This window comes from Cryptomeria japonica, chromosome 11, assembly GCF_030272615.1.
Source record: "Cryptomeria japonica chromosome 11, Sugi_1.0, whole genome shotgun sequence".
Classification (NCBI taxonomy): Eukaryota; Viridiplantae; Streptophyta; class Pinopsida; order Cupressales; family Cupressaceae; genus Cryptomeria; species Cryptomeria japonica.
Genome location: NC_081415.1, coordinates 25,646,364 through 25,934,721, shown reverse-complemented (window position 1 = coordinate 25,934,721; position 288,358 = coordinate 25,646,364). Strand labels below are relative to the sequence as shown.

The following is a 288,358-nucleotide window of genomic DNA, read 5'->3' as shown; positions in this document are numbered from 1 at the left end:
ATTGAAGCTATTAGACTATTTCTTGCCTATGCAGCCTATAAGAACTACAAGGTCTATCAAATGGATGTTAAGTGTGCATTTCTGAATGGAGAACTTGAAGAAGAAGTCTTTATTGAGCAACCTAATGGATTTTCACTGTCAGATGATAAAAACATGGTTTGCAGATTAAGGGAAGCCCTCTATGGATTAAAACACGCTCCTAGAGCTTGGTATGCAAGGTTGGATAAGTATCTTTTGAAGCTTAATTTTACAAAAGGTAATGTTGACAGTAACATATATTATAAGATCACTAATGATTATATTTTGATTATTGAAGTATTTGTTGATGATATCATTTTTGGAGGTGAAGACAAATTGTACATGGAATTCTCTGAAAATATGAAGAATGAATTTGAAATGTTTATGACTGGTGAAATAAGATTTTTTCTAGGTTTGCAGATTAATCAGACTGATAAAGGCATCTTTATCTGTCAAACTAAATATCTAAGGGAATTATTGAAGAAATTTGGTATAGAAAACTCAAAACCGGTTAGTACTCCTATGGTTACAAGTGAAAAGTTGACAGTTAAAGATGTATCCCCACTGGTAAATCCTACAAGATATAAATCCATGATTGGTGGTTTGCTATATCTAAATCAAACTAGACCGGATATAATGAATGCAGTTAGCATTGTATCAAGATATCAAAGTAATCCAAGAGAAAATCATGAAAGTGCAGTAAAAAGGATATTCCAGTATTTGCAAGTTACAACTGAATATGGTTTATGGTACCCTAAAGATAATGACTTCACTTTATGTGCATATACAGATGCAAATTGGGCAGGTGATGTTGATGACTGGAAGATAACTTCTGGTGGAGTATTCTTTCTTGGGAAGAAGTTCATTTCATGGATCAGCAAGAAGCAGTCATGCATTTTGTTATCCACTACTGAAGTTGAATATGTTGTAGTAGCAACCAATTGCACTCAAGTTATATGGATGAAGTAGATGTTGAAGGATATAAAAGTAAGTTGTGATGATCTAGTTGTTATTCATTGTGATAATTCTACAATTATTGGCATATCAAAGAATCTAGTATTTCACTTCAAAACTAAGCACATATCAATCAAGTATAACTTTTTGAAGGAAAATGTAGAAGCAAAAGAAGTCGGATTGGTTTATGTGAACACTAAAGAACAAATAGCAGATATCTTCACTAAACCTTTGTCCTGGGAATCATTTGAGCATTTGAGAGATAGATTGGGGGTTTATACCCCTTCGGTAGAGACTTAATTGATGCAGATGTGCATCACTCTGGTATGTATTATCAAAGCTATCTTCTGCTCTGGATTGATAAAATTATGCTACTACTCAAGGGGAGTAGTCAGCCTTGTGATTTGGAGATTTCATATTTTGTTTGATGTCTATGTCATATATTTGACATTGATGTCAAAGGGGGAGAGATTTATGTGAAAAACAGGGAGAGATTGATTGTACTCCTCAGGGGGAGCTTTGGTGGTATTGTTTGGTAGTATTTGGTTTCCTAATTTAGAATTGGTTCAAAGCTTTATTGCTATATTCTTTAGAAGTGATTGTTGGCATTCTCTAGCACTTGGATGTTTTTCACATCTAGTGTTGTCATCAATGCCAAAGGGGCAGATTGTTGGCAATATAAAAGAATTGATTATGTGTTGCATTAATGTTTTTTCATTGATGTCAACACTAGCTGTTATGACTGTTTACCGACTTCCAGTAGAAGGATTGGATTGGGAAGGTTATCAATTGATTGTTATTGGTATGATCTGGATGATGGAATAAGTTTGTATGGATGGTTCATATGCTTCTAAAGTATGTTTAAGTCAGTTGGTATTGACCTGATGATTGGATGCTATCTCATATTCTAGTAAGCTTGGTTTCTTGATCTGGTAAGGGTTTCACCAGTAGAGCTTTATTGAAGATTTTTTATAGTACACATAAGTGGTGTTGGTGCGGCTTCTAGAAAGGATTCAGGATGTTGATGGTGATCGTGTTCATTCCTCAACTAGCTGGAATCATTTCTTTAGTGTGTGTGCATCTATTTAGGTTCGGTGCTATCTAGGTTATGGACTAGTTTCATGAAACGTGTTATTGGATCTTTTTGATGCGCTTCAGGGATGTTTTATTGGTTGGATGATATTTGTTTGGCCCCAAGCCGACATTTATGATTTTAATTTGGGATTATGTAATGAATTTATTGGATTAGCATTTGGGTGGTCGACCTAATTGTTTAGGTCTCAGTTTTGTACAAATATATGTAAGCTCATTGTAGAAAAAAAGTGCAAGGAGTGAATAATGTAATAATCATATGAGCAGAGGAATTGGTCGATCATAGGTGATCGAGTTGGGTTTATGCAAGAGGTTTTAGACCTCTGGTATTGAGCTTATCCAGAACTGTAATCTAGCATGTTTGATGCTATCTCAAGCAGTTCATCTTTTTGGATTGTTGTCCGATTATTTTGAGGTGGTTAACCTCTTTTGTAGTCAGTGAGACTCCATTGTGATGAGCAGTGTGCTCTAGGCAGTGTGCCTTCGTACATGTGCAGACCCCTATTGTAATCATATACTTTCTACAGAAGTATCATCTGACTATGGATAGGGTTTTCCACCGTGGTTTTTCCCTTTACCAGCCTTTCCACGTATAAATCATGGTGTTATGTGGTATGGTTGCATGGTATTGATTCATTGGTTTACTATTATTCTTTAATGCTTAATCTAGTACAACGGTATATGTTTTCTGCTATTCCGGTAAAAAGTTATTAGTTCTTTAATTTCTCATAATCTGTTGACAACTGATTCACCCCCCACCCCCTCTCAGTTGTCCACCATTTATCCTAACAGTATCCTTCCTGAAACCAAATGTTTTGATCATCTTTGTCTTATACAGGATATGTCCTTCCTGAAACTAGACTTTATCTTTATCAGATCAATCTTATCAATCAAATCAATCCCATCAATCCTATCAATCTTACCATTCAATCAATCTATAAATTATTTTAACCATTTCTTCAATCCAATCAAACTCATTCATGTCATCAAGTTAACCATTCTTCATCTTTCATCTAACATTCTTCTTCTTTTTAGAGATCATTCATGCCTTCAATGCACAAACAATCTCTTGAGGGGGCATTATACCCTAACGTCACTGGGGCATGCTAGGATAGAAATTTTTTGTTTTCTTTGAAACAATGTCATCTTGACATTGTGTCAAAGAGGGGCAAATGTAGACACTGAAAAATGTATTTTTCATCATGAACTAATTATTCATCTTCTCTATTAAGTAATTCTTTAATTATTTAATTAAGATAATTATTTCAATCATCTCATTCAACATTATTAATTATTCAATTTCTATTCCTTAATTAATTAATCAATTAACCCTTTTCTAAATATTAATTAAATATTATGTATCTAATTAATTAGATTAATTCCCTTAATTGAATAATCTGTATTATTTAATTAATCACATTTCTAATATTTAAATAATTTCATTTAAATTATTTAAATTAATTAACTTATTCCTACAATTCCCCAAATTCAAATTTCAATTAATTTCATCTAATTCTAAATAATCAAATTCACATTTCACCAAATCTGAATTTTGGTTAATTTCATGTGCATTTCAGCATTCGAAAATCAAAATTCAAATTCAAATTCAAATCAAAATGAAAATGAATTTCAAATTAATCTCCTACATCACATGTTGAAATCATAACGGATTGATCAAATCAATTGACTAATCAGTTAACTCTTCAATCACCCCTTTTCACTCCAAATTAGCTTTTTCTGACTAATCAATCAATTCAGTCATCTCTTCAATCAATCCACTTATCTCTCCAATCAATTCAGTCTTCTAATCCATCAATTCAGTCAACTAGCTAATCTATTCAATCCACTGGTTAATCAATTGAGTTCACTCTTCAGTCAATCTCGTTAACAAATCAATCAAATGAGTTAACAAGTCAATCGTGACTAGTTCACTGATCAATCAATCTCAGTTGACTATCAATCAGGACTTGAGTTCAAATCCTCACCCCTTCTATGTTGAAAATCTATAAATACAGCATCATTTTCACAAATCGGTCCAGAATCATAGTCTTTGAAATAGCTGTCTAATCTATGCAGGAAATTAGTGCAATACCAGAGAGTCAATTCTACAACAACTAAGGAGAAGAGAAATGGAAGCTTTATCAAATTGATTGAGAGAGTCTTAATTAGATTCATTTGTTCATTATTCAATTGGTTTTGCATTTTTTTATTGTTATTTAGGATTAATTCTAATTAGATTAGAGTTTGTGATTCTCTCTTATAATCTAATTAATTTATGATGATTTTAACCCTGAGTAGAGGCTACATGCTTTCCATTCTTGTTACTGTAAATTTCTTTGCATTCTCTACTAAACTTTGAACTGGTGTAAATGTCGAACTGATGTACTATGTGTTGCATGCTTTTCATTCTTGTTAGTGTAAATTTTCTTGCATTCTCTATTAAACTTTGAACTAGTGGATCCAAGGCACCACATAGAACATACAATAATGAAGAATGGTTGAAGGTTACCATCACCAAGGCTAAGCGGCTATATTTTCCCTCAGAGAGCACTATTTTGCTTGAGAAAATTAAAGAGATGTGTATTAATCCGAGGCCACAGACTCAAATCTAGCAGACTGTTGTAAATACAGACTAAAGTCTAATTTACCCCTATATAGTATGGCAGGCAATAAATCCCCCTTATGTGTATACATTTGTACACAATTTCCCCCTTATAATATCCAAGAAGTATCTTGGTTTTCCAGTTTTGAGTTGGCGAGTCTTATTATTCCCCTTGTCATATATTTTACTTAATTTAAAAGTGTAGCTTTCAGTAAATGTCGAACTGATGTAATATGGGCTACATGCTTTTAATTCTTGTTACTGTAAATTTCCCTACATTCTTTACTAAACTTTGAACTATTACTAAACTTTGAACTAGTGTAAATGTTGAACTGGCGTACTATGGGTTGCATGCTTGTCATTCTTGTTATTGTAAATTTTCCTCCTTTCTCTACTAAAGTTTGAACTAGTGGATCCAAGGCTTCACATAGAAATTGTTGTTTTTGAAATGCTTATCCAGATATTTATTGTGTAAGCCTTTGCACCTTCCTATTCACATGTTCTAATTTCACCTCATCTAATGAAAGCTTTTATTCAATGCAGAGGAGGTCCCTATCTTGGTATGATTGCCTTTCTCTTATACCACTATATATGCATACGCACTATTTGCCCTTCTCGATATCCAGCGTTGTACAGACATTTTATCGTGTTGTGTACATTTGATTGAAACACGGTTTTGTCAAAATGTTTATAGTTTATCCTATAAATACTTTGGGCAGATGGACGACTCTTGTACTCAAGACACCGACAACAACCTTACACAACTAGAAGATAAAAGAGAACTGAATAGAAAAAGAAGTTGGACATACTATGCAAACCATAAAGAAGAAATAGCTATACATAGGCACCTTAAACAAATAGAAAAAAGTGAACATAGGCCTACCCAAGGAAAATATCTAAGTGTGACAAATGCTCGAGCCCCCAGAAAACTATATTTTAGGATCAATGCCTGACTAAAACAAACAACTCAAGTGAATGACAATACAGACTTCACATCAACAATGAAACATTTCCGACGAAGAATAGATGTGCTTTCTCATGTCCACATATGCATTATATGCAAGGAGTCTTATCCAAGTATGCCTGCAAACCCAATATGCCAGGATGTCACCTGTAGGAGATGCATTAATGAAAAGGGTGTGCATTGGTTCTCACCAGATAATAACGTGGACCCAGGGGAGCAACTTGTCGTGTTGAATATATTGACCCAGGTAGAAAAAATTCTCATCGCTAGAGTGAAATATATATTACAGTTCATGTACACTATTGGAGACCAATATAAGTACAATGGACATACAATTAGCTTCCCGCAAGATATTAAAAACATTGCAAGTGTGCTCCCACGCAACATGAGCGACATATATGTCTTGATAGTTCCCTGGATCCAAGCTTAAGGAAGCCATTATGATTTTTATGTAAGCAGGGGTCACGTTAAGGACGCACTACAATACAAAATCAAATACAACCCATAGTATAAGAATTTTATAATGGACTTAAACGGTTTACACCAAATCCCTGAGGACAAAACAGACATATCAAACATCCTTCACGCTATTGAAGTAAGTGATGATGCAAGGACTATAGACAATGAAGATAACTTTGAGGAAGATGAAACTAACGATGCTACAACCAATACATCATCATTTGTTGCCTAGCTACCAAACAAGCAACGTGAACTAGAGACAATTAAGAGAATGCTGGAGCTAGAAGAAAGCACAAATAATATCATTGAATGGCCAGAAATAGTCTTGTCACCAATCAATAAATATAATATGGAGGGCTTACTTGACATGGCATTTCCCACACTCTTTCCAAATGGAGCTGGACTCCACATGCAACCAAGGACAAGGGAGGTGCAGATACATGAATATGTACTACATCTAATGAGATTTCATGACCAAAGATTTGGCTGACACCCAAGCTTCTGATACTACATCTACAACCTTACGATGCACCACCGAAGCCAATCACTTGCAACAGTTTCTATTAAGAAAAATGCAGAGGAACACTTACTAGACACTGTTGAGAATCTGCACGCACACTTAAAGATCTCCCAAACTTGCAACTAGCCGAGGAGTTATTGCACTTTGGCTCCTCCTTGAGAGGCACTAGACCATATTGGAACAAGTGTCGCATTGAGCTAACAAACATGATTACCCAAATAAGGTCTCCCATGCTTTTCTTCATGCTAAGTGCAACCGACACGAAGTGGCCAGACCTCCAATGGCTCCTCTCAGATAACATGGATATTGCAATGCATTCAAACAAACATCATCTTAAAAATGTAATAAATAATCTACAGATTCATCATCTTACGTGAAGAAGTCATTGAAAAAATCCTTGGTGTAAAAGATTTTTGGTATAGATACGAATGGCAACACCGAGGCACCGCACATATCCATGGTTTTCTATGGCTCGAAAATACTCCAGACATGGACAGATTGGATTGGGAGAACAATGATGCTATCAACAACACAAGAGTTTTTTTTAACAAGTACGTAAGTGCCTGGAACCCTCATGATGTATCACATAGAAACAAAAAATATGACGCTCCCCACGCGATGATCCATGCCTCCTGAACACAAAAGAAATATTAGCCACAAATCCAACCCATGATTATGAAGAACTGGTTAATCGCATGCAGAGACACAAAATTTAGAGAGGGGGCATGCTTGCCAAAAAGGGGGAGAAAATTAGAATGCCGATATAAAGCACCATGGGAAGAACATCCCACCTCTATCCTAACATGCAATGAGATGGGAACAAAGAAATATGAGCCTGCAAGAAATGATGACAGGCTTAACATACATAACCCAACAATGCTTTCACTATGGAGAGCTAACATTGATTGTCAATTTCTTATCTCACGCAACCTTGACCTTGTACTGAAATACATCACCAAATATGCATCAAAAGCAGAGAGAGCATATGAAAGATGTACCGATATGCTAACACGAATATCCACAACTCAAAAAAAAGATGCCCCCACTCTAGCAGCCTACCAAAAATTCATGGCAAAAGTTATAGTAGAACATGATATCGGTGCACAAGAAACTTTTCACATGCTAAAAAAATTACCCTTGGTTGTTTGTAGTAGGCCATTTACGACTTTGAATGTTGGTCAAAAAGCATTGCACCAATTGATGAGGACAAAGAATGAAAGCATACTAAAAACAAGTTACTTACATTCCTACATTAACTGCCCTCCAGAATTGGAAACAATCACATTACTAAAATCTACAAGTTCTTACACCTATTTTGTAGGCTATAAATCATGCAAATGGAAAGAGAGACCAATACAAGTCATTGTCAATGTTTACCCAAAATTTTACACGATACCCAAACAAGATTCTAAGCATTTGAAATATTTTGTTGGAGTGAATTACTTTTATACAAACACTTCCGAAACATAGAAACCAATATAGGGGTCACTAAGGAAGCAATAATCACAAATTGGAAGCAAATGCATGCAACCAAATATGAGGTATGGCACGTTGTCAGAGCTGCCGAAGTAAATGTTAATCCACAAGAAGAACAAACCAGTGACGACGATGTAGGTACGCCTACCACAATGGAGATGAATGAGTGGGAGTTTCTCTCAAGGATGAAACATAAAATCAACAATGGTATGGATGAACTCGAACTACTCGGCCAACGTAAATTTGACACCAACCATGCTTGGGAAAGCCCTAAAATCCCGCATGAATTGCACAGCATTGCAACACAGTTTATACACATAAATAAAACAAGCACCTAAAACGAACATCTGGCACCCATAAAGTATACACCCACATGTACGCTATCATTGTAATAAAAGAAGGCCCTCTCAATAGTTTCAACCCACAATAGTAGTATGTTGAACAACCCATGACATATGATCATTCAAGGTACCGTAGGTACAGAGAAAACATACCTTATCAATTGTATAAGAAATTTGCTACAGGAAAATACACCGCACCAAAAACCCCCAATACTCGTACTTGCTCCCACTAGAATTGTTGCATTTAACATTCATGCATCAACTATTCATTCAACACTATGAATCCCCGTCAAAGAAATGCAGGCACTATAGGGACCAACACTGACAATGTTCCAAGAAGAACTCAAACACATAAGATACATACTTATCGATGAGATGAGCTTTATAGGTCCTAAATTTCTATTGAAAATAGATAGTCAACTTTGTGAAGCTTTTCCCCATCGTAAGAATTTATGCTTCAGAGGAGTATCTATAATACTAGTTGGAGACCTTGCCCAATTGCCACCTGTTATGGACAAACCAATATACACATCACACTCAAACGCCCTAACACTTTGGAACCAATTCACAACAGTTGTCAACCTAACAACAATATTCTACCAACAAGGAGAATCCCTAACCCCATCACAATTTCGTCAAACATTACTAAACATACAAAATGCACACCCAACACAGGAGGATTGGCAAATATTGATGACGCAAACAAAAGAACAATTAATACGAACTAAAAATTACCAGTTAGACAATGATATCCACCTTTTCCATACCAACGACATGGTAGACCTTCAAAATAAAATAATGCTAAAACAATTAAACCGCCTAATTGCTATCAGTACAGCCATAATGATAAGAAGACAAACAACTCTGGAGGCTGACGACGAACAACTTGAAAAATAAGTCATGTTATCACTGGGCCAACGAATCATGCTGACAACGAACATATGGACACAAAAGGGCCTTGTCAACGGATCTCTTGGTGAAGTCATGGAAATATTTTACGGCCCTCACTCTAGGCCACCTGACGTGCCAATGTACATCATGGCCAGGTTCAATAACTATAGTGGACCCGCATGGCACACTAGTGACCCAAAAGTTGTACCCTTAACACCAATATCACTGGGCAACCTTAGACAACTACCACTAAAAATGGCATGGGCTATTACCATACATAAATCCTAGGGCTTAACATTGCAAAGGACCACCATCAATATTGGCACCATGGAAAGATAAGGGTTAACATTTACTGTAATATCCACAATGAAATCCCTAGATGTTCTCTGCATCGATCTGGCATTCTCTTATGAAAGGTACGCAAAAATGCAGAACAACCCATACATAGTCATAAGGAAAAAGGAAAAAGCTTGCCTGCAAAAAGTCGCTTTGTGAAAGAGGAAGCATGCTTATTTAATCTTACTTAGGTAATTTAATATATATATATGCCACCAATATAATGGTCATCTTAAATATAGTTGTGGAGTTCTACTTATACAATTTTACTCATGTTGATCCATCACAATTTACTATGGCTGTCCTATTTGCCAGATTGTGCACCTTGAAGATTTCTCCACCCAAGCGATGGTGAACTTGCAATAACCTATACTACTGATGGAAGAAGTCTGGTATATTAATTTCAATAATATGATATTATTATAGATGAAATAATTTTAGACTACCATTTTATTTTAATATAGGTGTTTCTCATGCCATATTTTCCTTAAATAAGGTAATATTTCTTTCAAAAGGTTTTAGGTGATTTATTCTCCAAAATAATGCTTAGGAGAGTTACAAAGTAGTAGTTATGTAATTTTATCATTTGGGAATTAGAATGCAAGGAAATGATATAAGGTTAAACAAAATTGTATTTTCTATATGATAATGATAGTTTAGAGATCTATTTTTTCTAGTATTGAAATTATTTGTAGAAAATATACTTGAGCACTAGTACCCAGGTTGTTTTGCATAAAACAAATAAGGTTCAATAGTTACAATACTTGCATGAATGGGCATTTTGTCTTACTGAAAATTAGTGATAGTGTCCTTTAAGTCCCCATAAATTGCTTCCATTACTCTTCGACTTTGTTGTTGCCCATCAAAAACATAAACAGGAACCCATGTTTCACTTCTCAGCAGTTGTATACTTCACCATTCCATGTACTTCTTGTAGCAAATCATAGAAATAAAACCAAAAAATATGGATATTATAAGATTGTGGTCAACATTTCTACAACATATATGGCTACTCAAGAGTGAAACAAGTGGTGCTTATTTTTTTTACATTGTTTGGTGTCCAATACATACCACCCTTTGTCCTATATGGCTTTCTACCTTCCTACCTACATACATATATATACCAATATAAATTTTGTCCTTTAACTGTTAACATATCCTCCCCAAACTACACTATCAATGCATTTCCTCTGTAGATTACAACTAACAAAATTCCTCTTTGAAACCATGAAATTTCTTTGGAAATGGCCCTTTGCGGCATCTTTGTTTTTCCTCACAGCAACCTGAACACCTATCTGAGGTACGCTTTGATACATCCAAAAAATAATGATAGGTATAATATTTGAATTCTACTAAAAGAGTTATAGTGTTCAGCTAATGAAAAGATTTTGATAGAGTATACAGAAATATCTTGCGTTGAGCTTGCTAATTTTGGTTCATTGTTACCCTCCTTTGGTTGTTACTTTGTTGATCATGTTTTACAGTATGTCTTTGAATTGATTTCAGGCCTCCTCTCAAGATTCGTCTAATTTTGCTTCTTTTATATTGTGAATATCAGAGTGCAGTATTTATCTATCCAAAAGGAGGTCCCTTTTCGTGGCAGCAGATCTAGCACAGCGAGACTTACAAGATGCCTTTTCTACTTAACCTTTATGTGACTAGATAGGTTTCTAATCATTGGAGCATTATGTTGAACAATTTGTGTGCATTGGTTATTTTGGAAGTCTATTTTTGCACCCAAGGCATAAGACAAGCAAAACTAGAACTGTAATTATTAATTCATTCACAATCAAGTTTGTACTTTCTTCCATTTCTACTTTGTATGGATCACCAACATCTTCAAGATAAATAAGAGACACCCATGTGCACTAAAAAAAGCATAACTTTGATATACCCTTCTTGCTCATAGAATAAAATTGTTATTATCTATTGCATCTTCACTAGATGCTCATCTTCCTAAAATATTTTCTAGAGGACATAGACTTCACCTACCAGCTATTTGTGGTAATCACTTTACAATTTGTAAGATTGATATACAATTATTATTAGGATTTTGGTAATAGATTATATAAGCTCCTATCGACAATTCACATTTCACCTCCCAGGTGCAAGCACTAGTGTTATATTTGTAGCACGTGCATCCCTAATGGTAGCAATGTGTGTAATATTCTCACATGTTGTCTTCAAAAATTGAATTTTATTTAAAACAAACAAAGTAAATACTATGGAGAACAAAGCACAATTGCTTGCTTCCATATTGCCTTTGATTGTAAAGAACAACCAATAGAGATAGGAAGCACCCAAAACAAGCAAGGTAAAGGTAACAAGTGTAATACCCTAAAAATGGTCATCTAAACCATGAGCCCCTAATCTCAACAACATCACCAAGGTCCTAACCAAAGGCAATTAAATAAATCTTGAGCACACAATTAATTTCTAAAATCATCATTGTCACATGGCAAAATTAATAAATCAACCAATATTAATTAAATATTTATTTAATTAATTAAATCATTCCAAGTAAATCATTTTAAACAATTATCTTCTTTATTTTAATCAAATATCTTAGCATATTTAATTAAATAAATCAATTTTCCATTAAATCATCAAAAAGAGGAATTAATTTGAAAACTAAATAAAAATTACCATAAATCTTCAAAAAAGGAAACAAATCAAGAAAGAGGAATTGGAAATTATGAGCACAAATCTTCAAAAAAAGGAATCAATTGACCAAGAAAGAATTAAAAATTGAGAAAAGAAATCAATTGGAGATCATCTTGAAAAAACAAATTAAAAATTGATAAATAATCTCAAAGAAAGCAATTAAAACAATTAAATATTAAAATTGAATGAAATAGAGAATAAATCAGTTTTTTCTTGATTTTATCTTAATTTTAGTTCAATTTCCTTTAAAACTAAGAAAAGCATCCAATCACATCAATTCACCTGGATTGTGCTTCCTCTTGGAAAATCTTGACCGCTCATCATCATTTGATCTCAGCCTTTGGTTTCTTTCTGAATTTTCTATAAATTTAGGCTCTCATCTCTCATTCAAAAAAAGAATCCTAGAGAATATATTGTTATCATGCTATTTTTGCTCTAGGTTCATTGATATTTGTGCATTCAAATATTCATAAATTAGTTATTGCATACATATTTAGATCATTTATCTCATTTATTGCTTAAATCATGTCAAATTAAATCTTGCTTTCATCTAGCTTAATCCATGCTCATATAGATTAAAATCATTCGTTTAGGTGTTGTCTAGTCACTGGATAGCTTAGCAATCTGAGAGCAATCTAAACTCGCATCTACTAGAAGGCAATGGGTCGCTTTGTTATGGTTTTATTATTCATGTTTATATCTATCTAACCATACATGTAATGACTTAATTGAAGTGTTGTGTATTCCAGATACAGATACAGGTCCACTTTTCACACACACATCTTTGGTGCCCATCGTGGGGCAGAAGACTACATTTTTCGGCCTCCAAAGACTGACTTTTTATTTTTGTTATTTTTGAGGTTTTTTTGACTTTTCGGATTTTTGGTCGTACAGCCTCTGCGTCATCTTGTATGAGGATTTTCACAAGCTGAAACAACAAACTGCAGGTGTCGTATGAGCAGAAATCCTCTGTCGTGTAAGAAGAAATCCTCTGTCATACGAGCAGAAATCCTCTATCATGCGAGAAGAAATCCTCTATCGTACGAGTAACTGATTTGTCATTTTTTTTTGTTTTTACTCGTTTGGTTCAGTGAGAATTGCTGTATGGTCAGGTGAGAATACTCGTACAAGTTACTGTTTTGTCGTATGAAAAACAGAGAGTTTTTGTTTAGGATTTTTCTTGAAATAAGGCTTGTGGAAGGTCAATATATATGGAATATAACATTTAAGTATAAGTGATATTTCCTCTTCTCTTCTCTCTTTCTTATACTTTAAGTTATATTCCATATATATTGTCAGGATGTTTGAGAGGGGTTTCAAACCTCCAGGAGTTATAATGCAAAATCTAGTTTTTGGAGGATCCTCCAAATTTCACACTTAGTCAAATTTCAGGGCATTTCAGCATTAGGAGTGAAAAATTTGTAACCAAGATTTGAAATTAGGCTTGTGTAAGCCCACCAAGAGATTTGATATTTCACTAACTTTTTCTTCTTGCAGGTTGGAGGAGTTAGATTAGGATTTGTTGAAAAACAAATTATTTTTCAGGGTTTTCCTTGAATTAAGTTTTGATGATACTGATAACCCTGAATCATCTTCTGTCTACCTGATATTTTCATAGCCTAACCAGTTTCTTGCAGGATGCTTGCCAAAGAATTTATCAATCAAACACATTCCTATCAAAGAATGAAAACAACATGACTACTGATACGTTGTTTTTGTAGGTTGCCTAAAGAGAATCAACCAAACATCATGTATTCTTTAAATTTATTTTTTTTTAGGCACCTAACTTGCTATCTGGTTAACGAACAAATCTGTCTTTCGTGTTTCAGAAAAATCTAAGAGGTAGGAAAGTATGCTCTTGTCTTTTATAAACAATCAGAAATCTAGACCCTCGAAGCTTTTTTCTAAGTTTTGAGATTTGTGTACCTTTAGGAGGCCTGTCAAAGTGGGAAAAAGTAATCACCCTGTAAGAATGACCGAAGTGAGTATAGCTGGACTTGAGCATTCCAACTCACTATAATAAATAGGCCTCTGGTGATTAAAGTCTTAGAGGATGGGATTATTTGAGTTTTCTCTTTGAGATCTCTCATATCGAGCATTTTGTAGGGCATCACAGTCTCAATCACGTTTACGTGACTACAGCTTGTTTCGGTACCTTGTCGGGCTATAGGCCTCAATCATGCTTGCGTGACTTCAAGGGGTAATTTCAAACGGAATTCCTGACTAAGAACTATAAGATAGAAGCTACCTAATTCACCTCTGAAAGGTTGATAATCTTTGTGCAAGAGAGATAGTAACTCTCCCAAGGCACTTGTCATATCGTGCCCCCATTAGCATTTGGAGTCGGCTAATACGGTGTTGAGAATCCATTGCGTGAGACTCAGTGGCCATATTCTGATTAGCTATTGGGTGTGTACCTAAGTCAGCAAGCAAAGGTTTTCTTCTCTAAGCCAACTTCCATAGGGTTAGCATGTTGTGATTGAATTATTATAGATCTTGCATATTTTTTGCGTTTTCATCCCTCAAACTGAAACTAAGATACTAAAAACTGGAGAAAACAAATCAACAACTTAGTGATAAAACTCTATCCATGTCAAAAACTAGTCTATCCCAGTCAAAAATCAGTCCACCTCAGAATTGGTCATACTCAGTTGTCATAATCAACAATCGAAAAACTCAGAATTCTTGTCTCTGTCCTATTAACAGTCATACGAGCCTGATTATTTGTCGTCCTGCACCATATCATGTGTCGTACGAGTATTCTAAATTGTCATTCGAGCTAAATCCTCTGTTGTATGAGACGCAGCAGTCTGTCGTTTAAGCTAAATCCTATGTCATACGAAACATAATTGTGTTGAATCTTTTTTCATTCGGGACCTACCCATTTGTCGTACGGTTCTAGGCAGCAACTCATACGAAATAGAACTGTTGTCATCCTTAAACTGTTATACTATCGTAAGGTCTCAGAAATTTTGTCGTACAGGTCTCTGATTTTGCCAGTCCAAAACAATCAAACCTATCCAAAATAGTCTACAGCGAGCCTAAAACTGGTTATCATCCTCCTGAGCATAAACAACCTTGATAGTGTACCCCTGTCGTTGCGTTGCATGATTTTGTCGATCATCTTTAAGCTAGTTAAAACAACATCTTATCAAACCTAAGTTAACTTAGATAACATCTTACACAGGATAGATCATTCCTGAAACCAGACTAGATCTTAGTTACTTCACTCAATCACTACATTAAACGAACTACTAGCTACAATTTGATCTTGACTTCTGCAACACATCTAGCTCTTGGTCCTGTCGATTGTAAATGCCTGTTCAAACCAGAAGCTCTTCTAAATCTTTTGACAAAAGTAAGAATCTCATGGATACCTTAACTCAAATTCCCATGGCTACGTTGGCTCAAATGCTTCAAGATATCAAGAAAGAAATATATGACATGGAAATCCAACAAAATAAATCAATGACTCCATTTGAAAAACAAATGCATGATATCAAGAGTGAGAAACTTCAAGGAATGCTAAAACAATTATATGATTTGACAATCAAATACCAACAAATAACTCACAATCAAAGACCAAATCTCAAACAAGCTCACAAGGCACCTTCACCAAGACATAAAGACATTTCATCCAAATATTCCCTAGATAGACAGTTTACACCTTTGGGGCAATCTATTGAGTCAGCTTTGGAAGAGCTTCTTAAGAACAATCTTATCATATGGTAACAATGCTTTCTTTATTTTCTGAATGAGAGTTGGAGCGTCATCATTTCTAAGCTAAGTGGTCTCTTTTCATCATTTCTTCAATCGAGTACTTGTGTTTTGAGGTGTTAGCTGCATACATAAAAATATTATTTAGATTCATACATTCATTATTACTCGTCTGCATTCATCTTATTGCATAGAAAAATAAAAAATTTGCATTACTCATACTCATTCATTTATGTGCATATGAAAAGAAACAAAAATAGACATCAATAATCATTTGCATTACATTCATCCATGCTGAAAAAGAAATGCATACATATAGAATAAAGCATATAGAACAACATCTCATAACCAATCAACACAAGTACGATGAAATCAAATCAAGAGCTCATAAATTGGCTATTCTGAGTCCATTTTCAAGATTGAAATCAAAATTCGAGATCATTTTGCTAGTCAATTTCACAGTTGGGACCACTTAGCGCTCTTTTCATCAAAAGCTCATTCTCTCTTCTAATTGCGCTCAATTTCTTGTCAATCAACGTCGAATCTCAATTTTATTCCTCTAAATCAATCCGTGCTCAAATCATCATCATCACTAAAAATTGCCTATCATCATGTACCCTTGCTATCTTTCGATTTCTCTCCCGAGGGGGCATACTTGTGACCTTATGACCTCACATCTTCAAATGTCGAGAAAATTTTCAAATCTTCATCAAAAGTCGAGCAAAAATCTTTTTCAACTAAAGAAGATCAAACAAGACCTCATCGCTAGGGGCATCTCAACTTCATCGCTTTATATCAAGTTGGGATTTCTCAACCATCTGAATCAAATCAATCACTAGGGGCATATTAGTTTCATCGCTTCATATCAAGCTGATATTTGTCTTTTATCTGAATCAATCTCTTAACATTAATTAGTTTCATTGATTTTCATCAAGCTGATTATTCATTTAAACTCATTCAAGGGTTTAAAGAGTTTCTTTGATCACACTCAATCTAAGCAGGTGTTCGGTATTCGTCACTTTGGATCAAGCTGGACAGTTTATCTTTACTCATCGTATCTTGATCAATCAAGTTCAAGATCAATTTTTATCATCACTCACTGTGTCTAGATCAATCAAGTTCTAGATCAGTAAGATCCGCTTCTTGATCAATCAAGTTCAAGTTCGGTATCTTTATTTTCTATCGTTCCTCAGTTCGATCAATTTCGGGATCAGGATCGCTTTAATCAGACTTCATTCAGCTTTGTCACTTCGAATCAAGCTAAACACCTCGCTTTTCATCCAGTTCGTGATCAATCAAGTTCAGAACTGGCATCTCCTAGACATCAACTTTTCTTTGAACCAACACGCTGCTCGCACATTAATTCAAAGAGGGGCAAATGTAATACCCTAAATATGGTCATCTAAACCATGAGCCCCTAATCTCGACAACATCACCAAGGTCCTAACCAAAGGCAATTAAATAAATCTTGAGCACATAATTAATTTCTAAAATCATCAATGTCACATGGCAAAATTAATAAATCAACCAATATTAATTAAACATTTACTTAATTAATTAAATCGTTCCAAGTAAATCATTTTAAACAATTATCTTATTTATTTTAATTAAATATCCTAGCATATTTAATTAAATAAATCAATTTGCCATTAAATCATCAACAAGAGGAATTAATTTGAAAAATAAATAAAATTGCCATAAATCTTCAAAAAAGGAAACAAATCAAGAAAGAGGAATTGGAAATTATGAGCACAAATCTTCAAAAAAAGAATTAATTGACCAAGAAAGAATTAAAATTTGAGAAAAGAAATCAATTGGAGATAATCTTGAAAAAATAAATTAAAAATTGATAAATAATCTCAGAAAAAGAAATTAAAATAATTAAATATTAAAATTGAATGAAATAGAGAATAAATCAGTTTTTTCTTGATTTTATCTTGATTTTATCTTGATTTTATCTTAATTTTAGTTCAATTTCCTTTAAACTGAGAAAAGCATCCAATCACATCAATTCACCTAGATTGTGCTTCCTCTTGGAAAATCTTGACCACTCATAATCATTTGATCTTAGCCTTTGGTTTCTTTCTGAATTTTCTATAAATTCAGGCTCTCATCTCTCATTCAAAAAAAGAATCCTGGAGAATATATTGTTATCATGCTGGTTTTGCTCTAGGTTCATTGATATTTGTGCATTTAGATATTCATATATTAGTTATTGCATACATATTTAGATCATTTATCTCATTTATTGCTTAAATCATGTCAGATTAAATCTTGCATTCATCTAGCTTAATCCATGCTCATATAGATTAAAATCCTTCATTTAGGTGTTGTCTAGTCACTAGATAGCTTAGCAATCTGAGAGCAATCTAAACTAGCATCTACTAGAAGGCAATGGGTTGATTTGTTATGGTTTTATTATTCATGTTTATATCTGTCTAACCATCCATGTAATGACTTAATTGAAGTGTTGTGTATTCTAGATACAGATACAAGTCCACTTTTCACACACACAACAAGTAGATTACAACACTATTTGGTAAGATTTATTGTGTGAGAATTTATTAAATTTTATTTATGTAAATTTGAATTAATAAAAATTAAATTTATTATAATTGAATTAGATTTAAAGTATTTGTCTTATTTTTAATAAAAATTAAAATAATACATTTCTTAATATATTGTTATAAAGATAAATTATAAAAGTATAAAATTATAGATCCTGGTATATGATATATTTTTACTTATTCATGTTTGGATTATATTATTGTGTTAAAAGACATTTCATAATGATGAGAAGTGTAAAATATTATTGTTTTACAAAGACTTAGTAACTAATATAATAAATTTTACAATTTATTTATATGAGAAAACATATTATTACAATGGTAAAATTAGTATGTTTGTCTTTTTCTATTTAGTTTTGTGGGAGTGTTTTGATACAAACATACTAACAATTTGCATAATTTTATCTAATATCAAGTCCCAACATTTTCCACCTATTCCATTATGCATATTTTTATGCAACTAACTTTTCTCATATTTACCATTTTCACGTGCATTTATGCATTGATCACATCTACTTATTTGTCACTTATAGAAACACCTCAATTCATATGCACTATGATTTAGCTCATTTTATATCTTAACACAAGTTTGATGTTGCAAGGTCATCCTCTTAGTTGTGGATGCATCCTACCCAGATAGAAAAAATTAAGTACAACTTTGTACAATATGTTGATATGTCTTTATATAAAAAGGCATTCAATGCATTTATTCTATCTCCTAATGAAATAATTAATTGCTATATACACACACTTCAATTGGTACTTCAAAATTACTGTAGCATGGCATAATCATTCTATGAACATTTTCTTCATTGAATATTGTTATTTTTTATATGGTCAATTTTGTTACCTATTGAGGATTGATTTAAACAATAGTTCTTTGTGACCTTAATTAAGACAATTCTAAAAGGAAATTTGAAATGCTATTAAGTTTATAAACATTAGGAAACACAAAAGAAATCATGTGTGATCAAGTGAAGTAAACAATAAAATTCAATAGATTACATAGTGTAAAGCGGAAAATAATCAAACCCTAGTTGCTCTCCCCTCTTCCAACTCCAAGGAGAGAGAAGGGAGGTTACTAGGGTTGACGGTTTTCACTTAGGGGAGACTTTACATTCAAAAGAGGGGTTGAAACCCACAAGATCCAATCCCACACAATGCAAGATTGGATTCTAAATGAGTTTCAAGGGTTAAGACAGCAAGGCTACCCTCTTTTGTAAAGAATGTGCATAGAATGATCAAGCTAGGAATGCATAGAAAGTGAGAAAGATTCGCTTATAAACTAAGATAGGGATATAGGATGAAGCTGCGGACCTGGAATTAGCAGTAAAATGTTGATACGGCGCTGTCCTGCAAATTTGAGCAAAAGTTGACGGGACGATGGCACCCGACGTGCACACGGTCCTCCGAAAAATCCGCCAAACGAAGGAGGATCTGTTCGTCTCTGCACAAGGATTCCAGATCTTCAATTACAACTGCGTACCTGCAACCTACACACAGAAAAGTGAATACGATTGGGGGGTTAGGGATTAGGGGTTTTCCCTTAGGTCAAACCCCGGTTTTGGAATTAACCAAGAAATGAGAAATGCTGTAAATGTAAATAATCGTAATGTAAAACAAGTACTAATACCTTGTTGTAAGGATGTTTGTATCCTTATGTGCGAAGGTATAGATGTTGTTGTATGTTGTATGTTGTATGTTGTAGTATGTGATCTCCTCTTCAATGGTTGAATCCTTGTCTTGAATGCAACACTTAGCCTTGAATGGAGACTTAGAATGATCAATTGCTTGAAGGGATGTTTGAATGCTTGAATGCTTGAATGTTTGAATATTGTTTCCACACTTGTACACATATGTCCTTCTTTTTTTCATCTACCCAAATGGGAGAGGAAAATGTAGTTTATATACTTGTCAATTAGGGCTGATAGACTGATTTTCCCGACCTTAGGCCGACCAGGAAATGTTATTTTCCAATTTGCAAACAAAAAGACCCGAAGTCCCACAGGAGACCGGGCCCAAAATAGGGCCAGGGACCAGGGCGCTGGGCACCATGGTCCTAGGGGACCAGGGCGCTGGGTGCCCTGGTCCTGAAGGACCAGGGTGTTAGGCGCTCTAGTCCCACCTCCCGGGACAGCAGGGTGCAAGGAGGGATCAGGCAGGGTGCTAGAAAAATGCAGTTTTTGGTGTCGTGGACAAGTTTCAGGGTCTCCATTCAGGTTCCGTGTTGCATCGCCATCGTGAAGACCAAAATGCAGTCGAAATTGCAAGTGTCGTAATTTTAGGATGCTACATTTAGCCCCCACTTTAGCGGGAGTATAGGCGTATGCTCATACTTCCGGTAAAGTACAAGGAAACAACATTGAAAGACTTTCACCACGTCAAGGAGGCAAGACACACCAAGCCCCCAGTGGACTAAGGATCTTACGACTTCAATTGACAAAGTAAAAGGGAATATCACGAGGGAGAACCATGACTGTCAGTAGTAAGGTTCCCTCACTATGAGTCATGCAAGAGAAATACCAAAAATTTTCAAGGCAAAGCTAAGTTCGCCAAGAAATTTTTGAGTATCCTAAAGGGATAGACGGGGTGTATGCCCCCTTACGTTAATGCGATCGCACACGCCTCAACGAGGGTGATTGCTTTAACGTAGTGATACACATAAGAAATGAGAAGGGAAAGGAGCACGTTATCACAAAGATTTAGCCCCCAAGTGTGAGATAAACCCAAGGATAATAGACACAAAACACAAAGCACGAGGTGACTTCGCTTTCCTCGGGGTCAGTATGCTGTATGATAATTCATGTATATCATATGTATGTATGCATAATTGTTCTTCATTCCCCAATCAAGGAAGGTCACCTAGAAGAAGGGAACACATGTGTCTTTTGAGTCAACATGAGAGGGACCAAAAGAGATCTCAATGCTTTGCATCATCCTCAAGTAGACAACACTAAGGACAACAAATAGAAGAATGAGAATAACATATAGAAGAAGTAACAAAAGAGAGGAGGAGAGAATCTGCTATGCTAATGTAACTAGTCTAGCACGTCATCTACCCCCCGATCTTGCTGATCAATGTTTCGGGAGGGCAGGGAACACGCTAGAGGAGGAACATCCAACACAGCAGATGGAGCTATCACAAGATCCAAACAAGGGCTATGTTCATGTTCCAAGCCACATTGTTCTTGTCTAGGAGCTAGGATAAGTGCTTTAGAAAATTCGTTAGATAAATGGTTATCAATATCAACAAGTTCATATTCACTATCAGAAGCAAGAGGAGTAACATTTTCATCATGAATAACATTTTCGTCTATAGCATCATCAAGATTTATGAAAATAGGATCTTTAACTCGCACAGGATCAAGATCATCATGCATCTTATGTTTAGGAGATTTTGGAGAAAATGGAATAATGCTTGTTGAAGGTGTTTTTGGAGATTGCAAAGTTTGAGAAGCAGCTGCTTGAGCCCTAAGACGACGCTTTCGTCGGCGTTCACGTGCAGAACGATTTCGTCTAGTCTTAGTAGGAAGTGAAGAAGATTGAGGAGGAGGAATGTTCTCATCCTTATCACTTGGGTGTTTAGGTTGTGGTCTCTTAGGCTAGATAATAGGAGAAGAGGAAGGTCTCTTCTCTCTATAAAAGGACAGAGGAGGAACTGCTCCATATAAAGGAGGAATTTTTGGTTTAGGAAGAAGACCAAGTCCATCATGACGAGAAGGTATAGGTCTACTTTTAGAAGGTTTATTAGGTATAGACATAGTCACATCCATAGGGATGGGTTGGGAATCTTCTTGAGGAAAGACATTAGTTTTATCTTTCAAAGGAAGAACTTCCTTCTCAAGAACGATAGGAATATCAAGTTTAGGTGTTCTAGGTTCGCTTAGAGATAGGATCATATCTGTTTTCCACTTTTGATAAGATTTGAAAAGATGATCACTTCGCGGTGGAAGAGATTGGAATTGTTTAGGCCAAAAATAATCAATAGGAACACTAGAAGTTCTTTCAGCTGGTTTAAAGAGACTATGATTGACAGTAACAACTTCACCATTATGGGGAAATTTCAAACACTTGTGAATAGGAGAAGCAATAGCTTTCATGGAAGATAGCCAAGGATAGCCAAGCTTCACACGAAATTGTTCGGATGAAGGAATAATAGCAAAGTTCACATCAAGGGATTTGTTATGGACCTCAATAGGTAATGTAATAGAACCAACTGCAGGAGAAGAAAATGCATCAAATAATTTCACAACCACATCTGTTTTGTCATAGATCACTTGATTCAATTGTAAAGTAAAAAGAAATTCTTCAGTAATAATATTAACCATGCACGAAGGATCAATAAGCACTCCACGGCAAGGTGTATTCTTGACTTTTGCAACTATGTATAAAGGACCATCAGGTGCCCTGATAGTTTCACTAGAATCAAATGTGATGGAAGGTTCTTTAAGGTTTTCTTGCTGCTCTACAAAGTTAATCACATTCGGAGTCATAGATACAAGACCATCAGATGAGAAAGAGGAATCATTAGTCTCAATCGCATTAGAGGTATGAGAAGGTAAGTAAAAATCTGAAGATTTTGGTTAGGAGGAGCTACAGATGTGTTGCCTTTATCATTCATTCCAGAAACAGAGATAGTATTATTATCAATCAAATCTTGAATTTTACCCTTTAAAGCAAAACATTTTTCAGTATCATGCCCAGGTTGACGATGAAATTGACATAAAGATTTGTTATCAAAATAAGGTGAATTAATCTTTGCAGGATCTATTTGCCTTATAGGAGGAAGAGTAAGCACATTTTGTTCCAATAACTTATTCATAATACTATGCAATGATTCATTCAAAGGAGTATACTTTCTTTCTTTCTTGAAAAACTTAGAAATAGGAGGCACGCCTGATGCTGCATTCACATTGTTGTTGATGATGTTTTCATTGAATTTGATGGAATCTCTGTTCGGTTTAAACTTTCCAAATGGTTGTTGACTGCTATCACCCTTATCACTCGGAGCCATAGGATGTGATTGTTCCATTTGACTCATAGTCAATTGATAATTGTGAAGAGTTGCACACAACTGTTGGAAAGAAGTAAACTCAGAAAACAGAAGTTTATCTCGAATATCTTTTTGTAAATTAGAAATAAAGATTCTTTGAATATCATTGTCAGGCACTGGAAAAGAAATTTGAGCATACAAATGCTTATATCTACCAATGAAATCAGTCACTTTTTCTTTAACACCTTGTTTACAATGCATTAAATCAATCAAAGTAACTTTAGGACTTATATTGTTTTGAAATTGTTGAATGAAAGCATTTGCAAGTTGTTTGAAAGAAGTAATAGAATAAGAAGGCAACGAGCAATACCATTGTAGGGCTTTGTCTCTTAATGTTCTAGTAAACAGTTTTGCAAGCAACCTTTGGTCATAAGCAAAATCAGTACATATTGTTTGAAAAGTCTTAACATGTGTTAAAGGATCTCCTTTACCATTATAAAGCTCCAAATGTGGGATTTCAACATGTTTAGGGGGGATAGCTCGAACAATGTCAAGAGAAAGTGGGCTCGCAACATCAAATGTAGGCACACTAAACTTAGATCGATTCATAGAGGCAATTTGTTGCTGTAAAGAAGAGACAGTTTGTGCAAGATTGTTAATGGTCGCTTTAGTCGAAGAATTCATATTAGATGTGTTAGATTGAGATGGAGGTGTTATGTTATTGAAAGAAGGTAAAGAGTAAGGTGGCGGGACACTATGATAGTTAGTCATAGGAGAGGATTGGAAAGGAGGAACACTACAAGGAGGAATGGAATGGTTGAATGAATTGCCCCCTTGTGTCATGTTCATTTGTGGAGATGTAATAGGGACACTCATTGAAGGAATGAATGAAGAAGTCGGATTGAATGAAGGAAGAGGGTTAATTGAAGAGGAAGGATTGCCCCCATGACTGGTGATCATAGGAGGAATGTCTTGTATAGAAGTAGCCATTATGTTTGATGTAAAGGTAGGTATGCTAGCAATAGAAGTTGTCAAAGGAATAGAATGATTGACTTGAGTGGGAGGTTTGTATAACCTAAAGTTTCGGCACAACTCTTCATAGGCATCACATTCGAATCCACAATGTGTGCAATACCACACAAAATATCAATTCCATTCTTATCACTTTGAAGCATATGTTTTAGACCCTCAATTAAAGGAAGAGCTTGACTATCGGGGTATTCTTGAGACATCCATTGTCGAAAATCGTCAAATTGGTTATCCAATTTCGCAAGTTGTTCTACAGAAACCTCATGGAGAGCTTCTTCATCATTAGGAGGATTAGAGGAATTACCCATGTCCTCGTTAAAAAGGCTATTCAAATTAGGTTCCATCTCCTCAGTAATTAAACCTCGGAAAGACTTAATTCTACGGCTTCGTCTAACGAGAATAGTGTAAGTAGGGCTTATTGTTGTAAAACTCATGCACTAGAGAGGGAGAGAAGATTTTGATTTTTAGAGGTAGCAAATTTCAGTAAAATCAGCCAATCTCCTAGATTTAAGCTGTTAAATGCAATCACGACAATCTCCCGAAATTTCGGAAAAAATGTCAGGGACCGTGGCGCTCAGAGTGCACACGGTCCTCGCAACTTTTTTCAAAATTTGCAGGGATGAAAGTTATGATGATTTTAAAGCTAACCTGAAAAAATTGAGTGATTTTATGATCTGTAGATAGGCCAAATTAAAGTTGCAATCTTAAAATTGAACCCTACGCAGATTGTCGAAAAATGCAAAATTTGAATTTTGAAAAAGAGAGGGAAACTGAAATTTTGAATTTTACGATTTTAGAGGGAATACCAAAAGCAATGCAAGTTTTGAATTTTAAAAGTTGACTCAATTTCACGCACAATTCAATTTTGAAAGCGGAAATCAAAGTTGTTGTAATTAAGCACTTGATTTCAAAAGTCACAAATTGCAAGAATTTGAATAAAGCACTGAAATTTCGAATGAATGCTAACACACTTTTCAGATTTAGGACAGTAAGAACATAATTTTGACACAAAATTTCAATTTCAACAATTTTTGAATGATTAGAAGCCTTAAACCAAACAATCACAAGACCAACTTTGACTGTAATTTTGAAAGTGTTAGAATTGATAAAATCAGCCAAAATTCTAGATTTTAGCAGAAAAATACAGTAAGATCTAGCTCCCGAAATTTCGGAAAAAATGTCGGGGACGATGGTGCTCGGAGTGCACACGGTCCTCGCAACTTTTTTCCAAATTTTCAGGGATGAAAGATATTATGATTTTATTGTGGAATCCAAAGTTACAGCTGATTTGGAGATGTTTTGATCGGTGAAATTGTCGGACAAAGGTTGAATCAAGAGGGTTTCAAAAATTAGGGTTTTGACACTTAACCACTTAACTTTCAAAATTAAAGCACAGATATGATTTGATAATTTGCAATAGAAGGGTAGATCTAAAACAAGCATTAACAATTAAACATTTCGCAAGCTCAACTACTAAAAGGAAAATTTAGGGTTTTTATGCAATTAACCTCTAAAATTTTGCAAAAGATAAAACATGGAAATGTAATTTAAGGAAGCCAATTTTTAGATCTAACCATGAATAATCAGAAAGGATGTTCACGTCAGGTTCACCAAAGTGTAAAGCGGAAAATAATCGAACCCTAGTTGCTCTCCCCTCTTCCAACTCAAAGGAGAGAGAAGGGAGGTTACTAGGGTTGACGGTTTTCACTTAGGGGAGACTTTACATTCAAAAGAGGGGTTGAAACCCACAAGATCCAATCCCACACAATGCAAGATTGGATTCTAAATGAGTTTCAAGGGTTAAGATAGCAAGGCTACCCTCTTTTGTAAAGAATGTGCATAGAATGATCAAGCTAGGAATGCATAGAAAGTGAGAAAGATTCGCTTATAAACTGAGATAGGGATATAGGATGAAGCTGCGGACCTGGAATCAGCAGTAAAATGTTGATACGGCGCTGTCCTGCAAATTTGAGCAAAAGTTGACGGGACAATGGCGCCCGGCATGCACACGGTCCTCCGAAAAATCCGCGAAACGAAGGGGGATCTGGTCGTCTCTGCACAAGGATTCCAGATCTTCAATTACAGTCGTGTACCTGCAACCTACACACAAAAAAGCGAAGACGATTGGGGGGTTAGGGATTAGGGGTTTGCCCTTAGGTCAAACCCCGATTTTGGAATTAACCAAGAAATGAGAAATGCTGTAAATGTAAATAATCGTAATGTAAAACAAGTACTAATACCTTGTTGTAAGGATGTTTGTATCCTTATGTGCGAAGGTATAGATGTTGTTGTATGTTGTATGTTGTATGTTGTATGTTGTATGTTGTAGTATGTGATCTCCTCTTCAATGGTTGAATCCTTGTCTTGAATGCAACACTTAGCCTTGAATGGAGACTTAGAATGATCAATTGCTTGAAGGGATGTTTGAATGCTTGAATGCTTGAATGTTTGAATATCGTTTCCACGCTTGTACACATATGTCCTTCTTTTTTTCATCTACCCAAATGGGAGAGGAAAATGTAGTTTATATACTTGTCAATTAGGGCTGATAGACTGATTTTCCCGACCTTAGGCCGACCAAGAAATGTTATTTTCCAATTTGCAAACAAAAAGACCCGAAGTCCCATAGGAGACCGGGCCCAAAATAGGGCCAGGGACCAGGGCGCTGGGCGCTGGGCGCCCTGGTCCCACCTCCCGGGACAGCAAGGTGCAAGGAGGGATCAAGCAGGGTGCTGGAAAAATGCAGTTTTTGGTGTCGTGGACAAGTTTCGGGGTCTCCATTCAGGTTCCGTGTTGCGTCGCCATCGTGAAGACCAAAATGCGGTCGAAATTGCAAGTGTCACAATTTTAGGACGCTACACATAGGACAAATTCATAGGTGCAAAAATAGTATGTGGATGCGAATTAATAAATAATTCCTAGATTATATTTGAATCAAGGAACACTAAGAGAGGGGGGGTGGGGGGTGAATCAATGTTTTGTAAACATTAACTTTATTAAATTGCTCTTTCAACCATTTAATACATTGAACCAAAAGAAAGATGCAAGAACACAAACCAATCAACCATAGCACCATAGCACAAAGATTTTATACATAGAAAACCTGGTCAAGGAAAAAACCACAGTGGGAATGAGAGCCACAAGATGAGTATACTCAAATGTAAGTTTTACAATGGAATGTGCATGCATTCAGACACATTGCCTAGAGCTCACTACTCGAAACAAAGTAGGGCTACAACTTGGGGAAGGATCACTGCCTTACAAATGGATTACATAAGATTATAGAAGTACGTGAACTAAATAATAGCATCTACAAACGCCTGATTATAGTTCCGATTAAGCAGATTACACAAAATTTTCATACACTGCCTTATGCTGCTTTGTTCCACTATTTTTCTATGATTCTGAGCATAAATCTCTAACCTATGCATGTGCAACTACGCACAATCGATCACCAACACCTTTCACATTCACTACACACTCTAAAATGATCAAATAGATTGCTCATATATATCCACAACAAGATATCAGATCAACCACATGTCAGCTTCAAGAGCACTTAGCATAGTATGAAATGTTTACATACTATCGGCTGAATCTGAAATCAAAATAACAATGTGGACCGAAACAATTGTCCACACATTGCCACATCCATCAGACTAAACACCTAGACCACAAAAATAATCACCAAAAACAATCCACATAATCCGCATAAGGATTATCCACACAAGTCAGCTGCCATATATTGATAAACTAAAAACTGATACATCGGAGCTTCTAACTCGAACACAAATCATCACCTGAGGATAAAACTCTGAAATAAGGCTATCCAAACATCCATCAACCTACAACCAGATCCGCAACACAATATGATAACCAGAAAGGATGTATCAAGCAAAATGCACAACACTTCCAAATGCTTTGTTCTAGCTTGTCAAACTTGACTCAATCCTTAATATGACTTCTGGTAGGATCATATACAGCAGTGCGGATGGGTGCACTAACTTGGGTTGCCATTAATGACAACACTGGATGACCTATGCAGTGTCTCTTGCCAAAAATCTCCCCCTTTGGCATTGATGGCAATATTTAGTGAGATATGGTTGTGTGAGACCAAATATGAACACACACTACAAAACAAACTTCCAAATTCCAAAACTCCTCCTAAGATGAATATAGCATTTTCCACTGCCCTACACTCCCCCTTTGACATCAATGGCAAAGTTAGGGATCTGCATGCCAAAATTCATACAAATCTCCTATGAACAGGCTACATATATACAAAAAGACTCTCCTAACTTACATATATTTAAATACATTTGCAAAAATGTTCTTTAATAAGACCATATCACTATCCCAACCTTTCTTGAGACTTTGAAAAATTGAAATCTACCCATTGAAAATAAATGCTTGTGTTTCTACTGTCTGAAGGTCTGAGGGTTCATTGGTTACCATGGCATCTTGGGCTTCCTTCAAATCATTGAATAAAGTTTCCAATTTGGGACCAATTAGGCTATGAATTTTATCAACTCTACCAACAATCATATCCCTTTCATGCATCAGATTCTTGATATTGTCAAACAAGGAAATGACTTGACCATCTCGATTGGCCACCAAAACAGTCAAGGGATCAAAGGACTGGGATATACCTACCAATAGCTTCTCATTCTCTTTTATTTTCTTCTCAATATCCTCAGTAAACTTGGAAAATAATATAGGTCCATGACTGATGCAGGAGCATCCCCGGTTCATAGCAATCTCGCATCAACTAAAAACATTTTCCTTTTTGTTTTGATTTCTATTTGTAGTTTCAGTTTTCCTTTCTGTGTGGCCCAGTTTTAAATCATCAAATCCTATGGAGTTGGATTCTACTTGAAGACTTGATCATCTTTCTTACTTCCAGACTGCATCTCATTTCGATCACTTTTTCACAAGATATCAATACCGGTTTCCATGACAATTTGATGTTACCGGTTCACAATTTATCGGTTACTTGGACCTATTCTGGTGATCTACCAAAACCCCTTCTGAAGCTTGTGGAGCCTTGGGCGCTGATTCTGATGTTCCTTATCATGTGGCCAACCTTTTCCCATGATCTACGTTTCATCCTTTGGATTTTTCGGAGGAATCTCTTGGCAGAGGCCGACCTTGTTATTTTACATGTTTGGTCTTGTTCTTTGGGTTTTGATCCCTTTTGGGCCAACTGGATCCTTTGGATCGATATATATTTGTAATTATGTATTAGAATGTAACGAATCAAAGAATCAAGTAGCTAGACTATGCGTAGAAGACAGATCTTAAGATCCAAGATCCCAGTTGTGACCTATTCTACCAGGACTGTGAGCTCGTATGTTGTAACCTGGTTGTTGTCGGTTGGATGTAATCAAATTTAATGCAAGAAAAAAATCTGTTCTACATTGCCTCCATCATATCGTTGTGTTTCTATTGCGTTTACTCTTGCTAACCGGTCCGGATTGATCTCTTTGAGGTCCCTCCTCACCGGTGACTGCTTCAATGACTTGTAGATATTTCCTCCTTCTAATTAAAGCATTTTGAATACTCTTCATGCAGATGTCTAATGAGATTCTATCATTTGCAATCATATTCTTCAATGAACTGAACTTCTTGGCATCAAAATCATTTCAGACCTTAACCTCAACTAACTTCTCAAGTGATTCAAAGTGAGTGCTTACCAAATTTATTAGGCTTCTCAGTTGATCAAAGGGAGTATTTGATGTGTCCTTGACATATGAAGGCATGATCTTCTCCAAGACATCAAATGCAAGGGTAAGTCGCTCATTGTCCTCAATATGAGACTTCAGCATCTCTTCCCTTGCTTTGGCCTAAGCAAATGATGCTAGCTGCAATTTATGGATGGGAGAAAGAGTGGCTAGACCGATACGCCCTTGGATCAACTCAAGATCATCTAGTTCTTGCTTGTCCTCCAAAAATACCTTCATTGCCTTTGCAATGTCTCTTGCTTCCATGACTAGTTCATTCTTAACTTGTGCCACCTTCACTGCTTCTTCACTAGATGGGACTTCATTCTTCACAGATGTCTTAGCAAGATTCAGAGGATTCCAAGTATCCTCCACTGCATCTACTTTGACAGATTCCTCACCATTTTTGTTCAACTCTCCTTCATCTAGAACAAAAGGAACATTCATTTCAACTTGTTCATCTTTAGATCGCATTCCATGAGCTTTCGGAATAGATGACTCACCACCAACAAGAGCCTCTTATGAGACAACATCAAAATGGTTCCTTAGAAGGACTGATTTCATAATCTTCTTTGTTTCTCTAATTACTTTCTCAGTCTCCCCAATCATTAACTTATTTACTCTGGTCTTGCTTCTAAACTCATTCTTGGTTTCTTTGAAAATTCTATTCACCTCTTCTACCGAAATCACAGGATAAATATTTACCAAGGTACACTCTTTAAGTTTGTTATTTTCTTCCTTAGCACTCAATCTTCTCATTTTTAATACATCATATAGGCTTTTAGGAATCTCAAACATAATCTCAACGAGAGTCCTATTGAATATATTCAAGTACTTAATAGTGGCTTCTTCTAGAGTTCTCTGACCGACTTCATCAAATTTGTCATGAGATTACCTTGAACAATGAGAGCTTTTTCAACATCATCAACAAACATACCAGATGGATCTAGCTTCATCTTCTTGCTAGCTTTCTCCTCACCTGAGGGCTTGTCCTTAGATAGTTTTGAAGCTTTAATGTTCTTTGTATTTATTTCCTTTACTGCTTCATCAGACTTAGTTTCTTCATCATCATCCACAACAACATATACTCTTGTGCCTTTATCCTTCTTCCTCTTCCCTTCTCTGTCGGATGGCTTGACTTGGGGTTTTGTTGAGCTGGCTGGCTTTTGAGAACCAAAGGAAGGTGCAGAGCTCCTAGTAGGTCTAGATCTGGCAGAGGAAGCTACCGAACTAATTTACTCAACCTTTACTATCCTTCCTTGTTCAGCTTTCTCTCTCCTCTTCTTAGCTTCCTTAATGTTTGTATCGCCATATATGAATTATGCCAGAATTAGTAGTTTTTCCTTTATCTAGTACATAAATTTTCTAATGGTATATTTGTAGCATATGCATCCTAATGGGCAGCAACATTTGTAATATTCTAGCATGCTATCTTCAAAAAATGAATTTTCTTTAAAATGAGCAAACCAAATATTGTGGAGAACAAAGCATAATTGTCTGCTTCCATATTGTCTTTTATTGTAAAGGACAACCAATAGAAATAGGAAGTACCCAAAACAAACAATGTTAAAGATAACTTAGATTACAATATTATTTGGTAAGATTAGTATTCATGTGTGATATCATGTGAAAATTTATAAAATTTCATTTATATAAATTTGAATTAATAAAAATAAAATTTATTATAATTTGATTAGATTTAAAGTATTTGTTTTATTTTTAATAAAAAATTAAATAATACATTTCTTAATATATCGTTTCGGTTTCTCCTAGGGTTCAAGGGGAAGCTTCAACATTTAGAAAGTATAAAAAAAGAGATATTTTGAATGTGTTCTGGCATGAGAGGAAATTGATTTGAGTATTATATTTAGGGCATTGAAGAAGAATTCAACTTTTCATTGGTTGTAGAAGATAGACATGAAAGGAGAGGACAATTAATGTTACACCCACATGTCGTACCAATCTTTCCAAGTTAATTGTATTCTAATATTAAAGCAATTGCCATAATGAAAACCTAGTTTGACCTTAAGCCTAAACATTATTTATACAACACTTCATTACCCAAAAAAAAATCAACAGCTATTTTTTTTAATTACAATGAACAAATGAAGAAAGAAAAAATGTAAAGGCGTTGAATAACCTCCACATAATCATAATCCAAATATGCATCATTAATATCATTTCATTTAACATTTGACCATATGAAAGAAACGAACTCGAGATATGTAATTTAAGTCGAATTAAACAAATCACTTAATCTGCAACTTGATAACATCATAACATAAATCAAAACAATCTGAAACTCAACAGTCTAACATCATAACATAAATCAAAATAATCTGAAACTCAACAGTCTTTTTCCCTCCACTTCATTATGGCTGTTCAGCTTCTTCTTGGAATACATATGATTATTGGAGTTGTATATATGTATGTCATATGCTGCAGTATATATTGTTGTGAGCAAGAGCATTAATCAATAAGAGAACTCTCCTGCTTTAAACTGAACCCAGCCATCTTGGTAAGCCACTATAACTTCTATTTTCTTGTTATGCTGTTTCTTTCTTATTCTGTTTTATTCGTTTTCTGCACTGTGTTTTTCACACTCCATTCTTTCACATACCCAAACTTTTCCATGGAAAAGATCATTTATTCGAATAGCCTTATCCAGAATTTCGACAGTGACAAAATCTTCCGTCACATACTGAGTCGCCAATTCATGAGAGGCCCAAAATCTTGAACTAAATCAAATGAGTTTTAGAGAAAAAGGGACACCATCTAAGATGAGTAAAGACTATGGGGAGCCTTTGTAATCAGAAAATATTACCCACTCACTGTACGAATAGACTGTTCTATTTTCTATGAGTACCAAGCAAAGACCCCGTGCATATGCATGGCTAAAAAGATCTGATAGATCTGATTTAATGTCGTTTTATATCCTTAAGCACAGAATACTATTTTGGATTAGAGTTTCTATAGAAAACCAATCTTCTTTCAATAGATGAATGAAATCTACATAGATAGTTTGGCCCTCTGATCAGAAATAAGTCAGAGTATTAAATATTTTAATCTTTAATTAATTTTTGTCTTCATATAAATGTAATAACCTTTCAATACTGGATTGTCTTTTCAATTTCTGATAAGGACATAAATGCGGTGGCTATTCAGCTTCTTTGAAAACTTATAAATAAGCCCAATTCGAATCCAATTGCAAGGAGTTGGAGAGTTATAGAGTTACAAAATTATAGGCATACACTCCTTCACAAGATTGCCTAAATTGTACAGGCTCGGGTATAGAGTTTGCTCAAATTGGATAGATTCCAGGCATACAACTCTCTTTTACAGAGTTTGCCCAAATGGGATAGATTCAAGGGCACACAACTCTCTTTCACAGAGTTTGCCAAAAATTGTATGATTCTTATATATTTTCAATGAAATGAAATTTTATATGATTTGTTATGTGTTTACAATACCACAAATTCTGCTTTGGGTATTGTCCTCTGAATTGACAAAATAATTCAGATCACCCTCTTTTGAGAAAAAAACAAAATTTAATATCTTTGGTTAATTTCTTTTCTAATGTTTTATGGAATTTGCATGTTAGTTCTAGTTAAATTACTCGATAGTTTAGACCATCTTCTTTTCCATATTAAATGAAAATATCATTTTACAAACATTTGTCTTTGAAATATTAACATGAAACTTATTCTGCAACAGATCAGTTAAGAAAATGGCAGAGCAAGGAGCAGCAGGTCAGATTGTGAATAATGAGGCAGGAGAGAGTTCTAATGTAAGAGATGCTCTCACGCGCCGAGAAATAATACAAGTGGTAGAAGGCCTACCTACCGTAAAAATTACTGAGAATCATCTCAATGAAAATATTGAATGTCAGATTTGTTTAGCTGGTTTTGACGAAAGGGAAGAGTATTGCCATTTGCATTGCAATGAAGGCCACATATTCCACAGGTGTTGCATTAAATATGTGTTCATTAGGATTCTCGACATGAACGATCGAGCTTGTGAATTGAGAAGTGAAATTATTAGACAAAAAACTGCGTATGAAGCTGACCGCGATAATCAAGCTGATAACTTCGCATATCAACTTAACATATTTCACAGAGCTCTCGATTCATTACAGGAGGAGTTTATCAGTTACGAAAACGCAGTTGACGGCTGTATATACGACTATCCCAGACCTGAATGCAATAGATACTGTGATACATTAGAAAGGGTCAATCTTATTTTCGATGAACTAGAAGGTTTGCTAGAGGAGTTTGATTGAAGGATTGCTTTGTAAATGTCATTTTGTGCCCCTCCTGCACTGTGTCCTCTTATAACTAGTAGATTTCAGTGTTGCTATGACTAGTAGATTTCTCTTGTGGTTTCAGTCATGATGAATTGTGTTGATGTGTCGTGCTATTGTATTGTGATTCATGTATGGATAGTAACCCGGTTCGGGGATTTGTTATGTGATTGTTATCACTGAGTAACTGGTATTTAATCTTATATGATGATTAACGATGCTTAACATGTTAGCTTAGAAGAGATCATGGTTGTGAAGTAAATGGTAGTTAATAATGTTAATGTTATGTAATGGGTATCTCATGTTATTTAATGATAATTGTTGATAAGTTGGGTTAATTAATGATTATTTGTCATAATTATATAGATAATGATTGTGTGTGAGAAGGGGTGTTGTTGTAACATTCAATACAAAAGAATGATTATGTCGTTAAGTTTTTTTTTTATTGATATTATTTTATGATGATTAGTGTGTTTCAACTATTTATCTATATATGATCTGATATATTTGACACATGATATTTAAATGATGATAGATATTAGACATAGACTCCACCTAATTTCATAAATCTAAATATGTATGAAAATAAATATAATCCTGACGATGATTAAATTGGAGATGATCATATCATTCAGCCTAACTATCATTACTACTCTTGCGCGACAATTGCCATGTCCTTCTGCCTACCCATCCGGTTATCGTGTGGTAAAGTCTGGCTACGCTTTGCATACTGTATTATACAAGTGACAAGTGTTTGTGCATCTTAGCTAAATTGCAGACCGCCTAATAAGGAGTGGAATAATTTTCACCATGGAAAAGCAAAGCATGAAACCTCCTTTGGCCGTAAACTATCTTTCTCCTAACTCAAACAAGCCAAACATGGAAGATGCGAAAGCTACTAAAGCAAACAACATTTTCACAGAGGCTACAATCTACAAAAAGGTATAACTAATCAAAATATAGATGGACGGTATCTTAACTTATGTTGGGGTTTCTGCTGTTTTTGGGCTGGTTATAATAATGGCGATAATATACTCTGTTTCTCACAGAAATCCTTTAGTTAGTCTTGCTTTCTCAGTAGTGGGAAAACTTTCTGTTAAGGAGGTGAGTTGATCCAACATAGTAAGTGCAAAAAAAGATTCAAAATATAACAGATAGGATTGGATTAATCTGTGCTTCAATGTATGTTTTTCTCTTCTTTTTCATCTGATACTTTCTTTGTATACTTGTGATATTGCCAGCTGCCCGTTTATATTGTGTCTCAGATTGCGGGTGCCACAGCAGCTGCAGCTCTACTCCATGAAATAATTACAAACACATCCATTAATGTTACTGTCACTGTTCCTGTGGGACATCCTTTTGTATCACTGGTGGTGGAATTCATTATTACCTTCATAAGAGCCCTTGTTATATCTGGAACAGCTACAGATCCTAAAGCATTAAGTCAGAAAATTTATCACAACTCACCGATCCCGTTAACATTTAGAACATAAAAACAGTTTTAAATGTTCTATCAGTATCACATGTTCATGTTGTTTGTGAATTCAATTGTGTAAATTTTATTTTATATCAATGATATGGATCATAGATTTGTTTTGTATTGATGTTAGAGATTATATTCAATGATCTGTTATCAAATAGTAGAAAGGAAAAGGCTTAAATCGTGTTAAATATTTAGAGTCGATTGACATTTTCTAGACTTAATATGTTGCTTAATGTGTGTTGACACACTAAGAATACACTTCTAGACTTAAAATGTGTTACAAATATTTATTTGGAAATGATAATGAAATGCTTTCAAATTTTATTATATTTTAAATATCTACTAAATTGATAATATTTTACATCCTGGACGCTCTCGGGATGTTCCATGAATCCAGCAAGATCTCTGAGGCCTGCATTATCAATTATAATGGACATTGGATGTATATTCTTGGACCTATTTCTTATAGCCTAATGGATAGAGGTTTCTTAATTCTTCTCCAACGGAGAATGGATGGTTGGTAACCATGGCAATTTGGTACGGTAGTTTCTATTTATAGGTATGATAGTTTGTTATGTTTCTTTAAAAATAAGGTTATCTGACTAAGTCATATGTAGACAGACCGCCTCTGGATCCATTAATCCATTTCCATTCTCAATGTATTCCAGAGTTCCAGTTACATTTCCAATGTATTCTAGAATTGAAATATTCTTTTAATGATATTTTGGTAAGGAAATCTTATTCAGAACATTTAATTAAACTTATAGAATATGTAATAGCAATACAACTAAATGCTTATTTCATTTGATAAAATATATAAATATAACATTTTATAAAAATATTAATTTTTCATTCTAGATTTTAGTTATGATTAATACATAATATGTGTTTTTTTTCTTTTTGTCTTATTATTTTCTTCTAAGTAATATTATCATAATAGAAGTTTAGGTTTTACACATTTTTATTAAATTATGTGGATTGTAGTATAGTTATTAGAAGGTGGGACAATATTTTTATCTTATCATAGAAGATTAAATAAGTGCCCCAAAAAATTATTAGGAAAATATTTTATGTAAAAATCTGCAATTCCTAATTTTATGGACAAAAAATGATATAATAACAAGTTAAATTGTAAAAATAAATCTGAGTCCACTCGGCACATCTTCCTTGACTACCCTTTTGCTAGGGAGATCTGGTTAATGTTTGGAATATCCATTACTGAGCATGTCTTCACTTATGATATAGTTAATGGTTTCGTCCATAATCTTAAAAAGGATGCTAACTTAATTTGGCAAATTTTGTCTTCTTTTATCCTTTGGTTTATTTGGAAACTCAGAAATGAGGAGAAGTTCCAAGGTAATGCTAGGGAACTTACTGGTTTTTTTAAAAAACTCACACATTATAAAATTGTTGTACAGGTTTTCTTCCTGATGAATGTTGAACGAAACAAACTCCTACGGTTCCTCAAAGAAGGCCGAGATGCCATGTTTATATACGAGATGCAAGATGGTTATGAATGGGCAAGGATCGTAGAAAGTCAAACTGCCTTCGAGAGTGCAGTTAAGAAACTGATTAAAGAACTCCAAGATACCAGAGCTCCCCCCTTCAACAAGGTTGACATGTGCATACAAATCATGGAAAGGAAGAAGGTGGTCTGGATGGAAGGACCACAGGGGTGGACCACATGGCTAGAAGACCAGGATGAAATCCTCCTCTAGTTCCTTATAGCAACAAGCACAACTTTATTTTGGAGCTTTCTTTTAGTGCATTGTATATGACACTCGTCTAGTTATTTTTTGTTTCACTGTTGAGGCCCTGCCTCCCCTGAACTCTTCTGCATAAACATCTTTTTTGGTCTCTCGATTTATAATATAAAAAATAAAAATAAAGAGAACACAATATAAATATATCCATAATCAAACTTCATTAAAAATTACAAAATACTTATCCTCCCATACTAAAATAATTAGCTAAAAAGAGTAAAAAATGCTAAAAGCATAATAACTATTTTGTGGGGTTTATTAATATTTAGCCTTCAAATGACACGATTGAAAGATTAATCTCTAGCATTGTATTTCTTAATCTCTTCCCACTAATTTGTGGATCATTTGTGGGGATTTTAATATGGTAGAGATCACATTTAATAAATGTAGTGACCATCACATGTAGTTGAAAAATAGAAAGAGAGAGGCATGCTATCATATGTGCAACAAATTAGGTATTTTAGATCCTAATGTTGGTCATTATCATTATAATTGTTTGTGGTATAAGTGGTTGAATCCACACTAAGTTGCAAAAAGGTTCCCAAACTATTTAATAAGGCTAAACTTTATTAGGTTATGTCATTTTTTTCTTCCACCAATTGAGGTCGTCACCTTAGAGCTCCATTGTGCTACATTTAGTTGGAAACACTTATTTTCATCAATGATATAATTATATGTGGTTGAGCTTTGCTAATATAAGTAAATTTTTGATAGTACCATAGTTTATGGAGGTCAAATCAAACCCCATCTTCATTCATTCAAAATTGGGGATGACTTCTCCTAAAAAAATGTGTAGTCCCTTCATGCTTGCTAGCTTACTCAAAAATCAAATATATCAAAGAAGGATCGTCACTAGTGTTTGCATATTGGCATACTAATGTTGATAATGATGTATCGAAGTGATGATGAGATGGACTGTTGGTGATGATATATTGATGGACTGTTGGTGATGATATAGTTGTGATACATTCTTTCTAGGTGGTAGACTGGTGTCTTGGACTAGTAAGAAATAGACTTGTATATCTTAGTCTACAGCAGAAGCAGAATATGTAGCTGCATCCATGAATTGTACACAGGCTATTTGGATGAGACGTGTCCTTAAAGGATTCAAGGAGGATATGACTAAACCAGTGACTATATATTGTGATAACACAAGTGCTATGAATATATCTAAGAACCCGGTATTGCATGCTAGGACTAAACACATTGAATTGAAGTATCACTTTCTGAGAGAAAGAGTACAGGAGAATAAAGTGAGAATGGAGCATGTGTCAAGTAAAGAGCGATTGGTAGATATATTCACCAAACCATTTCTTAAGGCTACATTTGAATATCTCCAAGGCAAACTAGGGGTTATAGCCCTACCCAAGATCAACTAGGATGTTGGTGATGCATCAATCTAGTGTACTTATTGAATATCTTTCACTATGGATTGATGTGAAGTGAGCTACTCCTCAGGGGGAGTAGCTAAGATGAATAAATCAGGAGTAGTAAAGATGAAGTAGCAAAAATAAAGACAAAAGATTTGTCACTTTCCACCTTTGGCATTGTTGTCAAAGGGGGAAAAGAAATGTAATAGTTAGGGAGAAGAAATGAAGGAAACGAACATATGAAGAAGAAAAGCAAAGGAGGAGAAGACAAGTGCAACAGTCATGACTAGAACAATTTTGCATGATCAGTGTTTTTGGTGTTGCTATCTTGGTGTTGCCATCAATGCCAAAGGGGGAGAATGTTGGCATATTGGCATAACTAATGTTGATGATGATGTACCGGTAAGTGATGATGAGATGGACTGTTGGTGATGATATATTGATGGACTATTGGTGATGATATAGTTGTGATATGATGCTTATGATCAGTTATTTGTATTGTCATTGATGGAAACCTTGTTTATTTATGTTTGGTATGGTATCTAAGTTATCTAAGTCTATCAGTATTGCTTAACCGGTAATGGATTGAATTGGACAGTAGAACTGCTAAGTAGCAGTGAACCGATAAGCAGGAACAGAGAAGGAGATGGTTGCGGTAGTGATCCATGTTGAGTTTGGTGTTGTGGTTTGGAATTTATGCTTATAAAATTATAATGAGTGTATGACACGAACCACATCATGTTTGGAGAACCGAAAGTCATATTCGTAATTGATTGTTGTGCTTTTTAGTGTAGGGTTTGAGAACCGGTAACAAGATCTTTGACTGGTGATGTTTTATGGTTTGGCAGTGATTATTTTTATGTTCTTAACTTAGAGGTGACATGGCATAAATCGTGTGAATAGATAAAATGTTGCTTGATCATGATCAAGGAGCGAGATTTATTGGGAAACAATGAAGTACTTAGTAGAATGTGATAAGGGTTTGATAGCTTATCAGATCGATGTGTGGTGATGTGTTATGATCATTCCACGGCTGTAATTGTCTTGAAATATGTTGTAATGATCTGTATGTTGAAATGTAATGACTTGTAATGATTTGATATGATCTATGATGTAAAACTCATTGTAAGTTAGGGTTTTGTAACCGGCCTAATTGTAAAGGTTATTTAGGTCAAGTTTGAGAAGGTTTATTGTGTCGGTGATTAGAGAAGAAGAGTGTGTCGAACCAAATTGAGATGTCTGCATGAGTGAAGAAGATTGTGAGTTGAAAAGATCTGAAATAGCAAGAAGAGAGTGTTGAGACCAGATCATTTATCTGTTGTTTCCTAACAGTTGCAAAAGCATTAAAATCTCTTAACCAGGTAGGTCCTAATAGGCCTTATCTTGTAAATCCCTTCACTAGGTGGCTCATTAATTTGGGTTTAAATCCTCCAGTGAGGTTACTCCTAATAGGGCTAAGTTGTAAATCCATTGACCAGGTGATTCCTAGCAGGGTCTGCTCTTAACCGGCATTGTTATAAAGCTCCTAACCAAGCTAGGCTCCTAACAGGGTGTATTTTGATTTAGAGTGCATTATTTTGTGGGTACCAATTCCCACAATGGTTTTTCCCATTTGGGTTTCCGCGTGAAAAATCCTTGTGTTCATGTTGTGGATGGTTTGTTGAGTTATTCATTTTATGTCTTTACTATATGATGAACACATAAGTTACTACCGGTAATAGTTTGATAAATCCGATGTGATGATTGTCTGATCAGCTACTGGTACTGGTTATGAACTATTTTGTGAAGTATTTTGCAAATTGGTGAAATAATTGAAGTTTATTGTTATTACTGATTCACCCCCCCTCTCAAAAATAATTGAATCCTCACAAATAACAACTAGTTTATATTCAAATCTTGAGAACTCTCTCTACTACAAAACTACCTCATCCATCATAGCCACCATTCTATTCACTATCCCTCATACTATGTCCATTAATGCACTCTTGTAGGATCCCTTACCCATTACATGTAAGGAGATGTTAGGAACCTATTTTTTTATTCTCAACATTATGTCTAAATTATTTTGGTTCTTTTCCCATACATAACATATTTTACATCACTTTGTTTCTTATGACCAAAAAATATTTCAAAGAAATTCAGAGGATATCATAAAATGCACTTGATTTCATGCAACGAACCTCCACATGGTCCCATCCAAAGATATAGTTTATAAAATCTAACATGCACCCACCCTATTAGAAGAAGGTTATTGTCATCCTTAGGTTGGTCCTATTTCATATGAATGCGACTTGGCACAATTAGTAGATAATTTCACTACCATGTCCTTAACTACATAATGCATGATTATATATGTAAATCAAACAGTAAGGTGGGAATACCAAGAGGAATGTACTAGAGGCACCATTTAATTTCACGTGTATAATTTCAATCCTTATGTTGTATGAAGTGTAATAAATCTACTTATGTTGTCTGTATGTGTTTAGGTGTGGCTAAAAATTTATGCCATTAATCCCACATACTACATGGCTTAGTCTTATCCACTCATAAAAATGAATTATTATGAGTAAAATTTAATCTAAATCAATCATTTGGTTGATATAAAATCAATCACTCCATTTCCTTCACAATAGAACTAGTTTGTTTTAAAATTATTTATCAAATCTATTTTAGTCCATGGTTATAAAAAAATATTACTGATTTTCTAGTCTTAATTTTCTATTTTGGATGATGATAATGATTAAAAAAAAGCATCTTTGTAGATATTTCAATTGTGTCTATAGAGTATATGATTTAACTAGATTTTATGTGACTAGGAAAGTGGAGGCTTCTTCTTGATTATTGTTTCCTAGGAGGAGCTACATAGAAGTCACTTTGATTGCATTTCCATTTTATCCCTTGTCATACACCCTACTCTTGATGGGCCAAGGTTCACTCACGAATTCCCATTGAAATTTAAGTTGTAGTGTCTAAGTAGTTAGGTAGCCATGTTATGTTTTCTATTGTATCATATTAGTATAAGATTAGGTTTCTCACCTTATTACAATTTCAAGTGTAAGTTTACAATGTGTAATAATATTTCCACCTTAACTTGAAAGATCAAATGCATGAAAAAAGTTACTATTAAAATATTTTAAGGGGAAAACTTGCAACTTCTGATTTTATTGACAAAAAATTGGTTTAATAAGAAGTTAAATTAAAGAAATAAATATTATACATTGTTTTGATAAAGAATCAAAAAATTACAAATACTCATTCTCCTACTCCAAAATAATAGCTAAAGAGTGCAATCCACTCTTAATCAATTTATTTATTATTATTAAAAATATTATCTAGATTATGGCTGTCTAGCCACTTATGAAGTTCATGAATTTGGTAAGACAATTTTAGTCAGAATATTTAGATTTCATCTAAACTCTAAGAGTTCAATGAGGATTAATTAATCATCCCAATGAATTATATCTGGAAATTATGGATGCTTCGATAAAATAATTTTTTAAGAATTCATTTGTGAAACAACATTAGACTTTGTAGAAGTAATTGGAAATAAGTATGGAATCTTAGAACATATGTTTGTAACTTTATGTGGTTAAAGGACTTGGTATTTTGGATTTCTATATTGGGCATCCCAAACTCTATTCACATAAAAAGATACAAAATTTAGATTGATTATTTACCTTACCAAATAAGATATAATATCATTAATCTATAGTCCTTAAATCACCATAGAACTTCATGAGTAAATAAAAAACTCTTACCTATTCTATTATGTGTAATTTGATTGATGGATAGGAGATTAGTTCATGAAGAGGGTATTGTAATGTCAAAAATAGAATACCTTAGAATTTTGACATTACAAAATATACCTATTTTAGTGTCCATTATTCTGGTATGTTTCTAGGATTCACTTCATCCCATGCTAAGTCTCTTCCTTAGTCTAGATTATAAGGGATATGTCTCTTGATGTTCTTTTGTAGTGACTTTCTTTAATATTTTTATGATTGTTTTCTCTATAAATAACTATTTATAATGCTTTTTATTTGAAATTTTAAAGACTAAAACACACTTACATAGACATGTATGTAATTATGATTTCATTTTAAAATGGTATAGTTATACAAACTTTATTAAATGGCCAAAATATTAAATTGTTCACTTCTCCAATTCTTGTACCTACGATTCAAATTTAATAAGATTACCTTACTAAGAATAGTAATTAGATGAGGATGACTTTAGAAAAGGTTGAGCATTCTCTTGAATAATCCCTAATTCTCATATTCTAGTTATATTCTGATGCAGAGGCACAAGGAAGGTACACACCACTTATCACAACTTTAAGAGTTCAGTGGGGTCTTCTAGTCTTCAACCCCTTCAACCCTTGTTACACCCAGGCTCCTAATTGACAAGAAAATGCACTTCTTGGTGTAAGGAAGTTAAGTAGCGAAACAACTTCCTGTACTAACCTTGAAAGGAGGTGGTGTAGGAGCACCGAACCCAAACATACACCAGGAGGTTAAAGATCATGCCATGAATAATTTCACTCATATTTGAGTTTATATGGTCATTTTAATGTATTTTGAGTCATTTTGTGAAGCATTGTAAGACATTTGCTCAAGATGTGTATTTGAGTCCTAATATGGTCTAGGAGGTCACATTGTGCAAAAATTCCCATGGAAGGGTAAATAGGATGTAAAATTTTGTTTTGAGTCCATCTAAATGTATTTCAAGTGCACAAGCAAAGATTAGGGGTCATATTTATCAAAATGTCAAAATTGTCAATTGTGTCAAAAATGTTGTCAAGCACAAATTGCATTATAAAGTTGTAAACCAAGGATGTAATTGGTCTTGGGTAGTTTTAACTACCATATGGATGTGTGGAGGTTATAAAAACCATCATTTGGTTGAATCCAATGGGTGTGTGTAAGATTGGAGGAAGGAAATGAATGACATTTGAAGTTTTTACACACTCCACATTGTTTTCTATGTATAGAAGTCTGATCATTCACATTTTTCTTTATGAAAAATCATTTGTACCAATTGTAAATGTATTGGATATGATAATGGCATGAGTTAACTTTGTTTTTCCTTTGGTTTCATTTAATTTCAATCATTTTGAAGCAAGTTATGCAAGATTTGGTGAAAATTGTTAAAAAACCCTCCAAATTGGGGTTTGTGGAGAGTTTCACTAAAATCTTTTGATTGCACCATTGGAAATTGTTGTAAATTTTTTGTTTTATAGAGGGTTGAATTATATTTAAAATTAATTCATTTTCAATGTGATTGGTTAAGTATTTTATGAGATACTTGATGCCCTAGGCGGACTGGGAATGAAGAATTCTTGTTTTTTTGTAACAATCAAAACGCTCTCGGTGAAGAGACCATAACTCTTAAATCAACCGTTGGATTGTTCTAAAATTTACATATAGTTTTAGACACCTAGTTTTCTACAACCTCACCAAAGAGATCTTCAAACTATGGTCGGGTTTGAAAGTTATTAATAATAGAGTACGGGTCTATCAGACTGTCATTAACTGGGACAGCATGATGCATTGTTTGGGTCTTGAATAATGTTTAAAGGGCTATAAATGATATGAAAGGTTTGATATTTGATTGGTTGGTTGATAATAATCTTTTTAGATGCCTCAAACATATCAAGGTTACAGATTAATGATTATTTTGGGTCATTGAGCACCCTAGGATTGGGACTCCATGGTTGATTTGGGGTTCTTGGTTGGTTTTTCATGATGCTCTGCATCAGGAGGGTAATGCAAAAACTTTTACAAATATTTACAATATTTACAGAAAATAGAAATAGATATAATAAGATTCAAACCATAACACGGTGATTTACGTGGGAAAAAACCCCACACTCGAAAAGTCGTCAAATATATTATTCCACAGTCAAAAATAGATTACAATATACTTGCAGAGAAAGCTCTTTACAAGAGTACCACTAATCAAAGATTCAAAGGTAACTAAATAGTCGTAAGACTCTTACACACAACCTCTATCTCACGCACCTCATATATAGGAGATACAATACAAGAAACCGTCAAACGGTATTACAAAACCATGGGCTAAAACCACCCAATAAGGTGTAGTCAACCTTAGATTTTTCTTTCTTTGAAACGACAAGATAAACCACACCATCTCAAAGAGGGACAAATGTAGTCACATAAATCTGTCCATTTTTAATTAAAAGAATATTTGCTATTTATTTGATTAATAAGCCCACTAGCCAACAGTTAATTAAATTAACATTTAATTAATTCATCCTCAACCATTCTCCTATTAATTAAATAAATTATTCAAATTATTTTAATTCATTCATTAAACCAAATTCACAATCAATTAAATGAATAAATCTTATTTATTTAATTTAATCCCATTTCCTCTTTTAAATAAATAAATAAAACATTTATTTAAATCATTAAATCCCCCCCACTTGCATTCTCCTACAAATGCAAGTTGCAACCACGAGTTGAAATAAATTAATTTTATTTTAATTTAAATCCTAGTTTCCCTCGCCCATCAAATCCACTTGCAATCCTAAATCCCCTTCTAGACCCTTCTAACCACTTTCTAACCATTTCTAATTAGCCTAATCCATCCCCTAAATATTGTCACATTCCTAAGCAATTTGGAGTCACTTCTCAAAGACTCCAAAGTCTTTGAAAAGCATTTAATTCTTTATGTGCCCAACAAGCTAACCTCTAAAGTCTTCCAAACTACTTATGGCTCTTACATGACCATTAATGGTTAACTCAACTCACCCATATGGTTAGAGACTTTACCTCTTATGATTTAACCTACGTGTCTTCTCAAGAATTTATTGCTTTGACCATAGTTATCCTCACTAACTCTTGCACAAGAGTTTATCCATTGGATAAAAGCATTATTCCTTGAATAATGAATTTATTCATTCAACTCAACATTAACCCTACCTCCCAAGTTAACCCTCAAGTCATGTCAAGCATTTAATGCTTATTCCCTCTCCTCTCAACCCATCTCTTATTGACATTTGTCATCTTGGGATTGGATTGAAAGGCCTCACATGGATCTTAAGCCCTTCAATCCTGGCCCTTGTTGAGATTATTCAATCTCAACCATCCATTGCTCCATTTTACCTATAAATAGAGCTCATTTCTTCATAATCCACATCCTGAAAACTTGTATGCATTTAACTTATAGTCAATTTTAGAGAGCATTTTAGCAAAATCACTTATATTGTCATTTTGGACTAAAATTAATCTTAGTTCATTTCATAAATCTCATATTTAGCTTGTTTTACACTTGCATAGCATAGTTTAAATCATTTCAATCTTAAATCTCCATAAGACATCCATAGTGCAAAAATTTACTGAGAGCTACATTCATTTGGAAACTTGGAGAGGAGAGGAATAAGGGACGAGGAGCTACAAGCATGGTGGAAGGCATTTGGAGATGCCTTGTTGCATTTGTTTTCATTGTTAAATGCTCTATTTTTCTTATAGTGTTTCTCTTGATATGCATGTTTAGAATAATCTTTGGTTGTTAACACTAACTCTTATTTCTTGTGTTTCTTGTGTGTGTTGCCTTACCATAGTTTTTTCTAAATCATTTTCACAGAGAATCAACTAGTATTCCTACTTTCACATCCAACATCATGGCCACTTCAACTCAAAATTCCATTCCTACAACCATAGGTCATGGGGGAAATCCCTCTTCTTTATTTAATCCTCCATCTTTACCTATGTTTTCCATGAATATTCATGCTATTCCTCAACCAATTAGTGTGACACAAGGGGACAATTCCTTCAACAACTTTATTCCTCCTTTAAGTGTCCCTTTTCCTACCCAATCAACACTCATGCCTACTTATCATAATGTCCCACCACCTTATTCTCAATCCATGCCTTCTTTCAATGACATCACACCACCTGCTCAATCACCTATGTCTAACATCAATTTTTCTACTAAAATGACAATTAACAATCTTGCTCAAACTGTGTCTTCCTTACAACAACAAATTGCTTCCATGAGTCGATCCAAGTTTAGTGTGCCCACCTTTGATGTTGCAAGCCCACTTTCTCTTGATATTGTTAAGGCCATGCCACCTAAACATGTTGAGATCCCTCAATTGGAACTCTATAATGGAAAAGGTGATCCTCTTATGCATGTCAAAACATTTCAAGCCTTGTGTATTGATTTTTCTTATGATCAAAGATTGCTTGCAAAATTGTTTACAAGAACACTAAGAGATAAGGCCTTACAATGGTATTGCTCTCTGCTTTCTTATTCTATCACTTTCTTTCAACAACTTGAAAATGCTTTCATCCAACAATTTCAAAACAACATTGGTCCTAAAATCACTTTGACTGATTTAATGCACTCTAAACAAGATGCTAAAGAAAAAGTGACTGATTTCATTGGTAGATATAAGCATTTGTGTGCTCAAATTTCTTTTCATGTTCTTGATAATGATATTCAAAGAATTTTCATTTCTAATTTGCAAAAAGATATCAGGGAAAATCTTCTTTTGTCTAAGTTTACTTCCTTTCTGCAGTTGTGCGCAACACTCCACAATTATCAACTGGTTGTGAGTCAAATGGAGCAATCCACTCCTATGGCTCCGAGTGATAAGGGGGAGAGTGTTCAACAACCATTTGCAAAGTTAAAAGCAACAAAAATTTTCATCAAGTTCAATGATCCAATCAACAACAACCATGTGAATGCTACAACAGGTGTGCCTTCTATTTCAAAATTCTTCCAAAGAGAAAGACAATTTACTCCTTTGAATGAATCTTTACATAGTATGATGTCTTAGTTGTTGCACATAAATGCTATCAAACTTCCTCCTATAAAACAAATTGATCCTTCCAAACTTGCATCTCCTTATTTTGATAACAATTCCTTTTGCCAATTTAATCATCAACCTAGTCATGATACTGAGAAATGTTTTGCATTGAAAAATAATATTCAAGACCTGATTGATAATAATACTATATCTATGGCAAGTGTGAATGATAAAGGGAATAAATCAGTAGCTCCTCCTAATCAAAATATTAAGATTTTCACTGATCCCTTGCCATCTCATACCTCTAATGTTATTGAGATTGTGCCTAATTCTCTCTCTTCTAAAGAATTCACCTCTATGGCTCCAAACTTGGTTAATATGGTAGAAACACAAGATTCTCCTAAGGATCCTTGTATCACATTTGACCCTAGCGAGACCATTAGAGAACCCGATGGTCCTTTATATATAGTTGCGAAGGTTAAGGATATCCCTTGTCGTGGTGCCCTGATTGATCCCTCTTGCATGGTTAATGTCATAACTGAAGAGTATCTTTTCACTTTACGGTTGCATAAACCAATCTATGATGCTTATAATGTGGTTGTGAAGTTATTTCATGGCTTTTCTTGTCCTACCATTGGCTCTATCACTCTTTCTATTGAAGTTCATGCTAAATCCTTGGATGTTGACTTTGTTATCATACCTTCTTCTAAGAAATTGTGTGTGAAGTTGGGATATCCTTGGCTATCTTCCATGAAGGCTATTGCTTCTCCAATCCATAAATCTCTCAAATTTCCTCACAATGGAGAAATCATAACCGTGAACCATAGCTTATTTCGTCCATCCGAAAGAAGCCCCGGTATTCCTATTGATTTCTTTTGACCTAAACAATTTCAATCTCTTCCATCAAGGAGTAATGCTCTTTTTCAATCTTATAAAAAATGGAATAACGATATGATCTTATCCTTAAGTGAACCTAGATCGCCAACACTTGACATTCCTATTATTCTTCAAGATGAGGTTCTAATCTCCCTCCTAAGGAAAATTGTCCACCTACTCCTATGGATGTGACTTTACCTTCTCTTAAGGAGAAGAACAATATTCTTCCTAAGGTTAGATCTATACCTCCTCCTCATGATGGACCTAGTCTCCTTCCTACATCTAATATCCTTCCTTTCTATGGCGCAATTCTACCTTCTTCCTCTTATCGAGAGAAGAAACATGCTTCTCCTATTGTTCAACCAAAAAGACCTCAACCTAAACCTTCAACTATCAAGGAGATAAATATTCCTACTTTTTCAAGTGTTCCTCCTCCTTCTCAGCCTTCCACTAAGACTCGACGGAATCATTGAGCGAGAGAACACCGACGAAGACGCTGTGTTCGAGCTCGTAAAGCTATCCCTCAAAATACTTAGACTCCAACAATTGACATGATTCCCTTTTCTCCTAAGCAAGATGTTCAACCAACATCTCCAAATCATAAGTTGCATAAAACATGTGATGGTTTTACTCCTATTCGTGTTCTTGCTCCTCTTTCTCTATTTTTTTTTGAAGAAATGGGTGAAAATGTTATTCATAATGGCAATACAACTCTTAATGCTTCTGATAGTGAGTATGATCATGTTGATGTGGACAAGCATTTATCATATGAGTTTTCACAAACCTTAATCCTAGCTCCTCGAATCGAACAAAGAGACTTACAACATGAGCATAGTCCTTGTTTAGATCTTGTGATAGCTCCATCTGTTGTGCTCGATATCACTCCTCTGGCATGTTGCTCGCCATCCCGAAAGAGTGATCAACAAGATCACGGGGCGGATTTCGTGCTAGATTAGAAATATTAGCAATGTAGATCCTCTCTCTTTCTCCTTTCTTTCTCTTTTTGACCATTCTTCTATGTGTATCTATGTTCTTCTATTGTTCCCTTAATGTCTACTTGGGGACAATGCAAAGCATTGAGATCTTTTCTTGGTCTCTTTCTTGTTGACTCAAAAGACATCCTCTCTTCCATTTCTTCTAAGGTAGTGTCCTTCTTTGGGGAATGACGATTATTATATGCATATACATACATGATATACATGAGTTATCATACAACATACTGACCCTAGGGAAAGTGACACTACCTTGTATTTTGTGTTCATTATCCTTGGGTTTATACCTCGATTGGGGGCTAAATCCTTGTGATAATGTGCTCCCTCTTTCTCTCTCTTGGGTGTATCCTACCTTAAAGAAATCGCTCTCGATAATATGTGTGCGATCGCTTTAATGTGGGGGCATACACTCTTCTCATACTTTCCTTCTTGTGATACTTAGAATTACTTAGTGAACTTTGTTTTTCTTTGTAATCTTTTGTATCCTTGCTTTCATGACTCATAGTGAAGGGAACTTTTCTACTTGCAATCATGGTTCTCCCCTTCTCGATCTTCCCTTTTACTTTGTCAATCGAAGTCATAAGATCCTAAGTCCACTGGGGGCTTGGTGCATCTTTCCTCCTTGACGTGGTAAAAGTCTTTCAATCTTGTTTCCTTGTACTTTACCGACGATATTAGCGTATGTTTATACTCCTGCTAAAGTGGGGGCTAAATGTAGTGTCATAAAATTCTGACCCTAGCAATTTTCGACCACATTAGGGTCCTCATGCATGCGAATTCAAATTCTCTAGCTTGATTGGAGACCAGAGATTGCTCAGCTTGTGGAAACAACTTATTCCTTGGCCTCTACATCAGCCCATCCGTACTCTGCCCTGGAGAAAGGGGTAGGATAGGGGCGTGACGCCCCTATCCTTGCCCTATTTTGGGGCAGGACCCTTCCTAGGGTTGCATTGTTGGTTGTGCATCGGGCAAGAAACTCCCCTGATGTCGGCTCGTGACGAAATTCAGATCCACTAACATGTATTTAAGGGGCACTTGTCCTCTCATTTGCATAAGTTCAATAAGTTGAAGATGGATAAGTGGGAAATTCACAAGCATTCAAGAGCATTCAAGCATTCTTTTCTAGCATTGATCATTCTCATGTCTCCCTTCAAGGCTAGGTGTTGCATTCAAGTCAAGGATTCAACCATTGAAGAGGAGATTGATTTCAACATTCAATTCTACACAAGCACTTCTATCAACATTGCTACTACAACCTCCCTTGAGGTGATTTACAATTTAGTCTTTCATTTACATCCACTTCCAAGTACTTTCTTTCATTACTTGGTTAATTCCAAAACTGGGGTTTGACCTAAAGGCAAACCCCCAATCCCAACCCATTTTCCTCTCTTTTCTGTGTGTAGGTTACAGTTGCGCAACTGTACTTTTGGATTCAGGATTCATTTGTAGAGGAGGAAAAACCCTTTTCATTTCGCGGATTTATTGGAGCACCGTGTACATTCCCGCCACGGTCTAGACAACTTTTCCTCAAATTCGAAGGGCGACTTCGTCTCGACATTTTACTGCGAGATCTAGGTGCACAACTTCGTCCCATATTACAATCTCAAGTTATAATCAATTCTTTGTCACTTTTGCACTACATAATTCAATCAAATTCCTTTATATTTTCCAACAAGGAAGAGGGTGTCAACTTAGCATTCCCAATTCATTCAGAATTCAATATTCTACCATCTTTGTGTAGAGAGATTGAATTTAGTGAATTATCCTCTCCTCTTCCTAATGTAATGATGAAAAGTGCTTGAATGGTAATCAATAGCAAAACTCTCATCTCTTTTTGAGGGAAAGGGTAGTTTCCTTCTCGATCTATCATTCGCCATTTTCCCACCATTACAGTTAGTAAGTCTAGATTTGTGAGAGGTTTGCCCTAGCTTGTTAAACCGGATAATGTGTTATGCAAAGACTGTCAGATGGGTAAGATGACTTATGTATCTTTCAAGAGTAAGTCTTTCTCTTCATAAAACATTCTTGATTTGGTTCATACTGATCTTTGTGGTCCTATGAGGACTAAGAGTTATTTTGGTGATGGATGTTTCATGATTTTCATTGATAATTTTTCCAAGATGATGTGGGTAACGTGCTGAATATGTATGCTTAATAAATGAAGCCTGATAATGTTGTTATGCAGAATTTAGTAGTATTATTAATGTAGACTGCAATATGTATGACATTCATACTTAATTTCATATATATTCATATAGATAGAGGAAATTATAAAGACTACCAGCAAGGATAGGAAAGAGGAAGAGCTCAATGATAGGTACGTATATAAAGGGTTTCTGATTTAATATTGGAATATAATAGCCAACATTCTATATATTAAAATCCTATATAAATATAAGCTTTTGTGTATGATCTTCTGAGAGAAAATTCAGAGGCATTTAGTAAATTCAAAGCATTCAAAGCTTTAGTTGAGAAAGAAACCAAGAAGAATTTGAAATGTTTAAGATCTAACCGGGGAGGAGAATTTACTTCTGATGAATTTGTGAACTTTTGTGATGAACAGGGAATCAAGAGGCAGATGTCAGCTCCTAGAACTCCACAACAGAATGGGATAGCAGAGAGAACAAATAGAACAATTGTTGAAGCTGCTAGAACCATGTTGATTCAAGGTGAAGTACCGAATATGTTTTGGAGAGAAGCAGATAGCACTATTGTTTACACTTTGAACCGGGTACTTGTCAAGAGAGGTAACAACAAAACACCTTATGAATTATGGTATGGAAAGACTCCTATTGTAAGTTACTTTAAAAATTTTGGGAGTAGATGTTTCATTAAGCATGGTGATTACACTGGGAAGTTTGATGCAAAGTGTGATGAAGGTATTTTTCTTGGTTACTCTACAAAGAGTGAGGCTTTCAAATGTTGAAACAAAAGAACAAAAAAGATCATTGAGAGTGCTAATGTGAAGGTAGATGAACTCTCTAAGAAATCTGATGAGACCAGCAAATCTGAACCTAAAAAAGATGAAGATAAACTTGTGTTAATTGAACCAGAGGTACAAAAGAATGATGAGCAGAACAATGCAAAAATAGGTGCTCAACCGGTAAATGAAGATAGCGATGAAGAGGATGAAGAATGTGAAGCAGAAGGCACAACACTGGAACCGGTGATACCAAGGTATGTCATACTAAATAATTTAGAAGAACAAATTATTGGAGATAAGAATGTTGGTGTACAAACAAGAAGGAAAATCAGAGAAAATTCTTGTTTGATTTCAACTATTGAACCTAAAATAGTAAGAGAGGCATTGAAAGATGATGATTGGATCAATGCTATGAATGAGGATTTGGATCAGACATATAAGAACAAGACATGGTCACTTGATCCTGAACTAGAAGACAAGAATGTGATTGGAACTAACTGGGTCTTTAGAAACAAGTTGAATGAAGAAGGCAAGGTTGTGAGGAATAAAGCAAGGTTGGTATGAAAAGGCTATGCACAACAAGAAGGAGAAGATTATGGAGAAACCTTTGCATCGATGGCGAGATTGGAAGGAGTCAAAATGTTACTTTCTTATGATACATTTAAAAGATTTAAGGTCTACTAGATGGATATTAAATCAACTTTTCTTAATGGCATCGTTGAGGAAGAAGTGTACATAGAGCAACTAGATGGATTTTCTTTATCTGAAGATAAAGATATGGTTTACAAATTACATAAGGCACTGTATGGATTGAAGCAGGCATCGAGAGCATGGTTTGAAAGATTGCATGCACACCTGATTAAGATAGGATTCTAGCATACCAGTGAGGACAGTAACATATATCTTAAGACTGATGAAGACAAAGTATTGATAGCTGAAGTATTTGTAGATGATGTAATATTTGGAGGTGATGATGATTTTTGTATGGTGTTTGTTGAGGAGATGAAGAAAGAATTTGAGATGTCTCTTATTGGTGAGATTAAGTTTTTCATTAGGTTGTAGGTCCAACAATTGGATGGTGGAATATTTATCTGTCAGAGTAAGTAGGTAAATGAAGTGTTGAAAACATTTGGTATGGAAGACTACAAACTGGTCAGTACTCCGATGGTGACAGGTTGTAAACTGTCTAAGCAAGATGATTCACTTTATGTTGATGAAAAGGAATACATGTCCATAATCGATAAGTTGCATTATGTTGTTCACAGTAGGCCTGATATTGGACATGTTGTTGGTTTAGTTGCTAGATTTCAGAAGGATCACAAAGAGACTCACTTGGTAGCAGTGAAAAGGATATTCCAATACTTGAAAAGCACAATAGATTATGGTATCCTTATAAAAATGTTTTTTCTTTAGAAGTGTTTACTGATGCAGATTGGGCAGGCAATGTTGATGGTCGGAAAAGCACTATCGGTGGAGATTTTCTTCTTGGAGGTAGATTGGTTGCTTGGACAAGTAAGAAGAAAACATGTGTATCATAGTCAACAACAAAGGCATAGTATGTTGTTGCATCAATGAATTGCATGTAGCCAATCTGGATGAGACATGTATTAGAAGGTTTTAAACTTGATATGTTTGAGCCAATAACTATTTATTATGACAATACAAGTGTAATTAATATTTCAAAACATTATGTGTTACATGCAAGGACAAATCACATAGAATTGAAGTATCACTTTCTAAGGGAGAGAGTCCAGGACAAGCAAGTCATAATGGAGTATGTGTCCAACAAAGAACAGTTGGCAGACATTTTCACAAAACCTTTGTTGAAGACTACCTTTGAGTACCTTAGAGGTAAATTAGGGGTCAAACCCCTACATAAGAAGAACTAAGATGCAGGAGATGCATCAATCCAGTGAGCTTATTGAGGATTGATGAAATGGTGGCTACTCTACAGGGGTAGTAGCAAAGATGAGTTTGTAGACATGTTGAAGACAATAGCAATAGAGTTGATGACTGGTGATGCACATGCACCTTTGGCATTGTTGTCAAAGGGGGAGAAGAAATATATTAGCCTAAGGAGAAGAAGATGTGTAAATGAAAGGGGGAGAAGAAATGAAGATTCAGTTCTAGGTAAAGATGATATGAGTGAATCGACAGAAGAGTGAAGTACAACAAAAAAGATTTAGAACTAAGCGACATGATTTTAGTTGCAAATGTATCAATGCCAAAGGGGGAGAATGTTGGCATGTTTGCCATAACTGATGCAGATCAAGATTGGTGATTGAACCGATAAAGGACTATTTGTGATGACATTGTGATGAAAAGATTGAGATTGCATGATCGAATGACTTTGATCAGTTATTTATGTTTTCATTGATGGAAATTGATGTTTACTATGTTGTATTTTGTCATCTAAGTCTTTTTGGTCTACTAGAAATGCCTTACCGGTATTATAGACAATGAACTGGGAATTAGGACCTTAATCGGTAAATGAGGAATGTTTTGATTTGATTTGGTGATTGGTGATGATTAAAGTGTTGTGGTTTGGAATGTGAGCTTGTATCATTGTAATATGTATCTGACCAAAACCGCATCATGTTTGGTTATCGGAGATCATGTTTATGATTTTTGTTGCATTTTTGCTAGGGTTAAAGAAGGGTTTAAGGACCGATACAGAATTCTCTTAACCGGTAATGATTTTTGGTTTGGCGGTGATCTACATCAAGTTCATATGTTGGTGGTGATGTGGCTCAACCTGCGTAAAGTGTTTGAATTATGTTTTGGTGCGATTTAGATGGAATGTCTTGAGAATGTGCAAAGTGCTTAGCGAAATGAGCTAAGGGTTTGACTTTGTATCAGATCGACTTGTTGTAATGAGTTATGATCACTCAACGGTTGATATTGATTTGTAATTTGTTAAACTTATGAAGATCCGGTTAATACTGAGAGGGGGGGTGAATTAGTATTAACAATAACTTAAACTTTGAATCCAAATTCAACTAAAATCAGATCTGAAACTTCTTAACAAATATCCTTACTTCAACAATCATATCTAACAACCTTTCAATCAGATTTGCAAAAAACATTTATCATGATTGTCAACATCTTTATCTCTTAACCAGTCACACCAATTTGATCATCCAACCAATCAATCTTATCAATCAGATCAAATCCTTCATCATTTCATAACAATACCGGTAATATCTAATAAACTATAAATAACAAATCATAACCGGTATCTCATAAATAATGCATGTAAACATAAACACCATAAAAAGACATTCCGCACATAAACAACAAGATTTTTCATGTGGAAACCCAAATGGGAAAAACCATGGTGAGAATTGGTACCCACAATAATGTGTACTCTTTTGAAGTATGCCTTGTTAGGAGCTTAGCCCGGTTAAGAGCAAACCCTATTAGGAGTCACCCAATTAAGGGATATGCTTGTCACTCCCTCTAGGAGATTAATGATTTGTTAGGATCAATCTGGTTAGAGGATTTAAACACTCTTTTGTGAGATTCCATGTTAGGGGACTTTAAATGACAAAGGCCTATTAGGACCTACCTGGTTAAGGGATTTAAGTTGTTGTAACTATTAGGGAACAACAGTGAAAAATGATTTGTCACTTTGCACTTTCAGCTTGCTAAATTAGATCCAGTTTTGCTTCACACTCTGCAACACTCAGGAAAATCTCTATCTTCTTTGGGATGACTTAACTCATTCTCCAAATGCCACCGACACATAAAACATCAGTTGTGTCACCCTAAATAGCCACAACAACTAAATCGACCATAAAACCTAATTGCATGACAAATTTACAATAAAGATCATAGAAGATCAATATACAGATCATTACAACAAATTACAATGTAATATTAGCCATTGATTATTCATAACCCATCACAAAAATTCAATCTGTATAAAAGTCAAACCCTTAGAACATTTCACTAAACACTTTGCATATTCCCAAGAAATTGTATCATCTTCCGCACCAAAACATATTTCAAATCATTTACACAGGTTGTGTCGTGTTATCTTCTTCATGTAGATTCGCCACCAATCACCATCATGTCAAAAATCATTACCGGTTTAGTGAATTCATCACCGGTCCTAAAACCCTACTAAAACCTTAGCTCAACTCCATCAGAATTTCAAACACATGCCTTTTGGTAATCAACAAAGGATGCAGTTCTGGTAATGTACACAAATCTATCATAAAACCTTATGTCACAAACCACAAGTTTCCAACCATCATCAATTTACCGATTCCATCAAAATCTTTGCTTTTATTGGTTGAAGTCCTAAGTCTCAGTCCTGTTAGTAAACCCTGTCAGACTTACACATTCTAAGACCAAATTACTTATCCAACAAGTCAGACATCAAAGATCATTTGTAACCATCATCAAACATTAATTGACATAGGTTGTCAGCAATGACAACACTAATAATTGATCATATCATCATCATTCCTCTACCGGTACAAACATCAACTCGTTTGCATCAGTTATGCCAAGCATGCTAACAATCTCCCCCTTTGGCATTAATGGCAACACCAATCAAATATACAATCATATATGCCAATCATCTTCATTTGTCGGTCTTCTCTTTCTTTTCTTCTCCTCAAGCTTGATCATCAGATATCTTTATCTTCTCCCATAACTGTTTATTTGATTTCTTTTTCTTCTTCCCCTTTGACAACAATGCCAAACAAAAATACATCACTCAACTTCAATCTTATTAGAGCTGTAAATCATATCATACTATATCAGAGTTGCTCCCCATATAGAGTAGCTCACATCTTCATCAATCCATAGTGAAGAATAAACATGAAATCCACAAGATTGATGCAACTTCAACATCTTAGTTCTTTTGGTGTATGGGTCTAACCCCTAATTTACTTATGAGAAAATCAAAAGTAGTATTTGATAAGGGTTTAGTAAAGATATCAGCTAACTGACCTTTACTTTTCACATACTCCATCTTTACACGCTTCTCCTAAACTCTTTCTCTTAAGAAATAATACTTCAACTCTGTATGCTTGGTTCTTGCATGAAGTATGATATTCTTGGAAATATTTATTGCACTTGTATTGTCACAATAGATAGTCAATGCTTCAGAAATATCTATCTTGAATCCTTCTAGCACATGTCTCATCCATATGGCCTGTGTGCAATTTATGGATGCAACAACATACTCAGCTTCAGTTGTAGATTGAGAAACACAAGTTTGTTTATTGCTTGTCCATGCTACAAGTATTCCTCCGAGTAGAAAAGATCCATCAATTGTGCTTTTCCTATCATCCACATTGCCTTCCCAATTTGCATTAGTAAAAACATCTAAAGTGAATTTTCCTTTGTAGGGATACCATAATCCATAATGTAATGTTCCTTTAAGATATCAAAAAATCCTCTTATCAACCATCAAATGACTTTCTTTGGGCTCTATTTGGAATCTTGAAACTAACCTAGCAACACAAGCAATGCCTGGTCTGCTATGTACAACACAATGTAGTTTACCAATCATAGACCTGTATTCATTTTCACTAACATTAGGTGAATCATCCTGCTTAGTCAACTTGCAACCTATTACCATCAGTGTTCCTATCGGTTTGCAGTCTTCCATGCCAAAAGACTTTAGCACCTCTTTAATATACTTGTTTTGACAGATAAAGATACCACCATCCAGTTTTTGGATCTGTAATCTAATAAAGAACTTTATTTCACCAATTAGAGACATCTCGAATTCCTTTTTCATCTCATCAGCAAAAGCCATACTCATATTATCATTTCCACCAAAAATTATGTCATCTACAAATACTTCAGTTATTAGCATCTTGTCTCCATCAGTTTTTAGATAAATATTACCGTCCTCACTGGTACGGTGGAATCCAATCTTGATCAAATGTGCATGTAACCTCTCATACCATGATCTTGGTGTCTGCTTTAGACCATAAAAAGCTTTATGCAATTTACATACCATGTCCTTATCATCGGTCAAGGAAAAACCATCTGGTTGTTCAATGTAAACTTCCTCTTCAAGAATTCCATTCAAAAAGGCTGACTTGACATCCATTTGGTAGACTTTGAATCACTTATATGCAGCAAATACCAACAACATCCTTACTCCTTCCAATCTTGCAACTGGTGCAAAAGTTTCACCATAGTCTTCACCTTCTTCTTGTGCATATCCTTTGTAGACTAACCTTGCCTTATTTCTTACCACTTTTCTATCTTCATTTAACTTATTCCCGAAGACCCATTTAGTTCCTATCACATTCTTGTCTTCCCGTCTAGGAACAAGTGACCATGTCTGATTTTTCTCTATTTGATCTAATTCCTCATTCATTGCTTTCACCCAATCATAGTCCTTGAGTGCTTCCTTAGCTGTTTTGGGTTCCATTGTAGAGATCAAACAAGAATTTTCTATAATCTTCCTCCTAGTCTGCACACCTGCACTCTTATCACCAATTATCTAGTCCTAAGAGTAATTTAATCTCACATATCTAGGTATAGACTATGTAGGTTTTGCATCTTCCTCATTAGATTCACTAGTCAAATCACTACTTCCTTCATCATAGTTCTCGCTTACCGGTTAAGCACCTAATATTGCATTTGTCGATTGATCATTATTATGTGCTTCCAGTTCAAAGATCACCAGTCTTTCTTCATTATCATCTTTTTTAGGTTCAAACCTACTTGATCCTTCATATTTACTTGACAAATCATCCACCTTTACATTAACACTTTCAACAATTTTCTTAGTTCTCTTATTATAGCATTTATATGCTTTGCTCTTATAGGAATAACCAAGAAATATTCCTTCATCAGATTTTGCATCAAACTTTCCAGTGTAGTTATCCTTTTTAATTAAACATTGACTTCCAAATTTTTTGAAATAACTAACACTTGGAGTTTTACCATACCATAGCTCACAAGGTGTCTTATTGTTGTCCTTCTTTATAAGTATTTAGTTTAATGTGTAGACTATAGTATTGACCACTTCTCTCCAAAACATCTTAGGCAAATTACCTTGTAATAGCATTGTTCTAGCAGCATCAACAATTGTTTTGTTCATCTTTTATGCTACACCATTTTGTTGTGGTGTCCTTGGAGAAAACATCTGTCTCTTGATACCCTGTTCATCACAATACTTGACAAATTCATCAGATATGATTTCTCCTCCTCGATCAGATCTTAAACATTTCAAATTTTTACCAGTCTCAATCTCAACTAGAGCTTTAAATGCTTTAAACTTACTAAAGGCTTCAGATTTCTCCTTTAGCAATGTAACCCACATCATCTTAGAATAATCATCGATAAAAAGCATGAAATATCTATCACCAAAATAGCTTTTTGTTCTCATAGGACCACAGAGATCAGTATGAACCAAATCCAAAATATTTTCAGATGAACACTTCTTTCTCTTAAATGAAATAGAGGCCATTTTACCAATTTGACATTCTTTACATATCACATTATTCGACTTAACAATATATGGTAATCCTCTCACAATACTAGACTTGCTTACCTTCACCAAGTTATCAAAATGCATATGTCAACATCTCTTGTGCCATAACTAGCTATCTTCCATTTTTTCAACTAGACAACTAGAGACATTAGAATTTAAATGAAATAAGTTACCTCTTGTTTATTTTCCTGTAGCAATCAGTTCACCATTTCCTCCAAGAATTCTACAGATTTCACCATTAAACTCAAATAAATATCCTTTATCATTGAGTTGTCCAACACTTAACAGATTATGTTTTAGACCATCAACCCAAAATACATCATCAATATTATTCTTTCCATTCAAAGAAATAGAACCTTTACCTTTCACCGTACAAAGAGAGTCATTTCCAAATCTAACAACACCTCCATCAAATTCATTAAGAGTTAAGAACTTACTCTTGTCTTCGGTCATGTGATGTGAACAACCACTGTCTATAATCCATTCATTACTATTTTCTACATGAGAAACCAGTGCCTTCTCATCAAATAATTATTCCTTTACAACTACGAACATAATCTCTTCATTGTCATCTTCATCTTCAAATTCTTCATCGACCACCCCTTCATCTACTACAACATAACAATGTTTTCTGCCTTTCCCTTTGAATTTCTTGAACTTATCTTTCTTATCGGTGTTAGGGTAGTTAGCAGCAATATGACCAATCTTACTACAAGAGAAACACTTTAAAGGTAGCTTTCTTTTATACTTACCAGTGCCTCTTGGAAATCTCTTTGCTAGCAGTGCTTCAAGTTCCATTACTTGATCTTCACTATCTTCACTTTCCCGGTTACCTCCATGACTAGATCTACACTCATGACTTAGACATACATTCTTTTCTTTTCTTGCAGATGAACCAGTAACATAAGCTTTAAAAGAAGATTTAGTAGATTTCACCACACTATTGTCAAAACTATTTATCTCAAAGGCTGTAAGCTTACCAATCAAAGAGTCAACAGTTACCTTATCTTTTGAAATGGATCTTAGTTATTGGATTTCCGATACTCTAATAACATACTGAGGTTGGAGAGTTTTGAGCATTTTACGTACCACTACATCATCATCAATTTTACCACCAACACCTTTTATACCACCAACAACTTCTTTAATTCTCTAACCATACTGTGCAGTATTTTCTCCTTCTTACATTTTCGTGTCATCAAACTTTCCTCTTAAGCTTTCCTCCTTTTCTTTTTGTAAATGCTCATCTTCTGCATGAATTGTTTCCAATTTTTCCCAAACCTCATGTGCGATTTCCAATCTTTGAACATCAATATATTCAAAATCAGATAAAGTACTTACAATAGCTTCAAGGGCTTGCATGTTCTCCTGCTGATCTTTAAGTTCATCCGATGTCAAGGGAGTAGTAGTAGGAGCCACATATGTTGTTTCAACATGTTTCTAGTATTGAGCACCAAAACCTTTGAGATATATCTTCATTCTATCTTTCCAGATCTTATAGTTATCTTTGTTGAATTTCGGACCCTCTTTCTTCATCATCTTATCTTCCTCGAAATCTTTTCCTCAAGCGGTTAAGCTTTTCTACACACAGAGGACCAAAGCTCTGATACCAATTGTTAATCTTATGAAGATCCGGTTAATACTGAGAGGGGGGGTGAATTAGTATTAACAATAACTTAAACTTTGAATCCAAATTCAACTAAAATTAGATCTGAAACTTCTTAACAAATATCCTTACTTCAACAATCAGATCTAACAACCTTTCAATCAGATTTGCAAAAAACATTTATCATGATTGCAACATCTCTATCTCTTAATCAGTCATACCAGTTTGATCATCCAACCAATCAATCTTATCAATCAGATCAAATCCTTAATCATTTCATAACAATACCAGTAATCTCTGATAAACTATAAATAACAAATCATAACCGATATCTCAGAAATAATGCATGTAAACATAAACACCATAAAAAGACATTCCACACCTAAACACCAATATTTTTGACGTGGAAACCCAAATGGGAAAAACCACAATGGGAATTGGTACCCACAATAATTTGTACTCTTTTGAAGTACGCCTTGTTAGGAGCTTAGCCCGGTTAAGAGCTTACAATACACCCAGTTAAGAGTAGACCCTATTAGGAGTCATCCAGTTAAGGGATTTGCCTATCACTCTCTCTAGGAGATTAATGATCTATTAGGATCAACCTGGTTAGAGGATTTAAACACTCTTTTGTGAGCTGCCCTATTAGGGGACTTTAAATGACAAAGGCCTTTTAGGACCTACTCGGTTAAGGGATTTAAGTTGCTGTAATTATTAGGGAACAATAGTGAAAAATGATCTGTCACTTTGCACTTTCAGCTTGCTAAATTAGATCCAGTTTTGCTTCACACTCTACAACACTCATACAGATCTCTATCTTCTCTAGGATGACTTAACTCAATCTCCAAATGCCACCAACACATAAAACATTAGTTGTGTTGCCCTAAATAGCCATAACAACTAAGTTGGCCATAAAACCTAATTATATCATGGATTTACAATAAAGATCATAGAAGATCAATATACAAATCATTTCAACAAATTACAATGCAATATAAACCGTTGATTATTCATAACCCATCACAAAAATCGGATATGTACAGAAGTCAAACCCTTAGAACATTTTGCTAAGCACTTTGCACATTCCCAAGAAATTCTATCATCTTCCGTGCCAAAACACATTTCAAATCATTTATGCGGGTTGTGTCATGTTATCTTCTTCATGTAGATTTGCCACCAATCACCGTCATATCAAAAATCATTACCAGTATAGTGAATTCATCCCCGGTCCGAAAACCCTACTAAAACCTTAGCTCAACTCCATTAGAATTTCAAAACATGCCTTCTGGTAATCAACATAGGATGCGATTTCGGTAACGTAAACAAATCCATCATAAAAGCTTATGTCACAAACCACAAGTTTCCAACCGTCACTGATTTATCGATTCCATCAAAATCTTTGCTTTTACTGGTTGAAGTCCTAATTTTCAGTTTTGTAGATAAACCCTGTGAGACTTACAAATTCCAAATCCAGTAGACCAAATTACTTATCCAACAAGTCAGACATCAAAGATCATCTGTAACCATCATCAAACATTAATTGACATAGGTTGCCAACAATGACAACACTAATAACTGATCATGTCATCATCATTCCTCTACCAGTACAAACATCAACTCATTTGCATCAGTTATGCCAAACATGCCAACATGTGATTTTAATGATCCATATGATGATCTGTAATGACTTGTAAAGATCTGTGATGATCTATGATGTAAGTCTTAGGGTTTTGTAACCGACTAAGTTGTATAGGTTATTTAGGCCAATACAGTTGATGTTTGTCGTGTCGGTGGTTTTGAGAAGTGTGTGAAGTCGAACCAAGGTGTAAGAGATTTGTCAGAGTGTTGCAGATTTGAAGCTTAATTGGATCTGATCAAGCAAGTAGTTAAGTGCTGTACCCAGATCATTCACTACTGTTCTCTAACAATTGTAGCAGTCAAAATCCCTTAACCGGGTAGGTCCTAACAAACCTTACATTGTAAATCCCTTAACCGGGTAGCTTTGCATCTGAGTGTTAAATCCTCTTGCGAGGTTGATTTTAATAGGTCATAGCTCCTGACAGGGCTCATTATCCAAATCCCTTAACCGGGTGACTCCTAACAGGGTCTGCTCCTAACAGGGTAACAGTGTAAGCTTCTAACCGGACTTGGCTCCTAACAAGATGCATTCTGAAAGAGTGCAAAATATTTGTAGGTACCAATTCCTACTGTGGTTTTTCCCTATTTGGGTTTCCATGTGAAAACCATAGTGTTCATATGGTGAATATTCTTATGTGTTGTTATGTTTGTTTTCAGTTAATGCATGGTAAACGAACACTTAATGTGTAGACATGATAAATCAATTTAGTAAATGATTAACAATGGTTACTGGTACTGATAAAATGTTTATTATTGCTTTATAATTGAATTGATGAAATTTTAAAAGGTTAAATTTTAAGTTTGAAATTGTTGTTAATATTGATTCACCCCTCTGAGTATTAACCAAATCCTTTAATATTAACAAAATATATTATCCAAAACATATCTTACTACGAACCTAACCAAATGTAAGATTAACAAAATATATTATCCAAAACATATCTTACTATGAACCTAACCAAATGAAAGTGCTAGTATTCTTGACATACCCATTAGAATTATACGCAAAACCCCTTTTAAGGAATTTTATTTTCGAGTTGAACATAGCCTAGAACCTTAGTAAGTGGTCTTGAAAAATAAAATTGTATCGTTAAAAAAATTAAGCATCCACTCGATTCAACATCGAGAGAATTTTATTTAGTCGATTGTGTTTCTCATGTAGTCCCTTTTTGATCTCCGATTGTTTCGTCTGTTGCATCTCTTCAACCAGTTCCATGGCTCTCCTTGGAAAGTGTTTTCTACATAATCCAATTAAAAAAACCTTCTCATCTTCAAACATCTTCAGAAGGTTGCACTGCTTCAATCCCGTTCTCTGCAACTCTACCATACAGATTGTTCCGTGCAGGCAGGACGATGAGCTTGACCAAAACAGCACAGGTAAACAACAATGCCCACATGTTTTTTTAATTCTCAAATACAAATCATATTATTAACATCGATATGGTATTTAATGGCAACATTGGCATAGACAAAGCTGCCATTTTTTGTTAGCAACAACTTTTATTCATAACAGCCATATCTTTGTTATTCTTCACAACGGAAGCAATAACAAAGCTATTAATATAGTCACGTTTGTGTTTTTAATTTACAAGGGAAGCAAACATACAAATCACAAACACCCAGTGTTTTTTCAACTCACATCAGAGGCAAAAGCATAGATTTCATTGACCCCCACACGTTTTTTTACCTTACAGAAGAAGCAGAAACGAGATTTTGTTTTGACATTTCAATAATATCAATTTTGGACAAAATGTTTCAGATATTGCCCAGAAATCGGAACTGGATAATGGGGCTTACCTGGGAAAGGAAAAATGGAGTTCAGCTACATACAGAGGAGGAAGAGTTCAAAGAATGCAGGATGCCCAGATTAATTCAGGTAGGCATTCTTACTGTACACTTATTAAGTTTTTCGAATCATTCATTGAAGATTGGAGAAAAATATATCAAAACATGAGAAATACAATCAGGACTTGTTAAAATTTGGGCTCCTCGGAAGGCATGTTTGTGCCTATATTATTAGGGTATATTTTGTCTGAAATCGACACAAGTCTGTTGGATAAACCGTTCAACACTGTTTGTCAACATCCATCTGTTGATTACCTGTGGCTGAATGATGCCTTTGGTTACGTACAATCCCTGGCAATCCAGTGTAGACCCCTGGTTGAGGCTTCCTCCGCAGTTGAGCATTGAAGTTGGGACTCTTAGTAAGTGCAAACCATAATTTGAACTTTAAGCCTCACCAGCTCAATCAAAATATCATTCCTGGTGTGATTCATTTTATGTACAGTAGTATACAATCAAATTTTTAATAGGTAAATTAAAAAAGGGTTGTCACTGGGTTCCCATCCCTAAACAGAAAGAAGTAAAATAGTGAACATCAAATGAAACCACTGCCATACAAAGGTAACAAATGATAATGACTAAAATTATACCATAAATGAGCTGTTGTACCTCGCCCCATATACATTATTGTCATAAGCTATATGGATTCCAAGACAATGAAAGCAAAGAAGAATACCAACTGAAATGTCTTCCTCACAAGATCCCAGAATTCGATTGATAGAATCACACCACTTGACTTTTGCTCGGACTGGCTGCAGATCTGATATTCTGTCCCAGAAGTAGCTTTAAACGGACAAACCTAGAATTACCCGATCCATGACCTTTTTCTTCACCTTTGCTCATACATCAAATTCCTGTACATCAAACAAATATTTAGATGGTCTCATTCAGTTCTCTTACATCATCAGTATAATCCATATGGCAATCATTCATTTTGGTGGCATACAATTCTATTTTATTGAACGTTTTCTTCTCAAAATCATCTTATCCACAGTTTTTATCAATCATTGTAGTATAGGCAGTCTTGGAATTGATTGGATGTTGAGGTCAAAATCTCTTCTGACTCATGGCTAAGTCCATGTTCAATGTGGATCTGGTCTATCCATGTTCGATGAGGAGTCTCATTGTCTGCGTATTGTTGGATATACAAAATTGTTTGGATGAGAAAGTCATATAGATTATATGAGATGCAATTGGCAAGAGTAGAGGTAGATTCTCCTTTCCATGCTGTTTCCAGAAAATCTCCCTGCCTTTGTCAAAATTAGAATTTTGGAAAAGGGTGTAGAATCTTATCAAAATATAATCTAAAGTATTTTTTTGGTTATATGAATAACCTAACCAACAGGGATGGAAAATGTGAAAACGTTAAGAAGGTACTTAAATTGTTTGACCAAATGTTCCATCCACTCTAAGTTGCCTTCTTGTCCATGTCACTACAACTTTCTTTCTCAAACTACTTGACACTACTTCCTTCTTGCATCTCTCCTATAGCATCAGACATACATGCCATTTATTGGGATACATCCTCTACTGACTTGTTGCTTAGGATAACATAAATAGAGAGAAAGATTGATGAAGCAAGCTAAGGGACTGGGGATTATAAGTGATATGGTTTATTTTCAGAAGAAGCCCTTCCGAACTGCCTAAAGTCAGGATCAAATGACAAATTAGGTCACTCTCAGTTCCCAAACTGCCCAATGTCAGGATCAAATAGCAAGCTAGGTCATTCACAGGTCCCAAACGGCCCAAAAGCAGGATCAACAAAGCAAAACTGGATCACTCAATTCTGCCAAAGAGTAACTGAAGGCAGTATGCTTACTTGGCCCTTTTGAAGAGAGCAGTAGGGACACTCCACATTATTCAAACTAAACTTTCTCCAAAGTAAAGTCAATACTTATCAGAACCAAGTGTAACTCTCTTGTTTTGCTACCAGAGACTTAGAGACTAATTTCCTACGGCAACTGCTTCTTGAAGGTGTCTTCTCATAGCAGGCTTGTCCGTCTTGCTGTACAAGATAGAAACTCCACTCATATCTCTTATTTGAGATTCTGCTGTAAATCAGTTGAATGCAGACAGAAGAAACAAAAGCCCTAATCCTATTACTCAAGTCTTAAAAATCATAATTTTAATTAACTTATCAAACAGTTTTCTGAAAAGGATTCAAAACTGACCAATTCTCACAGGAATATGCTGCATAACAGAAAAATCTAAGTAAATCTCCATTGTAATTCAGGAAGATCTGAGACTTTGTTTATCTTCTGATGTCCCAAACCATTTGCTGTCGTCACCACTAGCTTCAGCATCATCCCAAGCATATGTGGTCAAAATATAAAGTCCAAAAAATAATTGTATTTGATGTCATATAGCTCTGACAGTCTTGGCACTGTTTAGTGGTATCTGTAGAAACTGATGAAACAGATAATATGTTTTGGGGAAATGCAAGCAGAACCGCCAAGCCATCTTTATGTTTTGGCAAAATAGTCTGCTTTCAGTTGATAAACCTCTAAGATCATTGTTCAGAACTTGCACAACACAACCTTACAATTGCAATTCTAGGAAGTTATTATATTGTACTTGTATGCTCTACAGTTCTGCAATTTGATTTGGTTCTAGGTACACTTTATCACATAAACATCAAACAAAAATAAAATGCAAGTAACTGTGTTTAATCGGCACTCTGCCCTTAGGCCATCCTAGGTCAACCTGGCATGCCTTTGATCTGGTCAAACTGGGTGTTTTTTGAAAAAAACTTGGGCTATTGAACAACCTACATTTTATGGGTTATTCAATAACTCATGTTTTTTTCACATCTTTTCAAATAACTGTTGTTTTTAAGGGTTCAATTTGCCGTTTTTTACCCTGTTTGAAATCCCTGTAATTGAATTCCATTTGCACTTCCAGTTTGCCATGTCAATGTTGTTTAATGTAATGCTACTATGCACTGCTAATGCATGATAGCATCGGTAAGATAAATGATTGAATGAGAGATAAATGAAGTCTCTCATTCAATCATCTATCCTATCGATAAACTATGATGAAAAACTTCAAGCTATTGTTCCTTCATTTGATGATCACTCTTCATTTGTATATGTTCAATCATACTTGTAAAGTTTGATCAATGCTCATAGCACAGAATACCGATCGGTATCGGTTTACATTATAAACGTATGCAATCCGATTAATATCGGTTGATATATATTAAACTATGATCACCGATTAATATCAGTTAATATATTAAACGGTGAACACTGCTGATTTTCGGGCTTAACTAATACATACCGATTAATATCAGTTATCTTGCATATGATAGTCACGCCGATTAAGTATCGGGTGATTTGTTAAGTACGCATCGTTTGATAAATGCTATGATAGTCAAAGGGTGTGATCAAGTAATGTCTTGATCCATCATGTCTAAAAGACATGACCGGTCAAGGCATTGCTTGATCCTCCCTGCTTTCATATATATATCAAATGACATTTGTGAGAAAGACATCGAAATCAATAAATGCTCCTCTCACCTGCAATATAGAAGAAGATAATCAGATTTATCATATTAAATAGATAATACATATTTAAAAGAAAAGATAAACTAGAATATAACTTGCATCTTGAATTGAGAATTGAATAACATTTACATGGTATCAGAGCTATAGTTAAATCGAACCTGAGGCTGTTCAATTTTGTGGAAAATTCAAAACAAGCATATATTCAACGTCACATTTCTTCTAATGGCTAGCGCTATCAGATTTGAAGATAGACTCGGAGGAGGTGATGACTTCCCAGCATGGAAGTTTAGGATTCAGAAGATTCTAAAAGAAAATAAAGTCGATCATTTGTAAAAACTGAAACTGCAGAACCTGACAAAACAACTTGGAGAGAGGGAAATGAAAAGGCCATCAAAATCATAGTTGATGGGGTGAGAAATAATATTATGCCATCATAAGGAAACATGAAACGGCCTACAACATGTTCAAAGCACTTGAAGATGCATTTGAGATATCCAATGCTAGTAGAACCTTGGCGTTAAAAAGAGAAATAAATCACATAGCCATGATCAAAGGAGAATCAGTCAATGCCTACTTCATGCGAATATCAGCCCTAAGGGATGAACTAGCAACTTTTGGATATGAGATCCAAAGCAAAGAATTAACACTCATTGCTCTAGATGGGTTGCCTAGTATATGGGAAACATTCGTCCAAGGCATCAGTGCAAGGGATGAATTTCCAAAATTCGATAGTCTAAAGGCAGACTGTCTCCAAGAAGAATCTAGGTTAAATAAGAAAGGAATCAAGCAAAAGAATATAGATGAAGATCTTCAAGTTCTAAATACAAACTCAAACAAGAAAAACAAGCAAAAACAACTTAGGAAGAGGAAAGGTCGTCATGGCAAGAACACCTTCAAGAAGGACCTTTCACAGATTCAATGTTACAGATGTGACAAATTTGGGCACTATGTTGCCAAATGTCCAGAAAGAGCCAAACAACAAGTCACATTTGCAAAAACAGGAAAATCTAAAAGGGAAGATGACTCCGAGAAGTATGTACTCTATTCAACACTTACAAACCAAGCATCAAACAAAGTTAACTCCTGGGTGATCGACAGTGGCTCATCCAGACACATTACAGGATTCAGAGAAGTGTTAGACTCCATGATAGAGGAGAATGATGAGGAAGTGACTATCGGAGGTGACTCCACACATCTAGTCAGAGGAGTTGGAACCTGCACCATCAAACTAAAGTCAAGCGTATCATTACAATTTAAAGGAGTACTATATGTCCTAGGCATCAAGAGAAACCTAGTCTCCATATCAGTACTAGAGGATAATGGATACAAAGTGACCTTCAAGGACAATAGAGTGTTGGCTTGGCCAGCTTGGCCAAAGAATTCATCCATCAAGAAAGCTAAAACCATTGGTCAAAGACAAGGCTACTTGTATGAGCTGTGCACAGAGCCCAACTTAGCCCTAATCCATGAAACTACAGATGCTAATGAAGTCTGGCATAGAAGACTAGGTCACCTGAATTTTAGAGCTTTATCATCAATGGGAAACCTTGTCACAGGCCTACCTAAGTCAAAGCAATATCATTCAGGGGCATGCAAAGGATGTGCCCTAGGTAAAAATACTAAGGGTGCTTTTCAAAATAGTACTAGGAAAACAAGTAAAATTTTAGAGTTAGTTCATTTTGATGTATGTGGACCTATGTCCATACCTTCTTTAGGGGGATTTTTGTATTATGTAATATTTGTTGATGACTACTTTAGGAAAACTTGGATCTACTTTCTGAAATGTAAAGAATCAGAAGAGATCCTCAATAGGTTTAAAGAATTCAAATCACTAACAAAAAACTACTCAGGAAATAAAATTAAAACCCTAAGAACTGATAATTGGGGGGAATACACATCATAATTATTTAAAGATTTTTGTAAAAATTCAAGGATTAAGAGGAAGTTAACAATACCTTATAATCCTCAACAAAATGGGGTAGCTGAGAGGAAAAATAGGACAATCGTAGAAGCTGCCAAAGCTATGATTCTTGATCAAAATCTAAATGTCAATCTTTGGGCAGAAGCAACTAGCACTGTTGTATATATTCAAAACAAATGTCCTCACTCCCATCTTGAAGATAAAACCCCTTAGGAAGTTTTTACTAAATCAAAACCAGATATCAGCCACCTTAGGATATTTGGATGCCTTGTCTATATTCATGTACCTAAGGAGAAAAGGTTAAAATTAGAGCCTTTTGGAAAAAGGGGAATACTTGTAGGATATAGTGAAACCTCCAAGGCCTACAGGATCTATATACTTGGTCAAAAGAATATTGAATTAAGTAGGGATGTGATCTTTGAAGAAGACTTAGCCTTCAAAAGAGCCCAAAGCTCACTAGAGCCTGAAGTCTATATCCCTACCCCTAGCATAGATGAAGACCTTGCTCCTGAGCTTCAGAGGGAGAGTCTTGAAGAAAATGAAAATAAAACTCAAAACCCACCTAGAGAAAATTTCAAGAAAAGACCACTATGGGCCACCAAAATTGTAGAAGAAGCTCAGAAGTATGGTGCCCCTTCAGGGACTTTCAGAGAAAGCAAAAAGCCTAACAAACTTACCAACTACGTCGCTCTCCTGAATAATCTCTCAAGAGCAGAACCTACTAATGTATCAGATGCACTTAAACATCAAGTATGGAAGAATGCCATGTCTGAAGAATACTAATCCATTATGAAAAATGATGTTTGGGAAATTGTTCCTAGGCCGATTGGGAAATTTGTTGTCACCTCCAAAATGGCTCTTCAAAATCAAACACGTTGCAGATGGCAGCATTGAGAAACATAAGGCTAGATTTGTAGCCAGAGGGTTTTCTCAAAAAGAAGGAATTGATTATGAGGAAACATTTGCACCTGTAGCCCGATACACTTCAGTAAGAGCAGTCTTAGCCATTGCAGCATCAAAGGGATGGAAAGTTCATCAAATGGATGTTAAGAAAACATTCCTTAATGGTGAGATCTCAGAAGAAGTATACCTAGAGCAACTTGAAGGGTTCGAGATTCATGATGTGGAGTCATATGTGTGTAGACTCAAGAAAGCTCTCTATGGGCTTAAACAAGCTCCCAGGGCCTGGTATGAAATAATTGATACCTATCTCTCAAAATTAGGCTTCTCCAAGAATGATGCAGATCCTAATCTCTACTATAAGCAAAACAAAGGTGATATGCTAATATTAATTTTATATGTTGATCATTTGTTAATCATAGGAAAAGATCACCTCATAGATTAGTGTAAGAAAGACCTTGCTAAAGAATTTGATATGAAGGACTTGGGACTCCTTCATTACTTCCTAGGGTTGGAAGTATGGCAGAATACTGATGGCATTATACTAAACCAGGGTAAATATACCTTGGACATTTTGAAGAGATTTGGAATGCTAAATTGCAGACCCATGACCTCTCCAATGGAAACAAACCTTCATAAATTTAAGGAAGCAGCAGCAGAATCACAACCATCAGATCCTACTCTATATAGGCAAATGATTGGGTCTCTGATGTATCTTGTAAATACAAGACCAGATATATGTTATGCAGTTAATGCCTTGAGTCAGTTTATGTGTGAGCCTAAGGAGATCCACCTGATTGCAGTAAAACACATTATGAGATACTTACAAGGTACTCTAAACCTCGGTCTCAAATATGAGAAAGTTGATCTAGACCTACACGGATTTACAGACTCAGATTGGGCTGGAAGTGTGATTGACAGGAAAAGCACTTCAGGGTGTTGCTTCAGTTTAGGCTCAACCATGATATCCTGGATCAGCAGAAAGTAGTCTTCTATGGCTTAGAGTTCCACCGAAGCCGAATTCATTGTAGCTTTCGTGGCTGCCCAAGAGGTAGTATGGCTTAGGAAGTTGCTTGTGGGATTGTTTGGAGAGCCTATGAAACCTACTATCATACATTGTGACAATTAGAGCTGCATAAAACTTTCAGTAAATCCAGTGTTCCATGACAAATCCAAGCATATTGAGATTCTATACCACTATGTGCGAGATATGGTAGACAAGAATGTGATCCAATTAGAATATGTTTGTACAGGAGATAAGACTGCAGATATTCTAACCAAACCTCTTGCTAGAGTGAAGGTTGATCACTTCAGAAAAGGGTTAGGTATGATAGAAAGGTAATTTTCTTTGTAATCTGTATTTACATATCAATAAGATGTTTAATGTGTAAACTTCTTTGTCATGATAGGACATTTTGGATTTTATCCCCTGGGTTCATATCTAAGAGGTGACGATCTCTCAAGATGATGAACACTTGTATGTAGACATTATAAGGGGATGATCTTATGATGTTCAAACCAGTTATCATGTTGGATCTCTGGTATTTCATGGATGTGCCATGACTATGTTGTGGTAAAACATTTGTATAAGATGTTAGTGCACATACCACAACTTGGATAAGATGAGAATTTAATCATCCTCATATGTTTATCCTTAAGTATTGCATGTTTAGGCAATACTGATATCACATGCTTAGGTGATATCCTGTCATCACAAGATTGATGTGATGAACATTTGTATCATGTGTTTAGGTGATATTTCATGTCATGTGATTAGGTGATATGATTTTCTGAAGAGTCAGATTGTGTAAAGAATACTAACCATCATTTGAATTGTGATGCTTGATATGTTGTTTTTCATTTATCTTACCTAGCTAAGAGGGAGTGTTAATGCATGATAGCATCGGTAAGATAAATGATTGAATGAGAGATAAATCTCTCATTCAATCATCTATCCTATCGATAAGCTATGATGAAAAACTTCAAGCTATTGTTCCTTCATTTGATGATCACTCTTCATTTGTATATGTTCAATCATACTTGTAAAGTTCGATCAATGCTCATAGCACAGAATACCGATTGGTATCAGTTTACATTATAAACGTATGCAATTTGATTAATATCGGTTATTATATTAACTGTGGTTACTGATTAATATCAGTTGATATATATTAAACTATGATCACCGATTAATATCGGTTGATATATTAAATGGTGAACACTGCTGATTATCGGGCTTAACTAATACATACTGATTAATATCAGTTATCTTGCATATGATAGTCACGCCGATTAAGTATCTGGTGATTTGTTAAGTACACACCGTTTGATAAATGCTACGATAGTCAAAGGGTGCGATCAAGTAATGTCTTGATCGATCATGTCTAAAAGACATGACCGGTAAAGGCATTGCTTGATCCTCCCTGCTTTCATATATATATCAAATGACATTTGTGAGAAAGACATCGAAATCAATAAATGCTCCTCTCACCTGCAATATAGAAGAAGATAATCAGATTTATCATATTAAATAGATAATACATAGTTAAAAGAAAAGATAAACTAGAATATAACTTGCATCTTGAATTGAGAATTGAATAACATTTACATGCACTCTATCATTCATAAGTTTTTTATGTTCATAGTAAATTGATCTTGTTTATTATGTTGTTTCCTGGTCACTCTGAGCCCTGGATCACATTTCCTCGTGTCTTCGGTAGCGTTAGCAAGTTCCTTAATTTTCTTATCTGCCACATCATTGAATGCTCAGAAGGGTTTAAACTTTAAAGGGTTGTGTTGTTAGGGGTTTGGAGGTATTCTTATAAGGTGGACATGTTTGTGGGAGTTAAAGAAGAAATGTGGGAGGCCAGCAAAATAAACCCTGAGAAAAAAAGTGGGAACTATGGTGGGCATCACTGTAGTTGCTTATCTGAGGCAAAATTATAGGGGGTTTTAGTGGGGAAGATTCCAAGAAACAAACTTAGGGGCCATAAGGAAGATAAATTCTATTGCAACACTTGTCTTGGGACAAATGATAGGGGGGAAAGCTCTTGAAGATTGTAGTGGGGAGAAAAGGAGATAGAATGTAAGCCAGGGTCATGTGGTTTTGGTAGAGGACTTCAAATTTAGTGTGTGGCAAACTGTCGAAGGCTAAAATTGACTTTTAAGTTCCATCAAAGTTGGTTTGTGGTTGGACAACTAGGCTGATGCAAGTTCCTCTGTGGATGCCATCCATTCAGATTCAAGCTTCACCAAAACTAGAGGAGATATTAATTTTCTTCAAAAATATTGGTTACTGAATTGACTATTGTTAGGAGTGGCTTTTTCTACAAGGAGAAATTTTCTGTAGTGAGTGAGATGACGATTTATTTGAAAAAACTGAGCACTCTAGTGGAGAGCTTATACTGCCACATTTTAGTCCTTGAGAAAAATAGAAGCTAAAGGCATGGAATACTAAAGTGGGACCTCCCATTTGATCCAAAAAATAAAGTCTTAGCTGATGGAATCAATAGTTGATCATCCACCATACGTGCACCTATTCCATACTACTCCACACTCTTATCTCTTACTTTTCCCTCTCTACATAGCATCTGAACACCTTTTCATAATGCCTTTCCATCATCTCCTTTCATAAGAACACTTAATTATCTTATTCCCATGAAGTTCCCTTTTCTTCGTTTCAATAATATTTGTAATGTCCCCACTTTGAAATATAATTTAATAATAAATAATAATAATAAAATTAAAATATTAAAAATTAAATTAAAGTATAAAAGAATATAATTAAAATTTAATTAAGTTCATGAATGGTCAAAAGACATGGAAGGAAAAGTTGCGACTCCCTCAAACATGAGATATAAAAGGGAGAAGAGAACCTCATTTGAGAGGGGGATTCTTTTGGAAATCAGAAGTGCAGATCTGATTTTAGTAAGATGTGCAGATCCGATTGTGAAAGGTTGTGTCCCTTTCAAAGGGCAGAAATAATGAAGAGTTGCACTCTTTCAAAGGGTGCTAATGGTGAAAGAGTGCATCTCTTGCCAAAAGGCATACATGATGAAGAAGTGTGACCTCTCCCTCACATTGAGAGATATAAAGGACATCCAATGACATAACTATGGATCAGATCAGATCAGAACTGTTATGAAGTTACAGGCAGTAGCATCCTTGTTCTTGGTGGCATGTATGAGGGTTTGCTTAATATGTATGCTTAATATATGAAGCTTGATAATGTTCTTATGCAGAATTTAATAGTAATATTAATATAGACTGCAATATGTATGACTATCATACTTAATTTCATATATATATTCATAATACATGAGAAGTTTGTATGCTTATAGTCTAATTCTTGTTACTACTGTCAGTATCCAAGAAGAAGGGACTGAATTGTTTCCAAGAGGGGCAGTCTAAATCCAGCCAATAAGATGATTCCCAAGATAGGGTAGGGATCAGCATCCCATAAACCTTGAGGGCATAGTCCCAAGATAAGGTAAGGGCTTGGATCTGTAAACTTTGAGGGAGCCTATTGAGTTTGGTATCTAAGCGCTTGGCAACGTAGTCACTTCCTTAAAAATTGAGTTGTAACAAGGGTTGAACATTGCATTAAGGATTATGGATTAGGGATGATAGAAATAATTATCTAGTATGGTAAATTGATATGACAGCTCCAGATAGGGAACATCACAGATTTGCTTTATGTTAAGAAAGAACTAAAATAGAGTTGTCTCCTAATCAAATTTAGTTTAAGTCATAAGTATATTGAAATAAATTAATTACTGTTATAACAGGCCTAAACTTAGTAGGGGACATCACAATATTTTACACTTCTATTGCTTATTTTGGTATATCAGAGGTGTTTTAATGCTATTTAAGTGGTATATATGGATATATGGGTTTAGAAATGACCCACATGACATCTGTGGTGCTTTGCAACCCTCTGTATCCTGCTAACAACTCTCATTGTTGATTGATCTGAGAGAAGGTGTTTGTAGAGTTATTTTGTTTGCAGGAGTAGAGTGGAGGTAGAGGAGTATGAAGGTTTCATCGTAACATTCCGAAAAACCACTGAAATGGCATTAGTCCACATAATGACACTAGATAGTGACGGGATGTTGAAGGCATTACCCTTCTTTGAGTTTTTCACCCATTTTAGGTTTTCTTCAGATGAATCTTTGGATCACACTGTTTGTTTCTTGTGCATATGTGCTCTGTTAATGGTTGTTTTCCTTTGTGTCATTCAAATTTCATTGTGCTGCAAGTGATCTAATCTTTTCAAAGTTTCAAGAGCAGTTGCTGAGAGTTTTGAGGCAGAGTTAATTTAGGAATCCATAGCTAATGATTCCTTAGGGTTAAGAATCCAATGATTTATGAATCAAGTGGTATAGAAGCCTAAAGTTTTTGGTTGATTGATTGGGGCTTGGACATGGTAGACCATGCACAAGGTCAAGAGGCAGTGAAAATTTAGTTCCTTACAAACCTGTGATCAGAACAAGGCAGTGGAATAGGCTGTAAGAGTACTGGCTAGAGAAGGAGACCAGGAGGATAGTGAAATCCAGTTTAGAAGACAAGAAGATGTGGCTAGGATCTCCAATTCAGCGTGGAAGATAGATTGAATTGAAAGCTTCATGCAAGCCTTGGTTGAGAAAATGAGAATGAGTTTGCACAAGGAGGAAGATTTGGTGAAAACTGAATCAGATGGAGAGTCATCCTTATGGACTGTGTTTAAGGCTGAAGCTAAGATCGACATACAGCCATAGTCCTCATCAACAGATTCTGTTTGCTAGGCTCAAGTTATCAAGCCATGCTCTCACATGGTATGCGAGCTATGCATTAGCCCTTGATAGTAAAAAAATTGCTCTTGTTTTGATAAGTCTTAAACTTCTAATCTCGCTGAAGTCTTAAACTTCTAAGAAAATAGTTTTATCTCATTTGTTACAAAGAAGATGAAATTATTCTATGGCATTAGTTCCAATAATTTCAAGGACAAAGTGTGTGGGAGTATACTAGTGAGTTTCGAAAGATGGCATTTCAACTGGGCAAAGCTTTCAGAAAAAAAGATGTGATGATGAAACATCTAGGTGGGCTGTTTGAACACATAAATACACCAGTGCCCATTGCAAATCCTCAAGATATTGATGAGGCACGTGCTTAGGTCCACTACTTGGAGCTGGAAGAAAAAGGTGTCTTTTTTCAAGACTTAAATAGAGAAAATGAACAGCATAGGGAGAAAGTTAAGAAGAATTCTAATACAACAGTCCAAGAGGACAAAGATAAGAAGACCAAAACTTAGTGTGCCCATTATGGAAAAGTTGGGCATGTGGAAGAAAAATGCTGGAGGCTACACCAGATTTGAAGCTGTCTTGGAGAAACAAGAAGGATGCCACCACAATACCTATGAACAAAGGGAAAGATTTGAGGTGGTTCTAATTCAGATGAGATGATCTCATGCTGTGCATAAAGAGATGTGTGGTAGGTAAGAGCTACAAAGTCAAAGAGGAAGAAGAGACGACAAAGCTCTTTCATATCAAAATCCACATCAAGTACAAAAAGGTAGACTTACTTAGTGATACATGTTTGCAGGCTCACTTAATATCTTAGAATTTGATAAATGAATTGGGATTGCAAGTAGTGAATCACCTGCAGCCTTATGTGCTGGGTTGGCTGGAAGATGGTGTAGAAATCAAGGTGATGAAGCAATATAAAGTTAAGTTTTTGATAGGTGTTGTAATGCCCCACCTTTAGCCTGACATGAGGCGATCTGTTGTTAGCCCATCTTGCCATGGCCCCGAGGGCTAACCAGGACTTTACAGGGATTAGTGAAGGATTTGGCCTAGGTGATTTCAGTTTCAAGCCAATCGGAGGTGTTTTGACAGGGTTTCCAGATACTTACTATTTATAGTAAGTTAGTTGTGGCTCGGTGTTCGGTAATATTTGAAGCATTTTTGGATGTCAGTATTTTGGTGCATTTAATTCTTCATCAGGTTTGCCAATTTAATGAGCCATTAATTAATTGGGCAATTAAATTAAAAGTTCCTTAAGTTAAATTTAAATATTTAAATTTAGTGATTAATATATGCTGGGACTAATGTTTAAAGGGAAAAATTAAAAGTTTCCTTTCATTTTGGAGACATAAGGGATATTAATATTTTATTACAACATTCTTTTATCCCACATTTATGGTGCAATGATATGTGTGCCCAAATGGAGTTATAAATAAGAGCTTTAAATGCTGGTTGGGTATCTTGGAAATTATGTTACCTTGGAATTGGTGATTTCTGGAGAAATTCAGGAGTCTTTTCTGGCATTTGGGTACGTAACCCTTCAAGTGTGACATTTCTTATGCCTGTGAAAGACCAGGTCTGAGAAATTCTTAAAAACAAATTGGCATTGGACGAGTCAATGGGCAAAAATATTTCAGGCTGTTTGTGAAGCTCTGCTAGGAAGAAATCACAGCACTTAGGCAGGTATTCTTTCTAGTTTCCAGCACTATAGAACAATGTTGCAGCTCGATTTCTGTTTAAGAAGGATGGTTTTGATTATTTGCTGAGAATGGCATAGCTACTACTAGTCGATATGACAGCCACAGGGTAGAATCGCAGACTTGATTTGGAGTTGTGTGCCCAATACTCACAGCGCTGAAAGTTAATAACTCAGTCATGCACGTAGTGAATGGTGTGGTTTACATTCAGCACCGACAGTAGTATCTGTGCCGCCCAGGAAACACCAGTGAACTGTCTTAGCGCAGCTCCCAGCAAACAGGCTTGCTTTGATTGGTCTTAGTGGTGTGATATTCAGTTTGGTACATGAAAGGAACAGTTAGGCGATATTTGAGCAGCAGGGTCATGAGGGAAAGAAGGCACCAGCTTGGGTTATATGTGCCATCCAAAACCACAACTGGAGTGGACAGGTGCAAGAGTAGTGGCTGCATTTCGGTGACAGTGAGTCAGGCCTGCAACTGAGACACAGCCAGCATCATCAATAATAAACCAGGTTCTGCATGAGTTGTATTTTTTGTTGTATGGTTAACAGTAGTTTTTGGACTATGTAGTAGGATTGGACTGTGATGAAGGATTCATGTCTGAGCTGAAGTGTTAGTTTTCAATCAATAATAATTTTAAGATAAGCTTGGGTTGCAATTGTATTAGAATTAACTGTGAATGTACTTGTTGCTTAAACACTGGAATGAAATGAATGCCTGTAAACCGTAAACCCCAAACACATCAGGTATCAACCAAACTGCAGATTACTACATTAAGGAAAAAATCAGAACATAGATTGTATGCACGGTAACTGCTTAACTTAAACCCTCAAAGACTGTTTGGAAAGAGATTGTGGCAAATAAGGGTAGCCTATTACAGGTGCTGATTAAAAGGATGAAGTGTTGGTTGATGCAGTACCATTGGATTTCTGCGGAGTGATATTTAGCAGTCCATACTTATACTTTCAAAATGCTACATATTGGAGGAGGCCTAATCAGTACAGGTTGATTTTAGATGGAAAACCATACATGTGTGCAGCTGAGAATAAAACACAAATCACAATAATAAGTGCAGCAGAAACCAAGTAGTTGATCAATGCTAATGGCAAGTTTGTTTTGCTGACGTTTACAGACAAATAAGAGCAAAAGGGGGCCAAGTTGAAAGGACTATACGGGAGATATGCTCATCAAGAGTGTCATGCATGCCACCATAAGAAAATAAAGATAATGCAAATATAACATAATAAATATAGCAGATCGCCATATAAGGGAAGCAAAGGAATAATAAACAAGGATCAGCACTTTTCTTGGAGAAAAATTAATTATCGTCTTTAACAACAGCGATCAGGAAGGGGCAGCAGGTGTAAAATGAAAAGGCAGCAGTTGCATAAAAGGTATCCTTTCAAGACTAAGGAATGTGACCTTTCCCACCTTGGAGGGTATAAGAGGAGAAGAAGCCTCATTTGAAGAAGGCATCAAGTGACTGAGAAGTACAGAAAAGGAGAGTAATATATAAGGCAAATATAATAGCGTCTTCAGCAATTATCTTATTTTAAGATAAGGGAAATAATAAGTATTATGGTATTTGTTTATTTATTTCAACATAAATCTGATAGGAAGATCTTAAGTCCTCTTATTTGATTAAATTGCCAATCCATCAAGAAATATAGGATTAGTAATTATTAATTTTATTTCCATCAGCAATCATGTTTGGAATCAATGTAAAATGTTGATAGGAAGATGAAGCAGTGCTGATCTTTGCTTATCAAGTATGCCAACCCCAAGATGGATGGACTAGAGGTCCTGCCATACTTGTGGGCCAAGGGACCGAATGACATGGAGGCTCATTCCGTGCCCTTGGGCTTGGTTGAGGAGGACAATCTCCCGGCATCCTATCAATCTTTTCCATTGGATTCCTAATATGGCTGACTTTGGGAATAAAATATGAAACAGATATGAATGATTTTAGGATGCTTTGATTTTAATAAAGATTATTTGTATTCGATCATAGATTCTTGATATTAATGCTTTATTATTAATTAATATTGTTTATAATACCTAAATTAGGATTTTCTCTAAATTGGTGTTACAATTATGTAATTCTATTATAGAATTCTATTTGTAAATAAACTGTATTTGTTGGAATTGTTATTTTTGGGCAAAAATCAGGTATATCCTAAAAGGGGACATTACAAAGAGCAGCAAGGTGTACATGATCTGGTGAGTAGGTTTCATGAATTATTTGTAGAACCTAAGGGGCTGCCCCCAAAGAGAGCTATATGTGAGATTCAATTGTTAGTTGAGTGTCCTTTACCAAACTTGGGGCTTTATAGGCAGCATTGCTAAAGCTTAAACTGAAAGGGCGGTTCACAAAGTTTTTGGAGCAGGGGGTAATTAGACCAATTACCTCTACAAGCAAATCTCTCATTGTCATTTTGACAAAATAAGATGTGACGTGGTGATTTTGTATAAATTATTGAGGACTGAATAAGGTAGCTGTGAAAGAAATGGTATCCGCTGTCTGAATCGATGATCTATTGGATCAATTGCAGCATGACAAGTACTTCATGATTATGGACCCTAAACTTAGATATTTCCAAGTGAGGGTCAAGGAAGGTGTGTGGAAGACACTGCTTAAAATATTTCAATAAGTCTTTGCATGGCTAGTTTTACTGTTTGGGTTGTGCAATGCACCAATGACCTTCATGCTTCTCATGAATGAGATATTGAGGCCATTTCTTGACTCTTGTGTTATCATTTATTTAGCTCTTGTCTCATCTTCATAAATTGTTTGAGATTTTGAAGGTTAACAAGTTATTGTTGAATGGCAAAAAGTGCTAGTATGCCCAAACTTCATTGGTGTACCTTGATCATGTGTTGGGTGAGTGAAAATCCATCCAAAGTTGAGGCAATTGTCAATTGGCCAAAGCGCACTACCATGAGTGATACGCAAAGCTTTACAGGTGTAGCTCAATAGCTTTGTAAGTTTGTAAAAGACTTCTAATATATTGCTACCCCATTGCATGAAGTCATGGACAAAGGAATAAATTTTCATTGAGGCAATGGACAATCATATTTTATGTTGGTGACATGGTTTGGGTATACTTGGGTAATGTGAGGCATCAAGGGCCTTCATGAACTGTTGTTTCCATGTATTTTATGTATAAACAAAGGTTGGATTGTATGAAGATGAGGCCAGTGAAATGATTTTGTGTCAATTTGTCACACTTATTCATATGAATGGCCTCAAAAAAACTCCAAATGCATTCACATCCTGAAGTGCTACAAGCTTGGGACAAAACTTAGAGGGCTAGCTTTTGAAGATATGGGTTTTTTGTTGCTTCAATCTTGCCAAGCAATTGCAAAGAAGACTTACAAAAGTTCGTAAGCAATAATTGTACATATCAAAGATTTTAAATTTTGAAGTGAAATAAAGCGAAGATTGAGATTTTTTTGTTACTTGAAGCTTTGGTGGTTCTCACTTAGATAGCTAATGTCAAACAAAAGAATTTCCCTTTCATTTGCTTGTACATCTAAAACTTCTCTAGAATCAAGTCATTGGCCTCAACCTCAATTGGCATCCTTTCAATGCATGTTGAGAGGCCCTCCATAACCTCCCCATCAACATGTTGAAGTCATTTGAAAAGAGAACTTTGGGGTTGAGATAATACCTTGTTGCATGAAAGAGTTGGCAGTTGATTGTCCCACCTTGGATATGTTCCAAATAATTTTAAATTTCACTTTTTCCCTTGTTATCATTTGGAATCTGGTGGCTTCTGTGACCATAATGATGGCATCATAAGCTTATTTCGTTAGGTTTTGCTCCTTGTTTACCAAGCACAAAACCTTGACCAAAGGCTTTGAAACTTGCAAACAAATTTAATTTGCCATTAAGAATATTACTTAAAAAAAATTAAAAAATACCTCATAAGAAGACTTTAGAAAAAGTGTAATTACATGATACAATTTAAATCTAAATCAAAGTTCGAAGTTGCCTCGAATGTCTTTATTGTTATCTTCACAAAGATAATATAAAATACGTCCTAGTGACCCTCTCTTCATCAGCCTTATCTAAACAAGAAGAATCCATCTATTTTTGGCTCACAAACTTTTGGCTTCAAAGATTTTAGCAAACTACAAATGCTTTACAAGGCTACATGGTTAGTTGCAAACTATGTCGCCCTCACTTGCCCAAGCTCTTTCCTCTTTGTGTGATCTCTCATTAAACTAATTTCCCAAGGGTGATTGTAGATATATTTGTGAGTTCTTGATGTCTTCCACCATAGGTTTTGGATGATAAAATAAAGTTTGCTTACGTCCTTCTAAACAAAATCAAGGCAATGGGTAGTACAAAATGTCCAAAAAAGTGTTATGTGCTTCTTCTCAAGCAATCTTCTTTTTTCCACATACGCTATTGCATTATTTGTTACAACCTCTAACACAATCTCCTCCAACACTAGACTCAATTTTTTCTAGAGGAAGTTCTTTGATCCATCCTTGGCTATCCTAGTGAGCATCATTTCTCACAATGACTGATGATGGCTTAAACAACTCCATTTTAGACATAGATAGGGATATTCAATGAGTTCTTCTTCCAATCTTCACTAGCACATGCTTTTGGGGTTCTTGTTTGCCCTTCATTGCTATTTGTATCTAGAGGAAATGCTTTTATTACACCTAGGCTATCCTAGCATAACTTTTTGGGCCTTGATACTCCTCAACAAGCTTTATCTCTCGTAGTGATTGATGATGCCTTAGATGATTCATCTTTTTCAGATGTAGATAGGGACATTTGATGAGATTTTATTCCAATCTTCACCAACACATGCTTTTCAGGTTCTTGTTCACTTGTCATTGCTATTTGTAGTGCTACTTGTTAGTAGCACATTGCTTTATTTATCTTATGTGTTCTTATTTTGTTTGATTTAGGGTTCTCTCTTCCTAGAAATTTTTATTGTCAACTGTTATAAACTGTAGACCTTTGACCTACTTTTGGTCATTAATATAATCTCTTTCTTTCTTTTCTATATTTTTTACTTTGTTCAAGGTATCTATGGATGTCAAGAACATCATCTCACTTTTCAAAAATGCTAGAAAGTTGATGAGTGTGTGATTCCTTCCATCTACCCACCTATCTGATTATATGATGCTCCCTTACTTGCACTATTGCATTCTTGGCTTTTCACAATTGTCTTTGCATTTCCCATTACTTTTTGGAGCGATTCCCCACTTATGTCGTATGGAGTAGGCAACCTGTTTCCTTGCATTTGCCAAGGTTGTTATCAAATTCTCCCAATATAGTCTTCTTGCCATGTTGAAAGGAAGGTTGTTGAAGAACCAAATATTTGCACAATTCACATGTGCTTTCTTCTCCTTGTTACGAGCTGTACCTTAATGTGAAGGTTCTTGGCATGCTCCATGGAACAAAAAAACCATGCAAGTGGACTCTATTGGAGCTTGATGAAATGGACGTGCTATGAATTTTGGACCATGACTAAAGTCCACAATCTTTGTCATGTCTACATTTGTTTCCTATGCCATGTTGGGATTCGTCATTGCTGTAGTGGCCGTGTTTATCCTCATCCTCTCCAATTTCATTTTGTCTGTTGGTATAAGGGCCACTTTTATCTTCCATTCTATATTCACTGCAGCATTGGGACACGATTTCATGTAACATCCAGCACTCGATGCAAGATGGTACTTGAGGCAATTGATGCCTCCACTCATCTCCAACCCACAATAGTTGCAAATAGCAGTTCTCAATCAGCTCTGGTAGGCTATGCTTCCAAGTGGCGTCCTTTCCTCTAGTGTATCAGATTTTACTACTTGATGCTATTGGATTCAAAGTGGAAACCCTAGCATTGATAAAATCAGAAAATAATATTGAATTGTTTTGTTTTAATACAAAAAACAACATTAAATGCAAAACATTGACAATAACATTAATTGAAATCCATATGAAATGTGAATAAATTAGTGTTAGGTAAGAAAGACAATGCATTTTAATAGTATAAAATGATAAAACCTACACTAATTAGAAATGAAAAGCATTTTTTTAAGAAATTTAAAAAAACTTTTTAAAGTTTAAACTATGTATTTATTGATTTGAATGTATTAAGAACATGCTGAAACATGTACATGAATAATTTATCAACGTAAAAGAGTTCTGCAAAGGCTTGGGAAAAAACATGAAAAGAGAATGCCAAAAAATTTGAAAATTACAGAAATCTGCTTCCTCAATCACCTCAAAATCTCTTCAACGACTTGAAGAGATTGTAAATGCTTTGTGAGGAAAATGGAAAGTCAGATGGGGTGTATAAAGATGACAATGCTGCGTTTTTTGTGCATTTTTGGTGTCCTGTGTCCATGCTGCATCAAATGAGACCAAGCTGCGATCTTGCTGACTAATCGTGAGTACCTGGAACAAGTCTGAATGCAAGGCTTGTGTTTATCTAGCATTGAATCCAAGGGCAGGTAGTTCACTTGCAATTTTGTCTTGTGGGTTCTCCTGAGTTGGGCGAGAAACCTGTGTGTTTTTGAACTATGGTTAGCTATATTAAGTGGTTATTAGAGTTCTACCTCTTAAATGAACCATGCTCATAGAGTTTGTTCATTCTGGATCCAGCTAAAGATGAATATGGTGAGCCCAAAATAAATGCTAATGATAGCACACATGACAAGATCTTAATTGTTGAGGGCAAAAACATTTTTGGTGTGCAGAAACAGGAATGAAGCTTGCGCAGATTGATTTCCTGACCATCACACATGCAAACAACGTATGCTAATGTATTTCCTTACAGGGTATTTTGAGCTTTCCACATTAAATTTAATCTTAACTTAATAGACTATGGTGTCAATATTCTTAATTTTTTATATTAACTTCTTAAACCTGTTATGAAATAACACTAAGGTGGTTTCCTTACATTCTGAATTGCGGATGGAATTTGTATTTGCCCAGTTCAGAGGTTTATTGTTATATCCTTGTATTTTAAGTAGATTAGTATGATGGGCCCCTTACAACAATTATCAGCTTTTGCAATGAATTGAGAAGGTTTGAATATGAAATCCTGGAAACCCAAGGATGCACACATCGTTCAAAATCTTATCATTATATAGACATATAAATTTAAGGTGTCTGAGTCTATGGATTTCTCATACACTCTTGATGCTTATACGTAGAATAAGTGATTTGGCCACTTACAAGCTCTATTGGTGATGCAGATTTTATTTTGAATACTTCAACATCTTTTAGTTCACTAAGAAGAGTTGGCGATTCTTCAATTTTGAGCTCCAGTTATGCTATGCATGTTCCACATTTAACCAGGTAGCCTCAATTAGCAGTAAGTTTATTTTTTTCCTTCTATTGAAGCAGCTACAGTTTTGTAGGTAATGTTCGTTCATGTGTTCAAATATGTCAAATAGATTTTACCAGTTGGTTAGATACTAGCTAGGCTTTATCTTGTGAGATATGGAGTGCATGTTTCCTGTGCTTATTTTATTTAATTATCTTAATGTATGGATCATATTTATTTTTCTATATCAAGAGTGTATTGCCTTTATGATCATGTCTACAGAAAATTCTATGCTCCATTGTATAATGTTGCTTGTAGACAGCTCAAGATGATATTGAATGTATATTGGAAGGACAGAGGGTGAAAAGATAAGCTCTAATTGAGAACATAAGTAGAGTATTATGGGAGTAAATTCTCGTGAATAGTTATGCACATGGTATTTTATATGTATTCCCTAATCAGCAATAAAGATAATGCTGGTTTTATGCCATTCTTGTAGCTGAAAGCATGTACTCATTTTGTTCAATATATAGCCATTTTTTATTTATATTGTAGGGGTTTGTTTAGTTTCTCAACACTTGTTGGTGAGCATTGTTGTGACTTGGTGTTGGAATTCTTGAAGAGAACTCAGTTTTACTTAAGATGGTGGGGGGGGGAGGGGGATGAATCAGCATAACAACAAACTTTTACTTTTTCGAAACTCAATCATCCACAACAGTAACACATATGCAAGATCCAGCAAGTGGGAACACAAGATGAACACACTTTATATGTAGAAACCCTTTGTGGGAGAAAACCACGGCAAAATATTGTGTGTATTAGAAACTTCTTACAATCCTCACGTAACAACCACTAATCTAAATAAAAGAAAAACAGTGAACTATATCAAAGATACGATATGAGTTTGCAACCAATCTACACTTTCAGCTAAAAGGAAATTAACTAACCATCTAACTGGTTTCATCAAAATATGAAACTAACTATTTCAACTAAAAAGTAGTTAAACTTAAATTGAGCAGTTTAAGAAACATACATCATTGCTAATAACACGATAGAGAATTAAATAAATAATTTTCTTTTGCAAAGGGAAAGATATAAGTTCAAAGATTACAATCATTTAGCTTTCCTTCTGATTTCTTTGTAACAAGCCTTGACATAGTCTAAAAGAGGGAGGGCATCATCAAGGGCTTTTCCATCCAACCATAGCCCTGATAGTCTCCCGTGCCCCTTCCAACTAGAAGTGGCTTGACCCTTCGCAAGGGTAGCAGACTAAGGACTAGACCTAGTTGCCATCTGGCCATCTGAGCCTTGTGTTTAGAACCTACATGAATTTAGTCGGTCACACACTATAGGTACCCCATAACTGTTAGAATATTTAATTATATTTTAGTCACCTATATTTAGTTCCTTGTTTAATGGTCATTTAGCTTTTTAGTTGATTAGCTTTTAAGCTTTATTTAGCATTTAGCTTTTTCTTTTTAGTTATTTAGCTTTTAAACTTTATTTAGCGTTTAGCTTTTTAGTAGTTCACTTTAAACGACTTGTTCTTAATTTAGAACATCGTCCTTGTAATCTCTTTATATACGCTTGTATATTGTTGAATAGATTATCCAATTATTGAATCATTCATTCAATTTATTTTTCATGGTATCAGAGCGGGTCGATGAGATTCTTTAAAGTTTGGCGAATTTTTTAATAAAAATTCATGGCCTTTCTGGAATATTTTCCAGATTTTTTTAATTGTTTTTTTTATTAAAAAACGATTTTGCTTTTTTGAAGGCTTTTTGAGGGTTTCAAGTTCGTGGGCGAATTCCTTTGTGTTGGGCAGCAGTTCATGTTTTTTTTAGGGTTTTGGAGATTTTCGGGCCTGTAACCTGGAGGTTTTTTTTTGAAGATTGAAAATTTTCCTAGGGTTTTGACCCTTCAGTTCAAGTCGAAATTTTTTTCTGGTTGCAGATTCTTGGTGGGTTTTTCGAGACCTCAACTGGGTCGTCGACAGATTTTTCTGGGTGCATCATTTTCCATGCCTCAATTTTTGAGCCATTGGATTTGCATTTTGATTTTAGGTTCTTGATGGGTTTTTCGAGAGCTTTTCTGGGTTGGTTCAGATTTTTCTGGGTGCCTCGTTTTCCGCACCTCGAATTTTGTGCCAGCAAATTTGCTTTGGAATTTAAAAACAGTTCACAATTTTTGCTATTTTTGTGGATGTTGGGATTTTTGCTATTTTTCTTCTGGGCACTGTTTATGCTATTTTAAGTTTGCAATTTTAAAATTTTTTTTTTTTGGTTTCTTCCAAACCTCGAAATTCACGCCTTAAAATTCGTGCCAGAATTCTCCTCTAGGGTTTCAAATTTTTTGTGTAGCTGCTTCTATTTTGATTTTTGAATCAGATTCTTCTGTCTCATGCTTTCACTAGGTTGACCTCGTTCAACCTCCATTTTTGTGATGGCATCTTTGACCAACATCATGTTGGAACACAGTCAAAAGTTCAACAGCTGTCACAACACCTGGTAACAGTGCATGTTCACAATATCTGAATATCGTTACCTTTATTAGATTGATTTAGGTTAGACCTCGTCTTACAGGTCCCAGGGTTTTCACGATTTTTTCCTGAAAAATTGTCTATCGGTTTTCTGATTTTTTCCACAAAAAATCATGGGAGAGTTTTCATGATTTTTTCCTCAAAAATTGTTCGCAGGGTTTATAATTGTCCCTTAAAAATTATCTCATCTGTAATCCATGATATTCGCGTAAGATTTTAATTATCTGGGTTTTACCGTATTTTTCCACAAAAACGATGATTTGTAACCTCAGATTTCTTGGTTTTTCGATTTTCTCCTCAAAATCGTAAATTCTCTTTTTGAGGGTTCCTATTTCAGGGTTTGATGGTTTTTTCCTCAAAATCGTGCTTTGTTGCAGTTAGTTTGGGTCGCACTTGCCAGGGCGAACATCTAGAACCGTGGTATCTTGTAGTCAGTTTTGGAATTGATACTCTTCTGCAAAAGGGTTTGCCGATTTTCCTCAAAATCATGGTTTCAGTTTTCAGTTTGGTTACCCAACGTTAGGTTGGATGGATTCTGGTATTCTTGGTCATTAACACTTTTCAGATCCAGGGAGGGTCTCCACTGCAGCAGAGTGTTCTTTTCATTTGTGATCAAAAGACCTACAGTGTCTTCTGTAGGGTAGTTAGTAGATAGAATGACCATTAAGGGAGGGTGTTAGAATATTTAATTATATTTTAGTCACCTATATTTAGTTCCTTGTTTAATGGTCATTTAGCTTTTTAGTTAATTAGCTTTTAAGCTTTATTTAGCATTTAGCTTTTTCTTTTTAGTTAATTAGCTTTTAAGCTTTATTTAGCGTTTAGCTTTTTAGTAGTTCACTTTAAACGACTTGTTCTTAATTTAGAATGTCGTCCTTGTAATCTCTTTATATACGCTTGTATATTGTTGAATAGATTATCCGATTATTGAATCATTCATTCAATTTATTTTTCAATAACTAGTATGACCATCTGTTTAGTATGTGTATATGGTTCTTGTGAACTGACGGTCGCATGTTTTAAGTAGTGCCACCTTGGTCAAGGTTTCTAATTACAAGTATGTTAAATGTGTAGTCAGTATTCACCACCCTTTGTAATGTCCCCTTTTGGGAGCACACTAAATTTTGCCCAATATACTTGTAGAATTATTACAGGTTGTCTATTTTTAGTCTATTTAAATGCACAGGTCTGTTGTTTGTATCAATCTGATCTGCTGCCTATACTCAGATATATGTGTGTGTGTGTGTGTGTGTGAAAAATCCTTTCTATTCCATCAAGTCTGATTCTCTGGTTATTGATTTAATATATCCTCTTCTTTTCCTTCAATGCCTGCTTTATTACTATTCGCAGATTTGTATTTGTGTTCTGATCTCTTTGATAAATGTTCATATCATTCTTCCAGATTCTCTTATAATTCTGACTTAGGTCTGCTTCTAAATCTGCTTCTAATGCTTCATATATTTTTTTCTATTCCATGGATCCCTACTTCTCAAATGAAAACTTCTCCACTTTATATCCTCCAATGTGAGGGAGAGTCACACCTCTTCATCATGTATGCCCTTTGGCAAGAGACACACCCTTCACCCTTAGCACCCTTTAAAAGAGTGTGACACTTTATTATTTCTGTCCTTTGAAAGGGACACAACCTTTCACAATCAGTTCTGCACTTCTTATTTAAACCATATCTGCACTTTTGATTCCCAAATTATCCCCCTCAAATGAGGTTATCTTCTCCCTTTTATATCTCATGTTTGAGGGAGTCACAACTTTTCATTTCATGTCTTTTGACCATTCATTAACTTAATTAAATTTTAATTATATTTAACTATATTATTTTATATTTTAATTTAAATTATATTTTTATTCTTTTGTATTTTAATATTATTATCATTATTTATTATTAAATTATATTTCAAAGTGGGGGCATTACACCCTTACTGGACTTGAACATATTGGAGTACAACTAACTCTCAAGGAACAAAACATAAGGCTCAACTAACCCACTAGATTTCCATCCAATCTATTATGTCCAGTGACATTAACTACTACTTCAACAACCTTCAAGGCAACATGACATTAAATGAATAGACTACTGCTGTTTTTCCACAGTCTTTAACTGACACAGTCAGATCCAAGGAAAGATTGTTTGCCCTCTCGGGTGAATAACTTAAAACATAAAGCATGTAATGCAGAATGATAACGCCATAGGTATCAGACAAGTATAAGAGATATTATTCCATTCATAATTCGTGTGTTGCAAGTTACATTATGAAGTATATAAAGATACCGAGGGGGTGCGAGCGCCAATCGTTGCACCGCAACTGCCACCCCTCGATTGCCAACTAACCAAAACAATTACACATAATTAACTAGTCGTATTTTCGTATACAATAATGCCGCCAACATCACCCCCCCCAAAAGAAAAGTCGTCTCCAGGTGACTTACAACAAAAATGGAGATCATGCAACCTATACTATATACATATCAGAAAAACTAGGGAGGGGGCTGAGGAAGCGTCCCTGAAGCAGAAGGCTGAGATGTTAGTGTCTGGGCCGCCAAGCGGGTGTGGAGCTCATACACCTGCTGAAAGCGTATAGTCACATCCTACTCTGCCACCAATACTTTCTCCAAAGCTGTCTTCACCATGTGTGCGGCTTCCAGCAACTCCTCTTTTGTATCCGCTGCCTCCGTTGGGTAGACCAACCGAGTTTGCAACAGACTCCTCTCGGTACTGACGACATCCAACTCCTGTTGCACGTGGCTCCTCACACTCTACTCAGCCGCCAGGCGAATCTCTACCTCGGCCTTCTCTGCCCGGGTCTCAGCCGTCTCTACGCGGGCCACCTCTAGCTGTGCCAACAACTGCGCCCTCTCGGCTGCCCATGAGGCCTGCTAATTGCCACCTCCATCTCCAATGCTACTCACGCAGCCTTGCAGACCGCAGACTCCTGCTGTGTACGCCTCAATGTACAATAGGCATCTCGATAGACCTGCTCGATCTCGCGGACAATTGTCATCAGCCGACTCTCCACAACGGGTTGATGCAGCCTCCAAGCCTGGAGCATCTCCTCTGTCTCAGTAGTCGGCCAACCCTGAGACTCAAAGCAGGTAGCAAAGGCTGCCGGGCAGCCCACTCGCATAAACTGTAAGACCTGCTCTAGCTCCACCACCACCTGTTGCAATGCTTGTGTTTGGGTAGCGGCCACCACCCGCCTACCCCTCGTCACCATGTCAGCTAGATAGGTCTCAATATCTTCCCTTGTCTGCGCCGAAGGCTGTGAAGTCTCCGGTGGAACGGGCACAACCGCATCCTGCTGTGAAGGTACCTCCTCCGCCATCGAAGGTGTACCATCCCTTGGCGCCTGCCCAGCAGAGGCGACCTCCCCTACCTCGTTCCCAACTATGAGTCCATGTGCCTCGCTCGATGAGTCGTCCAAGTCGACTACCTCCGCTCTAGTCTCTTGACACGGGGAGAATACAATAGCTCCCTTCGGTTGTGCCAATGTCATCTGAAACCGCTGTGTGAGCTAGCTCTGCATAGCCACGACCGACAGGTCGGCACACATCTCTACGACCGAGGGATGGTTTGCTGTCGTCGACTCCTCCAACAAAGACGCAGACACAGTCACCACTGCATCACTCCCCACAACGTCCAACCACACCTGAGGCTCTGTATCCACCACCTCCCTCAGCCCCTCCTCCTCAGCGACCACTACCCGATGCAGTGACTCCTTCGTCCCTGACTTGGCCATGTCCTCGGTAAGTGCCGCTGTGGTTGGGCTCGATGATGCTACCCATTGCTGTAGGGGGCCAAGTGTAATTGGCGTGCGGCTCTGTCTGAAGGCTGGAATAAAGGTGCCGCCTACTCTAGATGATGGCAACAGCGTGCCCATCGGTAGCAGGGGTGGGGCAAACAGGACCTGCTCCTCCGTTGCCTTGCTACTATCATCCTCCTCTTTCGCTTCTGATTCCTTTGTGTACTGGAATCCCTCTCGCTGTCAGGCTGCCCTGAGGCCGAGGTCGTATCTACCGCCCGTTTTCGCTTCGCGGAAGAGTGCCCAATGTCCAAGTGCGTCCAATACATTATTGGAGGCTCACTTGCTGCCAACGGTCCCTGTGGCCGTACCTCCAACTCTTCCTCGGGCACTGCTTCCTGAGTGGCCTCTAGGAACAACCCTATAGTGTAGTGTGGCATATAAAATGTGCGATGCTGCAACGTCAAAAACTCATACATGCGCTTTGCGAGTAACGCGGCCCAATCATACATGATGCCATTCATCAACCCGTTCATAAGCATAATCTGAGGGAGGGCGATGTCCGACGCCCTACCCGACCCTGTCAATCTGCTCTTGATGACATTCATAATGCATCGCCAGTGGCCCTCTGCAACAAAAGTCTAACGGATTCCTCGACCCGTAGTGGCATTAGCCACGCTGTCCAACTCTGCTGTCGTCAAGTTCTTGGAGATTAATTTAATCCACCGCTCCTTCTCTTCCCGCTTCATCTTTTTAGCCTTCAATTCTATTTTCTTGCCTTGTCTGCCTGGAATGTCGAATACCCTCGTGAAGTCCCCCGCTTTGAAGGATATGGTAACATCCCTCCCGAGGTATTCGAAAGTGCTGGTGCATGTGTGCCTGTCGAAGGTGTCTACCATGAACCGTAGGGCAACCTCATACTCGCGGATAGGAAATACGGGCATCCAAATAGCCCACTCCACTTGTGCCTTTCACACTTATGGCAGCGTGTGGTGCTTTCTGCTTTTGCTTCTATCGAGCGCTGGCATCCATGGTGTTGCCTGCAACACATACGCCTGATGCTAAAACCTTGATATTGCTATCCCCCTGGCTGCTACTAGAGGAAGCCTGCAGCTGTTTTTTCCAACTTCGTTTCCCTGCTGAATCCATTAATCTCTGGTATAACTGAATTCCGGTTAAAAATCGTACGGTCGTTGGACACCTTCGTAACGACCTCCTCCTTTTCCTTGCGTGGGTTGCGTGGTCTGCTTGTGTGCGTGGTGGTCTTTTTCCCTCGCGTGGCTGTGTGGTCTGCTTGTGTGTGCGGTGGTCTTTTTTTTTTTTCCTCGCGTGGCTGTGTGGTCTACGCAGGCGTATGCGGGCTTCGTCTTTCTTTTCGTTTATTTCTTTTGTGTTGCGTGGGGGGGTTTTATTTGTGCAGGTGACCACCGCACGGTGGCATCCACCGCCGGTGGCATCCACCGTCAGGGCCCCACCTTCGGTGTGACCACCGCACGGTGGTTCCACCGTCGGTGTGACCACCGCATGGTGGCCCCACCTTCAGTGGTTCCACCACCGGTGTGGTCACCGTACGATGGCCCCATGTCCCCTTTTTTTTTCGGTATGGTTGTCGTACGGACCGTACTTTAAAAAAAAATAAATCTTATAATAGACTGACAAACATCCAGACTAGAGGGGCCAGGTTCCCACCGTTCGTGATAAATCTTTAATTTCGATCCATTGACAGCGTCTAGCACCTCCTTCCCGTCCAGCGTTCACAACTTAATCGCCCCATTGGTATTGACCTCGCGTACCTTGAAGGGCCCTAGCCATCGCACTTTGAATTTCCCAAGTTTGATTTCGTTCCTTCCATTGAATTTCAACACCAACTGCCCAGGAGTAAACTTCATTCGCCGAAGATGCTTGTCGTGCCAAACCTTCCGTCTTTGCTAGGCTGTCTCTGTCGCCCACTGAGCCATCATCCTTCATTCATCCAATTTGTTCAAAGCGTACAGTCTCTCTCTTAGGCTTTCCATGTCGCCAAGTCGATTATCAATGGCCATTCAGAGGCTCGGCACCATGAATTCAATTGGTGCCATGACTTCTTGTCCATACATTAGCTGGAAGGGAGTCTGCCCAGTAGTTACCTTGTAAGTTGTTCGGTATGCGCAAAGTATTGACGGTAGGCGCTCCTCCTAGTCATCCTTCTCCACTCCGCAAGACTTATAAATCACAGACACGATTATTTTATTGGTCGCCTCGGTCTGCCCATTCGCCCGCGGATAGTAGGGGCTTGATAAGGGAGTGGAAGATTTTGAACTCCATTGTTAGCAATCGGATTATATGATTTACAAAATGTCCTTTGTCACTCGTTAGTTGGATTGGAATCCCAAACCGCGTAATGATGTGTTCATAGATGAATTTTGCTATATTGACTGCCGAGTTGTCCGGCAAGGCCCGTGCCTCAACCCACTTGGTCAAGTATTCTGTTGCCATTACAATGTATCTGCACTGTCGGGCTCTACTTGGTATTAATGGTCCTATGAAATCCAATCCCCATCTCTCAAACAGTTCCTGGGCATTCGATGGGTTGAGGGGCGTAAAATCCCTCTTCAATGGCTGTCCGACCCGTTGGCATGTGTCACAGCTCGTCACCCACTCTCTGGCGTCATTATGTAGTGTCGGCCACCACAGTCCTGCCAACAGAACTTTCCTGGTTGTGGTGTCGGCCCCAAATTTCCTCTTCTAGGACGCATCGCCGTAGGATCTAGTCGGGTCCCATTTTGTACAAGAGGCCATTAATGAGTTGGAATGTCTTGCTCCTCAGTACCAGTTTCCTTCTTTCTCCTGGTGGCATCTCCCTCGAAAACCGTGATGTTGACAAGTATTCCCCCACGCTTGCATACCAGGCGGGGAGGACCACGATGCGAAATAAGTGAGTGTCTGGAAAATCTTCATTCACTCCTTTGGCTGGTTCTCCCGACTAGATTCTCGATAGCTAGTCAGCTATCACATGGCTCTTCCCGGGTCTTACGATAATGTTGAATGTAAATTCTTGAAGCAATAGCAGCCATCGGCTGATTCGTCCTTGGATAATTGGCTTGTTTACTAGGTACATTAACGCCTGGTGGTCCACATAAAATGTGAACGGGGTGGCCAGCAAGTAATGTCAAAATTTCTAGACGGAATACACCATCCCGAGGGCTTCCCTCTCTGTGGTGCTATAATTTTTCTCTGCCTTCGACAGGAGTTTGCTTGCAAAGTAGATCGGGTGATCTGTGATCGCCAACCTGCGCCAGTGTGGTCCCTATGGCAAAATTGGATGCGTCAACGTGTACATGGAACTCTTTGTCCCAGTCAGGATATGTTAGGATTGGCGCACCCACCAACCGTGACTTCAGTTCTTGGAAAGCCTCTTCCTGAGCCGTCCCCCATGTGTACCGTTCACCTTTCCTTGTCAACTTGTCCAGAGGGCAGGATACTTGAGCAAAATTTTTGATAAATCACCTGTAATACCCTATGTGTCCTAGGAAGGATTTGACTCCCGTGGCATCTGTCGGTGCCTCCATTTCCACTATCACCCGAATCTTGTCTGGGTCAGTCTTGAGTCCAGCCTTACACACTATGTGTCCTAACAGCTTCCCTTGAGGCACCATGAATCTGCATTTTTTGGGGTTGAGTGCTAGGCGGGCTCGCCTGCATCTCTCCATGCATTCGCCAAGTGCGGCCAGATGTGCATCTTGGTTACTGTAGATGGACCAGTCGTCAAGGAACGCCCTGAAGTTCCCTACTGACATCTTTTCAAATATGTGAAGGATTATCCGTTGAAATGTCGTTGGCGCGTTGCATAATCCGAATGGCATTCGATTATACGCGTACACGCCATCCTCCACTATGAAGGTGGTTTTTAATTTGTCCTCTTCGGCAATGGATATCTGGTTATACCCAGAAAATCCATCCATAAATGAATAAATTTCATGACCGGCCACTTCCTCCAAGATGCTATCCATAAATGGTATTGGAAACGGGTCTTTTATAGTGACCGCGTTAAGGCATCTGAAATCCATGCAGATTCGGATCTGGTTTGCCTCCTTTTTAAGGGATATCACTATGGGCGACACCCACTCGTTGGTCTGTACTTTAAAAATAATCCCGGCTGCGAGCATACGTTCAATTTCATCATTCACTCTCGCCGCATAGTTTTTATTCATTCTGTACAGCCTCTTCCATACAGGTACGACCCTAGGTACAGTGAAATTTGGTGTACGCACAGTTCTGGCGGCACCCCTTTAAGGTCCTTATACGTCCAAGCGAATACATCCTTGTATTCCATGAATATTTTAAACGCGGCGGCTTTCAGGGCTGGATTCCAGTCCTCCCCAATCAGGATGTTCCTTGGCTCTGCTTCCGTGCCGAGGTTTGTAGGTTTTACGGACTCTTCGTACTAGATTGGTTTCGTCATGTCAAACCTGTGCGCTGGTACTTCGTTGACAGGGGCATCCCCTTCGGTGTATTCCCCATACGCTGGTAGAAATTCGTTCTCGTTCGGCTCCTCGTCAACCTACAACATGTTGCACCCATACAGCAGCTCGTAGTCCTCCATTTGCCAGTGGAAGAGCCGATTAAGGGAATCGGTCTCGTCCTCGGAACATCCTTGGATTCCCAAGACGCCTTCCTCGTTCGGTTCCCTTCCGTACTTTCATCCGTCAACTCCGCCCTCGCCGTCTGATTTCGATTCTGACGCGAGTTCTTCACTCACAAGTTGTGTTTTCAGGTCGATAATAAATTTTCACCCGGCTTTCTCCATTGACAACATGTCACGCTTCCAGTTGTGATTCACTCTGGCTGCCACCAACCACCCTCTGCCCAGAATGGCGTTGTATCCTTTCTTGGCGAGCGGAATCACCACGAAGTCGAGGACAAATGGTTGTGTCCCGATGGTCACTTGTTGCGCCATGAGCGTTCCAAGGGGTTTGATACCATGTTGATCCGCTCCCAGTAAGTTGAAGGTTGACAGCCATAGTGTCGACTTGCCAAGCCGCTTCCAGATTTCTTCCGGAAGCACATTCACTCCGGACCCGCCGTTGACAATAGTGTCAGTCAAAATGGTGCCCAGTATTCCCATGTCTACCATCGCCGGGTGCCGGCCACTGTATAGTGTCAGAACCAATGGGTCTGTAGGTGTTTCGCTGGAAACATTCGTATGCCGAGTCGCCTGACTGTGCGGAGTTACTTGCACCGTATGTAGGAGTGCCGTACGTAATTGTGGCATTGTTTCCAGGAGGTCCTTCATCTTCACAGGTACTTCAATCTGCAGCATTTGCTTCAGGATATTTTCCTCGGCCTTAGAGCGGAAAGTACTTGCCGCTTCTTGGGTGTTCCCTTGTGCCAACATTTCCTTCGCTACTTCAGCCTTCGCCTCCAACGCCCGTTGCTTCTCCGTGCGGAGGTCCGGGTATGTGGCCTTCTTTGCCTGTGACCGTGTGATTGCCAATACCCGTTCCTCCGTCCTGTCAATGTTGAGCAGGTTTACTCCAAACTTTGGGCAAGTTCCATCATCGTGGTCTCCAAGCCCACACCATTTGCATAGTTTTTGTGGAGTTTCTTCTGAGGTGCATTCCTTGGCAAATTGGCCCCATTGATTGCAGGCTCGGCACTGGATCATTGGCCGTCCCTTTGCATCATATTGGATATGGCTCCTATTATTATTATTGGTCTTCCCCCCTCGCCGGTTGTTCCGGTATCTGCCAGATGATGCACTATTGTTGGTGGTTTGCGAAGTTTCGACGACCGGCTGCTCTTGCGTGAGGAGAACTTGTTGGCTCCTGGTTTTCATATTGTAGGGACATTCCTTTGTCAAATGTTCCGCAATCTGACAAATGCGCAGAAAGCCTTCTTGGGGCAGGACCCCTTGGTGTGTCCGTCACTCCTACAGTCGGTACACCACACGTCGTTTTCTTTAGTCTTACTTGTACTCCCCTTCATGGCTTTGAATTCTTTCAGCATTCGTTCCATGTCCTTTTGGAGAGTGTGCACCTTTTTACTCGATTCGCCACTGCTGCTGCTTTCCCCGTCAGAGTCTTCATCATCGTCAGATGAATATTTATTACTTTTCTTCTTCTTTGATGTTTTGTATTCGCTCTCTAGGTCCATCGCCCTATTATAGGCGTTGTCATATGACGTTGGGGGTACAATTTTCATCTTTTTTCGTAGGGAGGATTTCAATCCTTCAAAGAACCATCGTTTCTTCAATCCTTCTGCTGGTTGGCTTTACATTTTACCCAACAATTCTTTCAACCTCCTGCTGTATGCCCGTACTGTCTCCTTGCTACCTTGTTTGGTACTGTATATCTCTGTTACAATTTCATTGTCATCACGGAGCAACCGAAACTCCTCCGTGAATTCCTTCTGTAGATTGGCCCACGTGGCCACTTTTTGCTTGTCCACATCGGAGTACCAATCTATGGCAACTCCACGTAACGTGGCTAGGAACTGCTGTACCCAGTCATCCTGGTTTGTCACTCCGTTGGCGGACCAAATGGTTTCACATGTACGACAGTGCTGTAAGGGGTCTTCCTTGCCGTCCCCTGTGAACTTTGGCAATTTTTGTTTACTTGCCATCCCGGGTCGTCTTCCTGGGGGTGGCTGTGGCCCTGCGCTGCTTTCTCCGGTGGCCCCGGTGGTGTGTCCTGCGTGGGCGACTGGAGGTACGGTGTTTTGCCTTTTGTGTGTGGCACCTACACCCGTACGGTTGCCCTCCCCTTCGCTCTCACCCGCGCCCACTCCTGGTTCCCGTTGGTGATCTTCACTCCGTGGTGTAAGGGATAAGTTTCTAAACTGATCTCGAGTCTCCTCGACTAGATTTCGCCATAACCTTGTTTCTTCCAGAAACTCTTTGTGGCTCCGCGTCCTACGATGCTCTGGCGACGCGTAGAAATTTCCGTCGGCTTTTGCACCCTCCGTGACACCTCTTTGGTTCCCCTCGGGCCACCCTTCGGCAGGTCGTCCTTTGGCAAGTTGCCTCAACCTCCGTCTACGTTCTACTTGCTGCTCCAGAATCAAGGCCCTCTGCGTGGCCTCCCACTCATCCATTTCTGCTTTTTTATTTCTATCTTTATTCAATAGGTTGGGCATTAATTGTCGCACATTTCCATAACTCACAATACATAAATCAAAACACGTCTTTATTAATTCATTTCCTCAAATACAACTCGTGTCAATGACACTTTTATTTGAATATAAAAAGTTCAAGGTTCAATTCCTTCCTGGCCTGGCGCCATCCCGTTCCGCTTCCCGTCGGCTGCTTTCTTCGTAGTGTTGAAGGATTTGTTGGCGTCGCTCTTCCTGGCCAATCTCCTCTAGGCGAGCCTGTTGTGCCAGCGATGCCTGTGCAAGCAACCGAGGGAGGTGGTTCATCAACCGATTTACTGCCGGGCTAACCTCCAGCGCTGTCCACACGGCACTTGGTGGGATTTCCGCCTCCGCCGCCTCTCGTCGGATGTAGGTTTGGATGGCTACTTGGAGCAAAATTGAAAATTCTCTCGTTGCCGTGTCTTCTCCTATGTAAAGTTTTGTTCGCACGTCGTCGGCCTCTGGGTTTATTTCACCAACGGGTAGGCCCATTGTGTTCGTGCGCCATCCGTGTCTTCCGTTCCCGAGTACATCTAGGCAACGACGCCAAATGTTTGCTCTCTTAGGTGAATAACTTAAAACATAAAGCACATAATGCAGAATGATAATGCCATAGGTATCAGACAAGTATAAGAGATATTATTCCATTCATAATTCGTGTGTTGCAAGTTACATTCTGAAGTATATAAAGATACCGAGGGGGTGCGAGCACCAACCGTCGCACCGCAACTGCCACCCCTCGGTTGACAACTAACCAAAACAACTACACATAATTAACTAGTCATATTTTTGTATACAATAATGCCGCCAACAAAGATCATTTAAAACATTATTACGAATCTTAAGTTCTACTGAACATCACACCACATGACACAACAATTTCATAGTACAAGATTACAGCTGTATTTTTTACTGTTTGATTTAATTTTTGTTTTTTGTATAATATGATGAAAAAGACTTGTTCTAACAGATCTTATGTTCTATATATTCTGATGTTTATTTGCTTATGAATTTGATTGCAGTGGATTAAAGAACCAAAACTGGTTAATCCGTAGATAAGTAAATAGATTTCTGTTGTATGGTGTAGTTGTTGCCAAAGCTTAAAAGCTTGAAGAATGTACGTTATCTTGCTGTTTAGATTCTTAAATTATCTACTCGACATACCATAGGCAAGGTAAGCAAGTAGTCTATAATTTCGTATTCTGTTAATGGTGAATCAACAGCTAGATCAGAGACATTATCCTGACTTATTTAACATTATTCTGGTTTGATAAGTATTTTTCACTAAGATTCATGCCTCGAGCTGAATAAACATACATAGGATACTTCTGCTTTTTCCAACGAAAAGTAATGTGAACATGCTTGTAAATTGCGAGGCTAAGAGATGGTGCTCTCCTGCGTATTTGAAATGTGGAGCCCCGATCAGCAAAGACAATCTTTAACACCCTTCCTCTGGTCAGGATTTGATAGCTATGGAACCAATGCAACATGAGGAAATGTGTAACTTTCTTTCTGTATTTTCTTTCAAATAGAAAATAATGAATGCCCGTGGTGGAGTTGTAACCCTTCGCTTAAGTTAATGACTTACTAAAATGAATACAAAGTCCACCCAAGAACCCAACCATGCAAAACACCCACCATCTTGGTCAATGGTTACAAGCAAGGTAGACCTGAGAGGTGGCAGGGAGAGGGGGAGTAACCTCTCCACCTCACCTCTCACCGAATTAATAAGCAAAGCTTCAGTTTTACATAGCTGAAAGCACATTCCCTTTAAATGCCAAAAACATATATGCGTGTATTTATATTTATATCATTTCATAATGATTTGGATGCACGTGTATATATATATATATCTCTATATATATGGTTATCCAACAAATAATCAATAAGAACTCAATTTACATATATATTATTAAAAGATTATTAAGGTGAAGAAAAACAACATACACACAACTCACAAAGACAATAAAAGGTTAAGACTAACCACCTACGGACTGACAAGGCAAGACAACTACCTAGAAGGCCATCTAACAACTTATCTTAAGACTCAAGGCTCAATTGAAAGTTCAGTCTCTTCCAAAGTTTGCAATCATCTCCTTGATGATACTCTCCCTCCCTCCCGAGGGTGTAGCTTATCCTGCATCCACTTGGTTACATGAAAAGAGTTAGACCAATCTTATCTTCTCAGTAATTTCATAATCTCATATATATATATATATAAACATCGCCAAAATAATCATTCATGTCTAAGTTTCTAACTATCAATTTATACTTAAGATTACTCATTAACATATGGAAATAATAAAATATCAATGTTTGACCAAACACACAATCGCATCATTCAAAAATAAAACCATTGTTTGACAGAGGGATTTAACACTTCGTAGGCACCAACCTACACAAGACATCAATCCCCTTTAGATGATTCGTAGGCACCAAACCATTGGAGAAATCAATCCCCACAACTGGGCACCAACTCAGCAAGAGACACCAATCTCCTTGAATACGAGGCACCAACCTTCAATAGAGTAATATGAAAATTATTTGACCTTCTTGAATCAGTTCTAATTTTCCTTTATTATTTAGCTCGAGACTCAGCTGAACACTTTGCTAAAATCTGCCTTAAACATATGCTTAATTGATCTCTTAGATCTGCACCAAAAACTTCACAAAATCACTCAAATAACCCTTGTAAATCTGCTCAAAAAGACTTCGCAAAATCTGCATATAATCTTCAATAACATCTTCTCACAAGTCTGCAATAAAACATGTTTTGGATCTGCTCAATAACCCTTGTAAATCTGCTTTAAAATAGGAATTACTTTTGTTAATCTCTTACACAATAAACCTCTAGTGATCATCTATTTGTACATGCTAAAGCACCTCTTCATCCAATAGATGCAACCCTCCAAATCAGGTTGGCTGAGGCACAAATAAATAATTTTATTTATTTTATTTGCAACCCCAAGGTAGGGCACACCTCTCAAGCAGGTCGGCCCTCTTCATTAAAAAGTTAATTTGCAATTTTTATTTATTTTATTTTCTTTCACCCAAGGTCGGCTTATGCAAACAGGCCTTAAAAATGATTTTACTTTATTCTCACAATGGGGGTAACTATTTCAAGGAGGTGCAACACAAAAAAAATTAAATATAATTTTGAATTTACCACAGCAGCATCAGTAATAATTTTACCAATATGGGTGCCATAAATTGGACACCGGCTTAATTGAGTCATCATCTTCATCTATCCTGCTTGACCTTAATATCCTTTGATATCAATAACAACTAATTCTAACAATCTTGCCCTTTGTCATTGATGGCAATCTTGCAAAGAAATAATCTTCTAGCGATAGGAACATACATCTCCCCCTGATTGAAATGGTTCCCCTTACTCTACACCTCCCCCTTTGACATCAATGACAAAGGTTTTCTAGGGTCAAAAGATAAGACAATGAATAGGTTTTCCTAAGCACATGCTCTTTTTGAAGAACTTAGTGATTAGATGAGAGTGATATTACTCCCGATTTCTCCCTTAGATTCTCAAAAGTCTCTTTTGGAAGAGGCTTTCTGAGGAGTGGCACTTAATGGGAATATGCTTTGTTCTAGAGTGCATGATTGGATTCTTCAAAATGTTGATTGCACTCGTATTATCACAAAATATTGATATAGGATGATCATTTTCTACTTTGATATCTTTCAATTTCTGCTTCATCTGTAAAAACCTGAGTGCAACAAGATGCTGCTGCAATGTACTCCGCCTCTAAAGTGGATAGGGAAATTGATGCTTGTTTCTTACTCAATCAAGATACAAGATTATCTCTTAGAAAGAATGCACAGCTACTTGTACTCTTTTTATCATCAACACTACTAGCACAACCTGAATTTGTATATGCTGTTAAGGTGAAATCTTCACCTCATGGATACCATAAGCCAAAATCCAGTGTGCCTTTCAAATATTTGAATATCCTTTTTATTGCTTACACATGAGTTTCTTTATGTGCAGGCTGAAACCTTGCTACCATACCAATTGCCTGCATAATGTCAAGTCTTGAAGCTGTCACATACAGCAGGCTTCCAATCATCAACCATTTGCCTTGGGTGATTCATTATCCTTAATTTACATCCTATTACTATGGGTGCCGATGAGATTACAATCCTCCATTTTGGACTTCTTCAACATTTCCTTAATATATTTGATTTGTGAAATGAAAATCCCTTTATCTGATTGAGAAATCTATAGCCCAAGGAAGAAAAATAACTCACCAAGCATAGACATTTCAAATTCTTTTTACATCTCTATAGCACAGTCTTGACACAAATTTTCATTACTTCCCCCGAATATAATATCATCCACATAGACTACAACTATCAACTGATCTTCACCAACGATTTTGGCATAAAGGTTGCCATCTGCAATTCCTTTGTTGAATCCTTGCTGCTGTGGGTAGTTATCCAACCTTGCATACCATGCTCTGGGAGCTTGTTTTAGTCCATAGAGCGCTTTCTTAAATTTGCACACATAATCCTTGTTTTCTGACAACAAGAAACGTTCTATTTGTTCCATGTGAACCTCTTCCTTTAGATTTCATTAAGGAAAGCAGACTTAACATCCATTTGGTAGACTTTGAAATTATTGAAGCTTGCAAGAGCTAAAAACACCCTTGTTGCCTCCATACGAGCAACATGGGCAGAGGTTTCTTCAAAATCAATTCCTTAAACTTGAGCATACCCCTTTCAAACTAATCTTGCCTTGTTTCTCACAATTTGTCCATCCTCATTTAGCTTGTTCCTGAATACTCACTTTATGCCAATCACATTCTTATCCTTGGGTCTTGGGACAAGTTCCCAAGTTTAATTCTTCTCAATTTTGATCTAGTTCCTTTACCATAGCTTTTATCCAATGCTTGTCCTCACTTTCTTTTGTAAAGTTCTTTGGTTCTATTTTGGAGAGCAAGCATAGATTCACATGTTCTGATGTGTTAAATCTTCTTCTCTTTTGAATCTCTATATCTTTGCCCCCAATAATCAAGTCTTTTGGATGATTCTTTTGGACAAATCTGGATGGAGTCTTGAATTGTGCTCTTGATGGTGTCTTTGGGTCCCTTTGCTTAGCAGCCTCTTTCTCCGTTTCTTCCTCTATTTCCTTTTCTTTGCATCATGTTGAGGAATATCTTCTTGTACGTATTCACAATGACTTCCCTCATCTACTTTTACATTTGCACTTTCAATGACATTGTGCAACCTTGTATTATAGCATTTGTATGCTTTACTTCTTGTGGAGCAGCCCAAGAATATTCCTTCATCAGCTCTAGAATCAAACTTTTCTAGATCTTCTTCATCTCTCTGTAATGTTCCCTGAATAAAGAAATAAACCATGAAAATAAAGATGACATGATATTAATTATTTTTATTAATATTCTAATCTGGGATTAATATTAATAATTAATATCGTTAACTTATATTGTTAACGCAATTTGAATAAAGGTAGTTCATGAAACTACTTCGTAGAGGAATAAAATGTAATTTGCGTGAGTTGTGAAGCATGCTTGGAGAAGAGAATTACAGTCCTGAGTGATAGAATACAAACGGGATTTAGCCTCCTTTCGTCAGTGAGAAATTGACCTATTGGTGGAGCCGTGATAGCATCAACAGTGGGGTGGCGACGTGAGATTGGAAGGGAAGTCGCGCTGGTGTATTTCCGTGGAGTTCAGTAATGACATAAGTTCCAAAGCGTAATCACATATTACTTATGCTCATGTCGGGGTGTGATTACCGGGCACAGAGACCAGACGACACTAACAATTCGTGTATCGTTGCAAGAAAACCCGATATCGAGCTATCGCGTGTAACCGCAAATAACATGCAGTAGCGATCACGGAGGGGTGCAGAACAGACCAGACGACACTGTCAATTTTGGAATTGTGGCAAGTAGACCCGATAGTGGGCTATCGTGTGGAATCATAGTAGCGGTGACTGAGAGGTGCAGAACGGTGTATATCCTTGCATTCACAGGTGTATTCCCATGTATTCACAAGAGCATTTCCATGTTGGTTACCAATGGGCATAAGAAGGTTATTTCGAAGGACCACCGCGAATTGCCATCATCGCAGACCAACAGGTGCACAATGAACATTAGATATAAGATATTAAATATGTACAATGTCTGTTCAATCAATGTTGAAATGATCAATTAGCAAGGAAGTTAATTTTGGACTGCACGAGATATTTTGTTGAATGAGATTCATAGGCATTTCAATAACAACCGACTTAATTTAATGAATGCATCTCTGTATAAACTGGTCATATACATTTAATTACAATCAGTTCTAGTAAGGAATTTTACAGTGGTATCAGATCTTTTGAATCCTGCCAGCTTGTAGGGTGTTGAAACTTCATGAAAACTTATTGCATAGTTGAGTATGCACCAGGGAAATTATAATTTCTGAAGTACGAGGGCCTATTAAAACAGATTTCAAAACTCTCCTTTAGCACAAAGTAGTTCATCTATTCCGTTTGAAATTGAGGATAGCCACACCAAAACTGACGAGGAATTTATTTTTGAAACCAACATGGGTATGATGCACTTTCTTTTATTGATCTGGTTTTTGATCAGAGTAATGTTCCCAAATCTCATGACGTGCTTTAGGAATGCCAAGATATATTGAAAGCACTTAAGGAAAATTTGCAATGTGCTCAGAATCAACATAAAATGTATGTAGACAAGAAGCGTGTTGAACGTCACTTTGAAATTGGGGAATTGGTGTACCTCAGACTACAACCCTATAGGCAATCATCCCTCAAACGGAGCGGGGCTGAGAAATTGAAGCCTCGATTTTATGGGCCATACTCGGTGATTCGGAAAGTTGGCACGGTGGCATATGAATTGGCTTTACCTGAAGAAAACAGAATACATAATGTATTCCATGTATCTTGTCTCAAAAAAGCTTTGGGTCAACAGGTGACAATATCAGAGAACATACCACCATTGAATGAAGAAGGGAAATTAGAGATGATACCCGAAGTGATTTTGGAAACCCGAGACCGGCATTTGCAAAATAGGACAATCAAGGAATACCTCATTAAATGGCAGAATTTACCTTTGGATGATGCTACTTGGGAAAATGAGCAGGTTCTTCAGTATCCTGGATTGTAGTTGCTTGTGGGCAAGCAACATTGGGCAGGGGAGACTGTAATGTTCCCCGAATAAAGAAATAAACCATGAAAATAAAGATGACATGATATTAATTATTTTTATTAATATTCTAATCTGGGATTAATATTAATAATTAATATCGTTAACTTATATTGTTAACGCAATTTGAATAAAGGTAGTTCATGAAACTACTTCATAGAGGAATAAAATGGCATTTGCGTGAGTTGTGAAGCATGCTTGGAGAAGAGAATTACAGTCCTGAGTGACAGAATACAAATGGGATTCAGCCTCCTTTCGTCAGTGAGAAACTGACCTATTGGTGGAACCGTGATAGCGTCAAGAGTGGGGTGGTGACGTGAGATTGGAAGGGAAGTCGCGCTGGTGTATTTCCGTGGAGTTCAGTAATGACATAAGTTCCAAAGCGTAATCACATATTACTTATGCTTGTGTCGGGGTGTGATTACCGTGCACAGAGACCAAACAACACTAACAATTCGTGTATCGTTGCAAGAAAACCCGATATCGGGCTATCACGTGTAACCACAGATAACATGCAGTAGTGATTACGGAAGGGTGCAGAACAGACCAGAGGACACTGTCAATTCCGGAATCGTGGCAAGTAGACCCGATAGTGGGCTATCGTGTGGAATTGCAGTAGCGGTGACGGAGAGGTGCAGAACGGTGTATATCCTCGCATTCACAGGTGTATTCCCACGTATTCGCAAGAGCATTTCCACGTTGGTTACCAATGGGCATAAGAAGGTTATTCCAGAGGACCACTGCAAACTGCCATCATCGCGGACCAACAGGTGCACAATGAACATTAGATATAAGATATTAAATATGTACAATGTCTGTTCAATCAATGTTGAAATGATCAATTAGCAAGGAAGTTAATTTTGGACTGCATGGGATATTTTGTTGAATGAGATTCATAGGCATTTCAATAACAACTGACTTAATTTAATAAATGCATCTCTGTATAAACTGGTCATATACATTTAATTACAGTCAGTTCTAGTAAGGAATTTTACACTCTCCTTATGTGACATGTGCTTCCAAAATTTTCGAAATACTTCATTGTTGCAGGCCTTTCTTTCCATGACTCATATGGCATTTTGCTATCATTTACTCTGATTTGTTTGTGATTCAAAACATAGACTACTGCATGAACCGCATGTCTCCAAAAGGTATTAGATAAATTTGACTCATTTAACATGGCTCTAGCCATTTCTTGGACTGTTCTATTATTCCTTTCCACAACTCCATGTTGTTGTGGAGTTCTTGCAACTAAAACCTGTCTTCTTATGCCATGCTTTTCACAGAAGTGTTCAAACTTATTGCAAGTGAGTTCTCCTCCTATATTTGATTTAAGACATTTGATCTTCAAACTTGTTTCATCGTCCACTAAGGCTTTGAATGCCTTAAACTTGTCAAGAGCTTCAGATTTTCTTTTAAAAATGTGACCAAAGTCATTCTAGAATAGCCATCAATTAATAACATGAGGTTGGACCACAAAGATCTGTATGTATAAGCTCCAACAATTTTGATGCAAAATGTTGCTTTGATTTAAAACTCACTCTAGTCTACTTCCCAAGTTGACATTGCTTATAGGTGATGTTTGCAGGCTTTAAAATCTTTGGCATGTCTCTCATGGCTTCGTTATGGCTAATCTTGACAAGATTGTCAAAGTTTAGGTGCTCCATCCTCCCGTTCCATAACCAGCTTTTGTCTTCTTGCCCCATATAATATTTTTCACTTTTGGTTTCATTGAGAATGTAGAGATTTTTGTTGTTCTCTATGCTTCTGCTATCATTTTTCCCATCCTTATTGATTTCACATCCTCCAAGATGAAATGTGAGAGTGTGCCCTTGGTCATAGGAGATTTTCTTTAAACCCTTTAACATATAGGACATTCTCAGTTTTCCTTTTTCCACTATCCAGACCAAGAGCCACTTTTTCTTTTATATTTGCTTTATTATTGTCGCCAAATTTCATTGTAATGCCCCCTTTGGACAAGTTTGAGAAATTAAACACTAATTATATCTTGAAGGCTAAAGTGGATCTGAAAGGGAATCATACTTAATTATTTAATATGAGTATCTAAAATGTAATATTAATATTTAAATAAAGCAACTTTAGAGAATTGAGATTAACTGTACAGGAACTGCCAAATGAAATTATAAAAGGAAGGTTTTCGAGAGGAGAAATCAATCAGGAAATTATTTTGTCAGAGAATATTGGAGAGTTGTGGATTTCAGGAAGTTTGAGGACGAAAATCCTCAAGCTTGGATGGGTTGGATGGAAACCCAACTCAGCATTTGCGGTGGATTCGTGACGGAGTTCACATTTGGGCTTCAATGGTGAAATTTGTAACGTCTTCTTTGAAGGCGAATTTCAGAAGGGATTTAAAATAAAGATTTGTATCAGAACATTTTGGTGACTGCAAATAAAATATTATAACTCGTGGAGATTTTATGAAAATCATATGATTCTGGAGTTTATTTTATTTGCCATGGCTGGGTATTAATTCCATCGGTTCAGTCATTACAGTATTGACTATTTATGACTATTCAGGATGGTCAGGTTAATCTGAAGAAAAACTTAAATGATACCTGGGGATTAAAGTCGGGTGATCAACATGACGGGTATTGTGAATGTTTATTTTCCCATATAATTGTTAAGGAAGCTTTGCTTTATAGTGTGGAATCGGCAAGGTTTTGTTCAACCATTCGGAGCTTGGTTTATTAATTGCTATGATTATATCAAAGCCTTGCGGAGGCAAGATGGATACTCTTTGAAGGGCGTAAGTTTTCTGAAGTTATAATATTTAAATCAGGACCCTAGGTTGGACGACTTGTTCAGTACACACAACAGATATTTGGAATGAAAGCTATATTCGTCTCTATTAGCGTAAGAAATTATGTGCCAGAACAAATGATAGCTTCTTCATTATATGAAGATCGTTAAATGATAGCTGGGGATTAAAGTCGGGTGATCAACATGACGGGTATTGTGAATGTTTATTTTCCCATATAATTGTTAAGGAAGCTTTGCTTTATAGTTTGGAATCAGCAAGGTTTTGTTCAACCATTCGAAGCTTGGTTTATTAATTGCTATGATTATATCAAAGCCTTGCGGAGGCAAGATGGATACTCTTTGAAGGGCGTAAGTTTTCTGAAGTCATAATATTTAAGTCAGGACCCTAGGTTGGACGACTTGTTCAGTACACACAACAGATATTTGGAATGAAAGCTATATTCGTCTGTATTAGCGTAAGAACTTATGTGCCAGAACAAATGATAGCTTCTTCATTATATGAAGATCGGTTGGCATTTATATAATTTGTATTGCTCTTGTGGAAGTCGTGTGTGAAAGGTGAAAGTTACAATAACACTGACAGGGGGGGGGGGGGGTGTGTTGGGGGCAGAGGTGAATCAGTGTTATAAATTTTTCAATACTTCCAGCAAACTCAGAAATTATCAAACATAGAGATATGAAGATAACAGCATAACACACAACAAGAACATGTAATTTATCACGTGGAAAACCCTTTCAGGTAAAAATCCACGATTCAAAGTTTCTTCTATTTTGAAAAGGGACACCAACCCAGATTACAAACTGAGCACCAAATCAGTGAAAATGAGACACCAATCTCTGATTAGCTAAAATTTTTGAGACGGGCTTCAACCTCTTTGAGAGCTCTAACTCTCGTATACTGATAAATGTTTACCAAGAACAGATTCTGACCCACACTTGAAAGATAAGCATCAAATTTTTTTCAGGTCTACATGAACAGCACTGCTTCCAGAGAAGCTATTCACAACTATTAATGACAGCAAGTCCAGATTTTTAAATTTGACACTGCTGAATATACAAACAGCTCAAAAGAATTTTTTTCTTTCCTCCAGTTACTCCTCCAATCTCGCCCTCCATAGGTCATCAACTCTTAACAAAAACAAACTTTAAACTACCGCCACACTCTACTGCTTCTTTCTGAGAAAAGAGATGGCCACGCATACACCATACAAAGTCCTAAAAAAAATAGCTACCAGAAACAACAGCAGCTTGCCCAAAAACAATGGCGACTCACTTTTCAGCTCAACTCATCCAATTTTTAAAAACATCAGCACCTCCTCAAATCTCACGCAGATGTGTTATCCCCTATCATACACTTTTCACACAAAACTGCAGATATATTCTTTTCTACACGACTCCAATACCCAATATCACCTTATCCAAATTGCATTGCAAGACAGGGATGTATCTAAAATTTCTGGCCATAGCTAATCTTATCCAACCTGACACTTTAATTTTTCTTTTTTTGAATCTTCTTCACAACACAACTTCCATCAAAAACTAATTGACCACAATATTATTAAAGAATTCGTGGCCTGCCAAAAATAAGACCAGCAAATTAGTCACGATCATAGAAAATAAGGTGGATATAAAAAAATGATTCTTCATTAAATTCCACCACGCACAAATTGAGTTCATGTAAATTAACTATATCCACTACTCCCAAATAATGGTTTCCAAAAAAAAGAACTTCTGGAAATTCATCTGACAGCCACATCGTAGAGATATTAAGTCTCCACAATAAAGACTACTATTTTTGAAAAAATTCTCTCTCAGCACACCATATCGTGTCAAAAGTAACTGCCCAGATTTAAAAAAAACGTACAGCATAATGAAGATACACGACTCCTTTTAAAATTTAATTACCCACGATATGATGCAAGGGAAGTCGTGACCACCAGCTTGTCTTTAATTTATCACGACTTTAGCTCAGAAATTATTAAAGAGAAAAGAAATGGCTGCCATCCACAAAGATAATCGAAACATCCAAAAATAATTTCGATTCCATATACTAAGAGTATGCGATGTGATTAAAAGATTCCTTTTTAACAAGTCAAGGCTGATGTGGCATAAAAGGTTGATGTAGCAGCTGACAACTTGACAAGTAAGCATTCACCTTGCTGATGCAGACACACACATAGCTCAAGCAGCTCAAGCACGTCAAGGAGCTCAACCAAAATTGAGAAAATTTAATGGATAAACAGTAGCTCAAAAAACACTTCAAACTCAGTGCAATAGTATTATGAGCAAACCTCTAGCTTGAAAGACATAGGTTTGACAAAAACCACTTGACATTCAACTTGCTGATGCATACACACATACAGCTGAAACAGCCAATTAAGCAAGTAAGCAGCTGGAGCACACAATGCAATTCGACATCAATGACTAAAAACTTCAACAAAAGGAAATCTGATGAACTGTGAGCATTCCATTAGAGCAGCATTACTGCAGGTGTTTATTCCAGACATTATCGAACATCCCTGACTGCTGATAATATCATTTCCAAGGTGCTTATTTTAAATCAATGGACCTTGAGAGTGATCTGTGCATATAAGTGCAACAACAACTTCCGATGGAGTTAGCATATTATTTTGAAAACTATCACATTCAGAATTCATTGAAACACTTGTTCTGGTCGGTACTATCCATTTCTGGGAGGCGTCAAGGTTTGGAGGCTTCAACAACAAAGGAAAGATCAGTCCGTGTCTTATGGAAGCATTTTCTGTGCATAAACTCATGTATTCGATGATATCAAAGGCTTCTGTCTGCAACATATTTGCTGTAGAAATATGATCAGAATAAATTGAGTTGGCAATAATAAGGTCATACCTTTACTGTTATTATTCTAATCTGAATTCTGCATTGTTCTATTGCTTGAAGTGTTGCTGAGTAAGATAAAAAAAGATGCATATTAAAGTACTTAGTGCTCAATCCATTCTGGTTCTGTAATTCATTGGTAATCTCTGAGTTATATTTAATGGCTGATAGGATGTAGTTTATAAATCAGAACAGAGCATTACCTTTCCGTTATTATTAAATAAATATTGTTATTGGTATTCATTTTAATCAAGTTGCATACAATATTCTTAAGACTGAAACTGTGCATTCAAAAGAAACTATCACACAAACTGTTTGACGAAATTGCTGAGGAAAAGTGAAAATTTGGACAAGATTTATTCAGGGATATTACATTCACTTGTTTGAGAGTAAGAAATTTACTCTTATCACCTGACATGTGTCTTAAACAGCCGCTATCAACATACCATTTATCTCCTTTGTTTTGTACATGGAGGGCTATTTGAACAAATGTGGATTCTTCTTTGTTTTCTTGCTCCTGCTTCTTCTTCTTCCAAACCTTAATTGATTCATTCGTCTTTTTGTCATGAATATCCTTATTCTTGTTTTGTCTTGTCTTGGAGGTTTAGCAAAAATAGTTTTGCAAAACCATGCTGTGTCCCAAAATTGTTGCACTTGTAGCATATAATGTTATAATCCATTAGAGGAGCAAATGAATTACAGTTCCTTTTGGAGATACCAGTATTATCCTTTTCACGGATTCTGCAATCAACTGCTTTGTGACCAAAATGATTGCAAGAAAAAATATAGCCATGAAAGGAATGATAGAACCTTGCTATTAATGGCTGTCTTTGATGAAAGGGGTTTCTGAAGTTGTCCCTATTTGCCTTTCGAATTGTTCTTTTTTGGGACTTTATTCTCCTCCTTGTTTCCTTCCCTTTTGGTGGAACTCGTCAGAGCCTTAATGTAGCTTTTCGGTTTTTCTTCACTCACCTTTTGTGGCAGATCTGTAGCATTGGAACTTGTAGCTTCCTTTGTCTTCTTATGATTTTCAACGAAACTAAGATCATTTTTAATAAATGGCAACCTTTGTGAATTGATGATATCATCCAATATTTTGGTGCTTTTGACAAACTTCAAGCTTCGATTCAACTATTCAATAGATTTCTCCAACTCCTATCTTAAAGAGACGATTTCAAGCTCCAGTTTTTCACAATCAGATTCCTTTGCCTTAAGTTGATCTCTTTTGACCTCCTTGATCCGTTTTGCCTCTTCTAATTACACTTTTAGATCTACAATTATTTTGTCTGATTTTTGATGACTTCATTTTAATTTTTCTTGGGCTTCACTATCCTCTCGAATTTGCACGTTTTGTTTCAAAATTATTTTCTTAAGCTTCTCATTCTCTATGTAAGCATAATGGAGTTCTTCCTCAAGATCTACTTCCTCTTCATCTTCATATTACACCTCCTCTAAATCTTTTTCTTCTTTCTCTTTGTCTCCAGGATTCTTTACTTCAAATAGTCAAATATTCATCCACAATAGGAAGGTAGTGCTCTAGAGTTCTATCAGGAAGAGAAAGTCATCCTCCATTAGAGCTCTTGAAGCCTCACTATAACCTGCAATCAGATCTGATTAGTACTCTTTTGCTGTCTTGGTATTTCTTTCTTTTAGCAATCCATCATTGGTCCTTGTTTGCAGGTTTCTAAATCATTATCTACTGTTTTTGTTTGAATCGGATTATTTATGATTATGTTTCTTGCTTATTTACTTTTTCTTGGTTTGTGTACTCTTAACACTGTCATTTATTAGTTAGCAATGTGAGTTAGCAGGTGTGATTAGGAATTTACACTATTTGGGGGATTTACACAAGTTGCAAGGAAGTGTGGTAGATTAGTGGATTCTTCAACTAATTTTCCATGCTGTGCTGTCTTGCCTTCTGATAACTTCCCTTTCCCTTGTGCCTGAGGTTTATTGGTGCCACCTCTCTATTGAGCATTTAGAGATGCTTTGAAGTTCTATAGCAGAAATTGTTAATGAAATCAAATCAGCAGTTAATAATGGTAAACAAGGTAATGATTTGGAACAGAGAAACAATAGCGAGGAGTTTAAGAAAGGGAATGATTTTGTGCAGCAAGGTTTTAAAAATCCTATATATATGCCCTTAAAGCAGACAAAGTGACAATGGTGCTTTAATGTGGCCAGTTATTGCTATGGAAGCATCAACAGCTTCTTTGAGGGAAAGGAGCCCAACAGTAGAAGAGATGAGCATGTTAAGGCTTCTGTGGGCCCTAAAATGCTGGTCATCAAACCTAACTCTTAAAAATGTATGGTTATCTTCTTTGAGTTTTTGGATAAAAGATTTATTGCCTTCCCACAATTCACTGGAATGACCCAGAAAGGTACATGGATGTTGGAAAAGAACTCGACATGCCAGGGACAGCTAATAGACATATTTTCACTACCCGAGAATTTTACATGGTTTTGGCAACATTTCAAGGCCACATTCTGTGGTGTAAACCAAAAACCAGTCAGGGTTTCATTTATTGGCTGTTTTGGCCTTACACCTACCAAAAACTCCTTGAAACACTTGTTTATACTTTGAGGGCGTGGACTTGACAGAAATTGGATTCCAGGACCAAAATTGATTCAGGTGGTTGAATCTTTGCGTGAATAGGCATTTCACGCCATTTCAAGTGGTTTTGTAGTGGATGTTGTGAATATTTCGTCTCCTTTTACATGTGGCATCTTGGGGAGTAGATTTGATTGTAGATTCTAAGGACATTAGTGAACAACATGATGACAAATTGCAGGGAGATCATTCTTTCACGCCTACTAGCATATTTAAAAATCCTAAGAGGATGATTTATGGTATGAGTCAAGGAAAGAAGCATGCAATAGGCATGGGTGTTGTCTGCAGCGAATCCATTTGTGGGTTATGAATTTATTGCAGATCTTGGCATATATGTCAGAAGGAATAAAATATACAGGGGGACACCATTTGCAGGTAATGAAAAAATAAGAGTAGTTGCAAAGCGAACAACAAAAGAGTAGTATTCACAAGGAACCGTAGGTTTCTATTTCCAGCTTTGGGCATTGTTGTTATGACCATAGTTGGACTATTCGTGACTTGGCTCGACTTGCCAAGCCCCTGAGAAAAAAACTCGGGAAAAACTCGGCAACATAAAAACATGCTTAATTTTAATAAAAAAATCATTTTTTTTGAAAAATTTAATGAGAAGATGCATCCAATGAGTCAATAAATGATAACACAAAATAAACAAGCTGATTCTAGATATATTTAAATGCAAAGTGTCTACAAAATCGCATCCTCATGAGGAATGCTGATGGCTGGAAGCAAAATAGTAAATAGTTTTTGTAAAACCAAAAGTAAATACATCATTACAAATTACAATTACAACTTCCTCTTCCTAGCTCTAGCTAAAACTAGAGGGTCTAGTCCTAGAAGTTTGCAGTGGGCGTGACTGTGCCTCCTCGCTCGGTATGGCTGGCTCATGCTCCATCCTGGATGAAGCTATGTGTCCACTTGCTTGTGGCATTGGCAATGACTCCTCATCCTCATCCTCTTCCTCTTCCTCCTCAATGTCATCCAGCGTGAAACCAAATCTACCCCCCTCCTCCTCCATAGCTTGCCTCTCCAAATCAATGTTGTCATCCTCAAAAAACAATGGAGGCTGCTCCTGTGATGTCCAATCACTGTAAGGATCTATATCATCCAAGTCAAGTGGACCACCTGCTACTTCCTCTACCTTCCTTACACGCAATCGAAGATTATATTGCACAAAGACAAGGTCATTGAGGTGTTTTTGAGCTAGCTTGCTCCTCTTCTTCGTGTCGATGGCTTCAAAGAAGCTCTAATTGTGCTCACAACTGGATGAACTACAAGGTTGACATAAGATTCTGAGGGCAAATTTTTTGAGATTTGGGGTATTTCCACCCCAACTTTGCCACCAAGCATCTGCAAATTAAAATTAGGTTGAAATTAGCACCCCTCACCAGGGTCTGAGGGTGAGAAAAAGAGGGGTAGAGAGATAGGTCTAGATCTTGGTGGAGATCTACAAAGGCACAATATCTGAAATTTCATCATTCATACTCATACTCATAGTTTCAAACTTTCAACTCTAAAATGTATAATACCAAGATTTCTTCAATGCTAATTATGTTGTTATATGGAGCCTAATCAGACTCGGAGGTTAAATTTTCCCTACTTCCATCAGCGCAGCTTCCCCCTATATTTTTCAATGGGGGTTTGGGGGCAGCGCCCCTTGTGCGCTCCCTGTCGCGATACAGGGCGGGGTGTTATAAAGTATAAGAAAGGAAAAAGACATTGAAATGCCACTTATACTTAAATGTTATATTTCATGTGTATATTTTGATGAAGAGAATGAAACCGATTTGAAAAAACAAAAATTGATAATTTTTTGACATCTTTGGGCCTCTTTTTTTAGTCTAGCCGAGTTTTTTAAAGAAACTCGCAAAAACTCGGCAATTACTCGACCAGTTTTTTGCAAAAACTTGGCGAGTTTTTGCTGTGAGTTAAAGTCATAAAAACTCGCAGAGCTCAGAAACTCGCCGAGTACTCTGCGAGTGTTCCATCTATGGTTATGATATTGTATTGAATTGGGTTTGCCCAATTTTTTTGATAGACTACCTATAAATTTGAAGAAAGAGTGTAACTAGCAGATCTAACATATTGAGTGATTCTTGTAGTTTCTTGTGCATTTCCTTTATAGGTTTTTCTTTAGTTGGTCAGCCAGAAGACCTTAAAATCATTCCAAAGACTTTGTAATGTATCTTTTCGGAGATCAATAAAGAAATGCATAGGTGTATTGCTAGATTATTAAGCAAACTCATATAAAGCTATGCAATTTCTATTATTTTTTGAATTGCATGTGTAGACCCTAGTTTATGTGTGCATTTGAATGAATATAGTCTGTAGGCATATGTTGATTACGATATCCTATTTGGTTTTAGCTATTATACATTTTTTGCTAACCTTCGTGTTTTATGCCCAATTAGATGTAGGCACTGATTTATGATTTACTTCTCATTCCATCTCTCCAACACATAAAATCAAACAAAAGTATTATATGCATTTTTTAGTCGTGTTGCATTTATCAGCTTCCATGCATTTGTGTGTACATAGTAATAGGGTTTGTTAAATCCAGTTCTTAAACACTTGTTGGTTAGCTCTTTTCTGCCATTACTTTGCTTTTTCAAGCTAGCACATTGATACATTGTAACAACCTATAGGAGTATTATGTGCACTGGATATGGTTTTGTAGTAGGGCAACTGTTCAGTCACTCAAATATCATTTAATTCAGTACCTTAGGGAAGCCCCCTTGGTCTTGTATCACCAAACGTGGAGGAGGCCATACCCACCTCAATAATTGATCCTCAATTACCCAACTTGAACATAGGTTTTGTGGTATTTTTCCCTAGTTTGACACCCAGCACTTGGGAAAGTATCCAATATTCACAACTTAATCCATAGTGGGGGGATTTTAAAGTTTTTGGTAAATTTGAAATTATTTCCAGCTCCTAGTCTTTCAGAGAATCTGCTGAGTGGTGTGGTGCCTCAGTGTTGGATTATCTGTCATTGAAAGAAAGAAAGAAAATTATTTTAATGTCCACGAGACTTAGCAATGTCTATTAACTGATTTCTGCAAATCTGCCCGCTTTTTGTGTAAAATGCTGACAAGTGGCCCCAACCTCTCAACAAAATCCTCGCTGAAAAAATCATACCAAGATCCCTCAATCAATAATTTACTATACTCGTCCCTAACATCTTTGAAGGCGTCGCACTCTAAAATGAAGTGTTTTTCGGTTTCAACTTTCTCAGATGTGCAAAAAATACACTCTTTCCTCCCAAGTTTCTTTTGGTCTTTTCCACCGACCAGTTTCACTACGAAGTTGATGAGAGTTAGTTCTTAATTGAGCAATAATACACTTAGCTTTCCATGAAATATTAGCCCTTATATAAGCTTTTTGATGATGATCAAAAGTAGGATTGAATTTCGTGATATAATATTTTTTCTTTCTCGCTAACTCATTACCCCAAGCCCACTTGTGAAACTTATCCATAACAAAAGCCTTTATCTCTTTACTATTTGTGGGGCATGAATTTAGGTAGATATTCCATTTACTCAACCATTTGATGTTTTGTTGCATCCAAGTCTTCTTTCTTTTGCACAAGGTGTCATTGAAAACTGCTTTAGGCCATCTGCCTTCCTCCATTTGCCCAATTCTTTTGAGATAACTAATGAGACGAACCATAGCAATAGCTTCAATAGGAGCAGCCCCAGTCTCACTCAACATGATATCATAAGGAACTGTATTTATAATCTTGAACTTGCTTGTTATCAAGCGCTTTTGGATTTGCTCGATTTGCTTCCACTGTGAACCTGAAGTGCTGCTGGCCCATAATTCACAACCATAGAGAATAACAGGAAGAACTAAAAGCCCAAAAAGAGTTTGGGGGGCCTTCCAATCCCAAAGCTCCACTTCTCTACATCTGTTCTTAAGAGCATACCAAGCTTTCCAACCACCTAGGATTCTCTTCTTCCTGCAACCATCCCAATTTAGATTTTTGTTGAAGTCAATCCCAAGATATTTATAGTCTGAAAATTCTTCAAGAATATTGCCTTCAAAGTAAAACTTATGCTGGTTTCGTTTCCTCTTATTAGAAAAAACCATGGTTTTATCTTGTTGATATTGACTTGCATCTCGACCGTTCTACAAAAGTGCTCCAAAGCATACAAATGCTCTTGCAAACCAAGAGCTGTTTTAGCAATAAGAATGAGGTCATCCGCATAAAGCAAATTTTTTATCACAAATTCACCCAGACAAACACCATCACCATCCTGAGAGTTTAACCGCTCTTCCAATTTGTCAATGTATAAACCAAACAACGTAGGAGATAACAGTCACCCTTGCTTGACCCCGATATCGCTTCTAAAGCTTCCGAAGAGACCATCAGAGGTTCTGATTTTGACTTTAACCTCCTCATAAAACCTATGGACAACTACTCTAAGATGAATGGGAATCCCAAGGTCTTCCATTCTTTTCCAAAGTTTAACCCTAGGAACCGTGTCAAAAGCCTTTTTGATTTCAACAAAACAGCAGAAGATCTCTTCTTTCTCTTCCCATCTTTTTTCAATTTAATGTCTCAAAGTGATACCATGATCAACTGTGGAATGCTTAGGTCTAAAACCAGCTTGCCCTTTTGCTTGCATACCATTCTCTTCCACCCACTTGCTAATTCTATTCTCTATCATGCTGCCAAATAACTTTGCAAACAAAGGGTTAATCATAATGGTCCTGTAATTAGAGGGATTATTGACATCTCCGCTCTTAAAAAGAGGAACGACAAGACTAGTAGTCCAATCTTTAGGAAAACCCTGTTGTATGATGTTAAAAAATTTCATAATGTGTGGTGCCAAAGATTTCAAACCCCACTTCAAATATTCCGCTTGAAGATCAACCAAGTCTTTTGCTTTTCCAACACCCAACTTTTTTATACCCCTTTCAATTTCCTGCTTTGTAAAAAGATCTGAATTAATGTTGAAAAAAGGAGGCGATTCCACCCCGATGTCCTGCTCGTAAAGCTGTTTAGCATAATCAAACCACTGTCTAGTTGTAATGTTGTTTTCCGTTTGCTTTTTCTTGGATTGCAGCTCCTTCCAAAAAGACTTGGAGTTATTTTTACTAAGGAAAATTAATTCTTCTTGCCTTGTGAGCACAAAATCAGCTTTTTTCTATTTTAAAATCTACCTATAAACCTTTATGTTGATCTCTTCCCTGTGCGGATTTCTCAAATTCCTCCTTGCAATTTTACATTCTTCGTCAAACCAAGCATTTACCGGGAAGCATTTTGTTTCAGATTTCTTATTCTTGGCCCTTTTACACTCCGACAGTGCACTATGGATTAGATTTGTGAGTTCATGGCTATGGAGACCATGGAACGGGATTCTCACCTTCCTAACAAGTCTCTCAAGCGCAACCTTGAAAATATTGCACTTGTTTTGGGTTAAAAGATTTCTGCCTTTATTTGAAGAATGTTGAGTACACTGAGTTTTCACCTCTTGACGCTTTTGATCTGCCCATGAAAAACTTAAATAGATCGGCCTATGGGTAGATTTTAAATCCTAGAGTTGTTTACCGACTATCATTACCTCCATTTTCTCACATAGGCTATGAGAACAAATTGCATAATCTACAACACTTGCCCCTTTGTAGGTATTACAGGTGAAATTACCAGATTTTGCCCATCTAATTACACCGTTGCAGATGATTAAATCAAAAGCACCACAAATAGTAAGTAATTCTTCCCTAAAGTGATTGTAGCTTTTGTCTTTAGATACTCTTGTCCACTGATGGTCTTTGACTTCTGTGAGCCATAGAGGATTGCAATTATCTTTATTGCAAGGCATGCAAGCTTGCTCACTTGCAGTCCTAGCATTAAAATCTCCTACAAGGAGGATCTCGCCTTGCTGAGCATAAATTGCAATGTCTTTTTTCAAGGCAGCAAAGGGATCTTTGTGGTCCAAACCATAGCTTTTTTATGCTTTTGAGACTTGTGGGGCAAAATAACATGCTGCAATCCTAATGAGGTTTCCATTTTCAGAAATTTTGAACCATAAAAATTGTTTGTTTGTGTCTTCTCTTTCTAGCTGAATTAGACGACCTTCTCTTTCTACCACTAAAATCATTATACCTCCATTGCCTTTGCCAGTTCCTGCTGCCTTGTTCCAAATCGCCATCTTTGAGTAACCCTTAAACAAAGAGGTCATACACCCTTCGTGTTCATGTGTCTCAGTGAGACAAATGATGTCTCTCCCCTCCGCAATAGGCCCTAACCCAGGTCCCTGTCTCCATGGATAACCTCTGCAGTTCCAACAAACCAAACTCAAGGAATTCTGGGTAGGCGCTGATTGCTATTCATATTGACATGTAAGACCCAAAATTGGGTCTTCAACCACATTTGCCCATGATGACCTTGCACCTCTACTCTTTGCTAAGGAATTTGTTGCTATAACTTTGCTGCCAGCTTGCTGTCCTGTTTTAGAATGAGGACCAAAACATGCAATAACAGTTTTGCCCTTGTATAACCATGCCCTTTTTCCTTCATCTCTTGCTGCTCTAACTTTTGCCAATTCTTCTCTTTTGTACTCTTGCTGCCTAACAGTTAAATCTTCATCAAGGAAGAAACAAGAACCCCTCAAAAGTTGTTTTTTGCTTAAAAGAATATGCTTGTCACTCACATTAGATAAGATGACTTTTATGGGCTTAACCCTATAGTCACAAATCTTGCCTACCCTCCATGCTTGGCAAATTTTACCTTGCCACCTCACCATGTCACTAAGGAAATCGCTTGCAAGGTCAAGAGTGCGTTCCTTTACCCCATACTCTTTCACGCCTTTAATAATTAAGTTGGCTTCTCTATCTTGTCTTTCTTTAAACTCTCTCTCTTGCATCCTACCAACTTGTGTGTTTGCTGCTTTCTCTCCATTAGCTGACCTGCCATTCATTTGGGTCTGTGTTTTGGGTGCCTTTGGGAGACTTCCCTTTGTCTCTTCATTCATTGCTTGATAGTTCGCTTGATGATGTGATTTCCCTTCAAGTTGTGAGGCTTTATGGTTTATCACCTCTTTGCCTCTGTTTCTTTTGCTAATACTTTCATACCTTGCCAAGTATCTTTCATCTCTTGCCATTCTCGCTTGCCTACTGAGAGAGCCTCTTGTAGCATTGCTACTTGCTCCTTTAAAAATTTATTACTGTCTGTCAAAGAGTGATTTGCTGTTGTTACTACATGTATTTTATGTTCCCAAATCTGTTCTTTGACTTCCAAGATCTCCAATCTCCTCTTGGCCTTTAACAATTCTTGCACATATAAACTAGAAGACTAAGTGAGAGGAGTGGAAGTGGGACTATATATGCCAGAATCATCCAAATCTTGCCTAACTTTAAACCCACTTTTTCCACCTGCCTGTATTGTTTGAATGAGCTGCACTTGTGAATGAGGCCCATCTTAATCCCTTTTTGTGAAAGTTTTTTCCTAGACTGTTCCCATTTTAAACATGCTGCCTACGTTTTAGGATGCCTCGAAACTGTTTAACATTTACCCAAACCCATTTTCCGTTTTTAACTGAAGATGCAATCTTAACCTTGCCAAAATGATTGGTTTCCACACATGCAAGATCTTCTTGTCCATTTTCAAAATAAGAGTTTGCTTGAGTTTCCATTTTTAATGAAAGAAAAGGGAAAAAAAGACAAAAGACAGCAACGGAGAATACCTGTCTGCAACCAAAGGCAGAACAAACCCAGAAAAAGAAGAGACTGGAGCCCACTGAGAGGGGAGGGGCCCTTCCAAAGCCAGCCGGACCCACAGTGTCCCGCAACAAGCCCCACAAAAGAAACCACTGGCCAACAAAACTCTCTGAAAGCGTTCCCTTTGCATATGCCTCTTTCCTCTGCCCTCAGTGTATTGGAGTCCCTCTGCATATTCCTCTTTATTGTTGAAACATTTTCCTGCAATGGAAAAGCCTGTTTCTACGGCAGAGGGAATTTTACTTCATTGTTTTGTTGTTAAAGGCTTGATTGAGTTTGATTATGAGTTTTGCTTGAGCTGCCTTGTTTGAGCTATGTGTATGCTTACTTGAGCTAGTTGTGTGCCTGCTGGTCTCTTGTCAGCAGCCAAAACAGCCTTTATGCCATGCCAGACTACGTATTCTTAATGTGGGTCAGAGGAATTGTTTTGACTCGTTTTTAAATATATTTAAAGTCTGGCAGCTGTTTGTAACAGGATATACCTTTCCCGTATTTGCACCAATATTAATTCTTACGTTTTTTTAAAGGGCCCAATTTAAAAATATTTACTTACATTTTGTGTAGTTTATTGGGCTTATTTGAATTTGGCAGCATGATGTGTCAGGGCGTTAAGCATACTGACTAGGCGGAATTTATTTTCTGAGTGGTGTTCGTGTTTAGTAGGAGCCATTTCAAGCGTTTTCTTTTATCTCCATATTTTGTTAGTAAAAATTGATGTGGAGGCTGTTTTTTGCATGAGCAGTTATCGTGGTTCTGTTCTTGGGAGAACCTTATTTTAAAAATAGCATTGAGTCTTCGAATGTAGAGATATATTTTTTTGTGATATAAATACTCTTCAGCAGGTTTGTTTTCAACGGAAGTCATTCTTCTGTGTCCGGTGTTGCAGCGTATAATATTTTTTTTGTGGTGTTTGAAAAAAAAATATCGGCAGCTATCATGGAATTTATTGGAGTGCTTTATTGAAGAGCACATTAAGGAAGGCATTTAAAAAATTTTCGGGACCATTCTTAAGTATTTGGCAGAAGTTTTTGTAGAATATGTGGCCTCTGTGGGTGCTTATTAACGTCTAGAGGAGATTCACGACGATGGCTTCGACGTGATTACCTTCATTTTTTACACGTGGGGGGACAAAGTTGAGGTGTGCACTGGACGATAAAAATTGAGGGTCTGTACTCTTTATGGTGGTGTGGAAGTGTCTTTGATGTATCACAGATTAGTGCACGTGATAAAATATAGCAGTAAAGGTGAAGAAAATGGTGTGTGGAGTAAAAATAATAAAGAGGTTGTAGAGTTTTGTTATTGTAAGATTCAGCCTATATTCTGGAGTGTAGGGGAATTTTTTTTGAGTTGAAAAATGTTCTGATAAAACAGGGATCTTTTTGGAGTGAGAGCTCTATATTAAGCAGTCTTGTTCTTGTACTTGTGACATGAATTCGAAGGCAGAATGTTTAACAGACTCTATCAAATATCCAATAATTTGAAGTTAGCTGTATTGAGTGAGGTTGGTGTCTTATTTTCAGTGAAGTTGGTGCCTCTGGTTTGTAGATTCAGTATGAGAAGTTGGAGCTTCAGTTTTGCAAATTTGTGTGCTGGAAGGGTTGGTGCCCGCAGTGAGTTGTAGCTCACTTTTGTATCAGTGGGTTGGTGCCCATTCATGTTAATAGAAGCTTAATAATGCCGTGGCTTTTTTATCTGAAAGGGTTTTCCACAAGAAATCTGTGTGTTCATTTTTGCTGGTTGTTTCTTTTATGTTTTATTCAGTTTAATTCTGAAAATTGTTTTGTAAAGTCTCAAGTAGTGATTCACCCCCCCTCAAAGTATTTGCTCTGTGCATCTCAGTCAGGAACTAGGAATGCTAACTACTTTGAAATTTTTTATAACTAATTTTTCATGTACTAAATTATATTTCTACTGTTGTCTCCCTGCTGACCTCCAAATTTGGTACATAGTCCCCCAGCCCCCCCTTGGCTCTGAAACTCTTTGGAGCAATGAATTAAACCAAAGCATTTTAATGTAACAGAAATTATATCCAGCAAGGATAGCACAATAGGTGTGCTTAAAGCATTTTAGGAAAAAGCAAGTACTGAAACAAGAGTATATGTTAATAGCTATGGGAGTACACTCTCCCTCATGCTAGCATGTAGTCAATTAATTTTTATCGAGCAAGGAAGGGTAGCTGGTAAAGGGGAGAGAAATAACCCCCTGAGCCTTTAGAAGCAGGAGAGACAGTCCGCTGAGCTGTCAATCACTTTGTAAGCACCAAAGTAGTGTCTGCTAAGTAATGCTTTACGTTTATGCTAGAAGGTACAAAGGAGTAAGAAGATTTGTGTTCTGATTTTGATGATGATAGCAGACCTTGATCACTAAGCAAGTGGGACTTTGATTTGAGCCCCATGGAATGGCTGCAATAGCTCAAAACAAACAGGGAGGTTTCACTGTTATGGCATACATTTGAAGATGAAGCAAAGGAAATGCTATTGCATTTGGACCTTATTTGTTAGTTATCTATCAAATTTGTTGCCTAAATTTAAATAAATGACTGTTTGAATATTCAAGATTGAGATGAATGCTCAAAGCAAATGATGAGGCAAAAGACTGATAAAGTTAGGACCATGCTACAATGAATCTCATCAGAAGGAGATGATAAGGAAATGTTAAAAGTTGAACTTTGTAGAATGAAAAGTTTAAACAGATGGATATGTGTACATAACTGACAAAGTAGGCAAGCTGGAATAAAGTTTCACAAGCGAAATGATCATTATTTGAAGACCACCATTTAAAGATCTGTAAATTTGTTGGTTTACTCTGTTTTTTATAACAGTGGACTGAGGTTTGGGTGGATGAATCTTATACATAGACATCTTTGCATATTTTTTGTGGTGTACAATTTTAGTCACTATAAATTAATATCTTTCTAACTGTGACCTGTTATTGTGCATGGTTGTTTGTTGTCTCTATTTCTCATGCCTTTCACTGCTAATAAATTTATTTTTGCTCCATTTTGTTAGATATTTGTCAAAAGAAACTTGTGTGCTAGGTGTCTTTTTTAGCGAAGTAGGAAAGCACTCAAGTGAAATTCCTGGGTAATTAACTTGAAAAGTTCTTAAAAGTGGACTATAATAATTTGCTTTCTACATACTATCCTTATCATTGTTTACTCAAGTATCTAATCCCACAGTGTGTAATTATTGTCCTTTCTCAGCCTCAGGGTCTCTTTCTTACTTATAAATTTAATGGATTTGCAGTTTGAGATTTCTCAGTCGCTTCTTTGAATTTTATGCTATTATGTACTTATTTAAATTTGCGTTTTTTGAAGATAAAAAGCTCAAAGAGTAAGATTATGTGGGCCAAAGGAAGCATTTAATGCTTAGGAGATGATTGGACTGTAGGAAGTGGTTTTCCTACATCTTTAGTTTATAAAGAAATACCTGCCAGTGTATCTTATTTTTGTATGTTATACTGGATTTGTTTGTTGGACTGTAGATTCTTTCATATTGGCTTTGCAGTGCAAGCAAAACGAAAACTTGATGAAGTTGGTGTGAAGAGTATAAAGAAACCAAAACGAGTAAAGAAGGAGAAGCGTACCCAACCGCCAGTGGAGGCCCCATATGTTCCACCAAGGCCAAAGAGAGCAGTATGGTCTTCACGTGATAAGATTATTGACATTTTTGATGGGATGACTCTTGTTGAACTGGCAAAGAGAACTCGTGAAGGTATTGACACTCTGCAAGATATCCTTCTGAATATTGGTGAGCCGGTCAGCTTAGAATTCCAGCCTATTACAATGGATGTTGCAGAGCTTGTTGCAATGGTAACATAAATGTGCCCTCTTTCTCTTCTGTTTCTTTTTCTCCCAATTTATTTGTTCACATACGTATGTTGCTTCCTTGAATTGGTAATAGAATATGAAAATATAAAAACAAAAATTGAAATAGCAGCAATTTTGTTTCACAGGATTGATTTGTATCAATTGGCTTTTGTGTATTTTTGTTCATCTGGGGTTCAGATGTGGGGGTAATAGATACACATCAATCACTTGGGGACTTGATTGGGCCCATGTGCTTCAGTGGGTTCACAAAATGTTAAACCAAAACATATTTCACTCCCAAAATGTACAGGACTAACAATAACAAAAGATTTGTAAGTATCTGTGATGGTCAAATTTCACAAATTTCTGCCAACGCTATTCAATGCTGGTACTACTTGCAGCAATCAACTGATTCAGTCCGGGGAAAGTTGGGAAAGCAGAGTTATAATTATACCAGTACTCAAATAGAGCTAAAGCATTTATAACAGTTGCATGTCATGAATATTCTGTCAAAAACATTTATTCAGATTAAACAAGGTCTGAATGATAGCCATATATTGTTTTCTGATGCCACAATCTCACCTGCTGACATGGAAAGTCAAATCAAGAAAAATATAGTCAAACAGCACTAGAAAAATCAAGTCCCTCTGCACTTGACATCAAAGCTTGGATCCCAATGTCTTTCCCATTATGTAACAAAGTTGTATGTCCTGACTCTGGACTTTCAATGCCTTAAGAGGCTTAGATCATGCCTTAATGTGCAAAGAACTTAAAACATAATTTATTCCAGGAATTTGCAAAGATTTCCTAAAACAGGCTGCAAGAAAATTAACAAGAAGAGGTGTTTTAGCAGTGCTTATAAAATTGTGTAATTTCAAGATGAATGTAGTAAAGAGGAAGATTTTAAAACAAACAAAAAATCGTCATCTGGAGATGTGGTGGTATGGGACAAGAATGCATTTTGATTGAGGGTGTGGGAGGGCATAGTTTGCATACTCGGGGAGCCAGTGAGTACTCGCCTTTTTTTTAATACATGAGTTTTATGAGTGTTTACTCATCAATTTTTTGGCAAGTACTTGCCAAGATCTGCCAAAAATTGGCAAGGTTTTCCATTTAAATCAGCAACTTGTCAAAATTGAGGAAAAAACGTGGATTAGACACTAAAAGAACTCCATTTTTTTGGTTTTATAAGCATTGGTTTTTGCCTTTCAAAAATGAAAATGGTGCTCACCATGAAGGTTTGTGCGGCTTTCAAGGTCTTTATTCGGGCTCGGTGGCAGGGGCTTTGCCCCTTGACCCTGCCTGTATTGCAATAGGGACCTCACAAGGGGCGCTACCCCTCGACCCCATTGGGGGCGTTGGCCCTAGATCCTTGTGAGGGGTGCTGTCCCTTGACTCTGTTGGGGGCATTGCTCCCATTCACCACCAAACTCATTTGATACATTTTTGTAGCTATTTTTTGCATAAAATTTATATTTTATTTTTATAAAAATTATTGTTTTTTCAAAAACAAGTATTTTTGAGGTGCCTAGTTTTTGTTGAGTACTATTTGAGTCATTTTTTTGGCTTGCCGAGTACTCTCCAAGTCTGATTTTGCAAACTATAAGGGTAACATTTAATTCTATACTATAAGTAAGTATACTTACTAGAGGATGTGGGTATGGGTAGATGTGATTCTTGTTTCTATAATGGAGTTTCCTAGTGTGTGTAAAACATGAAGGAAACAAAAAAATTAGAAAGCAATATTTTTAGATAAAGGTAAAGGTTATGGTTGTTTTTCAGTTGATAGCCAAACCACATGTTGATCTGGCATGAGATTTGTTGTGATGTTTTCACACATTGCCCAATTGCAAATGGGGACCCCTCTTTTCTCTGGCCAGGTTAGGTGTTTTGGCTAGTTTAGTGTTAGCTTGGCAGCACTGTAAGTCTTTGACCTCTGAATGAGGAGTTTGGTTGGTTTCGTTGTGGTATAGAGGTGAGTTGAGGAGTGAATATTGATAGTAAAGTCCACTGTTGCTTGCAATTCCAAGCATCAGATTAAGTTAGAGCCCATGTTAAGTGTTGAGCTGCTTGCAAAACCTTGCCTCACAATGCACAAGTGTTGCAAATCCTAGATTTTGATAAGGGTTAAGTTTGAGTGGAACATGTTCATGATCAAGTCATTAGGGTGAGTGACTTAAATGGCATTTGAACATTTGTTGGGAGTGGAGAATTTAAGGGTGATTTCAAAATGTAAGTGCTTGCAATCTTGTAGTTCATTACGTGAGCATTACAAAATCCCTAAATATTACATGGCAAGGGTGAAATCCCTAAATTTTACATGAAGTGCTGAAAATCCTATTTCTTACATGAAGTGCTCTTGATCCCTAAATCTTACATGAAGTGCTCATAATCCCTAAATGTTACATGAAGTGCTCAAAATCTCAATTTCTTACACAAAGTGCCCCAAAATCCCCAAATCTTACATAGACGTAGGAAAATTCTGGAATCTTACATATGCCTCCAAACTTGATTTATGCAAGATTGATGCAAAATCCCCAAAACCCTTGAGCAAATGGCGTATACTTTTCAAGAAATGGCTGAGTGAGGAGTTATAATTTCCGAAACAAGTTGGAGAAATAACTAAGTTTAACATTCAGATCAATCCATAAGCAAGCTTGAACCCCGATTCCTTACATGGAGATACCAAAACTCCAATTTCTTACATACATGAGAATCCTGAAATCATACACGAAGAACCTTGAAACCTGATTTTATGCATGACTAGGTACAAATACCGAATTTGTGCACGAAGGCCCTCAATTCCCAAATTTGTGCATGAACAAGGTCAAACCCGAAATTGTGCATGCATAGCTTGAAAACCCAAAATTATGCATGGTGAGTTGTGAATCCCGAATTTATGCATGAGCAAGGCTGAATCCTGATTTTGTGCATGGCAAGGTGAAAGTTCCGATTTCTTACATGACACCATGAAAAGTCCAAAATCATGCTGGGAGCTTGAAAAAACTGAAATCTTGGATGGCTCTCCCTAAGACCGACTTCATACATTACATGGAAATATTCAAGTGCAAGACTTTCTAGGTCGGCTGAGGTGATTGGATGCAAGGCGTGAGGAGTGGTTGAGGCATGAACTAAGATGGTGACCTTCTTTGAGCATGATGGTAAAATCTTCAAAAGCATTTAAATTAATTAAAATTTGCAAAACCTTGCTAAGGATGACCTAATCACTCCCTCAATACATATAAATGCGAGGTGATGCTTGTTCATTCTTGCCATTCAATTCTAATCCATTCAAAACAGAAATTTGGAGCAGACCTGTGAAAGAGGAGAATATCAAACTTCATCAGCCATTATGAGGGTGCATGTGAAGGCTACTTACAGCCACAAGACATAAATCCAATCAAATGTTTGTGAGCACAAAGTGTTGATGATCAAAACCAACAAGGGAGCAGTTGGAGAAGGGTTAAAATCGTTTTCTACAGCAGAATATTAAACATTTCCAGATCTGTAATAAGAATTTCAAGGGGTAAAAGTGCTATTTCCAGACTGAAGGGAAGTATTTGTGGAGCAATCTTGCATGAATTAGTAATGCTGTTTTTGATATTTTTTCACATAACATGAATTGGTGGTGCAAGACTTGAGCTTTCATTTATCATAAACCTTTTGCTTGCCTTGTATTTGCATATGATTACAATCTAAGGTATTTGGTCTTTCTTTTTGTCGAGAATGATTGTAAAGAATGATGGAAGAAAGGAGATCAAGTCATGCAAAAATGGATTTCACAATGCAAGGGAGAGGGAGAAGGACTTCACAATCCAAGAGTGAGATCAACAATGCAAATGAAGATGTTTTAACCAAAACAACAAGGGCATCTCAACATGCAAGGAGCTGATATCTCAACATAAGGAAGGACTTCACCATGTGAAAGAAAGATCAAAGCAATGCAAAAGGACTTGATCAATTCAAAGGAGGATTCATCTCAACTATGCATAGGAGAAGGGGACATTACACAATGAAAGGCCCTACAACATCAAGAAATTCAAGACATCACAATGATAATAAGGGAATTTTACAACAATCTTGAATCCAAGATCAAGGTTAGGACATGGAGCAAGATGATGGAGAGTAATAATAGGAGAAGGACATCATGCACAAGTAACAAATGCGGATGGAGGCTACACTTGCAATGACTACACATGAAAATCAAGCATTGACATATGAAGGCAAGAAAGATGAAGGTAGAATGCAAGTGCAAATGATGAAATGTGAATGCATCTCTCAAGTAGATAGTTTCAGAAGAGTTAATCAAAGTTAGAAGATGACGCAATTTGGGAATATGACTCATCACATTCATTGAGCATCAAGAGATATTGCTTGTGATGAGGTAGCAAGTCCACATGGCGTGCAAGTAGTTGGAGTGGCGACAACTCACCATCCACCAATCAAGAATTCAAAGTCAACATGTCTAGATCCATTGAACCTAGTCAAAGAAAGATGAAATTGCAACTTATTTCTTATTGGTCCTAGAAGGACATGTAATCAAGCAAATGTAATTTTCTCATTGGTTGAAGAGGAGTTAGTTATAACTAACATTAATTAGGGTTTTATCATATAATCTTGACCATTGATTTGGATTAGATCTAGGCCATTCATTTGTAATTAGAAATCTATATAAGGCTCAACTTTCTCATTTGTAAAGGCGAATAGTTGATCAATAGTGAGTAGTTCAGCAGTAGAATAATAGTTGGCTAAGTAGGAGTAGAGTAGGACAGAAGACAGAGATTGTTGCCAAGGCTTCGTGGAATAAACATACTACTTTAATTGAAGATATGGTGGACTTTGTATGTTATTTCAACATGTTGCATGTTTTCTACTTGTCAAGTTTCAATTCAAGTTTTAGATAAAGTTCATTGATCTTGTGGAGGAATGCAATGATATGTGATGAATTCCTTGGTTCATAATTTTTGTGGTTTGCTTATTGTAAGCTACAATGTAAAGTTAGCCTTAGCCTGATTATCGTGGCTAAGTTTGATTGTGGATATTTGTTCAAGTTGTGCCAACATTGGGTATTTCTAGGAATATTTGCAATAATGAAAATCATTCACTATCTTAGGAGATCACATCAGTTTGTATACTTGTTGTTATCATGACAAAGAAAAACTTGGTTTGAAGGAGTTTGTCTATCAAAGCATTATTCATTATCATCATTGTCCTTTGGTATTAGATTAGTTTCTCTAAACCCTTTTTCTTTTTGATATTTATATTTTTGAGAAGTTACTTTGCAAATTCCAATTGCGATTCATAGGCGTAAGTCCCTTTGTGATACCAGAATATCACACCATATTCACCGAGACTATCAATTTGCGAAGTCAAAAAGAAACCTTGGGGTTATCTTATTTGATCGCATTATTTAGCACATAAGGTTTCCTTGTTCAAGAGAGGATAGAATACTTAGTATTTTATTCTGTGTTTGGAGTGTCATAAAAAACACATCAACAAGACCCTCCATGACAAAGCCCAAAAGAGGATTCCTTTCCATCTGCCTTGTATATTGGTCAAATTTTTTACTATTGGGTTTGACCTCATGGTGAAGTTTAGGAGTAAATTGAACCTTTCTTCATTGACTCCCATTTAGGATGTAGTGATGCATGTGGAAGGCACAAGTACAACCAAGCAAGAATTAGTAAGCTGTGAGGATGAAGAGAAACACCTTCCCTGACAATCATTTGAAGTGGAGGAGGGATATAATGCATTGGAGCAACCTTAGGAGGGATATAATGCATTGGAGGAGCCTTCACTTTAGTTTTCATACATCATCTGGTATGAAACATTTCCCACTTATTTCATGAGTTGGGGTAAGATAAGAAGAAAAAGAGATATTATTATGTGTGTGATGGAGACTCTAATTTATGCAGGTGGCCATATGTTTTTTCATGGAGTATAAAGATCATTTGCTTTGGCAACCAAATATTAGTGAGGGATTTCACAACACATCTGTGACCATGTAATTGAAAAAATAGCTGTAGTCAACTCTTTAAAGTGTGGATCAAATAGATGTATCCTAAGTTTGTAAAAAAAATGGAAATATAGATGGAAAATGAAGTCCAGAAATGCTAATATTTAATTAGTTAAGGATCACACCAGAAGCATGTGAAGAAAATATTGAATCTCTTTCTTGATCTTAGTAGTGATTGGATCCATGCATCCTTTGATCTTCATGGATAGTTCTTCCATTAGGATAAAATTGCTTATTTTGATATTAATCAATCACATTTTATTATTCATGAGTTCAATACCAATGTATGTGTCAGGGAAATAAACTCAGTTTAGAAGGTTTTTGAATTGACATTTAAATGCAGGCTATGCCTACCACAATAACTTAAATAGAATATCTTTTGATTTGGCATAGAAACTCAGGTCTTACTCAGTATAGAACTCTAATTTAAAAATTTCTCTGTGCAGAAAAACACAATTCTAACTTAGCATATCAAGTTTAAATGATCACTGGACATTGCATAGAAACACAGTCCATAGGTGGCACAAGAACTTGGATTTAGAATGTCCTTGAACCTGCATAGCATTTGGATTGATAATATCATTGAACCTGGCACAATAACTTGGATTTAGATATCATTGAACATGGCATATAAACTCAAGCCTTACATAGTAGACAGAATAAAACATATATTAGGTATTAGTTATATTGTAATTTCGGTTAGTTGGCGAGAATGGTTGTCTCATTGGCTGGTTGAAATAGTTTTGGGTAGTTGCCAACAGTTGGAATTCCTGGGAACTGTTGACAAGTTTATAAACTTATTCTATAATTGGGAAAAGGGACCATGGTTGGAAAATCATTCCCTTCCCAAAATATTGTAGAAGACCATTTAAGCATTGAATGAACTAAGAAATAATTGTCATATCTTCTGAAATCATTCTTACTCTTGAATGTGTAAACCAGTTTTCTTATCTAATTGCATGTCTTGATAGGCAAGTAAACATACACAGCATAGAAACTCAGATTTAGAGTAGGCAGTTAAACCAACCTATGCTCTTCATTAAAACATTAATTAAAGCATTGATTACATGGATTTTCAAATAAATTCTGAAAACTAATATTTGAACTCTTAGGACAATATCATCCCATATGTGATTGGCACAAAAGAAGTGTAGCTAATGATTTAGACCAACTTTTCTAATAAAGAATAGTAAAATACCTTCTAGCTAGGGTCCTGTACTATGTTTGTAAAGATGATTTCATAGTGATAATGTGGAAGTTCAGAAACACACCAATTTGCTAGTCCTCTCATCTATCCTGCAAGTCAGAGTAGTCCTATGTGAGAAAGAAAGAGATTTTATTATGTCTACAAGAGACCAAAATAGGTCAATGGGACTCAAAGGCACAACTAATAGCTACTGCATGTGGGAGCCAAATAAAGCAACTTTAGAAGAGATAAAAGACTACAAAGAAATAAACACTCTAAAAGTACTGCTGATCTCACATTGTGGCACTGTAGAAAGCATCAGGAGTTTTTCAAAATGAAGGTTCAAAATCCCCAAAATCTAGCAGAAAATGTTGCAGGTCAGAAGAGAGAAATCACACCAATTTGGTGATGAAATACCTTGACAGTAATGGGCAAATTATACATTTACTAAATACCATGTATGGCAGGTGAAAAACTCAAAGGTGAATAAACAAATATTTTTATATTGCCATGTGTTGTCTGTAAGGATGATAATTTAAGAAACAGTGACAAATTTTACTATTTTCATGTACTGCCGCCCATTCTAGATGTGTTGTAAAGCTAGGATAAGGACAAATGATCTTTTCATCCTCAAGGCTACGATGGTGTTTGTGATCTATCAAAAGTATTTTTACTTGTTTAGAAGTTTTAGTAAACTTCCCAAGCCTTGTCTAATTGTCTTGGTTTAAGATTTTGTGAACTGGGTTACATTGGTTGGAGATATCTGTTTAACACTGTACAATATCATTATGAGTTAAGCTTGTAAAATAAAATGTGTTTCTTCTTCTACTTCATTCAAGTTACACACCTTACCACTTCTGCCTGATGTCATTATGAACTGAGCTTGTAGAAGAAATGTTTTTTGTCTCTACTTTATTCAAGTTACACACTTCACCAATTCTTCACTCCCAAAAAATGTCTCTGAGAGGGTCTAAGACTGATATTTGATGTTCAACCTTGCATGTGACATAAATGTTACTGAAAAATCTTATCGTCATCGGTTGTTGTGGAGAATTTTATTGTGCATGCCATTAAAGATGTTTAAATATAATAGAATAAAATATAGTAGAGGAAAGAAAACTCTTTCATTATGAAAATCCAAAAGGGGAGGAGAATAGATGTAGATGGTTGGAGTTCAAGTCATGGCATGTCATGGCTACTAACTCATATGAAGAGTATTGGCTATTGGCATTATTGTTTTTGTAGAATTTGCATAACAAAGCAAGTTATTTAAGTTTGGAAAATATTGTTCTGCCAAAGACTAAGTTACCGGACTTGATATAAGGATAGGTATGAGTTCGAGGTTCAGATATGCCTATATGGCACTCCCCCCCAGTAGAGGTACAAGCTCTCTCTCTCTCTATATATATATATAAATTAAAATTATAAAAATAATGATACTTGTTGATGTGTGTTTTATGCACATAACATTTCAGAATAAAATACCAAAGTAATTTACCCTCTCTTGAACAAAATCACCTCAAATGCTAAGGGTAAGATCAACTAAAGTGATTCCAAGGTTTCTACATGTCAGGTCTTGACGAGTGGGTAACTCAATGGTCGATGTGAATTGCTGTGTTCACTTGGGGACTTACACAAATGTTAGGATTATCTTCTTTGATCATGAAATATGCGGAATAGGTATGCTGACAACTTAGGATTTAGCAATGTAGTTCTAAACTTAATTCTTACTAAAAAATGGGCAAAAGGAATAGGGTTCAGGAAATCTATTCTAGGCCTAGGAATGTAGGAAATGATGAACAAGTTTGGTGGAATCAAACTAGGCAGGGTCTCACAAACAAGTATTGACACAAACTTAGTGCAATTGTCTAAGGTATACTCAAGGATTTTCAGACTAATACCATCAAACGTTGACACCATCCAAGTTGATGCTTGTCAAGGGACGTGTAATAGTTGAAGTTAAGCTTACTCAAATTTCCAGTCGACCACACAAGGCGCACTTACCAGCGGCAAGAGGCTAGTGGTATGGATTAAGGATTCCACACAAATATACTCAACAAATCTTCCACTCAATCTAACAAACATGAAAACAAATTCTAATCTAAAATTCTAATCTAACTTGGAGGAATTGAGATCCATGAATGCAAAGACAACATTTGAAGAGCAAAATCACCAACAATTGAACAATGATTTAGATTCCAATAGCTAAAACATATACCAACAATTCTACAAAAACTCTCTCTTACAAATGAGAGACAAGGAGGTATATATAGTCTCATACAAAATAGATTGCCAAGATTAAAACTAAATTAAGGGCCAAGATCATGCTAACAAAACCCTAGAATTGCCCTAATTAGGGTTTACATAAAAAGTGGTGCCACCAACATATAGCCCAATAAAAAGATACCTAGTCATCAAATAGGGAATCTTCTAGAAGGTTTCTCCCTGCATCTCTCTCTCTCCTAGCATACTCCAAGAATCTAGCCAATACAAAATTTAACTCCTCCATGGAAATGCTAGGTAAGGTATCGTGCTACAAATCAATCACTTCCAATGAATCCGAGCAAGCGTCCAAAGTGTTCTCTCAGTCTGGCATGAGCTTTTGCGAACTATGAACATGAATCAACAAAGAGACCAAATCATCCATCTGACTCTTCTTCAAAGAGTCCAATTGACAAAAATACATAAGTTTCATCTTGTCTCTTAATTCGGCTAAGTGTAATCCACTAGCATCACTAACATCAACACCCAATAACTCCTCAATTGAGGCAAGAATCTTCAACTGAATGTCTTGAATCAATCCTTCCATCTCTGTACAACTCAGTTGGGCGTTCTCATAAGTTGATTTTTTCACGACCAATGAACAATACCAGCCATGGAAATCGTACTTGTCTCCATTGTGCACAATGCTCTCGCCGATCAATGTGGACTTAGGAATCTTCTTCAAAGCTCTAAGGCGTGGAATAGTCTTCTCCTGAATAGGCCAAAATTCTTCCCAAACTCCCTCCAAATACTGGATTCTAAACATGAGCCATGTTGTCCTATCATATGCCTGGACAAACTGAGTAAGGAAATCATCTGCCTGTTTTCTTGCACTCTCAATCTACTTCTCCACCTCCGAGAGTGTATCTCTCGCTGCCTCACAGTGTGAATGTAGTCCATGATCAAACGCAATAGGGGAAATAAGGGTGGGATTCTCACACCTTATCCCCACAATATACTCTCTAAGTATGATATTCTCTTCTCTGTACTTCTCCTTCTCTTCAATTTCTCTATCCAACCTTGCGCTGATTGCCCTAAGGTTATCACCAACCTCTTGAAACTCTTTCTCTCTTGTAGTACGATCGAGGGCAACTGAAGTAATCTGGAAATCCATAGGAGTAGCAATGTCTGTCGTCACACCTCCAATAGGAACAACCACTTGCGCAATCCGCATTCCTATCTCATCTCTAGCTATGTGCGACAAAATCTCAGCTCTCTAGGGTTCTTTCTCCTTATTGCTCCTAGCTAAGTAGTCATCAATGTTATCAATAGGCTGTAAAACCATAGAAATGGGACTCGCTCGAACTCGCCTAAACTCGGCGAGTCTGAGTCCAAGTCATGCTCACCGAGTCTCTGGGACTCGGACTCGGACTCGTCCGAACTCGCCAGACTCGTCGAGTTGGCGAGTTTGGCTCAAACTCACCACTCGGCGAGTCCCGAGCCCCAAACTCGGCTACTGGCTGGGTTAGTAAAATGACAAAAAAAAAAACATTTTAAAAAGTTTTTTTTAAATGAATGGTATCGTCTTTGTTCACTACAACCTTCGCCTGAGAATGAGAAAAATTAGGGTTACAACATGTCAGCCAATAGAAAAATAACACCCGACACCTTTATTAAATAAGTGGTAAAGGGCGATGCCCCTTGACCCCACCTTGGGGGCACTGCCCCCAAACCCTCGTCGAAAATAATGGGGGGAAACTGTGTCAATAGAAGTAGGGAAAATTTAAGCTCCGAGTCTGACACTGATTGGATTGACCAGGTAGATATAGAGGCTGAGACTGTAGCCATGGCAGAGGAGGAGCGGAGAGCACGAGCACAGACAGGAGATTCGGAGGCAGATAGTGACACGGATGTTCCTGATGTTGGTGAGCATGGCATGGTGTCATGGGGAGCGGCTATGGCTGTCGAATCATCCAGGACCTACCTTAGACGCCTTCGTAGGGGGCCGGGGTCGGAGGGTGCAGGCTCCTTTGAGCCATAGGCTTGTAGTTGTATTTACCTTTGGTATTTGTATGAAACATTTGATGATGATCATATGATGACATGGATTTTTTATTCCATGAGTTTTGTAATATTGTATACATTTGACAATATTTATATATCTATGTTTGTTATTTCCTTCAGCTACAATTTGCATTTATGCTTATGTGATTGATGTATACTTGTGTATGTAATCAAATGCGCCGAGTTTGATGATGTTATTGTGTCTTTAAATTGTATTCAATAAAGGGTGCCTGAAACAAGTTTTAAATCTTTAAAAATCTCTAAATTTCTTGAGTTTTTCACTTTCCTGAGTCCAGCCGAGTCTGGAGCCGAGTCTAACGCCGAGTCCGAGTCGGCCTTGCCGAGTCCGAGCTGAGTCCGAGTCCCATTTCTTTGGCTGTACCTCTATCATCTTCTTGCTCTTTTCCATACTTTTCATCAACCAATCAGGAATAGCGGCCATCTTCATACCATCATCGAGACACATATCTCGATCAAGTCCTCTTAATGCCGAGAAAACATCATCATCATCAAGATTACTCCTGGTCAAATCATACATCTCATTTCCCAAATTTAACTCCAAAAGGAGAGTAGGGGATCCCGACAGATCATCATTCTCATTTGGTGGAGCAAATGTCGTTGTGGCATGTAAATCCTGAATATTATCTGGTGGTATCACTGTGTTGGAACATTGCTGGGTCTCCTTATTCTGTTCTGTTATTTCAACTTCCTTAATTGATGAGACACTGAGAGGTGGTGAAGGAATGATAGTCTTTTGTTTCTTCTTCTTGACCTCCTCAATCTTCTTCCCTCTAGCCTTGACTCCTCCTGGTGTGTTTTTCCTTCTCTTGGGAGCTTGACTCTCTTCATCTGCATGAATCCTAACATCACTGATAGTCCTCTAATCATCTTCGAAAGTAGATTCTTCCGGTTTCATCTTTTCATAAGTGAAGGAAAGGCCCATGCGAACTAACTTATTCATTTGAATATCCACCCATGTACGGGAGAAACTCAAGACCTCTCTCATCAATATCTTTAAATCTATCTCTTCTGATTCTAACCAATTAGGCAATAAGATTGCCTTCATTTTATTTTCATAATGTGGATGCGTATGATCCTTGTCATCTAACACCCGATCAGGAATGAAGAAAAGTCCACACTTCCTCATGAAATCCACTAACATTTTGGACCACATTCGTCTCTTCACTGCCTGCTCGTCCATCAGTTTGGCCCAATAATCTTCTATGTCTGTCTTGTGGATGAACTTCTCTCCCCTGATCCTTCCAACTTTCTTATCTAGATCAAATCTTTCTCTTTTCTTGAAGGTTGCAAATCGATAGAATGCAAGCTCCTCACTCGCAATGTTGGCGGCTAAGGCAGATTGGCAAACCTCCAACGTCTTCTTAATTGAAACAGGGAATGTCATGCCTGTCCTATGCTTCTCTCTCTGGATGGAAACAAATTCTAGAAGCTGTCTCACCACTTCCAACAAGATCATTCTGTCGGAAGGATACCTAGGAAGCTTGTAGGGTTCGGATTGAAACCCATGAATTCTAAGGTACGTGAAAGTGGGAAACTGAATATACCACAATCCATATTTCTCTATTAGCTCAGTTGCCTCCTTAGACAACCTCCTGCGGATTCCGCCTTGCAGCATCCGCGTGATGTACATTGTGAATGCATCATTCACTCTCTTATAGTCTTCAATTCTATACATGTTCATCTGGGGATAGCACGCATGACTCCTGAATTGTCCTTGCCCATTCCCGACTTCACCTCTGCATATCAATCCTTTGTCTGTAACAAACCGCGCAAGCAGGTATACCAAGTAGGAAGTCATGGCGAATGACTTGGACCACTCTACATTCCTCAGCTGAAAGTCCAGATTGTCACTTATGATTCTAGACCAATTTATCAATATCCCTCTAAGACAATCCTGGATGAAGTAAAACATCCATCCATCGTATATTGCACCCTGCGGCATCCCCATCACTTTGTTAAGCAGGAATACTAAGTCACTATATTCCTCTTTGAAGTCTGTGCACATGAGTGTCTTGGGAGCCTTGGAATGATGAAGCCTAGGCTCGATCATCCACTCTTTGTTTATTATATTCTTACATGCATCCATCTTCTTCGTGTATCGATCTTCATATTCATCCTTAGTTGCATTCTTCATATCTGCTCCACTTGGAATTCCAAACACCTTAGCAATTGCATCCTCAACAAGGTAGGCAATGACAACGCCCTTAGGAGTTTTGATCATTCGCGAGCGAGGATCATAACATCGTGCACACTCTAGGATAAGCTCACTGCATTGTATGGATTGTGGGAATCCAACGGCTTGAAAAATACCACTCTTCATAATGTTTACATACACTAGGGAAGGAATCTGATTTCCAACTCCGAACATCCATTGTCGCATGAGGTTCAAGCTTAGGAAATGCATGTTCGTATCCATAATCTCCTTCCATCTGGATGACATCTTGGATTCTGGATAGATTCCAGTTTCCAGTATCTTCTGTTGTTCTCTTCTTTCCTTAAATCCGGACTTCGACATCATACCTGTACGAAGCTTGAAGTTAGAACTTTGGAAAAAAAATACAATATTTTTAATAACATTCTTGACTTCTTAATGATTTAGATCAATTAGGGTATGGAAATCAGGAAAATAGTCCACACTCTAGGTAGATCTTAACAATTTAAATACAAAATGTGACAAGATTAGGGTATGAAAACCTCATGAAATCAACACCTCCTTATACCTAGAAATTTTGTGCAAATTATAGTGCAAAGGAGTATACTGGATCAAGAGTGACTAAGGAAAGGCGTGAAAGATTGTGTTTTCACACAAAAATATGTCTAAGGACACCTTCCAAAGTCAACAATGGAGGTCAACAAAGTCTGAAGACAACTTGCAATTGTACAAATTAACCTTTCAAAACAAGTTGCAATCACCTAAATGTGCATAAATTTGATGGAAAACAACTTAGATAATGAAAGCAAATCAAATCCGGGAAAAATGGTATGGCTAGTCAAAGGTAAATTTTCTGAGGACAAGCAGCCATGGCAAAGTTGCAGACCTGTAACAGCCCTCAAATGGTGAAGTGATTGACTGAAAATGACTTGAAAACTCTTCCAAAGGTAAATCGTTAAGTTTAGAGTTGGCTGGCAATGAAAGTTTAAGTCTGAAAATAGATGGACAGCCAACAATGGAGGTCACCTCTGCTGCAACAATGGCGTCAAAGTTCAGATCTGAGGAATGACAGCAAGTAAGGAGCAATGGGAATATCAAGCATGCATGGAATTCACCAAAATATGTCACAGAACACTTGCCAAATAGAAATCGTATTTTCCCAGCTATGGCGCCACCTTCAAATCTGAAACATGTCTTCAATATGTATGCAATCTGCCAACAATGAAGGTCTGAGAACAGCAAATAACCAAGGCAATATCAAGGAAAATCTTCAAAGTTTGGAGTGTAGGAATTCAACACAAATCACCCTTCACCAAAATCATGGATTTCACCCAAAAAATGGCTAACGTCACCAAAATCGTGGCAAATGATCTTCAATATGCACTCCAATCAATCTGAATCAGGCCTGATAACAGCAAGTTGAATGGCAGACTTGAGGGAAAATTGCAATAAGAATCCTCTAAAATCACCAAAAGTCGCCAAAGTAGAAAGTCGCCACTAAAGAAAAAATCGCTGTCTCCAAAATTGAAAATCTGCAAACAGTGGAGTCAATAAACTCCAATGGCACCAATCAAGTGGATTGCCAAGATGGAAAAATGGAGGAAAAATATAAGTCTTCAATCAAACACCTCTCCAAAACACTTCATCAAAAATCGCCAGTAAGAGGGAAAATCACCCTTGCATGGAGACACCTGGCAAATTCAATAATAAAATAATGCTGGGCTCTTCTCTTTAAACTTGCTTTCATCACCAACTTTATCACACAAGCAATGTGGGATAAAACACTCGTTCTTATACTTGCTTGGGTAAAACCGATTTGCTTCTAGAAGGTTGAAAACATTAAATGCTTATTGCAAATCATTTAATTGTTTTTTAAATTTATTAAATAATTGTTGCTTTATTGAAAAACAATTAAAACAAGGCTCACTTTATTAAAATATTGCAATTTAAATCAAAATTTGAGCCACTTGGGAAAATCGATCTAGGTAGGGATTAAAAAATCCCATCAAAATTATTTAAGACGTCAAAATATTCCCCATAAGGGAAAATCGATCTTAGTATGGACAAAATTTCCCAACAAAATCCATAAAAATGCACACAAAAATGGGGCTAGGGGAAAATCGACCTTAGTCTGGATGAAAATTCGAACTTAAAATCATCAAAAATACTCCCAGTGGAAAAACATCTTTAGTCTGGATTGAGAGTCTGCACAAAAATCCTCAAAACTTGTCGCGAAAGACCTGGTGGAAAATCAACCCAGGTGTGGAATGTCATCCGCAATCCTATCCATACTTCCCTGGTGGAAAAACGTGGGTAGTCAGGACAAATCCTGACACTTAGTCAAAATTTAATGCTTCCAGGGGAAAAACGACCCTAGCATGGATTCACAGTGGTGGAAAAATGGAGCAAGTATGGATTTGAGGGGAAATCCATGTCCAATCTAGATTTTGAGTGGGGAAAACCATGGGTAGTCAGGAATATGAGGGGAAAAACACCTCTAGTATGGAATTTTGACCTTTTAACCCTTAGAATATGGATTTTCATCCGGAAAATGATGATTTTTCCACTCAGAATCACTTAGAAACTTCGAAACTTAATAAAACTCAACTGGACTTAGGCAAATTTATCAAAAATTGGAGCGTAACACAAAGGAATCTATCGGGACAAAGTGCGAAATCAATTTGAATAACTCTCTAGGAGCGAGAAAACAACTCCAAAAGGTCTGAAAACACCTTAGCACTTAAAATCACCGATGAGGACATTTAAAAACACGTTAATGCTCCTAAAGGGTCAACGCTTGGACAAAACTAGGATCATTTAGAAATCTCAATTTTCACGCGCTTGATCCTATAACCTCAAAAACCCTAAACGGCACTAGGCATGATCAAAACTCCGAGACTCGGGCACGAGAAACACAAAATTGCCCACTAAGCAGCCAAAACCCCAACCTAACAACACAAAAAGCAGAAAAAGAGGGGGTCCCCATTATCAATGGGGCGATGTGTGAAAAGGTCACAACAATACTCACAGTAAACAAAATGTATAAATACCTCATAATTTGCAAAAAGGAAAAAACTCATAAATTCATAATTTAGTGACTTGTCAAATGTTATAAATAATGAAAATTCCAATCAACATTCAATAACATTCATATTGCTCTTCATTAGAGCATCAAAGTCAACATTTGGTTCAATTTTATTTGAACCACAATGAGTTGCATTTATTTGTACTTTAAATTTCCTGCATTAATGTTAAATAGTGAGTTTGGGCTCTTTTCAACTTTTTATTGTTTCATTTTAGATGAATGGGGGGAGAGGTTTGGTGCTAAGGTGCCAAACCTTTAGAAAATTGGTGTGCTTGTCTTAAGTCTAGCATGCGATGCTTCAAGATGTAAATGCAATTGGCATATGTTTAAGTACATACACCTCCAAGAAGTGTAACAAAATAACTAGGCAAAGGCTAATGACCTTGTCTATGTTCACTACAACCTTTGCCTCCCTCACAAGAAAATATTGGGCTTGAGTTTATCTCCCATTGCATTGGAGAAAACATTTCTTTTGCCTCCCTAAGCCATGCCAAACTTGTACTCAGCCCCAAATTGAACCCATACTAGTACTTAGGGAGTGTTCTATCAAACCTTGCAACATAGACCAAAAAACAATTGACAACAATCATCATATATATTTACTCAAATTCCTATTCAAATACTCAACCATCCCAAAGATCAATGCCAATAAACATATTGACTAACAAAGAAACTTGGAAGAGAGAATGGTGATTAAAATTCTATAGTAGTGAGCTTTGTACTTAAAAAGACCTCTCAATTAAGATAGTTACTAAGAAAAATAGTACATTATGTGAAATCTAGAGGGAACTTGGGAAAATATATAATACTTTAAAAGGCTATTTTAATATGGTTGAATAAGCAGCAGAAAAAGGAAGAAGCTGGTTGAAAATTCAAATTTAGAGTTAAAAATTTGTGATAGAAAACAAGAACATGATATTAATTGTCTATGCTGGGATTCACTTTTCTGGAGTTTGTTGCGTTCTTTGTATTCTTTAGCCATGTATTCTTGGAAAAATTGCTCCCACAATAGTGTATGTCTGCTATATGGTCACATATTCTTATGCAAAGTATCATGTTATATATGGTGCCTATTAGTGTCATTGAAAGTGGGGTTTATGAGATTAAACCAACTTCATATCATTCCATGTTCATCCAATGAAACATGTAGAACAAATATTAAATTACTTACCATCTTCCTTATCACATAACCATAGTTAATGAACTTGGACTCAACACAAAATTGCTAGGACAATAATGGCTTCTGATTTGGACTTAGTAAAAAGACCTAGTGAGGACTCTACAAAAACCCAAATCAACTATAAAGACACAAAATATTGAATTACATGCTACTTTGCTCACATACACAAGTATACATCAAACAAAGAAGTATAAAAGAATATTTAAGCTAAAGGAAACAAGATTTTTGAATATATAAATATTCTCAAATGTTTTTGGTCTACCGAAATCATGGATCGTTAACAGATTGTACATGTCATGGATTAAATAGAGAGGACCTAACATCACTTGGCTCAACATCACTAGCATTATGGTGGTTCTTGCACTCATATCTTAGATAGGTCTTCAATGTTACAACAACCATGATATCTATGTGTGTCTCAACAATGTCAATGGGATTTGCTCACATTGTTTCCTCCACATTGCTATTACTTCTGCCTCAAGCTAAGCTTGGTCAACCCACATATGTCATCCTTAGCAAACATAGGATCCATAGCCTTGGTTATTCAATCTAAATGTTGATGAATCTCCAATGCAATGGGAGATAAACTTGAGCCCAAGATTTTCTTGTGTGGGAGGCAAAGGTTATAGTGAACATAGACAAGGTCATTAGCCTTCGCCAAGTTGATTTGTTGCACTTCTTGGATGTGTATGTACTTAAACATATGCCAATTGCATTTGCATCTTGAAGCATCACATGCTAGACTTGAGACAAGCACACCAATTTTCTAAGGGTTTGGCACCTTATCACCAAACCTTTCCCCCCATTCATCGGAAATGAAATAATAAAAAGTTGAAAAGAGCCCAGACTCACTATTTAACATTAATGCAAGAAATGTAAAGTACAACCCTAGGTACATTTTACCCTGCAAGTTCATTTGAGTCACCTTGCATTTATTTTGAGCAAAGAGGTCCACTTGTGCAAGTGTAATGAACTTGATCTTGAAGAAAAAAATTTCTTTTAGAATCTATTTCCATGTGCCTTATAAAGGTATGGAACTTGTCCAAAACATCCTCATTGACCTTGAAATTTGATCAGAATTGGAATGTTGGATTCAAGAAATAACCTACCACATGTAGTAGCTTATGACATTGATGATGCCATTGTCAATTACTGATTTCTCATATGAGATGATATTTTCCATCGATCCCATCATAGATAAGTTTGATGGCCTCCTTTGGCTTGTCCATGCCCTTATACACAACCCATTGTATGGTTCTCCTTATCCACAACACAAAGAAGGCTATCTAAATGCTCTATGACTTGTTAAAAAAAAAGTAGTAAAATAATAAAATTCAAGAAGAAAATATGAAGAGAAAAAAACTCAAATCTAGTAAAGCAGGTAAAAGAGAATAAGAACTTACAATCTCTTTTTCTAGAAGCCAAAAGTTTTGCTCATCAAAGATCCAATTTACGACATCAACTTTGTCATTCATCTTTGAGTTTGAAGTTTGGGATCACTCCTCACGAACAAGCATGCTTTTTTAGAGAAGCATTTGATTGAATAAAGGTTGTAGAATCAAGGAAATTCAATGTCATGTTTCTCCCATCCATTCAACCATTTGACAAGATGCTGTAACCCTTCCTCTACTATAACTCATTGTGTCGATCTATTATGGACCTCACATCTTCTCATTGCAACAAGATTTGAACTCTGCCCAAAAACTATAGCATCTAGTAGAATTTGCCAATAAGGAGATATAGGAAAAAGTATCCAAGTAGTAATATGAAATTTTCATGGTCCATGAGAAGAAGTGTTTTTGGAAAGAAACTAAGTTTCGTTCGTATCAATGTTTCAAATGACACTCTATGATCCATCATCAAGATGTACGAAAATGATTGGTGAATTGCAAATTTAGCTTTAATGAAACTGTTGGCCTTCTTTGAAGTTCGGCCAATTCCTATGTCCTTTTCAAAACTATTATAACCTCTAAATTTTTAAATTTAAAGTTGAGCTTGTAAATTGCTTAATCTGTATTAATAATTTCAAATCTGAGTGCTTTTCGATTTCAAAATTCGAATTTTCACTTGCAAGTTTAATTCCAAACTCAAATTTTAAAATTAAGTGGTTAATTTCAAAAACCCTAATTTTAATTTTTTTAAAATTGAGTTTGTGTGTTGTGTTGTATTAAACAATGAAGACGAAGTCTTCTTAAATAGATTTACAAAGACGACGTTTCTAAAAGAAACAATCATTAACTAAAACTAGAAATAGAAACTACCTAAGCAAACTAGACAACTAGATGACCATTAAAGAAACAATACATTATTTTAAACCCTCCCTTAATGGTCATCGTTCTTACTACCAAGAGAAAAAGAGAGAAGGCTGCCCCCTTCTTCTTAGAACACTCTGTGACAAGAGCTTGCCATTGACTCTCCCAGAATCTGCAAATTTTCTGGATATCTCCACAAATCATCACAAATCATCCAACCTAACGTTGGGTAACAAAACTGTCCCTCCCTCTAGATAGAGACACCGAGAATAGCTGCATAAATTAAAACCACAATTTTGAGGAAAAATCAGCAAACCCTCAACAAACTTTTGCAGATGAGCACGACACCCCAAAATAGATTGCAAGAAGACATGAATTTTGAGGAAAAAATCATCAAACCCAAAAATTGAATTTTACAGAACATTATTTTTTCGAAAAAAACGGTAAAAACCCTAAAACAGGAACACTTGTACCCATGATTTTTGAGGAAAAAGTCAAGCAAAACCCAGAATCCCACGCGAACATTGCGAATTATAGATGACTAGATGTTGGCTATTTATGTCATTGATGTCAGTGTTGTTTTGTTTTCTTTATTGGATCGAATTTGCCAGCTGTTTGGACTGTTTAACTTTATATTGCTGCAAATGTCATTTCTGGAGATTCATTTTTTTTTCAGATGCTTGTTGGTTGGAGATTCTACGTCGATGTGGATTGTACTTTGTGTACAAACGGCTTCGAAGTGTTTTTGTCCATATTGTAAGGTGATCTGCCGCCATGGAAGTTGGAAGGTCGGTAGTAATATATTCCTTGGTTTTCTGAAGTGTCATACGTTGTTCTTGTTGTTGACAACAGATGTGTGGTTTTTTGTTTACGAACCGTCGTTGTATATGTGGTTGTATTCTCTTTTGCAGAACATGTAAGGTGTTGCAATATGTTTTTTTTTAAAAAGACGAGTATTGTACAAGTTCGCACAAGATTTGGATTTCATCTTGGTTGTCGCATCTGTGTCTTTTTGGGCTTGAACTTCTTCAGGCGTATTCTTTAGTATATCCATTTTTTTTTGCCAAGTGTGTGTAACTGAAAACGAATGTCAGGCGTCTGGGTGTGTGGTTTCAAAGAGTTCAGTTGGATAAAAATCATTTTTTTTTGGTGTGGCAGGGATCAGTTTTGCTGGGTAAGAAAAAGGGAGTCTGGTTTCTGAAGGGGAGCCTTGCATTTTTTGAGACTTCGAAGTTAGTGTGGATGTGTTGCTTATGGAGCTTGGTTTTACGTGTGAGATTTAACGCAGAAATTTTTGGTATGCTTGGATGGTGAAATAAAATGTTTGTGAGAGTATCGTTTTTTTTTAAAAACGGCAGAAGGTAGAAAAGTCGAATTTTGTGATATTGACAGGATGCAAAAAGTATTTTGGAGGGGTCGACTGGCATGAATATTTCTCGTGTCGTTGTGCTACAAAAACTTGAGAATCTAAGTTAGGGTCTTGTTTTGCTTATGGATGTAAAAGCGGCTTAGAAATTAAAAACAATAGGGTTGAATAATAAAGTTGCAGAACGTGTTTGAGAATTTTTTTGAAGGTTATAGCTGTTGGAATCATCGCTGCCGTTACGCCAAAAGCTCAAGCTATCAATGAACGTCATAGCGGCCAGAGACAAGGATCCATGGGAGGCGGTTAAGTACATGCCACGAATCTAGAAGGAGGTGCTGACCACCAAGTCAACAATCTCCCCCTCAACATTGACTGAGGGTTCCGCACCAACGGAATGAAGGAGACCTCCCGAGATTCGAACGCGTAACCTTGTGCTCTAATACCACTTGTTGGAATCACCGCTGCTGTTACGCCAAAAGCTTGAGCTATCAATGAACGTCACAACGACCATAGACAAGGATCCACAGGAGGCGGTTAAGCAAATGTCACGAATCTAGAAGGAGGTGTTGACCACCAAGTCAACAACAGTGACAGAGACTAAGGAGATGAAATTCTTTTTGAGCTGAAAGAGTGGGTATATACAGTAAGAGATTGAAGTATATTTAGAGCTGAAATTGAAATGTGAAGGCATTGATTTGAAGTCTATGAAAAGAATTAGAGTGTATTGTGAATTTGTTTCTGGTTTCCAATGACAGATTACTCATTTTTGTACTCACAGGAAATCTTGACAAATAGCGTTATCTGGATACGATATTTGTTTTAGATAAGAGTTTTACTCATTTCAAAGTAAAACAAAGTGCTTGCATCTGAGTTTCAAATATCTGATTTTGAAATTCTGAGTTGGTGCTCAGTGAAGTAGTTGTTCATATATTGAGTTGGTGCTCATTTTTGTAAAGGTTTGTGGCCCAGTTTTCATTGATATTAATATTTCCTTGTACCATGGTTTTTTACCCGAATGGGTTTTCCACGTGATAAATTACTGTCTCTCTCACGAAATGTGTTTGGTTTTTTTAAGATACTGATATACCCACTCCCCCCCCCTCAGTATCTTTGTTTGTATTTTCAATTGGTATCAGAGCAAGTTATCTTCTATCAAAGCTTTAAAGCCTAAAGATTTGATCCAGACAGTCAAAAATGAATCCCCTAGAAGGTCTAGCTACTAGTAGAGCTCCCTTGTTTGATGGTTCTAACTATGCATTTTGGAGTGTTTGTATGAAAACTCATATCATGTCTCTAGGATTTGATATCTATATGAGTCTTGTCAATGGCTACACACGTCCTTCTAAACCACCCATAGATCCTCATGGAAAGAAAGCTTTTGAAAATAATGCCAGAGCCATGTATGCCATTTCGTGTGGTTTGTCTGAATCTGAGTTTGTTAAAGTCATGCATTGTGACTTTGCTCAGGCCATGTGGGAAAAATTGCAAAATGCCTATGAAGGGGATGAGAAGGTAAAGAATGCTAAGCTATAGACACATAGAATGTAGTTTGAAGGTCTAAAAATGAGAGAAGAGGAGAGCATAGTAGCATATTTTTTAGGAGTTGAAGTTGTCAATTCTTTGAAAGGTTTGCGAGAGAAGCTAGATGATAAAGTTGTTCCAAAAATCTTAAGATTTGATGCCAAAGTTTGAGCGATAGAAGAGATGTCTAAACTTGGCAAGCTCATTGTTGATAAACTGCATGGGATTTTGACGGCTTATGAAATGAGAACAAGTGCTGAAGCATCTTCAAAGAGAGAAACTGCCTTCAAAGTTTTGAAGAAGGGTAAAGAGAAAAGTCATGTGTCTAGTGATAGTTCAGAGGAAGAAAGTGATGGCAAAGAAGCACACTTTGCAAGAAATTCTAGGAAGAACTCTAATAAGTTTAAAAGCAAGTTATCTCTAGCTTGTTTTAACTGTGGGAAGAAAGGGCATTTTGCTTCAAAATGTCCTTATGAGAAGGAGGACAACAGTTATGAGAATGATCATAAAAACAGCAAGAATAAATTCTTGAAGAAAGGCAAAAAGTTTTGTCTCTCCAAGAGAAGTCTTTATTCAAAAGAGGAGAGCAGTTCGTCATGAGCTAGTGAAGGTTAATCTCCAAATGATGAAGTTCTTTTTATGGCTGTAGAAGAAATTTTGTCAGAAGATGTTGATGAAATTGAGATTGATTTGGAACAAGAACTCATTTTTGCTCTAAATGAGAAAAATAAGCTTAGAAAGAAGAAACAAAGTTTAAAAGTGTTGCTGTAAGAGGAAAGTGACAAAGTTTCTAAGAAATTAATTGCTTTAGAAGTTGCTGAAAAACAAATTGAAGATCTTAAAGTGCAGATTGAAGAGGCCAAAAAGATTGAAGATCTGTAAAACAACTCAAAAACGTTGTTTCATTGAGAAAATTGGAAAAATCCCCACAACAGTTCAGTAATGAAAACACTTTTCAAAATAGTACCTGACATTGAATGGTTTATTGAGCTCTCAAAAGCAGTCTATTGACAAGAGTGGAGTTGGCCATGATGAAGGTCAATGTTCTAAATCTTCTGGAGGTGAACAACGGAAGTCTAATGCTGGTTTTGTTCCTAAAAACATAAATTGTAACTATTATCACAAAAGCTTGCACCCTTGCTGAGCTATCAACTCAACAACCTTGTGAAACATGGAAACAACCCTGAAGTGTGGGACCTTGCGCAAGGGTGTTGAATCTCCACAGAAGGATGGTTTCCTTGTCAATCCAAGTGCAAGTGTTGAACCAACTCAACACTTCAAATCTTACTTCTAAACCTATCCTAACAGCTTGCAGAGGAAAAGGGAAGAGAAAAATGCTAAAAATGAAAGGAGGTGATGCACTAGGATAAGAAATGTTTCTCTCCCCACTCGAAATGGCACAAAGAATCAACTAAAATACCCAGGAGATGCACAAACTTTAGTTGCACGAATGACCCCAATGCATGCATGGAGGTTAGAATTTGCTAAATGTCAAAGGGGAGAAGATTTCCCACAAGTTACACTCAGAAATAAATTAACACAACATATATGAGAGAAGAGCCACAAAACATATACCTATGATGAAGGTAAGGAAACATACATAGCATGCATAAGTTGAAGGAAGGCAAGAATGATAATTTCAATTCATTCAAAGGCCAATGGCCAGACTTACAGTTGTAGAAATGCAAGATAAATACAAGTCTTTAAGAGAAGTGAGAGCATAGAATAGCCCAAGCCAATAGGGAGAGAACCCTTTACAATGAGGCTTAACAACCTTTATATAGAAAACTAGTCGCAGAGGAGAGACCATTGGTCAAGGAAGAGAAGCCTTGACCCTTGTGTTTTTGAGGGGAATGTCAGTCAAGGAATGCAGGGAAGTGCATGCACCTGACATTGTGTACATGCAAGCAACCTAGCTATACCCTGACAACACAATCCCAAGAAGAAAGGGACTTCCAGAAGGTGGATTGTTTGACATTCCAAAGTCAGAGCATGCAGACATGATATAAGTAACCACAAATAAGCATGGCCCTGTACCTCCCTTGATGGAAATCTTGCAAAAATTATTAAATGCACCCCTGTAGCTCCACAAAAGAAGGTGCACAAGTCACAAGAGTTGTTGAAGCATTTAGAGCTTTGAGTGTTGATCACACCATCTGGAAGTGTTGCAAGCTGGAAGGAGGTCGAAAGACTTTGGAAACACAGGTCATTGAAGTTGGGTAGACTTAGGCTTGGGACTTCAGAACCTCGGGGTTCCGGAGTTCTGGGGAAGAGAAGAGGAGGCTAAGGAAGGAACTTCGAAACCTCGGGGTTCCGAGGAAGAGAAGAAGAGGCTAAGGAAGGAACTTTGGAACCTCAAGGTTTCGAAGTTCCAGGGAAGAGAAGAGGAGGATAAGGAAGGAACTTCGGAACCTCAGGGTTCTGGAGTTTCGGGGAAGAGAAGAGGAGGCAAAGGAAAGGAACTTCGGAACCTCGGGGTTTCGGAGTTCCGGGGAAGAAAAGAAGGCAAAGGAAAGGAACTTGGGGTTTCGAAGTTCCAAGGAAGAGAAGAGGAGGCTAAGGAAGGAACTTCGGAACCTCGGGGTTCCGGAGTTCCGGGGAAGAGAAGAGGAGGCAAAGGAAAGGAACTTCAGAACTTCAGGGTTTCGGGGAAGAGAAGAAGGCAAAGGAAAGGAACTTCGGAACCTGGGGGTTCCGGGGAAGAGAAAAAGGTTTAGCAACCTGGGAACTTTGGGGGTTTGGAGATCCCGGTTTAATGACTAAGGAACTTCCTCCAGACAAGACAACACTTCACACTTCATAATTCCATTGCTTTTCTCCTTGATCAACTGGTTCTTCGCTGGACCATGGATCGTATCTCTGATTGGTTCTCATTGATGGACCAAGGGTGTCATAAAATGACAACAGTAACTTCAACAAATTTTTTAATGGTAGACAAACTCATTTGACTAGATACAACAATGCTTACTTTCATGGTTATTGTTTTTCTTGCAATTATTTTGGGCACAAGGCTGTAAATTGCAGATTATTTCCTAAGAAAAGTTTTAGTTTTGTGGATCAAAATCCTTTTGCTCCTCTGAATAATTATAATCTTGTTTGTTACAAGTGCAATAACCTTGGTCATTCAACAAAATTTTGTAAGATTGTTTTGACAGATTCATCCAAGAAGGTGAATGACATAGGGAAAGCAAAGGAGAATGTAAAAGTGTGGAGGAAAAAGGAAAAACCAAGTTTAGAGATGTCATTAGTTGTGCAGATTGCTTTCTTAGCTCAAAATGAGAACAATATCTGGTACATTGATAGTGGTTGTTCCAAGCACATGACTGGTGAGAAGAACAAATTTCAATCTCATAGAAGAATGAATGGAGGTAAAGTCAGATTTGGAGGTAACTCTTCAACAAGAGTTGTATGTATTAGTACTCTTATCTTAAATGATGGAGAAACAAAGGTTGAGAATGTCTTGTATGCTAAAGGTCTGAAGCACAATTTGTTGAGTGTCAGTCAGTTATGTGATCAAGGGTATGACCTTAATTTTAATTCAAACTGTTGTGTCATTAATAAAAATGGGAAGCATATTGCAAATGCAACTAGAGCAGCAAATAATATATATATTCTAGATGATTCTAATGATGAAAAGTGTTGTTTGAGTCAGTTGGATGATGCATGGTTGTGGCATAGAAGGCTTGGACATATGAGTTTTGATAATCTGGTTCAAATCAGCAAGAAAGAAGTTGTTAGAGACATGCCAAAGCTTGAAAAACTAGCAGATATTGTTTGCAAAGACTATCAGATGGGTAAGCAAACTAGAACTAGCTTTAAGTCTAAAGAATTATCCAGTACTATACCACTTGAGTTAGTCCATACTGATTTATGTGGACCAACTAGGATAGCAAGTCTACAAGGTGAAAAATATTTTATGCTGTTAATAGATGATTTTTCTTCCATGACTTGGGTTACCTTTTGGAAAGAGAAATCTGAAGCTTTAGATAAGTTTAAAGCTTTTAAGGTTTTAGTTGAGAATGAAAAGGATTTAAAAATAAAGTGTTTAGGTTCTGATAATGGTGGTGAATTCACTTTTGATGAGTTTGTCAGTTTCTATGAAAAGAGTTGTATTAAAAGACATGTTTCAGCACCTAGAACACCTCAACAAAACGGTGTTTTGGAGAGAAAAAACAAAACAGTTCAAGAAATTGATTGAAGCATGATGAATGAGGCTAAGGTTAGTGATGATTTTTGGAGACAAGCTGTTCAAACAGCTGCGTATATTCAAAACAAGAGTGTGTTGAGAGCAAAATACAACAAAACTCCTTATGAGCTTTGGAAAGGTAAACTAGCAACTATAAGGTACATTAAAATTTTTGGTAGCCCCTGTTTTATAAAAAGAGATGATGATAATCTAGGTAAATTTGATCCTAGATCAGATGAAGGTATCTTTTTGGGCTCTTCAATAAGAGGTTGCATAAAATTGTTGAAAGCATTAATGTCAAAGTTCATGAGCTCACTAACACTAGTAGTAAGAATGGAAATGGTGATAGCAATGTTCAAAATCAGGATACATGAGGTGCTGTTCATTCTTCAACTTCACTTTCACAAGCTGGGACAGCAAGTGGCAATGCTCAAAGCAGTCCAAAGAATGCTCAATCAGGTGAAATAAATGCCTATCCTTCCAGTTTACAGTTTGGAACAACAGATTCTCATCTTGATAATGTTTCAGAAAATGATCATGGTAAAACTATTTCTAAGACTCCTAAGTTTGTGCAAAGAAATCATCCCGTTGATCAAATATTGCAAACTAGAACTAGAGCCGCTAGAAGGAATATTAATTATTTTGAAGATGATGATGTTTCTCTGTTATCTATGTTTAAGTCTAAATATTTTGAAGAAGCAGCTGAAGATAAACATTGGAAATCTACTATGAAAGAAGAACTTGAGCAGATTCAAAAGAGTGACACATGGGAGTTGGTGCCAAGACCCAAAGACGAGAATGTCATAGGCACAAAATGGGTCTACAGAAACAAACTAAATGAGGAAGGTCAAGTGATAAGAAATAAAGCACGCTTGGTATGTAAAGGATATGCTCAGGTAGACGGTGTAGATTTTGATGAGACCTTTGCACTTGTAGCTCGTCTTGAAGCTATTAGGCTTTTTCTTGCTTTTGCTTCCTGTAGAGGGTTTAAGGCGTTTCAAATGGATGTTAAATCTGCATTTCTTAATGGTTATTTGAGTGGAGAGGTGTATATTGAACAACATGATGGATTTGTGTTAACTGACAAACTTGATTATGTCTGTTGAAAAACTATGTAGCAACGGTCGGATAATTCTTATCCTTGATCGTACTTCACTGTGTTTGCATCACGATATTATGTAATGATTGATTTGCTCTATAAATCATTTCAGAGAGTTGTTTATGTTTGTATATCGATTGTTAAGAGTGTTGATTATTAAGTCATAGTATCGATAATTAATTATACCGATTACTAATTGTTTAACCTTTGCATATGTTTACCATTGATTACCGATGGTCATTCCTCCACATAGGAGTCACGACTCTATGTGGAATCATGTCAATTCCACATAGAGCCGTGACTCTATGTGGACCACCGAGGATGTCTATATATCTCGGTCTATTTCAATTGATGTGCAATAGATGAAGTGGTAATAAATATAGGTGTAGTCGATATTGTGGTGAAAGTTACAACAGTCGATATTATTGTTCTGACACCGAACGATATTTTGTGTATATATGGTGCCACATATGTATGTGGTCAGCGATCAAGACTATAGATATTCGGTATGATATATGCAGTACAAAGCATGATAAACCCTTCATATTATGTGAGAACAGTGTGCTGTCTGCAAGCATAGTTACAGTATAAAGTATTCACCATATTCGAACTTGGACAGTTCGAATATCAGAATTAAGGAATTCTGATCTATCTATAACAGTGAATAAGAATTTTATTATTTGCAATATTCAATACATTAAGCTATCAAACATATATCATACATTGAACCAATTAATATTGAATACTTGAGCTAAAGTATTGCACATATGTGTTATTAAAATTTAAAATTATCTACCTATTTAAATCTAATCAAATTTAACAATGTCTACAAGCTGAAAAGGCACTGTATGGCCTTAAACAGGCTCCACGAGCTTGATATGACAGATTGGATAAGTACTTGCAGCAGCAAGGCTTCAGAAAAGGTGTAGCGGACAACAACCTTTCTGTAAAAGAAGGTAACAACATTTTGGTTGTTGTTTACGTAGATGATCTAATATTTGACAGTGATTGTGTAGACATGAAACAGGAGTTCGAAACTGGGACCGAGAATCCACGTACACATGGATGCCTCAAACTATGCCATTGGGGCTACACTAGCACAAGAAGGGGGACATGGGTTGGACCATCCCATCTATTTTGCCAGTCGCTTGATGTCGAAAGCCGAGAAGAATTACAGTACCAGCGAGAGGGAAGCCCTCAGAATGGTCTATGCCGTACAAAAATTCCGACACTACTTGCTGGCGACACTTTTCACTTTCTATGTGGATCACCAGGCGTTGATGTACTTGGTAAATAAACCCATTATCCAAGGCAGAATAAGCAGGTGGCTACTGCTCCTTCAAGAGTTCACTTTCACAATAATTGTACGGCCAGGCAAGAGCCATGTATTCGCTGATCAGTTGTCCTAGATTAGGTCAAGAGAGCCGCCGGAGGGAGTCAATGATGATTTTCTTGACGCACATCTGTTCCAAATTGTGGCACTACCACCGTGGTATGCGAACATTGGGGAATACTTGTCTACCTCTCTATTCCTAGCCGAGATGCTACCGATTGAGAGAAGGAAGCTGGTCTTGAGAAGTAGAACATTTCAACTAATTAATGGGTTGCTGTATAAAATGGGACCCGACCAAGTCCTCAGAAGGTGTGTGATGGAAGAAGAAATTCCGAGAGTGCTCCGGGAAGCACACGAAGGGCCCGCAGGAGGCCACATGGGTCCAAACACCACCGCACGCAAAGTATTGCTGGCCGGACTATGGTGGCCCACCCTGTATAATGATGCACGGGAATGGGTGGTGGGCTGTGATACATGCCAAAGGGCAGGAAAACCATTAAAGCGGGACTTTATGCCCCTCGATCCATCCCATGCCCAAGAGTTGTTTGAACGTTGGGGTCTAGATTTCAATGGACCTTTGAAGGCCAACAGAACACGAAGATGTCGTTACATTGTGGTGGCGACAAAATACCTTACCAAGCGGGCTAAGGCGTGAGCACTGCCAGATAACTCAGCTTTGAGTACAACCAAGTTCATTTATGAACAGATTATTACAAGGTACGACATCCCAATCCAACTGATGAGTGATCGCAGTGGGCACTTTGTGAATCATGTCGTCAAGCTGCTCACGACGAAATTCATGATTTTTCATTCCTTGTCAAGCCCGTACTACCCGAGGGCCAACGGGCAGGCTGAGGCTACTAATAAAATATTGGTGTCTGTGATCTATAAGTCCTGCGGAGTTGAACAGGAAGATTGGGAGGAGAAGTTGGCATCCGTACTATGGGCATACAGGACCACCTACAAAGTCACCATAGGCCAAACACCCTTTCAGTTAATGTACGACTAGGAGGCTATTGTGCCAACATAATTCATGGTTCTGAGTTTAAGGATCGTGATCGAGAATCACCTAGGAGATATGGAGAGCCTGCGGGAGTGGCTCTACGCGTTAGGCAAGTTGGATGAACGCAAAATGATGGCCCAATGGGCCACAAAAGCCGCGAGGTAGCTGCGAATGGAGCAATTAAGTTGTCAACATTGGGGGACCAGCCGATAAAGGAGACGGTAAAGGGGTTGAAATTGAAAATTTACCACCACAGGCAGGAGTGGAATGACCCAATTCGTTCGGAGGCGGGGCCCAGCCGGACAAATTGAAAAGGTAATTATTCAATTTTTTAGTTGAAATTTTTTTTTGAAAAAATTGGAAACATTGAAATAGTGGGAAAAAAAATTTAAAATAAAAAAAAAGTTGAAAATTGTTGATTTTCCCAGGTTTTATTGGATGTATTTTAATGTATATATCTGATTCAATCTGATACTTGCATTCTTGGAATTCTATGTGTACTCAAATTGAATAACATTATACTATATATATTCCTTTGGAGAGGCATGTCCTTGAACGGACATGTCTCTCCTTTAATTATAATAATATAATCAATATTATAATGTTTCATCAATCAATTATTAATTTAGAATAATATAATAGATTAACATTGAATATTAAATTTTATATGATTAATAATAATATAATAATATAACATAATAACATATTATTATTAATCAACATATATTATATGTATTCTAAATGATCATTCGACTGAAGCTACAAACATTAACACTCCCTCTTAGCTAGGGAGGATGATCAGACAGAATGTGTAGTGATCTCCCATGTCAACACTTATGGCCCTCACCATAGCTACACAAAACATAATCAACACTCCCTCTTAGCTAGGGAAGCTAAAATCAATGCAAATGCATTAAGTCTAGATTAATTATGGAATAGAGAAAATATTATCTCACTATGATATCAGGAAGTATGGTATAAACAAGAATATCAAGGCACATGATATTCACCATAACTCAAAAATATCATCTCATGATATTGGGAGTATTTGCATCAACCATATGATGCTCATCACAGGGGACCATAGTCTCAAGGTGTGAATTTGCCTCCATCATCGATTCTATTCACAAGTTCTTACGTGGATTTTCTTTGTCGGCAATTCTATCCATAAGCTCTTATGTGGATTGCCTCAGTCGGCGATTCTATCCATGAGCTCTCACGTGGATTGCCTCAGTCGGCGATTCTATCCATGAGCTCTCACGTGGATTGCCTCAGTCGGCAATTCTATCCACAAGCTCTTACATGGATTGCCTCAGTCGGTGATTCTATCCATGAGCTCTCACGTGGATTGCCTCAGTCGGCGATTCTATCCACAAGCTCTTATGTGGATTGCCTCAGTCGGCGATTCTATCCATGAGCTCTCACGTGGATTGCCTCAGTCGGCAATTCTATCCATGAGCTCTCACGTAGATTGCCTCAATCGGTGATTCTATCCACAAGCTCTTACGTGGATTGCCTCAGTCGGCGATTCTATCCATGAGCTCTCACGTGGATTGCCTCAGTCGGCGATTCTATTCACAAGCTCTTACGTGGATTGCCTTAGTCGGCGATTCTATCCATGAGCTCTCATGTGGATTGCCTCTGTCGGCGATTCTATCCACAAGCTCAAGTTATTGTAAGATCGTCACCTTCCAATAACCTCAAAAATACAAGTGGAAATCATTTGGAAGTCGTCGCTTCCTTGTGATTTACACAGGGCCTATAAGGCATTAAATGATTTCATTAGTATAATAATCAATTGAATCAAGTTTTACCTCATAAGTGTTTCACCTTCAATAGTGAAAATCCCTCTCAATCACTATGATCGAAATTGTCACAATTTGACTGAACCATCTGCTCCCTCTGAAGCTCAAGTTCTTGTATCAACCTCTTGTTCTCTTTTGAAATGTCAGACTCCCTCTGCATCTGGTCTCAATCATCAATTCGTTTATAAGCATCAATTTATTTCTCCCTTTAATTCAATTTTATTGTGCTTTCGTCCTGAAGGTATGTCAAAGAGAGATTACAAATAGCTCATAAATTATCTCGAACAAAAATACCAATGATAGAAGCATACAAGATTTTACTAGCCAATATTATAACATAAATTACAAACTCAATAATTCATGTGCCTTAATAAAACATGGAATACTTATCTTAAGTTTAAAATATTTCCTTTCATAAGGTGAGCCCATATAAGAAATATCACACATGAATCATCTCTCACCATAATTCCCTTTGAATGATGTAGAACATTTTCATAATTTTGATCAACACTTTCATTATGATCTTCCACACACAGTCGTTAATAACTTTTGCAATTTACTAAATTTATCCAATCCCTTGGGTGAGATGTTAGAAAATATAATGACAAACATTTCCTCCAAGTTATAGCTAGATCCAACGGTTAAAACAAAAGTTATGACATTTTCCCCAAAACTGCTAACCCTGGGTAGGGTTTCAAGTGACCTGCACCAAATTCGTCATATCTTGCACAAAACTGAATCAAATTTGATGAGATAAACATATTTGAAAACTAGAAACACAGATATTTCCATCCATATATTATAGTCCTTATTTTGAGGCCAACCAAAGGCCGTACAATGGCATATTTCAGACTAAAAATTCTAGAAAAAACTGAATTCTCCAACCCTCTCCAACCTCCAAATTAAACTTCACAGGCCTAAGCTCTGATACCATGTTGATTTTCCCAGGTTTTATTGGATGTATTTTAATGTATATATCTGATTCAATCTGATACTTGCATTCTTGGAATTCTATGTGTACTCAAATTGAATAATATTATACTATATATATTCCTTTGGAGAGGCATGTCCTTGAACGGACATGTCTCTCCTTTAATTATAATAATATAATCAATATTATAATGTTTCATCAATCAATTATTAATTTAGAATAATATAATAGATTAACATTGAATATTAAATTTTATATGATTAATAATAATATAATAATATAACATAATAACATATTATTATTAATCAACATATATTATATGTATACTAAATGATCATTTGACTGAAGCTACAAACATTAACAAAAACATTTAAATAAGACGTACGAAATTCATTTTTCAAAACCATGCATGGAGCAATTGTACATTGGCCGTACGTCGAGGGTGATAATCCGTATGACAGGGGTGACAAAAGAAAAAAACCGTACGGACATGCAAAATCGCAGAATTGTTAGTCACAAAGTCCGTACGTCTTAAGGACATCATACGATCGAGGAAAGACGAAGGGTCGTACAACATCATAGAATCCGTACATGTGGCACGAGAATCTGTACAAATTGAAATCCGTACGGTTACAGAAGAAATAATCTGTACGATCGACATGAAGAGGTTCGTACAACCAAGAAGGTGACGAAGGGCATTGTATGGACGAAGGACTGAAACCGTACAATGGGCATTAAATTGGGCTGTACATTCCTACTATTGCCAGAGAGGAATTTTGTATGGTCGAACAACACATCTGTACACCTTGAAGGGATACATTGGAGGCAATCATGATAACCGTACGGCCAAATAGAAGGGTTTGCACAGGAAGCTGAAGTTTTAAATTCGTACTCCGATAACTAATCCGTACACGTGGTCAGTGAAGAGAATCAAATATGAAGGCAAGGGTTCCGTACAGTCCATACATGAGGAAGTACAATGTCGTACCAACATTGTCGTAACCAGCAAAAAGGGAAGTAACAGTATTTGAAAATATTGAAGTATTGGTGCCAACAGTTAAATCATTCAAATAGAATTAGGAAAATTGAGATTAGGAAAGCTGGACTAGAGAAAACGGTTGCAGCAGTTCGACCAACCGTCTAAGTCAAGGAAAATGGCAGAAGGAAGCACGACAGCCAAGGACAAGGGGAAGCAAGTGTTGCAGTCTGGAGTAAAAGTTGCATGGCCAGTAGATACATGGAAGGCCAAGAAGAAGACAATGCCGAAGAAAATCACACCTGACTCTATTACATTTGAAGGATTGAGTGGAAAAGTATGCAGGATCTGGTGGCTGGAAACCCCAGATAATTATGTAATTAAAGAATCCCTCAGGAAAGCACGGGTACATTGGGCAATTCAAATGCCCATCTTCGCCATTAGGGATTTCAAATCATGTCTGCGAATGATGGTGGCCACATATGACAGCACGACGAGGGCATCGACTATCTCTTACCAGCAGAGCACTGTGACCGTCTCCTTTGCACCCGACGATTTTGCTAGGGTATTTGGCATCCTAGACAAGGGAAAGAAAATAGACAAGAATGCCACAAAGATGTCGCCAGAAAGGAAAGAGCAACTGCTACGGTTAATTTGTCGAAGTGATCTTTAGACTAGGAATGGGCTACGATCAAGGCACCCAAGGGAAGAGGGTTGAAAAAGTCCTGCATCATTCCAGGAGATTGGCAGTGTCTGCTGGATGTAATGAAAAGTAGACTTACAGGAGCCAGAAAGGCATCCGACACGGCAGTACCCATGATTGCACTTATGAATGGCCTGAGGAACGGGACGATGTACAACTGGGCAACAGTTTTGTCCGACAGAATCCATGAATTCTTGATCCTGTGACACAAGGCTTTTTACATGCCGTTTCACGCCATAGGGTTGTTCCTCGACATTGTATGCACACAGGTGTCGTCAGAGAAGCATGTCTGGAAACCTCGGGGAAGCCCATTCTAGCAGGAAGCGACGAAGACCACCACAGGTAGACACGAAACAGGAGACGGAGACAGTTGACGAGGATGTAGAAGAAGAGGTTGATAGTAGTGTCGAGGAAGGGGAAGACTCCGAGGACACTTCTTCTAGGAGTAGTTAGAGTCATGACACATTTCACCTTGCTAGCCGGAAGGAAGTAGAGAAAGCCCCTAGTACAGAGGAGAGTAGCGGCCATGCAATGTCTTTTGGGCACGTGACGAGAGGAATCCGTGGATTACTGGTGGGTGGAGTGCGACTTGCGGGAGTAGGCCGACTAGTGTATGCACCTGTAGTATTGACTCAAGATGGAGGATTGACACCTCTCCACACTTCGGGGGTGACGGTAGGAGCCATACCAGCTGTACCCATCCTAGGATTTGGGCAGTTGAGACCCCAACCTTCATTGCCTACACCCTCTAGGGTCGCCACAGCAGTTCTGACAGAGGACGTTCTAGCAGTGTCATTGGTTCCTAGCGAACCTCCTTGCATTGGGTCTACCGTACAAAAGGAACCGGTACATACGGAGGTCTCGGCAGCAGAGGGTACGGTGATCGGAGATGATGATGCCACCATGGATGCGTGGCTGGGTTGCTATGAGATGCCTCCCATGACACCACTGGGACCCTAGTCACGTCCTTTTCCTGAGATTGTGGACCTCGATGAGGGTAGTTCTCATCAAGAGGCAAGACAACAGTTTTTTGGCGATGGACTTCCTGCAGGACACCGTTGGGTTTGAGGAAGAGATGGCAAAGATGCAGCAACAGGAGTAGGCCACTACCGAGAGCTAGCCAGAGGGCATAGAGATATTTTTTGGCAGAGATGGGAGCCAGTGCGCAGAGGATGGCAGTAGAGGTTGAGGCCAGCCCACGGAGATTGGCAGTCTCTATTTAGGAGCGGACCGTCGAGCAGTCTGCCGTTGAGGGACTCTTCGGCTTTGCCACCGGAGGGTGTGCTGAGGAGTTTGGGAGATGTTTTGAGGCTAGGGGTTGGCCTGCTGTGGAGATTCCCGAGATGTTGGCAGATTGGTGAATTTGGGAAACTAGTTTGCATGCTGATTGGCGTAGGTTGGATCTAAGTTGTCAATTGTGACTAAATATTTACCAAGGGAAAGCTTGTATTGTCTTATTCACAGATCAAGAACATTGTTCATAGAGATCTGAACTCTCCTAGTTTTTTCGTTGACAAGACATGGAAAGTGAAGGTTTGTGGTTTTGGTTTATCACGATTCAAGGTAAATACATTCATCTCTTCCAAGTATGCAGCAGGAACGCTTGAATGGATGGCTCCTAAAATGCTTCGTGATGAAAGATCCTACGAGAAATCCGATATCTATATTTTTGGTGTAATTCTTTGGGAGCTTTTCACTATGCAGCAACTATGGAGTGGCTTGAGTCCAGCATAGGTTGTTGGAGTTGTTAGCTTTCAAAACAGGAGGCTTGCAATTCCACTAGGTATGCACCTTGAAATAGCTTCCTAAATTGAGGCTCACTGGGTTAATGACCCAAGATAGCAACCGAGTGTTTCACATATCATGGATTCTTTAACAGCATTGCTAAAGCCCTCAATCGCCTAACCTGTCCAATGTGGTGTAGTAATGACATCTTTTGAATTCACACCAGGATCCTTTATTATAAAGCTTTGGGCTTATTACGTCGAAGGCGTCTCCTTATATGAAATGGACAAGCTATAATAGAAAATCTAAGGTTGAAAATGCTCTTCGACTTGGTAAGATAATTGAAATCATCTTAACTATTTGTTTGTGTAAAGCTGTATTAAATAGGGATCACTTCTCACCTACATATTGGGATTATGTTTCCTCCTAAACGTGGAGCCCGCCTTAAAAATGTCAGTATCTCCGCCCAAAATAGAGTTATATGTATCGAAGGATTTGCAGCCAATAAACACAAACTTATTGGAGATGGAAATAATGAATGGCCCACCAAGAGGTGGTTGAAATAAGCTTGACGCGCTGATACTTGTGTTACAAGAATAGGCTTTGATAGAAGAAGCATTTATTACGAGATGACCCTTGAAATCGATCTCCATAATCTTGTAATCATGAGCTGAAAGATGCTTCCGACTGAAATTTCCTACATAGGTAGTAAATAATGGAACCATCTTACCAGTATCTTGGTCCTTCCTGCATGTGATATTAAAACCAGGGTATCCACAATGAGAATTGTTAATCCAAAAAAGGTTGCATCACATCGAAATCATCACACTTCTCAAGAACACATTTTGCAGAAGAAGTAAAGCTTGCCAAACTGACACAAATTACAAAGCAAAGCACAACTCTGCAATGCATTTGGGTTTGCAACACCATTTTCTCCTAGAGAAAAACTGGCTACCCAATCATCAAAACAACAACAAAAGATGTTAACAAATATGAAGCCCCAAAGGACATAAATAACAGACTGCATCGTTGACTCAACAATAGCACAAGACTTTGCTATAAAAGAACCTCTCAAGGCAGACAAGTCTTCAAGATGATTTTTATTTAGTAAAAACAAATCTTTGTTGTTTTCATAGAAAAATACCGCAAATTAGTCGAAACTAATGATAAAAAATGATTTTATCCCCATCCTGAGGAAACATATGAATATGATCTGTATGAAATAGGCCAACGACGTAATAAGTAAAATGAACAACTTTACAAACGTGCAAAAATTCCACGACAGCCCCTATGCGAGCACCTACAATTGCTTCAATGGGAGTTGCTGTCGGTACTGGAAACATCCTCAGTTCCTCAATCCATTCTGTTGCCCGGAATTAACTGATTCAAACTCATAATCGACATAATCAAACTCAGGAACAAGTGATGTTTATTTTAATTTATACAATATTTATTCAATTCATTTTGGATATTTAGTTAAAAGAAATGAAAGACAAAAATTGCAAATCTCTTTAATGAATTATATTCAATGTTTATAGTATATGATCTAATAGAATCAACAGGCTGAAGGGATGTGAGAAACTAATCCATCACAAAGAGAGCTCTCTTTAAACGTGCACCCTCATTTGAATCAGACTACTGTGATTGATATGCCACTTACCAACCACCTCTTAATCCTGCACTTTAATTGGGAAGAGAACCATTCATAGAGTATTTCATATCACCATTGTTCGTACTAGAGTTATTTCCCATTTCTATGTCACCTTTTCTCTCACCCATGCCTCCTCTATCTCTAACTCGCTATCTCCACCTCCTCTCAATCTATATCTCCACATCTCTTTCTTATTAACTCCATCAATCTTGCTCTATATCTCTATCTCTCTATTATCTCTCACTCCTTTCTATCTCTTTCGATCCATATCTCTCTAGCTCTGTCTACCTCTCTCTATCTCTCTATATCTTCATTTATATATATCACTCCCTCTCTCTCTCTCTAATTAAATTTATTTCTCCCTTCATCTTTCTGTAATGTCCCTACTAGGTAGGGATCACTGTCTTGCAAAACAGATTGTGAGAATACAACAAATATATATATATATATGACTAATCTGAATTCTTATTTAATAAAAAGGATATGAGTGCAGTACTAGGACATGTCCTTAGGCGGCTGTGAAGCTCGCCTTCTTGGAACCCATCTTGGTTCCAAGCCATACCAGGAAATCGAAGGTGAATTCGATTCCTGTCTTGAATGTAATTTCTTACACCCAAGCCATCCAGGAAATCAAAGGTTAATTCGATTCCTGTCTTGGATGTAACTACTTACACCCAAGCCATCCAAGAAATCGAAGGTTAATTCGATTCCTGTCTTGGGTGTTACACCCAAGCCATCCAAGGAAGACCATATGTCAATTCCTTGCCTTGGATGATGCATCTCATCATCCAAGTCTACCAGAGGGGACCGGCCAGATCCGTCTCTTCTTAGATGAACTTTGCCAACCAAGCCATACATATATGCATATAGATATTCAGTATATATACTGCCTACTAGGGATTATCATAATCCCTCCATTAGACTAAGGGAGTTTCCTCCCTATAGCCTCCATCATGTTGTAAAATGTGGATCGAAGAATAATGACAGCGATTCTGGAAGACTGATTGCCGTAAGTAATTGATCGTCCCCACCATTGAATCCGGTTTATATACAAGAGGAAAGGTTGCCCACGTAGGGACATGTCCATACGTGGCAGTTGCCACGTGAGGCAACCGTTCATAACAATACGTTTGTTAATGTTTAATTTGCCGAACTACATGCTCCGTTAGTTTAGTATAATGCGATCGATAATCACATGGGCACGATAACTATCGTGCCCATTGTGATTACATTACAGTGCATACTGCAATGTAATCACAGTGGCACTATAGATATCGTGTTCACTGTGATAATCATCGCAGTGAATACGATGTTACTGTCCATCTGCATATCGAGACTGTGTGTTAATATATCACTCTCCAGAATGACTTTTAGGCATCGAATTAATAACCACACACACACACACACACACACACACATATATATAGATATATATAGATATATAACAGTCAATTTGCCATCAGTTAGATTCACGAGGGCTATATCTTAACACTCCCTCTTAGCAAGAGTGGATCTAAGTAATTTTCTTGGGAGCATATTCTATCATGACTTCCGACACAATTTGAGACAACAATTAATGTAGTCTTGTCATGATAAAATCAATATCATGATATCCGGCTCACTCCGGGACAATCACTTAAGAAGTCAATCATGAGATGATCACATACTTTAGGAACAAGATATCCGACACAGTCTGGGACAACAACTTAATGTAGTCAATCTTGACACTTGGTCAACTATTGTCAAGATCGTCACCTTGAAATAGTAACCTTAACCATAAGAAGATCGTCATCTTCTTTGAACACAGTTAGAATATTGCAATATACATTTTATTTATTTATTCATGAACAAATTACACATGGTAGGAATTTCATCCTAATAATCTCAATTATAATCTAGTCATACCAAGTTTACTTCTGAAGTATTCTATCTTCAATCTTGTAGGTGGCTTGGTGAAGATGTCAGCATTTTGTTCTTCAGTACTGATGTACACTAGTTTTATGACGTTTCAATCTACCATGTCTCTTATTTAGTGATAAGGGATCTCAATATGTTTGGATCGATTGTGAAAAACTGGATTTATTGAGAGCTTGATACAGCTCTGATTATCATAGTGAATTATGGTAGAATTCAAAGTTTTTCCAAATAATCCAAATAATAACTTTCTTACCCATACCGCTTCACGAGCTCCCATGGAGGCTGCCATATATTTTGCTTCGGTGGAGCTTTGTGCAACTGCTGACTGTTTTCTGTTGAACCAAGATATCATAGCAGAACCAAGACTGAAGCAACACCCTGTAGTACTTTTACGGTTAGTGGTACTTCCAACCCAATCAAAATCAGAATATCCTTCAAGTTGAATCTCAACATTTTCATACTTTAAGCCAAGTCCAATTGTGCCTCGTAAATATCTTAGAATGTGTTTAGTAGCCATTAGATGTATCTTCTTAGGTTCACACATGAAGTGACTTAATACATTTGTAGCATAGCAGATATCAGGACGAGTATTTACCAAATACATGAGTGAACCGACGATTTGTTTGTAGAGTGTGGGATCTGTAGGTTTTGAATCTTCTGCCTCAATTTTTAGCTTGTGCAAATTAGTTTCCATTGGTGTAGCTAATGGCTTACACTCCATCATCCCAAATCTAGTTAGGATATCTGTGGTGTACTTTTCTTGATTTAGGAAGATATAGTTTTTCTTCTGCCATACTTCTAATCCCAGAAAATGATGTAGAAGCCCTAGATCCTTCATATGGAATTCTGCTGCCAGATCTTGTTTACATTTCACAATGAGATTATCCTCTCCCGTTATCAAAAGATCATCCACATAAAGGACCAATATAATCATATTGCCATTTGAAACCTTGAAGTAGATGTTGGGATCTGCTAGGTTCTTGGAGTACCCTAGTTTGGAGAGATAGTTGTCTATCCTTGCATACCAGGCCCTAGGTGCTTGTTTTAGCCCATAGAGAGCTTTCTTCAGTTTACAAACATAGCAATTTTATCACGTATGGTGAATCCTTCTAGTTGTTCTATATATACTTCTTCTTCAATTGAACCATTTAGGAAGGCAGTCTTTATGTCCATTTGGTGAATTTTCCATCCTTTGGATGCTGCAATTGCAATGATTGTTCTTACTAATGTATACCGGGCAACTGGGGCAAATGTCTCTTCATAATCAATTCCTGTTTTATGAGAGAAACCTTTGGCCACAAAGCAAGCTTTTTGTTGTTCAATGCTGCCATCAGATGCATATTTGATCTTGAATAACCACTTGGATGAGACAACTGATTTGTCTTTTGGTCTAGGCACTATATCCCAAACATCATTCTTTAGTATGGATTGATATTCTTCAACCATAGCATCTTTCCAAACCTGTTTTGATAGAGCTTCTCTAACATTTCAGAATTTGTAAGTTCGATTAGAAGTGCAGCATAACATTTTAGAGTTCTTGTTCTCTTATTTTCTTTAGAAATTTTTATTTGGTTCTACATTATTCTCTTTAATCATTTTCTTTGCCCATAGAGGTCTTTTCTTGTTATTGAGTGTTTCAATATTTTCATCAACTAGAGGTTCAGAAACTCTTATGATGTCATCCCTCTCAGTGACTGAAGGTTCGGAATTTTCTATGATATTCTCCCTCTCAATCTCAGTTATAATGTGGAGTTATCTCCAATAGTGACCTCCTCACTTGAATGCCTGTTAAGTGTTTCAAACTGATTTCTGAATCCAGTTATCTGTCTTGATGCTCCACTGTCTATGATCCAAGTGTTTTTATTTGTATTTATTTCGCTTGATAGGGCTAAGAAGAAAAGTGAGTTTTCTCCTTTGACTTCGGCTAGAGTAGCTTGTGTTTTCTTCCTTTTTGGACAATTCCTGTGAGTGTGCCCATACTTGTCACATTTGTAACACTGAATTTTAGATATATCTCTTTTCTGATGGTTTTTATTTCCTCTCTTCCGTTTGGAGAACTTTTTCTTTTTGTTGAAGGTATTTGTATTGAGTGCTTGGATTTCTCCTTCTTTATTTGGCCCTAATCCTCTTGAGATTAGTCGAGATTCCTCTTGAATGCACTCATTCTTAAGTTGTTCAAATTTGGGTAAGGGAGGTGTTCTGCTAATACATTGAATGTAGGATTCCCATGAAATTGGTAATCCTCTTAGGGCTATGAGAGAGATTTCTTGATCATCTACCTCATTTCCAATAGTTTGTAATTGGTCTTTTACTTCAAATATCCTTGAAAAGTATGTAGATATTGTATCATCTTTATTCATCTTTATGTTGTTGTTTCAAGGTTAACATTTTGCTTGCATTGTTAACTTCATATGTATCTTTAATGGTTTTAAATACTTCATATGCTTTAGGCAGTCTGGCTATAGATGGAAGAATATGATCTTTGACTGAGTCAATAATTATTTTCTTTGCTTTATTATTACGCCTTTTCTAGGTAGATTTCTCTGGTTCATCATTTGACATATCTGGATTTTCTTCTATGTAATACTCTAATTCTAGTTCTTCAAGAATGGCAATGATTCGTATCTTCCAGGAAACAAAGTTTGAGGCTCCTTCGACTCTATCTTCCACTCTCATATTACTTGACATTTTGAATATTTTCTTAGTCGGATATAGCCTCTGCGTATATAGTCTCTAGGTATATAGCCTCTACGTCTATATGCTATTTACTTCCGATAATTGCTTATGAGTAATATAGTTGTCTAATTAATTCTCTAATAACTTGGCTCTAATACCATGTTGTAAAATGTGGATCGAAGAATAATGACAGCGATTCTGGAAGACTGATTGCCGTAAGTAATTGATCGTCCCCACCATTGAAACCGGTTTATATACAAGAGGAAAGGTTGCCTACGTAGGGACATGTCCATACGTGGCAGTTGCCACGTGAGGCAACCGTTCATAACAATATGTTTGTTAATGTTTAATTTGCCGAACTACATGCTCTGTTAGTTTAGTATAATGCGATCGATAATCACATGGGTATCGTGCCCACTGTGATTACATTACAGTGCATACTGCAATGTAATCACAGTGGCACTATAGATATCGTGCTCACTGTGATAATCATCGCAATGATACGATGTTACTGTCCATCTGCATATTGGGACTGTGTGTTAATATATCACTCTCCAGAATGACTTTTAGGCATCGAATTAATAACCATATATATATATATATATATATATATATATATATATATAACAGTCGATTTGCCATCAGTTAGATTCACGAGGGCTATATCTTAACACATCATGTAGTCACATTTATATTACATTTTACTATTTTCCATTCCATAATCTACATTTACATGTTCCTAACTTAACATGTATTCCATAACATATATTCAGAAAACATCCATTATCATATATTCATATTTATTTATTAATGTATATTCCAAAATATTCATTACTTATATTCATTAACATATATATTAAAATATTCATTCATTAACATATATATTAAATATGCATTAATTATATTCATTAACATATATATTAAAATATTCATTCATTACTTACCTGTTCCCCCGCAGCAGTGGTTTCCAATTCCTCCTTCCTATCTCTATTTCTCTTAACATTCTATTACATGCATCCTCATATATTTGTTCGAAGGTCTGATGTGATCTTCTTACCTACCCCTGCCCTCTCAAACGATTCTTGCCTTAAGAATAAATATCTTCCACATACCCCTTCATGAGAGGTAGTATCTCTTGAAAGAGATATCCTTTCTAATGGACACAACCTTTGGTCGATTCATGTAAACAATTCTTATTAACTTAATAGAAGTCGTGCCTTTCATCTCATGTCTATTATATGAATCACTGGCTTTAATCAATGATTCTTAACAAATCTCTAAGTGCTGCCTTAACAAGCATCAGCGCTACCACTAACATGATCAACTTCTTCCTTGAATTCTTTAATGAATGTATAACTATTATTTTATGGGTCGCAGCAACTTTGACTCTAAACACTGTTTTATATTATTAGGAAAGTTGGTCATCATCACAGGTTTAGTGTTTATTTACACTAACTGTTAGTTTTTCTCATCACTGCTATTATACATCGTTGTCTTTAATAATTGTATTAATACCTCGTGGACTAATCATATCTCATCGAGATCCCAATCTTATCTTTGGCGCTACTTTATTTGTGTGATACTGATACAAATTATTAATTTTATATGGTGGCTGATATTAATCATATAATACATTGCTTTTAATCTTACTTATATATCCATATATTGCTGTCTATGATCGTTGTCCATGTTTTGTTGTTGAACGCTGTCATGGGAGTCTATAAAGTGATTGTCTTTGTATTTATTCTATTTCTTAATGAAAATGGAACAATAAAAAAATAGCTTCAAAACCTCTAATGGTGGAGTAGAACATTCCCAATAATTAGCTGCCTTCGTATTTGCAATGATTGTCTAAGTTTTTTCTTTGCCGATTGTCTATAGAAAGTCACACACATTTAATTGCAGTTTGTTCTTAGTTTATGATTAATGTAAATTATTTCCAAGTCCGTTCCTTCAAACAAGTCACTGCTTTAGATTGCTGAATAGTTGTCAAACCAAGAGCCTTCCTTGTTGTCGGTTGTGGGTCTCTCTTCTTTTCGACGTAGCAAAGAGTTGGAGATCTTCCACTAGGACTATGAAGTCGTAGTGGGATGGTGTGGCAGAGAACGTTGCATTGTATTTATAATGAAGTCGCTCCTTATTTTCGTGGATATAGTTGCTGCCTTGGATATCATCACTGCCACCTTTAGTATTAATCACATTTTGTCATTCCAAAAATAGCCACACATAACTTCCATCTTTAGTGAATTGTTATTTATATTATATTGTTATTACGGACTAATTCTTTGTCTTCCATAAATATATAAATTATATATTTATTATTTTAAATATATAATTTTTGTTTACAATTAAGAATATGTAAATTATGTTTATAATTTATAATGTATAGATTATGTTTATAATATTAATTTATTTTTATTTGAATATTTCAAGAATATTATTAGTAATAAATATTAATTAAATAATAATATTTAATAAATAAATAAATTTCAAATAATCATTTGTTGATAATTATTATATTAATAATAATAATTATTGCCTCATTTAGGATATATATAACGATCAAGGAGGGGACATGACACTTTCCCACTCTATATCTTTATTATCTCTAACTCTCTCTTTTATTTGCTCCATCTTTCTTACTCTATACCTCTTTCTCTCCATCTCTTTTTATCCATCTCTCTCTCTCTCTCTCTCTCACACACACACACACACATTCATTTTTTCCTCCATCTCTCATAATCTTTATCTCTCCTTTAATTCTCTCTCCATCTGCTTCTTTATTTCTTTCTATCCATATCTTTCTCTACATCTATCTCTCTATCTCTATATCTTTTCTTATCTCTCTATGCCACTCTCTATCTATATATCTCCCTCTCTCCCTACCCTCTCCCATTTTGTCCCCCTCTATCTCACCATCTATACTCTCTCTCTCCCTCTCCTGCTTCCTTTATATCTCATGCTTCCTCTATATCTCTTTATCTCCCTATCTCTATCTTTATCTCCCCATATACCTCTCCCCACATCTCCATCTATTTTTATCGCTCCCCACTTTATTTCTATACACTTATCTCTTCCATTTCTATCTATTCCTCTCTCCTCCATCTCAATCGTTATCTTCTTATCCCATCTCTCTCTTGCTCTTCCCCACTCTATCTCTATTGCAAACATAACATGAGCTTGATTATCATTTGAGTAATCTTTGGATCTCTGTAAGTGGATCCATGGTTGATTTGAAGCTATCATTTCTCCATTGAAACCTTTCTTGCACAAACAACATCATTTGCCTACTAATTGACCTCGTGTACTACACAGGCTTGCAAAACATAGATCCTTTTTTTACCCAATTAACCTTCCAAACCTTTTCGGCGTACCCATTGCACACCACAAGTGCGATTGCTAGTATTATTTTAACTGAAATTTTATGATTTATATTCATGGGAAGAGGAAAAAGTATATATCTTTGTAATATATTTTAAAGAATCAGTTACAGAAACTGAAAGGGCTCAGTAGAAAGAAAGACTTATTGGGTGAGGATTTTTTCTGATCCCTCTTGTCCTTTGAGGCATGAGTGAGACACGATCAGAAGGCGGCCATTTTTAATTCAGTCCTGGAGGGAGAGAGCAGGGGATTTTCTTTTAGGCATGATCTATTGTACAGGGCTGTGGAGTCTTTTAACTCTCTGATTCTGTCAAGGAAATAAAGGAGATTTTCTGAATCTTTGTGTTCATTTATAGTTCCTTTTGATTGTTATTTTCCTTTGTCATTTGCAATCAGTCCTTGATGTTTTCATCTTCTATATCAGGTTATGAGTATGTTCATTATATGATCTGTGAATCTTTAATCGTTCATATCATTTAAAGGGAATTGTTGCTTATCTTCTTGATAATCTTTTGTGGGTGCTGAGAGGGTGATCTTTGTGTCATTTATCTCCGTTTCCCTTTGATTTCAAATTCATAATCGTATTTGTACCATGGTGATGAGCGAGTGTTGGTTTGCCTTTCCTACTTTCTGTTTAAAAGCATACCCCAGAAAATTAGAATCAGATCTTACAAGGGAGACCTAAAATTCAAAGGAAGATCACCAATGCAATGGTGATCTCTCCATCTGTTTGTTAGCGATTTGTCTTTGCACTGAGGCAAAAGAGTGTCATCTGTTTGTTATTTCAAGAAGACAAATTTGTTAACCAACAAAAACCAAAGGGGAGACAAGGATGCATGAGAAATGAGAAAAGAAGAAACAATATAATAAAATAGAAATTAGAAAATAAGGGAGGGATAAGTGAAATAGAAGATCAAAGTAGGAGGAAAAACATGTAAGTTCTTTAAGTAGGATTAAAATAATAATAGCAATAACGATACAACCATTAAGGGCATGGTGCAATGCTTAAGGTTTGGCATTGGTATTGCGGCAACCCATGTTCAGACCCCTGTTGGGTTGTTGTGGGGATTTGTAGGCTTTGTGTCCTTGTTGAGCCACTATGCTCATTAGTTTGGATTGTGTATTCCAAGTTGTGGGGTGGAGTCCCCCAGTTTGTGGTGACTTTGCTAGGCCTAGGTAATGCCCAAATTTATAAATAAAACAAATGCAAAACTAAAAATAATGTTGATACCAATAAAAATGATCAAAATTTGATGAAGAAGATAGAGGCTTTAGCAAGGGAGGTGTTTGAAACCTTAAATGGAGAGGTAAGAATGAAGGATAAAGAGAATTTAAAGTGGGAAGAAAAGACACAACAATAATAGGATTGATTAGGGCAAGAACACTTCGGAGTTAAAAAAGGTAGGAGGGTGGGAAGAGGGGGCAAGGCGGAGGGGGGAGGTGGGTGGGGCGCTCTATCTACAAATGAGAAGGAATAGAAGAGGAGAGTGAATAATTAAAAAGACTAAACGTTAAGGGAAGGGGAGTTGGAGGATGAGGAAAAGGTGAAATAGAAGATTCTTAGATTAGAGGAGAAAAACAATTATCTTATATGAAAGATAGATAATAATAATAATAAAATTACTAATAATACAAATAATCTAATAAAATAAAACCGAAATTGATAAAATAATGATGAATACTAAAACAAAGAGTGAAAGAGAGAAAGAGAGAAAGAGAGAAGGATGTTAGCAAGGAGGGGGTTGAAACAGCAAAAGGAATGGTAAGAAAAATGATATGATGAATTTAGTCAAAAATAGAAGACAACGCAAGTGGATAGTAAAATGGGTGCAAAACAATTGTACCGGTAGGGGCAGGAAGATCAAGGTAAAAGATGTGAAACTAGACAGAGAGTCAAATGGTGTGGAGAATGTGTGAGAAAGACAGTTAAATAACAAAAAAAAAAAAAAGAATAGAGTAGGAGGGAGGGTAAGGTGAAAATTTATCAAGAAAAAAAAAATGGATGTAAAGAGAAGGATAAAGAAAGGGACAAGAGACAAGGAAAAAGAAGGGCTAAAGAATCTGCTATGAGATGGACATGCCAAAGGGAGTTGTGTGAGAAAGCTGGATAAGGCATAGAACATCAAGAGGGAGAATAAGGGTTATGTTTAATGGCACTTATTAGCGGTTGCCAAGAGAAACTTCTCAACTTTCTCCTGTAATAATTACCCTCTTTAGCTAGGACTTGGGTGGCCCTTAAGCAGATGTGATGTTTGATATTGAATGCATGTTCATCAATGGCAGATTTGTCAATGTGTTTGTGCTTGATGTCAGCCCTATGTTGCTTGATCCTTGTGCCAATAGAACATTCAACTTCATCAACGTAGGGGAGTTTCATATGAGCACTCCATGTTGTAGACTCTAGAGTCATGAAGAAGTCCCTTGTGACCTCCTATGGGTTAAAATTTAAATGAACACTCGATGCCATTTTTTGTAGCTTTTTGGAAATCCTATTAGAATACCTTCAACTTAAGGAAGAAAAGCCATTGGGGCATCATGTGAGTAATCAACACTTTTGCAAGTTTCATGAGTTTTGGCTTATTTAAGAGCTCTGCAAATATGCTTATTCTTGTACTTATTCATTATCAAAAATTTAGTATGATTGGAGAATTCTAGATTGATATGCTCATCAAAACTCAAAAGGCATGCATAACTAGAGTTTTTAAAATGCCTACATTTTGGGCTAGGTGGTGGTGGGAAGACTCGTGAAGGTAAAGATCATTGCGGGTGGCTTGTATACACTTGTTAGGCCAGTGAACAGTCAAGTTGTCAAAGAGAAGTAATCAAATTTAAAATTAGCGCTCACTTTTAAAATGCAAGAGGCATAAATAAATCAAAAGTCTGCTTGCTCTACTAAGTTTGGTTTTGCAATAATTGTTAAACCAATCTCCTTTTCTTAGCACTCAAGGTGGCATGTTTCAAATAAGTGTCCTTTCTTATCGGCTCTGTCATTAGGGGAATTTGCAAGTAGGTTCCAAGAGAAAAAATAGGGAAATTTTTCATATTTGAAGATGAAGAAAGAGTGATGGGAAAAAGAATAGACTATGGAATAATGGAAAAAAAGGGGGAAAATGAAGATGAGAATAAGTTTCCCTCATCATTTTACATTCATATTTGTTTTCCTTGGTTCATAATGGAAAGAAAAAAAGAAGGTTAGGATGGAATGGCATATAGATAAATAAGAAAAGGAAAAGAAAGGTATAAAACTTTGAATTCTCTGCTTCAGATTCACTCTTTTCTACAAATGCAGTGTGGGCTGCTTCAAAATTGCAAATGTACTCTTTGCTGATTCAAAACCACCATTTACTGTTATTTTCTACTTGCTTTTTTTTTGGGTGTCTTCTTATTTTTTCTTTATTTGATGTCTTTTAGTTTTTGCTTTTGGTTGATGTCTTTTTGCTTTCTTTGTGTGTTATTTCTAAGGAGTTTTATTTTATTTTTTTGATATTGTTTTATTCAAGTCTTTTTTTTTGCTTTTGGTATTTTAATCTGAAGTGAGCCCCATTAGCAAAACTCACAAATTTCTACCTACCTGGCGAGTCTGACAGAGACTCACTGGTTTCTGTTTTCTTGTAGGAAGTCCTCATTTAGGGAAGCCTGACCTGGGACTCATGCTACTCACTGTTTTTTCAGCAAGTCCTGTAACCCTCCATGTAGCAGACAGAAGGAACCAGACGTGTGGGAAAATATATCATAGGATTTTATTATACTTGAGTGAAAGCAAATTAAGTTTAAGTTTTAATTCCTTCAAAGAAATAAAAAGGGTGCTGTGTATAATAGATAAATGAGAAACTTCACAATTTTAAATGATGCCTGTATCATAAAGATGGCTTCTATTAGTATTTGTTTACTTTTACAAGTCCAGAGGAGAACCAAATTCAAACTCCAAAGCACCATAGACATAGAAACTGCTGCCTACACCTACATTCCTCCAAAGCAGACTCGTATTGGCTTTGAGATAGATTTCTTACTTGATGATCAACAAAAACTTAAGTCTATTATGATCTTGTGGGGTCAATCTTTGTTACTAGAAGAACTAGTGCAGGTGAGGGTCCCTGAAGTTACATAATTTTTTATTACCTGCAATTGTTTTCTTTCCAGAGAAACATTTCTTGCATAAAGAAACATCTTCTCCTCTACTCATATCTGTGATTATGTGGAAAATATTTACTATAAAAAGAAAACATTGAAAATAAGATTGAAAATTATTTTAATGGTTTAACATAAAGAAATGTACATACCCTGGGTTTATTTTAACTTTTACCTTAACAAAAGTTGCAGGTAAAGGTTTCACTGTCATTTGAAATTGATTTTCGAGATTTTGGTGTATAAGAAACACTCTCCTTGATCTGAAAAGGAGGATGCAACTATTCTTGCATCTAATGGTGATCAAGGAAAAGGATTCTTAACAGTGTCATAGCTCATTTACAGTTTATATTCAATGTGGTTCTCTAGTGCCTTTTGCTTCCAGAGGGGGAGGAGGAAATCGATAGGAAAAACTTAATTTGTTGGGTTAGATTGTGCTGCAAATAGGCATGCAGGAGAATAGTGAACACACATTTTTTCTTCCTCACATATTATATGACAGATATAGGGAAGCATATTTACAAAAATATTTCAATTATACAGAATAAGAACAACAGCGGAAGCTTGCCAGTGATATCTTATCTGTGTTCGACTTTTGACATTCAAACTCTAGTTTCCAGGAAATACTTAGGTACTATAGGAGATATGATAAATAAATGTGCATTATGTTAATTTGCTTTCTTTTTTATTACTGGGCAGTATTCTGCAATAATTATTGCAAATATCAAGCTCAGAGCAGCTACAACAAGCTCAAAAACACTGTTATATTAGACTCTCTACCCTGATCAGTGGGGATAGCCTTTTAAGCTGTTGCTGGCATTGGTAAACCATTTAACTAATACATAAAACGAAGTACCTTATTCCTTTTGCTTTGCTGCTTGCTACTATTTGTAACTGTATTATGTATAAGTTTAAGCTGTTGGCAAAAATATGCTTGATGTCCTTGAAAAGTGCTTACATATATCAGCTTTTTCAACCAGTCCAAACCTCCTAGTTTTTTATTCTGCAATTGCACTGTATACTTTTGGTTTTGCAGTTTTACTTGAATCCTTTTTCTCACTGTCCTCGTCTTAGAGGTCTTTACATTCAATTTCCATTTGACAGTTTGACAATCTAATGCTAATTCCATTTTTTCTTGATGCATTTCCAATGCTTCATTGTAGGAACTTGGAATAAATGTGAGACGTGTACATTCAGAGAAAGGTGCAAAAGTTGAAACACGTCCTGCAGTGATAACAGTCATGGGGCATGTTGATCATGGTAAAACTTCACTTCTTGATGCTCTAAGGCAAACATCTCTGGCAGAAAAAGAAGCTGGTGGTATCACTCAACATTTAGGAGCATTTGTTGTGAGGATGCCATCTGGAGCATCTCTTACTTTCCTGGACACTCCTGGGCATGCTGCCTTTAGTGCTATGCGAGCAAGGGGTGCTGCAGTTACAGATGTGGTGGTGCTTGTGGTAGCTGCTGATGATGGGGTTATGCCTCAGACTCGTGAAGCTATGGCTCATGCACAGTCAGCAAATGTGCCTGTTGTGGTGGCAATCAACAAATGTGACAAGGCAAATGCAGACCCTGAAAAAATACGAATGCAACTTTGTACAGAGGGATTGGCATTAGAGGAAATGGGGGGTGATGTGCAAGTGGTTGAGATATCTGCAACAGAAAATATTGGTTTGGATAAGCTGGAGGAAGCTTTACTGCTCCAGGCTGAACTAATGGATTTGAAAGCACGCATGGATGGTGATGCGTATGCATATGTTGTTGAAGCACGACTTGATCGCTGTCGTGGCCCTTTAGCTACAGCAATTGTTCGTTCTGGAACATTAGTTCCTGGCCTTTACATTGTTGTTGGTGCTGAGTGGGGAAAGGTCAGGGCTCTGCGCGATATGTCTGGTCGACCTGTTCAATCAGCAGGACCTTCGATGCCTGTTGAGATTGAAGGTCTTCGAGGTCTACCTTTGGCAGGAGATGAGCTTTCTGTTGTTGCCACAGAGGAGAGAGCAAGAAAATTGAGCAATGGAAGAAAAACAAGATTTGAAGTAGAGCGAATTAAAAAGAAAAATGAAGAGGCAGCTAAGATGTCAGACCTTGTGGATGAAGGAGTTGAAAAAGTTGAAATGGCACTTATTGTTAAAGCTGATGTGCAAGGTACAGTCCAGGCTGTAACAGATGCATTAAAGACGCTGAATAGTTCCCAGGTACATATGAAAACAATTAATATTTGGGTGTTTTTTATTATCTTAATTTACTAACTATATTGGATTACCAGGTGCTTGTCAATATTGTTCACAAAGGAGCTGGAGCAATTTCTCAAGCTGATGTGGATTTAGCCCAAGCATGTGGGGCATGCATTGTGGGCTTCAATATACGTAACACACCAAGTTCTGTAGATGCGTCTGCTCGTCAAGCAAATATAAAGGTAAAATGAATCACTCCCTAAAATTAAGTGTTGATTTTTTTTTGCCTGACAGATTTGTAGTTTATCATCAAAGCAGGTGTACCTTGTTTTGATGTTTTTAAGCTCAGCAACATTATGAAATTTAGTACTGTTTAGCATAAAATATTCCTTCTCTAAATGGAAATTCTTAAATCCTTATATTAGGCAGCTTCAGTAAATTTAATTTTTACAATTAACCATTGCACAATGGCATTCTTGTAGAGCTAGTCTGTTAAGAAGATTTAGTTCTGAAGAGTAGATGAAACATGTGATTATTGGCTTTAAAGTGAATTATGGAGATCGAGTCTGGTTAGTCTTTGTTTTATAAAATTACAGTTTTTTATGTTACGATGCTCAGAAACTGGCCAAAATACACAAATACATAAGCTAGTACAGGGAAAAATGGAAGAGCCTCACAAACAAACTAATTAAAGGAAATAGGAAGGCCAAGTTTAAGAAAATATGTGCAACATATACTGTGAAACACTCATATTATAAAATAGGTCGATGCACAAGCTGAGAACAAATCATTTAGAAGCAATATCTGTGTCATTAGTTGTCTCATTTCAGTAGAATTTTTTGAGGTGCTTTCCACCACAGTTGGAAAACTCAAGGTTGGTGGCCTTTTGACTTTGATTTGAGACTCAGTGAAACTTGGCAAAAAAGGAAACAAATAACACAAAAAAAACAAGCATTTGGAATTTTGGAGAATTCTTAAGTCTATTATGGATATCAATTTGTCATAATTTAAAGATGACATGCATTATATGACCTTCATATTGCCAAAAATTTGAAATTTCAAAGTCATACGATACATTGTATTGCTATAAAATTACAAATAATAACTAGTTAATGATTGACAATGGACATGTCATAAACTGAAAGATACAATTTATGTACTCATTTTTCCCCTCCTAGTAGTAGTACTTTGGAGTCTCAAACTAGAAGTAAATCAATATCAACATGAGGAGTGACTGATTTCTCAAGTATGTCTTCTTCTTCCTCCAAAGTCTCTAGCTCTACCGCAGCCCTCTCCAATTCAGCATGATCTTCATTGCTGGACATAATAGCTTCTTCGATAGTCGAATTAACAAGCAGATTGATATAATTCAAGCTGATGGCATCATTAGAACTTTCCACCTTTCTGGTTCAAAAGTGAAGGTTGTGTTACACCAAAAAAATGTCATTGGAGCACTTCTAGATCAACTTGTTTCTCTTCTTGGTGTGAATGCTCTCAAATAGGCTGGGACAAATAATAGCCTTAAACAATTTAGTGTAGTAGCACCATAAATATCCCATCTGTAATCTACAAATAAAATATTCCAAAAACAAAAAGAAATAAGTAAAAAGTTTGACATTAAAACTTTGAATTTTTTAAGTCTTTACTTATTAATATTAAGCTAAAAATAAAGGACTTTTTTCTTAAACCCTACCTGTTGTTTTTCCCTCCAAATGGCTTTAGTTGAAGAAAGAGCCTCTCTTATGCACTCTTGTAGAGTTCCAACTAATCCAAAATTTTGTTCTCTGATTTCTTCATTTGTTGCCATCCCCACTATGTGTGAATCAAGACTTGCGATGATCAACTCATCAACCTTAAATGTATTAGAGAAATAAATTTTTTGGTTTAGATAGTACACCAGGGCATTTGTTGGCTATGATGTTGGTTTGCCCATCTATGATGATGCACCATGATACCATTTTTTTTTACCACCATTGTAATGCAAAATAGCCTCTTTGGCTCTATCTATGGCCTTATAGGTAACCCATCAACATGTCATCCCTGTCCACCAAGCATAGAACCTTGACCAAAGACTTTGTTCCCTAAGTATTTGCATAAAAAGAATTTTTAGAAAAATATTCAATTATGTAAGTTTTCCTGATGCAATCCAAAAGCACTCAAAATCATCTGCCTGGACTATGGAAAACTCATGCTTACTAACAAAGAGATAATTTCCTATAAATTTTATGTTTGCAATTGTTACTTATATTGAATATATCCTCTAATTTTTTTATGAATACTTCATAAAAAATAGTCTTTGTGGCCTTCTCTACTTCATATTTAACACTTAAGAGTTCATCTAGGCATAGCCCACAAATGTCTGCTTGAGAGCAGGAATTGAGGCTACAATGCTCTACAAAGTGAGGATGTTGGTGGCAAATCTCACTACCCCAAATAACACAAGTTCCTTGTGTTCTCCTATTAAACTAAGTATCCAAGTATGGCTGCAGATAAACTTGATCTTTTATCTAGCCTCTTCAACTGCACATTTGATTGATGCATTTTTCTCAATGTTCTCAACCATCAAATTCAAGCAGTGTGTAGCACAAGGACTCCAATAAATAGTGGGATGCCTTTTCTAAATAAGTCTCCCCACAAATACATATTTTGTCTTGTTTATGATAATTTGGACGACATTCTCAACCCCAACGTTCTGGATCACCCCTTCCAATAGATTGCCTAAAGCCTCAACATTATTGACTTTGTGTGAGACATTTATTGACTTAAAGAACGCTAATGTGCTAGTTGAAGCCACTATAAAGTTAATGAGAGGCACATTCTTGTCATCTATCCATCTGTTAGAGAAAATGCTGCAGCACTCTCTTCGCCATACTTTCATCTAATCATCAAATACAAGTTGTGTACTTTTGATGGCTTCCTTTAACAATGGGCCACAAAACTCCTTAGCCATGGGAGTCTTAAATCCCTTATTGGCAATTATTCTTGCATTTACCAACCCTTCCCAATATGGGTTATTTGCCACAATGAAAGTTATATTCTTGTAATACTAAAAATTTGTCACTATCATCCTAGCCTCTCGGTGTTTCTCTTTGTTCTAAGTGAAGGCTGTGCCCCTAAAACATTGTGAGGAATAAATAAATTTGGTGAAGAACAAAGACAGATTGAGCTCTTATCAGCAGAGGAATGCATATGTTGAATCCATGGGCCAATAAAAGAATTTGTAGGTGAATTGGGACTGGAACTCATCACTACTGCCATTGCTTCTTGTTTCTTGTTCCTTTATGTTTTTTTTTGTATCATAACTAGCAAGTAGGGCATCCATTTCTCTTCTCACTTCATTGTGTACTTGAGGACACACCTTCACATCATGTCAAGGAGTCTGACCAAGGTGGACTTTTAACCTATTGATCACCAAGATTTATACATCACCATGCCCTTGGTCACATCCACCATTCCATGTAGGGTCTTTCCTACCATTGCCTTGAGTTGAAATTGCCATTTCTGATCTTGTACATATAAAAAACAGAAAAAAGCATTATAGTATTCAATATTTGACAGTGAAATTAAAAAAAAATGGAAGGGAAAACATTTAAAAGATAAAAAATAATGCAATTCTAGCAAGGAGGGTTTGGAAATGAGAAAAATAGAAAAGAATGACTTATATAAGAGCAGGATTTTCAGCATTTGACATTTGAAATTTGGAAAATATATTAATAAAAAAACAAGGAAAAATATGTATGTATGTATATATATATATATAGAGAGAGAGAGAGAGAGAGAGAGAGAGTTCCAACCTTAAAATGCTTTTTAATCACTACTTTTGGCTCAATTTGCAGCCATGAAAGGCCAAACGAACAAAAGAAGTGAATTGAAATTGTTTTAAAGCCCAGATGTTCTTTATTTTTTCGCTTCAGGCAACTCCATGCACAGGAATCGTTGGAGATTTTCAAGAAACTCTGAGAGTGCACATTTCACTTTCAACTCACAAGTCTGTGCAAGTTGGGCTGAGTTTTCTAACTATGCTTTCTACATGACCAAAAAATCTTTAATATACATGTACAGCAACTTTGAATTGTTGAAATAGCCTTATCTTCTACTACAGGTAAAGCACTAGTGAGATTGTTGGGATCAGGTACTAGCAAACCATGTTGATTAAAATTTCTCATATACAATACTGGATGTTTATCTTACTACTCATTTAGGATCCCGCTCTTTATTTTCAAGTAGGAAGTTTCTGTACCCATCCTCCAGTGTGATGGTTGAATTTGATTAATTTTTTTCAATTGCCAATAATGCATATATTTGTGATGCGGTGATGAAATTTATTAGAACTGAAATGTGACGTTCAATTTTTGAATTCCAAATTTAGGCAGTACATCTACCTGAAAACTTGTGTCATATACAGGTCTACGTTTTGTGTCCAATGAAAACAAGATGACAAATGAAATGGCCTTTTATAAAGCATGAAACTAACATGTGTTAGTTGTTTTTACTTATGCAGATACGACAACATCGTGTAATCTATCATCTGCTCGAAGATATAGGAAACTTGATAGTAAGTATGGCACCAGGCATATGTGAAACTCAGGTTGCTGGTGAAGCACAAATATTAGGCATTTTTGAGCTTAAAGGAAGGAATAAATCTGGTAATACAAAGATTGCTGGCTGTCGAGTATTTGATGGTCGCATGACAAAAACTTCAAGGTTCAGAGTGCTGCGAAGTGGTGAGGCAGTGTTTGAAGGTTCTTGTGAGTCCTTGCGTAGAGAGAAGCAAGATGTAGAAGCGGTGGGGAAAGGTAATGAATGTGGCCTAATTTTGCAAGAGTGGAATGATTTCCAAATAGGAGATGTTGTTCAGTGTTTAGAACTTGTTAACAGAAAACCTAAATTTGTATCATCAGAAAGTGGAGCTGTACGAATTGAATGTTGATACTTTCAAAAGCATCAATAAGATGTAAATTCTCATTGCTATGTATGAGAGGTATGACTATTCTACTACTACATTTTTGACACACAGATCCTAACTAGATAGACCGATGTGTTGACTCACAAAGATTGCTTGTCCACTTTCTGACCAATACATCTATGAACTTAAGTACGAACATAGAGGTCCTCTGCTAGAATATTCAATGAATATCTAGATTCTTGCCCAGTTTCAAAGTCTACTAAATTCTTGCCAGACATTATGTATCAGGAATTCTTTTCTCCACAAATATTTTCAAATGGTCTTGCACGGTTTGAGGTCTTTATCGTTCCATCTCATAAGTTGTCTATATCAAGTTCCATATGAATTTTCTTGATTTGTAGGATTTTAAACTCTAGCTGTTAAATTGCCTGCCACAGGCTGTTTTTTGTAACTCCGAGATACTACAAAAGCAGCATGTTCTACTGGCTGCAGTTCTGTACACATAATTTCTATTAAATATAATTTCCTCTTTTTTGCTTATGGTTTTCATGCCAATGATTAAACTTAATGATACTAATCATTATTTTAATATTTCACAAGATGTTATATGTAGGGAGCATCCAGGAGAAAATTAATTTATTCTTTGACTTCATTCTGCATAGTTACATTGCTGTCAGAATATCATAGATATGTACTGTTGGGTCTTATCCATTTGCCGAAGCACCTCGATTTGAAATGGTGTTCCTGTCTTCAAAATTCTACTGTATCCCCCTGTTCTAAATCATTCAAGATGATGTGCATTTAATGAGAATTTAAAAAATTGTAAAAGCAAAATAGAAGCATATTCACTAGTCACAAACTAGGTTTAAAATGCATATAGAAAATTTCCATATAATCAAGAATGTGGGATAATCAGCATTACAAGAGCCTACATAATGCACACCAATGAAACGACACCTTGGGTGACATTTTTCTTCTGAATATACATATATGGTCGATGGTAGAAGTTATTTGCAACTAACAAAGGCAGTAGAATGTTTACATGTGTTAATATCTAGAGGATGACAATAACTGATTTTTATGTTGTGGAAGTCTTAGAGAAAGGTAGTGAAATACGTTAATTAGACAGGGAAAATTGAATTTGCTATTGCCATCGATTCGATTCATTGCCATTTGTCAATTGTTCATTTTCATAGGCAAGACAATTAATTTCGAATGTGAATTGTTTTTTATTCATTAAATTAAATTCAAGTTCAAAATCAAAATGAAATTAAGCAAAATTTAAGCTTACTTCCTCTGATTTATATTTATTTCAAATTTCTTAGTAATACTGTGTACGCTTTTAAAAAAAACTTAGATAATGACACAAAGTGTTGTTACATCTTTCCACAGACTAGGAGTAGCAAAGAAGAAACAATAGTTCAAATTTGGCATATTTAGATGACAAGCATCTATTTACCTCATTAGGGCTTACATTTTGCATATAAATTTGAAGACTTTTTTATTTATTTAGAATATTGTCCTCTGTAAGGTCATTACACCTCTTCACAACTAGAAGACTTTTAGTGAATTGATTTAAGAGATATTATAATGAAGGTAGTCGAGTAAAAAGGTTGCCACATTGATAAAGTTAAAACAGTATTCAGTTAAATCCAATTATATGCTTCAGAATCTAGATTATACGGTGATAGGTTTTATATGAAAGTGGTAGGCAGACTCATCAGTGAAACATATTTGTACCATTTTTTAATACCAAAAAGTAAACCGGATTGTAGTTGAAATGTTACTGTTAAAATTTGAGTTGAAATTGAGAGCATGTTTGATTAGATTTGAAATTGTTAAAAAAGTTCTCATATTTGAGGATATTTTATATTCTATTAGAAATAAATATACAACTCTTCGTCTCTAGCAAAGGCAAGACACCACAAATTTAATAGGATATACTAGAAGGTTTTTAATGTTTATAGGGTCAAATATAGATTAGGAGATAATTGATCTAGTTATTTTAATTGTCTGCTACTTATTTTGATTTTAAATTTTTTGTTTTCTCTATCGTCTCGTCTTTGAACAGATTTTATAAAGAATTTGCTACTAAAGTAATTATGTACTTGACTTGAATGTCATTATAATTTTTATATATTGTTGATTATTTGGAAGAGCTTTTTCGTAAGTTGTAAATTTTACTAGACCAATCATATTGGAAGGGAAATAAATATTTTTTCCTAATTTGTCCATGTTAATTCTTGTAATGACGGTCGTACAATTTCATAATTCCGATGCATGAATTGATTACATGTTAACATATATAATAATAGATAAACTATTAGTATATGCGTTAACAATAAATAATCAAAATCAAAATCGAATTATGGTGTTTGCCACTGGTCACACCCTTTCATGTTAACGGACTGTGATTAAGCGATTCGTAATAAATCGCATTCCTCACGATCATTCAAGCAAGCGATGATCTTAATGCTTGTTAACGTGTTGTGTTATCATGAGTGGTACGTAGGGAAGAGATGTGTCTTCCCACGTGGGAAGACATATCTCTTCACTACGTACCCTCTCATTCACATATATATAACATGCATACAATGAGGAGGAGGACGATACCGCAATCGATAAGTGTTGTGCATCCTTCCATTCACACTATAGCAGTTCAAATTTAATTTCAGATTATATCTTCATCTCTTCTATCCTCTTGATCACAGGATTTGAATAAATTTAACATGGTATCAGAGCTAAGTTAAGGAAGATCAAATTAAATTCTATAACGATCATATAGACTTTCATCCGACTCTTAGTAGATCACATTCCTATAATCCTAATGGCAACTGGAGTTAGGTTTGAAGATCGACTAGATGGAGCATCAAATTTTGTATCTTGGAAATTCAGGATCATGCTTGTTTTGAAATAAAATAAAATTGACTCCCATGTCAAAAGTGAAATTCTTGAACCCTCCGATGATACGGAAAAAACTCAGTGGAGCAAGGACAGTGAGAAGGCTCTTAAGATAATTGTGGATTCAATGAGAGACCACATTGTGCCAGTTATTTCTAAATATGAGACGGTTTTTCAAATGTTCAAAGCCCTAGTTGACATTTATGAAATCAACAACACTAGCAGGGCTCTCACCTTGAAGAATCAACTACACCATATAAAGATGAATAAAGGAGAGACAGTTACATCCTATTTCTTGAGGATCACCGAGCTTAGGGATCAACTATCCACTATTGGACATCTAGTAGACAACAAAGAACTTGCTATGATGACCCTAAATGGACTCCCTACCTCATGGGAATCGTTCATTCAAGGAATCAGTGCTCGTTCTAGATTTCCTAAGTTTGATAGAATGAAAATCGATTGCATTCAAGAGGAATCTTGGCTTGTCACAAGAGGAATAAAACAAAACAATGGTAATGAGGACATTCAAGTTCTAAACTCTAATTCACCATTTTTGCTATGATAAAGTTGAGATCAGAGTTGAGCAACAAAAGCCTAAGGATGTTCTTCTTGGCAGGCTTCTATTTAGAGTTTTGGATCCTTCCAGTGCATCGGGATTTCAGATAGGACTCACAGAGGATTTTTCAATAATGTAGATGTTGAGTGCATACAACTTCACATTTGATCCTCATTTACATGACTTATTTTGGATGCACAATTCAGGGGCACATGTGATGGACAGTTTGTTTGATAGCTCACTTTGCATAGAGATGGGAAGCAAGTGTGGTCAGTCTCTTGACTTGCTTCCTCTTGAGGCTTCTACTCCTGCGACACTTGATGGTGAGGATGAGTTGATTCAACAGGTTTAGCTTGATGTGTTTGTGTTACAGGAGTCGTTTGAAGATGGTAGGGACATTGCATAAGTCTTCACTTGGGATCCAGGTAGGGAAATTTATTTGCAGTCAAGATTGCTTGGGGACAAGCAATTTCAGGAGGGGTGGACTGTAATGTCCTCTTTTTAGCTCGTTCCTATTCCAAAGTGATTAGCCTATCATTTCGACCCTCGTAGGCTAATAATTGTGGATAGAGGGTCTTCTCTTAAAGTGGGCCCCCAATATATTTTAAATGCACTTTAAATAATTGACTTCATAATTTATTAAATAACTCTCTCATAATAAAGTCAATTAGATATTTAAATGTTGTGCATTATTAAATTAATTAATAAATAAAATGCCATAACTTCCACAATAATGCATATAATTTAATTTCATCTTCTCTAGGAGGTAACCCACTACATCCACTACGCATCCAACCGCCTTACTAAAAATAGTAAGGGTCTCTCTCTAACATCCATTGACTTACTATAAATAATAAGTATAGAAAATGAAGTCCAAATGAAGCCAAACGAACATCAAAACGAAACATACCGAATACTGGAAAAGTCAAGAACCTTTGTTGACCAAGTCTCTACCTCATAAGACCCTCTATCCATAATTATTAGCCTACGAGGGTCAAAATGATGGGCTAATCACTCCGGAATAGGAATGAACTAAAAAGGGAACATTACATATACAATAATTCATCTTGTTCTCTTTGGTATGAGTGCCTCATCAAAATCTACAAAATAAGACATACTATGAGTAGCTAATGCCTTGATAATTAAAAAAATTGTACAAATTGAGTTACTTTTGTCAGTTGTTCTAATTGATTGCCTAAGAAAATTTTATAAAGTAGCCATGTTCAATTATTAAGTTCTTGAATCAATGATCAATTGATAAGAAACAATTTATCTTTTACTTTTTAGGCTTTGCAAAACCTAGGTGGGTTCCCCTTAACAATATCTATTGATTTCATCTTATTATGACTAGATATTGCAAACTGCAGACATGTTCTCAAATAAGAATATACCAAGGAAATGTAAGATTTTTCTTAAATTGACTTCATTCTGGAAATCGAATAAAAATCAACTTTAAGAATATATTCTAACTTAACCTACTGCTTAAACAAGATGAAATTAAAAGGATTTGATATTTGAATATTATTTTTAACTAAGAATGTATTACTTAGAGGATTGGTGCCTATCCTAGAGCTACAAAGTCAAATTATGAAAAATATTTCTATCCTTCTAACAAATTAACTCATAGCCGTGGATCTTTACATTAATGCCTCAAATTAATGAATCCTCTATATGTGAAATCATAAAATTCTTCTTTAAAAATTCACAACAGACTCAAAAGTATCATGAAGCATGTAAAGCATTTTATTCTTTCCTTGAAAGAAACCAATAAACAAAACACACATCACAAAACATTGCAAAGATGAGTCTAGAATACCCTTGATATTTTGTATTTATATAAATTCTAAATATATATTATGCAGACAATTATTTAATGACTTTTTTCCTTCTATTCATATTTGATTTCATAGTTTGCTATACAAATTTGAACAAATACAAACTCCACACACACGCCATAACTCGGTAAGGGGTTCATCGACGAACTATGCGGCGGTTTGGGTGGGCCCGGGGTGGGTGGGAGGAGGAGACTAAGGGCCCTACTATTAGAAAGGACGAATAGTAGGGCCAACCAAATAGTAGGGCTGTGTGTGGGGTTGGGTGGGGGGCCAAAGGGGGGCAGGCGTGTGTGGGGGGCATAGCATGGCTTACTCTAGCAAGTTAATTAATGAAGGGCTACCACCCCCTCTCTTTTAGAATAGTAGGGTCTAGCGAATAGTAGGGGTCCTCCCACAATGAATAAAGAGGGGGGATCGCCACTTAACATAGCATTTCTCGATTATATACGCAACATGCACCCCCCCCCCCCCCCCCCCCCCCACGAAGGACTAGTAGGCTAATTAATTAAGGCAATTCCTTATTCTAGCTTATTGTAGCGGGTTGATTAATTGACTAATTAATAAAGTGGGAGGGAATCATAGTTGTTCTCCCCTTGGAATATCTTCTATAAAATCCAAACTTGACACAAGAACAAAATTGCCTACCCAAAATTGAAGTTCAAAACCCTTTACGAATGACCTTGATTTCCCTTTTATAGAACAAGGGAGCAAACAAGCTCCGGGCCATGTACGTGTGTCATATATTCATTTGACAAATTCATAATGAAAATAATATGCCAAAAGCCATCTTTTAGATACAACAAGATAAAAGAACATTCTCCACTGCCATAAGGCATATTGGAATCGTCAAAGAAGCAAATTTTTTGAAGAAGATTCCCCGCCCTCTAAACTAATTTGGTGGAAGTTGAACTAAAATAACTGCATGAAATGAGCACGTGACAACAAAATAATGAATTGACATGGAATTTCAATCAAATAACAACTAACTGGAATGTAGATTGAATGTGACTTCATCTCATTTCATATCAAAATTGGAGGAGCCTATGAATTGATGACTTACCAAAACATATCCACTAAATGACAAATTGAAATGCAAATCATATTTGTATTTGCTTCATTTCACCAAAATTTGAAACAAGTGGATTGTTGAGGTGACAATTGTGGGACCTTGTGTGATGGTTGAGTTGACATGCAATCCAATTTTGCAGACTTCTTCATCTTATAAGGCAAAGATGTCATCCATCCTGATATGATTGACAAGGGCAATATTCTTCTGGTACTCATCTCCCAATAATGCACTTAAGACTATTGCAATTTCAATCAATCTAAACTCCATCTTTGAAATATTATCCAAGTAGGTGCTTAATTTGTCAATACTCTTCTCCACCTCAACATTTATATCTTCAAAAATGGGACCAATGTTGTTCTTGATATTTGTTCTCCATTCTACAATGTCCTTAAGATTCCTCAATTATGAAAGATATTTAGCTCTGGAGCCAAGTAGGTTTCAAGAATCTCTTTACTTGCTTAGAAAGTCCCTAATCAACATCATCACCAAGCTGAAATAATACCTTTCTAACAAATTGATTTGCACATATTTTGTGTTAAGCATGTAATTCACTCATCTCTTATCATTGTTTAGCATGATTTGTCTGGACACTAGTGCATCATGTGGATGTTTGCATGTAGTGTTAGTTTCTTGGGACATTTTAACATTCAAAGGTTATTTATGAGCATTTTACCACTTGTCACGTACCCAAGTCATTGGAATCTGCCCAGGATGGCTTGTAACGGCTTAAAAACCCTTTATTTCCCTCTACTTCTCACTTTTAAATCGATATTTTCACTACACGCAATCTCTCTTAAATTTTCTACAATCTCTCTTGGTTCTCTCTTGCAATCTTTCTAGCAATATCTTGTGTTCTCTTGGATTTCATAGCTCTCTCTCTCTCTCTCTCTCTCTCTCTCTCTCTCTCTCTCTCTCTCTTGCACAACTTCATATAGCTTGCTAAAACAATCTTTGCAATTCTCTTGGCTTCCTCAAGCCTTGTTGGGAATATATTTCTTATGTCTTTAAGCATTATGGGATTTGTTGCATCCCTTGTCTATTAAATCATTTATCATTTATCTGTCTATTTTCCTTTTGATCTATCTATCTATCTAGTTGTTGTGGAGATGAAAAATCCAAAAGAAGAAATTGACTGAGGCAAGTTTACAAACAACCCCAAACATTTTTCCTCTTCTTCCTCTATGTAGGTTTATTTGAAACACTAAAATGCATGAAGGCTTTCTTGTGCTTATTTATTTCATTTCTATTTATTTTGTTATCTAGGTTTTCTATTGTATATCTAACTTCTGGGTTTTGTAGATCGATCAAAGTATAGAGCTGGAATTTTGCTATTTTTTGAGTGTGTCTATTGTGGTCCATACAAGACTACAACAATTTGTGTGGACGTCCATGTGTTGCATTGGCATCCTTGGCCAAGATGCTAAGATTTTTACTAGTTGGGGATATTTGAATGTATGTTGTGAAATTGGTTCTCACAAGAATATAGCTTTCCTTCTTAGGATCAAATTTCCTCCATTACAGTCATGTATTATTCCAATAACATTATAGTTTTTTACATGATATATTATGCAATAATACACATAAAGAATGCATTATTCTTGTAAATTAAAACGCTATGTAGGATTGTCTATTTTTTGTACTATGTGCTTTGTTTGTTACATTATCAAGTATTGAGTACATATGAATGTTTAGTGTTTTCTTATTATCAAAATTCATTTTAATAAAATTATAATGTGTTGCATACAATACAAATACTACATACATAAAAGTTGACCAAAATGTTTAATTAAGAATCAAAGTACATGAAAATACATTGTCTCTAGAGTGATGTTTCATAAATTCATAACTAGTGCAGTGGCATATATTGACACTTGATATAAACTTATGTGTCTTCCTTAATAACTATCATACATCAAATTTTATACGTGCAAAAAAAAATACATTGAAGTTCAAGAAGTCACAAAATTCTTCATTTTTGCTCGTCCTTCAAAATATTTATAAGTTTTTTTGTTCCATGATGCTAAATGAATAGTTCAATAAAATTCATAATCATTGCATTTTCACTCATGATGTCAATAAATGGTTCACCATAGAACTTCAAACTATATGTATAGGAAAATGAAATCTGTGGGTATCAATAAAGCCAATAAATGTATTATTAAATTTATTAATTTCATATAAATGCAAGATTAAATTTATTAATTTCATACAAATGTAAGGTTAAAATTATTAATTTAGTCTAACCTATCATTATCAAATCTATTACAATACCATAGTCATGCATTAATTCTAATTTTAGTTTTTGCATGCATGAAATTATCTATGTCAAATTGAACTTATGTACAATTATTTATATCAAATTGAAACTATCATCTATAGTAATATGAGTCATTCACAAAATAAATCTTAATATCCAATATAATATATTTGATTCTACAAAGACTTGTAATTCTTCATTTTGAATAGTTAAATATATAGCATACCACATAAACACAATAAATAATTAATTCTTATATAAGTTAAATTGATTTTGAAGGGACCAAAAGTCTATACATTAGAAATCCATAACATGTCATCAACCACCAAATCCCTATCCTTTGTAGAGGCAAAATCACTATGAAAAAGTCCTAACATAAGGAAAAAGATTGATATTAATATCAACGAGGGGTTTTGATGACTCTAAAACCTTTTTACTGTGTAAGTCAAGACTTGGACAAGTCCATAAATTCTTGAGTCTATGGATCAAACCCATCAAAGATTAAAAAAAATATTCATTATCTTATGATTATGCAGAATGTATAAAAAAATATAAGACTCGGTAATTTCCCTCCCTTCTGCACAATCCCCCCTTAATTATTCTTCGGTTTAATTATGGAAAAATTGTATAGACAATAAGTTAGGATGATCAAAGGCATGTCCAAATTGATAGGGAAAGGGAAGAAGCTTTGCAATTGACTTCAATAGTAAAAGTTGCAAAGATCAAGAGTTCAAGTTTGAGGACGTTATTTGGCTTGAAAATTTGAGAGAATGGTTTTCAAATGAGATAAAAATGATCTTAATAGGGTTAGAGATCAAAGAATGAGTTGTTACAAGAAGTTCTAGGTAAGAAAGGCTTTACAAATTGCATTGGGAAGATAATTAATTATGAATTATTTTCTTCTTTCATACCATACAAAACTAAGTAAGTAACGAAAGATGTTAATAGAAGTTCGTTCTAAAGTATCACAATTTACCAACAACTAGTCACCTCTAGTTTGAGCATGGATAAATTCTATAGAAACAATGAGTTAGAATTATCAATGGTCGTGTCAGAATTTATAGTAAAAGGGAAGCAAGTTTGCAGGTGACTTCAATAGTGAATTTGTAGAGTTCAAGAGTTCAAAAGCTTGAGGATGCTAGTTGGCTTGAAAATTTGAGAAGAGTTGCCAAGTGAGATATGAATGAGCTTAATAAATATGCTAGGTAAAAAGAATGAGGTGTTTCAAAGAAATTCTAGGTGAGACAAGCATTACAAAATGGATTAAGAAAACAAAACATTCTAAATCCTTTTCTTCTTTCATATTATATTACAAAGTAACACAAATTTGTTACTTCGAGCAAACAAACAATTTCAACATCACTGCAATGATTACCAAACCATTGTGTCGTAAATGAAACTATCAGAATAAGTATGAAAATCTTCATAATGGTTATACAACCAGGCCTTAAACTACACACTCAGCAACATATTAAGTGTAGAAAATGTCAGTCAATTCTGACTGTTTAATGCTTTTAAGTCTAGAAATCAAACCTTAATGTATGTGATTAAAACCTTCCGATAAAAACATTGACACAATTTCACAACATTAGAGCAACAAAGGCTTGGAAAGTTTAAGGGAACGTTGAGGGAAACTACAAGAAGAATCTAAAGATATACAGACTCGGGGATCTAGCACGGTCTATCTTGAATACTGTGCTATAAAACAGTTTGCTTAGAATAGTTCAACCCATACAACATGGTGTAAAAGCTACGAGCAAATTCAAGTCTGGACCGTGGTGCAAAAACTACGAGCAAATTCAAGTCTGGACCGTGGTGCATATACATCTACTTTTGACTGATTATACGTGTTGAATGGCTACTTATTCACGCGGTAATTTTATGCGCACTGTGGTGCAAATACATCCACTTTTGACTGATTATACGTGTTGAATGGCTACTTATTCACGCGGTAGTTTTATCAGAGTTGAAAATTGGCCGTGTTTTGCAAGGCTGCCCTGCACTCATGACTACGTCAATCTCTTTCTTGTATAATATGCTCTACTCTCACTACACAACATACCTCTAACCTATTTTATTTGCAATGGCTTTTCCTATGGTTAAGTTCACTACCAGTACTGTGTTTTTAATCATCCTCTTCGCCAACCCATATATCTGTGTATGCAGGTGTCCTCCCCAGGAATATGAAGCCCTTCTTTCCTTTAACTTCACCTTCCCCGTGGAATATGCCAATAGACCATGGGGAAATGGAACAGACTGCTGCAAGTGGTATGGTATAGAATGCGACCAGCACAAGAACCATGTGGTGGGGATAGATTTAGTAAGATCATTTGACGAAAAAGCAGAAAGAGGAGTCATATTTGACAACCTGTGCAAGCTTCCTTTTCTTACAGAGATACGCATATCTAACATGGCCCTTACAGGTACTCTTCCTTCATGCTTGGGAAATCTCCATTATCTTAAGGATTTAACTATTGTGAGGAATGGGTTGGTTGGGGTAATACCCCTTAGCATTTGTATGCTCGTAAATCTCACTAATCTTGAATTTGAAGGGAACCAACTGAGTGGAAGTCTCCCAATTTGTCTCAACAATCTTTCTTCTTTGAGTACTCTCTCCCTTTCCAAGAATCTACTAAGTGGCCAAATCCCATTTACATGGGGCAATCTCCCTTTGCTTTGGAAATTGGATGTTTCCTTCAACCAATTGAGTGGGACTCTTCCCTTGTCATTTGCAGGGCTGTCATCCCTTACTGACCTTTACGCCAATGGAAATATATTCAATGAAAGTACCCCTTCATGGGCCTTACCATCCTCTATTAAATATCTCTCCCTTTCACTAAACCATGAGCTCACAATTTCAGAGTCTTTTTTCCATAACCTTACCAATTTGTGGGTTTTCTCTCTATCCAATTGCACACTTAATATTAGTACATCCTGGATTCCTAACTTCCAGCTCGCTGGGTTAGAACTTGTATCATGTAAGATGGACGGTCAAATTCCACCATGGATATCAACTCAGTTCTCGTTGGATTCCTTGACATTATCTAACAACGGTCTTGCTGGAGAAATTCCCTCTTGGCTATGGACTATGGCTGCTTCCTTTAATGAGCTAAATATCTCACGGAATCATCTGCAGGGGCCCCTTTTTCCATATGGTCCAAATTCTCACATGTTAGTCTTGGATGTATCTAACAATGCATTAACTGGACAATTGCCTTCCGTGTGGCCAATAATTAATGGGACATTTTTGTGGTATCCTATTATATTGATGCTCAATGACAATTTGTTCACCGGCAACATTCCTCCAAGCTTGTGCAATTCATCTGTATGGCTGAAGTTAAATCTTGAAAACAACAAATTTGATGGAATGATCCCTTGGTGTTTAATCAAAGAGGGATCACCGGTTCAAGAATTAAATTTAGGAGGTAATAGTCTGGAGGGAAGGATGCCTCAAGGGCTAATCTTCTCGTCTAGGATCCAGTCCTTGGTGATAAAAAAATAATCAGCTCAGTGGAACCTTCCTTCCCTCATTCACCAATGATACACTTTTGCAAGTACTTGATATTGGGCACAACAAATTCACAGGACATCTTCCAAAATCAATTGGAAATCTTTCGTCTCTTGAAGTGCTGGTGATGAAGGCCAATCAGTTCAGTGGTAACATTCTTTCAGAAATTGGCGACCTGAAGCAGCTCCAGATCTTAGACCTTTCCTCCAACAACTTATCAGGCTCTATTCCACACAACATTGTATTTTTACAAGCGATGGCTGTAGCAAGAGAGGATGGCTATGTGTTGCAGATTGAAGCGAACTATGGGGTCAATGGAATCACGGTATCTTCTCTTGGCGGATTGGACATGAATTCCAAAGGTACAGAACTATACTACCCATATATTCTTTCCACACTCACTCGCATAGATCTCTCCAACAATCAGTTGAATGGAGATGTTCCTCTTGATTTTGGAAAGTTGAAGGGCTTGAGGTTTCTGAATTTGTCCATGAACAATCTTAGTGGGATTATTCCACCTAGTTTGGGGGATATGAGTCAACTTGAATCTTTGGACCTTTCTTCAAACAATCTTTCAGGAAATATTCCTTCAGAGTTTCAATCTTTAAGCTATTTGGGATATTTGAATTTGTCTAGCAACAATCTATCTGGAAGTATACCACAAGGAGGACAGATGATCACATTTGAAAATACATCATATTCTGGAAATCCAAGTTTGCAGGGATGCCCACTTCCAAAGAATTGCTTTTGGCCTAAATTTGCACCTCCTCCTCCTGTTAGTGATGGCGAAGATAAAGATGAAGAGGAGAGCGGGCAAATGCCCTGGTATGAAATTGGACTAGGATGGTCATATGGAGCAGGTTTTTTGAGTGTAGTAGTGTTATTACTTTTAGTAGGAGAGAGGTGGAGAAAGAAATATTTCAAGGGCATTGATAATATTTTGGAGTTTATGTTTCCTTTCCTACGTAATAGGAGATTTCTCCACTAGAATTGAACCAAAAATTGTGACTTGCGCAAACATTTTATTTTATGTTCTATATAGTTTAGTTTAAAGTTGAAAAAAAGCATGTTGTGCCATGCTTGCATAGAAATTGTTGACCTTCTATTTAATATGTAGATTTATTTGTATTCGGTATTATTTTTATAAAAATATTCATGATTTATCTATTATAATAATATCGAATGGAACAATGCTTGTTTCAAAATATTTCTATAAGCTTTAAATAAAGCATTAGGTGTCAAAGAGATATCTTCATAAGAGTATTCTTAAGTTGATCTAGCATATCATATTTTTGCAAGTTAGGATAGAATGAGCTATTGGCGTGTTGTCATTGATGTCAACATACTTTAGTTGTCATTAGTGACTGGTTGGTATAGTTGATGTTGAGTTTCCTTGTATATTGTACATCTATTCATGCAATTTGGATATGTTGTTAAACAATGTTTAGAGATGTTAGATTTGAGATTTAGTTCTCTAGATTGCAATGCAATGGAAGTTGTGTATATGTACACGTACATACATATATATGTGTATATATACATACATATGTGCACACACACACACACACACACACACACACACATATATATATATATAATTGTATGAATACATATAGATGCATATGCATACAAGTATATACATCCATACAAAGATATCAACCCATGAGATCAAATTTACAATCAGATATGTTGGTTTAATATAATCTCACAAATTCATAAATAAGAAGATTGAACAACAAGCATACTTAATGAATTCCCAAAACATACATACAGATTTCATCTATATGTATGTGTTACATAAGAAAGACCTGCAAGGAAATCAATATTACAAGTTAATTATATGCATAGACTATATATATATATATATTTGAGACCATTTAAAAATTAAAGAAAACAAATGCTCCTAACAATTTCAAAACTCCGAGGTAACTTCCAATACTCGACTCCTGATTATTGCTCCAAAAATCTTTATTTTTGAGAATGCTCCCTATGAAACGTATACTCTACAAAAATCGTGTCCATTATATACCAAAATTGCTCTCCTCTCTCGCCTCCATCCTTCTAAAGAAAAAGAATGTCTCTCTTTCTTAATACCTTCTATTTTTATAGCCATGTATGCAAATAGCATAGTTTTAATTTTCTCCTTTATTCCATGCGATGGAGCCTAATTTAGCTCAGTCTTACAAAAAGTCAGCCATGCAATAATGCTTATAAAATAAAAACATATTGAAAATTACTTAAACTTTAGTTTGACTTACGTTAATAACATGGTATTTGGCTTGACTTTTAAATAGCCCCCCAAAAATTTCCATATTGATAACTTTTGTTTAAGCAAGAATTCTTACTAAAAAAAATATCGATTTTTTTTTATGTTCAGTAAAAGGTCGAAGCTAGAAGATCTATTAAATACTATAAAAGTAGTTATTACAAAGATTTTGATGTAGCTGAAACTCTCCTATTACAAATAATCTTATCAGATGAAAACAAGGTCTGTTATACTCAGATTATATCAAAACAAAATAAACCGTAAAAAAATATAGTAAGTAATACATATAGTATAATATTATAATTTGTAATATTCATATATATTAGTTTAAAATAATAATTATAAAAATATAAATTTATTTAGAATATTTTGAAATGGAAAGATATAGTTGTTTCTAATTTTATAATATTTTAATATAAATTTTTAGGATATTTCTATTTTTCAAATGAATTTAGAAACTTGATATAATTGAAATAATAGATTATAATTTTTAGAATATATTCTATTTTTATAAATTTAAAAACTTAGTAAATTTAATATTTTTGCATATATTACTAATTTATCATTGTTTTTAAATTGTTTATATTCTTTTTATATATATATATCACATATCCATATGTGAAATGAATAAAGAGAGGACAATGATTTTCATTTCTTTTTAAGAATCTGTATTTCAATCTTCTCTATTTATATTTTTTGACAGTTAATATTTTTCTTAAAACGTCAAATAAAAGACATTGAAATAAATAAACCATCATCAAAAATCCATATGACAGATAAAAGTGGCCGTCAAATGCCAGCGTTTGCAGAGAACAAAGAATAGAATTGCTATGGGAAATAAAACAAAGATTTTCGTGCCTCAACTTGTTTTGGAATTCCTTGGGTCATGGATAGTTGCAGGTGGTTGACGTTGAGTGTGTTCAATAACCTCTAAAAGCCGCTTAACCTGCTCTATATAAGTAAAGTTCTAAAAATAGACTAGACTTTACTAAGAGTAAAGAGCACTTATTTAGTTTTTTGTTAATGTTCAAAAGAACTTTTTCATATTTGTAAAACTTAATCCATTAATTTTAATTTTTTATTTTTATATATATGAAATAAATAAATAAAGTTACTTTTACTTTACTGAAATAAACATGCATTAGGATATCAATTAGTTTATTTAATTTAAAATGTGCAATTTTTTAAAATATAAACATTAATATATATTATAATTTATAATATTAATATAGAATAAAAAATACATTTATTAAAATATAACTATTTAATATAATAAAACAATATAAATAAAATTATATTTATTTTTTTTCAAAAAAAAAATTACATTAAAAATATGAATAAATTTTATTTTTTGAAATAAGTAATTTAAGTAATTATGTGAAAATAATAATAGTTTTCTAAAATCTTATTTTCAAACAAGCACATTATAAGCAAGCATTTATCTATAACACCATTGTAAATCGTGTTCAACCATCTACGTAACTATGAGAATGTAAAATGCACAAACATCATGAATGCGGCATGAATATCTTATTGCATATACATTAGGTACCATCATCCATATTGTTGCCAAATTGCTAGGACACCTTTATCTCAACCACTCACTTGCACTTAGATTCACATCAGTAGGTCAGTACCATAAATCATAGTCAAAGCACATGCACTTGATTAAACTCATAATCATAACATGATAATTAATACCATTTCCATTTCAATTTCATTTATATGTATTTGAAATTAAACATCTAATTTACCAATCACACACATAAATAACCACTTAATCAAACACATAAGATGATGTCCAAGAGTCTCATCAATATATCAAGAATAATAAAGGTAACAAAGATCAAGATGGATAACAAAATATAGAATATTATTTAATGGTCATAGATAAATTTGAATAATCATGGCCATTGAATAATATTGTGTGCTACTAAAATGTGACTAAAACCCTTATAATATTCATTTCCCTTATTACAGATCCTCAATAAAAACTAGAAGCATTTAATTTGGCATGTTTGTGACACTTAAATTGATGAAAAAGTTCTAAAAAAAAACATTTTATAATTATTCTATTTATTTTCTCCTCTTATGCATTCAACTAAATAATTTTTAATTATGTTGATGGCTTTCCACTATGAACTCAATCCACTAACTTCTATGATTGATGGTCTACATTTATAGACAGACTTGCAAGACGATTGCAATGTCTAGAGCCATTGGATTATTTCAATAATAAATTTCTAAATTGATGTTAAATATTGTAAATTAGTATGTATTTCTATAATAAATATGATAAAAGATAGAAAAAAAATCACACAAAACAAAAAACTTAAAATTTACTATTAATTAAAAAAAATATTCTATATTCATGTATTAAAGTTAGTTCATTTCAAAAATAAGTTTCTAAATTGATATTAAAACATAATCATGGTCTAATATTTAAAATATTTTAAAAAGAAAATAATACTATAATCTAAAATTAATATGCATTTCTCTAATAAATATGATAAAATCGTAAATGTACTATTAAATTAAAAATAATTCTTAATATTGATATTAAAAAATATTTAAGATAATATTTAAAATATTCTAAAACATTCTAAAACAAAAAAATTATTTATAATCTTGCCTTTAAAAATATTTAACAAATATTATATTATTTAAAATACTTTTTTTTTAAAGATGGCTTGGAGTTGGGTTTAGAGGTCAAAGAAATTATCATTCAAGAGTAGGGGATGAATCCTAATTTGTCTCAAGTAGGCATCGGGTAGGATTAACAAAATCCCATATGTTTGGTGATCAAGCATGTGGGGCCTATGGTATGGACAAAGTTCGGGCCAAGATGCAAAATCGAGATACTTCATGTGCAATAATGTACTAGTTGTTGTTCCAGTTGCCAAAAGTCCTGTACCAGTTGGTCGTATGGTTACTAGAAGCACCATACCAGTTGGTCATATAGTTTCTAGAAGTACTGTACCACTTTCACCTTCGATTAGTTTCACCTATGGTTGTACCAATCTCTCCTTTGTTTGCACTGGTTTCTTCTTCGCTTGTACCAATTTCAACTTCGGCCATTTTTCATCTTTGACTGCACCAGAGCTTCTCCTTTGGTTGTACTAGTTTCTCATTTGTCCAATTTCACCTTCAGTCGTACTAGTTTCACCTTTGGCCAGTTTCACCTTCGGCAGTATTAGTTTCTCCTTCAACCAGTTTCATTAATTTCACCTTCGGTCATACCTTATCCTTTGGTTGTACTAGCTTCTCCTTGGGTCATAACAATTTCTCATTTGTCCAATTTCACCTTCAACCATACCAATTTCACCTTTGGCTATTTTCACCTTCAATAGTCTCACCTTCAGTCATACCAGTTTCACCTTCGGCCATACCAGTTTCTCCTTCGACCATTTTCAACTTTGATTGTACCTTCTCCTTCAGTCAATTTCATGGGCATACCAAATTTCACCCTTATTTGTACCAATTTCTCCTTTGGCTAGTTTCACCTTCAACTCAATTTCTCCTTCGGCCAATTTCACCTTTGATCGTACCTTCTCCTTCGCCTTCAGCTCAATTCCACCTTCGGTTGTACCAATTTTTCCTTTGGTTGTACCAGTTTCACTTTTGGCCATACTAGTTTCACCTGTAGTCGTACCACCCACATCTAGCTCTTTGTACTTCTCCTTTGTCGTCATTGGTCATATTGATGTGTAATGATCTACCTATGTACATTTTCAAAGCTATTAATAGAGGGAGCTACTACCTTGGTAATACTTAACTAAAAAAAGCATACATTTTTAAAAAGTTTTACTAATAATCTAAATGTTATATTAAAAAAATTATATATGTAATTTAACAAAACAAAATTATACAATTTGATAAATTTTCATTTTATAGAAGATTGTGGATATGACTCAAAATTATCATATCTTTTAAATTATTTTTTTAATTTTTGATAGCCATAATCTCTCTCACAATAAAAAAAATGCATTGTTACTATTGTATTTTTAAATTTTGTTTGAGTAGCTTTTTCAAAATTGTTACATACATTTTATTATTAGATTTTTATTTTTAGGAGAGATCATATCCATTTTATTATCATAGTCCATTTTATTATAGTAGTTTTCATTAAGTAACACTATTGTAACTTTTTTACGGGGATTGTACGGAATTACTTGATGTTGTTCCTGACCTCTTCATGGAAGAGGATAATCGTCTACTTTTAGAGCCTTCACAAAGGAAGAAGTTAAAGTTGTTGTATTCCAACTGCACCTGGAGAAAACTCTTGGGCCTAACAGACTTCCAGCCAAGTTTTACCAAGAGTGTTGGAAATTTATGGGCCAAGAAATCCAGAAGCTTGTTAAGCTTGTTGAAGACGTGAGGAGACACAAAAGGTTTGTCAAGGAAATAAATAATATAGCTCTAGTACAGTAGATGAGAAAAATAATATCTGAAATATTATGGGACAAGATTCAGATTTATTTCAACATCCTCAATAGAGCATCTCCCAAACACACGCATGCTCTAAGGCAAACATCTCTGGCAGCAAAAGAAGCTGGTGGTATTACTCAACACTTAGGAGCATTTGTTGTGACCATGCCATCTGGAGCATCTCTTACTTTCCTGGACACTCCTGGGCATGCTGCCTTTAGTGCTATGCGAGCAAGGGGTGCTGCAGTTACAGATGTGGTGGTGCTTGTGGTAGCTGCTGATGATTGGGTTATGCCTCAGACTCGTGAAGCTATGGCTCATGCACAGTAAGCAAATGTGCCTGTTGTGGTGGCAATCAACAAATGTGACAAGGCAAATGCAGACCCTGAAAAAATACGAATGCAACTTTGTACAGAGGGATTGGCATTAGAGGAAATGGGGGGTGATGTGCAAGTGGTTGAGATATCTGCAACAGAAAATATTGGTTTGGATAAGCTGGAGGAAGCTTTACTGCTCCAGGCTGAACTAATGGATTTGAAAGCTCGCATGGATGGTGATGCGCATGCATATGTTGTTGAAGCACGACTTGATCGCTGTCGTGGCCCTTTAGCTACAGCAATTGTTCGTTCTGGAACATTAGTTCCTGGCCTTTACATTGTTGTTGGTGCTGAGTGGGGAAAGCTCAGGGCTCTGCGCGATATGTCTGGTCGATCTGTTCAATCAGCAGGGCCTTCGATGGCTGGTGGACCCTCTTCAACCATCCCATTTGCCGTTCACAAGCTCCGTTTCCGTTGCCTTTCGAGCCCGTGTAAATTTTAAATGTTTTTGAATAGTTTTATCTTGCCGCCCATATTATCTTCATACGTGACAAACAACTTTCCAAACCGAACTGTTTTATGCGTACTCCCGGCCGCCTGTGCCAAAAATGGCAACTTTGGAAACAGGGTATGGACGATCCTTAGGATACGCTCTGGTAGACATGTATGCAAAATGTGGAAGAAAAGACAACGCATCTGAACTATTTGTGGGATATGCACAGAACCCTGGTCTCTTTGAATGCTACGATTGCAGGATATACACAGAATGGATTTGTTGAAAAAGCTTCAGAAACCTTCAAGAGGATCTAATCGGCTGCAATCTTTGCCAGCATCCTTCCTGCCTGTGTCAAAATGGGAGCTTTGAAACAGGGTTTGGTCATCCACCATAAGTGAAAGGTAAGGAATTTTATGGGATATTGTAGTTGCAACGGCTTTGTTATACATGTATGCAAAATGCCTAAAACAATGTGGTCTCATGAAATGTCATGGCTTAAACAACACACTAAGCTTTGACTGCTTAGGTGTGTTGTGGGCCCATTCTTTTCTCTAATGTTCTTTCCCGTTTGTTTCCATTCGAAAAATAAGCACGGTTAACTTCCGTGGCTCTTGTGGGCCCCTCTAATCCATCTTTTTTTCTTATCTGTAGTTTCTGTCCCCATTAATCCCTCCCAAATTTTAATTTTTTAAACTCTTTTCTCCCGCCCATAAGTTCTACAATTGCAACAAATAGGTTTTTGACCTCAGCAGATCTCATTTCACACCACCTGTGCCAAAATGGGAGCTATCAAACTGGGTAGGGATGTTCGTTGTAACTGTTGGAAATGCTCTGAAAGACATGTATGTAAAGTGTGGAAACACAGGGAAGGCATGTGAAATGTTTAACAGGATGCCTCAAACAAATGTAGTCTTGTTGAATGGCGTGTTTGCAGGATATGCAGAAAATGCATCAGTTGAGAAGGATTTTGCCAAACTCTCCACTCTTTGCCAGCATCCCCCTGCCTATGCCAAAATGAGAGCTTTGGAAGAGGGTTTAGATAAAGAAAAGAATTTTTTATATCTCTACTTCCACATGTTGGTTTCGAAGAAGGCATGAAAGAAGTCACTTCTCTACTAAGTTAAATGCAACAGCATATTAGGTTTACATAGCACATCATTTCACCAGGAGCATGGAGCCTCAGCCAAAGGATATATGTGCCGAACTAAGAAATTTTTGAAAGAATGCTTGCGACTGTATAAAAATCCTAGCAATGAAAAAAATAGTCCAATAAATTAAAGTTTGAGTTGGCTTGAAAGTGATAATGGTATTTTATACAGTGAAGCTTGGAGGCTTCAGGCTGTATGCTTACTTTGATTTCCAATACCCTTACTTTGGCTCTCATGAAATATTCCTTCCATTGTATAATATATCAGCAATTACTTTAATCATACAAAGTATATGGTTTCAGCTTTCATTTTCTGTCACTTAGAATTTCTTCCCCTTGTGGTCTTAAAATCTAAAAGATGCCTAGTTGTGTTTTCTGCCACTTCCCATCTTCCACGTGTTAGCTTACAATGTGAAACACAAACCCACAAAATATAAATATTATTACAACCAGATGTCTATAATTTGATTATAAATATGTTGTGCATGTATCAAGATCTATAAATTCTATTTATACCCATACATGTATGTTCCCCCAAGTGTGTATTGCATGTATATATTTGGGTAATGTACAGATGTATATCTTATATATATATATATATATATATATATATGTGTGTGTGTGTGTGTGTGTGTGTGTGTGTGTGTGTGTGTTTGTGTGAGAAGAGATATCCTATAATAAAAGAGAATCATCTGTAAAATAAATGTTCTTTTAAAATACTGAACATACAAATCCATTCAACTGTTGCATATGAATCTAGTTGGAGACAAGTGGCGAGGGTTCTATTTTATTTGGAGTGATAAAAGAACACCTCCACAAAAACTCAAACATGGCATATTTCATGCAGTTACCCGCCATTTGCATGTCGAATTGTTTTAAAAATGAATTTTTGTTTACTGACATTTTGATATCATTGTAGATGCCTCTCCACATAATAAACTATTGACAATGGATATATGTGCATGTACATATGCATCTAGACATTTACAAAGATATGGCAATAATGAATTGTTTTCTTGCAAGTCAAATTTAAAAATAAAATAAAGCCATAATAACCATACATACAAAAAAGTTATTGTTGTGCACTTTTCAGCTGATATTAATAATCCAACACAAACCATTCACAATTGGATATATACACATGTACATACACATTTGGGTATTTGAAGACATACATAATAATCAATTGGTTTATTTGAAATATAAATTAAAAAGAAAGTAAAGGCATAATATGCATATAGACAAAAGGGTTCCATGTATTATTAAATGAGTTGCAGTTGATGATCTATAGAGGTATCAATAATCTAATAGTATCCAATATTAAAATTGGAAAAGAAAGTGAAATTTCCACAAGATAGACAAGAATTTGACAATATTGTTGGAGTAATTAGGAAAACACCTTAGTAGTTGATTAATCAATCATTAATTAGTTAGGTCCATTATTATTTTCTTACACTTAAGCCAAACTTAGGAGTGTTTTTCTATAATTAGATCGAGTTAATTATAGGTCAAGTTGTCTCAAGTTATGTGACTAAGACACTTGTTAGGCTCTAATTTAATCCTCTCCTAGGGTTTTCATCTAGAGTGTTTCTTTATGCTTTTATAAGTATTCATTGTTTACATTGCAATCTATCCAATTCATTTACAGATTAATCTTAATATCACATTCCTATTGGATCAATCTCTCTCAAGGTTACACATCATCAAACATAACTTTTTCTCTTCAGATGTAATAGGTGTTTTGGTTGTAGATGGTTTCTTGGAGTTGTGGAGATAGCTATCAACTCCACAAAGGATAAGATCGTGAGATTCCATTAGACCATAAATTTTGTTGATGTTGAATAAAGATTTCCCAAGAAACTAACACAATTATATGTCTTGGATTGAACCCACATTAAAAGACATTGTTTATGTTGAATAAGGATTTCCCGAGAAACTAACACAATTATATGTCTTGGATTGAACTCACATTAAAAGACATTCTTACATTTAATTTCATAGCAATTGGGATCACCATTAAGAACTTACGAATACATCTGCAATAATTCATTCCTTCCTTGTTTGCAATTTACTCTATAATCAACAGACGATAATTCACAATACCTCTAGAAGATATTGATAATGCTACTTATCATGCTATATGTTAAGAGATGTTCTTTATTTTAGTTTCATAGAAATTGGGTTGGATCACTAAGAAGTTAAGAACACACCTACAATAACTCATTCCTTATTTTTAGTTTGATGTACAAGAAACAAATAGTAATTCCCAATTAGCCTTTAAGACATTGACAATGTTAGCTATGATTCTCTTCTACATTGTTATGTCCTAAAACCACTACTCCATAATCCTAGAACTCTTCTAACCTTCAAGTATAAGGCTTGCCATCAAGAGGTAAAAAAACGTAGTGTTCATCAAAAAACTAAAGAGGGTCAAAGGCCCATTAACAAGAGTGGATAACCTCTCTTTCACTTTGGGATCAGCCTAAACCCAAAAAAGTGTTCCTAAAAGCATCCTTAACAAGATAAATGGTGCTAAACTAGTACAAGGTGCAAAAATTGCAATTGTACCCAAAGTAAGTTTGACCAAAAAGATTGTCACTAGGATGAATGCTAACCAACTACATAAAATATTTAATATGGCTAATAAGGGAAAGAGATAAAGGTAAGTACACATGATTCACTATTATGAACAAACTAATAAGGTGTGTTAGTGGTGTTTTTCTATTTAAATTTTGTTTATTTAAGGAGTGCGATTGCATCACTTGCTTCGAGGATCGATGTGTATCCACTTGGAAACAAAGTCACAATTTATCAAAGGAATAACAATGAAATTAAAGCATACAAGGATTGATTTAACCATAAAATGCATCAAATGAGAAGTATCGAATAATAGGACATAATTGTCTAACACCACAATAAAGAAGTTAAAAAATCTTAGTTATTCACACAATTATCATGCTTAGTTATCTAAATTTAATTGTACAAATAAATATGCATCAAACAAGTGAGAATTAAAAATCTTGTAGTTCATTAGAACGCTATCATATTATCAAATGTTCACATTCATGCTAGCGAGTGTGACAAGGGAAATACAAATAGTAATGGAGACATTCAATGTATTATATGCACACATGTATTTTATTCTTCACATGGTCAATGAATCCAAAGCCTTTCTACAACTGTACAATGCATGATTTGAAGCCCTAGGCAATATTTCACACCTACATAGCCTCTAGCTGCCACTAGTAGAACCTTTTTGAGAGAATGGTTCTACTAGAATTTAACTAAAAATCTATAAGAAATTCCTCATATTTTTAATTCAAAAATTGTTGAATTGATTTGCACCCATATGGGCCAATCAAAACCATTACAAACCCAATAATAATCTGATCTTAAATAGAAAACAAAGATCAATAAGAGCTACCACAAAATCTCTCCTGGAAATTGGTCTTCTTCCCTAGAAACTTGCTTCTCCTCCTCGAGTTCTTTAATTGGCCTTCTGTAAAATCAACAATAGGATATTTTAAATGATTTGTTGCTTCCAAAACCAAGAGGACAACATATTATCACTTTAGAAATTGAATTTAATGTCGTTAGATGTCTTGCCATCTCCACCTCTAAACCTACCAATTGATAATATCTATCAACAAGGCCTCACCAGGACCTCCACAATAGAAAGAGACCCAAAAATCACTCTTGGCACCAATTTGAATAGCTATCATTTAGGATGGAAATTATGAGTGGTAACAAATGATATCTCCTATAATATTGCACCCAAAAAGGAATATTCTAGGTTTGAAGTAGAATATGCCAGATTCAAATTTGAATCACCTATTCAAACTTGCCCTCAAACTATGGCCACAATATTTACTAAATATTGGCCTTTCATTAGAAATATATTCATCCTACAACTTTATTCAACAAAAACCTTAGAAAAATTATATTAAAATATTTTTGGTGATGTAGGATTGCCCTTACACCATCCAAATTTCCACTATGAATTTATTTTTCTTTTGCCAACACATTCTTGTGTGTTCTAGAAAAATTGTCAAATGTAAATATATGAGCATACTATTTAGATGAGGTGGAAGAGCCTCTTTAATTTATAGTGGTCAATTAAAATTGGGGTTGATAGCTAGGGGTTGGTACACCATGACGAATAAGTGTAAAAAAAATATTGTTGATGATGATTGCAAATTTCTACAATGAAATAAGAAATTATTAATTTTATTAATAATTTAAAAAGTGAATTTATGAATGCTTCTATGTGCTGGAATTTGCGTTGATCAGAATATCAACATTGAGATCAAAGGACCAACATACCAATGAAACTTTTGAGTACAAGGATTAACCAACTTAAAATAGTTTAACTTCTCAAGATATGTCTCATTGTTCTCTATCTCATAGGATCCCTAAAGCCAATGTTTTTCTCTCATGTCATTGAGAAAATGACTTCAAGAATGACAACTCCAAGAACAAGTGATATTTTGATCTATATTCATGCATGCATTCTAAGATCTATATGATATGTTCAAACTATGATATTTAAGCTAAGATGAAGATAATGATATGATAAAGATATTAACAAACTATCCTAACATGATATACTAACATGGATATGAAGAATGAATAACATGGGCTCTATTTACAGAGGAAATTTTGCAATGGATGGTTAAGATTGAATAATCTTAACAATGGCTAGGAGTGAAAGTCATTGAATCCATGTTTACAATTTTCACCAATGAAATGGTGACAATTGTCAACAAGTGGTGGCTTGAGAGGAGATAAAAGAGGTACTACATACCTGAGAAGACATGCAGGTCACCTTAGGAGATTGGGTGAGGGTTAGATTAGGGTCATCCATTGGATAAAGCTTTTACCCAAGGGATAAACTCTTGTGTAAGGGTTAGATGGGATAACTAGGGTCAAAGCCATGAGTGCTTTGATGAGACCCCTGAGTTAGATGAGAGTTAAGTTAGAGAGAAAGTCTCTAACCATGAGGGAAGGTTGGATTAACCATTAATGGTTAATAGGACTTTGGGGACAAATTTGTAAGAGTCCTTACAAATTTGGGGAACTCAGCAAGTTAACTTGTTGAAGAAATAAAGTCTTTATTGCATTTAGAAGACTTTCTTCCAAACTTGAGAAGTGACCTCCTCAAATTTAGGGAAATGATATGATTGGATGAAATAAGGCTAATTGATTGAGATTAGAGAGGTTCTAGAATAATTCTTAGGAGGCAAGTGGGAAATGTAGGAAGAGGGCAAGTGGGAGAAATATGATTTTAATTGAAATAAAAATGTTTTATTTCAACCAAAATAGATGCAACTTGCATAAATGCAAGTGAGAGGATTTTATAAATAAATTTAATTTATTTATATGCAAGGATCAATTTAATTAAATTTAAATTTAATGAAAATGCAGAAAGGGGATTTAATTAAATAAAGTGATTTATTTAATTAAATGCTAGAAAGGGGTTAGATGAATTTAATTAAACACATTGAATAATTCATTTAATCAAATAGATTAAAAATGGATGAATTAATTAAATACAATTTAATTAATAGGGGGATGTGGTTTAAATAATTATTAAATATTTATTTAATAAGGTGGTCGGATTTATACGTCTGCAAATTCAAATCATAAATTTATTTTCCTTAAATTTGTAATAGAACTCACTCTTTAACATTTGAGCCTTAATCCTTATTTTAAATTATAATTTTTGTAACTTTTTTGCACTTGTAAATAGGATTTCTCCTTTATGTCACCTATTGCATGAACAATAAGATATGTTAAAATAAACTCTTCGAGCATTTGAGAGATTTATAAGATAGTTGATAACATGCTTGGACAAAAAAGAAAGGCATTCATAGTAGTGATCCTACTTTGAGATTTGATGAGAATATTAGGCCCATTGTGATACAATGATGGAACATTCTGAACACCACACTTCATATGACAACCTATGATATAACTCTCAAATAATATGTAGGAAGGATTGGGAAAGTGCATCCATCTCATGGGGAAGAAGTGAAAGAAAGGCTAATGAATTCCCTATGAAAAAAGTATACTAATGACAAGTCAACTCTTTTAACACATCAACTAGCCTTCCTCAGTCTTCGTAATCCAACCTTAAACAAACTAAAGTAATGATGGATAAAGTCATGCATTAGCTTAAGTTGACACTATTAAATGGTGAATTTCAAATGGGTAGGATGCACTTGAGCTAAGGGTGCTTGCCTTTAGCCTCCTTTCGTAGGTTGCCAATTATTTTTTTGCAAAGAAGAATTGGTCCACATGTAAATTCATTCAATCAATCAAGAGGAACAACCTTTACCTCTTAATGATCGAAGCAGTTGGTTATCACTCACAATGTCCCACAACTACAAAATCAAGAGATTTAAGTAATTCTAGACTCTGGCGACACATTGGGATGTTAATTCTTCAAATAGCATATAGGTTGTTGAGAAAGCACAAAAAAATATTGGTTGGCATTCTAATAGAAGAAGAAACTTCTCATAGTAGGAGTGACTCAAAATTAAACTCAAATTTAGAACATATTCTGAAAATTAAATTAGTGAAGCAATTTAGAACATATTCTGAAACTAAACTTCGTGTTAAATGTGCATGCAGCCACGCAGGTTTAGAGAATGTGGGTTTTACATATTTGAATCACATGGGTAACCTTTACTACCTTACATTTTCAATTGATCATTATGTTTGTGCTTGAACTACTTGCTTGTGTTGTCTATCATGAGGACAACTTTAACTTTATCAAAAATATGTCAGTTAAGCCTGAGGTGGATGTGTGGATCTGTTTTCTCTTGCTGTCTGCAAATCACATATGAATATAGGCTTAGGAGTATTTCAGCAATGATTTTAAGAAATACTTGACAAATGTTCTTTATACTTTGAAACATCACCTCTAATTTTAGATAAAATCAAGGAACCTTTTGTTGATGTTGGTCCTTTTGAGCCTTTACTTTGCATAACATTCTTATTGAAAGGACTCTAATGTGCTTCTCATTTTTTTTAGTTTGATTTTGTTGCCTATGAAGCCTCTTATTGACATTTGATAAAAAAATTATGTTTTTGCCCTTATATTTATGTGATATCTGACTTACCCCTTTCTAGGTGATGTTGGGTTCTATATTAGGAAATGTCCTTTCTTAATAGAACCATGTTTTGGCTACTATCTACAACCAATCTAAGAAATCCTTCAATAGACCTCCTTATCAAAAAATGTTCTTGTTGTAGCATTTTGCCTTTCATAATACTTGCCACATGCCTAAATATCTTAACCTATAGAAATTTATAAGTGTTAGAGGTGATTGTGTCAATTAGTAGCCTTTATTGGGCTCAAATGTTTCCTCTTGCCAATATTCTCCCTCCATTCCTTGAAACCAAACATTTACATTTATGTTTAAGACCTTTGATTATTTTAGTCATTCAGACTCCTCATTACCTATGTACTTTATCATCAATTTTCCTATTCTTTTGCTCGCTACTTTACCTTTGGCACTAGGATTTATGTCTCCATGCATTTATGTACCTATTAAGTTAAAAGACTAATCCATGAGCCTTAATTATTCTCCATTTACAATTTCTATGATTTCTCTCCTTTAGCATTGAGTATTCACCATCCTTGATTCCTAATTTGAGGATTCACTTATCCTTTAAGTCTAAAAAACTTGAGTTTGTGTATTTTCCCTACTCATTTTTCTCAGCCCACTTCCCATCTCACTTCCTTTTTGTGGAACCCATACCATCATACCTAAAAGGTATAAAGTATGTGGTAAAACCAATCTTTAAACCTTGAAAGTCTTCCACCTTATTTCCCTTTCTCTTTTTTCTTCTAGTAGTAGATACACCACATTAATAATCCCTAACCCATTTCCATTCACCTAATGTATGAACAAAAAAATAAACAAAATATGGAAGATGACAAACTAAGGAGGAATCAATAGAATATCATGAACAATGATTCAAAAGTATGGTTAGAAAGATACAAGATACCTTGACATAAAAGAAATGAATTGATTGTTTTATTTCAGGGTTAATCTCTCACATTATAGTAGAAATATATGAGAAGGTTTTCTCTCAATACAAGGATGCAGTAAAATTGATTACCATAATAAAATAATAGTCAAATATAAGGGAGAATGATTTAGTAGGAAAGGATGAAATTGATCATTTTAATTAGGGTTCAAAAATGTAATATTGAAGTGATAAATTATAATGAAAGGTGAGAAAGTTGAGACTTCTCCCCCACTTAGAGGAAGTCCAAGTTTTGGTTTAAAAATTACATTAGGGAAGAATATCTAAGGAATGAATATTTGATAATCAAAGGCATGAATAGGACTACCACACTAAGAGAACTTGAGAAATTATCTAGAAAGATAGCAAGTATATATTATAAAGTATAAAGCTACACCATCGGGTCCTCGAAGAAACTGTCCTGTGACAAAGATGACACAAATAGGTGTCCAATGTTACTCCATTAAGAAGAAGAATATGAACCAATTGTTCATGGATTGACTAGGGAAGAATTTTTTGGATGTGTATGGAGAGAACATAGGGTTTAACTATAAGAGCATTCAATGTTTGTTTGCCCTATGGCTATGGGAACCTTAATTAAGAGAAAGTATAAGACCACTTAACAATATATAGTATATGGTACTATAAATCAAGATATATGACCCTCCATGAGTTACCACAATAACTATTGAGGAGATGGTAGGGGAGGCTACCACAATAATAATAGAGGTACCACACAAAGGACCAGAAGGCCAAGATATTATAACTATGGTAAACTAGGACATTATGCTAATAAGTGCAAAATTAAAAAAGGAGGAAAATCTGTATATATAATTTTGTGGTGATAAATCATATGATATTTATAATTCTTACAAATTTAATAGCTCTATAATAACGTGTTGGCACCATTGATTAGAAAGTGAACAATTGTCTAGTCCAAATGTAACATACGATGCTAAAGAAGATATGGATAACTAAAATAAAGGAGAAACCAAATCACATATAGAAAGTGAATGTATAATAAGAGAATCCTCATTGAAAAAAAGGAAATAAAAAGTAATACAAAGGAGGAAAAAAAGAAAAACTCAAGAAAAATGTGTCATGTAGAAACTTAAGAAAAAAGAGAAAAAGAAATTCAATAGTTACTAGGGTTGGATTAATAGAAACATATCCTAGGAGATTATTATAAAAGTGAAGATGAAAAGATAATATTTAGTTAAAGGGGGACATGATACACTGATAAGGAATTCCAAAGAGATAATTAAGAAAAATAGGTCTATGTACTAGGGTATGTGCAAGCTAATGAGTCACAAATTTGCGGAAGTCTGTGCATTGGAAAATGCGCTCCACAAAACAGGCCCCCGTTTTCAAAAAACGGGGGCCCGTTCTAAAAAATGGGGGCTCATTAATGGTTCGGCCTCTCGAGCCAAAAGGTCACGGGGTGCCGAAGCTAAATAAAACGGGCCCCCATTTATTAAAAAATGGGCCCCTGTTTATAAACAAAACGGGGGCCGTTTTTAAAAAACGGGCCCCCATTTTGAAATTCTATTTTTGCCATTTTTTTGGACAATTTTTCATTTTCACCATGACAGTGAGTTGACAAGAAGAGATAAAAAACGGGCCCCCATGCTGTGGTTTCCACTTCAAGCCTCCACCACTATCCCAGGTACACATTCAGTCATCTATTTTCACATTTCATAATTTTCTTGTATATTTTTCTTGTTTTTTTGTGTATTATTTAGTTTTTTTTAATTATTTTACTTTTTTTTTATAGTAGCATATAAATAAATTATTTTTTATATTTGTAAATTCTTGATTTTGATCTAAAATATTTTTGAACAGTTAACCCTAAACCGTAATCAACAAATTTAGAAACCAAAACCAAACCTAGATAATTAACAAAACGAAATCAACACAATCAAAAAGTCGAAAATGAAATGGAAACAAAAACAAAAATGTTCAAAAATGAAATTGAAATAAAACCGAACATATGTACCTAAATTGTTCTTAATCCTAATTAGGCAATACAAAAGTTACCACTAAATTAGTATAACCTTAAAAGTAATTAACATTACTCTTCAAATTTTAGATATGAAAGTTTAGGCTTAGGTTTATGCCATGTCATGGCATAAAGGTCCTATTATGGTCCTATTATGTCATGTGATGGTATAAAAGGATCAATTATGGACACAATTTTAGAGCAAAGCTAGATAAGTTACTAAAATTGGAGTTTGGTTTACATAGGTTCATAAAGGAAGCTAATATGCCAAATATATAATTCATTAATACAAAATAAAAAAATATTCTTGATTTATAATGTTGATTGATAATGAGTTTTCTAAATGGGGTGCTAATTATATATGCATCCGAAAGATTTGAAAAATATAATTCCCAAGAAGTATTTTGAATATCTTTAGAAGTATATTGGTATATCTAGAATGTAATTTATATTATAAAAGATTTGATATATGATTTGAAGTTGGTAGATATTTTGAGGAAGATTTATTAGATTATGTTATGATTAAGCTAATATTAGAAGAATGGTTTTAACAACATCTTTTGGTTTTAAAAGGTGCACAAGGTTTGAAGTTGAAATCATATTCGATTGTATATAATATTAAATTGTTAAGGAGCTATTTTTTTTAAAAATAGTTAATTTAAGATATTAGTTGAAGCTATTTGAGAATGTGAGATAGTCCTAATGAACACACGAATTAAATTAATGAACCTAGGACAATCACAATGAACATATGATAGTCCCAATGAGCCTCAAATGATCCTAATGAATGTAGGGCAGTCTTAATGAACCTAAGAAAGTCCTAATGAGCCTAAGAAAGCCATAATGAACTTGGGACAATCCTAATGAACCTAGGATAGTCCTAATGAACCTACGATAGTGTAAACAAGCCTAGGATAGTGTAAGAAAAAATCACTACAAAAAAGACCTCAAATGCGTTAAATGAATTTCCCAATAACGCACTCGTGTTTATCTTTTTTGGTCATTTGGCTACCTTTTTTTACAACATCTTGGTGTATATGCCCCTAAGAAGACCTTTTCCTCAAAAATTTCTTGGATCATGAACTCCTCATGTGCACCAAACATAAGTTACCACTTGGAAGCTTCTAGTGCACACAATCCTTTCAATCAATCTACTCCATTGATCTCTCAAAACAATCTTAGTCTTTAATCCTCTATCCTTCATGACTATAAATAAATCATTATATGAGCTATTTTCAAGAACTCTTGTAATGCAATGTTATGTTGCCAATTTAAGCACCTTACATCCTATCTTGGTCACAAATCCATCTTGAAGCCATCAACCTTTAGCTACAACAAGAGTTTTCTTTCTGAGATACTATTGTCTTTCATCTTTTATACATTATCCTTTAACTCGATCTAAAGGTGGTACTTATGCATAGCATAATGGTTTGAAATTCATAGTTTAAGTCCTTTATTGATTTTTTATGCTTGCTTGCATACACATATATTGCTAGAATTTAGCAATTCTTTATAGCTTCTATTTTAGTTTATTTATGAAAGAGTATAAATGAAGCTATATTTAAAGTCAAAATTGTAAGATCCCCTCAATCATTAAGGTAGAATTCAAAATTGATTTCACCTCTAATTATATGAAAAATTTAATTTGTCTGTACATATCAAAATCTTTCAAAATTTTGCATATTAAACAATAAAATATTGTGATGAACAAGTCTCTAGAGTCTTAAAAACCTTTATTTTCATAAAGTGCCAACACTGCATTTTTTCCCTAAAATATTCTCTTTGATTAATACGAAATTTTAAAATGGTTGCCACTAAAAGTATTAGGTCAGCGAAAGGAATTGGGATATTTAAAAATAGGCTTGCATCACTTTTTTAGCTTCATTGAGTTGTAGTTTGTTCATTGACTTAATAATTAAGTGCTTGCAAGTATGATAGTGGAATTTAGGAATGAGGATCATATAGTATGTTAGGAATTTTATTTGGAATGTTAGTCAAAATAATATTCTAGTTGATAATTATAAATGCATGTGTAAAATATTGTTGAAATTGATTATTTTAAAAGTAAATATTGCAAGGTTAATTTTGTTTTTAATTGTTGGCATGTTGTGTTGATTTTTATGTAAGAGTTTCATTTCTTATTCAACTTTGTAAGAGAATTTGTGTATGAATTGATATCTTAAATTTTATAGAAAGATTATATATGAAAACAAATGATTGCGGAGTTTTATAATAAATGATTTATAGAAAATAATATTTTTTGAAGGTTTTGTAAATTATAATCTTGTGTAGATTTGATTATGGGAGAAATTTAATGGTGAAATATGCTTAACTCTTCAAAAGTTTTGATGTTTTGTCTTTACATGACAACCACTTAGAATATAATATGTTTTAAGTATGTCATTTATAGTCATGGGAGATTAGTTTTTTTTAAGATTGTCTGAAGACTAATCAATGTAATATGAATTGATGGCAATTATCTCAAAACTATGTAATTGAATTCTAATAAATTATCATGTACACTAAAACACTAGAAATATGGAGCATCCAAACACACACGTGCATTTTTCAAAATAACTTTAAGTTAAAGTTAACAAAATATTATGTTGTCTTAGTAATATTGTTTCCATGCTATATATTCTTACACTAGAAGGAGGATCATCTTATTTCTCACTTCTTTATTGATCTTATGTATGAAATATTTTATATTGATTTTAATAGTTGATGCATTTTACAAGAAATGAATTTATTAAATTGAATATATAATAGATTTATGATGTTTCATTGAAATTTTTTATTAAGTTTTGTGCGCAAATTTTATATTTCAAGATTCAATAGTATGTACATGTATATTTTTTTAAGTTCAATATTATATTATATATTTCATGTGTAGCTCATTCAACAACATAGGAATGTTACTATTTATAAATGGTTTTTTTTTAATTTAGTAAAATAGATTCTTCTTTGACATAGAGTTGTATATAATTCATGTATATCTTTATATATGCAGGAGTTCTTTGTTATCATGGATGTCTTTGACATAGATGAACTATTAGGTGAAAATCCCCCACCACAACCCCCTCCTCCTCCTCCTCCACCTCCACCACCACCACCACCACCACCCCCTAGATTGGATGAAATTCATTTAAGAGAACGAATTAATGAAAACCTACAAGTGATTGAACAAAACATTGCTGCTATCCAAAATGAGCAAGTCACGCCACCCCATCTTGTAGACTTTGCAAAATCAATGCAAACTGTTGTCGAGTCAGTTAGATCTGTTGATTCTCAATTAGATCAATTTCATAGACAACGACAAGAGTTGCGTGATTTTTATGCCGATGGTTTAACTTATAGGCAAATCACTGATTTGAAAATAACCAAAGCTCATTTATGTCCATATTTTACCAACCCAAAAACAAGAGAACCAATGCAACCTAACCAGAAAAGAATTTCAATTAGGTGGTGTGTGCATCCAGAAATGGCTAGATACTTTTGGGATAGATGGTGGATGGTTTTTGATTATCCACTACATCGTAATTATGAGGTCCCTTTTTATTTTTTGAAGAAATTATACTGTGAGTTTGTAATGAACCAAAAACCAAATTATTTTGATATTAAGTCATTCCAGGGTGTTGGTCGTGGAATGCCACAGCATAGATTAGGGGCACGGAGTAATAATCCCCTACCGGATCCACCCATAGTTCCACTTGTTGCTCCATCGATTCCTGCAGATGTCCAAAATACATCATTCATTTCGACATTAGATGCTTTGACTTCCCTCACAGGTAACCTAAGTGAGCAAGCTGCTCACATGGCATCTGCTCCTCGATGAATGCCACATATGTGTTCGAGTTGTCATGAGACGTGTGTAGGTCCTACTACTGCTGCAGGATCTACTTCAGTTCCAAATGAGCATGATGCAGCAAATGATAGTATGATGACATCTTATATGGATTTTCTTTGCTCGGATGTTCATCTTGACCAGGTATATATATATATATATATATATATATATATATATATATATATATATATATATATATATATATATATATATATATATATATATGTACATGTCAATCTTTTTATACTTCATTAAATATAGGTATAAACTAAGTGCATCTCTTTTTTTATACAATCTAATACTTCATTAAATAAATTTTGTTTATGTAGATAAGGACTACACCTAATATTAGAGTCAATATTGCATCTACTGGAACACAACTCGACACACCTTATGGGGTATAGTATAAATTTCTATCTAGACATTGTACTAGATCTTTTAAAGTTAATATGTTATCATCGTATACTATATAAATTTTCATGTTGATACATTGAATGCTTCTTTCTCCAGGATTCAGGTCATGAGGGACCCTCTACATCACATCGAGAAGAGGGTCTGACTATTGTGACACCATCTATGGTATGTATCTTATAATTCTTAAATTAAATATGAACTCTTACAATATTGTAACTTAACTTGAAATTATTTAGTACACATATATATATGTTCACTAAATATGATTTCATTAAATGCATGTATGCAGGTGGACACTACCATTAGGATAGGTTATCCTCATAATTTTGATGAGAGCCAATTTGAATGCACATCGACATCCTTTGAGGTATTAATATGTAATACTTAATTTGATCTTATTTTGACTCTTAATTTAAGATTTAATTGGACACTTTGAATTTGACCTTGTACAGGAGTTAGCTAGCACTACATTTGGTGTTGATACTGCACAAGATACTGCTAGAGGAGATACTGCTAGAGGATCTGATGAGCATATGGTAAGTTTGTAACTTAATTTATGAATTCTACTATATTTGATAAATGATTCTTTTAATAGTTAATTTCAAGTAATATTTTAATATTATTTTTTTATTGTACAGCATGAGACAGGTGGATCTGGACCACGTCCCGGGGACAAGAGAGATACTGCTAGAGGATCTGATGAGCATATGGTAAGTTTGTAACTTAATCTACGAATTCTACTATATTTGATAAATGATTCTTTTAATAGTTAATTTCAAGTAATATTTTAATATTATTTTTTTATTGTACAGCATGAGACAGGTGGATCTGGACCACGTCTCGGGGACAAGAGAGATACTGCTAGAGGATCTGATGAGCATATGGTAAGTTTGTAACTTAATTTACGAATTCTACTATATTTGATAAATGATTCTTTTAATAGTTAATTTCAAGTAATATTTTAATATTATTTTTTTATTGTACAGCATGAGACAGGTGGATCTAGACCACGTCTCGGGGACAAGAGACCACGAGATGTTATTGATGATAGCACTTAGATTTTACTGTTTATTTGGCTTTGATATGTACTTTTTTATGGACTTTACATTTACACATGCACATACTTTATATATATGGATAGTTGCATAATAGGATTAGATCATATATATTTTGTGCATACTTTATATATTTTGTGCACATTAGATATTATGTGGAGTGAACATCATGTTACCATCTAGACATATATATGGATTAGATATTATATGGATTATGTGGACTTGAAATTTTACTGTTTATTTGGCTCTGATATGTACTATTTTACGGGCTTTACATATTTGTTTACACGTGCACACACATACTTTATATATATGGATAGTTTCATAATAGGATTAGATCATATATATTATGTGCATACTTTATGTGTATTGTGCCCATTAGATATTATGTGGACTTGAAATTATGTGCACATTAGATCATATATATTGACTTGAAATTATGTGGACTTGAAATTTTGTGCATACTTTATATATTATGTAGACTTGAAATTTTATTTATGGAAGTTGTGCTTAAACAACTTTATAGGCATTATGTGGACTTGTAATTTTATTTTTGGAATTTCATTTAAATAGTTCTTGTGATTAGATAAACTAAATGTGCATACATCATGAACTAAGTATCGAAACATATCTTATAATTATAACATATTCTAAATTAAAAAGTATCATTTAACAAATATAATGAATAGAACTTGATTAAAACATAATTATCTCATTCATAAATTTGACCAGTAGTCTCTCATTTATGTATATTGTACACAAAATGTAATCAAGAAGACATATCTAAAATAAAATAAACAGTCTATTTAAATAACTTTGTTTTCATTGATGCCTTCTACTTGTGGTAGACCTGAAACAAAATTTTACTAGATTCATTCCGTTATACCATCTACATCCTCTCTCTTTTGCAAAGCATCTATAATTGTCTCGTGCTCTTCCATAGAGAGAGTCCATAATTGTTTATTAGCAGGCCTGCCACGATATCTATCCAATTTTATATTAGTTGCCACTACCAAATGCAAGTAATGTATAATCTTCTTCTCTAATTCATAATCTTCAAATGCGGGCAATCCATTCTTTCTTGTTAGATATTTGCGTAGCCAAGTGCCAACAACAACCACAGATCCTGTTGGATAGCCATAACCATCATCATCTACTCAAGGAGTAGTTAGCTTATGTTTTGGCTCTACACATTGAGCCAACCAATACTCTGTCCCCTCTTCATTGTCCTCTGGTGCAACAACAACATAGACATGTCCTGTGCACAAAACAATTTTATTTTAATATTTAATGAGAAATAAAAACAAAAATATACACTGTAAGATTTCATAAATTTATGTACTATTTAATAAATCAAAACAAATTTCAAAAATAATTTTACCTTGTTGTATAAGATCTGAAATGCGATCATAGTCATTTGATGCAAACATTTGATCCATATCTTCATCAGTTCTTTCATGCGGATCATTTGCATCTATGGGTGTCAATGATCTTTGTTGCCATTCTTCAACCCATTCTTTATTCTCACAAAATTCCCAATCTCCGGAAACACAAAATTGACAAAAGCAAGCAAGTTGCCTTGTGAATATAGTCCATGTGTTTGAATTAGAACTCTTAAATGAATGCCATTTAGCTGATCCAATGATGGTATTACAATCATGCCGAATAGGAATACTATCTTCCTCTATCAACCAGAAGAAACGTCGAATTGCAGAGTTTTCAGTTGATGACAACTTTGAATTGCAACAATCTACAACTGCACGAGCATCTCTGAATTTCACTGCATCCTCGAATTTCAATTGTTCTCTAGCAAGAGCTCTTTTTATACAGGCACCAGCTCCATCGTGTTCCCCCTTACCATGTCCCGCTTCAAAAAAACTCCATAAATGTTGGACATTGGTTATCTTGTGAACTTTGCATAGCTAATAAAACATTCTTGCATTTTTGAATTGTCCAGTGCAATTATCTGACCATATCATATGTTGTTTCATGTCAATTTCTCTTTCCTTAAGATTATCATAAAATACCTCGAAGCAATGTTGGACAAACTCTGAAGAGTGTAATCGATTATCGCTAACATAGAGATGATACTCCCTCAAAAATTTTCTGCTATCTTCTGTACTGTCATGGTCATGTCTATATATAATGTGCACAAATATGGCCACTTGCACTGAGTTGTAGTATTGTGATTGAGTTTCCTCTTGTGGTTTTAGAGTATAATTTTCTGCAAAATCCACAACGGATACTATTGTTCCAACTGGAAATGTGATCTTGCATATGCGAAACTGTCCATCAAGCGATCGGGCATGTTGGGAATGTTTCACATATTTTGGAACAATATGAGTTTTAAACTCACTAATAAATGCATTCACACTATTTTGTTCTGTAATCAATTCTAAACGTTTCCCCATCTTTCCATCCTTTAGAGGGTATTCTATATTTTTAAATCTCCTAACATCAACTATTTTTTGTCCAAACTCAGATGAAACATGTTCATGCAAACATTCACCTATCGAAGAATAGTTCCCACATAAATTGCAAAGACCATAAATGCATGAACTGGAAAGAAATAATTGTTCATTAGGTGGTTTACAAAATAAACTTTCAATAAAATCTTTTATAGTTTCAGGTGGAACATAAACACCACAATCCTGCATAAGATCATTACCATGCAACATACAACGAATATATCGAAAAACATCATAATAGTAACGAAACTGGACATGAGTTTTACAACAACAAGATATTCTTTGTTTATTGATTTGAACATACCAGGGTTTGCATTTTTCAAATGATCTTTGACTAATTCGTAAATTCATTAACACAGATTCATCACTAAATTTTTTAAAGAATTCAATTTGAGTCATGTCAAGAAGATGTTTTGGATGAGGATCACGAATTTTTGATCCCACCCTTAACTTTAAAACATCTCTAGCATTTGATGAAACTCTAGTGTTATCATGCCAAAATTTTGCAATTAATTGTTTAGTTTCATCATTTAATTTCATGTCCAACCTTTGAAGTCTACCACTAAAACTCCAACAATGGTTTAGTGGATCAATTTCAATTGTGTCTCTTCTTTTGGCCGCTCTTGACAAGGTTCTACGATGTAAGTTCAAATAGCCACTTATATCACTTAACATTCTTTTACTAACAATCATTTTGTCAACTATAGCAGTCGTTATAACTCTACGTGTTGCATTCTTATCTTTAGATCGACTTGTTTTTCCTATAGAATCGATGGCACTAGCAACAGTAGATACAACTTGCTTATATGATTCATCTTTTCTTTTTGGTTTTGCATAAATCCCTATTTTTTTCATGACTTTACGTATTTTTAACATTTTTATTAATTGTAGCATTAATTGACATTGGAATCCTAACTTTTTATTATAGAAAAATTGTTTATATAATCTGTTTGCATGTGTTCTGATTTGTCTCCAAGAAACTAACCCATTAAGATTATCTAGCACATTGCTATCAATAGTAAACAAATTACATTCATTTTCTTTTAGAGAGGGTGGTGTAATATTTTCAATTTTTATTTCTTTTCGTATTGGTGTATGAAATTTATATCCAGCTTCATTTAAATCAGCAATTTGATTGGCATCATAGTCATCGGGATTTAAAAACATATCAGGATTCGCATCCACATCAACATTTGCATCAACAGTCATACCCGTGTGTGGTTCTACATTTCTTGCATCCATCATGATGTCTTCAATGGTCTCATCTACAACAGGCACTGAACTAGATGCTTCAGAAGTGTTATTCAATTGTCATTGTTGTGATCTTCGATCTCTTTGGCGTTTTGCCTCCTTCTCTCTTTGTGCTTGAATTTCGTCCACTGTCATTGTCCTCTTTTTTTTCTTTTGACATTGCTTAGAACCCATTTTTACAAACTCGTCTTCAAAAAATAATATCTTTTTACTGAGTTCTTCAAAAAATCATGTAAAAAATATTAAAAAGTACTGCCAAATGATGTAAAAAATCTTTGTCAGTACGGATTTCAATGATAGTGTGGTAAATCGATGCAATCTATCTTTTTTTTTACAGTAACGGTATTTAGAAACGGGGGCCCGTTGTTAAATCCAACAGGCAAAAAATGAAACGGGCCCTCGTTTTCGAAATGGGCCCCCGTTTATAAAACGGGGGCCCGTTATGCAAAATTTGAATTTACAACCCGCCTCTTGCCTCAGGATTAGGCCTGGGATGGCCACACCTGAGACATGAACCTGCAAATTCAAAGCTCCATGAATGAAAGCACAAATATGATGAAATGAAATAGTTTACGTGCCTCTAATTAGAGAATTTTTATACGAAATTGAAACCCATTTCAGATTATACTGTCTAGATTCTAAATATGTAAATTAATTTAAAAATTGATTATTTTAACTATTTTTCATTTAATTTATACTAAATCAGGTTCATAAATTTGAAATATTAACTAATTTTCTTAATTTAATAACTTTTTTATTTTAATGAATTTTGAAAAAAAATTATATGTCATCAATCTACACAAAATTCTTTTCAATTTAAAAAAAAAAAAATTCAAAAAATGCTAAGTTTACGTCAAATTATGTGGGTCGTACACGTCAAATTTTTAAAAAGATAATTACGGCCATTAAAAAATTAATTAAAAAATATATATTTGAAAAAAAAATACAGAAAAATATGCTCATCAATCTTTAGTGTGTTACAAACCATTTCCCAAAACAGTTTGAGAAAATAATTTTAATTGTGTCAAAAAGTGTGGGTCGTACACATGCATGGTATGGTCCTGAAACAGGGATTTTTAAAACATAGTTTTTAGAACTCCATTCAAAAAGTTATTTTTTATTATGTGGGTATTAAAATAAATTATATATTTGAAAAGTAAACTCAGAGAGCTATCTTTTATATTACTGACTTTTTCCAAGATTCAATCTCTAAGTGTTTCAAAATTTAAGCTCAAGTGAGACAAAATCTGAAAAACAGGGAAAACACTTCCACTTTTTGGCCAAAAAGTGGACTCATCTTCTTGCACTGACCCACTAAAAAGAATTGGTGAAATTGGTAGAATAAGAAGACGTTGGAGTTCAATGGTTGAATATAGGATGAAGTTGGATAAGGTAATTTAAATAAAATCATGAAAGATGGAACTGGAGTTTTTTATGACACAGAGGAGTAATGAAAATTCAATTAATTTAGTCAATTCTAGGATTGGATTAAGGATAAAACTATAAGCTATTAATGTTCTTTGTATAATTATGGGTATCTTAAGAAGATGACATTGTCTAAAAATAGAGGTATCAAGGTCAAAGAGATGACCTTAAAGTGATCTATCACTTGTAATACAAGGTGTAATAAAAGTTGGATATTTATGCAAGATATTTTGATTGCAAAAATTTGGAAAATATTCTTAATAAATACCCTCTTGATACTACAATAAAAAACAAGATAGGAGATCTATGAAAAGGGACATTAATAATAGAAGATAAAATCCATAACATCCTCATTTATGCCTTTATTATAGTGTATTATTGATAAAATTGACCTACAATTCTATATTGACTTGAATGTGTTCCATGAAAAAGATAAGTGAGATAAAGAAAGAAACCCATAGAATAGGTAGCTAAAGAGTAGAAACATTTTAAGGTTTTTTCATTAATAAAGTGAGAAAAGGATTAGCTATAAATTGAACATTAAAGTAATACTTAATGCACATTGATCTATAAAGGATTGAATGTGTATGTTAGGATCAATTATGTAATTAAATACATACATATATGTCAATGTTTAGAATGATGAAATACAACACTTGTGGATGATTTATTATAGACAAATATCTTATTTTGTGGAGGAGTTATTATAGACAAATATCTTATTTTGTGGAGGAGGTTTAAGGTTCTAACCCCCAAGGTATATGATAGTGAGGTAATAGATAATTAGCATTTCTTGAAGATAATAAATGATAGATACAAGGGATAGGTTGGGAATATAAGGGTAAGAGATGTTAATTTTTGTGTTATATGATAAAAGTGTGCCAAGGGTTGTGACGTTTAGGGTAGGATAGGATAGAGGGTGATGATAGTGGTAAGAGAGGATGAAGCAAGAAAAGTGAAGGGTAAGGATTGAGAGGATGACACATAGGGGTAGGAGATAAAGTAGTTTTATAAAAGAACATGATCATAGTTAAATATATGGAGAGAGAGAGAGAGAGCAGGCTAGATAAGCAGATTGTAACCATGCCTTTCTTACATGCATTGTTTGTTAAGGAGTATACAAGTACTCTAGTTTTGATATAAGGACGTTGGTACAACTATAGATTGCAACCATGCCTTTATTATATACATTATTTTAGAAAAAGGTTGAATTGATTACAATAATCAAAGAAAGCTAAAAATTTAAAAGAAAGAAAGAATAGAATAAGAATGAATAATTCTTTGTAAATGAGTAAGAAATGTGGTCTCAACATAATTCACACTCCTTGTCTATGCTTCCAAATTTTGTATACATGCGTCTATTAGAGTAGTTCTAACCACAACATCTAATAAATTGATCTATCCTTTATGATTTGAAGGATGTTCATACCATGTCCCAAATTTCCATTTTTTTTACAAGCTATGAGGATGTGAGAAAAGATTGCAAAGTTTGGCTTTACACCTACCAATTACATTTTCTTGAAAGTTCCTAAAGACTGCGTTAAATATTTGATTTTATGAATAATCTGCAATGGGTGCATTCCATGAGTGCACTTTTCTTCAAGACATTCTATCAAATATTTCACATAATTATGCATGTCATGTGACCATGGCATTCCATGAGACCACATTTCTTTGAGGTATTTTATCAAATAGTTTATGTTCCTTGCTTATGCTTCCCAATTCTCCATATATGTCTCTTAGAGCATTTCAAACGATAATATTTGACAAATATCCTACTTTATTTAAGCTTTTATGGATGTCCATACATATGATAAAATCTCTCCAACTTTTCTCTTTTGATTGATTGCATACCTTGTTCCAAGGCTCCATTTTGGCATGGTAAGGAGGATTTTGGAAAAGGTTGTGGATTGTGCTTTTACACCTACAAATTGCATTTTATTGAAAAAATTTGAAGCCTGTTCAACAAATCCCTTTTATGTATATCCTAAAACCATATCATTCCATGAGATCAAATTTCTTTGAGGCATCCTATAGAATATTTTGTGTGCCTATATATGTATCCACATTTTACATAAATGTCTACCAAGGAATTTCCAAATATTATTTAAATAATCACATTCCTTTTATGCTTTGATGGATGCCCATACCTTATTACAAAGCTCCTATTTATGCATAGACTAGTATTGCACTAGAAAATACAAATTGATCAAGGGTTGAGATGAAACATTAGAATGGAGAGAAAATGAAGTTAATAATGTCAAAAATAATTAGAATGTATAAAAAAAGAAATTAAATGGTTTTAAAATATGGGGAATAAGAAATTGACCAAAAAAAGTATTGAAGTATTGAGAAAGAGGAGTTCAATAATTCCCTTATTAATACATCGTTTATGGGCACCAACCCAAAGGAAACTACAATTCCCTAATTTGAGCTCCAACTCAACACAAGAGAGGCACCAACCTTTTACAAATCAAGAGGCACCTACCTTAGAACTAATTACAACAGATAATAGAAATCCCCTATCTGAGATATGATTAGAATGATGTCAAATAGGACCTTTGTGATTCTACTTTGTCATTTTGACACTCTCTAGTCCACTTGCTACTTTGCACTACACATACCACCTCTGTACTGAAAGATAGATCAAGACTCGTATGGATAGAACCACGAAGAAATTTAATTTGTCATGGATAACCTTAGTTAGTCCTACATATTCACTCATACAAAAACAAAGAAAATTGATCTTCTTTAAATACATTTCTTTTCAATTCTAGATATGATCATTATATTGGCTTAGATGCAATAAAATTATCACAAACAACATTTGTCTTCTATGCACTACAATAATCGTATTCGATCAAAGGCTAGCCCATTTTTTATTTGATCAAACACTTTATTATAGTAGCTCAAGAACAATGATGAGTTTGAATCTGAGCATGAGTTTCCTTATGCGTGGGAACTGCTTGATAACCAGTGACTCTAATGGCAATTGTTTAGGAGAAGTGACTCTATATTCTAGGTTGTAGATGCAAAGGGGAAGTCCATACCACTAAGTATTTGTGATTGCAATTTTTTTTAATTCTTTTGGTCTTGGTATTTATTCTTACCAAACCCTAGGAACATATTAGTCTCTAAGTCAAGTAATGGGTGAGTGAACAATGACTTTTATGAAAAATAGAACTTTGGCCAAAGTGTTATATTTGTCACTCTTTAAAGTATGGTTGTGGAATCTTTAATAACCATGGACCCATGAGCTAGTATTTCTTTCAGTCATTGCTTCGTTACATTAGCAATATATTTCATCTCATCAATTTTTAAGGCATGCTCATGAGAGATAATAGTGGGTATAGAAAACAACATTTGAGAATATTGAAGAGGTACATGACTCTAGGTGTTTAATATAAGAGGTCAATTGAAGTACTTGTTCTTTTATCTTATGATAGGTCTAGTTGCTTATTCATTTTAGAAATGATGGAAGTAATGATAGAGAGATTATTCTCAATTTATAATTGTCTTATCTATATTCCAAAATGAACCTTCAACACTTGATAATCAGATGGTTGGAGGTCTCTTTGTCTTTATCCATAATTAGAGTGTACTAATATTTTTATCGTTGACTATGGTGTATTAGTATAAATTAATAAATAACTACATTTTTGTTTGCTTGAGGTGGTTTGTTTAACATTGTTGAAATTGTTTACAAATATATTACTAAAGGTTTGGAAACCCTCTTCATTTTCTTGGTAGTGATATTAGGCCATGTTAAAAATTCAACAAGAGACGAATCAACTTCTTTTGACTCTTTCCCCTACTCCTAGCATCTTGAACATTTTGCACATAAGTTTGTAGGGGAGGAGAAGAAATAGGTAGGAATTATATGCAAACATTAGAAATTAGATGAACCAATTTCCTAATTTTGAAATTGTAGTTGTATCCTCTAGAGGTGGGCATTTCTTTATATTTTCTCTATCAAATTGATCAAATAGAACATAATAGTTTTATCCTTTTTGAAAATCTTTTTGTCTTGCCTAATTAAGGATAGGATTCATAAACCTTTTTTTTTTTTTTTTTTTTTCCGGGGCAATAATTCCAACTTTAACTAGTCCAAGGTAAGGAGCTTTCCTTGCTATAAGCTAAATTGGATATGAAGTCATATAGAAAATTTGACATCTTGAACTTGTAAAAATTTCTTATGTAAAGTGTCACTGATCAGATTTTCCTAATCATTTATTTCTTTATTTTCAAGGATGATAGTCACAAATTTGAACATCCAAGATTAAAAATTTCTAGCATTTTGATTTTCTACTAATATATTTAAAGTGGATTGAAAACTATTAATTTATGTTTGGAAATCACTCTTAATTGGCATCCTAGGTGCCTTCAACAATAGTTAGTGCATTATATCTTAATTGGCATCCTAGGTGCCTTCAACAATAGTTAGTGCATTATACTTTTGCATGATGAGAAATTTGAAATGTCTCCTCAATCCACTCGTGCATGATATCTAGGAACACTTACAGACCATCTTTAAAGTTTTCAAATATTTGGTGTGTTTTTGCAGTCCATCTTTGGATATTTTGGCAACCATGAAGACACCCCAAATTCTATTTTGTTAATAGCCTGCAATCAAGGGCGTTCAGATGAGAACACATTTCTTTGAGGCATTCTGTCAATCAGTTTGCGCGCCTTGTCTAAGCTTACACATTTTGCATACGTCTACCATGGCAGTGCAGCTACATCATCTCTGTGATGGATGTCCATACCCTGTTCCAAAGCTCTCATTTTCCTACAGGCTGGCAAAGGTTGCATAGTCTGGCTTTATACCAGCCAATCAAATTTGGTTGCAAGTTTTAAATCCTTTTCATCAAATGCATTTTGTGCATATCCTGCAACCATGGCATTCAATGAGACCACGTTTCTTTGAGGCATCCATACTTCCACATTTTGCAAACATGTCAAGCAGAGCATTTCCAATTGTAGCATCTCACAATAATTGCCCTTACGCCCTTCTTTAATGGATGTCCTTACGTTCTGCTTTAATGGATGCACATACCCTGTTTCAAAGCTCTCATTTTTGGCACAGGCAGAGAGCACGTTGGCAAATAATACAGATCAGAATGGAAGCCTGTTTGCTGCATTGACTGCGTTGTGAGGATCCCCATGTTTCCTGTCCGCTGCATAAAGCAGAAAAGGTCGTGAAAATATCTCAGCGATGAGGTATTCAATGACAGCTGCGAGGTAGACGAGAGTGCCCTCTCCCATTCGGTCTATTCTATGCAAAGAAACACGCGGGAAGAGTGTTCAAATTCAAAATTCAAAATGTTAACGGTGATTGTTTTCTTAACGGAAACGGATGGGAATGAACTGTCAGGGAAGGAATGGGCCCACAGCCACCTAAGCAGTCAAAGCTTAGTGTGTGCTGTTTAAGGGTGGCCCTTTGATGCCTGTTGAGATTGAAGGTCTTCGAGGTCTACCTTTGGCAAGAGATGAGCTTTCTGTTGTTGCCACAGAGGAGAGAGCAAGAAAATTGAGCAATGGAAGAAAAACAAGATTTGAAGTAGAGCGAATTAAAAAGAAAAATGAAGAGGCAGCTAAGATGTCAGATCTTGTGGATGAAGGAGTTGAAAAAGTTGAAATGGCACTTATTGTTAAGCTGATGTGCAAGGTACAGTCCAGGCTGTAACAGATGCATTAAAGACGCTGAATGGTTCCCAGGTACATATGAAAACAATTAATATTTGGGTGTTTTTTATTATTTTTTTTTTTGGTCGGTAAAGGCAAAGCCATATTTTGTATTAATTTTGAGTGAATACATATGATTATCACAGCATTTCAAAAAATTCAAAAAACCTCTGTTCTTTGGATCACAGAGGGCCCTTCAAAAACAGAGCCTAGAAGCTTAGAGTTCAGCCATTTCTTGAACCATTTAGCGTTTTAGTCTGGAACCAAAACATATGCATAAGTACTAATTATATCCAAGTTCATCAACCTGAATTCAGAGTTTTTTAAGCTGAAAATAAAAACTAATAAAAATTTACAAGGATAACTGTATAAACAAAATGCAAAAGGGAATCCATAGAGGGCCTAGCTTGTGGACGGAATGTCCAGTTGAGGATGTTGCTTTCTTGGGCGGCCTCGTCCCCTGTTTGCTGGAGAGCCCCGACCATGACCCTTGCCCCTGCGACCACTGTTGGAGCTACCTCTGCATCTCTGTTCAGGCTTAGGTTCTCTATCTTCCACAAGCATAGGCAGGAAGCCATTCATTCTTGCAAAGAGGAACAGAATTTCCTCTTGCCCTTCAGCCTCTGGATTTGCCCCTAGAAAACGCCATTTGAGGTAGCTCAGCCCTGCACTAGCAAACTTCCTGTGCCTATTCAAATCTTTATCCTTCATGTCCAGAAGGAATGGGTAATAGTTGATGAGGGCGTCATGAGCGTTAAAAAGGATTCTGTCGCTGGGTCTGGGCACACCAGAGTCATGATTGGCCTTATTCAGAACTTCCTGGAGCTCTAGAAGGATTTCAGCAGGGAAGAGTTCCCTCGTGAGATTCCAGATTAGCTGCTAAGAAAGCTTCTGGTCTAGCAGTGACGCCAAAAATCCAGATGAAATGGAAGTGTTGTCTCTTGGGTATTCGTCTCTACTCAGGGGCGCACTCCCCAGAATCAATTTGACTGCCAAAAGAACTGGGGGGTCCGAGTGAATGAGGAGACACTTGAGTCTCAGGTCCGTGATCTTTCTGAAGGAGACTTGTCGAGTCGAGGCTCCAAGAGAGATGGGGGTGTTTGCACCAAAACAAGACACTGGCCTGGGATAAACGCTCATGATAAAGCCGAAAGGGGGTTCAGAAGACATGGTGCCCGAAGGCAAGGACTAGCAAGAGGAGAGCCAAATTGCAACCAGTTGAGCCTAAGAAAAGGAGAAGCAAAAATGGTCTTCTTCAGAAAGGCAAGCACATAACTCAACGAGTGAAGATGGGAAAACGCGAACAATTAAATCTCACGCAAAGGTGGCGGAGAATAAATGCTCATATCAAACCAAATCCCTAGGAAAGCGGATGGAAAGATTAGCCTGCGGACAGCTCATGCAAGGACAAAGAGGCGGCACTCACCAGCTGGGTTTTTGATGGTCCCGCATTAATTTTGCTGGTTAGTCTAGTCAGCTTCCCGGACCCACCTTGCAACCCAAATTAGAAGAGTGGTTAGTTTGGAAGAAAAAATGACCGTTGGTGTTCACCGCCAAATGAAGGGTAAGATTTTGAATTTTTGAGTTTGATTTCTGCATTCCTCCATTCTACTGGCGAGCTGAGACTCAAACCTTATTTGTTCAGTCATATTAGCTAGGGCAATCTAACATAGCAGAAGACTAGGATCCCTTTGAACACCAGTGGATAGAAGTTCCTAGAGCTGCAACTTTTGATAGAGCGTCCCCCTCTGTGTTTGCTTCTCTATAAATATGTTTTGCCTCATAGAGATCCAGGTTGTTTAAGATTTCTATAATGCTCTCCAAAAAAGCTTGAAGCCTCCAATTAGGGGTTGCCTTCTTCCTGATAGCGTTAATTGCTATCTCTGAGTCTCCTTCCACTATGATATTTTTGATTCCATGATTGATGCAGTCTCTCAGGCCTAATAGTAGAGCGGTGAACTCTGCTATGTTATTAGTGTCCGGGGGGATTGGCTTTGTCATTTTCCTGATGGTTGCTCCCGATTGGTCTCTAATGACATAGCCTATTCTAGAGGGGCCTGGGTTGCCTTTGGAGGCCCCATCAAAATTCAATTTCACCTAGTCTGGCTTCGGGGGAGACCAGATTGCTTCTTTCCTTGAAATTGGGTTATGGCGAGAGAGTGAGGGAATAATGATTCCTTGCCAGTTTTGACTAATTTTCCTATCCCATGAAGAGAAGACTTTGGACTGATTCAATGTAAAGGATGTTCTGCTATTGATTGAATCCACTATTGCCGATTCTATTGAATTTGGTACTGATTTTTTATTTCTAGCTTTACCTTCAAAAAGCCTGCGGTTCCTTTCTTTCCAGATTTCCCAAATTAAGGATGAGGGAGCAATTTCCATAATTTGGCTCAGCGAGCTCTCTTTTTGATGGAGAGGCCAACTCTGGAATAGAAGCTTAATATCGTTCAGCAAAACTAAGATCAGTTCCAATTTTGCACAGAGCCATCTCCAACATTTAGAAGCAAAGGGACAGGTCAAAAGGAGGTGGTCCACTGTTTCTAATTGGGCTTTGCAAAGAATACACTTTGATGGTCCTTCATATCCCATTCTTGTGAACCTATCTACCGTTAAAAAAAAAATTTGGATTGCCAGCCAAGTGAAGATGCCCGCTTTCAGGATGAGATTGGAGCTCCAGAACATCTTGAGGGGGATGTTTTGATTGTTGAACTCCAATGGGCTAACCAGAATTCTATATCCATCCTTTGAGTTGTATTGTCCTGGTTTGGAAGGCTCCCAGATAAGTGAATCTTCCCCTCTTCTAGGAGTGATGTTTCTTGCCTGTAGATGATCTAAAAGTACATCCAAGTCCTCCCTTGGAATTGGTAGGCCCTACATTGATTTCCACTTCTAGCTTAGTGTGTTTGGTGTTTCTTCTATTTCCATATAGTCTTTGACTCTGACTCCCTAGTTGTGTTTGAACTAGTTTTTTGTTGCAGGAATATGAATTGCATTTGCCAAGGGAGGATAACCACCCCAAGAGTCTTCCCAGAATAGGCTTGCTGAACCATCATGAATATCCCAAGAGACTGAGTTTGAAATCAGGTTTCTGCATGAAATGATGAAGTTCCATATTTTGGAACCTTTCGGAAATGACCCTGCTCTGAGGATGTTTAAATTATTCTGATTAAAGAGATACTTTGATGCAAGCATTTTGACCCAGGATGCATTTGGGTTTTTTATAAATTTCCATACTAGTTTGGCCCCCAAAGCTAGATTTTGAAATCTAAAAACTTTGATGCCTAGGCCTCCCATTGACTTGGGTTTCATAATTTTGTCCCATGCTATTAGTGCGATCTTATGCTTCTCTTCAGAGTTTTGCCAAAAGAAATCCCTCATATTCTTAATAATGAAGGTATTGGCACTAGATGTTAGGGATACAATGGATAAAAGATAAGTTGGTAGAGCCAAGATCACTGCTTGAATCATGACTAATCTACCCGCCCAAGACAACCATTTACCCTTCCAGGTGTTTGCATTGCTTTCCACTTTAATTTTTAAGGGGTCCTAGAGTTTGGAGTTCCTCAAGCCTCTGTCTATTGGAATGCCAAATAGGAACAAGGGAGGCTTCCTACATTGCAGTTTAAGATTCTAAGAATTCTGGTCTAAAGTGGAATTGCTATTGAGAAGAAGAAGACTTTCGTTTTGACCTTGTTTCTTAGCTGGCCTGATGCCCTTCCATACATTTCTAAGATCTGATTTAGGTGAATGGCTTCCTTTATTTTTGCTGCTCCCAATAAGAAATTATCATCTGCAAACTGTTGATGGGTTGGTACAAAATCTTTAGTTATTTTGACTCCTTCTAGTTGTTGGCTGGCATAACTGGCTTTTATGGCTCTACCTAGCGCCTCCCCCATTATTATGTACAAGAAGGGGGAAAGGGGGTCACCTTGCTTGATGCCCCTTGAGGAGGAGAAGAAACCAGCTGGCTTTCCATTGACTAATATTGAAAATTTGGGTGTAGATATGCACTCAAATACCCAGTTTATCCACTGCTTGTCAAAGCCAAAAGCTTGCAATGTTTTACAAAGGAAACGCCAATCTACACTATCATAAGCTTTTGTGATATCTAACTTTATTAACATACCAGGCCTATTTGTGCTTTGAAGGGTGTGGATTGCTTCTTGTGCTATGATCACTCCATCGAGAATAGATCGGCCCGAGACAAAACCCGTTTGCTCTTCTGAGATGATGTTGTTCATAAGAGGTTTCAATCTATTAGTCATGATTTTTGAGAGGATTTTATAGACTGTATTTCATAATGAGATAGGCCTATAGTCTCCCAGGTTTTCCTCCTTCTCCTTCTTTGGGACAAGTGCTATAAAAGTATTTTTAATCTCTTTGAGGATTCTCCCTGATCTCCTTGAACACTCTAAAGCATCCGAGAGTTCCTGCCCTAGGATATGCCAGAATTTCTTAAAGAAATCTGAAGGGAAACCATCCGGCCCTGGAGCCTTTCCTGAAGGGAATTGATTTAGGGCTTGAAGAACTTCCTCCATTTTGATTTTCCCATTTAAACTCTGGTTCTACTCCTCAGATATGATTTTTGGGATCACAGACAGTGGCTTTTTTTGTTCCTGAAGATGGGATCCTTCTCTGTTATTCAGAAGATTGGAATAGTAGGAGATAATCTCCTCTTTAATGATCTTCAGGTCCTCAGTAATTTGGTTATCTCTGATTTGTAGTTTAGATATCCAATTCTTGTTCCTTCTGATTTTAGTAACATTGTGGAAAAACTTGGTGTTTTTATCCCCCATCCTAAGCCAATTCTCCCTTGATTTTTGTTTCCAAAAGATTTCTTCCTTGGAGAGGATATCCTTGTAATCCAGTAAGAGGGATCTTTCCTTCTGAAAAGATTCTTGGTCCATGCCTACTTTAATAATCCTGTTATTTAGGGCTTCCAATTGCTCTTCTATGTGCTTTTTTGTCGAGAAAATATTTTTGAAGTGCTTGGAGTTCCATTGGAGTAGTTTCTGTTTAATTAATTTTAGTTTTGCTATGAAGCAGAAGAGTTTAGAGCCCTCAAAGGACTCTTCCTTCCACCATTTTTCAATCATTATCAGAAAGTTTGGCTCTTTCATCCACATATTTTTAAATCTAAAGGGGGTCTTGGTTGATCCTTGAGAGCCTTTTAAAGTGAGCAGAATGGGATAGTGGTCAGAGCCTGAACATGAGAGAACATTGCAAAGAGGGGTGAAGGGAAAGGTAGAAAAATCCCCTTGCTAGAAGAATCTGTCTATTTTTTCTGCTATATTACTAAAGCCTTTCCTCCTGTTGGTCCAAGTATAAGAATCTCCTGATTCTATTTCCAAGAGGTCATTCCTCTCAATCCAACTAGTAAAATCCTGTTGAACACTCCCTAGGCGAGTGATGCCCCCCTCTTTTCTGATGCATTCCTGATAGCATTAAAATCACCCCCAATGACAACTTGTTCCTCGGCTAAAGTGGCCAATACTCCATCCAAAGAAGACCATGTCTGTCTCTTTTTGGAGGGAGCCACTGGGCCATATACATTTATTATGAAGAAAGAGGTGTTCGATTGTAGGTGGGTAATTTTAACTAGCATCCAATCCTTATTAGATGCTAATCCTTCAACTTTAATTTGAGAGGGCTTCCAAATTATCATTAGTCCTCCTGAGGAACCTTCTGATGCTACTGTAGTCCCCAAAGAGGATTGGAATGTTGAGCTTATCCCATTCCCAAATGCAACTGCAAGTCTCTCTTCCAATTTGGTTTCTTGTAGTAGGATTATGTTTGCGCTGACCAAAAGAATCTATCTTTTGATCACCCTCTGCTTGTTAGGGGCATTGAGTCCCCTAACATTCCAAGATAAGATTTTCATTGTTGTTCAGGAAGGGGATTTCCCTTCCCTACTTTCCAAAGATCCAATAATTTAGATTGATTCTCCAGCATTCCTTCCATGGACCTGGCCTCTGTGAGAGATTTTCTTCCCTTCTTGGTAGGGGAAGAGCCAAAGTTCGGCTTTCCCAATCCCTCTTGATTCTGATGAATCCCTAGCTTCCTTTTCTCTTTGATTTGGGAGTAAAGTACTGCCAAGGGTGTGTCTAAAATTGCCTCCTTGTCCTCCTCTTCTAGCATGACATTCTGTAAGAGATTCTGAGCAACCTGGTCCAAAGGCAAATCCAGGCTTGTTGATTCGAATGGTGGGGATGCAAGGGAGGGGAAGGGGATTTCCAAAGATAGGTTGAGAAGGGCCTTGCGGTGAAGACAATCCGTTAAAGGGGAAATTTCTCCCTCTAAAAGGGAGAAGTTTGTATTGTTCTCAAAGCCTGCTTTGAGATCCTCTTCAATAATCTCTTCTTCAAGCAATGCTTTCACCAGGTGAATAATTTTGGATTTTGCTAATTTGGTTGAGCGAGTAGGTCCCTTTACCTTATTGGACCTAGAGCCTCTTTTCCTTCTTGTGGCTTTAGTTGGAGGAAGGGAAAGGATTTTGAAAGCCCCTCTACTCAAAGCGGGAGTTTTTTTTTGCCCAAATAAACTCCTGACTGCCTTTTGGGAATGAGGTTTGGTAATTGGGGATAAGATGAGATGAGGACCAGATTTGTAGTTTCTCATCAAAGCAGGTCTATCTTGTTTTGATGTTTTTTAGTTCAGTAACATTATGATTTATTTAGTATTGTTTAGCATAAAAAATTCCTTCTCTAAATGGAAATTCTTTATATCCTTATACTAGGCAGCTTCATTAAATTTAATTTTTACAATTAACCATTGCACAATGGCATTCTTGTAGAGCTAGTCTGTTAAGTAGATTTAGTTCTGAATAGTAGATGAAACATGTGATTATTGGCTTTAATGTGAAATATGGAGATCAAGTCTTGTTAGTCTTCGTTTTATAAAATTACTGTTTTTTATGTTATGATGCTCAGACACTGGCCCAAATACACAAATACATAAGCTACTACATAAAAAAATGGAAAGAACCTCGCAAACAAATTAATTAAAGGAAATAGGAAGGCCAAGTTTAAGAAAATATGTGCAACATATACTGAGAAACACTCATATTATAAAATAGGTCGATGAACAAGCTGAGAAGAAATCATTTAGAAGCAATATCTGTGTCATTAGTTGTCTCATTTCAGTACAATTTTTTGAGGTGCTCTCTACAACAGTTGGAAAACTCAAGGTTGGCAGCCTTTTGACTTTGATTTGAGACTCAGTGAAACTTGGCAAAAAAGGAAATAAATAACACACAAAAAAAACAAGCATTTGGAATTTTGGAGAATTCATAAGTCTATTATGGATATCAATTTGTCATAATTTAAAGATGACATGCATTACATGACTTTCAAAATGCCAAAATTTTGAAATTTCAAAGTTTCCAATTCACAATGGACATGTCATAAACAGAAAAACACAATTTATGTACTCATTTTTCCCCTCCTAGTAGTACTACTTTGGAGTCTCAAACTAGAAGTAAATCAATATTGACATGAGGAGTGACTGATTTCTCAAGTATGTCTTCATCTTCTTCCAAAGCCTCTAGCTCTACTGCTGCCCTCTCCAATACAACAAGATCTGCATTGCTGGACATAATAGCTTCTTCGACAGTCGAATTACAAGCAGATTGATATTATTCAAGTTGATGGCATCATGAGGACTTTCCACCTTTCTGGTTCAAAAGTGAAGGTTGTATTAGACTAAAAAAATGGCATTGGAGTGCTTCTAGGTCAACTTGTTTCTCTTCTTGGTGTGAATGCTCTCAAATAGGCTAGGATAAATAATAGCCTTAAACAATTTAGTGTAATAGTTGTATATGGTGAAAGTGGATAACAACATTGAAAGACTAAATGAATTCAACCACAAAACCCTAGCCTAACAACAACAAAGATCCACCATAACATATGAAGATTACCTAAGACAATGCAAATCAAATGAAATCACAAAGATTATACCATCACATGTCCAATAAGGTTTGGATCTCCATTCTTCCTATCTCCATTGATCTTGCTTGATATATTTGCTCTCAGATTTTATGTGTGCACAAGAGTTCAACAAAGAACGGAAATATGGTTGCAAGTAGGCTTGATCGCATATGAAAGTTTGAATGCTAGAGTAGTTGGGCTGAATAGCTGATTGATTAGGATTGATAATGAAAGAAGCATCTCCTTATATAGAAGACACTATAAGAAATGGAGGGATAAGATTAAGAGGTGTAAAAGATAAATGGTCGGCTAGGATTAGAGGGTAGGTAGAGAAAATAAGAAAATAATGAGAGGGTAGGTAGTGTAGGAATTAAGAGATGAATGACATATGTCATGGGTAGAAAAGGTTTATGAATTAATTAAATAAATAAAGATTTATTTAATTAATAGAGGAAGTGTGATCAATTAAATAAATAAGAGTATTTATTTAATTTAGGAAAAAGGATAATTTAAATAAATAAAAGTATTTATTTAAATGAGAAATAAGGCTAGAAGAGGATAAATGAATTAATTAAATAAATAAAGATTTATTCAATTAATAGAAGAACTAGGCAAGTTTAGGTGTCTACATTTTGCCCCTATTTGAGACAATGCAGCTTTTCGCGTTGTTTCAAAGAAGATAATATGAACTGATACAAAGTTGCCCCAAGATGGAAATGATATGCCCCCTCGAGAGATTGGATGAAAATGTCTGAAAAGATCGTAGACAATCTCTCGATAAGAAAAAAAGGCTAGAATGGACTAACTGGATGGAGTGATAGAGTCATGGGATAAAGAAGACTGACTCGGGAGACTAGGGCTAGGGTAGTCTATAAGATAGACTACGAGGGAAAACATCCTCATTTTCATCCACACATCCAAGAGATCAGAGTGCAGAGAGAGCAGAGAGCAGTCAACAACGATGGCGTTGGTGCACAGATTCGATGGTGTTTGTCGATATCAGAGGCCAGCAGATGCAGGTTAGTCGGTAAGTACCACAAAACCTCCTTGTACTTTGGTACATTAATTGTTGTCATAAATGCATGCTAGGTAGGGTAATAAATGTGCATTAGGTATGTTTAGAAAAATGTCAAGCGAAAGGAAAAACATTAAGGCACGTCTGTGAAGTATGTAAGCACGTTTGCGTCATGAATGTGCATTTATGTCTTCAAGGTTGAATCGGCAATTCTGTGATGAACATACGTTGTCGATTGGATAAGCTGGTGAGAGGATACACTCAAGCAGGTCCTCTAGGGAAGACTAGGATATCAGATAGGGCTAGGATTGACAATTCTATGATAGAACATACTTTGCCAATCAAGAAACTACTCGAGAGGATACACTCAAGCAGAGACTATAGGATAGGATAGAACAAGGCACTTTGTGATGAACATGGAGTACCAAAAAGATTGACAATTCTGTGATAGAACATACCTTGTCAATTGGATTAGGTTGGAATTGACAATTCTGTGATAGAACATACGTTGTCAATTGAATAAGCTACTCAAGAGGATGCACTCAAGTAGGTGCCCTAAAAGATAGGATAAAAGCAGCACTTTGTGATGAATAGGGAATGCTACCAGGATAAAAAAAAAACAATACTTTGTGATGAATAGGGAGTACCACTAGGATAGGAAGCAACACTTTGTGATGAATAGGGAATGCCACTAGGATAAAGTGTCATATGATAGATATATGCACCAAGATAAAAAGCAGCACTTTGTGATGAATAGGGAGTACTACTAGGATAGAGTGCCATATGATAGATATAAGCACTAGGATAAAAAAGTAGCACTTTGTGATGAAAAGGGAATGCTACTAGGATAAAAAGTAGTACTTTGTGATGAACAAGGAGTACTAAAAAAAGAGCAGCACTTTGTGATGAACAGGGAATGCTACTAGGATAGAAAACAGTACTTTTTGATGAACAGGGAGTACTAATAGAATTGACACAGTTGATTTGCTTGACTACAGGAGGACCTACCAATGCTGGAGTCACGGAAGAGATTCCTTCGACTTAGAGTTTACGACCAAAGCTAACATTCGAGGATAGGGTAGCAGTTGAGGTCATGGGGTTGCGATATATTATGAATGTGCCTGAGTTTCAGACAAACATGGGATTGTTGACTGCATTAGCTGAGAGATGGCACTCAGAGACATGTACGTTTCATTTGTCAATGGGTGAGATGACAGTCACCTTAGAGGATGTGTACAGGATATTGAGGATACTGATCGTTAGGGAGTTGGTTCCTTATGATCGAGAGGGAGATAGAATTGCACTAAGACGAGTGTTTCAGGATCCAGGATTGGAGATGAGGGTTGGACACGTGGCTTAGGACACCATGACATAGACAAGATTGGCACTACCAGCGATGCTGGCAGGAGTGATCAGTGGGTTCCTTTGTCTGGATAGGGTGACACGAGGGTTGGTTGTGGGATGGGGGAGGACTCTGGAGGGGGATACAAATAGGATCAGGAGACAGCCGAGGGATACTGAGCGGGAGAGGGATCAGGCTATTCAGCTCTATACAGAGGCCGAGACAACACTAAGGATAGGGAGGTAGGCAGCAGAGGACATAGGAGCTTGATAAACCTATGTTTTGCGGCTCGAGGAGGAGATAGGCTACTGGAGAGACCTATATTATGGAGTGGTACCACCAAAGCAGAGAGCGAGGAGCTTTCGTAGACCATCGCGGACTACCACGACCACTGGAGGGAGAGACATGAGACAAGCATCTAGCGGTGGGGTTATGGGTCCTCCACCACCACCAAATAGAGGGGACAGGAGAGATGATCCTAGGGCAGGTCCTTCTAGGCCAGCTAGATTTGAGAGAGGGAGTTCATCATATCCTTAGAGGGCTCCCTATGTATCAGTTTTGTACCATTTTGTATGATGATGTAGACACCTTTGGGTGAATGTAGCCATATGATTTTGACATCATTGTATCATGACACTTATGATTTTGATATATATATGAGATGATTCATCTTTGTGACAGGTATATGCATGTGTACCTATGTGATGTTTCTATATGTTTGCATGTTTCTATGTGATGCTTATGATATGGATGCAAATATGTACATGATGAAATGCAATTTTTTTGTTCTTTTATGTTTTTATATGTTATGCATATGTGAATGTGAATGTATGAAATGCAGATGAATATGATAATGCAAGTAACTATTTACATGATGAAAATGTAAAATGTGCTAACATGTGTTGTGTGCAAGATATGGTGTAATTGTGATATCTATATGTATGTATGAAATACAAACTACATGAAATGGAAATATTTTTGTTGTGTCATTATACTCAGTCATGTGATAGTGGGCTACACGGACTCAAGAAGGATGAATGGAAGTCAATCAAGAAAGGGGGGTTAAAGATGGAAGATATGGAAGTGAAAGAGCTTCTTGTGCTATTATCATCATTGAGCATTATTATGGCAAAATAGGTTATAACAATCGAGGCATATGTTCAACCCAGAAATTCATTGTACCCATTTGCATGGAGATCAGACAATCACAAACAAGGAATGCCCCAGTTCACACTAGACTCACAATGTCCTCATGTCCTTGGACAAGTCATAGCATTACTAAGAGACAATCCACAGACAACAAAGAAAAATAGGTGATGATACCCCATCCTCGCCTTTCTAGTCAAAGACATCCTGGAGATAAATTCTCTAGTCAAAGACATCTTAGAAAAGCTAAAAGACATATCACCAAAAGATAAAATCAAAAGAAAACCAAGACTCGACACCAACATCCACTGTAGTCCTCAAGTTTAGGGTCTCTTGTCACTTGTATAAGTCTATTTGATTGTGGTCGCAATGTTTACTTTCACAAAAGGATAGATAACACTGAACCATAATGTTGTCTGAGTCTGTTGAAAGATTTGATTTGTTGATTCCCATTGTTGTTGTGTCTCATCTGAAACTAACTGAATCCATGAAACTGATACTTTATTGTAGAGAAGACGAAACTTTATTGCGGATATGGCGATGCAAATGTTTCTTTATTGTAGATTGTGCGCGGATAGACTGAAGAAAATTTGAAGAAACTGTACTCCTCGAAATGTGTGATGCTCTTAGTTCCACACCCATCACTAGACGTAGGATTTGCGTTAGCCACAGATAAGAACTGATTTATTATGGATGGAAAGGGTTGAAAAGGAAAGTTTATTAGGAATGGCTAACCAATCTTATGTAGATAAATAACAAGCCATGATGGGAATAGGTAAGTTTATTATGGATGGAAAGGTTGTGAAAATGAAGTATTATGAATGGCTAGCCAATCTTAGGTAGATCAATGACAAGCCATGATGGGAATGGGTAAGTTTATTGTGGATGGATAGGTTGTGAGTGTCTGCAAAGTGAAAGGATGAGATTGAATCCCGAAGGAGGGAGGAGAAATGTCTCTACGCATGATGCTGGTGACTCAGTTTTCACGATGGTACTTGCCCATGGCACTACTGAAGTGGTTTTCACTGTTGGACGGATTATTTCTTTTTACTTTTTTTTTAAAAAAATTGATTTTTTTTTTTTGTGTTAACGATTTTTTATTTTTATGATTTTTTGGTATTTTTTATTTTTTATTTTTTGTATTTTTGTATTTTTGAATTTGGATACTCTGAAGAGTTGTGTAAAACCTATGAAGGTTCATGTTGTTGATAGGATCCTCCAAAGGTTCGCCATCTGGAGTTGAAAGCTGATATGCACCAGATCCATAGACTGCTATAATGATGTAAGGACCAAGCCAATTTGGTTCAAACTTGCCCTTCTTCTCTCTGTCTTGCTGATTTTTAGGATTTTCTCTGAGAACTAAGTCACCCACCTCAAATGTGCAAGGCTTTACCTTATGATTGTAGTTGTGTCGTTCCTTTACTAAATGATGTGTAGCTCGATTGATTGTCTTCCCTGATAAAGGAACTGAGATAGAATTACTAATGTGTGGACTACGTAGGTCCATATGTGTGTCACCTAAAGAAGTTTGGGCATCCCTGATAACAAAGTCCTTCGAGGAAGCTCCATTAAATGTCCATGATGTATCCTCAGAAGGGAAAAGATGTGTGGAACAAGTGGATGAGTTATGAAGGCTTATGATTGCGAAAAGTTAGGGCTTGTATTTCATTCTTCATGACACTATTCTCCTAACTCGGCTTCTGACATTGTTCTTTAAGGACATTCTTTTTTTCATCATCTTGATTTTGTAAAATTTCCTTCCTTTTAGCTTGAATAGATGACAACCTCTCTTATAGGATAAGAATGAATTCCTTTGCAGATTTTAACTCATCTTGCAACTTCAAGTTCTTCATCCTTTCAGCATCATAGTCTTCAATTGCTACTTCAAGTTGTTTCTCCATACTCATCTCCATGGATTCTGGATTCATGATCTTCCTTAAGTTGTTAGACTTACTCCAAGGCACCAGGCTCTGATACCAATTGTTGAAATCCAAGAACACTGAGAGAGGGGGTGAATTAGTGTTCTACCGATGAGATCAATTTTAACCTTATTAACAAAGTATTTCAATAACCGGTAACCATAAAAGAATATAACAACAAGTAGAAATGAAGTAACCACAAGAACATACACCATAACATAGAGATTTATATGTGGAAAACCTCAAAGAGGAAAAACCACAATGGGATTGGTGACCCACAATATCTATCCACTAGCCAAATGAATAAATATTACAATAGGGGCCTACACATGCAGGAAGACTAATAGCCTAGAGCGCACTGGTCATCACAAAAGGAGCCTCACTGACTACAAACACCAAATATGGAGTTACAAACAAAATTGTGTACTCAGAGAATGCATCTACTATGCTAGATAAGTTCCGGTTCACGCACTATTTGTACCAGTTTTCATTGTGTCCTCCCTTATCGGTAACTTACTTCGCATCCCAAACCTCTAAACCAATAACCAAGACCAACTATAGAATAGTATATTCACATTTAGTCGATCAACATTGCTCGCACAATATCACATCACTACACATTCCATATCTATATAAAATAACCTAACCGGACTAACTTAAATACCCTTCCCAATCATAAACATAAATGCCTTATGTCGGCTTACAAAGATATTACAATTTATTTACATGTCGGCCTAGACAAAAACAAATGCATTAAACTTCATGACTGATGTCGTTGATTGTTGTCGTGTAAACCTTTTGGATCAATCTCCTATGTCCGCCTTATATACCAGTTCCTAGTTTGTTGGTTTTCTTGAATGTCAGTTGCCGAATCACGAATACCGGTGAGTACCAATTAAGTGTCCAACCCAAAATGATGTGTGTTGCCATCAATGACAACACAACTAAACCGGATGAGTGTCAATTGCCAACAAATGCTTGTAGCTCGATGAAGATATTTCACTCTTCAAATTGACTTTGGTTGATGCAAAACTAGGGCAACCACTTGAGAAGAGCACATGATTTCAAAATGATGAAATGGTGTATGATTCAATCTGATGACCAATTGAAATGCAAATCTAATGCATTTTCATTTCATTTCATATCCGAAAATTATTGGAACTCATGATTTTATGAAATGACAACAAATCACTAGATGACAAACTGAAATGCAATTCAAATTTGCATTCTCCTTTCTTTGTTCAATTTTTTGAAGGAAATAGTTGATCAATGTTTGCCATATGCTTCATACAATCCTTATTATTATTATCAATGTTTTTGATAAAAAAAAGCAGTGTTAACAAGGGCGCTGACCCTTAACAAAGAGACCTCAATCCCTCTACTATTAGCAATAACTATTGCTAATTGTTTTTGAAACAAAGCAGCGTTAAGAAGGGTGCTGACCCATTACAAAGCCAAAGGCTATCAAAATTTAAAGACCAAGTAGGGGTGCAAGCCCCAAAAGGACAAAGTTGGGCGGGCCAAACCAACCGGTGAAACCATCAACACCCAAACCAAATCAAGAGGGGGAAGAAAACCCCGACTCTTGAGAAAGGAGGGCTTGGGAAAGGTGGTTAGAATTTCCTTTTCGCCTACGACAAACCATCGTCCAGGCAACACTATCAGTAGGAACTTTTGCAGAAGAAACAAGCGAGGAATACCCTGCAGAGTCACTGCTAGACTGTTGTTGCAGAGCGGCAACAGGCTATTGCAGCGGAGCAACAACAAGAGAAGGAACGCCAGGAGCATCAATGTTTGACCTCATGTACTACACAAATACATGCAAAAAGTATACTAAAATTTTCTCTAATTGATCTTTCGCACCTCTTTGGCATACCCATTGCACACCAAAGTGCAATTGGTAGTTATTTAATGCTAATTATATCTTCACTTTCACCTCTCAACTACCACTCACTATTTATTTGATTAATCGATTCTCTCTATCTCCATCATGCATTAGTTAACTTCATAATAATAATATAGTCTTAATAGATTTTTCACTTTGATCAAGAGTTTAATAGAAATATAAAAATATAATTATGTCAAAGGCATTCCCTATATGAAATGAATCACCTACTTTTTGAAATCGGTGGTTCAAAATTGAGGAGAAGGATGCAAGACTAAAAAATTAATCCCAACCATAAACTTAAATTTATATAAATTTTAAAAAGAAATCTTTTATGATTAAAAATTAAAAAATATATATTTTAATATTATTAATTACAAAAAGAATGTGTATAAAAGAAAAGTCTATCTTTTATTGTTGGCTTCATTTGGTTAGAACTTCTTCCTCTCTTAATATTATTTCTTTTATTAGGATATTCTATCTTTTTTTAAGTTTCTAGAAAGAAAAAGAAAAAAAATATTGAAAAGAAAGAAATAGCTTTATTCTAATTCCGCTTATTTTTCTTCTTCTTCTTCTTTTAAGGATTAATTTTTTATTAAGTTCAAAATTTATTTTAATTATTAATGTCTTTAATTAGATTACAAATAATAATTAAAAATTATTAAAATTATTTTAATTCATAATTATTTACCTTATTCATTTTTTTAATAGATCAAAGATATATTATTATGGAAATGTAGCATATATAATCAGTAAGTATTACTACTATCTTGACAACCATGCTAGTCAATAACAATACAGACCAATAAACCATGTCCAACCCAAAAAACTAATCACATATGATCCAAGCCAACATATGGCTTACCAAGTTCATTACTATAGCGTCGTAAATTGTACGCACTTGCTAGGGTGGTACAATTTCACACCTAGTTTAGCACCCGCCTTGGCACATTTTGTATTTTTGCATTGCATTTCCCCTTTAGCACTTAATTAATCAAATTAATTAGGTCTAAGGTTCTATTTCATCATCTTCCATATCATAAAGTTGGGCCCTTTCATTAAAGTGTGCCCCTTTCATTTTATTCTTCCAATACATCATTTAATTAAAAACCCTAATTAGGTCCTATTTTGAACTTGGGGGCTTGATTTCGGGGGTCAAAACATCTCGAAATCACCTGTAACTTCGGGATTCTCTCTAAAATCATCATATCCGACGGCCCTGAAAATTTGGTGAAAAGTTGTCGGGACCATGGCGCCCAGAGTGCACATGGTCCCGGACATTTTTCCCAAAATTTTAGGAGCGCGATCCAATCATAAAATAAAACTTAACCCCAAGAAATTGGCGGGAGATTCAATCTCTAGGTTGGCCAAAAGTTGAAATTAAGACCTAGGGTTTCATATATAACAGCTCTCTTTCTTCATTTGAAAGGATCTGAATTTTGGCTTTCAAGGACCTTCTATGCAGCGAAAGAGCAGATCTTTGAAGACTTCAACAACATTCAACATCCAACCATCAAGCATTCATCAATTTCAATTTCATCCATTTAGGGCTTTGAAGACATTGAAGAGCAATAGGAGATTACCGACTGAAGATTGGCTTGTACCCCTCCCTTGGGGTTGGGTATGATTTCATGTTGTTTTCATGTCTTTGCATAAGCTTCAACATATCATTTGTATTCATGCTTTAGATCACTTTGCATCTTGATTTGGAGCATTTACATTATCATTTACAAGCAATTAGGGTTTACTTTCTCGATTGCTCTAGTTTGCTTACTTTCATTTTAGGATCTTGCACACACATTACTTTTAGAATACAACTTGGCTATTCGTGGAGGTGGAAATCACCAAAGCGGGGGTTTGACTAAGGCAAAACCCTATATAGCCGCCCACCACACCTTTTCAGATATAAGTGCAGGTTTTGAAATTCGGACGACGCCGCAAGTTGCAGATCCGAAAGAAGCAGACCGAGACAGAACTCCACACCAAGTTTCAGAGCAAAAGACCAGGACAGGGGCGTGGGGCGCCCTGGTCCTGCCAGGACAGGGGCGCTGGGCGCCCTGGTCCTTGGGACAGGGGTGCTGGGCACCCTGGTCCTTCTGACAGACAGCATTTCCGACAGTTTTCCAGAGTGCAAAACAGCAGTTTCCGGAGCAGTTTCAGGGGCAGAATCAGGACGGTGGCGCCCGCGCCCCCATCCTGAACATTTTCAGTCAGATTTTAACTCCGAGTACGCATTTGCATTCTTGTCTTATTCTTGTGTTTACAGCTTTCCATTGTTTAAGTTCAATTCTACAATCTTGTTATTAGTTCATACTTGCACTTTGGGGTTAGGAATTGAACTTGCATCATTTCATCTTTCAATTGCAACAAAGGAATAGAAATCCTAATAGGTAGCCCGTGGCTCTCTCTTCCACAAAAAGAAGTAGCCAATTGTGTGATACCTCTAGGCTCTTTCGTATTCCACAAATGTGTGATTGAAAGTGAGATTAGGGCATGTTTGCTTAGTGTCACTTTTTCCCCCACACAATTACACAATACAAAAAAGGCTCAACAAACATAGAGAGTCAAAATCTAAAACCACACCATTTACAACTAGACCAAACACGTGACAAACATAAAATATGACAAACCAAAAACCTTGAAACAAAATTCACAGTGTTTGCTTGAAGGTGGATCGTAGTACATGAGACCTTCCCTTAACATTAAATGCATAGAGTGTGACCAAGAATGAGAGAAAAAGAGGAGAATAAACAAAATGAGCTCGATACAACCGCTCATAGACAAAAATTAAGCCAAAAAACCAATATTCTTTACCTGGAGCTTCAATCCTTCTGCCTCAGAGTGCCCTTCCAGTAGTTTCCCTTTGAAAATTTTAATGTATTTCTCACAGAGGCCAACCGCATCTCCACTTGCTTTGCCTTCTCTTGCTCCTATCGTGTAATGTAATCTTTCAAAAATTTCCAACCAATACGGGCTTCCTCATCTCACTTTTCTCTGTTACAACAAACTCTTCATAACAAAAAGGGTTGGTATGTGGGCTCTGACTCTGTAATGTGCACCCATTCACTAATCTGAGTCTTGAAACCCTTTCCTAGGGTGGCCATCTAAATAAGTTCCTCCATGCCCCCACACCATTCACCTCGCACCAGTGTCATCATAATCCACCTTGTGGCATCCCTACTAACCAATTCATGACACCATGCCATCAACAATGAAATTAAATCCATGTTGGTTCAATATTTGAATTCATAAATGATATATTCATCACTCAACACCAATCAAGTTATTTGAAACAACATTGGGTCGTCAAATGCAAAAAAAATTTGCATCCGCTCCTCTGTAATCCTCTCGTGAAGGCCAATAGTTTCTTAGCTAACCATAGAGAAAAATTGGCCTCCATTATGTATCTATCACTCAAATTTCATTCTCCATTAAATCCTCTTTGCAAGATGGTTTTGTAAACAAATGTTGCCACCTCCAAATAAAATCCCTCACACATTTTACCACCTCATTGTTAGGCTTTCCATAAATTCAAATGAGACTCATCCCATCAAACTAAACGACATACCTTGAAATCGTTTATATCTAGATTTTGGATATCATACCACTAAAGGGAATGATTATTGTCTCTTATCTTGCTCACCCACTTGGCAATGACATCTACCACTTGTTCCAAGTGCGGTTTTCGTTGCACCAAAAGATCGACCTGTTAATGCCCAATACAACCACTAGACATAGAATCCATAAGAGGCAGTTAAGCCATGTCAGAAACCTGAGCACTTCATTGCACAACACAAGGAGACCACAGGCGCACACCTTACAACAATCCCCCCCAGTGCAAGCTCTGTTACCACTTGTTACAAGTGCAGTTGTCGTTGCACCAAAAGGTCGACCTGTTAATGTCCAATGCAACCACTAGACTTATAGAATCAACATGAGGTAGTTAAGCTATGTCACAAACCCGAGCATTGTGCTGCACAAGGAGACCAAGGGCGCACACCTTGCAACACCACTATGTTGTCACCTCATCTCACATGAGAAATTTTCAACTCTTTAAAAGAATTTAACTTTTCTCTGATAATTTTGTTTAATTTCCAACTTCGAGCTTCCCCTCTCGAAATGGCATTGATGACAACTTGTGAATCAACTTTAAAATGCTCTAGGGGTCTATAAGACATCTGCTAATTTGATGGCCAACAATGCCACATCTCCTTTTGCATCTACGTTTGTCTCATCTGGAAGTCTTTGTGCTCCAATTTCTAGAATGCTGCCCCACTCATCTTGTGTCACACATCCAACACCTAAAGGACCCAGATTACATATTGATGCTCCATCAAAGTTAAATTTTATCTAGCCCTCTATTGGTTTTGCCGACTCAACCTTGTCTTGTTTAACAATAGAATTAATTGTAAAAATACCATTAACGGGTCTGAACTTAAGGAGGAGCCAATGGGCCTAAAGCTTGGAATCATAATTGTCAAAGGGATACTTGGACCAAATGTGAGTTGTCGCTACTGTACTAATTGTTTCTGAAATTTTTACTTCTATTCTATTACAGACTCTTTCAAATGGTTCTTCCTTATCCCTAAAAATGTGGTAATTTCTCTCATTTCATACCCCCCAAATTAAAAGTGATGGAAACACTTTCCATATACTTGAAAAGATTGATTTGTTAGCTGAGAATCACCAACTCTAAAAAAGTTATATGATCATGTTTGAGAGTGGGATAGCCCAACCGAGCTTATTTAAAAGGAATTTCCAGCATAGATTTGTGAAATCACACTTTAGTAAAAGGTGATTTATGGTTTCCTCCTCTAATTTGCATAATGGACATCTATGGGGTCCATTGAAGCCAAGCTTGGAGAATATCTTCTCTGTCAAAATCCTTCCTTTTAAGGCTAACCAAGAAAAAGCACTAGCTTTTAGTAGCACATGTTTGTTGTAACAAAGGTGATGAGGCCAACCCTCATCCACTTGGGCTTGCTCCAAAATTTTGTAACCAATTTTGATCGAATATTTACTTGACTTGGTTCCACACCAGACAATTTTGTCTTTCTCTCTCGTGAATAACACCCTTCTATTTTCCAAAGCTTTTCTGAATCTGTCCGCTAGGTCCTGTCGTAGATTTAGATGATCTATGTTTTTCCACTTCCAACTTTCCATGTCTATGTGTTTCTCCAAGTAATTTCTAACTTTAGCTCCCCATCTCACTACAACAATAGGCTTGATATCTGACAGGCTATTGTCTTCATTAAGCACCTTGTACCCTTCCCAGGAACTCCCAAACATTGGCATCCTCGCCATTCTCGATCTGCCAAGAGAGATGTTTATTAATAATAGGTCGAAATGCAATGAGAAAATTCCAAATGGTCGATCCTTTGGTAGGGTTTTGAATGGAGAGAATCTGATCCCTATCAATAGAGTACATATATTTATTTTTGATAATTTTGACCCATTTTCATACATTTTCCAAAGCAATCTAGCTCCCATGGCTTCATTCGTTATGTTCCATCTCCTAAGCCCAACACCACCAACATTTTTTGGTTAGCAAACCTTGTCCCACACAATCAAGGGGATCTTCTCTTGATTCTGCTTTCCATTCCAAAAAAAACCCTCTCATTTTTTGTTCAACAATTTTAATAATCTTAGAAAGAATCTTCAAACACATCATTAAGAAAATAGGAATAACATAAATAACAAGTTTGAGCAATAAAATATTTCCTGCTTATTGGTAAATAGATCTGTCATTGCAATTTCATTTCCAAAATTCACCCTATTTGCCCGAAGAGTAGTGACAATTGTGCCAACAATTGGAGAGATTGCAATCAAACTGCAATCTTCCTCTGCGTTTGAGAGGGGCATCTCCCTTATATGATGGGCCCATATTTGTAGTTTTTGTGCACCTAAAAGTACAAAAAGGAAGGAAAACAAAACTAAAAAAGGGTGAATAACATAAATCCCAATAGTAGACATACGAATACCATTTCACAAGTGATAACAATTACAAAAGGGGTTTAAGCACAATATGTGTTTTAGATAGGCAATGATGATGAAAGGACAACAAACCTTAACATACGAAGGGATAAGTTGCACTAACACACAATTCATGATACCAAGAAATGATGTGTTTCATCGATTACATATATTGACCAATGGATTACATAAGTACACAAAGAGATTATCAATTTAACAAATGAGAAATTGATAATAGTAATTGAGAAACATTCAAGACGTATGAATTAAATACATTCTTTATTATCATTTTGAAAATATACAAGTCCAAAAACCCTTAAGTTCTAAGTGTGAACACAAAAGTCTTCCAATAGCTTCCCTAGAAAATTCTCCAGAGTTTCCCCTTTGTAAGTGTGCCCCTTTTACATTACAATTGGCCTTGTATTATAGGCTTGAGAGAATAACTACCTTGCACAACTACTTAGGATAACTATCTAAGTTAACCACTACCTATGTTAACAACTTAAGATAACTACCTAAGTGATTACTTCATAAAACCACATTAAAGAAGTAAGTTAGGATTTACCTAAATTTTACAAAAATCAAGCCCAAAAGTTAACTTTTAGTTACAACAATGAGGTAACTTGAAACTTATGACTTTCGAAAAATACCAGTCTTTGGTCATGTTAAAATAGTTTTCAATCAGTCTTTGGTCATGTTAAAATAGTTTTCAATCTTCACCTGCTTCATTTGTACTTGTAATCTTCTCATCATCCATTTGTATGAGGATACTATATGTATGAGAAAGAGAGACACAACTTTGAGGTTCTCCACAAGAATGTAAAGGATGGATTGTTACAAAATGCCCATACATTGATACCTTAATCATTGACACAAACAAATACTTGTCCATCAATAACCTGACCTCAAGGATGCACTCTTTAACTGTGTCTACATATGCTAAACATCTTTACCTTAAGCAATTCCTTCACCTGATTGTTATCATTTGAATTTATCAAATCCTTGTGAGTTGGTGTTTTCCATCCTAGAAAGTCTTAAGTCATGGTGTCAATGATTTACTCACATTTGAATCATTGGAATGCCAAATGCCTCTGTTTGGAGATTTCTAATGTCTTTCAATAAGATCAGTATGTGCATGCTATGTAATTTGTGTTTACACTTGGAAAGCAGAAATTTGTAACCCAAAGGCATACTAACTTGTGCTTTACTCCTCTTCCATTGTCTTGTAATCAATCCTTTCATCGTCATTTTGAATATAATTCTTAACCTTCATCGGCACTTTAAGAATGATTAAGAATGATCATCAGTAGTATAAATATAGTTATTAAATCAGATGAGTTTTTCATGGCACTCGTCTCTTACATTGGCATTTCTAGAATGGATGGTAATGTTCTCAGCACAGTGGTAGATAAATAATTAATTTTTCTTCTCTTGCATAACACAAATAGATGCTTTGAATGTGAAATACTCTATTGCCTTCATTTACCGAGATGATTTCTTCAACTTTTATAGGCCTCTTGTGTCTGTGGATACAATTTGTTTCCTACACAAAGCATGTAACATTTTATGGCCTTTAATCTAGCTACATCCAAGTATCTTTTAATTCATTTGTCTTTCACCAATCCTTTAACCTTTCAAACCTTGTACCATCAGCTCAATTTTTGCATAAATATTTTGCGAGGCCAATATGTGTTGCAACATTATTGAGATCCAACTTAAAAACAATGACATCTTGGAAATACTTAGCTTCCATCTGATTTGTTTTAATATGCATGTTGACATTAGGGAGAGGATTCAGTAGTTGACCGTGCTCTAATTGTTGTGATAGTAGTTGTTTATTTGATACTCATACTTGTTGATTTAATGTCTATTTTTTTTTTACAACATTGCACCAATAGTTGTGACTTTAAAGTTGTTACCCATAATTAAATGAAATGTACCCTTAATTGTAAAAAGCAACCAATCATGTGATTTCATATCAGTTACACAAGTATGGGGGCCTCTTTTGCACGACTATTGGTCTTACCTTTTTTGGGTTGTTTTGGACACCTTGGCAAAAAGCATGTTGATGTGGCATCATATTTGATGATGTGGCCCTGAAACCTTAGTTATAAGCAAGGGACTTGCCAAGAAAGCTATTGTAAAAAACTGGAAGTGATTTGAAATTTCCACATAAGACTTTGAGAAGCGTGAAGTTAGGATGCACTACTACCGGTCCTCTCCCCTACCACAGAAGGTTTAACTAACATTAATATTAATAAAGTTAAGAGTGTCCTTAATAAAGCAAGTGCAAACAGAGGTGATTGAATTTGGCTTTATTCTTACTAATTGCATTTCCTCAAAAGTTTGTGAAGCCTTCTCAATAAATCTATTAAGTGCATATCCCGCGATCATTTTCATAAAGTGACGTCTCTTTTAATGGCTTTTCATCAAAAGTTTCAAATAGGTTATAGTTTGATAAATCAAAGCTTAATGTATGATTTAAACGTTATCTCATTGAAAGCGTTTCCAACAATCTGATCTGACTAAAATCACCTTACCATTATGCTTCGATGAATGTCCATTCGCTGTGTCTATGTTTCCACACTTGCATGTATGTTTGTGCGTATCCGATTGTTTCTGCAAATGGTCGCAAAGGTTATGGAATTTAGCTTCAACCTGCCAATTGCGTTTGCTTGAAAATTTCTAGAGCCTCCTTGGCAAACCCATTGTGCATAGCCCGAAATCATTGCATGCCATAAGATGGTATTTGTTTGAAACATTTGTTAAACAGTTCGCTGCCCTTGTGTGCGATTTCACATTATGAATGCATGCCTACCGTAGCATTGCATTCCATGCGATAACATCTAATTCAGGCATTCTGGCAAACAGTTCGAGTAAGTTGTCAATGATTCCACATCTCATTGTTCGAAAGCTCCCCCCACATTAGCACAGAACATAGCATATGCTGGCAGAGCATGTAGGCTTCGGTTTTACTCCTACCAATTGAAATCGCTTTGAATGTTTCTAAAACCTTTTTACCATATGCGTTATGTCCATATTCTACAATCATTCCTTCTATGAGATGACGCCTCTTTAAGGCATGATTTTGTGCCCTGTCTCTGTTTCTAAATTTGCATTGCCTGAAGCTTCTGCATTATGTGTATATGTCTATGATTCCATGTTTTACGCAGGCAAGGAGAGTATTGGCAAAGATTGTTGAATCGGCTTTCGGCCAGCCCATTGAATTCGCTTAAAAGTTTCTAAAGCTTTTTCAACAAATCTATTGTGCATTCCATTACATTACATCTTTTGAAGGCATTCTGTCAAAAAAGCTTAGGCACCTTGTGTAAGCTTCCACATTTTGTAAGCACGTCTATCATAGCTCTTCAAACCATATATCTGACAAAAATCTCCCTACATCGTGCTTCGACGGATGTCCATAACCTGTTTTGAAGTTTGAGTGCATATCTTGCGATCATCGCATGTCATGAGATGACAACGATTTAAGGCATTTTGTTCAAACAGATAGAAGCCTTTGTGCACGCTTCCACATTTTGCAAACATGTCTAACACGATAGTCGCAACTTTACACCTGCAACTTGCATTTGCTAAAAAGTTTCTAAGGTCTTTTCAAATAGCTCCATTTGATACGAATCAGGCACCAAGAATGAATGAATGAATGAATGGGTTTTAATGACGTCCACGAAATCCAATGGTCTAAGGGATCCGCAGGTTCAACTTATCCCAGTTTTAGATTTTTTTCCATGCTGGATCTTCTCTTGTGAATCTTGATTAAGAGGGTTGTGGTTTTGTAAAGTCTTGACTCTTCAAAAAGCTCGTTCAGACTAACTAATTTTAATTCATTCCCAAACTGGCTGCGAATGTCTTCATACGCTGTACACTCCATAATGAAATGTCATTATGTTTCTACTGTCCTCTTGCTGCAAAACAAGCATGCTCTTTCCTCCCACTCTTCTTTAGGCACCTTCCATCTACCAATTTCACATCTCAAATGGTTAGATCTAGTCCTTAATTGTGCAATTAGAATTTTGGCCTTTCTGTTGATTGCAAATCTCAAATATTATTTTTCCTCATGTGCCCAAGTAGGGTTGAATTCTTTAATATAGTGCGCTTTTTTCCTGCCTAGCTCGTTTATCCACATAGCATTCTTAAATTTCTCTTAGACCCACTTTTTTATCTCCTCTTTGTTGTTGGGGGCAGTTGTGCAAATTTATGTCCCACTTGTTCATCCATTTATTATTTTGTTTTTTCCAAGTCTTTTTCCTATGACTTAAGTTTTCATCAACAATTAAGATGGGCCAACAGTGCTTATCCATACTTTCCACCTTTTTTAAGTAGCATAACAACTGAATGACCGTTGAAGCCTCAATTGGGTACATGCCAGCTTCAGCCAAAAGAATGTCATATGGTATTGTTGATTTGACTTTGAGGCTGCTAGTGATAAGATGCTTTTGTATTCTCTCTATTTGTCTCCATTTGAGGTTTGACATGCTATTCCCCCAAACTTCACACCCATAAAGGATAACCGGAACCACTAGCAAACTGAAAAGTATTTTCTTAGTCTTCCAATCCCACAACTCCGCTTTCCTACATCTGTTTTGAAGAAGGTATAAAGCTCTCCAACCCCCTTGTATCCTTTTTGATCTACATGTTTCCCAGTTGAGCTTATTGTGGAAGTCAATTCCTAAGTATTTATATTCAACCACTAACTCCAAGGGGCTACCCTCGAATATAAAATCTACCTGTTGCTGCCTCTTCTTCAAAGAAAAGATCATGACCTTGGTCTTGCTGGTATTTACTTGCATCCCAACTTTCTGACAAAATAACTCAAGAGCCTTCAAGTGCTCTCTCAAACCTTGTGGAGATTTTGCAATAAGAATAAGATCATCAGCATATAAAAGCAATTTCACCATGTAGCCTACCAACTGGATACCTTCCCCATTTGTATTATTTAACCACTCTTCAAGTTTATCAATATATAAGCCAAACAAAGTGGGAGATAAAGGACAACCTTGTTTGACCCCAATGTCGTTGCCGAAACATTCAGACATTCCATCTTTAGTTCTGATTTTAGCTCTAACCTGCTCATATAGTTTGTGAACAGCAGCCCTAAGTTCCTTTGGAATCCCAAGCTCTTCCATTCTACACCAAAGCTTGTCCCTAGGTACAGTATCAAAGGCTTTTTTGAAATCCACGAAGCAACAAAAGGCTTCTTCACCTTGATTATCCCACACTTTTTCAATGAAATGCCTTAGCGTAATGCAATGATCAATGGTGGAGTGTTTTGAGTAGAAACCAACCTGTCCTCTAGCCCTTTTTCCCTCTTTTTCTGCCCATTTATCGATCATACGTTCTATCATACTCCCAAAAAGTTTTCCAAAGAGGGGGTTGACCATAATAGTACAGTAATTAGAAGGATTATTGACATCCCCACTTTTGTGGAGAGGAATAACAACACTAGTTGTCTATTCAATTGGAAAGTTGTTTTGGATAACTCCATTAAAAATCTGCTTGATATGTGGAGCTAGGAGCTCTACTCCCCATTTTAAAAATTCTTCTTGTAGACCATCAATATCCTGTGCTTTACCACTTGCTAGATTCTTTATACCTTGTTTAATGTCCATTACTGAAAAAAGTTCAGCTGAAGTGTCAATTGTGGGTGAATTCATTTTCTCATTTGTTTGCTCATAGAGGAGCTTTGCATACTCCATCCATTGGGCATTTGTGATAATATTTTCTGTGTGTTTTTTTCTTTTCTTGTAATTCCCTCCAAAATCTTTTGGGATTGTGTTTCCCCAAAGCAATTACTTCCTTCTTGTGATCACGGAACTTTCTTTTTTTTATTTTATCAATTGTTTGTATATTAACTTGTGTTCCTTATTTGATTCTTTCCCTCTAAGAGATTTTTTTCGTGGCTTTGCACTCTTTGTCATACCAAGGATTAGCTGGGAATGTATTTGACACCCTCTTCACAAGTTTAGAATGCTTACACACCATCAGAGCTTTTTGTATTAAAGGAATCAATCTATTGCTGCTAACATACTCTTTTTCCCTCTTCTTTCCCTTGTTCTCTATGTTGTTTTTTCCAACTGCGAGTATTTTGCAAGAGCTTCCTTGAAAGTGTCCTAGTTTTCTTGATTTATAAGGATTTTGCCTTGTGTTCTGACCTTCCTGATAGAGTGTTGGTTCTGCCCTTCTTGTGGCCCTCTAGCATTTATGCCAAACTTAATACAAAGGGGCATATGATCAGAGTTCAGCTCTATGGGACAACCTTCAATGGTGAAGTCTAATAACTTGGAAATATATCTCTGAGAACATATTACGTAGTCAACCACACTTTTCCCATTGTATGTTTTGCAAGTGATACTCTTGGATCTTGGCCAATTTTCCATGCCATTACATATGACCAATCCGTATAAGCTGCAAAGGCCTAATAGCTCAGCACCAAAATGTGATACACTCTTATTCTCATCTTGCGAAGTCCTTTTCCAAAGATGAACCTTATTTTCCCCTAACTATAAGGGGTTGATATCCTCCTCAACATTATTGCTCAACTAGATAGATTGATTATTTGTTGTTCTAGCATTAAAGTCGCCAATTAGAATGATATCACCTATAGTGCTGAAAACTAAGATATCTTTCTTTAGTGTTGCATAAGGGTCTTCATTATCCAAATGTCTCTTCTTGTAGAATTTTGAAATTTTTGGAGCAAAATAGCAAACTGCCATCCAAATCGTATCCTCATTGTCTGTTATTTTCAGCCATATAAATTGTTTGTTTGGGTCCTCTTTCTCTAACTGCACCACACCACTCCATATTTCTTTTATTAAAATTGTGATCCCTCCATATCCTTTACCTATCTCACTCTCTTCATTCCACACGAAAATTTTAATGTATCCATCGAAGTCTAGAATCTTGCACCCATCGTGCTCATGTGTTTCCATAAGAAAAATAATGTCTTTCCCTTCTGCTATGGGCCCCAGTCTCGATCCTCTTCTCCATGGATAACCTCTGCAATTTGAACTTACCATGTTTATATACTCCCATGGGGCCCAGAAAAATAGCCCACACAATCACCATAGTTTTTGTCGTGGACCTAGGCTTTACACTTGTCCATTGCATATGTTTGAAACTTCAACTCTTCAACAAACACATTTTGTGTGTTTCCTGCAATCATTGGAATCCATGCGGCCGCATTTCTTCAAGGCAATGCGTTAAACAAGCCGTAGTCATGAACTATGCTTCCACAATTTAAATGCATGTCTGCTAAGGCATTGGCACTTCATTAATCACAGGCAACCAAAAGATTTAAATAATTTGGATGAAGACTTGTTAATTGCCTCTAAATTGTATTTGAACTGTGATGTGCATCTCTTTTCCTTCCACTTTTGATTTATCAAAAAATCCCTATGTAAAGGTATACCCCCTATACATAGTATTTCACTTGATATGAACTCAAGAGATTTCTTTTGCGAGGTGCATGTTGGGACCTCCAAAATTGGATAAATTTTGAGGATCTATGTAAAATATCTTCCTTATTTATAGATGTCTTGGCATCCCACTTATAATGAGAGCATGAAAGCAGTATATAAGTTACTTGGCACTCGGCGAGGTGGATTGTTCCTCTTCGTCAAGTGCCGAGTAAATCCTTGTTTCAAACGTGGCCAAGGTGTCCGCGAGGGTGATCAGCGGCAGGTTTGCTATGCGATTGTGAGTGTATCCCTCGGGACTCGACCAGATTCTTATCTTATGCTCACCAAGTCTCAAGTTTAGTCTAGCGTGGTATGTGCAATGTCCACCTTTTTGAGCTTGGAGCTTAGTGGAAAGAAGATGAGCATCTCGTCGAGCCCCGAGTTTATGCTGCTCTGGATTTGTATCTCAGTGCTTAGTGGGGTAATTATTTCCTTTGACCAAAAAGTGACTATAACGATAAGGAAGGGGATGAAATAAATGATATGCCAGTTGGTGTGCATGATGTGACTATGAGATTTGGACGGTCGATGCGAGTTCAAATTGTTAGTTATGCTCAAAAACGTCAGCACAATTGGTATTTATCTGCTTAGTCAAATACATGTATGTCAAGAGAGATATTTTCTGATTTTTCACACAAGTTTGAAGGTGAAAAGCCGAAAGGACTAATATCCATGGTTAGATCATATGTGTGAATTGCTCAAACAAAGGCAACAAGATTGCTGATAATTACAGAGGTGGTGTGAGGAATTATAGGCAATTGATTAGTGATTGTTAAAAGGTTGTGATATGGAATATGAAAGTGTTGCAGATATGTTGAGGCCCTATGAACTATGGGTTGTGTTACAGAAAAGATGCATAAGTCCCGAGGGAGAAAATGTGAGAAGCATTTTGTATAACCAAGGTGGTTTTGAAAGAAGTATGAGTTTGCAAGAGAGGAACAAGAGGTTCGAGGTGCATATGCAAGTTTGTTCTACAGTGTGCCAGTATTTCACTCCTCCTGGGCAGCCAATTTTCCCTTTGGAAGCAAAGGACTATGAAGACAACAAAGAGTGCAAACTCTAGTGAAGAGGATTGGTAGCATCGTAAACCCACATGTACAAAATTATCAATGTTCTCCCCTGCCAGGATGAGTAACCGAAATTGCTCATTCTAATGTTCCCTACATCAATAATTACCCATGGTCAGTGGTAGTTCAATTCATAGGATAGTTAGTTCCTACGAATACCTTTTGATCTAGGCATAAAGGTTTCCATGTGTAATCATTATGGCGGTTACACTTCAAGACAAGATAGAGGCAACCGGTTCCATTAGGTCGTGCTTTTGTAGCAGGGCTAATTTGGTAAAAATGAACTAGACACATGCAAACAACTTGAAACTTGTTGCATTCCTTACTATTATAAAAGGAATAACAAGGTTGTAATTACGAGTTCATAATTTTTTCATTTTCTAGGCAAGTAGAATAGGGTTGTGTATAATCTAGTGCTTGGTTAATTCCTTAGGGAATTAATGTACAAATTTCTCAATGATTTTCAATTAGTTCATGAGCAGATTGTTGAATTGTTGCAGGAATTGTCTCCATCTATATTTTCAGACTTCATATGAATCAAAATGTTAAGGATGTTTTCATTTGTCTAGATATTTTTATGTCAATGTGTAATTGTGTGTATGGGTTTCATTCAAGGAAGGAATTAAAGTCTATATGCAAATTGTAATGAGTTTGGGAAATATATTATGGATCAACAAGAATGGTTTATGAAACATTAAAAGGAGTTGCATTAGTGTAAGGCATTAATGTTTGAAAGGCTCACTAATTTGAAGTGATCTATTGTCTAGTTTTGCATTCATAATCTAGGAATTGACTCAATGCCCTAGAATAGACACTAGTTTGTTGAACTGCCTATGATTAGTTTCAGAAACATTTCAAATCAAATTAATCTGTCTTTTAACCCTTTCCTCTTTTATAAGTTATTCTAAATTATTTTTTCTTAGATTTTATCAAAGACAAAGCGAGTGGGATTAAGCTTGAATCTGAAGTGATGCATAAAGTGTTCTTATGAATATGAGAATAATCCATCTTCCATAAGCCTGTAGGTTGTTGTTAAAAGGTTATTATCAATGCAAGCCTAGAACTAGGATTACCCTCTTGAGTATGATGCAGCTATAAGTGAAGAAGGCTATGAAAGCCTTGTCGTGTTGCCATTTCTTGTCTATGGTCTGTCGACATAGCAGGTTATGAACTCTAGGTTTTCAAGCCCATATCCTAGAGGTTGTATTTCTCCTTAGGACTAGAGGCAACAAGAAAAATAACCAACAGTACACACACTATGTAATTTGAATCTTGTAGTTTGAGATGTGCACTTTTAATCTTGAATTTGAATATATCTTCTCTCTAATTAAGCATGCATCAAATAATAGAATTTGGTCATTAATTCAGGAGAATTATCTATGAACACAATCTAAAAGTGCTTGAGATGTACAATGGCCAATTTGATTCAAGGAATAGGATCTTGTGCATGATATTTGAAACATTTTTTGCCAAGTTTTAAAATGGGGCTAACACCGCTATAGTCAACCATCAACTCTTTCAACCTTCCAATTTACCAATACAACTATCAACCAACTTTGACTATAATGAAGATTTACAAGCTCCAACAAAAAGAGGTGTACCAAGAAACTGTCTTAAGATATTATTAACTTGAATGCCAAGAGTCCTACGAATATCCCTTTGTTTATCTTGCTTTGTATTGAAGAAGAATACTCTTGATTTGTGCTAGTTTACTTTTTGCCCTAAGACTAAACAATATTTGTCCAGAGTTGACTTGATGCATCTAGCCTCCCAAAGTGACAACTCTCCAAAAAAAAGGGTGTCAACCATATTGGGAGAAATTTTAACCCCTTTCCACTTGTTAGTACTATACAATCTACAAATATAGCACCCCAATACCTCTCCCATGATAATAAAGAGAAAGGGGGATAAGGGATCCCCTTATCTAAGGGCTCTTGAGGCATGGAAAAATCCCTGCAAACTACCATGACCAAAATGGAGAATCGGGGTATGATGATGCAACTCTTAATCCAATTAACCCATTCTTTAGAAAACCCAAAATTTTATAAAACCTTCAAGAGAAAGGATCTATTCACTTGGTCATAAGCCTTTTGAATTTCCAACTTAATAAGCATTTTATCAGTATTTTCTTTCCGTAAAGTATGGATGGCTTCATGGGCAATGACTATATATTCAACAATTGATCTCTATGGAACAAAGCCACTTTGCTCTTATGAAATTAAGAAATTGAGGAGCGGCTTCAATCTGCTTAACATAACTTTGGAGATGATTTTATAAACAACACTGCAAAGAGAGAGTGGTATGAAATCATTGAAAGAGTCCAGATTGGACTTCTTGGGAATTAAGGTGACAAAGGTGTTATTAAAATCTTTTAACATGTAGGCTTTTACCTGAGACTCTTCCACCACCTACTAGAGATCTTGATGTAAAACCTCTTATAAATTTTGATAAAAAAGAGCTAGAAATCTTTCTGAGCTTGGTATGTGATCTCCTTCCATAGAGAAAATAACTTTTTTTACCCTAAAAAGTTGAATAGATTTTGTCAACGTCTGATTTTGAGAATCGTGAATAACCCTGGGAATCACTTCTAAAAGTTCAATAGAGAGACCATCCTAATTGGAGTTTGGTCTCAAAGATGTTCTTGAAGTGAAATTTATTCCACTCCTTGATTTGTATTTTAAGAAACTATAGCTTTGAAAAAAATAAAGGTTTATTTCGAAGAACCCAGGGGGCATTGTTCCACCAATGATTCACCAAATCAAATAAACCTGGGTCCCTAATCCACATCTTTTCAAACTTGAAGGGACAATGAATTGGGATTGAGTCACTTTGAACAATGAGAGAAACTAGATAATGATCAAAGCCAAGAAGAGGCACCACCATAGTTTTGAAGGTCAAATCTCGATCCACCCACTTGCTAGCCATAAAAAAATTGTCCATCTTCTCAACAATGTTTAATAAATTGGCCCTTCTATTTGTCCAAGTTAATTTTCCATTCTTTATAGTTATCTTGAACAATCCATTATCACTGATGAAATTTTAAGTCTATTTGAATTGGTCCAAAACAACCCACCCCACCTTTTTTTATCTAAGAGCTCCAAGGTGGCACTAAAATCATGTCCGATCATAACCCTAGCATCCCCCAAAGTACAAAGAACTTATGAAATCTACTTCCAAGTTTCCTGCTTCTTCACTATATTGGTCAAGCCATAGACATTAATCAAAACCAATCCCCAACCAGACCCTTGACTTGAACTTTAACCAGTTGTCAGTTAGTTCCGAGTTCAAAATTTCTTCAATACAAACTTTATGAGGGTTCCACATGATCCCTAACCCTCCCGAGGCACCTTGTGTTTCAAAGAAACAACCTTGCTAGAAGTTCTATTTCTTGATAAGAGCCCTTGCATCCACCTTAATTTAGTTTCTTGTAGAAAAATTGCATATGGACACGACTGATCAAAACCTTGTTTGATTAGTTGGCTTTTGTCAGGGGCATTGCAACCCTAACATTCCAAGTAAGGAGTTTCATGTCTCCTTACGAAGGGTAAAACCCTTCTCAGAACTCAATTTTCTTTGGCCCTTGGCACTTCTAGCTAATTCCAAACATGACTTTGTTAGAATTTCTACCTCATACTTTTCCTTCATCGAACTTAAACCTTTGAGAAGTGGATGTAGACGGACTAATTATTTTGACATCTAAAATGTCCTCTTCTTCATCCCACCCCAAATCACCATCCTCCTCACCTTCTTCCTCCTCTGAAACCTCTTAAGTATCACTGCTCTATAATTGCACTACTTTTGCTATTGTGATGATAGGTTTCTTGGATGGAGACACATGAATATCCTTGAAAGTGTCATATTTTACAAATGTGTGACCTGAATCCTTGGTTGGGGAAGTGTTAGAGTGTCTACACCTTCTTCTCTAGTTTTATTCATGACTGAAATGACCGCTTCCACCTTTTTTAGGGCTTCTTCCACCAGATTGGTCAAGACTTCTCTTCCCTCAAATAAATTGTGTTGTGATTCCTTCCTTCTTTAATTGTATTGCCTTGATGATCCATGTATAAGACTTGGATCCTCTATAGTAATCACCTCTTGGGTCTCATACCTTGACTTTATAATGTCCTCTTGGTCTTTTTTGTGTAATCCTCTTGATATGGTTGCATTGGGCTCCCCACGAGAGTTTGTACAGATTCCATCATAACCCTAGGTTAGTTGCCCACTTCATTTTTAAAGTGGGTACAAGATCTTCCTCCACGCTATTTTGAGTAAGAGCCCCTAATTTTATTTCCAACACTGCATGTTTTGAATCCTTAAACCTTTCTTATGAATGACACAATCCTCCTCTTGGTGTCCCACTAATTTCCAAATCTTGCAATCTTCTAGGATATCTTCGACTATAATCTGTTGCTACCAAAAATCCTCTTTAGTTATAAACTCAATGGCTTTGGGTAGGGGAGGGTGTGGTTTCCATTTGATACATATTCTAGCATAAGTACTAAAATATTTTTTCTTGATGGCTTCATCCGCTTTAATAAAACTACCCATTTTATAATACCTATTCTCTTGAGTGTTTCCTAATCCCAAGAGAAGTGTTTCCTAATCCCAATCGTCTCTTGGGAGGCCATGTAGATGTAACCGTATCGAGATCTCATATATGGAGGCTTTGAGTGGGTTAAAATTAGGGCACCAATCTTGAATGAAAAATCCCATACCCCCCATGAAGTAAAGACCATTATTCAATATCCATTGCTTAGTTCTTGCACTATCTACTATCACTAAAAAAATCCATTCAACATTGTCTTAATTTTAAAGGTGGTACCCCAAGTCTCATTGCACCATTTCCTAATTCTACTCCAAAAGTTGGCCCTGGTCCTCGGCCCATTTCATGAAGAATTATTTTTCTTGCAATAAAAAAAATTGAGTCTAAATATGTCGTGTTATCTAGATTTACTACAACAAAACGATTTTGAGCAATTTGAAAACTTCCCTTCTTCCCCTTTTCCAAAACACCTTGATCTTTTGGTTTTCAGATCTTGTTTTCCAAAGCTCCATTCCATCTCTCATGTCCCCTCAATATTATGCCATAGTCTTTCCATCCATTAGGGTTTTGACATTGAGATAAAAACCCTATGTTTTGGTGATTGATTTGTCTAGACGAACCCTCCCATGCTCTATTGAGGGACGCTTGGCAGACAACCTTTCTCCTTTTGTTGGCCTGCCTCGTCCTTGTGTGTTCTAATATCTCGCATGCTACATCAATTGAAACTCTCGATATCCTTTACACAACATGGTTGTTGAAACTATCAAAATTATACTTATTGTAAAATAATTATATTTTGAATTAAAATCTTCCTTTTATTACTATCTTCTTTTGATAAGAATATCTTTTAATGTTATCTCTGTCTATTAACTATTCTATCTTGTTTTTTAATTTGTTTTAATTCTCTTACTTCTTGGAAGGATTATTTTTTATTAAATTAGAATTTTATTTTAATTATTTATGTCTTCTTAGGGAATTACAAATAATAACTAAAAAAATATTAGAATTAATTTAATTTACATTTTGTCTTATTAAAATTTTATTTATTGGAGAATAATTATATTTGAACTTTATTTTAATTTCTATAATAAAAAAAATTCAACTTAAAACTTAAATTAAATGTTTAGAGCAAGAGAGATAAACTAACTTTTGATTGCACATTCAATGCCAATAATTTAGGGGAGTTATGGTAAGGGTAGCATCTCTCTCTCTCTCTCTCTCTCTCTCTCTCTCTCTCTCTCTCTCTCTATATATATATATATATATATATATATATATATATATATAATCTCTCTCCCTCCCCCTCTCTATCCATTTATATATAGTTCTACCTCTTTATATCAATCTACATATCTCTTTCACTCACACACACATTCCTTGTTTCTCCATCCTTATCTCTATCTCTATATATATCTCTCTCACACATGCACACACTCCCTATTTCTCCCTCCCTATCTCTATCTCTATCTCTAGATCTTATGCATTCCTCTCCCTTCATCTCCCCTACTCTCTCTATATATCCCTCTCTATCTCTATATATATCACTTCCAATGCCTTTATCTTTCTATCTTCCCCTTTAATATTTTTTATTAAGTCATTCAAAAAATGCCTATTTTCACTTTTATAATTATTAATAGTTATTTTATTAAGACCAATTATAATTAATATTACATAAATATAATTAAAATAATATAATATTATAGATTTTTAATTTAAATTAGGATTATACTCTTAAGAAAAATATATTTTTTCACTATAAAATTTGTGTTATATTATAATTATTTATATTTTTAAATTAAAGTAGGAGTTATAGTCAATATTACATGAATATAATTTTATTAATACAATTTTAAAATAAAAATGATTCAAAATTATAATAATTAAAAATTTAAAAAAATAAAAATTATTACAATTCTAAATTACAATAATTAAAAATTAGAACAAAGATTTTTATTACAATATTATGACGACAAGTACTTGCCACTACGTGGCACTTGTTTTATTTGATTTTTTAATTCTTATACAATTTTTAAATTTTAATTACCTTAAATTTTATGGTGTTCAAATTATTTTATTTTATTTAAGTTACTTGATTTCAATTAATTTAAATTAGTTAATTTAATTTATTAATTTAAGAGATGCGTGTAAAGAAACTTAACTTTAGTTTCTTCTTTTTCTAAATAAATAAAAATATTTAACTTAATTTCACTTTAGTTATTTTATTTTATTTTTTTTAATTGGTAAAAGGTCGAAGCCATAATTTTATTAATTTTTAAAAGCCTAATACAACCCAGCTCACTAAGGGCACTAGTAGGAAAGAGCTGGGTGGAGAAAACCTTCGGTCTTTCCCCAAGGTTAAAAGGATATACAATCAGAGTTGTTACAATTTTGAGGAATATACAGTCCTCAAACCAAGCACAATTTGGTTGGTTAGTTACATTACATATGTCTATGAACAAGGAACTTTCATCCATTTAAGCTCGTGAAGCAGCAAGAAGTAGAGCTCTTGTCCGATTATCCCCAATAAGGCAATGTGTTATTCTTTGCTTTATCCTTCCTATGGAGACTAAACTCTCAAATCCTTAGTTCAAGGTTCACTAGTTAGTGACTACTAAGATCCCCTGCAATTCAAGCCAACAAGCAACACGTTTTCCAAACCACTAGGCCAGTTATTAGATATTAACTAGAAATTTGCAAATAAGATACAATAAGCATATAATCTATCATCATATAGTATTCAAAATAATCAATACACTAAGAGGTTCCCTGACCACCAGCCCGAAACCATCTTGTCCTATGTAGCCCTGTAAGAACCTATATAATGCAAAAACTTCACTCAACAGAAGGGGTTAGGCTAGATAGATATCATTGTTCATCATATCCATGTTCTCCGTTATCCTTACTTCAGCTGAAATTTGCAGTCACCCAAAATGAGTTTTAACCATCATGAAAATATCAAGCCTCATTTAGCCTAAAAATGAAATCTTGTTAGAGATAAGCCATAACATTCTAAGATCATATTAAAATTGCCTGCAAACAGATCTAACATGCCAGAGAGACAAGAATATAGCTTGAGAAGGAATCTGCCTTTACTAGTGAATAATGATGATAGAACCAAAAGGTGTATGAAATCACCATTTTTGTTAACATCACTCCATAAACAACACATAGGATTTTAATGAATAAAAGTAATAGCAGTATCTAAAAAGGGGTCATCCCAATCTCAGTGACCTGAAGGGAATCTACCAAACTGTTCATGTTTTACCATTGCATAAAATCATATGGATGTTGCATTCTATCTCCATATCAATGTGAAGGGGAGAATACCTTTTGAATAGCTAGAAGAAAGAAAGAATATGTTTAAAACACACCTATATATAACATATTCTTTCTTTCTTCTGGCTATTCAGAAGGTATTCTCCCCTTCACATTGATATGGAAACAAAATGTGTGTGTGTGTGTGTGTGTGTGTGTGTGTAGACACATAAATCTGTCGACTTAATTAAATGAATATTTACTATTTATTTGATTATTTAACTATCAATAATCAGTTAATTAAATTAATATTTAATTAATTCATTCTCAACCGATCTTCTCCTATTAACTAAATAAATTATTCAATTTATTTAAATTAATTCATTAAGCCACACTCTAAACCAATTAAATGAGTAAAACATATTTATTTAATTTAACCCCCTTTCCTCACTTGAATAAATAAACAAAATGTTTGTTTAAATCCCTAAACTACTCCTCCCCGCCCCCCACCCATTTGCATTCTCTTACAAATGCAAGTTGCACCTATTTAGTTGAAATAAAGTAATTTTATTTTAATAAAAATCTTATTTTCTCTCACCCACCAAACCCACTTGCTCTTCTAATCTCCTTCTAGACTCTTTTAACCCATTCTAAAATCTTCTAAACCATTCCTAATTAGCCTAATCACCCTCCCTAATTATTGTCATATTCCTAAACAACTTGAAGTCACTACTCAAAGCCTCAAAGTCTTTGAAAAGCCTTAAAGGCTTTATGTCTTCAACAAGTTAACCCCTAAAGTCTTCCAAACCATTAATGGTTCTTACATAACCATTTATGGCTCTTACATGACCATTTATGGCTCTTACATGACCATTTATGGCTCTTACATGACCATTAATGGTTAAACTCAACTCACCCACATGGTTAGAGACTTTCCCTCTAACTCAACCCTCATTTGACTCATGTATCTCTTCAAGCATTTATTGCTTTGACCATGTTTATCCCGACTAACTCTTGCACAAGAGTTTGTCCATTGGATAAAGGCATTATTCATTGAATACCTCCTAAGGTAACCTTCAAGTCATTTCAAGCATTTAATGATTCTTCCCTCTCCTCTCAAGCCATCTCATGTTGGCATTTGTCATCCTGGGATTGAGTTGAAAGCCCTCACATGGATCATAAACCCATCAATCATGACCCTTGTTGAGATTACTCAATCTCAACCATCCATTGTCCTATTTTTTCTATAAATAGAGCCCATTCCTTCTTCAAAAGGATCCAAAAAAATCTTGTCTGCATCAAACTTATAGTAAATTTGAGAGAGCATTTAGAAGTACTTTTCTTTATTATATTGGCTAAAATTAGCATAGATTAATTAGATATTTTCTCATATTTAGCTTGTTTGCATTTACATAATTAGTCATTTTCATAATCTTGAATCTCCATAAGACATCCATAATAGTGCAAAAAGCTGAGGGCTACACTCATGTGGAACTTGGAGAGGAGAGGAACAAGAGAGGAGCAACAATGAGCATGTTGGAGGGCATCTTGGAGGGTTTTGTGTCTTTCCTTCATTTTTGTGTGCTTTCCATAATCTGTTTTACATCTCTTTTGATATGCATGTTTAGGATTATAGTTTCATTTCTCTTTCATTTTTTATTGTCACTAACAACACTAACGTTCGAATCTTATATTTCTTGCATCATTTTTAGTGTGCATCAATATGTGTGTGTGTGTGTGTGTGTGTGTGTGTGTGTGTGTGTGTATTGTAACACCTCGTCTTGCATACAGATAATACAACTCCAATTATTACATGTTTTTCCTCAATAGATAGATAGATCATGAGATTATGAATAATATACTTTTATGTCAATACTCTTGATATTTCCTAGTAAACAAGATGAAAATTGATAGCAAATAATATGAATTGTTATTGTGGTCTAACTATGCTTTTTGAATGTGTTTGCTATGTGCAGGAAAGCAACATGGAATAAGGGAGAAATATATATTCCAAATAAATTTCCTCTATGACAAGTTATGAGTTCAACTATTATTTACTTAGAAGGAAATGGAGATTTGTTATTAGATAAACATGTGTTTATGAGGTTTATTATTGTGGGTCTTTAATGAGTGTTTTTGAGTCAATTATCATGTTTTAAGAGCAAAAATAGACCCCTGGGGCCTATACCCTTGAGGTGGGGGCCTATTGGATAAGCAATAAAGGCCCTTATGAATTTATTTCACTCTCCAAAAGTCCTCATTAAAGTAAGTGACAAATTTGGAGGAAAGATGAGTTGAGAGTACCAACTCCACCCCCCATACCTCATTTATGAGGGAAGACTTTGGGGAAGGAGGTATCCCAATTGTTGTCCCCTATTAAATGAGGAAAAGACCTCATGGATGAAAGGATGAAAATATGACAAGTGTCACCTCCTCATCCAAGTCTTCCAAGTTAATCTCCCTTATATGGAGTTTGTGAAGAGAGAATGGGTTGTCACCCACTTCTCCATTTTGGAGAACTCTTGCAGAATTTTGGAGAAATAAGATAGATTTGGAGGGGAGGAAGGAGTCCATTCTTGGAGAGATGGAGGACAAAATGCAAAGGTTTAGATAGATAAGTTCTCCATTTCCTCTAATCCATTTTGTTATTGTTACAAGTTTGAGATATAGTTGCAGAGTCTAGTAGGTAGTGTTTATGTGAAGAAAATTATTAGAGTTATGTAAGGGTTTTAGTTGTTGAGAGTAAATTTGTGGAGTGTGTGAGATCTCTATATCTTGGGTCTAAATCAATCTTCTTGCTCGTGGGTATGGCTAGAGCTTACGAGGCTCCATGATGCCATTATGGTTGGGAGGAGAGTGAGCCTTGTTTTGTGTTTCCCATTGTCATGTATGGTTGTGAGATCTTTCAAAGTGTTTGGTTAAACAATAACTATTGTGTAATGTAAGAGCAAGACTTGTTATCTGATCTTCACACTAGTTTGTATGATTGTGTTTGAGATGGAAGTTTAATGAATCTTGTAATTTGATTCCTTAAAGAGAATCATTGTGTAGTGAAAGAGCATGTACTATTTGATGTCTGTTTTCCTTTGGGTATGTATACCTTTAAGGAAATTATATGATTGTCTTGAAATGATAATTTAAAAATTACTCCATTATATTATAATGTGAGTTTTCATTGTGTATTTTTCAATATCTGTTGTTAAAAGAAAACTAGGTTAAGTTAACTTTGGTTGTATAGATGATATAATCTCCCATCATCCAAATATTTTGTGCTATGATATAAATAATATCGAGAGAAAACGGGAACTCTTAGTGTCTATCAGAAATTAGAGAATAATTCTTGAGTTTTTTTTAATGTAAGGTCATATAATTCTTTAGATATACGTCTGGACAATTGGGTGTACATAAAATGAAATAAAAAACAAAGACATATAAGCTAGAAGATATTACTGATATTACTGAGTAAAGAGGAGGATCAATGGTATTATAAATCACATAAGGATATCAATACAAGAGAACGAATATTCATTGGAAGAAAATTTAATTGTGTATTAGGCATTTTCATAAAGAGAAAAATGTATAATAGGAGAAAGAGAATTGTAAGGATACAGTTTGTTGAGCACCTGAACCTCCAACCTGTGAATTTCATAGACAGCAACATCTTTGTAAACACAATATATCTAAAAACCTATACTTCAGCACTACACGTGTAGCTGCAAGTATTCTTGAGGTCCATAGCCTGGGTAAGGATAAATCTATCCAGGGAAGGCCTTGAGAAGGTAGCTCTTTGAAGATGGTTTAAAGGACGGTATATTATGTTCTCCACAAAGTAATTAATAATGCATTCCTTTAGCAATGTAGTCATCTGAAACAAATACCACCATTATAATTTACCTATGCTCAAATTGGTGGGTAGATCTACAGATAAGATAAGAAAGAAGACGATAATAATATTAAGGCATTTATCACATTATAACGCCAAGCAAACATGTATGAATAGATGCGTCATCTAAGATACATGTATTCAACAGAAAATAAAGACTGAGGCGATTGTCTATGAAGCATGCATCATAGATAATAAATGGGTGAACTAAGAATAGTTTCTATGAATACCACAGCTGCATCAAGGCTGCCCTAGAGCCCGACATAGCAATCCTTGATTAGTGTGACTGAAATTTAATCCCAGGAGAAGAACATGATAATAATAATTCTACAAAATATATATATATATATAACAATGAATGATGTGAGGTCTCCGAAAATCATTTAATAGATATGGTGCACCATTTATATTTGCAGAGGCATTAGATAATTCTGTCAAAAAAGTGGAGAGAAAGGGACTAATCCTCCTTGTAGCTTTGTTGAATCCTTGCAAAAAATCTGGAAGGAAAAGATGGTTATTTAATATCGTCTACCAATATTCATTTAGCTCATAAATGGAATTATGGTCTACCCTTGTACCCACACTATTACCTTGTCATCAATTCCACTCTGCAGGCCGCCATTAACCTCCTTTTCGTATGCCGGTTTGTGGCAACTTCATGACTCAACAGGCAGCTGATATAATAAAAATATTGTGGTCCAATCTTGTCTTTTAATCTAGTTATTCGGTTAACATTAGAATTCTTGCAATCCAGAACTACCATTAGCTTAGATTAGTGCCCAGTATGTTCGAGGTACTTTGATATGGCAAGATACATGTCATCGCCTGGGTATAAGTTACAAATGATCATTAACCAATCTCAAAATTCTCACATTAATAAATTTAATATGAGAATGGTCAATCCCATTTTCTCTCAGCTGTACTGCTACGGATGGTCGACAGAATTAATGCAAATAGTAGGGGCATGGGGAGGATTGTCAATATAAATCAGTCATTCTAATGTTGTTCGATAGGGAGTACATCTAATTCATTTATATTGGATAAGATGTAGAAGATGGCTGAACACAGTACTTTTGTTATCATTATTGCAGCGCCTCTCTTAAAGCCCAGACTAGCTTCTAGGTAGGTAGTGGCTGGGAACAGAAAAGTAGCTGCTCGGAGTATGGGGAAGATGTATTGGCGACTACTGCGTACTTTATCTTCATGTCAAATTCAGTGGCAATGACTTCCATTAAATGGGATATAGCAAAGTCCGTTAGTGGGTCTAGTTTTATTATATTATATGGTATTTCTCAGCACCATAAATTATGCAATACAGTACAATCAATACCAGTCCAAATTAGAAAATGGTATGCAATAAAATTAATAATAACATTATTCAAGATTCAAGATTTAAGATGTAAGATACTGATAATGAGGATGTAATAAGATTAAAGTTTTTGATAATAAAGCAGTCAAAACAAGGGGGCTGACTTGGATTCCACAACAAGCCTCAAAGACATCATTAACAACACATCCACAGCAGCTAAAGGATAGAGTCTCGGTCAATCCCTATCTTAACTATCAAAAACATAATCCAGGTACAACTATAGAAAATCACAAGATTGAAGGCAATCCTGTCCATACAACATCTAATAAAGCAGATATCAACAAGGAAACTATTATTAAACCGCTTAATCCTAGTAGTAAGCATATTGTTCATATTGTAGTATCTGGTCATAATAAAAAAGAGTTTTAACAAGCCACACAAGGTTGATGCTGAAATTAAACATAAACAGGATCCAACAAATCCAGCAACAAAACTTTAGACAAAAATGGAAAAAAACTTTCATTTCGTGGTGTCACCTCTCAAACCACCCTGATTCTCTTTGTCCTAATGCAGAAGACACAAAGTAGTGGCCTAGGAAAGCACAAGCTAAAAAATCTCAAAAGTCAAAATAAAATTTAATGCAAAAACCATTGGTACAATAGAAATATATTAGATTATAGAAATATTATAAAGAAAATACAATGACATTATTAATCAAAATAAAATGATGCAAAAAAATGCATGATAATTGCTAGATTACATTTGTTGCCTATATTTTGCTTGGCTGCCATGTTCGCAATATACCTGGCCAAAAAGAAGAAGAAGAGAGCACTAAAACAATTTAGTTTTCCCCACCAACTATTAGCCTCCTTTCACCCTAGCACTTATCATTTTTACTTAGAAGCTAAAACAAAAAGAGGGGGAAAATAATGATTTAGTTTAACCTTGGTTCTTGTGTGGTTTGGAGATCCTCTATTTAAAACACAATAATAAACAAGGACGCAAAGCGTCAAGTTACATAGAGAGATAGAGAAATAGAGAGGAAGAGGTAGAGGCAGAGATAAAGGTAGAGAGATAGAGAAAGAGAGTGAGAGATAGATAAGCATATAGGGAATGGAAGAGATAGATAGATATTGAGGGTGAGGGTGAGGGAGAGGGAGAGGGAGAGGGGGAAATAGAGGGATATGCGGCAATATGATAAAAGGATAGAGAGAAAGGGATAGAAAGACGTAGAGAGAGGGGGAGAGATAGAGAGAGATAGGTAGAGAGGGAGAAGAAGGGAGAGGAGAGAAGTTAGTGTTATCAAATTTTAATTTAATATATTGAAATTACTTTTTAATATTTGAAAATGAATATTAGAAAATTTTAATTAAAATACTCTTGTAGTTGAAAAGATTTAATTTTAATTGTTTAAAATGAGTGTTACTAGATTATATAAATATTGTTGTTAATGAATATTAGTTTAAGATTAGCAATTACAATAAATTTATTACAATTAATTTTGAATGTCTTAAATTTTTATCCATAATTCAATTAAAATTAAAAATTCATTACAAAATTTATATAATACACAATTCAATGAAAATAAAAAATTTATTACATTCAAAGAAACTTGAAAATTTATTACAAAATTTATATAATAATTCACAATTCAATAAAAATTGAAAAATTATCACAAAATATATATATTATGTGGATTGAGTTATGATGTGACTATATATAATAGATTATTCCTTAATGGATAAAAAAGTTAGAAGGTGGAAAACCTAAAACCATGAGATTTTTCTATTAACATTTTTCTAGGGTGATGTGTTTTAAATGAACCAATCACTTTACAAACAAAATTATCACCATTACAATAAATACTATTAAAAATCATTTGAATTATAATAATATTTTTTATAAATCTAATTATTATTAATTTATAGAGAGGGGGTGAAATCAAATAAGTCAATGAATTACAAATTGGCTTTTTACTTTCAATAGATTTCATTTTTTCAATTTTTTTTAATTTGATTTTATTTGTATCTTTCAATATAATAGTTAAAATTTTAATCTTTTTTAGAAAGTCAATTTATAATTTATTATAAAACTATATAAAAACATGAAAAAGATGTTATGCTAATAATTTTGAAATAGTCTTGTAGGATTATTAAGATATGTCTTCGAACTCTAATATAATTTTAAAAATAAATTTACATTAATATATAGTAATATTTAAATTAAATTAATTAAAAAAATGTATTTACCATTTTAAAAGAATAATAACTAATTAAATTTTATTAATTACCATACTTGAAAAATACAATATTAATATGACAAAATTATACCTAATCTATAATCTTTATTTTTTCATCTTTAACAATTGTAATCAAGATATATAAATTAAATTAATTTATAAATTTATGTTTCAATTGTTTAAAAATATTTAATAAATTAGAAAAATATTTAAAAATAAATATTTTTTTCTCGCATCAAAAAATATTAAAATTTGAAAATTTGAATATAATTTAATTTTTATATTGTGGATCATTAAAAGTAAAATAAAAATAATAAAAAAATCAAAATTATATAAAATATTGGTACAAATTTAATACAAATGCATAGAGTGAATATAGCCGTAGCATGGCATTGTAAGTTAATTAATAAAAAAGTACAGCAACGGCGAAAATAAAATAAATCAAGTCTGACTTGTACTGCCATCGGTGACGACTTGTACTGCCATCGGTGACGATGATATTGAACGACAGATGGGAGACTGTAGAAAATAATAATATACTTTGATAAAATTGCTTCAAATAAAATTAATATTAATTTAATACAGTGTTTTACATATGAAATAATTATTTTAACAGTAAGTGATGTCATAGTAATAATTATAAGAAAATTCTGTATTTTTTTAATAAAAATTTAATTTTATGCCTACTAAAATTAATGTAGACCAATCAGATGAGAAATAAATCATGTTTTAAAATATTTTTGTTAAATATTGTGCATGTTTACTTTTGAAAAAACAAAAAGTTATTTTAGTTTGAAAAATTTTAAATACTGATTGGTTGTCAAGTACAATAATTAATAGCTATTTAACACCATGATGGATGCATAAATATTCCTCCAACACACTTGCCATATCTAAAAAAGTAAGTTCACTACATTATTTTTCCATTCTTTTAATATTTCTATCTTTTAAATTTAAAGGAGGTAGTCTCCTAAGTAGAGATGATAAAGGATAGGCTTGAGATAAAATAAAGGGTTAAAACTTTAGTCAAATTAGCAATATGCTATTTACACATGTAATAAAGTCTTTTATGTTTTATTTTTTTAAAGAGATGTAATTAGTTACTCTATTTATTAAATATAGCTATAGAATAAGGAGATGAAATTAGTGTTGGAATATACAGTTCTATGAACATTTAAATTAATTATTATTTATGTTAAATAAAATATATATAGAGATATTTTATTTATGAATATAAAAGTTATATTTATATATGATAGAAATAAAGGTAATATAATTAATGGTGAAATAATTATCCAATGCATTCACATATGAATTATTCAATTATTAGATTATGTTAGTTTTGGGAATATGTATAATCTTGAGGGCAATATATTATTATTATAATTTTTGTAGGGATAGTAAGATATGAAATATGGTAATAATGGTAGCTAGGATATTTTTAAAAAAATAAAAATAAATTGTTTGGTTTTTCTAGTAAGAAATTATGGGCATGACATATATATGTATGTACATATATAATACATATGTATGTATATATATGTATGTACACACACATATGTACATATATGTAGATATATATGTACATATGTACATATATTAGCGATAGTAAGATATGAAATATGGTAATAATGGTAGCTAGGATATACATACATGCATACATATACATATACATATACATACATATATAGGCATATGTATATATGTGTGTGTGTGTGTGTGTGTGTGTGTGTGTGTGTGTGTGCACATAGATATATATATATATATATATATATATATATATATATATATATATATATATATATATATATATATATATATATATATATATATATATATATATATATATATATATGCATGTATAGACAATATTTTGATCTTTTAGTAGCAGAAGAGAAGTGCGAAGAAGTGTGAAGAAGTGTGTGTGTGTGTGTGTGTGTGTGTGTGTGTACATACTATACATACATATGTACATATATACATATATATACACATGTATATGTATACATGTACATACATGTATATATATATGTATATATACATGTGTGTATATGTGTGTGTATATATATATACACGTACATATATACACATATATACGTACATATATGTATATACATACACACACACACACACACACACACATACATGTATATACATGTATATATATGCATATATACATATATATGCATGCATATATGTATATATCCAAAATAGCATATAAACACACACACACACACACACACACACACACACACACACACACACACACACACACACACAGATATATTTGTATCCAATGTATGAATATATTGTTGGCATTCGCATGAAGATTGCATTGATGAATTATTATGTTGTCATTGATGTCAATTATAATCGATAATGATGTTGTTATGATGTTGTTTTGTAACCGATAGGTGACCTAGTGAAGGGAACTACAACCGGTAGGAGAGCTTGTGAAGGAAACCGGTATTACTTAAGAAGTAGTGAGATCAACCGGTAACCCTACATGTTGATGTGTCAAACCCTAACCGATGGAGCTTGGTGAAACGGTTGTATTGGTTTATGATCAAATGATGGATGATAATGATTATGCCATGTATGCATGTTGTATGAGAAGAGTTTCAAGTGGTTCTTGGCATGTAGATATAACGGTTTTATCTTGGGAATGAGCGAGTTCATTGCATGAAGTGGAAACAGTGTGATGAGTTACAATGAGCGATGAAGCAATGATCAAGGAGTAGTCGAGATTGTCTTGAATGATGTGCAATGATTGCTATGTAATCCAACAATCATACTTGAACCGATTTGTTTGTAATCTCTATGAGATCTTAGGTTTGTGTTGTGTTACCGACCTATTATTTTGTTTATAAGGTCGATGAGTTGTTTTGTTGTAGTGTTGGCAATTTTGGTTAAGTGTAAGAGTGATTGGTTGCCAAACCACAATATGTATCTACAATATGTGTGAAGGTAGATAGGAGCATGAAAAGGATCAGATCAAGCAGAGTAGTGTTATTCACCAAATCAACAAACCCATGTTGTTCTCTAACAATTACAACGGTCAAATCCCTTAACCGGGTAAGCTCTAACAGGCTTAATGTTATCTAAATCCTCTAACCAAGTGATCCATTGGCTTGGATTTCAAATCCTCTACCGAGGTTACTCCTAATTAGGTATTACTTCGAATAGGGCATTATAGTCAAATCCCTTAACCGAGTGGTCCCTAACAGGATTTGTTCTTAACAGGACTTTTGTAAAAGCTTTAACAGGCTTGGCTCCTGACAGGGCGAACTTCAAAAGAGTTTAGAATACTTGTGGGTATTCATCCACACCATGGTTTTTCCCATTTGGGTTTCCATGTCAAAATCATTGTGTCAAGTGGTGAATGTCTTTGTGGTTATGTTTGCTATGGTTAATTTGTTTAACTAATAAATCCACTTAGATATGATATGATGACCGACAACAGTATGAAATGTGTTTTTACTTTTGTAAGTAAAGTATTTGGATGTTTTGGTTAAAAGGTTTTGAGAGTTTCAGAGTTGTTTTACTGTTATTCTGTTATGACAGTCAACCAGTTTACTTGACAGTGATATTGCATTTGATAATTCAGTGTTTGAACCAGTCAGTTCTGAGTTTGACTTGAGAGGTTGTTTTTTAAGTTTGGTGAAATTCCAGTCAATTTTCTATCTACTAATTCACCCCCTCCCCCCCTCTCAGTAGTTGTCCGGATCCTTATTGATTCATCATACCATCAATTGGTATCAGAGCATTTCAGGTCCTCTAGGGTCTAAGCCTAATAGCTTGAGGTAAAGATCTTGAAGAACATGATGAAGAAAGAAGGTTCGAAGTTTAATAGGGAAAACTACAGAACATGGAGTGATAGAATGAAAATCTATATCAAGAGTCTAGGAAGTCTAGGAATTCACTAGATATTGTGAAGACAATGGAATTAAGAGGCAACTTTCTACACCGAGGACACCATAGCAAAAGGGTATTGCAGAGAGGAACAACCGGTCAGTTGTTGAAGTTGCTAGAACGATGCTAATACAAGGAGGTGTAGAAAAAACTTTCTGGAGAGAAGTTGTTAGCACAACTGTCTACACTATGAGTCGGATATTGGTAAAAAAAGGTAAGGATAAAACTCCTTATGAATACTGGTATGGTAGATCACCTAATGTCAATTATTTTAAGATTTTTGGCAGTAAATTCTTTATCAAGAGAGGTGACTATGTTAGTAAGTTTGAGTCTAAAAGTCATGAAGGCATATTTCTTGGTTACTCCACTAAGAATAAGGCCTACAAATGTTACAACAACTGGACACAGAGAATCATTGAAAGTGTTGATGTTCGAGTGGATGAGTATCCTGAAGTCTTAGGAGAAACCAGTGAGGAGAAAAAGGAAGATGAACCTTGCATTCTAATTCTAGAACCAGAACTGGTGAAGCCAGAAGCTGGTGAAGTGAATGTTGTAGTACCAATTTAACTAGAATAGATAGATTCAAAAGAAGATAGTGATAGTGAAGAAGAAGAACCTGAAGATAATGATCATGTCATTCCAAGGTATGTGAGACTCAATCATAATCCTGACCAGATTATTGGAGATAAAGATGCTGGAGTGTTAACCAAAAGAAGAATTAGAGAGAATTCTTGTATGATCTCCACTATTGAGCTTAGAACTGCTAAGGAAGCATTTGGAGATGATCACTGGATCAAAGCTATGGAAAAGGAGCTTGACCAGATTGGAAGGTGTTAGGACTCTACTTGCATTTGCAACATATAAGGGATTCAAAGTATATCAGATGGATGTTAAGTCTGTTAGCATTGCACACTCCAATGATAAATTGTAGGTGATTGAAGGTATTGTCATTGATGGCAACCTTGCAATCCTATGGCACCAGCACTGACAGACTCTACACCGGCAGACAGTTTACCAGCAGCAACAAAGATGATTACCAGCACCCTAGCCGACATGATTTTGTTTATTGTATATTGTATCTTATTGTAATATCTTTTTGTAAGCCAACATGGCATATTGTAATAAGACTCATATATAAGTATGAGATCTTATTGATCATTAAATAATAGAGAGATATGATAGATAAACATAATGAGCAAATATTAAGGCAGATTTTGGAGTAAGGTTTTTGGTTGTTGTAAGAGCTTAAACCGGTATTGAACTTGGCATAGCAGATTCTTTTTGTAGCAGTACATCACATTGGATTTCTATAATCCATTTTGTAAGTCAATGAGACTTCCTTTTGTAATTGAGCAGTGAGCTAAAGGCAGTTGGCCTTCCTGCATGTGCAGGCACACATTTTGTAAGTAATATCTATTCATTGGCCAGTGAGTGAATATTGTGGGTCACAAATCCCACTGAGGTTTTTCCCACACTGGGTTTCCTCACAAAAAAATCTTTTGTTATGGTGTGCTTTCTATGTTGTGCTTATTGTTCATATTTACTGCATTAATTCTTGTTTACCGGTACACTATTTTGGAATGCAATTTGTTTAATAAGTTAAGAAAATGTACTCATCGGTTAGATACTGATTCACCCCCCCCCCCCCCTCTCAGTATCTTTGGGAATCCTAACAATTGGTATTAGAGCTTGGTCCTCTATTTTCAAAAGCCTAACAGCTTGAGGGAGATTTTGACACCGATAGAGATAGAAAGCTTGAGAAAGCAATTGGAAATAGCTCTTTCAGATTATGATGCAGAAAAGTTAAAAAATATGAAACTTGAAGATGATCTGAAGATTGCACAGGAATTCATTCAAGGACTCCAATAAAATTTCACTATTGCTAGGAACAAAAGAAGAGAACTTTCTAAGAAGATGCAAAGTGATGATGGTGAAAAGGAAACTCTTAATGACCTTGTGAACAAGTTAAGACAAGAAAACAGTGCTATGAGGAATGAGATGCAAGATATGACTAAGAGGTTTTGTAAAGGCATTGAAGACAGAAAGAAAAATGAAGATGACTTGATTAGAAGACTAAATGATATTGGAAATGAAAATACAAGACTTAATCATGAAAATTATATGTTGAAGACAGATTTGATGCATACACAAAATGACAAGACTGAACTTATGAGACAGAAGGGAATCTTGGAAAATGAGTTGGCTGTTGCAAATCAACACAAAGAGAAATTCAAGAAAAGTTCAGAGGAACTTGATAACATGCTAAAAAATCAGAAACCTGATGGAGATACTAATGGACTCGGCTTTGAAGTTGGTGAAAGCTCCGGTACTGCAAACAATCATGATCACAGCAAACCTTTAAGACAACCTAATGCTTACAAATTTAATGGGAAATGATTTACCTGTAACAAGTATGGTCATAGAGCAAATTAGTGTAGATCTAGAAACTATCAGAACACCAATGCACCCACTGGTCAATGTTCTAAATGCAACAAAATTGGTCATAATTCAAAAAATTACAGAATGAATGTAAGATGTTATTGTAGACGTATAAAAATGACCATATTCCTAAATGAATATTTTATGTTCAATTCTCTATTTAATTAAATCCAATTTAATTAAATTACCCACATTCCTCTATTTAATTAAGTAAATTAATCAATTAAATTCACTATACCATTTAATAGGATAAATTCATTTTATTCAATTAAAGCCCCTCTCCACTTTTTAATTAAATTCAAATTTAATTAAAATAGTTATCCTAAAAATTAAATAAATATAATTTATTTAATTGCAACCAAATTGAAATAAAGCAATTTATTTTAAATTGATTATATTTTCCCTCACCCACTTGCAATATCCTACACCTCCCACTTGCATCCTAACCCTCTTTCTAACCTCTTCTAGATTCTTCTAATCCTGATTAATTAACCCAAACCCATCCATTATCCCTTTTCCCTAAATTTGAGGAGGTCACTTCTCAAATTTGGAGTAAAGTCTTCAAAAGGCATTAAAGCCTTTATCCATTCAACAAGCTAACTTGTTGAATACCCCCAAATTTGGAAGGACTCTTACAAATTTGTCCCCAAAGTCTTCATAACCATTAATGGTTAACTCAACCCTCTTACATGGTTAAAGAATTTCCATAAACTCAACCTCCATGTAATCCAAGGGTCTCATCAAGCATTTATTGCTTTGACCATGGTTATCCTTAATCTTTTGCAAAAGAATTTATCTTTAGGATAAAAGCTCTATCCAATGGGTAATCTTAACTTAACCTTAACCCTTAACCCCTAGGGTAACCATGAGGTCTCCTCAAGCATTTAATGCTTCTTACATCTCCTCTCAACCAACCTTATGTTGACAATTGTTACCATTTCATTAGTGCCAATTGCAAACGTGGATTCCCAACTTTCAAACTCAACCCTTGATTAAATCTTTCAATCCTGGCCATCCATTGCCCTATTTTTGCTATAAATAGAGCTCTCATTCCTCCATTTTCATATCATCCAAGTCTTTAGCATCACACTTATACTAAAATCCATTCAAGCTTTCATATATCATTTATGCTCATCATTTAGCCTCTCTTTTAAATAGGAATCAATCTAAATATGCAAATTTAGAGTATGCTCCTTGTAGACACCCAAAATTGTCTAGTCTAATTAAATAAATATTTTATTTATTTAATTATCTAAGCTTAAGTCTTCTATTAATTAAATAAATCTTTATTTATTTAATTAATTCATTTATCCTCTTCTAGCCTTATTTCTCATTTAAATAAATACATTTATTTATTTAAAATTATTCATTTTCCTAAATTAAATAAATATCTTATTTATTTAATTAATCCCACTTCTATTAATTAAATAAATATTTATTTATTTAATTAATTCATTAGCTTTTTCTACCCATGACACATGTCATTCATCTCTTAATTCATACACTACCTACCCCTTTTATTATTTTATTATTTCTTCTACCTACCCTCTAATCATAGCCGACCTCCTTTTACAGCTCTCAATCTTATCCCTCCATTTCATATAGTGTCTTCTATATAAGGAGATGCCTCTTTCATTATCAATCCCTAACTAATGAACTATTTGATCACTTGACTACACTACGATCCTACTTGCAACCACATTCCGTTCTTTGTTGAGCTCTTGTGCACATAAAATCTGAGAGCTAATATATCAAGCAAGATCAATGGAGATAGGAAGAATGGAGATCCAAACCCTATTGGACATGTGATGGTATAATCTTTGTGATTTCATTTGATTTGCATTGTCTTAGATAATCTTCATATGTTATGGTGGATCTTTGTTGTTGTCAGGCTAGGGTTTTGTGGTTGAATTCATTTAGCCTTTCAATATCATTATTATTGTTATCCATTTTCACCATATACATTTTGGCACGCCCGGTGGGACTCTTGTCCCTTTTTGCATTTAACATCCTTATTGCAGATTTTGTGTTTTGAAGTTGCAGATCTGACATTTTCGGCAACATTTTGATATTTTCGTGTTTGTGTACTTTCGGATCACATTTTTGACTTTCGGGCACATCTGCAACATCTGGAATCGCGTCTGTGTTATCAACAATATTTTATTTTGCAGGTTTTGGAAATCACGTTTATGTTCTAAAATCGCGTCTACGGTGTTTTTAGTCGCGTCTGTGTTCATTAGCAGCATCTATGTTTTCGAGCCGCGTTTGTGCCTCACAGAACTGCATTTGCGTCATAAAACCGCATTTATGTTGAGGGTAATCGCGTCTGTGTTCGCAAATTTATTGATTCGGTTTTTGAGTTTTGCATTTAGGGTTTCAGATCTAGTCTATTTTGAGCTAACATTTTCAGATCTAGCTAACAAAATTGGTGCAGCTTGTCTTGGAAGCAAAATCATTTTGTTGAAGGCCCCTATTTTCACAAATTCTTTTTGGTTTTAAAATTTACCTAACTTGTGTGCTTGCAGAAAGGGTTGATTATTTGAAACAACCAAAACTACTAACAACTTTTGAAGTAGGTCCTTGGCAAGGGTTTTTGGATTTTTATTGTGTGCTTTGTTTTCAATAGACTAGCAAACACTTCAATTGGTGCACTAAAATTAATCATTGTCTTTTGTGTCTTGAGCAATAGGCTCTTTTTGTTTAATCTTTAGAGGGCTTGTCTTCCCGTGTGGTCATTGGGACTACTAGTGAGAAGAGAACGACCCTAGTGGTAGCAAGGAAAACCCACCTCTTCTGAACCACTATAAATAAATGTATTCATGGTGAAAACTATGGATAACGTGTGCTGATTAGTTCATACCGACACTATGTCTCCCCATAAACCCGTTTGGTCAAATTTATTTGATCAGTTGTAGGGCGTAACCCCTACTGGTTGGGAGCCTTCTGTATTAACAAAGCTGAAAGTGCCGCATGTATGGCCACACGAGCGGATGCCCTTACTAGCACCTTTTTGTTTTAGAAGCCCAAATCCTTCTAGTTGTTGGGGCAGGAGGTTGGACCTCTGGTAGCGGCCCACACACATACGGTTCTTAGTAGAGATACAAAGTTCACCATGGGGAGTTTTCGTGGGGACTGATGCTTGGCTGACCCGAGAAGTGAGTGCCGAGGGTGGAGCCAGTGAGGTCAAGCATCTAAGTATCCGCTCTGAATAGCGTAGCCTCGGAGGTAAAACCCCATGTGGGATCAACAACTATTGTCTTGGCCAGCCATAAGAATTGTGCTAGACTTATTTTAAACATTCAAACATTCAAGACCAAATAGCAAAACATTGTGTCTTTTGTGTCTTCAAGTGTATGCAAAAACAATTTTTACATCAAACAACACACTTTTTATTAGAGTCATTTTGGAGTCTAGACACTTACAAACATTGGGTCTTCATCAACACTGTGTCCTCTTGTCACGAAAAACAGTCAAACAGTCAGATTTGGTCACAACAAAATGACTTCACAGATTCAAAAAAAAAAAATTGCACAAATTTTGCAGAACCGCGTCTACGTCTGTCATAATAGCGTCTGTGCTATCTAACCGTGTCTGTGAAGGGCAGAAACGCATCTATGTCCTAGAATCAACAGTGCATTTTGCAAAAAAATCTCAGAAGCGCGTCTGTGTTGAACAGAGCCACGTCTGTGTCAGGAAACCGCATCTATGAAGTATACAGGCGCGTCTATGTTCAGAATTGAAAAACTGTTACAGTTCAGCAAACAAACACAGTCAGTTTCAAAATTCTTGAGCTTCCTAGGTCGTTTTTCCAGGTTTCACTTAGCATTCAACCTGTCTTTGGGTCTCACACAGTCCATCATTGCTTCATATCTCACTTTACATTCACAATTGTCTAAACTTGAGTCAAAAAGTCACTTGCTTGTCCTCACTATACTTTGTCAACACACTACATACAACAATTCTTTGCTAAGTGGTCCCTCATCAAGGTTTCTTACCTTTGGGTCTCATTTGGTCTTACTTAGAGTCAAGGTTAACTTACTTCATCAAGAGAAACTATCCTCTCTTTGGAAGTCACACCTACTCTACTACATACATACTTGGTCTTACATTTTGGACATTGCAAGTACACCTCAGATTCATTTACATTCCATCCAACTCTTGGTCTTCCATACTTTTTCTATCTTCATCTAGTCTCACACATCTTGGTCAATACCTAGTTCATGGTTGAAACCCATCTTCAAAAATCTAGGAGAGAAACTAAAGAGGCTCAAGAGTCCGCAAACATGAGTGTTTATGAGTATGACAATGATGTTTTTTTCAATACTGATCATAACACATTACCTAACATGGATGTCTATAGAAACATTCCAAATGTTGAGAACATGGGCACTACAAACAAAAATGATACACACAATGACAATATGGACAACTTTTTAGTACATTCAGCAGATGTGGAAGAATCCATTATGAATCCTCATTTCAATCGGTTGGTTGAGGAAATAATGAGGAGGGATAGACAATACTTTTTACAAATGATGGCACAAAGTGGAGCCAAGATACCTCATGATTTTGCCATGTCTCAAATAATGGAAAATCAACCTTTGCAACAAACTCACTCCAACATGGATCAAAGGAGGCCTAATAGTAGAGGAAATAGAGGACCATATATGGTACCTGAATCACCATCATCTTTGCTTCAAAAACCAGAGGCCCCACATACACATGGTCAAGCATATGATACTCACCTTCACAGACCATTATGGAAGTCTTATGCAAAAAGATATGCTCAATCACATACCCAAGCTAAGGATCAACCACCAAAGAAATTGGATATTCAAAGGCATGCTCAAAATTTGGACACAAGGAAACCCCGTGTCAAATTTGGGGGCAACACAGTAGAACATGACATGCCTGTAGAGTATGGTATACATGCACAAAATAGATATGGTGTTCCTCAACATGAATCTATACCAAGTGCTCCATATACACAGCATCACTATAGACCTCCTCCATATGAACATGTGAATGATCAATATCATCCATATATGTGTGAGGCCCTACCCCAACTCAGTTTGATATTTTCAGTTATTTGCATATTGAGACTATTATGGATGCTTTATTTTATGCTTTATGGATTTAGAACTTATATGATTCCATGATTTGGATCACATTGACATATGTTGATGCTTTATTTTATGCATGATGATTATGAAACTTTATATGTTGCTAGAATAGAATTACTTTGAAATGGTGAATGTCATTATTGGAATTGCAGGACTTCGTTTTGATGATAGAAAAATGATGCTTATTTTATGAATGGTTCAATTTTGAGAATTATGTTAATTGCTTATGTGGAATCGAATTTGAATGAATGAGATATTGAATTATTGTTGCCAAATGTATGAGTGTTTGATGTGCAATGAAATCCATGTATTTAATTATATATAATTGTGATTATTTGGAATTACTAATGTGTTAATTGAGATGCACAGGAAAATTATCCATGTGACCATGGAATTTATATGGAGAACCAAACCTAGACCAATGTACGTTTGTTAAGCCAGGGGTT

General features: G+C 35.9%; 3 protein-coding genes and 1 long non-coding RNA gene across 5 annotated transcripts; all 4 read left to right on the top strand.

The window, feature by feature from the left end:
- Nucleotides 1–35,606: 35,606 nt before the first annotated feature.
- Nucleotides 35,607–36,136, top strand: LOC131859996 (probable aquaporin NIP-type). The gene is made up of 2 exons (XM_059214331.1): nucleotides 35,607–35,747; nucleotides 35,885–36,136. Exons 1-2 carry the CDS (start codon nucleotides 35,607–35,609, stop codon nucleotides 36,134–36,136), a joined length of 393 nt encoding a protein of 130 aa, XP_059070314.1.
- Nucleotides 36,137–64,628: 28,492 nt separating this feature from the next.
- On the top strand, nucleotides 64,629–185,035 carry LOC131070822 (uncharacterized). Of its 2 annotated transcripts, XM_058006481.2 has the most exons (7): nucleotides 64,629–64,918; nucleotides 65,301–65,417; nucleotides 86,409–86,511; nucleotides 126,529–126,856; nucleotides 178,573–179,610; nucleotides 179,682–179,831; nucleotides 184,091–185,035. In XM_058006481.2, the coding sequence occupies exons 1-7, from the start codon at nucleotides 64,756–64,758 to the stop codon at nucleotides 184,517–184,519; spliced, it is 2,328 nt and encodes a 775-aa protein (XP_057862464.2). In that variant the 5' UTR covers nucleotides 64,629–64,755; the 3' UTR covers nucleotides 184,520–185,035. The 2 variants fall into 2 exon arrangements, with proteins under 2 accessions (XP_057862464.2, XP_057862465.2); XM_058006482.2 differs by lacking the exons at nucleotides 64,629–64,918; nucleotides 65,301–65,417 and having other exon boundaries at nucleotides 86,511–86,527; nucleotides 126,552–126,856.
- Nucleotides 185,036–196,099: 11,064 nt separating this feature from the next.
- LOC131070794 (receptor-like protein 7) lies at nucleotides 196,100–197,612 on the top strand. The gene is made up of 2 exons (XM_058006451.2): nucleotides 196,100–196,541; nucleotides 196,702–197,612. The coding sequence occupies exons 1-2, from the start codon at nucleotides 196,100–196,102 to the stop codon at nucleotides 197,610–197,612; spliced, it is 1,353 nt and encodes a 450-aa protein (XP_057862434.2).
- Nucleotides 197,613–219,913: 22,301 nt separating this feature from the next.
- LOC131859895 (uncharacterized) lies at nucleotides 219,914–220,281 on the top strand. The gene is made up of 3 exons (XR_009359477.1): nucleotides 219,914–219,942; nucleotides 220,028–220,111; nucleotides 220,224–220,281. It is a non-coding gene; the product is annotated as an uncharacterized LOC131859895 (long non-coding RNA).
- Nucleotides 220,282–288,358: the final 68,077 nt, after the last annotated feature.

Bases quoted from the DNA above. Each gene is read 5' to 3' on its own strand.
- LOC131859996 (XM_059214331.1), top strand. From the start codon at position 35,607: ATGGACGGTATCTTAACTTATGTTGGGGTTTCTGCTGTTTTTGGGCTG. The intron at 35,748-35,884 runs GTGAGTTGATCC...TGATATTGCCAG, and splicing joins GAAAACTTTCTGTTAAGGAG to CTGCCCGTTTATATTGTGTC.
- LOC131070822 (XM_058006481.2), top strand. From the start codon at position 64,756: ATGGCTCTCCTTGGAAAGTGTTTTCTACATAATCCAATTAAAAAAACC. The intron at 65,418-86,408 runs GTAGGCATTCTT...TTGGTGATGCAG, and splicing joins GGATGCCCAGATTAATTCAG to ATTTTATTTTGAATACTTCA. The intron at 179,611-179,681 runs GTACATATGAAA...TTGGATTACCAG, and splicing joins AGACGCTGAATAGTTCCCAG to GTGCTTGTCAATATTGTTCA.
- LOC131070794 (XM_058006451.2), top strand. From the start codon at position 196,100: ATGGACGGTCAAATTCCACCATGGATATCAACTCAGTTCTCGTTGGAT. The intron at 196,542-196,701 runs GTAATAGTCTGG...ACAAATTCACAG, and splicing joins TCAAGAATTAAATTTAGGAG to GACATCTTCCAAAATCAATT.